The 205,225-nt window shown below is 39.4% G+C and overlaps 3 protein-coding genes and 2 long non-coding RNA genes across 7 annotated transcripts; 2 read left to right on the top strand and 3 right to left on the bottom strand.

Moving 5' to 3' along the window:
- Positions 1 to 14,023: 14,023 nt before the first annotated feature.
- On the bottom strand, positions 14,024 to 27,980 carry LOC124263864 (developmentally-regulated GTP-binding protein 2-like). Its single transcript, XM_046698586.1, has 14 exons — positions 27,799 to 27,980; positions 25,733 to 25,821; positions 25,020 to 25,091; positions 24,691 to 24,780; positions 23,508 to 23,568; positions 23,047 to 23,140; positions 22,411 to 22,483; positions 21,170 to 21,260; positions 20,120 to 20,217; positions 18,972 to 19,042; positions 18,585 to 18,673; positions 18,036 to 18,094; positions 16,886 to 16,939; positions 14,024 to 15,850 (listed from the first exon to the last, which is right to left on the bottom strand). The coding sequence occupies exons 1-14, from the start codon at positions 27,860 to 27,862 to the stop codon at positions 15,764 to 15,766; spliced, it is 1,092 nt and encodes a 363-aa protein (XP_046554542.1). The 5' UTR covers positions 27,863 to 27,980; the 3' UTR covers positions 14,024 to 15,763.
- A 160-nt stretch (positions 27,981 to 28,140) lies between these two features.
- On the top strand, positions 28,141 to 181,118 carry LOC124263863 (cytochrome c oxidase assembly protein COX11, mitochondrial-like). Of its 2 annotated transcripts, none has more exons than XM_046698584.1 (7): positions 28,141 to 28,246; positions 31,533 to 31,976; positions 32,934 to 33,089; positions 37,623 to 37,748; positions 39,296 to 39,337; positions 180,229 to 180,375; positions 180,743 to 181,118. In XM_046698584.1, the coding sequence occupies exons 2-6, from the start codon at positions 31,548 to 31,550 to the stop codon at positions 180,373 to 180,375; spliced, it is 900 nt and encodes a 299-aa protein (XP_046554540.1). In that variant the 5' UTR covers positions 28,141 to 28,246; positions 31,533 to 31,547; the 3' UTR covers positions 180,743 to 181,118. The 2 variants fall into 2 exon arrangements, with proteins under 2 accessions (XP_046554540.1, XP_046554541.1); XM_046698585.1 differs by having other exon boundaries at positions 28,197 to 28,213.
- Positions 140,412 to 161,522, bottom strand: LOC124263867. Its single transcript, XR_006894979.1, has 3 exons — positions 161,281 to 161,522; positions 159,989 to 160,085; positions 140,412 to 140,718 (listed from the first exon to the last, which is right to left on the bottom strand). It is a non-coding gene; the product is annotated as an uncharacterized LOC124263867 (long non-coding RNA).
- On the top strand, positions 162,092 to 164,450 carry LOC124263866. 2 transcript variants are annotated; one of them, XR_006894978.1, is made up of 5 exons: positions 162,092 to 162,198; positions 162,774 to 162,842; positions 163,303 to 163,377; positions 163,605 to 163,716; positions 164,088 to 164,450. It is a non-coding gene; the product is annotated as an uncharacterized LOC124263866 (long non-coding RNA). The 2 variants fall into 2 exon arrangements; XR_006894977.1 differs by having other exon boundaries at positions 163,605 to 164,450.
- A 12,837-nt stretch (positions 181,119 to 193,955) lies between the features above and the next one.
- On the bottom strand, positions 193,956 to 203,053 carry LOC124263862 (protein singed-like). The gene is made up of 4 exons (XM_046698583.1): positions 202,070 to 203,053; positions 196,986 to 197,148; positions 196,077 to 196,381; positions 193,956 to 195,528 (listed from the first exon to the last, which is right to left on the bottom strand). Exons 1-4 carry the CDS (start codon positions 202,926 to 202,928, stop codon positions 195,323 to 195,325), a joined length of 1,533 nt encoding a protein of 510 aa, XP_046554539.1. The 5' UTR covers positions 202,929 to 203,053; the 3' UTR covers positions 193,956 to 195,322.
- Between the last annotated feature and the right edge of the window lie 2,172 nt (positions 203,054 to 205,225).

Raw genomic sequence — 205,225 nt, 5'->3', positions numbered from 1 at the left:
TAGGAGCAACCCACCTTTATTGTCACCATATAACAATGAGCTTGCTACTGGCCAGTATGACATCGTCCTCTGTTGGTTACCCAGCCATGTTGGAATCTCTAGTAACACAATGGCTGATGTTGCTGCTAAGGCAGCACTCAACATATCTGTGACACGACTTTGTATCCCATACTCTGATTATAAAGCTAACATCAGATCTTATATCCGTGATCTGATGCAGAAGAAGTGGGACACCCAAGTAGGTATAAATAAATTACATGAAATAAAACCTTATATTGGTTACACCTACTTGGGTTGTCAGTCCAGATTTTAAGGTCATCATACGACGATGTTGTATTGGCCACACAAAATATACACATGAATATTTGCTTAAAGGCGAAGATCCTCCGTTTTGTATCCCTTGTGATGAAAGAATCACGGTCAAGCATGTCCTGCTTGACTGTATTGATTTTTCCATCACAAGGGATAAATATTTCAATTTCAAAACATTGAAGGATATTTTTTATAATGTTGATTATCATTTAATAATTGAATTTGTAAAGGAAATAGAATTACTAGATAAATTTTGAATAATATGTTTTGTAAATAGATAAATGGTATTTAAAACATGGTAGTATGAATTAGCAACTGCGATTGTTAGTGGCTGTACCCTCAAAGGGGGTTAAAGTATCGTAAAATTATTGTCCTCCTGAGAGAGTACGTAAGTCCCAAAGCTTTCAAAGTTAAATTGAAGCTTACCGGATTTTTAATCGTAGTATTTTGGTTCTTTGAAAATTCAGCTAAACCTTTCCTACAATCGCCAGCGGCTGAAGGTATGGTGTACATCCAACTAGGGTCCATGAAGGTAGCAAAGGCACTGTAAGTCCCCATGGTCCCTGGTATGGTGATCTACCTTCAGTTTTTGGCGATCTATAGCCTGTTTTTATATTGTATCGTCCACTATAGTATTTTAGATTTAATTACTAGCTTTAAATATATGTATCTGTGATAGTCTAGTTGGTTTTACTGTCCTTTGTCGGCAGATATTTAAAAATATATATTATTTGTAATTTTATAATTAGATTAGTAGATATGGTGAAGTTTCTGACTGTCAGTGTAGATAATGAGTATCAAATATCACAAAAGCAACAGATGCGAGATATCATTGTAAGGTGTCTCCTCGATTGACATATAATGACAAGTCAATGTTAATGTATTCTTTACGTTCCCCTGTCTTGTGACCCATCACCTCTCCATCTCCCATATCAACAAAGTACGACCAGCCTGAAATCCTGCAGTGAGTTATTGTCCTTTATCTGGAGTGTTACACATCCCATATTAACCAAGATTCAGTGACAGAGTGGATGCAGCTACTTATACACCGGGGACAGTCCCCGCTACAGAGTATATACGCACACGCAGACAGAAGCTGATCTCGGGTAAAGTCAAGTCACTTGCGACGTGCGTGCGTCAGCAAGGCACACATACATTCCTCTCATGAATCGCCCACCGAGGTCCAATGTGATCGCATTAACCGATGTGATGGTTTTATGTCCATTAAAGCAATGTAAACATTTTCGAAAATTTAGAAACATTTTTTAGTACAATATTCGTACCCTAGTTTTACAACATTCCAAGAAGACGTTACATCAGAAGAATGAAGCCATAAATAATGAACGGTCCCTATTGGTATAACTGATGTTATAACTTTAGATACGTTTGGTATATAAGGTGAACAAGGTGCTGTTCAGGGTTTAACTGTGTTGGTGAGTTTAGCCCCCGTGACGATGGTGAACATATACAAACGTACAGCACCATTTCCTTCAAATGATACCGCGTCATGGTACCCATGATACCCCAAACAGTTTTATATTAAATGTGAACATACCTCGGTTGTATATATATTATGAAAGACTGTTATCATCGTGTTGCCTGAATGTTGCATGTCGACCGGCAATAGTGTATATGTACATTGCGTGTCATATATATTTCTGTAACACAATATTTAGTCCTTGAATGTCATATATTCCCCTTAGTATCACGAAATATGTTGCATGTATGTTATGTCTGTAGGTCAGAATCCCGGTATATGTTGCTTGTATGTCATATATTCCTATTTGCATAGTGGCATATACTCCTTGTTTGTTTTAAATATGAGTCATTCTCATGGTATAGTAGTGTACTTAGTGTTGAATATGTAAGTCAGTATCACGGTATATGCAGCTTGTATGTTATATATGTCTTTTTTCACTGTGCTATATTTATATCTTGTATGTTGTATATGCAAGTTATTGTCACGGTAAGCGTAGCTTGTATGTTGTATATGCAAGTTATTGTCACGGTAAGCGTAGCTTGTATGTTGTATATGCAAGTTATTGTCACGGTAAGCGTAGCTTGTATGTTGTATATGCGGTCAACGTAGCCTTGTATGTTGTATATGCAAGTTATTGTCACGGTAAGCGTAGCTTGTATGTTGTATATGCAAGTTATTGTCACGGTAAGCGTAGCTTGTATGTTGTATATGCAAGTTATTGTCACAGTAAGCGTAGCTTGTATGTTGTATATGCAAGTTATTGTCACGGTAAGCGTAGCTTGTATGTTGTATATGCAAATTAATGTCACGGTCAACGTAGCTTGTATGTTGTATATGCAAGTTATTGTCACGGTATACGTAGCTTGTATGTTGTATATGCAAGTTATTGTCACGGTAAGCGTAGCTTGTATGTTGTATATGCAAGTTAATGTCACGGTAAGCGTAGCTTGTATGTTGTATATGCAAGTTAATGTCACGGTATACGTAGCTTGTATGTTGTATATGCAAGTTATTGTCTGATAGCGTAGCTTGTATGTTGTATATGCAAGTTATTGTCACGGTAAGCGTAGCTTGTATGTTGTATATGCAAGTTAATGTCACGGTAAGCGTAGCTTGTATGTTGTATATGCAAGTTAATGTCACGGTAAACGTAGCTTGTATGTTGTATATGCAAGTTAATGTCACGGTAAGCGTAGCTTGTATGTTGTATATGCAAGTTATACGTATGTTGTGTCACGGTCAAGCGTAGCTTGTATGTTGTATATGCAAGTTAATGTCACGGTCAACGTAGCTTGTATGTTGTATATGCAAGTTATTGTCACGGTAAGCGTAGCTTGTATGTTGTATATGCAAGTTAATGTCACGGTAAGCGTAGCTTGTATGTTGTATATGCAAGTTAATGTCACGGTAAGCGTAGCTTGTATGTTGTATATGCAAGTTAATGTCACGGTATACGTAGCTTGTATGTTGTATATGCAAGTTATTGTCACGGTAAGCGTAGCTTGTATGTTGTATATGCAAGTTATTGTCACGGTAAGCGTAGCTTGTATGTTGTATATGCAAGTTATTGTCACGGTAAGCGTAGCTTGTATGTTGTATATGCAAGTTATTGTCACGGTAAGCGTAGCTTGTATGTTGTATATGCAAATTAATGTCACGGTCAACGTAGCTTGTATGTTGTATATGCAAGTTATTGTCACGGTAAGCGTAGCTTGTATGTTGTATATGCAAGTTAATGTCACGGTAAGCGTAGCTTGTATGTTGTATATGCAAGTTATTGTCACAAGTTAAGCGTAGCTTGTATGTTGTATATGCAAGTTAATGTCACGGTTTACGTAGCTTGTATGTTGTATGTTATTGTCACGGTAAGCGTAGCTTGTATGTTGTATATGCAAGTTATTGTCACGGTAAGCGTAGCTTGTATGTTGTATATGCAAGTTAATGTCACGGTAAGCGTAGCTTGTATGTTGTATATGCAAGTTAATGTCACGGTATACGTAGCTTGTATGTTGTATATGCAAGTTATTGTCACGGTAAGCGTAGCTTGTATGTTGTATATGCAAGTTATTGTCACGGTAAGCGTAGCTTGTATGTTGTATATGCAAGTTAATGTCACAGTTTAGTAAGCTTGTATATTGTACATGTTTGTGTATGGTATATGGTAAGAGAACGCGAAGCTGACATAAACATGCATCGATTTGTTGCTTTGTCATATTTTAAATAATCATTCTCCCGTGACTATGATCATTATATAATGAGAGGAACCTAATGCGTAAGGAAAAGAACAACTAGAGCATCACAATATCACTTCAAATCTAACTATTCTATATCGAGAGACTTTAAACAAAAGGTGATATGGAATCAAATGACGAGTGCCCAAGCAAATGAGACGCCGCTTCTTTGAAGTGTCAAAAATTAATTTAATAATGACATTTTCTTTTGTGAAGGAATGGTACAACCTCGGTAATATCCGCCTTTGTGTGATGGAGTAACACGAAATTTTAGATTATAAGGAAATATCAAGGGTGGTTGTAGAGCCTTGCTAAGCTCAGTCGTTCTGTTATTGATAAAATCATTAAATCCCATGAGCAGGAAACTTCTCGTCTCGTTGGCGTTGTCACTCGTTTCCATGCCAACGAGAAATTGCCACGCGAAGAACGCCGTCAAAGTCTTCCAGTTTCTATGCAGTGCCTTGAGAGATTGCAATTTTCATTTTTACTGAAATTACAAAACGATGGATGGACAGGCTGGGAGATTATGACCGTTTTTCCTATTCATGTGTTTCGGTGAAAAGCAGTGCCTTGCGAATGCTGGGACCACATCAAATGTATTAAACGCCGGGATTTAAAAATGGACGACTCGCTGACGACAGCAACTGTTGATCTTGAATATACTTTATGTAAACATCCTCCACTGTGGCATAAATGCCGACTTTGAAGCGTCTACCCTAATATTTTTCGCCTCTCGTATAATGCCGCGACAAATATACTGCCACAAAAGTCTATACTATAGCCATGTTATAAATCAGCAGAGATAATGTGACAGCTATCGCTAGCGTGACTGTGTCGAAGCGATGCATCAAGAAGTAGTTTTCGCCAAATTTGCCAATTTCTGTCAAAAATCAATAATCTCAGGCTTATTTAGCCGTGAACTACAGTTCCTAGATCCTTGCATGTCGCATTGGCTCTGAAAATTGTCAATAATATGAACTGCGAGTGGGAAAAGATAACCCTGTGAGAAGCATAGTCTCTCTGATTAATTTTTGCCTGCTTTGATGGCAGGGTTAGCGCGAGAAGCGTAAGCAGTGGAGGACCGTACTGCTGAGGTATCAGTTCTAATTAGCCGGACTGATTCGACAATGACCACACGGTGGAAACTATCTGTTCTAAAATAACAGTTGGAAACAATTATTTCCTTGAAGGTGTATTCGGATTGTATTTTATTGAATACTTTATATTTCAAAACCGACAATCTTGATTTGGACACTGTTTGGTTCTAAATACACAATGGAACCTAACGGAATGTATTGTTTGAACGTCTCATGACAGGGAGACGTAAATTGGTCATTATTGTTTTGGTATATATTTCAAGAAAAAGGATACGTTGATGAATCGGGGCCAGTTTAATGAATGTGTATATACACTGAGGATGGTTACATAAAATGATAACATTAAACAACCAAATAGTATAATTTACGATTTGGTTTTTATTGTTTTTGATAATGTGATGAGGTTGAGTGAGTGAGTTTAGTTTTACGCCGCATTCAGCAATATTCCAGCTATATGGCGGCGGTCTGTAAATAATCGAGTCTGAACAAGACAATCTAGTGATCAACAGCATGAGCATCAATCTGCTTAATCGGTAACCGATGCCATGTGTCAACCAAGTCAGCGAGCCTGACCACCCGATCCCGTAAGTCGCCTCTTACGACAAGCATAGTCGCCTTTTGTGGCAAGCATGGGTTGCTGAAGACAGTGGGTGTGGAAATATATTAAGGGTTGAATGCTTGGGGTATATAGAGCATGATTAGTGGACTATGGGATGTTGGATGGTCTGGATAGTGGGATGTTCGATGGGAGGGAATGGTTAAATGGTCTGGATAGTGAGGTGTTCGGTGGGAGGGGAGGGTTAAATGGTCTGGATAGTGAGATGTTCGATGGGAGGGGAGGGTTAAATGGTCTGGATGGTGGGATGTTCGATGGGAGGGGAGGGTTAAATGGTCTGGATAGTGGGGTGTTCGATGGGAGGGGAGGGTTAAATGGTCTGGATAGTGGGGTGTTCGATGGAAGGGGAGGGTTAAATGGTCTGGATAGTGGGGTGTGTTCGATGGGAGGGAGGATGAAATGGTCTGGATAGTGGGGTGTTCTGATGGGAGGGAGGGTTGAAATGGTCTGGATAGTGGGGTGTTCTGATGGGAGGGGAGGATTAAATGGTCTGGATAGTGGGGTGTTCGATGGGAGGGGAGGATTAAATGGTCTGGATAGTGGGGTGTTCGATGGGAGGGGAGGATTAAATGGTCTGCATAGTGAGATGTTCGATGGGAGGGAGGGTTAAATGGTCTGGATAGTGAGGTGTTCGATGGGAGGGGAGGGTTAAATGGTCTGGATAGTGAGGTGTTCGATGGGAGGGGAGGGTTAAATGGTCTGGATAGTGGGGTGTTCGATGGGAGGGGAGGCTTAAATGGTCTGGATAGTGGGGTGTTCGATGGGAGGCTTAAATGGTCTGGATAGTGGGGTGTTCGATGGGAAGGTTAAATGGTCTGGATGGTGGGGTGTTCGATGGGAGGGGAGGGTTAAATGGTCTGGATAGTGGGGTGTTCGATGGGAAGGTTAAATGGTCTGGATGGTGGGGTGTTCGATGGGAGTGGTGTGTGGGATGACTGAATGTTGGTTGTGTGATGTCCTATGGGGATAGAATGTGGAATGTTCGATAGTCGTGATTTGAGGGGTGTTTTACGTTCGGGATTGAGGGGCCGAGAGTTGATTTAAACAGTATTTTATTTCCATTAATGTTTACATTTTTCATAATACACGACATAACAAAATGGAAATAGGATTAGCAAACAGGCCATATGGCCTATGTCAATGCTTCTCCGCATATAATTTTGGTGTGAGTTGTGTGTGTGTGTGTGTGTGTGTGTGTGCAGGATGGGAGGCGTTTTATGTCTGTGGATTGTGGGGTGTAACATTGTTGTGGTATATGTGGCATTGTCTGGGTGTGGATTGTGGGGTGTTACATTGTTGTGGTATATGTGGCATTGTCTGGGTGTGGATTGCGTGGGTGTTTGATTGTTAGTGTTGCATTATGTGGATTGTGGGGGTGTAGGGTCAGCTTAGAGCGTTGGGTGAGGGGTGCTTGATGTGGAGCGTTGGGAGGGAGAGTTGGGTATTGGGTAGAGCGATAAGTGAAGTTTGGTGAGGAAGGTTGGGTGAAGGGTGCTTGATGTGGAGTGTTGGGAGGGAGAGCTGGGCATTGGGTAGAGAGATAAGTGAAGTTTGGTGAGGAAGGTATGACGGCATCCCAGCTGTTTTGTGTCTCAGTACATGATCTAGTCAAATGGCACCGCAATTCACTTTGTGGATTTGCAAGGATACACATGTCCAAGTCGAATCCCAGGTTTTCGCCATTGGCTGACAGAACCAAATCCGTGTTCGTGGCTTTTACTATATGTTACATATTTGTGACATGCGTCACCCTCGGCGATCCGATCCTTCCGGGTTATGGTGACATGCTGCCTAATCGTCCCTCTAAGTCACCATGCAGGCCGCAGAGATGAGTTCATTCTGTAATAACACTGAATCTTGTCATCATACTTTGTGTACAAACATCAGTCTATCCGGGAGTCCTGCATGGTGGTGGTGTAGCCTGATGGTTACAGTGCACGCTCGTCACGGTGAAGCCCCGGGGTCGATTACCCTTATGGGTACAATGTGTGAAGCCCATTTCTGGTGTGCCCCGCCGTGACATTGCTGGAATATTGCTAAAAGCGGCGTAAAACCATACTCACTCACTCACTCACCCACTGGGAATCCTGGCTATTTTAAACGTGGAAACAGTGGACGTTAGTACTCGCATGTGTGGTCAAAAGTCCGCAGGCAAGTCGAAACGACCATTGAAATAAAGAAATACGTTCCCTTGTTGAACCAACGCCCGTAGTGGGGTAGCCTAGTGGTTAAAGTGTTCGTCGAAGACCCTGGTTCGATTGCACTCATGGTACTCTGTGTGAAACCCATTTCTTCTGTGGCCCGCCGTGAAACTGCCGGATTTGTGCTAAGAGAGGTGTAAAACAATACTCACTCACTCATGACGAAAGAAGCGAGACACCTAGTCTGTCTCACAGTCCCTGAACCTCATTATTTCCCCTACTGCGTAAACCTCCCTGCAATGCTGAAGCCCTAAATGAAGCAAGTCTAGATTATCTCAGTTCTGAATCTCCCATCTCACTCGGGCTCCTTTTCAATTAAAATGGGATTATTTATTAAAATTATATATATCCAGAGACTAAGCGTCAGTCTACGAGAAACCCAACCTATCATCCCACCGGTTGGTCTGCTCCAACTCGATGGAGCTGAAGGCCGGCCAGTCTGTTTGTGATGTTGTGATGTGTAACGCTATTCACCGACTGCGGCAGATATTACTGTTAATCCTGGAAGGCACATGGGGAGCTTGCAGATGCATTGAATCTTTTGTTATTTCTAAACCAGAATAAGTAGGTCTGGAGGCCTTGAATATACGGAACAAACAGCTCGCATCTCTTCAATCAATACCGACATGTTTCATCTGAACGGAACCGCCCGCGTCAGTCACCTGTATTGTGACACTCGAAGTGTTATATCGCCACCATCGGCTGGCCAAGAAGTCAACAACCAGCAGGGTGACCTGTGTAATTCTACACCGGCTTATCCTTTATAATGACATGGTAATTGTTTTCATCGATTTCGATCACGCCAATATGGTTTGGCAGAGAAATATGACATGCGATTAAGTCCGCTTTCCATTTTCTGTTCAGCATAGGGAACACGACGCCATTCAGTTACTAAACACGCCATCCAGTTGCTGAAACGTCTTCTCTCCGCACAGACATTTAGCTACCGAAGATTCAGTGGCGTTATAAAGGACGCTATACATTAGGAAAACGATATCATCGACAGAAATTGTTTCGCTTGAACATCTGAGACCATGACGCACAAAGTGATTCATTCAAATCCTGCCGTGAGACTTAGCGATGATTCTCTTTCGAGAAGACATGTAATTTTCCAGGTGATTCCATTCCCTGGCGGTCACAATGATACTTCTCAAGTCTTCAGGACATGCTTAATGTTATGCCATTGAATTCAGACAATAGCTGTTTGGGACAAGAAACAAACAATATGGGTACCACAGAGAGAGCATTCATTGCGCGTTTGTAGACAGACATATCATGACATTAAAATTTTAAAGATAGATATGTTTTAAACGTCAAATGGTAAAGATGATCAGTATCGCATAATTAGAATAAAATCATAAATCATGTGTCGGTGGTTGTATTTTTAATTCAGGCTAGGAGCTCTTTGTGCCATCGATGCGTCACACTAACTGCATTGCGATCTGGCCTTGTAGTGTCACGTGTCACTAGAAGCAGACAAGCTGTGGCCATGTATGGCTTTAACACAACCAAGTTGACATTTGAACCAGGGCATGGAATTCGCAAATCAGCGCACTACCTACTTAACTAAACATAGTTCCATAGTACGAGTATTAACTTTGTAAGGTTGCTTGGTAGGAAATCAAACTGTCCTGCGAGAAGACAGCATAAGCAGATGGCCACCTGACGGGTATGAATAAAACAACACTAGTTAAAGACAGCATTCCTCCATTTCCTGAGATGCATGGTCCTTGAGTGTATCTATGGCCCTTACCTTATCAGCGTATACCCATGGTCCAAACGAAAATCCATGGTCCCTATGCTATCAATGATCCACGATTATACCAATGGTCGATATTAAAATCCATTGACCTTAGGTAATCAATGGTACATGCATATACCAATGGTCAATATTAAAATCCATTGACCTTAGGTAATCAATGGTACATGCATATACCAATGGTCGATATTGAAATCCATTGACCTTAGGTAATCAATGGTACATGTATATACCAATGGTCGATATTAAAATCCATTGACCTTAGGTAATCAATGGTACATGCATATACCAATGGTCGACATTGAAATCCATTGACCTTAGGTAATCAATGGTACATGCATATACCAATGGTCGATATTAAAATCCATTGACCTTAGTTAATCAATGGTACATGCATATACCAATGGTCGATATTAAAATCCATTGACCTTAGGTAATCAATGGTACATGCATATACCAATGGTCATTGACCTTATATTGAAATCCATGGTCTCTTAGCTTATCAATGGTACATATACCAAGCGATATAACCATGGTCAAAGGAAGATGCATGGTCCATGGGCATATCCATAGTTGAAAGTACATGCATGTTCTACAAGTATCATCTTTTGTCAAGGAGTTGATGCATCCATATATATGGTCACTAAACAGATCCTGGTCAGTCAGTTTACCCATGGTCCAAAAGAACCCATTTGCTGCATAAGTATATGCAGGTTAAATATGGTCCATAAGTGGATGCCTGTTCCTTAAGTAAATGCATGGTCCCAAAGTTTCTATTTGGTCCACATGTTGATGCATGTTCCATTAGTAAATGCATGGTTTCCAAAGTCTATATATATGGTCCATAAGTAGATGTCGGATCCCAAAGTTTCTATTTGGTCCACATGTTGATGCATATTCCATTAGTAAATGCATGGTTTCCAAAGTCTATATATATGGTCCATAAGTAGATGTCGGATCCCAAAGTTTGTATTTGGTCCACATGTTGATGCATGTTCCATTAGTAAATGCATGGTTTCCAAAGTCTATATATATATGGTCCATAAGTAGATGTCGGATCCCAAAGGTTCTATTTGGTCCACATGTTGATGCATGTTCCATCAGTAAATGCATGGTTTCCAAAGTCTATATATATGGTCCATAAGTAGATGCCGGATCCCAAAGCCTCTATTTGGTCCACATGTTGATGCATGTTCCATTAGTAAATGCATGGTTTCCAAAGTCTATATATATGGTCCATAAGTAGATGCGGATCCCAAAGTTTCTATTTGTCCACATGTTGATGCATGTTCCATTAGTAAATGCATGGTTTCCAAAGTCTATATATATGGTCCATAAGTAGATGCCGGATCCCAAAGTTTCTTTTGGTCCACATGTTGATGCATGTTCCATTAGTAAATGCATGGTTTCCAAAGTCTATATATATGGTCCATAAGTAGATGTCGGATCCCAAAGTTTCTATTTGGTCCACATGTTGATGCATGTTCCATTAGTAAATGCATGGTTTCCAAAGTCTATATATATGGTCCATAAGTAGATGTCGGATCCCAAAGTTTCTATTTGGTCCACATGTTGATGCATGTTCCATTAGTAAATGCATGGTTTCCAAAGTCTATATATATGGTCCATAAGTAGATGTCGGATCCCAAAGTTTCTATTTGGTCCACATGTTGATGCATGTTCCATTAGTAAATGCATGGTTTCCAAAGTCTATATATATGGTCCATAAGTAGATGTCGGATCCCAAAGTTTCTATTTGGTCCACATGTTGATGCATGTTCCATTAGTAAATGCATGGTTTCCAAAGTCTATATATATGGTCCATAAGTAGATGTCGGATCCCAAAGTTTCTATTTGGTCCACATGTTGATGCATGTTCCATCAGTAAATGCATGGGTTTGCAAACTGACTGGACAAGACCAAGAACTGAGGATGGACATTCAGTAACATGTTTTGCATCATACAGGTATAATTAAGGTAAGATAAGATCTGCATTTGCATCCATGAGTTGCTGAAGGGTCAGGGTTAAGCATGCAAAGTAAATTTTGGGTGAACAAAATCATACCAGGTACATGTGATCCTGATATGTTTTGGTTCAATCATTAGGCTTCAGTCATTAGTTTATCAAATAACATCTGGCTGATAAGACAAGGACTGTCAAGGACTGGAGAGTCTGCTGATGGTCATGTTTTTCAAAAACTACACGGACTTCTCTGCCCAACCTTTAGCTGTCTCAGAATAACCTGCACACAACTGTGTTAAATCTCTGGTTGTTATGACAACACATTGACTTTGTTGAAACACCTCATTAGTTGGATCCTATTCATACATGGTGCTGAGGACCATGAGAAGCCAGTGGTGCTGAGGACCATGACAAGCCAGTGGTGCTGAGGACCATGACAAGCCAGTGGTGCTGAGGACCATGACAAGCCAGTGGTGCTGAGGACCATGACAAGCCAGTGGTGCTGAGGACCATGACAAGCCAGTGGTGCTGAGGACCATGACAAGCCAGTGGTGCTGAGGACCATGACAAGCAAGTGGTGCTGGGGACCATGACAAGCAAGTGGTGCTGGGGACCATGACAAGCAAGTGGTGCTGGGGACCATGACAAGCAAGTGGTGCTGGGGACCATGACAAGCAAGTGGTGCTGAGGACCATGACAAGCAAGTGGTGCTGGGGACCATGACAAGCAAGTGGTGCTGGGGACCATGACACCAAAGCCAGTGGTGCTGAGGACCATGACAAGCCAGTGGTGCTGAGGACCATGACAAGCAAGTGGTGCTGAGGACCATGACAAGCAAGTGGTGCTGAGGACCATGACAAGCAAGTGGTGCTGGGGACCATGACAAGCAAGTGGTGCTGAGGACCATGACAAGCAAGTGGTGCTGAGGACCACGACATAAGCCAGTGGTGCTGAGGACCATGACAAGCAAGTGGTGCTGAGGACCATGACAAGCCAGTGGTGCTGAGGACCATGACAAGCCAGTGGTGCTGAGGACCATGACAAGCAAGTGGTGCTGGGGACCATGACAAGCAAGTGGTGCTGAGGACCATGACAAGCCAGTGGTGCTGAGGACCATGACAAGCCAGTGGTGCTGAGGACCATGACAAGCAAGTGGTGCTGAGGACCATGACAAGCCAGTGGTGCTGAGGACCATGACAAGCCAGTGGTGCTGAGGACCATGACAAGCAAGTGGTGCTGAGGACCATGACAAGCAAGTGGTGCTGAGGACCATGACAAGCCAGTGGTGCTGAGGACCATGACAAGCCAGTGGTGACAAGCCAGTGGTGCTGAGGACCATGACAAGCAAGTGGTGCTGAGGACCATGACAAGCAAGTGGTGCTGAGGACCATGACAAGCAAGTGGTGCTGAGGACCATGACAAGCAAGTGGTGCTGAGGACCATGACAAGCAAGTGGTGCTGAGGACCATGACAAGCAAGTGGTGCTGAGGACCATGACAAGCAAGTGGTGCTGGGGACCATGACAAGCAAGTGGTGCTGAGGACCATGACAAGCCAGTGGTGCTGGGGACCATGACAAGCAAGTGGTGCTGGGGACCATGACAAGCAAGTGGTGCTGAGGACCATGACAAGCAAGTGGTGCTGAGGACCATGACAAGCCAGTGGTGCTGAGGACCATGACAAGCCAGTGGTGCTGAGGACCATGACAAGCAAGTGGTGCTGAGGACCATGACAAGCAAGCGCGGTGCTGGGGACCATGACAAGCAAGTGGTGCTGAGGACCATGACAAGCCAGTGGTGCTGAGGACCATGACAAGCCAGTGGTGCTGAGGACCATGACAAGCAAGTGGTGCTGAGGACCATGACAAGCCAGTGGTGCTGAGGACCATGACAAGAAAGTGGTGGTGCTGAGGACCATGACAAGTAAAGTGGTGCTGAGGACCATGACAAGCAAGTGGTGCTGAGGACCATGACAAGCAAGTGGTGCTGAGGACCATGACAAGCAAGTGGTGCTGAGGACCATGACAAGCAAGTGGTGCTGGGGACCATGACAAGCAAGTGGTACAGAGGACCTATACTGGCCCTGGAAAACCAAGGGTAGGATATCTTAAAACAGTGAGTGAGTGAGTTTAGTTTTACGCCGGTTTTAGCAACATTCCAGAAATATCACAGCAGGGGACACCTGAAATGGGCTTAACATATTGTGCCCATGTGGGGAATCGAACCTGGGTCTTCGGCGTGACAGAAGAACGTTTTAACCACAACATCTACCCTCTTGAAACAGCAATGTAAAGACAGACACTGGGGGTCATATCTGGAGCAGACAAACCAACTTTCAAAACCGAACAGAAAACATTAACAAAAAATGAAGAAAATAACTTTTAGTGTCTTTTGATGACAAACAGAAAATCATTCAGGCATCACCTTAACACATTGAATGGAGCACTTCAATAGAGACAGAAATCTCAAAGATGTGTTAGTTATAATTCAATATTGAAAGCTTAACATTAGACAATCTGACAACTGATCTTGCTGCCACCATCGTTATTGAATTGTTGACTTTATAGACAGTTAACATTTGACAGTGCTTGCTATAATTATATTATAATTGTTTCATCATAGCAAAATCTAGTTATCTGTCAAATTATGTGTCAGAGTTGAGTCCATTTTGTATTCTGAAGCACTGGAAATATAAGTTTGCTGATTTATTTGTTGAGATAGCGATCATAACTTTAATTATACTTCTGTGACCATCTTGAAATAACTAAAGACTTCTCATCCTGCTTATCAAATTACTGGATATGTTTGGTGTTGGGGGATGGGGTGGGAAAAGAGACAAAATAAAATGAATTAAATATCTTCATACTGTCTACCATGTATTCCAATGTCTTCACATGAAGCCATGTTTGTGAGTTTTGGATTAAAGGGAGATAACTCTTGTCACACATGTTGACATGCCTTACCAACATATTTGGAAAATTTCTCACTAATATACTGTACCTGAAAATGTGGACTTGCCTCATTTAACACGACATATATTTCATTTTAAAATTAAACACCACCAAGATATTAATTATGTATCTTAGAATTAGAATTATTTTCTCTGAGAAACTGTTCAGGATCGTGGTAGTTCTGAATATTTCTTCGAAAATGAGAAAAGTTATTCATGTCAAATGATAAATGACTTACATTAAATGACAAAAATGAAAAATAATGACTTTTCTCAGCAATTTATAATACTCTTTGCATTTTATAATGTAAAGTATAATGCAAACAGTTCTGTTTTCATTTTGTAGAGATACAAGCCACTGTTCTCTAGGTATTTGTCATTCTTAATCCACTTCCGTACTTATGAGCTGGTAGATATGTTTAGTCAAGTGAATAAGAAAATGTAGAAAAGGATTAAAAAATAGGTCAATAGGTCAAGTAATATTGTCTCTTTCAGGGCATGTTAATATCAAACAGGATATGAATATCAAAGCAAACTATGACAACATGTAATGACTTGTAACCAGTAACTAATAGAATATTTTGCATGTTTTTTATAATAAGGCAGAAGATATCTTTTCTCATTTTTTAATTACATACAGGTGATAAGTGTTGAGTACTAATTTCAAATATGAGATACATTTACTTAAAATGTTCACTATTTCATATGGACACAAGTTAGAGGATTGGCTTAAATGGCAATTTAATACTGCTTTGAACAGTATTTCTGTTATGATAAGGCATTACAGCTTGACAGGGGACACATCTAAGGGAAGCAACTCTGCACAGTAAATTGCAACCGTTAGCTTACTCGGACATCCATGCCATCAATACAGTGTGTACATTTTTCAGGTGTATTTTCTCACATTTCTTCTATCAATAAATGTAACAATCAAGTGGAAAATACTATTTTCTAAACAACAATGCATTATACTTTGTCATTAAACCTTATAACAGCTTTGATAGTTCTATCTATTTAACTCAAATTTACATAGGGAAAAGACAATAATGTTCCAGATCATTGCCGTAGTTATAACACTGAGTAACCAATATACATGGATTATTTACACTGTACATAATATACATTACAAATGGATTTGTTAAAACAGAAACAGTTTCTACTTTTTGACAATTTGTATGACATCTTCATGATTCATGATGTGACTCAACCCAACCCTCTGAGGACTGTATTTCACGCTGGTGCCCTGAAACATCAAGAAAGACATCGCAGTGTTAATTTACACCTGTCATACACTTACCACAAGAAGTTAGGATCATACCTAATTGTGAGAATATCTGGAAGAAACTGTGCTCTGTCATTACCCACACTGCTCCTCCACCCCACCCCCTACCCCCCAAAAAAAATATACATGAAACATTTTTGGTTCAATATATGCATGTCTATATTTATTCTTCTGAACTTCCATAGTGTTAAGAGACAGAGAGTTGTTCCGGCATAAAGTGATATTTCATGTGAGTGAAATTAGGAGTTATAACATTATATGAACATAGGCGGATCCTGTGTGTGCGCACCACTTTGTCCTGAAAGTTTATTAAATGACTGTTGAAACTTGGGTGAAAATGTGAAGTGTGCACCCCCTCTTTTCTCAATAGTGCGCATCCCCCCTTTTGTCCTGAAAGTTTATTAAATGACCATTGAAACTTGGGTGAAAATGAAGTGTGCACCTCCTCTTTTCTCAATAGTGTGCACCCCCCTTCTCAAAAAGCTGTATCCGCCCCTGATGAATGTAATACTTCATCACTATAATAGAGAATAAATGCTGACAGTATAATCATGACCTCATCACACGATATTGCATCACTTTTGAGAGATCATCAGTGCCAATAGTTGTCTCCCTTCCTACTACACTTTGTTCCAAGTTCTTATTCTTGCTTAATTAAAATATCTTTATCAAATAGAATTCTATTCTATCATTAGGCTTGTATAAAATATATATATAATGTAGACATGTCGTAGGAAAGGGAGACAACTCATGGTACTGTTATTCCTTCAAATCTGTTGCATTTGACCAATGACATATATATATGTATGTATGAAACTAATATTCAAGGAACACAAATGTTCATATGTGTTGTTCCCCGTTCCTTTAATAATGAACATGCTAATAACAAACTGTTTCTGGTGTCTCAGACACATGCTTATTACGAATTACACTTGTAAGGTACAAAAATGATTTCATAATATTTGTTGTTGGAAAAAAAATATGCATTTTGCTTACCCAAACAAGAGCATATTTGAACACCTCTGTTATACTTCTGTGAACTGCATGACACTGAAAATAAGAAACAACAACTTACATATCTAAAAGCTCCAAGTCAACAAAACATTATCACCTCCCCAGACCTTTATCAATACACCACATTTGACTAAGGGCATCTTACTTCCGCTCTTCAAGAAAGATGAAATCATAAAAAGAATCCAACTAAAGTGCAGGTTCTGCCTGCTTACTCCAATTATGAAGAAGTGATTGAGAGAACTGGGATTTCCATGTCTCTCTGAACAGTATTCCGGTTATGTCACTGTGTTAATAATGCAAGAATGAGCCTCAAAGGGAGCAAGTGTTTTACTAGTTTGGTGAAACCCAAACATATTGACATAGTGCTGAAACAGCTTGACACAGAATCATGGAGATATTGGTTTTGAACCCAAGGGACACAACTCTGCACAACAAATCATGGAGTGTTAAGGCATGTGCGATTATACGTCTTCTCGGAAGAGAAACCTGTTCCGAAAGAGGGGTCTTCTGAGTTTTATATCGAACAGCCGAAGACCACGCTTCTGCTCTCACTCTTCTGCTCGCTCTTCTGCTCATGAATGAGAAGAGCGGGAAATACTTCTCGAAGAGAAGCATGCAAATCGAAACATCCGAAGAGTCCACTTCCACTTTGAGAAGTGTAAATCGCGACACACCATTGGACACCTAACATGCTTGTGCCCCTTACATCAATTATGTATTTTGACATCATATTATATATTTAACAACACTGTAATAATAATATAAGAACCTATAATCTGAAAAGATTGAGTAAATACAAGTCTTCTACACTTGACACAATAATCAGCACTGAACAAGTAATGACATCAGGATAACACTAACTGCACTGGAAGAGTTCTGTTTGTTTGGTTGTTTAATGATGCACTCAGCAATATTCCATCTATATTCCATCCACAAATAATCGAGTCTGGACCAAACAATACAGTGATGAACAGCATGAGCAACACAATTGTCATGTGTCAACCAGGTCAGTGAGTAACGACCATCGGATCCCGTTACTCGCCTCTTACGACAACATGGGTTGCTGAAGATCAGTTCTAACCCGGACCTTCACAGATGGCAACAACAAGGAAGATTACACAGTTTTTCTCACCACATGTTCTACTGAGCAGCCTCGACGTAAAACCAGTCCACCATCAAAGTCAGGTTTCTCTAAAATCACATAAAGGGTGTTATTCAAAGGGAATGATAGTACTTCAACATACACTGACAACCTATTGCTTGACATATCCTGACACTTCACTAAATGAGAGCCAATCTTCCGGCCACAATATCAGAAAATGATTATCAGTATATTAAAGTAGCACTGTGACTAACCCTTCCCTTCCCTTTGTACAGATGCCAAGGAGAGTCAGGTGACATCATACATAGACCTACCTCCCCTTCTTTCAATAGATCATGATAAGAAACTGGTATAACCACACCAAGAATCCTCCTCCCTTTTCATAGATCTTCTTTGTATAAACTCTGACGAGAAATAGATTAAAAAACACACCCAGACTAATCTTCCCTTTGGGGATAGGTAAAAACACCCAAAGACATTGACCCTGATGAGAGCCAGGTAAAAGGACATCCAGACTTACCTTCCCTCTTCTTTCTGTAGACCCTAATGAGAGCCAGGTAAAAGGACATCCAGACTTACCTCCCCTCTTCTTTGTATAGACCCTGATGAGAGCCAGGAAATACCATGTCATCTCCAGGAGGTAGTCCAAGTTCAGCTTCATATTACAGCTGTGAAGAGCAAAAGAAACATTTCACAACTACCTTCCACAAATTGGACATTGGATCCATATACATGTAGTTGCCTCTAATATTGAGAGGATAGCTTTCTATGAGAGATATCATGAGTTGCTTACTTGAGCATATTAATGCAATTAACCATACACACTTGAGTCAGTACAAGTACAATGTATCTTCAAATACCACAATAGCTATGTCAGAATAAATCTGCACCAAAAAGTTAGTAGTCGCTGAAAACAAGAAAGGTGATGTTGTATGTGCTACTCAATGTTTAAACTAACCTCATCACAAAGCGAAGTTGGGCTGCCTGGCAAGCCTGTCTACCTCCTCTATAGAGATCTGATCAATCTTGTTGTATACCTGGCAGGTGCTTGAGAAACAAACAATGCTTAAAAAACAACCTGGTATATCTTAGATCTGCTGTAGATTCACATCAAATCTAGTTATCTATAACCTTGAAAGATACAGGTCACATTTAAAACATTGTCTCTATAATGACAGACCATTGTCATGATCATTATCCAATGAGCTTGTGATCCTGATTAAAAACATGTTTTAAACTGATACCTCTATGGGATACCTCTGTGTGAAGATCTGAGGAGGTCGTGTCGAGTGAACTCTCTAACTAGGAAATCAGTATCAATCTCTGACATTCATGAGAGAAACATTAAGTGAGTGAGTCTAGTTATGCGCTGCTTTTACCAATATTCCATCAATATCGGCTTCACACACTGTACCCATGTGGGAAATAGAACCCCTGTCTTCAGCGTGATGAACGCTTTAACCACTAGGCTACCCCACCACCCAGAGTGAGTGAGTGAGTATGGTTTTACACGCTTGTAGCAATATTCCAGCAACATCACGGTGGGGACACCAGAAATGGGCTTCACATTGTACCCATGTGGAGAATCGAACCCGGCCTTCGGGCGACGAGAGCTTAACGCTTTAACCACTAGGATACCCCATCACCCCACCACCCAGAAGCATTAAGACAAGCAAGCCTCACATTTTGTCTTGAAAATTGTCAAAACAAGGGATCTAAATCCTAAAGCAAAAAACTATTACAATGTTTTGGAATCTTGTGGTTACTGGGTACCATGGCATCAACAAAACAACAGATGCACAAGCAAGGTTACACTTATGACCAGTGTCATCGCGTTGCTTTGCCAAGACAGAAATTTCAGAAAAGGTGTTTTAAAAGGTGATATCTGGCTCAGAGTACTGTGCATCCTTCACATAGTTTGGGCAGGTTCACCTGATCCAATCCTTCATCATGGTCTCCTATCTTCTTGCAGGGAGGTCTTGTGTTTCAGGAAAAGATCTGACTTGAATGAGATTTGATTACAATCAGACTAGCTGGAAATTTAATGCTCTGACATCATTGTGATCTTGATCATATGATGTATGTCTATTTGTTTGTAAAGTGTCACAACTTACATATAAACATGGCAGGTAGACTCGGTTGCCCAAGATAACGTCCACAAACTCATCTGATGTGCAGTCATCACGGAACAGGACTTCACAGTTAAATATTTCTGTTACACTGTTAAGGGATTAATGGATGAGGGAATGAGCAAGAGTGAGTGAGTGAGTTTAGTTTTACGCCGCACTCAGCAATATTCCAGCTATATGGCGGCGGTCTGTAAATAATCTGGACCAGACAATCCAGTGATCAACAGCATGAGCATCGATCGGCGCAATTGGGAACCGATGACATGTGTCGACCAAGTCAGCGAGCCTGACCACCCGATCCGTGAAGTCACCTATTACGACAAGCATAGTCGCCTTTTGTAAGCAAGCATGGGTTGCTGAAGACCTATTCTACCCGGATCTTCACGGGTCGAATGAGCAAGATGAAATGGGTTAATCTTGATTGTTTCAGTGTGTGGCTACTAATCTGGACAGGCAGGGTAACAACAAGTACCACCCTGAAATTGATGAAGCCAAGCATTGACCCACTAAACTTCTACTCTCTGGCCATACACACTTTCGACTTGTGTGACACAGATGACCGTGTGAGTGAGTAGGAGGAAAGAGTGAGTGAGTGAGTGAGTTTAGTTTTACGCAGCACTCAGCAATATTCCAGCTTTATGGCGGTCTGTATATAATCGAGTCTGGACCAGACAATCCAGTGATCAACAGCATGAGTATCAGACTCCACATTTGGGATACGATGACACCGATCGCATAATGACATGTGTCAACCAAGTCAACTAACCTGACCACCCAATCCCGATAGTGGCCTATTATTACAAGCATGGGTTGCTGAAGACCAATTCTAATCCAGATCTTCATGAGTCTATTAATGATTCAGACTGAGTTTATTTTACAACATGGCATGTCAGTTAAATGTGGGAGAAAAGCCTGAAGTGGTGCACCACCATACCACAAGCACAGCTATGGTACTGCCTAACCAAGAGTTTCGATAAAGCTGCTCTTGACAGTGGTGCCTCAGGTTGTCTGTCATCAGTAGGGTGGCAAGGATACTGTATTCATGGAGAATCATTGAGACCAACTTCTCATTACACTTTGTCATCGACACCATCGAGTTGAAAGACATACCACCGCCCTTCTTTGGCTGAAATGAAATAATTCTAATCGTGCATTTCTAATGGTGAAATATTTCAAAAGGGATTGTATGTACATAGTTTCGACCAGCGCAGTAATGCCGATTGACACTTATTAGAGGGTACACAATGTATCTGATCCAGTAGGAGCTGTACCACTTGAATTTTGTGGACGCCTACATTGCTGAGTTAGGAGGGTCACTGACTGGTGATCGGGTGCCTCAATCTGACAGTGTCATTTCAATCCCAGATGAGGCTCCACATCAACGAGTAGTAGAAATTGTACCTTATGAAGAAAGTGTTATCCCAAATGATACATATGTAACATTTGTCCACTTTATAAAAGGCATTGTCTATTCATTTAAGCAACTGAAATCTTCCAAAAGGTGCATTATGAAAGGTTTAAGTAATTGCTACATTTCTTGAAAGAAATCACAGTCTGCAATTATTTTGCTGAACTGATTATCACCGTAGTCGATCTTATTTGTTGCCACACTCAGTAGTGTTCCAGCTATAGACCAGACAAGCCAGTGACTGATAAAAGGGCAGTAAGCCAGGCCGTTGATGACATGCTATGTTTGTTTGTTTGTTTTATGGTTAACACCACAATCAGCAATATTCCAGTCTGGACAAGCCAATCCAGGGAATAACAGCAAAGCATTGATCTACTTAACTGGGACATGATGACATGTGTCAACCAAGTCAGGCGTTTGACCACTCAATCCTGTTAGTCGCCAGTTAAGACAAGCATGGGTTGCTGAAGACCGATTGTAATCCGGATCTTCATGATTGATGACAAGCAATAAACTAAATTAACAAGCCTGATCTTCTCATTCATTTAGTTGGTTTTTAGCATAGACTCCTTAAGACCAAATTTAACCATAAAACTCCATTGGAAAGTAATTTTTAAAAGCGGTTAGAAAGGCAATGGGTTTTCCCATCAAATGACCTCGGGATTTGATTTTTCAAAAACTGCATAACTTGAGTGAGTGAGTGAGTGTGATTTTACGCTGCTTTTAGCACTATTCCAGTAGCATCATGGAAAGGGACATCAGAAATGGGCTTTATACATTGTACTAATGTTGGGAATCACATCTGGGTGTTCGGTGTGACAAACAAAAGTCAAGGCTACCCACACTGCCCTGTGTAACGAGAACTTACCTTAAAATATATATTGGGTTTGCCTTTGTTTAATCGAATGCCAACACTCTCCAATTCTTTCTCCAAAAGTTCTCTGGAATGAAATTAAAACCAAATGATCCTGAAACTTGTGCTTAGGTTTTTTGCCTGAAAAACTGTTTCAAAGAATACATCCTCATTTAAGAAGTATGCATTCTTTCCAAAACAAGGATTACAATCATTTTAGCGGCATGACCTTCCAAGACAACAGCAAGTCTAAACGTACGACAAAGAAGCACCTGGTAGAAGGACCTGATATGTGTGTAAATAATGGAACAAGGAACTCGGTTTTCCAACCTTAAGTTTCAAATAATACCAGGATTGTTATCAATAGAGAATTCTTTCCAACAACATCTGCTGCAAAAAAAACAGCTCAAAGCAGCCTGCTTGATAGTAAGGTATCATGGGAAGTGAACAGCTCACCAAAGGCAGCAAAGACTGACTAATTATCTGTAATAATATGAAAGAATCAGGTGGACCTAAACTTGTTTTGAGTAGTACTTATGGGGCACAATAGTTTAGGCTCGGACAAAAGTGCTGAGTGAGGTTAGATTCTCTGTAACGTAGAAGAATGCTAGTGATTTCAGTGTGTCTATCTGATTTGTGTGTGTTCTGTACCTCTGGTACTCCCTCTTTGTTGCATCCAGCATCATGACCACCAGATCAGCTGTCAAGCGGGCCGCGGCAATAACCTGCCGACCTCGACCCTTGCCTGACAACAAATAGTCATTTGGAATATCAGTTATCCTAGGCAACGAATATCAGCGTGATACAACCTATATTCATATATCAATAGCAGATAATATCAATCTTCATCATCTGCCGAAACAGATTACATTGGGCATGAAAGGCAAATGAGCAGTTAAAATATAACGAATGTATGACTTATAATAAACGATGAGACCAGGTGTCGCAGGATGAAATTCCAAAACAATCTATTACAAAAATTTGATTAAATATATTCGAAAATCTTCAAGACAATAAATAGCCTGAAAACATACCTAAATAGCAGACTGACAGTGTCACGTTTGTTCATGCTTACAAGATGGCAGGGAGAATCAACAAAACAGGTCACAAACCTTGTGCAGCACCCTCTATGATTCCAGGCAGATCGAGCAGCTGAATGTTGGCACCATTGTACTGAAACATGGAGAAAATGTAGAGCAAGTGATCCCATGGATGTTCAAATATTGTTTGGGATTGGATAAAATGGGATAAAGAAGGTGTGAGTGAGTAAGTGAGTGAGTGAAAAAAGGCATGTGAGTGGTGAGTGAGTGAGTATGGTTTTATGCCACTGTTAGCAACATTCGATCAATATCATGGCAAAAGACGCCAGAAATGGGCTTCACACATTGTACCCATGTGGGGAATCAAACCCAGGTCTTGAGCTTGACGAGTGAACGCTTTAACCACTAGGCTACCACACCACCCCTGTGGTGAGTGAGGGAAGCTAGAGAGAGGAGGTTGGGAGGAAGGGAGGGAAGGACAGGAGGGGAGAAAGTGTTTTAACAAATGTGTCCTTATGCCATTGTGATTCATGTGCCATCAGTATGACAGTTTGAACCACACAGACAAGTGGTTGATATAGTACCTGTGGCTGCCGACACTATAGGGTACAATGCAACAGTGGCAATGTCTCCTGACAACCTATATAGACATGGATCTTGTCATCAAAGGTTCTGTGTACAAACTAGGCTGAACACTGCTTAAGCAGGAGAACTTTCTGTAGCATTTAACTACAACCTTATTGTGAAGACACAAATTGCCAGCACAATGTGTAGGTTCGAATCCTTGAAGGGACTCCACCCCGTACAATTACTAGAATCTCTACTTTACTCAGAAAGTGTAATCCCAAATATAAGAAATGTTACACTAATCCCAAATGTTACACTTGACACTTCTTCAATCAGTTTCTAATACATAGCCATTTTATTCTCCACTGCCCAACAGTGGTTCCAAGACTTGTTTTACATTCTAGGGTAGGGAAAAATGAAATGTGAACAGTTCAATCATGAGAATTATGACTGACTGACTGACTGAGTTTGATTTACGCTTTTAGCAATATTCCAGCAACATCGCGCATGGGGACACCAGAAATGGGCTTCACACATTGTACCCATGTGTGGATTGAACCGGGTCTTGGCGTGAGCTAAGCCAACGCTTTAGCGACTCAGGCTACCCCACGCCCTGAGAATTATGAAGAAAAGCGACAGTTCAAATACAGAAATGAGAATGATAAGTGTCAGTCTTTGCCATAGTTACCTCTATGACACCAGGGATACAGGTGAGAGTGGTGAACTCGTAGTTGGCCGATTCACTGTGGGTGGAGGTCAAGGTATTCAGCAGGGTGGACTGAAAACCACACATCATACTCATCATAAACATCACCATCAAAATTGATTTATAAAAGTTATCAAAAAGTGAAAAGAGAGAAGTTCACATTGTATTGTAATGGCTTCTAACATCATCATATCTAAGGATAAAGCTGTAATCATAAAAAGTCTTGAAACTTAAAAATAACTATGCATCTGTCTTTCAAATAATAAACTTTATGGATAGTAATGCAAAGATAATTTTGATCATGAACAAACCTTGCCAACAGATGGAAAACCTATAAGAGCCACACGGGCATCACCAGATTTCATTACATCAAAACCTTCTCCCTGAAATGGAAAGCATCTATTGCATGAAAGGCTAAAAAGTATTGAATATGAGTGGATCACTCAAACATATCTGTGACGACACTGCCACTCAAGTAGCTTGCATTAAAAAAGGTATCAGTAAAGGTTTGTTTAATGCCTGACACAGCATAGTGGCTCCCTGTCATGTCAAGGTGGTCTGTAAACCAACCAAAAAGTAATGAACCAGACAAAGCACCATCCGCAAGTGTCAACATTGTAGTGCACAGTGTAGGTGAAGTCCGTTCAAACAGACCATGGGCTCCTATGAAATCAGCTGGATTATACGCGATGTACCATATATATTCAAACACTGATGTAAATGATCTCATGCAATATTTTGTGGATTATATAAAAAATAACTCAAAAGAGTCCTATTCTTTAAAAATCTTAAATGTTGCCTGATAGGAGTGTTACATAAGATGACACCTAATAATATTATCAGGTTAACAAATATTCTTACTTTTTTAAAAATAGAAATTACATCTAATTCAGAATTTCTAGTTTAAAGGCAGAAAAACAATTTGAGCTTTCTTTTCACAAGCAATAGTGAATTTTTATGTGTATTCACCATCAGTAATGTACTGTCATGTGTCCATGGTTACAAAACGTTGCCTATGGTCTACCTTAGCTCCAGTCTTCCCTTGTGGCTCCAACAGCTGCTGTCTGTACTTGGCAAGTTTGGCTTTCAGCAGACCGAGATGGTACTCAGTGGCTGGAAGTAAACATGGCATCAGAAGTTAATGGGGTCAAATCATTCTACACTTGCACTGTCACAAAACTGCACAATTTGGATACCTAACATTGTGTTCTGATAGCTGTCGCTGAACTTTTAGAAAGAATTACAAGTTCTGGCTGGTTGACTGAAAGGTTTGTTGCAAAGACTGTTTAATGAGAAACACAACTTGAAAGTACTGAAATATGGATGGGATTTTCATCAGAGATTCATTTTTGCTTATCATGGAATATAGAAATGGCAGTTTGGTCTTGTGCTCGGAGCTATTCTCACATTCTCATTGTGGTTAAAAACACTTATCTGAGAAAGTTGGGTTTTAATCGAAAAAGAGCACACCAAAACAACAAAATATGGTTTATATTGTGAAAAAAACACTTCATTTAATTTTTGCATTCTTTTTCCATACATGAAAGCCCAGTAACTGTCAGATATGGTGTGACCAAAATCCAAATGGCAAAAATAAGATTCTGGATCCTTGGTGCCATCTGAAACAGCAATAGCACCCTTGGTGGTATGAAGCCCAGTTTGTGGGGTTCAAATGACAATTTTCATCTGATGTTTATATTGGATAATTGAAGAAGCAAGACATTTCATCTAAACACAAGGGTTTCAAGGATAGGCCAGCCAAATTTTGTAGCTATATGCAAATATGAATGTCCATTAAAGCGTCCTAGATACAAATTTAGATTGGTAGAAATATGATCCATGGTTACAAAAGGTAACCTAACGCATTGGGTTGCCCAGAAAAAACACATCCTCCAATTGTGTCCTCGCTGGTCTTAAAGCCCCGATGCCAACACTAATCATGCTAATTGCAATCTGATGCTTATCTGGACTAATTAATGCTGAGAAATTTGTCATTTAACCACAAAGACATAAGGTATTGCATGATAGGCCAAAGACTTCCCTACATAACAGGAGAATCTGAAAAGTAATGCCTGAAGGCTTATAGTTAACCATATTGATCCATGTTTGCTGTGATCCATGATATAAATATCATGGATCACAGCAAGCATGGATCAATGTATCGGAAATAAAAAACAACCTAATAAACTGTAATATGGGGAGTACTGCACTTTACCGAGGCACTTTTTCCGATTAATTAGCCCTGCTGGGGCTCGCACACGCTTCACTGGATTACTGACTTCGTTAATTAGTGACGTAATTGGCGGACGCTCTACCTCGGGACCACGAGCTCCATCACAGTTAATGAGTGTTTGTTTAACGGGTCATTTGCATTAAGAGTAAAGTGAGCCTTGCGAAATGAAAACATGTTTACATTTCTCGAAGCTTCCGCCACCTGTGCCACGCCCTTCCCATTCATTTTTTCGCCCCATTATTTCTTGGACTGTACTGGCGAGTACCGGATGGATCGAAATGTGTTTCAATTGGATATAATAGGATTATACTGCCCTAAGGTAAAGTCAAACCCTAAATAAGAATTGGAAAGGGTCCCCAACCCTACCCCTCTTCCAACCCTAACCCTAAGGATCGGAAAGGGTGCCATACCCTAACCCTAATGATCGTAAAGGGTGCTAACCCTAAACCCTAAGGATCGAAAAGGTTCCCTAACCCTAATGATCGTAAAGGGTGCCTAACCCTAAACCTAACCCTAAGGATCGTGAAGGGTGCCATACCCTAACCCTAAGGATCGTGAAGGGTGCCATACCCTAACCCTAGACGTAAAGGGTTGTTTGACTCTAAAGATGCAAGTGAAGGGAGATGGAGCAATTACGCGATATAGCGAGACAGCCCTTGAGACAGTGCGGTAGCGCTATAGCGCGATAATTGCCCCACAGCGAGGGCTCCTCCCAGTAAAGTGCATTCTAGCCGTAATATGTGCCAGCTTAAGTATAGAGTGTATTTTTGATCTATGTCTGCTATTTAAAGGTAACAAATGCACAGACACGTTCATTATGATCGAAAACTGAACAATAATCATGCAGTTCCATATACCTTTGTTTTTCTGAGTCCGGGCAATTTCCTTCTCAATTTCTGATATCTTCTCTAGGATACCCATATTGCTCTTCGAGTTGCTTGCACAGACACAAATAAATATGATCTATGTTTGCTCTTGGAATCTAGAAAATGGTTTTGTTTCCCACGTGCGACGTCAGCTGTCAATCTGGAAAACACACGCTGGGCGATTGTCGAAAAATTATATTTAAGCAATGAAATTTGGAAAATGCTAATCGATTAAATTAGATGTAGCCTAAATAGTATCATTGAATATATAAGAATATCAATAACAAAGTTCAACTGGTCAAGTAAGGGGTTTCATTGAGATTTATTCTATTTTACGACTACGTAACGCACGTCGGTAGACAATATGGCTGCGCCCATGCGATAACATTGGCGAGTTTTGAGAGAGGTGTCTTTGACTTATCATTTGGCTTTTATTATCGTAAGTTATGTGTATTGACAACACCCATACTACATTGTAATGAATACAGTCTGATTTGAAGTTTAGCCTATTCCTACTGTCACGCCATGACAATATGTAACAAACCATTTAACATTTTTATTACTTATATCAGATGAATCAAGTTATTTGTATGAACTCTTTTGCCGTGATGAGGCTGACACTTCATGTCCATGTCCATACTTCATAAAGAGGATTCATACTCATGTCAACGCAAACTATAGCATGTCCAGATCTTTTTGTTTTGTAAGATAGACGTAGATAGTTTTTATGTGTTGTTTAATTTCCCGGAAAGTAATCCAAAATGAATTCTTATGGCATCACACTTGACTGATAAAACAGGATCGTATTGGCAAAAACAGCATCATATGTCATTGACATTGTAGGAAGGTGGAGCACCTTTAGAATACAGCACCACAACTTCTCGCGTGAGGGCGATCTCTGCCGTGAGGTCACATGTCATTAAGACAACCAACCAGTTTGTGAGAACGCGTTGGACCCGAACCCGCGACCTTCGGATTGTTAGTTCGACAGCTAACCGACTGAGCTACGTCCACACTGTTGCACAATGTGCAAAATTTATCGAAGTCATTCCTGTGGACGCCGCGAAATGAACGGAAAGAGTCGAATAGGTCACGGACAATTCACTTAATGCCACGGGTAGACTTGGTGTCTCGTGGATTTTATTCTTCGGACAATTGCCGAATGGATCCGATGCCATTTGGCACACTCGTCCCATTCCGTAATCTACAAATTAACGTGTGGCGTGGAATGAGCCGATATGCCTCAAGCTGAAAAGGGTTGTTGGACGCCAGGTGTCAGGACGTAGATTTCACGGTGCATGCATGAATTGCGGCGCTTTTATATAAATCGGTGATTTTGTGACAGAAAAGTGATGTAGGGAACACTGTAAGGATAATGTGGATCGCACTAAGGAACGAGGGAGACATGAGCATGTGTAGTGACGGCACGCGGGGTGAGTTAGCCTCAATCATTACTGAACAAAATTTATGTTATGCGTGTGAAATAGGCTTGAGTGCAAATTCCAGGCCAATTACTATTAGCCCAAATTTTCTACATTAACCCATTTCATAATGTACTTTAAAATGCAAAAGGAAAAACAACAAATGGTACTCAACGTATTACATCGGACATGTACCTACTACTATATTGGATTAGGTCCCTAACCCTAACCATAACCCCTAAACCCTCAGCCCTAACCCTAACCCCTTAAAATTATCCTAATAAATAAAATGCATTTACCGAACCACGGACATGTACCTACTATATTGCATTAGGGTCCCCAACCCCAACCCCAACCCTAACCCTAACCCTAACCCCTAACCCCTAAACCCTAAGCCCTAAGCTCTAACTCTAATCCTAGCTCCCAGCCCTAACCCTAACCCCAATCCCTTGAATTAATCCTAATAAATAGAATGCATTGACCGAATCGGCACAAACACGACTGACGTGTCTAGTGTAATGCATTATTACCGCTTCGAAAAAATAAAATACTAATAAAACACTTTCCTATGTAATGGTGCAAATTACTGAATGCCAAAATATATATGTAAAATTAAAAAAATACAAAATACAAAATACACAAAACATAACACCTCAGCAAGCCCGTAATACAAATAAATATGGCCGTATTAGTGAAAAGAAAATATTTCAAACTGGTGCTTGCAAAATATTGCGATCCAATGCCGGTAGACAACTACTGGAAACTCTCAACATCGTTGGGCTTATGCAATGACATAGCTCGAGAGATGAAACACCAGTGATGGAGCTTATAACGCGACTCGCTGAGCCAGACAACCGTGTTGCCATGCAGGCGCCATAGGGCATTGTTTCGAGCGTGCTTTTCGAACAAAATCACATTACATTACGTAAAAGATTATTATGACGTATTTTTAAAGTTTGTGGTGCTGTATTCTAAAGGTAAGCCGGAAGGTGTTTTACACTACCAGAGATGTAGCTATTTATTGCTCCACTTTACTATGTGGCATACACTGATACAAATCATGTTCTGCCAGTGTGCAAAATACATGTCATTTAACCTTTGATACCCTATCAGCATGACTGGATAAAGTTTATTGCAAGAATTTTTGAATGCCTGATGTAGATTTAAATCAAATGAAACAGAGGTATACATATTGTGTATTGTACAAATTAGTGGTTCCTTTGTAGGCCTACATTGATAAATATGATGAATTGTGTCACATGTAGTGATAAACATGTGCAGTTTTCCTTAGTAATAACAGAATGTCTGTGTCAGAGTGGTGCATTAATATGGCCTAACATCAAACCTTCTGGTTCCAAATACCCTAGCTTACCACAAAAACTCTCTTGGTTCTCTGACATTAATTACCATGACCATGGCCAATTTTCTCAAGCATCAGTTCTCTGAAAATGCAGTGAAACTCATATTACTTCGTTCTTCGTCTATGTCAGTGAACATTTTGATAGTTCTGTGCAGCAGTTCATACGAACGAAATCTGTCTCTTGATATGTGATTCGTCTTTTTAAATTTCAAGAAGTACATATAAAAAATAAATAATAGTATGTTTTAATGGCGAGACACCCAGGGTGCATTCAGTTTTGCAATATTTGTTTATTTTATTGGGAATATCATAATTTTAAAACTTCTGTAATCAGAAACGCAGCATTTTTTCTGTGTTGCCTAACCTGCACCACTTTTGCTTGTGGTTCATTATATGGACAACAAATACCACCATGTTTGTACAGCCAACTACAACCTCTGTAACTGTAGCTAGTAGGTGTGTGTTAGGACTTGTTTTACTTCAGTATCTCCTTACTTGCTCATACCTGCATCACATGTCTTGATATTTGTGTATTTGGTCAAAATTTTATAATTCAGTCTAAGTCTGTGGGGAAAGTCCTCCTAGTTGTTCAATGACAAAAATATGATAAAAAGATACTTTCAGTATATATTTGTGATTTTGTATGCATTGTTTGTTTAACCACCTTTCAGTCATCTTGATTAATATGGTTTTTTTCAGTGGTATAAGATGATAAAGCTTTTCAATTCTTAATTGTTTTCATTTTCCGGATCAATGTATCTTAGAAAGTATAGTCTTTTAGGGAAAGAGGAGAAAGAAAATACAATGTTTGCTATGAATATATTTGGAGCATTGTGAGGATTTAAAATGTTCCTCAGTCCAGAATGAGAAGACAGGTGTGGATTCAAATATGTTTTTTCTTCAAAATGCACACATCAAGCTTAAATTCAAACTGTCTTTTTCAGATATTGGTTAAAAATATGGCCTCATCTTTATTTCTTGGAAGACTTCAGCAACGTCACACTGTGTGCTTTCACAACATAGTCAGCCAGTCTGTAAGAGTTTTATATCAAAGAAGACATATATCTTCTCAAAGATTGATAAATAATCTAATACGCCATCCACCCTCCACACCTAAATGTGCACTAGTCGCGTCAAAAGATATCTTACGGAAACTACCTAAAATGGATCTTTTGTGTGTCAGAACTTTGATGTGTTCAAGGTCTGATGTATTTAGAAAGTGTCTGCATGTGAAAGATCAACCATGTTTTGTCCGTCAAATGAGCAACGGGAGAGATCCCGAAGAACGACTCAACCTTCGATCTACATTGATTTACATTTGTGCTGTGGGTATCTTCATGCTGGGGATGAGTTATGCTGGAGTACCCCTTTACAGGATGTTTTGTCAGGTGAGTGGGAAACTGAATGGTCTGCTGGTTGTTTTTAACACTGCAGTTATATGGTAGTAGGCTGTAAGCATGGTACATAATCGTCTGGACCGGACAATCCAGTGATTGGTATTACAAGCAGTGATCCATCCAGTTAGGGCATGTCAAGTGAACCTGGCCATGCACTCAAATTGGTCATCTCATTGGTCAGTCTGGGGACCAGTTGTTATCAGGAATCCCAAGGGGTAATTTAATGTCATAATTGCTGTATTTGTTAAAGACATTATAAATGTATGCAAGACAATTTCTGTTACATTTGAACAGTACATCAATATAAATGATGAACTTCTTTCTGGGCTGGTCCAAGCAAATAGACACAACAAATTGTTACTATGACTAGTTGTTTTATGATATATGTTGATATGATATTTTGTCTTTCTATCAATTTTCAGTTTGATTTATTGAAAAACATTTTTTTACTTGTTTCAATCAGAATGATTGTCATGCCAAGTTGACAAAAGTGTTTAGCAGTGGCACATATTATCCAAAAATTTATATGTCATTGTAAAATGGTTAAGTAATGTTAAGATTTTGGAAAGTCATTTTTGCTGATTAAAGCAGTCCCAAATTTAACATAAGTTAATGATTAAATGAGTGAGTGTTACGCCACACTCAGCAATATTCCAGCTATATGGTGGTGGTCTGTAAACTATCAAGTCTGGACGACACAATCCAGTGATCAACAACATGAGCATCAATCTACGCAATTAGGATATGATGACATGTGCAAACCAAGTCAGCAAGTGTGACCACCCAATCCCATTACAACAAGCATGCGTTACTGAAGACCAATTCTATCCAGGATCTTAATTTGTGTTTCTGATTAAAGTAGTCTGGAGTAATTAAAAAAGAAAAATAACACTGTGTGTTGTGGTATTGAAAACATAAAGGGTATCACTGAGTTTTTGTTCGTTTCAGGCAACAGGTCTTGGAGGTCAGGCAGTGCAAGGTCATGACACAACCAAGGTTGAATTCATGAAGCCTGTTCAGGAGCGGGTTATCAGAGTCCGTTTCAATGCAGATGTTGCATCCAGCATGAGATGGAACTTCAAGCCCCAACAGACAGATGTCAAGGTCAGTCTCTGGGAAAATCTGGGGCAGTGGGGTAGCCTAGTGGTTAAAGCGTTGGCTCGTCATGCCGAAGACTCGGGTTCGAATCCCAACATGGGTACAATGTGTGAAGCCCATTTCTGGTGTCCCCAGCCATGATGTTGCTGGAATATTGCTAAAAGCGGCGTAAAACCAAACTCAGTCAGTCAATCAGTCTGGGAAAATCTAGGTTGTGCCAGAATTTAAGGTGACATCAGTTGTTGAGTGACTGGAGATGTAGTACCAACAGGTACAAATTGTTTGGTCGGAATTCTAGAAGTTTGTGAGCCTATACAGCTTCTTGTTCATTGAAGAGAACGATGTTCTGGTGTAGATTCTTACACCAATTCAAGTTAAAAGTGACTACAACAAAATATTGAGAAGTATATAGTTTGTCATGACATACATTAGATTAACATTTACAACAGCATGTAAGTGAATAGCAAGTGGTACATTACTGGATGAGGCCAGTTGGGGACGAAGAACAACAAATAGCCCAAGTCATGTTGGATACTACATACCATTGGCCTATGAGTGAGTGGGTGAGTGAGTGAGTGAGTGAATATGGTTTTAACCACTATTAGCAATATTCCAGCAGTATCACAGCAGGCGACACCAGAAATGGGCTGCACACATTGTACCCATGTGGGAAATCGAACCCGGGTTTTCGGTGTAACGAGCTAACGTTTTAACCATTAAGCTACCCCACTGCCCCACCATTGGCCTATGAAGAACTAATCAAGCTATAGACCATATCAATTAGCACCCTTCAGCCTGTGTTTTACTGTTTTCACTATTCCATCCCTCCTGCTTATTGTCTTTGTTGGCTTCATTGTGATCTAGGTGAAATGCTAATGTATATTATTATTGGTGTCAGTTTGTGATGTGACACAACCACAAACAACCAACAAGTTTCTATGTCATGATCAGGGTGTGTCAAATTGGAGCCCATGATAAACAGATCCTGGGAGGGCAAGGGACACAACCCTGTATAGTGGGTCAAGTAGCATCAAATATCGTATTGGAGCTGATGATAAACAGATCCTGGGAAGGCAAGGGTCACAACCCTGTATAGTGGGTCAAGTAGCATCAAATATCGTATTGGAGCTGATGATAAACAGATCCTGGGAAGGCAATGGACACAACCCTGTATAGTGGGTCAAGTAGCATCAAATATCATATTGGAGCTGATGATAAACAGATCCTGGGAAGGCAAGGGTCACAACCCTGTATAGTGGGTCAAGTAGCATCAAATATCGTATTGGAGCCTATGATAAACAGATCCTGGGAAGGCAATGGACACAACCCTGTATAGTGGGTCAAGTAGCATCAAATATCATATTGAAGCTGATGATAAACAGATCCTGGGAAGGCAGTGGACACAACCCTGTATAGTGGGTCAAGTAGCATCAAATATCTTATTGAAGCTGATGATAAACAGATCCTGGGAAGGCAGTGGACACAACCCTGTATAGTGGGTCAAGTAGCATCAAATATCGTATTGAAGCTGATGATAAACAGATCCTGGGAGGGCAAGGGACACAACCCTGTATAGTGGGTCAAGTAGCATCAAATATCATATTGGAGCTGATGATAAACAGATCCTGGGAAGGCAAGGGACACAACCCTGTATAGTGGGTCAAGTAGCATCAAATATCATATTGGAGCTGATGATAAACAGATCCTGGGAGGGCAAGGGACACAACCCTGTATAGTGGGTCAAGTAGCATCAAATATCGTATTGGAGCTGATGATAAACAGATCCTGGGAAGGCAAGGGACACAACCCTGTATAGTGGGTCAAGTAGCATCAAATATCATATTGGAGCCTATGATAAACAGATCCTGGGAAGGCAAGGGACACAACCCTGTATAGTGGGTCAAGTAGCATCAAATATCGTATTGGAGCCTATGATAAACAGATCCTGGGAAGGCAAGGGACACAACCCTGTATAGTGGGTCAAGTAGCATCAAATATCGTATTGGAGCCTATGATAAACAGATCCTGGGAAGGCAAGGGACACAACCCTGTATAGTGGGTCAAGTAGCATCAAATATCGTATTGGAGAGCTGATGATAAACAGATCCTGGGAGGGCAAGGGACACAACCCTGTATAGTGGGTCAAGTAGCATCAAATATCGTATTGGAACTGATGATAAACAGATCCTGGGAAGGCAAGGGACACAACCCTGTATGTGGGTCAAGTAGCATCAAATATCTTATTGGAACTGATGATAAACAGATCCTGGGAAGGCAAGGGACACAACCCTGTATAGTGGGTCAAGTAGCATCAAATATCATATTAGAGCCTATAATAAACAGATCCTGGGAAGGCAAGGGACACAACCCTGTATAGTGGGTCAAGTAGCATCAAATATCGTATTAGAGCCTATAATAAACAGATCCTGGGAAGGCAAGGGACACAACCCTGTATAGTGGGTCAAGTAGCATCAAATATCGTATTAGAGCCGATGATAAACAGATCCTGGGAAGGCAAGGGACACAACCCTGTATAGTGGGTCAAGTAGCATCAAATATCGTATTGGAGCTGATGATAAACAGATCCTGGGAAGGCAAGGGACACAACCCTGTATAGTAGGTCAAGTAGCATCAAATATCGTATTGGAGCCGATGATAAACAGATCCTGGGAAGGCAAGGGACACAACCCTGTATAGTAGGTCAAGTAGCATCAAATATCGTATTGGAGCTGATGATAAACAGATCCTGGGAAGGCAAGGGACACAACCCTGTATAGTGGGTCAAGTAGCATCAAATATCGTATTGGAGCCTGATGATAAACAGATCCTGGGAAGGCAAGGGACACAACCCTGTATAGTGGGTCAAGTAGCATCAAATATCGTATTAGAGCCTATAATAAACAGATCCTGGGAAGGCAAGGGACACAACCCTGTATAGTGGGTCAAGTAGCATCAAATATCATATTGAAGCTGATGATAAACAGATCCTGGGAAGGCAAGGGACACAACCCTGTATAGTGGGTCAAGTAGCATCAAATATCGTATAAGAGCCTATAATAAACAGATCCTGGGAAGGCAATGGACACAACCCTGTATAGTGGGTCAAGTAGCATCAAATATCGTATTGGAGCTGATGATAAACAGATCCTGGGAGGGCAAGGGACACAGCCCTGTATAGTGGGTCAAGTAGCATCAAATATCGTATTGAAGCTGATGATAAACAGATCCTGGGAAGACAAGGGACACAACCCTGTATAGTGGGTCAAGTAGCATCAAATATCGTATTGGAACTGATGATAAACAGATCCTGGGAAGGCAAGGGACACAACCCTGTATAGTGGGTCAAGTAGCATCAAATATCGTATTGGAGCTGATGATAAATAGATCCTGGAAAGGCAAGGGACACAACCCTGTATAGTAGGTCAAGTAGCATCAAATATCGTAATGGAGCTGATGATAAACAGATCCTGGGAAGGCAAGGGACACAACCCTGTATAGTGGGTCAAGTAGCATCAAATATCATATTGGAGCCGATGATAAACAGATCCTGGGAAGGCAAGGGACACAACCCTGTATAGTGGGTCAAGTAGCATCAAATATCGTATTAGAGCCTATAATGAACAGATCCTGGGAAGGCAAGGGACACAACCCTGTATAGTGGGTCAAGTAGCATCAAATATCATATTGGAGCTGATGATAAACAGATCCTGGGAAAGGCAAGGGACACAACCCTGTATAGTGGGTCAAGTAGCATCAAATATCGTATTAGAGCCTATAATAAACAGATCCTGGGAGGGCAAGGGACACAGCCCTGTATAGTGGGTCAAGTAGCATCAAATATCATATTGGAGCTGATGATAAACAGATCCTGGGAAAGGCAAGGGACACAACCCTGTATGTGGGTCAAATAGCATCAGACAGCTGGATTACATGTGTTGCCCTACACATGTGAAAACTCACTATTCTATATTTGTTATTATCAGAGGTACAAAATTTATGTCATTTCTAATTCATTTTCCTCTGGGAATGTTCAGATGCAAGAATCTGCAAGAGGTTTGTGGGAGAATGTATGCTGTTTGCTGCATAGGTGCCCAGATTTCCATTTGCTATCATAGAGCGTCCGCCCGGAGAGCGGAAGGTCGCGGGTTCGATCCCCGACCGCGTCATACCAAAAGACGTTAAAATATGATACTTGTCAGTCCATGCCTAGCGCTCGGCATTAATTGGAACAACAAGTACTGGTCAGCTCGGAGTCAGTATAATGTGTCTGAGTGGGGTATTCATGCTTCAATGCGGCATGGTATCTCAGTTGGCTAGCACTATAAAACCAGCTTCAGTCTGGGCTAGTACAAGCAGCCGCACATACACATACACACGCATGCACATTGTCATATGAGTGAAATATTCTCAAGCACGACGTTAAACTTAATTTCACCTCTTCTCATTTGCTATCACAATAGCTGAAACAAATAATTCTCAGTAGGAGCAATATTAATTACACTTTACAAACTTTTGTATTTCTGTTCTCTTTATTGACAGGTCGTTCCAGGTGAAACAGCTTTGGCCTTTTACACTGCTAAGAATCCCACAGACAAGCCAATCATTGGGATATCAACCTACAATGTGGTACCCTTTGAAGCTGGGCAATACTTTAATAAGATTCAGGTAATTATGAAAAAAGATGCTTTGTTACTGAGAAAATGTAAATATATTATAAGCAGTTCAAATTAATAATCCATGTTCCATTCCATGAAATGTCCTGTGATTCCAACAATTGTGGAATATGTGATGCTGGACAGACTTCTTAATCTTACATTGTCCATGGTTACATTATATTTTGCATGATGTACAAATGGCCTCAGTTAGGTTGCAGACTGCCTTACTTCCATTCTCTGGCAACCCATGAAGATCCGGGTTAGAATATTGATCTTCAGTAACCCATGCTTGTCATAAGAGGCGACTAATCGGATCGGGTGGTCAGGCTCTCTGACTTGGTTGACACATGTCATCGTATCCCAATTGCGTAGATCAATGCTCATGCTGTTGATCACTGGATTGTCTAGTCCACACTCAATTATCTACAGACCATTGCCATGTTGCTGTAATATTGCTGAGTGCGGCGTTAAACAAACAAACAAACAAACCAATCCATTCTCTGGCAGTCACCAGCTGGTAATCAGTGGATGTAAACTTTGTATATGTATTGAGATGTCACCATGATGTACACAGAATTGCCGGTACACAAATACATCTAAGTCTCTCAATGAGTTGAACAGTCGCCATTTTGTCTTTTGTCACCAAATGGAGTGGAAATTCTTTACATCTTGAAGCTGATTAACTCATTGTATTCGTGTGCTCGTGTGATGTGCTGGATTCTGTCTGGGAGGACCAAGAGCCAACATTGAGATGGTTGTAAACATATCAGATATGGCAGTATGATGATGAAAGAGTCATCTACAAACATTTCCTTTGATTTTGCAAGTGTATCCTAGGACAAATGTAAATTGATTCTGTGGTGTTGCAATAGGCAATGCATACAAAACCCCAGGAAAACATTATAGCCTTAGAAGCTTAGGAATTCACTAGCAATCTATGAACTGTGGAAAACTATAAAATCTGTTACTGAATAAGCTTAGTTTCAGCACAGATGACACTACAACTTATTGTATAATAGTTAAAACACAATTATATAGCCATTCTAGGTTCCTGCTTCCGTAATATGCACAAGAACATTGTGGAGTCTTTCAAGGGCATTTAGAATTGATACACATAAGTGGGCACGACGTTTCGAAGTATATTCTTACTAAGAATATACTTCGAAACGTCGCGTCCATCTCAATAAAGAAGTTGACATGCATAAAATTCTTGCCTTTAAGAACACTATGGAATGTTGCATAAATTGTTTGCTTAATAAAGCAAATATGGTGAGTCTGACCACTGTGCTGGACAACAATCAGGTGCTGTTCTTGTGGCTCAGTAGGGCGGTGGGGTAGCCAAGTGGTTAAAGAGTTCGCTCGCCACGCCGAAGACCTGGGTTCTATTCCCTTACGTGAGTCAAATGTGTAAAGCCCATTTCTGGTGTCCACCCGCCATTATATTAATGGAATATTGCTGAAGGCAGCGTAAAACTAAACTCACTTTGCTGGTGAATGAAGTATGTATGAATGGTTTGGTGTTTACTGGCATTGTATTTGATGATGATTTTCTTACAGTGTTTCTGCTTTGAAGAACAAAGACTTAACCCCCATGAACAGGTAGGAACATGTCCGCATGTATTCAACCAACATTTTTGAAATACAGTACTCTGTTTCCTCCCTTATCATGCCTATATTTCAGCTCAGATCAGGCATCGATACAGTGTTGTTACTTAACATGAATAAGGATGTCTGCCTGTGTGACTGTACAATCATTTTGCAGTTTTGGCAATATACAGTCGAACCTTGTTTGGTCAAACGTATGGGGACCTGGAAAAAGTTTGATTTTTCCAAGCTTTGAAGTGAATTTGGGAAAACCAACCGTTATGTTTTAAAATGTTATTATGCAATACTAGATTTCAAGGCATTTGTAAATTTTAACTGTATCAAATAACTTGGATTGGCAATGCAAACAACATGGCAGTGCCTCGTCAAGAAGATGTGATTGATAATCAGGATATATATAGTAATAAAAGGGGTTTTACCTCATACAGTGTATCAAATCACTTGAGAATCTTGATTAAAAACTTGAAACAGATTTGGAAAACGTCTGTTGACGTCTTGTTTATGGTACATGTTTTTCAGATCCTCTTTATACATTGTTGTTTACGAAGTACATCTACTTTACATCACAATTTTATAGGACGCTGCATAGACTCATTGGTCAACCCACTCAGAAATTCCAGCCTAGTTTGGCAAGGGTGGAACTGGACCGTCATGGTCAGTTAACTCCCTTGCTCTGGGAAAATACATAGCCCACACCCATGATAACAAGAAAGGCTACATGGCTGACAAATTTTGTACATCTGCAGTGTCTGCAGGTTAGAACTATTTGCTTCTTTTTATTTGTTTTGTATCTTAATTTTCATAACTTGTACAAGTGTGCACAAAAATTGCAGGAGCTACTGAGTATATGAAGAGCAAAATAACTAAAGATACTGGGGCATGATTTAATCCAAGGGAGACAACTCTTCCAGGCTTCTCAAACTTGTGTGTTTCTTTTATGTGAATTGTTTGGCCGTCTCCATAAATCAATCTTCCTAAAAACACAAACAAGCATAAAGCAACTTCTATTTCTTGTGATAAGTGTACTTTCATCACATTTGTACAGTCTCAAGCATTAATTCAACTTCAGCATATTTTACAGCAGTGTATTTGAATAAAATATCAATGCCAAGGCTGATCGAGCCAAGGGAGGCAACTCTTCCAGCTTTCCCTCAGTGTGCATTCTCTATTTATTTCTCACCAATGTTTGAGTCACCGTTGGTTCTGTGAGTGGTGTTATGACTCATGGCTTCAGCGCCATGCCGGCTGTCTGTGTCAGGCTGCCTCTCACACGGCCAGGTTGGCTCAATAATTAGCAGGTTTTGATTGCTTCCAGTCCAGTTTGGTCCATCGCAACTCATGAACTGCTGAGACTTGAAACAAAGAATTTTGCCCCTGATGAAAAAAAAAAAATCAGTGAAATTGACTGGTATTTGATTCAGAGCGTGTTTGATGTCTCTCTTTCTTTGTGTAAAAGGGAAATCAATTTAATTTTTTTTTCATATAATCAGATTTCCATGAAAATGTAATAAATCAGTTTATGTATTATTGGATTGTCGGAAGTCAATCATGATACCTTCAGTGAAATTTATTTTAGCAAAAATTTGTACATATAAACTAGCTGTTGTTATCAATTGTGAGAATTCATTCAAAATGTCTTAATTTATTGATAATGCAACCCAAAGGAAATTGCAGAATTTCATTTATCATGGTTTTGTTGAGTATCATGTAGGATATAATATAGATTGATCAGAGACCATATACCGTTCTGGATTGATGTATCATTTGATGAGCTGGACCCAGCGATCCAAGATGAGAATTTGTTTCATTACTTCAAAGATCACTTTTTGTGTACATGCCATTACAACATAGACATAAATCATTACTCTTTCTAAGGTTCTGCATTATTGAAAACAGTTTTCATCCCGGTAGGATATATGTCACTGGATTTTTGATGTGCCGACAGAGACACTGTCCTTTAGTTGGCAATACTGTTACTGGTGGCTGACTGTGGCACAAAAGCATGTTCCCTCTCACACACATTAGCTTTTGCTTCGAAATAGAAAGAAAACTTAAAGTATAATGAGTCATATTTCAAAATATTGCAACTCTTATATTGCAGTCTATATCATATCTCCATAGTTATGTCTCATTGCAATTATTATATTGTAGTTTGTATCAGATATGACCATTTATGTCACATTTCAACTCTACAGTCTGTATATCATTTCCACATTTATGTCATATTGCAACTCTATATTGTGGTTTGTATTAAAAATTTATGTCACATTGCAACCTTGGTATTGCAGCTTATATCATATTTCCATATTTTTGTCATAGTGCAACTCTTTTATTGCAGCTTGTATCTGACTTGATCATTTAGGTCACATTGCAACATTGGTATTGCAGTTTATATCATATTCCTTATTTTTGTCATATCGCAACTCTTTTATTGCAGTTTGTATCATATACAGCATATATATACTTTGACTATTCTGGTTTAAACAACAAATAATTACTTTCATTCACAATGAAGAGCTCTTAAGTGGTGACCAAGAAACTGTAATTGCAGTCAGGACCAGTTCCAGACAATCAATAGCTATTATCCACTCAATAAAGCCATTGTATAAAACTTGATATTACTGTATATATCAATATTGTCCTATTTAATTAATAGGCAGTATGTATGGTCTTGGGAAGTAGCCTTTGTTGAGTGGTATAATCTTAAATGATCCGATTACTGATGATTAGAGAGCTGCAGATGTCAACAATGGGTCACAGCTGCTTGTGGATTGTTCTCTACTTAGGTAAAAACCCTTTAAGGCTCTTATAGATTTGTTTGAGGAAGTCACTGTTCTACTGGGGAATATTGACTGTATGGCATAGCTGCATTCAGTGAGACATTCACAGCTTTTGGACGCTCCTTTGTGTTTGTTTATATTTGAAGTAAAGCTGTTGTTGTCAATTTGACATATTTAATGTTCAGTATTTCAATGTCGTTCTGTTGGTACAAAATGATAGCAGAGAGTGAGAAATGTTACCATTATTTGGTGGATGTGTGTGAGGGTGGTGAAGGTCTGCTGCAGAGCTGTTTTTGATGTGTGGTATTGCTGGTCCATAACTTACTGATGGTTAATAAGACATACACAAGCTGGAGTGAGTGAGTGAGTTAGTGAGTGTGAATGAGTGAGTATTATTATTATGTGTGATACCAAACATGGCCTTAATCTACTGGTCAACTGCATGCCAGTGGAATGAATACATGGTGGTGTGGTGGTCAAATGGTGAATGAGGGATCCTTTTTTTCTGAATGGAAATGATGAATTTACCGCAATTCTCAAACATCTACCTATACAAAAATGTGTACAACTAGTGTTCCTCTCAGCTCTTTCTGCGAGGTCTAAAATGAAGCAAGTCTTGATCTCTTCAGGAGCAGGCCCCAAGCTCACTGGGGCTCCTTTACAATTCAAATGGTGTTATTTGTTTCTATCAAAATGAAACATTTTCAGAGACAATGTGTAAGTCTACAACAGCACTAGTGTTTCATCTACCTGTCCTTTGGACTACCAGTATGTTGTGGTCAGTGTGCTGATTGTTGTAATGCCTCAAACGTGGGTATTATGTGGTATTATTCCTTTCAGATAACAACACAGAACAGGTCATGGGTTAGACATCTTTAACATGCTCCTGCATTATGATGAAGATGATATAGTTACATGTATATAGTTAATCTTATGATGAGGATATGGATGTTGATGATAGTGAATAAGGTGCTGCTGCTGCTGCTGATGAGGATGATGATGATGAAGGAGATGAGGATTGTGTTGATAACGATGGCATACCTGTCAGCTTTCATGTATCTGGTTTGAGACTAACATTTTCAATACAGATTACACTTTTTTGTCAACCACTTCAGGAAATGTGACACTTGTACCCAAAGAATATTCAAAATACAAGTTTGTGAAGACTTGCTGACATTTGAATTCGCGGGAAGGTTTGGCTAACCCCTGACATAATAATATAAAGATTCTTTTGACATAGGGGCATTGTCTTCTTAGACCACCTGCCAGGACCTTGTATGGGGCCTTATCTGGTTCCTGGTCTCTGGCCAAAACATCTCACTCAATGAAATATTTATGCAGTGATGATGATGATGATGATGATGATGATGATGATGGGGCCCGTTCTAGTTCTTCTGATGATTATTATGATATATGGAGCTATGTAGGATATAGCTACCTCTGCCTGACAGTTGACAGATCGTTGATGGCAAGCTGAATGACAACTGACGGACAGGTAACATGGCTATCACAGTGTGATTGCCAGGGGTTAATGAGTGCATCCTGTGAGAAAAGGCAATCAAATCATCCCCCAACCTTTGTGGTATCTCAGTGTATAGGAATAGTTCATCCCCCCAATCATTCCTTATATGTAACAACTGATGCTGCACTGCTCTCTTTTGTCTTTGTTTATGTAATGAACTTGACAGAAATAATATGCATGAATTAATTAACTGTATTTGCATACTGGATGTGTGTTGACATTGGTAATCATTTACAGACAGTCAAGTGTAGGACTGACTGACTGACTGAGTTTAGTTTTACGGCGCTTTTAGCAATATTCCAGCAATATCACGGCGGGGTACACCAGAAATGGGCTTAACACATTGTGCCCATGTGGGGAGTCGAACCCGGGCCTTCGGCGTGACGAGCCAACGCTTTTTCCACTAGGCTACCCCACCGCCCCTCAAGTGTAGGAGGACACTGTCTGGGGATAGTTGTTAAGTTTCTATAAGTTGTGATCAGTTGTTGGTACAATATAACGGCCTCAAACTTTCCAGTTAAAAGTTAATTCACACAACATCGACTTACAGACAATACGGTAGAATGTAAGGCAACCAATGTTGATCTTTCATACAGAATGTAGATCATGAAACAAAACATCCAAAACATCCGAAGCAAGTCTACACTAGTTTGGCATGGCATGATTTCTTGAGTTTCAAAAATGAAAAATTCTCTGACCTCTTTCCTATTGTATATTTATATACAAATTGGCAATAACAATTTAATTTCAGAGACTAATGCAAGTCTAAGAGAACGTCTGCTGTGCATCATTAAGTAACGTTACGCTCAGCATGTTAATTACAAAAGTTATGAATTCTAATCTTCTGTTGATGAGATGATGAAGTGGGGAATCACATCGTTACCAACATTTGTGGTTCTGCTGCTTGGTCCCTGCCCAAGTATTTGTGTGGTGGCGACAGTGTGCAGTTGTCAGTGAACCTCTCTGAGGCTGCAGGCTCACAGTGAGGCAGGTCACACTGACTGGAAGCTGCAGACATCTGGAGTAGCGTTAAGTCACTGTTTGAGGGGTAGATGAACCCTATTTGTAGAACTGTTCTTGTATCAAATTTATTAGGCTTATTTTCCCTTATCATCCTCATGTAAGTCATTAGTGGAGCAGCGAAGCAGATCAGTCTGTAGAAGTGTGAGATTGTAACTCTGAGGCTTAGTGTGACTAGGGTAATAGGTTATTTTTGTCACACACAGAGATTTAGCTAGACCTGGCTTGTGGTTGATGTAAGGCCTCAGATCTGCTGCAAATGGCAGTAAAAATTCCTAATTTGTAATTAAACATTTCCTAATTCATCTTTTATAGTCATGACTTAGTACAAGTGACCTGTATTTACTGATCATAGGAGCAATATGGAAGAGGGGTGTTAATGGGTGTTAATGAGTAATTTATAAACATAAAAATCCCAATTTTGAACAAAATGACAATTTGCAGCAAGGCCACTTTGTTTAGAATCCTAGATAAACCCCAGACACAGGAAATTTCGATTGACATATTTGGTTTCCTATTTAAGGTTCGATTGTAACTCAGACTCACATCTATGATTAAAATGACATAAGCATTATGCTCATATTAAACATGTTACGTTAGACTGGTATTGAGACCGCCATTTATGACTACGTTCATGGTAACATGAAACATGATAGAGACTAAACTGGCTCTGGAATTTACTTGTAAAACTACATCCATATGAACTATGATAAAGGCTAGACTGGCACTGAGGCTCAAATCTAAGATGATATTCCCATTAAACATGTAAAAGATTAAATTGGCTTTGAAATTCACATGTTACACTGCATTCATAAAGGCTAGATTGCACTGAGACTCAATCTTAAGATTATTTTCATAAAAATATACTTGTTTACATTCACTCACAATTACCAGTAGCATTAATCTTTAAGTTTTACAACTAAATCTTCAAGATCAGTTCTCAATAATCATGCCTAATTTTAATGAAGGCAAAATACGTTTTTGAGGATGGCTTCCTTATTCCATTATGATGCAATGTTTCAGTATAGATCATTATACCCTTGTCAAGCAAGAGTGATGTGCTACAGCAAAGAGTACTGTACATGTAATGGAGAAAGACAAAACAACATAAGTATATGCTTGAAAGGTTGACAAAAACAACAATGGATGCTTGTGATTAATACACGACCAACTGGAGGAAGCCAGCTGTGATGGGGTACAAGATATGCAGCTCTGACAAGATTAATTAGAGATGATAGCTGGGGTGCTCTGTTTTGTCTGTTAATTGTAGACAGAATGGATTAGGTATCCTTGGTATCTGCTGAACAGGGCAGGTGGGGTAGCCTAATGGTTAAAGCGTTCGCTCGTCACGCTAAAGACCTGGGTTCGATTCCCAACATGGGTATAATGTGTGAATCCCATTTCTGGTGTTCCTCGCCATGATGTTGCTGGAATATTGCTAAATGCGGCGTAAAACCTCACTCACTCACTCACTCACTCAAACCTCACTCACTCACTCACTCACTCACTCACTCACTCACTCACTCACTGCTGAGTAGTTGGGCATGTGTATGAACGGCTTCTGACAGTTTTCTCTTGGTGAAGTCATGGAGATTGTTTGATCAGACTTGCACATTGCATTGTATTTGAATAAAAGAGCTGTCATCCATAAAGGTATCTTGCTGATGTTGTTACTGTCCAACTTCTAAAATGCCTATCAAAGTCATGCCTGAAGTTGTTGAGTTCTGCCATTGATGCTGTTCCCACAGATAAATGTATATGTTTGTAAGATTTCCCCCTGATACTGTCCCAGAGTTTAGATCCAGCTTGTTACCTTATGAAGTGTAACTCATCCACAGTCTGTTGACAGTTATGGCAGATGCTGAGGAACTGTATTGCCATGGGAACAGGGGCCTGGAGTTGATATGATTTGAATGACAATGAGACTCAAAGAAATAGTTTTGTCTTAGCACCCCATGGTGAGTCCAGAGTTGATACCCAGAGCTCAGACAATGATGATTATAGAGCAGAATAGGCCTCCACTACCCATACATGTCTTACAATGAGGATTATAGAGCAGAATAGGTCCCCACTACCCATACATGTCTTACAATGAGGATTATAGAGCAGAATAGGTGTCCACTACCCATACATGTCTTACAATGAGGATTATAGAGCAGAATAGGTGTCCACTACCCATACATGTCTTACAATGAGGATTATAGAGCAGAATAGGCCTCCACTACCCATACATGTCTTACAATGAGGATTATAGAGCAGAATAGGTGTCCACTACCCATACATGTCTTACAATGAGGATTATAGAGCAGAATAGGCCTCCACTACCCATACATGTCTTACAATGAGGATTATAGAGCAGAATAGGCCTCCACTACCCATACATGTCTTACAATGAGGATTATAGAGCAGAATAGGCCTCCACTACCCATACATGTCTTACAATGAGGATTATAGAGCAGAATAGGCCTCCACTACCCATACATGTCTTACAATGAGGATTATAGAGCAGAATAGGTCCCCACTACCCATACATGTCTTACAATGAGGATTATAGAGCAGAATAGGTGCCCACTACCCATACATGTCTTACAATGAGGATTTATAGAGCAGAATAGGTGTCCACTACCCATACATGTCTTACAATGAGGATTATAGAGCAGAATAGGCCTCCACTACCCATACATGTCTTACAATGAGGATTATAGAGCAGATTCCACTACCCATACATGTCTTACAATGAGGATTATAGAGCAGAATAGGTCCCCACTACCCATACATGTCTTACAATGAGGATTATAGAGAAGAATAGGAGTCCACTACCCATACATGTCTTACAATGTGGATTATAGAGAAGAATTGGTGTCCACTACCCATACATGTCTTACAATGAGGATTATAGAGCAGAATAGGTGCCCACTACCCATACATGTCTTACAATGAGGATTATAGAGCAGAATAGGTCCCCACTACCCATACATGTCTTACAATGAGGATTATAGAGCAGAATAGGTCTCCACTACCCATACATGTCTTACAATGAGGATTATAGAGCAGAATAGGTGTCCACTACCCATACATGTCTTACAATGAGGATTATAGAGCAGAATAGGTGTCCACTACCCATACATGTCTTACAATGAGGATTATAGAGCAGAATAGGTGTCCACTACCCATACATGTCTTACAATGAGGATTATAGAGCAGAATAGGCCTCCACTACCCATACATGTCTTACAATGAGGATTATAGAGCAGAATAGGTCTCCACTACCCATACATGTCTTACAATGAGGATTATAGAGCAGAATAGGTCTCCACTACCCATACATGTCTTACAATGAGGATTATAGAGCAGAATAGGTCCCCACTACCCATACATGTCTTACAATGAGGATTATAGAGCAGAATAGGTGTCCACTACCCATACATGTCTTACAATGAGGATTATAGAGCAGAATAGGTGCCCACTACCCATACATGTCTTACAATGAGGATTATAGAGAAGAATAGGAGTCCACTACCCATACATGTCTTACAATGAGGATTATAGAGCAGAATAGGTGTCCACTACCCATACATGTCTTACAATGAGGATTATAGAGAAGAATAGGTGTCCACTACCCATACATGTCTTACAATGAGGATTATAGAGCAGAATAGGCCTCCACTACCCATACATGTCTTACAATGAGGATTATAGAGCAGAATAGGTGTCCACTACCCATACATGTCTTACAATGAGGATTATAGAGAAGAATAGGTGTCCACTACCCATACATGTCTTACAATGAGGATTATAGAGAAGAATAGGTGTCCACTACCCATACATGTCTTACAATGAGGATTATAGAGCAGAATAGGTGTCCACTACCCATACATGTCTTACAATGAGGATTATAGAGAAGAATAGGCCTCCACTACCCATACATGTCTTACAATGAGGATTATAGAGAAGAATAGGTGTCCACTACCCATACATGTCTTACAATGAGGATTATAGAGCAGAATAGGCCTCCACTACCCATACATGTCTTACAATGAGGATTATAGAGAAGAATAGGTGTCCACTACCCATACATGTCTTACAATGAGGATTATAGAGCAGAATAGGTGCCCACTACCCATACATGTCTTACAATGAGGATTATAGAGAAGAATAGGTGTCCACTACCCATACATGTCTTACAATGAGGATTATAGAGCAGAATAGGTGTCCACTACCCATACATGTCTTACAATGAGGATTATAGAGCAGAATAGGTGTCCACTACCCATACATGTCTTACAATGAGGATTATAGAGAGCAGAATAGGTCCCCACTACCCATACATGTCTTACAATGGGATTATATGAGACAGAATAGGTCCCCACTACCCATACATGTCTTACAATGAGGATTATAGAGCAGAATAGGTCCCCACTACCCATACATGTCTTACAATGAGGATTATAGAGCAGAATAGGTCCCCACTACCCATACATGTCTTACACACAATAGGTCCCCACTACCCATACATGTCTTACACACAATAGGTCCCCACTACCCATACATGTCTTACAATGTGGATTATAGAGCAGAATAGGTGCCCACTACCCATACATGTCTTACAATGAGGATTATAGAGCAGAATAGGTGCCCACTACCCATACATGTCTTACAATGAGGATTATAGAGCAGAATAGGTCCCCACTACCCATACATGTCTTACAATGAGGATTATAGAGCAGAATAGGTCCCCACTACCCATACATGTCTTACAATGAGGATTATAGAGAAGAATAGGTGTCCACTACCCATACATGTCTTACAATGAGGATTATAGAGCAGAATAGGCCTCCACTACCCATACATGTCTTACAATGAGGATTATAGAGCAGAATAGGCCTCCACTACCCATACATGTCTTACAATGAGGATTATAGAGCAGAATAGGTCCCCACTACCCATACATGTCTTACAATGAGGATTATAGAGCAGAATAGGAGTCCACTACCCATACATGTCTTACAATGAGGATTATAGAGCAGAATAGGTGTCCACTACCCATACATGTCTTACAATGAGGATTATAGAGCAGAATAGGTGCCCACTACCCATACATGTCTTACAATGAGGATTATAGAGAGCAGAATAGGTCTCCACTACCCATACATGTCTTACAATGAGGATTATAGAGAGCAGAATAGGTGCCCACTACCCATACATGTCTTACAATGAGGATTATAGAGCAGAATAGGTGTCCACTACCCATACATGTCTTACAATGAGGATTATAGAGCAGAATAGGTGTCCACTACCCATACATGTCTTACAATGAGGATTATAGAGCAGAATAGGTCTCCCACTACCCATACATGTCTTACAATGAGGATTATAGAGCAGAATAGGCCTCCACTACCCATACATGTCTTACAATGAGGATTATAGAGCAGAATAGGTGTCCCCACTACCCATACATGTCTTACAATGAGGATTATAGAGCAGAATAGGTGTCCACTACCCATACATGTCTTACAATGAGGATTATAGAGCAGAATAGGTGCCCACTACCCATACATGTCTTACAATGAGGATTATAGAGCAGAATAGGTGTCCACTACCCATACATGTCTTACAATGAGGATTATAGAGCAGAATAGGTGTCCACTACCCATACATGTCTTACAATGAGGATTATAGAGCAGAATAGGTGTCCACTACCCATACATGTCTTACAATGAGGATTATAGAGCAGAATAGGCCTCCACTACCCATACATGTCTTACAATGAGGATTATAGAGCAGAATAGGTGTCCACTACCCATACATGTCTTACAATGAGGATTATAGAGCAGAATAGGTGCCCACTACCCATACATGTCTTACAATGAGGATTATAGAGAAGAATAGGTGTCCACTACCCATACATGTCTTACAATGAGGATTATAGAGCAGAATAGGTGTCCACTACCCATACATGTCTTACAATGAGGATTATAGAGAAGAATAGGTGTCCACTACCCATACATGTCTTACAATGAGGATTATAGAGCAGAATAGGTGCCCACTACCCATACATGTCTTACACACAATAGGTCCCCACTACCCATACATGTCTTACAATGAGCAGGGATTATAGAGCAGAATAGGTCTCCACTACCCATACATGTCTTACAATGAGGATTATAGAGCAGAATAGGTCCCCACTACCCATACATGAGGATTATACAGCAGAATAGGTCCCCACTACCCATACATGTCTTACAATGAGGATTATAGAGCAGAATAGGTCCCCACTACCCATACATGTCTTACAATGAGGATTATAGAGCAGAATAGGTGCCCACTACCCATACATGTCTTACAATGAGGATTATAGAGCAGAATAGGTGCCCACTACCCATACATGTCTTACAATGAGGATTATAGAGCAGAATAGGTCCCCACTACCCATACATGTCTTACAATGAGGATTATAGAGCAGAATAGGCCTCCACTACCCATACATGTCTTACAATGAGGATTATAGAGCAGAATAGGTGTCCACTACCCATACATGTCTTACAATGAGGATTATAGAGCAGAATAGGTGTCCACTACCCATACATGTCTTACAATGAGGATTATAGAGCAGAATAGGTGCCCACTACCCATACATGTCTTACAATGAGGATTATAGAGCAGAATAGGTGTCCACTACCCATACATGTCTTACAATGAGGATTATAGAGCAGAATAGGTCCCCACTACCCATACATGTCTTACAATGAGGATTATAGAGCAGAATAGGCCTCCACTACCCATACATGTCTTACAATGAGGATTATAGAGCAGAATAGGCCTCCACTACCCATACATGTCTTACAATGAGGATTATAGAGCAGAATAGGCCTCCACTACCCATACATGTCTTACAATGAGGATTATAGAGCAGAATAGGCCTCCACTACCCATACATGTCTTACAATGAGGATTATAGAGCAGAATAGGCCTCCACTACCCATACATGTCTTACACACAATAGGTCCCCATTACCCATACATGTCTTACACACAATAGGTCCCCACTACCCATACATGTCTTACAATGAGGATTATATAGCAGAGTAGGTCCCCACTACCCATACATGTCTTACAATGAGGATTATAGAGCAGAGTAGGTCCTCAGATACTACTGTACTGTTGAACATATTGACTCTGCATGTATTGTGTTATCATATATTCCTTCAGTTGAGGATGATGAGTTGGATGTGGAGAATTCCTGAAAGGTATACATTTCTTGCTTGGTCCTTATAATTGTCAATTTACAACATCTTACTTCATCTTTCTTACTTTATTGGACATTCAGCCCTTGCCGTGCCTTTAAGCTGAGTTAACTTTGGGGTAGTATTGGTACAAGTCATTCACCTGTATTCTTTTCTTCGCATACTATTTTGAAAAGAATAATAAAACACTAGTTTGATTTATTATGACAGGAATGTCCATGCTTTGACACATTTTTTCATTTGTTAAAATGCCATGTGCACATTCCTTTTCATTTAAAAGAAACATGTGTGCCATTTTGATATTTACTTGTAAACATTTTTCACACACTTTGTTGTTAGTTGTCTTTGATAATAATGTTTGATGACATCTTTTAACTATTTCGCACCTGTTCAGGCAAATTTAAAATGTTCATTAAACTTTTTAGGAAGGTGTTAAATCAAGCTGATGAATATTTAGAAGAATTTATGGTTATTGAAAGACAAGAAAGACATTTTTGAAATAATGGTTGAATGATTAGTTCACGTCATACAGTGTTGTAATATGTCTCAATCTGACATGATATCGTTTTGTCAATCATCTGTTACATTTGACACAAAAACTCCCCAAACAATGAAGGCATGAGAAAATGCAATAATACTTTGTCCCTTTCAGCACGAGGGAGGTATATTCTTGATATTTGGGGGCTAAAATAGATTTTATGATTGAACTGAAAGTGAAAATGCCCTAGCAACCTTGATATGTTACTTAAGGCTGACATTTTTTGAGTGCAGAACTTGTGACAAAAATGCACAAATGTGTGATAAAGTAGGGATTTTGTCCAAGTCTTTGCTCAAGTGCAGACCACAGCTAACTGGGATAAGCCCACTATTTTCCATGTATGTTTCAAAACTGTCCCAGCAAGGCCAAGCTAATCTCTAATTCAATTTCCCGGAGAACGAAAACCAAATATTGATCTTGCACCATGTAGAGGGCATGACCCATTCATCGCTCTCTAGTCAAGGAAACCAGTAAGTGCAAAACAACCGACTCCATTGCAGACCATTGCAGGGATGGCCAAATGGAAGTCGTATGATCGTAACATAAAAGGATAGGATTTACCGAAAGGAAAATAAATGTTTGGTTGGCAGGGAGATGTAATATTTACAAATGCAGATGAGCTTGTGTATTCTGCATCATATTTGGCATTGATTCCCCCAAATTCCTGCCTTGTTAACATTGTTGTCAGGACAAACTCCCACGAGGGTTACGATCAAGAAGCTACACCTGGAAACTGGCAGAAAAACAACTAATTTGGCCATATTGGTGTCACTCTCTTTGCTTTGAATTAATATGTGTTGATATTTAGGTGCCACGAGTACTGTTCAAGGCCATATTCAATAACAAGAAACACATGATATTGTAATAATGAACATTTTAAACATTGATTCAAATACATTTCTCATTAAACACACATCATCTCAAGTCTGAGGCTAAAACGAAATATCCAATTTTGAAATATAAGATTTTCGAAAGATACACCTGAACATGACCCATTTTTTTTTATCCCAGAGATAAAATTCAAATTCCAACAACCTGTATTTAGAAGCAGTTTAAACACACTCAGTGAATCGCATGACTGGTTGGTTCCCTCTCTGAATCAGACCAAAAGATAATAAAAGATGGTATCTGTTGTCAGCCTGTATGGCAATAATGGTAAAGAGCAGATCTGGTTGGTTTAGAAGGTGGGGTGACCATTTTGCAGCATGTTATCTCAATTGGTTAGCAATATAAATCTATTATCCTACAGTTGGTTGGTTGGTTGTTTGGTTGTTGTTTAACACCATGTTCATCAATATCCCAGCTATATGGCGTCAGTCTGTAAATAATAGAGTCTGGACCATACAATCCATTGATCAACATTATGAGCATTGATCTACACATACGATGACATGTGTCAACTAAGCCAGTGAGCCTGACCACCCAATCCCGTTAGTCGTCTCTTATGAGAAGCATGGGTTACTGAAGATCAATTATAACCAGGCTGGTATCCTACAGACCCAAGTTATTCGTCTTTAGCACCATTGAGCACCTTTGAGGTAGAAATTAGGCACTCTTTAAATGTATTATATTATAATATTCCAGCAATATTCCAACAGCATTTGTGTAATAGTCATGTTGTGTTCCAATTTTAGAAATGCATATAGAAAATACTTAAATTTATTATTTTAAATTAACATTTATGGTTAGTTAGTACAAATACATTAATTTACATCAATCAATAATGTTTTTATTTACCTTTAAATAAGTTGCTGTTTGAACATGTTGAATATGTATTACATAATCAGCTGACCATTATCCCATCAGCATTATATAAACCTATTTGAAACAGCTATGATAGGAAGTCTGTATCTATAAACATGCCAGTCTCCCCAATAAAGCATGCAGTGTGTGACTGATGCCCTGCCCGGTGTAATGTACCGGTAATTATGTCTTCGTTATTGGCAAGCCATAAAGTCACTGAGCATGGCAGAGTGGAAACATGAAATCAATGTCTGATATGTCGATAGTATTTAGTTATGCAATTATGAACAAAAAACTCTATTGATGAAAACATTGGCTACAAATTGATTACATAGTTCATGATGACATTATTGGTTATCAATAGTGCATCAACGACTGATCAGCTGATCAGACCAGGTGGGGAAATGTGACTTCGATGGTGTTGAGACAAAGATTTTGAATGGCATAGAAGTCTTTGAACAGCCATTAGAAGTGATACACATAAGCAGGGAAAATGAATGGATGTCAGCTTCTTTATTATCAGGAACATGACGTTTTGGGGTATATTCTTACTGCTTCATCTTCACGTTTTAAGTGTTGAGACAGTCATTAATAGAGACTATCTGTATTACATTTTGTAATATATTTGAAAGTGAAGATTGAAAATGTTAGAAATGTTCTGTCGAATCTGCATCACTTAAGGCTTTTTTGCTACAATAAGCTGGGAAAGGGAGTTGGCCCTGGAATTGGTACCTCGATATGGAAGTGGTGACATGGATATCTTTATAGGGTGGTGGTGGCATGGATATCTGGATAGGGTAGTAGTGGCATGGATATATTTATAGGGTAGTGGTGGCATGGATATCTGGATAGGGTAGTAGTGGCATGGATATCTGGATAGGGTAGTAGTGGCATGGATATCTGGATAGGGTAGTGGTGGCATGGATATCTTTATAGGGTAGTGGTGGCATGGATATTTGGATAGGGTAGTGGTGACATGGATATCTGGATAGGGTATTGGTGACATGGATATCTGGATAGGGTAGTGGTGACATGGACATCTGGAAGGGTAGTAAGCATGGACATCTGACATGGATATCTGGATAGGGTAGTGGTGACATGGACATCTGGATAGGGTAGTGGTGACATGGATATCTGGATAGGGTAGTGGTGACATGGACATCTGGATAGGGTAGTGGTGACATGGACATCTGGATAGGGTAGTGGTGACATGGATATCTGGAAGGGTAGTGGTGGCATGGATATCTGGATAGGGTAGTGGTGACATGGACATCTGGATAGGGTAGTGGTGACATGGATATCTGGATAGGGTAGTGGTGACATGGACATCTGGATAGGGTATTGGTGACATGGACATCTGGATAGAGTAGTGGTGGCATGGATATCTGGATAGGGTAGTAGTGGCATGGATATCTGGATAGGGTAGTGGTGACATGGATATCTCGATAGGGTAGTGGTGACATGGACATCTGGATAGGGTAGTGGTGGCATGGACATCTGGATAGGGTAGTGGTGGCATGGATATCTGGAAGGGTAGTGGTGACATGGACATCTGGATAGGGTAGTGGTGACATGGATATCTGGATAGGGTAGTGGTGACATGGATATCTGGATAGGGTAGTAGTGGCATGGATATCTCGATATGGAAGTGGTGGCATGGATATCTGGATAGGGTAGTAGTGGCATGGATATCTGGATAGGATAGTGGTGGCATGCACATCTGGATGGGATAGTAGTGGCATGGGTATCTTTATAGGGTAGTGGTGGCATGCACATCTGAATAGGGTAGTAGTGGCATGGATATCTGGATAGGGTAGTAGTGGCATGGATATCTGGATAGGGTATTGGTGACATGGATATCTGGATAGGGTAGTAGTGGCATGGATATCTCGATATGGAAGTGGTGGCATGGATATCTGGATAGGGTAGTGGTGGCATGGTTACCCAGGTAGTAGCTGTGTCAATGGTGTAAGGTACAATGGGTGCATTGGTACTCATCACGTATATGGTTCATAAATCTGGAACTGTCGAAATCCAAAACTTTTTAGCGCAAGGCAATCTGAGCAAGAGGTGTGATTGACTCTCAACCTGAGCCAGGGTGCACTGATCTGTAATCAGACTCACAATTGATGATGATGTCTTCACATATGTACTTCTCATGACAATTCCTGATGTGATGATGGTCATTGCCATTAAAGAGTAAAGTGACAAGATAAATAATTAGAGTTGTTTCCCTTTGGCCAACTGGATGTAAATTTGAGTATATGATTCATATCGTGTATATTTGTTAATGATCTGTAATATCAATTTGGATTAACAGGACTGGTTTCTAATCTGGGTATCCCAAGTGTTCTTTGCAAACCCCAGAAACAACAGTATCTGTTTTCTTAAAGGATTGTCAATAGTTCAAAGTCAGCTGTGTAACTGAAAGAACTCTGATGTACCTTGGTTAATGCAAGTGTATAGTGAGTCTTGTAAAATGACAATATCTGACATATGAGAGTCTTTAGTTGCGTGAAATGTATATGTGCATGTCTGTTTAAGGGGCATAGACGTTGTGATTGAATCAGACTGAATTCATTTTCAAGACTTTCTTCAAGTACATTAGCAAATAACATTTGCACATTAACAAATAAAATTTGCCAAAGTTTTTGGTTAATGGCGGTCCACACTACCACCCACTGTTGTTTACAGGGTTTAACCTTGATCGGTTTACCATGAAAGTGTACCCTGAGTACAGGAAAATATGTGGTGTAAAGATTTTCATAGGTTGACGACACACTGCCAAACTGTTTCAATAAACTGTACTACAATACAGGTACATGTCCTGACCCTGAAACAAATATATGTAAGAAAGCACATGCAAGTCTCGAATATGTGGTAGGTCTAGAATACCTCATCTGTATCTTTTCATTATATTTTATTGTTATTGCTTAGGAACCATTTTTTCTGTAAAATAATTGTTCATTTCAGAGACGATGTTATTCTAAACAGGTACTGACCTTTGTTCTGTAAACTGGTAAAGTACTGACAGGACTAGTTCTCAGTATATCAGACTCATACAAGCAGCCCCACCCACATGCATGTATGTCACTAAGAACACATGGCAATCTGGGTTAGAATTGGTCTTCAGCAACCCGTGCTTGTCATAAGAGGCAACTAACGGGATCGGGTGGTCAGGCTCACTGATCTGGTTGACACATGTCATTGTATCCAAATTGCGTAGATAGATGTTCATGATGTTGATCACTGGACTGTCTGGTTCAGACTTGATTATTTACAGACCACCACCATATAGCTGGAATATAGTTGAGTGCAGCTTTAAACAGCAAACAAAAACACTATGTAAGTACAAAAATCCTGACTGTCATGTTCAACACCATTTCCCCCTCAGCTTGGTGAAAATGTGATATGGGGCAGTGGGGTAGCCTAGTGGTTAAAGCGTTGGCTCGTCACGCCGAAGACCCGGGTTCGAATCCCCACATGGGTACATTGTATGAAGCCCATTTCTGGTGTCCCCCGCCGTGATGTTGCTGGAATATTGCTAAAAGCGGGCGTAAAACCAAACTCAGTCAGTCAGAAAATGTGATATAATGCAATAATACTGACAGCAGCATTAGACTGTTCTCTCATTTCATCATAGTCTCTTAGACATTGACGTTTTTAAATAATCAAATAATATTTATATTTGTGATATATCATCCGTCTTTGAAGGTTTGATTATGGTGAGTGATTTGCTGATTTGAGAGGTGAATGTAATAAGAGAAAATGCATGTTATTATGAGTGTAATGCCATCTGGGAATACAATGCCATATCCCATGGATCCATTAACTGGATGATCTTGATATACATTACAATGTTATATATCACATGGAGTTATGCCATAATGTAACTTAGTCAAACACAAGAGCGGATCTCGCAACTAAATCTTTCTCTATATGTAAGTATATCTATATATCAACCAACTTGCTGCAACCGAGATGGCTTTTCTATATTTTACCAAACCTTTTGTGATTAACAGTAGGCTGTCAAATGTATGTCCGAAAAGTAAATAATTTTCAAGCATTACTTATGTTTTGTCCACAATACCAAAGCTTATCTTGTGCCCATTGATTTTATATGTTCCATCACATTTTTCCTAATTTGTAATTTGCTACCAAGGTAGCTAGGCATCATTGTTAGTTGGGAGGAGTCATTTTGCATCAGGTTGTTGCTCCAGATGTTGTTAGGCGTGGTGATGGCAACAGAAACATTGCTGCCATTATCACTGTTATCAGCCTGGGATGACAAACCATCTAACAAACAATGCCGTATGTTTGTGTTTTCTTATGTGATATCCTCATTATAAAATAACTGAGATGATAATATGTTGAAAAGTTTATCAAAATAAATGTTTTTGAGAGGACTGCGTGTTTTAACAGCAGGTTAAATGTCTAGATACATTGCCATATATATTTGACAATAATATGATAATACCATTGATTTTATGATTTAACAGTTATATGATGGTAACTGAATATATTGGTTGAGCATATTAAGAAAATACTTGAGAAGTGTTATGAATTTATTAGAATCTAAAAATCAATATCTTCATTATCCACAGAAACAGTAACTATCTGCAAAACAGTCTAGGCAAATAGCAGGAAAATATTACAAACAGGTCACTGAAAATCAGTGATGACACTTGGTCTTTTATATCTTGATAATTAATGATGGTACTGTAATCATGGTAATGAGTTGGAACCTATTACGTTTTGGTTGATTTGTTAAGTTTCATTAAGGATCTCATCCTCTTGTCATAAGCTATGAGACTGCCAGAGAACTGATTCTACTTTCATTAAAAGACCACCGAAAGACCACCATGGAAGACATACTATAATCACAGTGATGGAGCAGTTTTTCTGCTTGTATCAGCCATTAGTGACAATGGCATGTTTTCATTAGAAGTAGTCACCAGTTGCAGACCAAGTTTGTATTGTATTATGAAGCACCAGTTACTGACAGCATGTCCAGCCCTGTTGTAATGTACCTCAAGATATAGGTACATTCAGTTTGTTACAGAGGAATCCCGTCAAACTGTACTCCATTTTACATTAATTATGCTGAAATAATGTTTATGTTAGATAAAATCAGAGTTTATAAATAAAGTAATATTTTGATTGGCAATAATATTTTGTTTAGTTTTGTGCTGTGTTGATCAGCTGGTCAAGCTTGGTGATCTAGGGTGACACTTCTACAGACTGTATGGGGTATTGCTCATGGTATCAACCAATGGCTGAGCTGATCCAGGTTCAATACCTGCAGCTGTGATATAACTGAAATATTCCATGTTTATATTAAACAACATTCACTAAGTCAACATTGTGACAGAAGAACTCCCAACATGCTCTTTATCAAGGTAGGGCAAGATTATAAACCATGAAAACATTGATGAAGGGACCTGGAATGGTCTCGAAACGTCGTGAGAGAAATTAAAAAGAAGTTTAATCCATAAAAATATCTTCTAAATGCCACTGAAAGACATCATGAAAACATTGTTAACAATATGTCTTAAGTAATGAGGAGAGGTTGGGAATGTTTTCCATTACCAATATCATTTATGGACTATCACATTCTGTAGCATTCACTATGTTTTTCTGGTTGCTGGGCGTGGCAGGTCAGATGCTGGCCACCCATTGTTAAAATGGATGGAAACAAATGAGCATCCGTTGTAAGATGAAGAGTGTCACTGGCATCAATCAATCATGTAGCACTAATGAGTGAAGCATTAATCATATTTTTCTTGTCTGAAATATGTAATTTATCAGATTTTTGGGTGGTTTAAATTCATCGTCTTCACAAAAAAATGTGTAAAATGGAATTTGTCCTTCATCAGTAAACTACTTCTCAAGAATAGAATGGCAGTAAATTTCAATATCTCATAGTCATATTGATGACTTTCAACCAGAATGTTTAGAGTGAGTGAGTATGATTTTTTGCTGCCATTAGCAATATTCCAGCAATATCATGGCAGGGGATACCAGAAATGGGCTTCACATATTGTACCCATGTGGGGAATCGAAGCCAGCCTTCAGCATGACGAGCAACCGCTTTAACCACTAGGCCACCCCACGGGAATGTTTAGAATAGTCAGAACTCATCACTGTTGTCAGACTAGGGTGTCAGCCAGCTTTTAAGATATCCCAGTTAGGCCTCAATAACAAATCAAGACTTTCCATAATAGATTTTGAAAGAAATTGTCTACATGCTTCAATAATAGTCAGTAAACTCTCAATGTGAGGGTTGTGTAGGCTGTGCTGACCAAGGAGGTCTGACCGATGTCCAGCTCAGGTCTTTAGCCTCTGTCACCTTCATGCAAAGATGGACCAGAGCCTCTCTGATGCTTGAGTCAATTGGTGAGGTATAATGATCCCTTTGTTAATTCCAAGGCCCCACCCTCCTATCTGCTAACCATGGCCACAAATCAAACATTTCTTTTGCCATATTTACCTAGGTCTGGAATGGTTTTGTAAGCATTATTTGGTCAGTGTTAAAGGATCAGGAAATTATTTTTCTGAATACAGGAACAACTAATTCTATTTCTAATTATAGTCATATGAGTGGAAGGGTAAGATTTATGAGAAATCTGCATGTTGTCTATGGAATGGTCACAATGAATTGTACATAGTTAGCATCTGTAACAAAACGTGGAAACTTTGGTCTTAATCTCCATGTTGTTGCTCCTGAAAACCCTTTTTAAGTATTTCAGCATTTCCTCGAGTGTATTTTAGAAAATACATATGATTGTTTGGTCAGTGAGAACAGTTTCCCATGGACTAATACTTAGACTCTGAATATATATAATTTTCTTAGTAACAAAAAAGAAATGTGAACTTGCTTCATTAAGACTTTAGCATTGTAGTTATGATGGGTCAGAAGGGAAAATAATGTGGTTCAGGGGCTGGGAGACAGTCTAAGTTTGCCTTTGCTCCTGTTTTACCTTTGTTTTGTCAGTAGGAATTTATCAAACTGTTAAAAGATTTCTGCAGTGGAAGTAATATAAAATAAGTTTTTACTGAGAAAAATACAAAACTCTTGCAATTCTGAAGTCCATGTCATATTACTTCATCTGAGATATAAAAAGTCTCAGATGATGCACTTAATGACAGATTTTATTTACTTGACAAGATTTTTAATTTCTCCTTGCCCATCACATTAACTCAATCCTTTATGTTTGGACACACGTAAGACAGCTGTATCCATAGTGTTTGACTTCATCTTTGTTGAGGGATTATGGGTATCCCTGGCTCATGGAAAGTCTTTGACGTTCATTTTCACGATGTTTGCTGTTTACTGATGCATCATGGGCCAGGGACATGGTCCAAATGTCAGGGGAATCTGCCAGAAAGGAGACTAGGTTTATACGACATAGATGACACAAAAATGTTAAGTCTGTGGGGAGAGTTTGAAAGCCATATTGTATGGACCTCCAGAAATCAAATATCGAACTGACGAAACAAATTCTGTTCAGTGCCAACAATTGTGACACTACTAGCCATAACTTGGCTATTAGAATCTTTATCAATACAGTTTAGTGTAATTATATGGTTTGTTATTTGTTTTCAATAACCCAAGCAAATTTTTACTAGACCTTGGTTTCAGATTAGCAGCTTAAGTCACAGACTGGTGCATGCTGTATATGGTCAGTGCATCAGTATATGTAGATGTGGATAGCACATCTTAAATGTTGAGGAAAATGCGTTACAGTATCCTTTTCCTGACAAAATGCTACTGCGTCTGCATCAAAATACTGATATTTTAAGAGACATTTGTAAAAAGTTAGGAGTTGCTTTTAACTGTTGTAATAGTTATTTTCATGAAAATCAATAATTAACAGCATTTCATACATTTGCCTCATCTATCAGTGCTATTGATTGTGAAGCATGGCTGTGAAAATAACTTGATATTTTAACTCGTCATTGATGAATTGTGAGCAAACATGGACAGGTGATGAACTGACATGTCAATCAATCATTACTCCCTAATAATTTATAGGGTTGGTGGGGTAGCTTAGTGGTTAAAGTGTTGGCGCCACACGCTAAAGACCCGGGTTCGATTCCTCTCATGGGTACAATGCGTGAAGCTCATTTCTGTTGTCCCCCGCTGTGATATTGCTGGAATATTGCTAAAATCGGTGTAAAACTAAACTCACTCACTCACTCACTCTAATAGTATACATCAATGTCTCAAAACAAATGGTTGTCATATGTATGATTTAAACCTAGTTACCTTTTTCTCCAATATTCAAAGTGTCTTCATCCTTCTAGGGTAAATGGTTGAACTGTTTGTTGTGAGAAAGGAAGTTCCGTATAGGAATGATATCACAATAAAAGAAAAAAACACCCAAACTCCAAGTTCCCACGGTTACGACAGGTCAGAGCAGGTGGGATACAGTGTAAGGTCATAAATATTGGATACTTTTTAAAAGAGCAAAGAACATTTGAGAGGAAGTTTACATCTTCCCTAAATAACAGCAAAGAAAAAATAAGAAGAAGATATTTAGGAAGGACGCAGTCATCTTGATCTTGAATCCACAGTAAATGCACCAAAAAAGCCAATATTGGGAGCATCACTTTGATGTGATATTCTTCCTCTTGTGACTGTTTTTTCTACCCATGACAGGTTACTTAATGGCATGAAATCCAAACTCATAAGAATTCCTGTATAAGGTGAGGGTCTCTTCAGCTATTCCTTCGAAGCAGGTCAACAAGCTCTGTCCTTATAAAGATGAACACATCTTCCTCAACCTGAGATATGAAATATCCTGGAAGGCTTTACAGGTATGCATGGTGGACGGCAGTATATCAAATACACTGCTTGACACTGCAAACAGGACATTATTAGCTCATTGTCTGTGGATCCTGTTTTGTCTTTGAAGACTATAAAGTTGAATTTGTCATTTCGTCTGAGAATGGCTTGATCAAATAGGTATTTTGCCCATAGGCCATGAAGTAATCTTAGAGATGTGTTTATGTGCATGACAGGGGTGTTCTCAAAAATGCCAGGATGTTTTCTTGCAGCGTTGTTGTAATAGTTTGAATCTATGTTGGGACAACCACGTAGTATAAAGTAATTGCACAATCTAACATAAACAACATCCTCAGTGCCTTTAGCTAGCAATCAAAACAACGGGCATTTAGATGAATTAGACAACCAGGTGTTTGTTATATGGTTCTGTATATCCTGTTAAAACAAACCCGAGCTGCTTTGGTTCAAAAATGAATTAATATGGTGAGTATTGGCTGAGGTTTATAGAAAGTATTATTTTCTTCCTTGATGGGCATTTTAGAAGTTGAGGTGGTGAAGAATGAAGATATTTTTTATGGATATACAACTTCTTTATTCTGTGAAAGGCGGCGTTAAGACATAAATTCTGTCGGCCCCACAATGATTAGCATAACCCAAACAAACTCACAGGAATTTTCCAAAATTATGTTCAAAGACATTAGAACCTATGTTGAAACATCGCCTTTCACAGAATAAAGAAGTTGTATATCCATAAACAGTATCATCAGAAAGAATTGTTGGTTCAAATAGAATGTATAAGGTTACAATTTTATTTGTAATTTTGTTTATATTTATATTGCAGAAAAGTAATAGTGTCATGTTTCATTTTATTTTATGTGCATTTCAGTTTTAAAAAATACAGATGTGTAAAGGTATGAAGGACATGTTTATTTTTCCGACTACATGTCATACCATCTGCTTTCATTTTCGATATCATCTTTTCTTGTCATGATACTGTTTCATATATCTATGTATATTGGAGCGGTCTTCATATAAGTTCTTTTGAGCTTGTTGACCAATCCAGTTCATGAAAATTCTGTCTTTGCTTTTTCATGAAATAAATATGTTTAAACCACATGTTGGCAAAGAGTTCCAAATACTGCTGATCCCCCTCCTACACATACACACAAAGCAAAGGCAGTAGTATCTGACTGAATTTATATTTTTAATCTTTTTTTATAATTCATTCCATTTCATATCATTATAGTGTTTACATTAATTGTTTACATAAACTGTGTGTGAACTGATCAGCTGATTGCTCCACTCATTGTTATTTACAGCAAACACGGTCTGATTACCACCAGTTGTCTGAGAATGAATTCATGTAACATAATTTTGTCAATTTTGGTAACTAGATGTTAACCCTGCCAATTGAGTGAAAGAGTGACTATCTTTAACAGCATCTCACAAGCGGGGATGATGAAGTGTTAGTTTCTGGAATGGTCCATTGTCTTCGAACATATTTTTGGAAAATTTCTGTGAGTTTATTTGGGTTATGCTAATCATTGTGAGGGCGGAAAGAACACTAGCAGGTGATTGAGAAGATGTTTAATGTTTGCTTGTAAATTGGACAACAATGCAAAATATGCTCTTGTCATATCCCTTGACACGGACATGTTTGCACATCAGGAGAGAATTTGACATCAAGTGACTTAAAATAGGACTCATATGGCTGACAATTGTTCCCCAATTTTCTCACCATCGACATATTTGGTAGCATGTGCCTTTCACTACCTTAATCTGGCAACGTTTCCAGCCATTTAAGGAATTTAAAATGGCTGTAAGGAAAAGCTGAGAGAACATAACAGAGGTAAGTCAACTTGTGTGCTTTAAAAGCTGGAGCAAAGTTGGCGGATTAAAGGGGATTACTGTAAGGGATTGTCCTGATCTCTTTCATTGGAGTCTTGTTTGTGTTTCTCTCCCACAAGCCTCTTAACAGAGACATGGTTTAATCAAGTTTAACTTTAATGATATTACCTTTGGCTGTTGTTCTGCTGTTTTTTCAACAAATGTCAAGACATGTAAGAGAAGCTGTTTCTTCTGAGGTCAAATGTTTTCAGTAAAGGCTGGACACTTGGCATGTGATGGGGAACATGAAGGCTGGACACTTGTTATGTAGACTTTCTTCATGGGTGGTGGGGTAGCCTAGTGGTTTAGGTGTTTGCTTGTCACGCTGAAGACCTGGGTTTCGATTCCCAACATGGGTACAACATGTGCAGCCCATTTCTGGTGTCCCTCGCCGTGATATTGCTGGAATATTTGCTAAAAGCAACATAAAACCATACTCACTGTTGTGTAAAGAAGAGCTGTGCCGTAGAAATTTACAATGACTTGTTGTTGATATTTCAATATATCAGTAATCTCTAATCCTAATTACACTGTAAAAAAAGAGCTACTAAATTTATGATCTGTGAAGCTTCGGGTTAGAAATGGTCTTTAGCTATCCATGTTTGGCGACTTATGGGATCAGGTGGTCAGACTTGCTGACTTGGTTGACACATGTCATCGGATCCCAATCATGTAGATCAATGCTCATGTTGATCACTGGATTGTCTGGTCCAGGCCTGTTTACTTACAAGCTGTTGTCATATCGCTGGAATATTGCTGAGTGCGACATAAAACAACAAACAAAATTAAAAATTATGCCCATATCTAGACAGGACATGAAACGGTGCAGAATTGTTCCTTCCAGAATCCACATTCACTCGACAGTTGCAGGAAGCACAACCACATATATTAACATATGTTTTTGGGGGATTACACTTACTCAGTGAAGTACAGATTTAATACTTTTGGGGGTTGAGTCCCTTCCAGTATTCAGACCCACACTCTCAGGTGTGAGACACCTAATCACCACACACACTGCCAAGTGCTAGCAAACCCTGACAGCAGGGCTCCTTTTTTACCCATACATTACAAGACTCTGTACTGAGAAAGTGTAATGTCCAGTTTAACTTATGCTATATTTGAGAGAGTTTAGTTTGAGCAATATTCCAGCAGTATCACAGCGAGGGACACCAGAAATTATATGATGATATTTTCAGATGACAGAAACTCATTATCAAATTGAACAATGGACTCCATGTAATAAAAAAAACAAGATGTTTATTAGTTCCGCTATGTAGAAGCTTTGATGTGCAGAAAATGAAACCAAATTGTGAAGTGATACAGAAGGATGTGGGATGAAGTATATAATGTTTCATACTGTTGAGTTTATTGTGGAGCAGCCTCATTACAGCCGACTTAGACTGGCACAAGTCTCTAAGGTAATAATAATGATGTTAATAAATGATAATTTCTAAGAAACTACTAATACAAAGAATATATTGTCCCCCTAACAGTCTGTTTATCTAGACTAACAGATAGAATATCATACATCCGATTTATTTTATCTAATAATGAATGTGTTCTTTTAAGTGGCAAATCCTGCAAGATCATTTTAGATATTCGTAGTAGTATTTTATACTATTAACTGTGTTTTTCTTATTGTGTATATTGTGTATATATGTATATTTTATGTTTCTAAAGTCTCTCATAACTCCAAATGGAGTGGCACATGGCAGCGATCGAAATACCTGCCTGTCCTCCCGCCCGGGACTTGTTATTTTCAACACGGACTGCCAGATTCTCAAATTCACCTACCCGACGTTCGGGTTAAAATGTAGACATGTATATGAAGATATTTTGTGGGCAGTTAAGTTTTGGTCAGGGCTGGCAAGTTTTACATCTAACCAGCCTTGTGGTCTGGCTAAAATTTTTGGGAGTTTCATACCATGCTCATGGTATTTTATGTAATATATGCATTTATTAATATAGTTGTAAGCCTATAAAAAGACGTTAATAAAATAAGTATCTATCTATCGATGGGCCCAGCATTCAGTACAGCCTTGGAGCAAGGCTACAGTAGGCTTTATGATACAGGATGGCAGTGATGCTGAGCTTGATGTTGGAGACAAGACAGAGCTGACTTATGGATTTCAACCTCATTATTCTTTCACTGCCATACAGATGCTAGAACCTTCGGGGACCAGGATTAGCTTCTCTTTCCTATAATGTTGAGGGACTTATTTAGGGACATTTTTTCAGATATAAACAAATGCTCAGTTATTTTTGCTTGAAAATATAAAAATAATTAACTGTATTTTTGGGGCACATGTCTTTTGAGGGAAAAGGTCACTTTATTTTTTCCCCACCAAGCAACTCCCTGAGCCCCCTGTTATGTTGTAAATATGACTGATCCCTCCTTCACCCCTGTTATGTTGTAAATATGACTGATCCCTCCTCCACCCCTGTTATGTTGTAAATATGACTCATCCCTCCTCCACCCCTGTTATGTTGTAAATATGACTGATCCCTCCTCCACCCCTGTTATGTTGTAATTATGACTGATGGAATTAATTTTGACAGTTCAGATTAGTTTGGAAGGTGTACAGTGATCGATGGGATGTTTTTCAGCTGAATATCCAAGCCTGAAGCTTATATACAAGGATGTTTTTCTCCATAGCAGCTTAATGAATTTCTGTGATTGATGTGGTTTGATTTGTGTGGTTACGTTTTAGCTTAAGAGAAACCAATGTGGTTGGATTGATGTGACTAAATGTTTACGATCAGAGTGAGATCTGATACAAATGTAACAGATTATGATAGTGATAAGATGTTATTTATAAACCACCGGAGCCTCATTTCCATGGAATATGGATCTGACGAAAACCTGATAAGGGCTTGAATGGACACAGTTTACATTATCTGATAATTCTCTGATATTTGATGGTCATTTGTTTCCTGTATGATGAGGTACATGCAGCTGAGGTTACATAGTGTTCCTTCAGGGTTAATCAAACCGTGCTAACACCATCACATCTGTTGCCTAATGGGGCGGTGAGGTAGCCTAATGGTTAAAGTGTTGGCTCGTCACGCGAGTTCAAATCCCCACATGGGCACAATGTGTGAAGCCCATTTCTGGTGTCCCCCGCCGTGATGTTACCGGAATATTGCTAAAAGCGGCGTAAAACCAAACTAACAGCTTACTAGGAACACCTAATAGCTAATTCACTCCTCTCCCTCATCTTAATACATCATTTAAAAGATAATATGTCTTTTGATTTAATGTTGACAGAATGTTGATGTTATACAGTTGATGATGGTGTGTAAATCAACTCACAAGTTGTCCACCATGTTGTAAGTGAACAGTATTAATGTTTGTCATCTTCAAGATTGTTTGTGCGAGCAAATATTGTATCACTCCTCTTATATTCCAGTAATACCCTTGCCAGGGAATGGTTTCACATAATGTACCCATGTAGAGATTCAAACCTTGGGTCCCGATCCTTAGTGTGTTTGTAATGTTACGACCTGTCTCAGTGTTAATTTAAGGTCTTGCCCTAGCGTCAATCACACGTACGTACAACTAGCATTTTATTTGGCGCACAATTATTGGCGTAAACATTACCTCTGGGTTGTGCTAACCATTTCCTCCTCCACTTCATGGCATATTACAGACTATCCTTAGTAAAATAATGAAGAATAAAAAATTATTAAGGGGAAGTAATTACCTTGATGATATCTCGATGAGGAGCAGCAGTTATGTCCCCTGATTCATAAAGGGTTCATAAGTAAGTTACGACCTGTCTCAGTGTTCATTCAAGGTCATGCCTTTGCACCAATCACACACTAGCATTTTATCTGGCGCACTATTGTCAGCGCAATCATAAATGTAAAGTTTGAGTTTGTTTTTTCACAGGAACTCAAGCATAACTCCAATCAAGTCTTTTGATTTAGTGAAAACATTCGGCTAGATAAATGCGTTATCACATCGTGTCGAGGGAAACACGGGGTTTTATCAGTCCCAAGTAAGGTTGTATACCCTGAGCCGGAGGCTTACTCAGAACTGATAAAATCCCGTATTTTAACTTACATTATGAGTTTACATACATTTCAGACTGTGGCAAGTCAGAATCTTGCTACTCTTGAGGTGCCCTTCATCAAAGGCTGATGTTTGGGTTTCCGACAACAGGCACGGTAAATATTTCAATAACAGCATATTCTGATATGTTTGTGATTGATGGGCATCTGTAAGCCACATATGTGTTTACATCACTGATAACCTGTGAACATCCGGGGTAGAAGTGGTCTTCAGCAATGAATGCTTATCATAAGAGGCGACTAACAGGATAGGGTGGTCAGGCTTGCTGACTTCGTTGACACATGTCATTGTATCCCATTGTATCCAAGCTCATGCTGTTGATCACTGGATTGTCTGGTCCAGACTCGATTATTTTACAGACTGCCACCGTACATCTGCAATATTGCTGAGTGCAGTGTTGAACAACAACACTGACATATCACACTGGCAGTAATTGTACACAGATGCAGAAATAGACTTATGTACAGAATGGAGAGATTGTTTGATCTATATTAGATCCCCGATCCTCCTCACATACCAACAAAGCTGCTTCCTGTAGATTGTCTGGACATTTGATGTGCTGTCGACACTTGACTCACTTTCAAGGGAAGGCCACGTGCTGTGCAGTGTTATTGTTGCAGAGGCAGATGCTGCTTGTAGGCTGCATTGCGACAGACACAGACGCGTGTCACTGTACCCTAGCTCTACGGATCATTTCCCACAATAACATTCAATGTTTTTTCCTGTCTACACTGTATTATTCATAGGCCACCATCATACCATGGACTGTTTTGAGTAAGGTGTCAAACAACAAACAGAAACAAAAATAAACATTTGACCAAAGTGACGAGCACCCACTTGATCAGAGTCTGTTCATACATGTTCTCATTCAAAGTAATGGGACACTGGGATATAACTCTTCAAAGAGGCATGAACGCGTCACTCACTTACCCTCAATGATATTTCATGAATGTGTAATACCCAGCTTGCTCGCTTGCTCGCTCGCTCTCTCCCTCTCTCACTCACTCACTCACTCACTCACTCACTCACTCACTCACTCACTCACTCACTCACTCACTCACTCACTCACTCACTCACTCACTCACTCACTCACTCACTCACTCACTCACTCACTCACTCACTCACTCACTCACTCACTCACTCACTCACTTGTGATGAGATATTTTCACATTGTTGTGGTGCTGTGATCTGATACATATATATAAATATATATCATTCACACAAAACTTGTACCGGTATGTTTTTAAAATGAGAAAAACATCTAAGCCCTTCATCACTTTTTGGCATTTCTTCCAACCTCAAACTAACATAACATGAAAACTGAAAAAATGCTTGAAGCATCATTAAACCAAAATCACTCACCATTAACACCATGTCAACAAGTGTTAAAGTACCTCATCTAAGTGTCATGGATGCATCTCTACCACTTCAGCATCTCATGGGAAACGTTGCCAATCTTTGTGTGCTGATGCTAACATAACGAAAGTGCCTGTATTACTCTTGACTATTGTGATATGTGATACAAGGCAAGCTAGCAGGAACAGGCTTTTATGTGATGCTAATTCTGTTATTACCAAACTCTCTGTACACAAGAACTGTGCTGTATATAATTGATCTTCAGCTCGATGAAGAGCCCCAGTTTTATTGGAACATTATAATTGAGCCAAAACTTACATTTTATTGTTCCAGCGGGAATGACGTATTGTGCTGTTCGAGGATAATGTATTTCTATATTCAAATTGAATACATATTTGAACATGACCTTTGGAAAGAGTGGGAGTTAATGTCGCTTTTGGTAGTATTACAGTTAGACAATGAGTGTCAGTGTTACCTGGGAGGGAAGCACAAAGTGATGGTGATCTTAATATTTACCCATGTTGGTTAAACCAAACCTATGAGGACCAAGTTTGGTGCTCTCAAACCTTAATACATAATTAGGGCAAACTGGGATTCAAACCCGTAATCATTGGTTCCTTGTATGCTAAAGGGATGCAACTCTGCACTGCAGTTTTTTGGGGGCGGTGGGGTAGCCTAGTGGTTTAAGCGTTCGCTCGTCACGCCGAAGACCCGGGTTCGATTCCCCACATGGGTACAATGTGTGAAGCCCATTTCTGGTGTTCCCCGCCGTGATATTGCTGATATTGCTGGAATATTGCTAAAAGCGGCGTAAAACTGAACTCACGCACACGCACGCCACGCAGATTTTTGTGCCTTATTCCCAAAAGTAAAGTACTTCTAGTATTTAGAAGGAATATTACTTTGACTGGTGATTTTATTTTTTTTTTTTTTCCTCCTGCCTTTAGGTTTTCTGATTTAAAAAATCCGTAAAACAAGAAATAAAATTGGTCTGGCCTTAGCATGATTGTTTGATTTGACTAAATAAATGATAGACTTGGAAATACGAAAATCACTTAAACTGTGTCATTTAAAAGTGATTCTGACAGTGATGTACTGTTCAGTGCCCATGAAATCTGTTTGTTCTGTGTAATAGTGAGATGTAATTGTGTGTGGGATGTGATAACAAGTCGTATCGCCTTGGCCAGGATGTGGTAAGAGGTGAAGGAAGCCTGTGGTGGATAATTACGTCTCTGGGACTCAACGTGTTGATGAACATCCTTGATAATCAATAAGACCGACAGACCTGTGACATTACCCTTACAATAGATTACATCATTGCTTTTGTTTGTGTTGACTTGTTGTTGAGGTGGCGCAGCTTTGTACGGAAGGTGTTTATTAATTAGGACATTGTGGCTGTTTGCTAAAAGAAGCGTAAAATAATACTGTCAGCCCTATGTTCATGGGTTCCATTTTATTGGTAAATGTCTGAGACCTGTGCCATTCCAGTGCTTTCTTCCTGTTGTAACCAACAACCTAACTATAATACTCTTGAAACTGGTGTTAAACCTAACTTACTCACTTTTGTGGAGATATTACTTAGATTCAGAGTGAGTGAGTGAATTTGGTTTTAAACCCATAGTGGTTAAAGTCTAGGCTACCACACCTAACTTACTCACTTTTGTGGAGTTCTTACATAGATTCATAGCGAGTGAGTGAATTTGGTTTTTCTCCGTTTTTAGTCAAATTCTAGCAATATCACGGCGGGAGACACCAGAAATGGACTTCACACATTGTACCCATGTGTGGAATCGAACCCATGTCTTCGGCATGATGAGCAACACTTTAACCACTAGGCTACCCCACTGCCCCTCATAGATTCAGAATCACACTTAGAACAATGTAACAATTAATTACACTTAATGCTAGATGGTAGCTTGAAAGGTAGCACTAAATGTAACTCACTTGTGCTGAATTGTGGGTTAGGTTCATGATCATACTTGTAACAATATAATATCATGAATGTCATATGGCAGCTTGCCTGTTGATTGGTCTCCCTGCATCACTACTTGGATGAGCCAGTGCTTGTGCCAAGTATGGGTTCTACAGAAATTGGTATTGGTGGGAAGGACAAGGCCATAGATAAACCAATAAGTGCTGTATCAATATGTAATTCTCTTTAAAAGAATGAGATAATCAGGTATTGATCTCTACTACAGCTGTGTGCAGTCGCTTGTATGAAGATTAACTTGTGTAGTAAATCATCTTGAAGAACTAGGATCCAGATGCCTATCATATACCGACCTTAGATAAATGTCTAGTCTTTGATGTACCAGGGTAATTGACTCATTTCAACTTGAACATATCCTCGTCCCTTTGCCAATATCTTTGAGGAAGGACCAGACATTAGATACAAAATGCAATAGGTCAGTATATTCTGACAAGAGCTTCACTTGACATCATACATCCCTGTTCAATGACGCCGTACACTATGTACTATTCAACCACTGATGGGGACACTGCGATGTAATACAGACGTAATGCAGTGACAGTTAATTAACTAGTTGTCTATTTATGTTTAATTAACTTCAAGTAAAGCTGCACATGCTTCAGTTCCAGATTTGAATACTATTTGTATGACAACATATCTGAGCAGTGAGTCACATTCAGCCCCCATTCCTAATCCCTATCAAAAGTTGAGTGATATATGTTGGTACATTGGAGACAAGGCTATGTAATTGTACTTGGGAAATGACTCTGCTGGTGATTACAAGGCTCAGGTAACCAACTATAATAAGTGAACACTAGTACATGAATTGTTAATATCATAATCCACGACTCAGTGAGTGCTCTGTGTTTAGTTACCCAAAAGCCACAGAAAGAAAATAGAATAATACGTTTTCTATTTGTTCAACCACTTGATCTTATAAGTAGCCAAATAAAATGATAGAAGTGGAATATCAGACAAAACTAAAGTGATTGTTAGCCTTTGAAATAATGACTAATGGGATGCATTTGGTCTCTAATCACTACATGTCTCTTATATAGAGAGTAACGAGGCGGTGGGTTAGGCTAGTGGTTAAAGAGTTTGCTCCTCATGCTGAAGACCCAGGTTTGATTCCACACATGGGTACAATGTGTGAAGCCCATTTCTGGTGTTCCCCGCCGTGATATTGCTGGAATATTGCTTAATGCAGCGTAAAACTAAACTCACTCACTATGTAGAGAGTAAAGGTTTGTCAGAAGCAAATACATGCACTCGTTAGTGTAGAAATACTCATAAGTGTATTCAACATCCTGCTCTATAATCCCGATCAATGTATATTTTCACATCAATTTGACCAACAAAAATAACTGCTCTGTGATAAAACTACAACTACACAAAATCTTTCTACATTGAATTAACCAAGGTAATTGGAGAGCTGAAACTGGTGAAATGAAACCATACCAAAAAATAATGTATGGCCTAAATACACACTTTCCCTTCCATTGCAATGAACGTCACAAATGATCTCACAACTATTCTGATGTTCATTTCGCTTCATTGACAGCTCAATGTACATGATGTAATGGCTGTTATTCACATCACTTTGGCATCCTACATTTACTTATTTACATTAATGGAAATCAATTGAGTGATGGTGTTCAGTGATTCTGTTGCCTCATTGGTTGACTGCATTCATATATGAACTCCCACACAATTGGGCGCTCGCTCCGCTCCCTCCCTCCCTCCCTCCCTCCCTCCCTCACTCACTCACTCACTCATGCAATCGCTTACTCACGCAATCACATGCTTACTCAATTTCGTTTACTCACCAGAGCATTGTATTATTGCAAACTGTTGAGTTAAAAACTATTGTCATTATTCTGAAATATTTCATCTCACGCCATATAATGTATACCAAGAGAGCAGAATCCCCAATATTTAGACTTTCTTTGATGTTTCCGATAATCCTGTGCACCAAAAGAGGAAGTGAATGACTGACAGTCTGTAACACAGCCAAACATGACATGGTATTTAATAATTAGTAAATTATGTGACATGATCAAGTCAACAAGCACAATTGCAGACTGTGTCAAAACACCCGTGGGATTCCAGTCAAACAGTGTAGCCAGATGTAATCATCTTTGTCCCTTGACTCACCGTTGTCAACATGATTCAATATTATTAGTCAGCAGGAACATAGCAGCGGGTTCCCACCACCTGTAACAAAGAGATGGAGACTAATTGTTTAATCAATATATTCATTTATTAATATTTGCATTTTTTAAATCAATGTTTTCAAACAATAATATAGTTTCATTGCAGAAAATGCACTTTCAGGATGGTTGTAATTATTTTTCCTCTCATTTCAAGTATGTTGATATCTTTATATCCAACAAATACAATATATTAGTAAGGATGTTAGTACCATGTTGTAAGCAGATTTTCCTTGCTTGATAACATAATTTACAGCCTAGAAACTGAAACTGATGCATGAATAATATATTTAGAGGAAAGAATTGGAAATTATATGATAGAATCAATTACCACTATCAATGCATGACAGGAAAGTATGCAGAATGGTATCGATGAACATATTAGCTAGATGTGATTTGAAAAATATCAGGTTAGTAAAAGACCACAATTATTTGTTCGTTGTTTAACGCCACACTCAGCAAGATTCCAGCTATATGGTGGCGTCTGTAAATAATCAAGTCTGGACCAGACAATCCAGTGATCAACAGCACAAGCATCAATCTACGCAACTGGGATACGATGACGTGTGTCAACCAAGCCAGCAAGCCTGAAGAACTTTCCACCGAATGTGCATACTCTCCAACACTGCAGGGGGCGGTGGGGTAGCCAAATGGTTAAAGCGTTGGCTCGTCACGCCGAAGATCCGGGTTCGAATCCCCACATGGGTACAATGTGTGAAGCCCATTTCTGGTGTCCCCCGCCGTTATGTTGCTGGAATATTGCTAAAAAGCGGCGTAAAACCAAACTCAGTCAGTCAGTCCAACACTGCAGCCGTCTGCTTTACCCAGAGTGTCAGAAGGACTTTGTTCCTGGCAGCAAACCCAGATACTCTCCTATTGTCATTCAACAGATTTTGAGGTACCAAACATAAGGTGGGGAATCAGACAACTTGGTACTATGGACACAAGTGTGACACATCAGGTGCATGGTCTGCATAGTTGCCATCTTATTCCTGAATCTTGACAATTACATGAGTTTCAAAAGGGACAGAAAATTCAGTTGTTGTTGTTGTTATTCTTCTTCTTTATGTTATTGTTATTTATGGGGTGGTGGGGTAGTCTAGTGGTTAAAGTGTTCACTCATCACGCCAAAGCCCTGGGTTTGTTGCCCCTTATGGGTAAAATGTGTGAAGCCCTTTCTGGTTCCCCTGTGAAGCCCATTTCTGGTGTCCCCTGCCATGATATTGCTGGAATATTACTAAAAGTGGCGTAAAACCATACTCACTCGCTCTCTCTGGTTCCCCCCATCATGATATGACATGAATATTGCTAAAAGAGGCATAAAACCACACTCACTCACTCTCTCACTCACTCACTCATATATATACCATATATCCCCTCATATGGTACAGCGCTTGTCCCAGTGCCAGTAAAGCGTGTCGGGATGCCAGGCTGTTGGCGGTGGGGCCAGGGAGAAGACAGTTGCTGCCCTGGCATGTGGGCTGCTAAACCAGCGTCCCAGAACAATGCTCATCAAGTCAGGCAGCGGGGAGGGGGACAGGGGGACTATGTTCTTTGTCTGCGCTGGGATGCTTCAGTGACAGTTGTGACTCACCCCCACAAACACATCTGGAATTAACATCAGCAACATTTTACACACTTTCGTAACAGTTCAATCAATTTTTACAGCACTGGCTTAATATGGGTAAAGTGATTAAAATTGGGGGGCACTTGTGAATGACATGATGTCATTGAATTGAATTATGTTGATATTTCATTAGTTAGTCATGGTTATGTTATACAGTCCTGTGTCACACATGTGCACTGTGATGTACAATTACTTTCAGATTAATTATCGTTTTTACCATTCTATGGCAGTGACAAGGATTTATGTAAAAAGAAATATCATATAGTATGAACATAGCTCCCAGGCCAGCTTCCACTGACACCAGAGTGGGCCCCGTTCCTCAAAGAGATTGTAGCGCTACAACAGTCGTAAATCTATGTTAAAGTATGGGAGTTACGATCATCTTAGCGCTTCTATCGCTTTGAGGAACGGTGCCCAGGTCAAAATATTTGTGTGTAATTTGTTCTTTATCATGAAGATATATTTTATCATGATTATGTCTGCAGCAATGGGATCAAAGGGAAAACTGGTCCCTTGTATATCACCCTTTGTTGTAGGTTAACAGTTTTCAGGTTGTCTTTAAATAATCCAGTGATTGATATAATGATGTTTGTTGGTCCACACAGTATTTGAGCTGTATGACTGATGACAGTGTTGGTTGGTTGGTTGGTTAATGCCCCACTCAGCAATATTCCAGCTATATGGCAGATTTCAGTAAAAATAATCGTGTTTAGACCAGACAATCCAGTGACCAACAGCATGAGCATTGATCCACCCAACTGAGATACGATGACATGTGTCAACCAAGTCAGTGAGCCTGACCACTCAATCCCGTTAGCTGCCTTTTATGACACGCATGGGTTACTGAAGACCAGTGAGTAAGTGAGTGAGTAAGATTTACATCACTCTTATCAATATTCCAGCAATGTCACCAGAAATGAGCTTTTACCACCAGGCTAGCCCACCACCCTAGAGGGTTGATGACACTGCATCCCTGTCCTGTTACTCGCTACTTACAAGCATTGGGTGCTGAAGCCCATTCTAGCTGGGCATCAATTCTATCACGGAATCCCCATGGGACATGCATGCTTGAGTAAGAGGTGACTGTGATCAATCACTGGTCACAATGGATGTGTGTATGACTTTGGGACTTGAAATGGTAACCACAAATTATGACTTTAAACAAGCACCTGTTAACTGATCTTGTGTGATTATAGAGGGAGAGTGATTTGAGTTCAACAACTATTTCAAGAACATTCCAGCCATATCAATTTGTCGGTGAAGTGGATGATACTGTTTGGCAGCTTGACTACTGAGAGTTTCTTGGGATTTAGTCTTGCACCACACTGAAGCATGCATCATGTGACTTTATTGGAATGATGCCTCTGTCAAGCCAGCAGTGAATGAGTAGATGGATTACATTGTAAGCCTTCTGACACAGGCAGCTTGTGTTCCATACTCCCCAGGGAGTTGAGAATGAAAATAAGGAGCCCACTGATCCATTGACTGTGGCAATAGTTATTTTTATCCCCATGAGCTTTCCTTTGATGAATGGAATGTGATGTATTATAAATGGACTTCAGTTAATAAAGAACTGTTTAAATTGTATATTAATGGGTAGCTAAACGTCCAACAATCCAGAATCATCACAATTGTGAGATTTTAGTCTGGTTAGAGTGAGTGAGTGAGGGAATGAGAGAGAGAAAGAGAGTGAGTGAGTGAGTGAGTTGGGTTTTACGCTGCTTTTAGCAAAATTCCAGCAATACCCACCGCCCTTATAGAGAAGCTATGTGGAGTATGTATCAGGGTCTTGATCCACAAAATGTTTGTAGAACTACGACATTCGCAAGCCTAAGTTAAACTATAGAGTTACGACAGGTCGTAATGTTACGAACACTTTGTGGATCGGGACCCTGAACTGGAAAAAGCTACAAGCACTTGAATGTGGACTATCTGAAAGGTTGGTACAGTCATTGATTAATCAAAAATAAATTGGTTTGGCCTTTGCATGATCAGAGCAATGCATGCAAACATGTTAATGCCATTGAAGTGAAGTCACTTTTACCTGGTACAGCTCTCTTCCTGATCACGTTTTCCTTACAACTATTTGCAATGCTGCATTATTTATTGAGCCTTATATCGCAGAGCACAAAGACTTCCTTGTGGACAGATATATGCATAGTAAATAGTCACTCCCTGTTTATAATGCATGTGGGCACAATTTTCCTTACAACTATTTGTAATATCACATGTTTTTTTCCTTCATTTTATCAAGATCAGAAAGAGAGCCTTTTATGTCAAACAGGAAGATTAAATAGCAAGACTGTAAATAAATTTCAGCTTATATTTTCCTTTACATTCAGGTACACAAAATGTCTGAACTTAACAATCGTCATTGAAATAACATTGTATCAGAGTGTTTTGTCCAGATGTTTAGATTGACTATGAAATCTAAAGCATATCTTATAACATGGTGAGATTCAAGGCTTTATATTTATCATTGTACAGTAGATTCATTGTCCAGATGAGGACAGTTCATCATGCCTGAAGTTAGGATAGTGGGTCTGTGAGACTGTGTAGTGTTTAAAAAAGAACATCCTCCTTCCCTACTTGATTATTTCTGAAAGAAACCCGAGACCATTTTGTATAGTGGCATTATGTGTTCCCGAGTTATGTTATTTACATTTCTTTCAGCTATATTGGCAGTTGATTTCACTGACCTGAAATAAAGTTAGACATGAAGTTAATAGAACTACAGGCCAGTTCTTTGGTGTTTTCCATCAACTACTGGATGACCCACTTCATCGATGGGAATCAGGTGGATTAATAATAATTATGAAATAATGGATTTAATGAGACTGTCCAACACCTTGTGAGTGGATGCCTGATGTTAAGCGACATGGTGGTTTTGTTTGGTTCTGTTATTACTGTCGCTCGGATATGTTTGTTTCAAGGTCTGTATGACAGAATAGGCCTTGCCCCTCTACAGTTGGTTGGTTGTTGTTTAATGCTGCACTCAGCAGTATTCTAGCTATATGGTGGCGGTCTGTAAATAATTGAGTCTGGACCAGGCAATCCAGTGATCAATAGCATGAGCATCGATCTACACAATTGGGATACGATGATATGTGTCAACCAAGTCAGTGAGCCTGACAACCCGATCCCGTTAGTCTCCTCTTATGACATACATGGGTTACTGGAGACCAATTCTACCCGGATCTTCATGGGTGTGTCAGGAAGTGCCATTTCCCACTTACGTATTTCAAATCTCTTCTTCTTCAAGTATTATCACAACTACCTGTTTACTGAAAGCTAAGCTGTTATAACAGCTTGATCACTATTATACATTCTGGTCTCCTGTCGTTGCCTGTTGTTCGCTCACACTCAATATGGAAAATATTCATAGCCTACTAAACTTGTATGGCAGAAGAAATGCAATAACCACAAATGCAGCTAGACATTAAAAATAATTAGAGAAATGTTTATCAGTATATATTAAATTCAGGTACTAAATGATAATACATGATGAATCTCAAATTGGTGCATTTGCCAGGTTATTCAGTGTACAAAGGTCAAATCAAAACAAGACATTATCTCAATATTGATTACTTCTAGAAATGAACTGATGATGTTTAATATCATTTCCTAAATATCCAGAATAAAGCCCAGTGTATAAAAGCTGTATAGAAATGTTCATTCATATGTGAAGATGCAACTAATTTGATCCTGACAATATGATCCACTGAACGCTTGTCATTATCTACCTGCGAACATTACCCTTACTCTCGCCACCGAGAATCATCAACAGCTATAGGCTGTTGCCTGTATTCCACATGTTCATACTGTCTCATTATGAGTCATATTTTCACAGCCGAGTGATTCAATTGTTGAGCCCTTTAATGGTATTGATTATGAATATGAAGTCTTGAATCATTCAGTCTGTGTGATAAAGGTGTTTGTACTACCTGGGGAAATCTGGAGATGTCTTTGTGAAAGAGCAGCTTTTGTTGAGTTAGGTTTTTAATTCTGGATACTGGCTATTACGTGAAGTTATAAATGATGCAGCCTTTCAGAGTTAAGATGCTGCATATTATTAATGTCTCTACAGCTCCAGTCTGCATATAACTAGTCTGGTGGGTTTATCTTTGTGAACGCCAAAGAATACTTGCATCTCCAGGTGATAGAACATTAGGTGATAGAACACTTTAAATGGGGAGACATTTTAGAACCATATACAGCAAGTTTCCAATTTGTTCTCCAAGGTTGAAAACGAGGGAAATTATTAAATATAATTCTGATGTTGTATTAGGCTAAAACATTTTGGTAATAGCAACAAGGCTATTTTCCCTGTCTACTCAGATGTTTTCTGTAAAAAATCAATAATATGCACAAAAAATATGGATTTTGATATGAATTGTCCATCTTAATAGAGGATGCTGATAAAGATTACTTAGAGATTAGTCCAGACATTAGCCTGGTGTGCTAACTGGAGCAGGGCTTTTAATACTGTTACATGTTGGTCTGTATCGCTAATATTCACAGTAAATCTGAATGGCTCTATTAGCATATCTCTTTGTAAAACCGTCCACCTCATCCCAGTAATGTCTCTTTTTTCTTTGAGCTGTTTTGAATTACAAGGGATATGCAGTGATTTGCAAGACTTGCCTATCCTCTTTGTAAACACCTTGTGTTGTCACTGAATTCCTTTGATTAATTTTTGTGTTTTTCACTGTTTTGCCTTTCATGCACAATAATGGAATCTGTTTTCATAGATAATTGTGTTTAGTTAACTACAGACGTCATATTTTTCATTTGAAGACACAATAATTGGTGTTATTGTTTTAACCAAAGGAAATTTGTTATCTGTGATTTTAAGCTTTTTCAAATTTGCATTGATAAAAGCACTTATAAAACCAGCTTAAGTCTGCGCTAGTACAAGCAGCACACATGCACACGCATGCACGTCGTCATATTAATGAAATATTCTTAAGTATCACCTGAAAACCCATTTCACTTCACCTCATCTCATACAGACCCTCAAACAAATATACCCACTACAACCCATGCAAGTCTAGAAATTTGTTATCTGTGATTTTAACCTTTTTCAAATTTGCATTGATAAATTTTACGCTGTTTAAGAACCACAATTAATAGGACAGTGGAGCTACCACCCACAATGCAATGTTTCCCAGAGTTGTGACTTGGCCACGAAGCTTTGAGAGAAATGGTAAAGATGTGTTGATACGGTAAGGTACACCAAGATATGTGTTGTGTAAATCAGCCTTGCGATCCGGTCTGTGATGATACAAAAGTTCGCTGTGGGCGATACATTGACAGATACAGCACGTGGTACAGATGGCTTATAGATCAATGATGGAGAAGAACCCCGTAGTCCCTGTAGGCACTCAAATTTGGATAACTTTTGTATAGTTAGAATAATTTTGAAAATGTTTTAACCATATGTCCGAAAGTCTCATTTACATTGAAATGTTTGAGCCACTTGGATGAGACATGTTCACGCCTACTCAAATTGTGAAGAAACTTTGATAATTAAAGAAATGATAGAAGTAAATATGCCTGAATTTGGTGAAATTTACTTGTAACATCCTACACCGATAACACCTTGATTTCTGTGCTCACTAGAGCTTGGAGTAGTTTGTATTATAGGGTTTTTGAGGAACTATGAAATTTATGTAGTATGTTGTTTGCTCTGTGCAAAGAGCATTATGCAGTATAGGTCCTTACTATGAGAAAGTATGTACATGTAGGTAGTATGGACTTCTTTCTGAGACCTGTGAGCTTCATGACAGGAAATGTACCATGATTCTTTGCAAACACACTGAAAAAAAAGAGATTGCAAGAAAAACAGAAACCCTTTCTGAGTAGGTAAGCTGATGATGGTGTTTATTTCCTTCTGACACAATGTTTACTCACTAGATACAGATATCTTCATTAACAAACGCTATTTACCTGCTTCTGAATCAACTAGTGGAATAGTCTCGTGTTGAACCCATGGCAAGCGAGGAGATGGAAATTGGCAAAGCTGGCATGCTGATCCTGAAACAGATATACCCAATACAGGACATGCAAGTCTAGAATATGTGGCAAGTCTAATCTCATACAGACCCTAGACCGCCTCCGTGGAGCGGAAGGTTGCGGGTTAGATCCCCGACCGTGTCATACCAAAAGACCTTAAAATATGGTACTTGTTGGTCCCTGCCTGGCGCTCGGCATTAATGGGTACAAGGACTGGTCCGCTTGGAGTCAGTATAATGTGTCTGAGTGGAGTATTCATGCTTAACTGCGGTATGGTATCTCAGTGGGCTAGCACTATAAAACCAGCTTAAGTCGGGGCTAGTACAAGCAGCCACACATACACACGCATGCACGTCGTCATATGAGCGAAATATTCTTAAGTAGGACGTTAAAACCCATGTCACTTCACCTCATCTCACACAGACCCTCAAACAAATATACCCACTACAACCCATGCAAGTCTAGAGTATGTGGCAAGTCTAGATTACTACAGTTTCTGAAAGTCTCTGGGCTCCATTTCATTATATATTATGATGATAATTTCTGTAAAATATTTCATTTCAGAGACTAGATGTTAGTTGCTAGCTTAGTCCAGTTCTTTAGAGGAGATGGCACTGGGAATACAGAACATGACTTCCTGGTTGGGGGTTCACGGAGTAAGCTGAGCAATTGTACACCCTGGTTGGAGGAGATACGACATGTATGCATCCTTCTGATTGGAGATGAAAGTTTATTGCTCCTGATTAGATTATTTTCAAGTGTGAATGAGAGCACGACATGACTCCAGCAGAGCTTCAGGTTATAGTGACATCATGATTGTAAAGATGAGCTGTTTACTGAAATATTTCTAATACTAATTGCAGGTGATATTCTCCGTACTGCAGCTATTTTGGTACTGGGTTGCAGACCTGCTTGTCTGGATTATATTAACTTGATTCATGGTGCTGTGAGCAGATAGACTTGATGAAGGCTGGATGGGGAGAGGTTGTCAACTGAGGGGGTGGACTAAAGCTCTTAGTCTCGGAATATATATCATTGTGATAGAAACAAATAATTTCATTTTAATTGAAAAGTAGCCCCAACCTGAACCTGGGGTGATCTAGACTTGCTTCATATAGAGCTTTAGCATTGCAGCGAAGGCTAGGCAGAAGGTAGTCTGTCTCACAGTCCCTGACAAACATTAATTTCCCTACTGCCAAGCCCTCTCTGCAGTTCTAAAGGACTAAATAAAGACAGATTTACTCAGGTTCTGAATCTCTGAATTCCCTAGTAAAGTTTGTTACTATCAAAATTATATATATTCAGAGACTAACCATCCATAGATGTGGTTCAGGGACTGTGAGACAACTATATATGTGATATATTAAAGTGTCCCTTGTATACCACCCTTCCATGGTGTGAATATAGGATGTATTCCACATCTCTAGCCTCATCCAATTAAAGTGTCCAACTATCCATCCATGGCCTTGCACTGATACCAGAAACATAAAACAGACTGTATGTTAAATACCTTTATTCAAGCCACTTCCAAAAAAGTTATATTGTTAGAACTCCATCGTACATTTATATCCTGGGTATAGAAACCTGATAATTCTTACTTGACAGTATACACTGGGGAGATCACCACACCCATATATGTTCACAGAGGTGGAATACCACCATCCTCATAGACTGAATGAAGTATACATAACCTGAAGGTCACAGAAGCTATTAGGAGTTCCATGGGTAATGGTAAATTCCTCCATGGAGGATGTGACTTATAAGTTATCATATCTATATTTCCTACAGATGATTCAGTGAATATTGATTGTAAACCCTGGGCCAAGTCCCCTCGAGATCTTGACTGATAGATCTTGGCTTATCTCAGACCTGATCAAGCTAATGTTACTGTCCAGAAACCAGCCATCAGAGTAAGTAGGGATGTCCTCTGGCTGGCCCTGAAACTGTTGGGGCTGAAAACCCACAACAATAGCATTCCTGAGGAGAGATGTGGAGGGGATTCGGAGCTATATCTCATATACTGACATGTAAGAAGAAATAAATACTACCTGACAGTTCCTTTATGTTGACTGAGAGCTCAATGATGAGTTTAGGTTGTTACATTTAGACTAATTTTTGGTGATTGGTAACTTAATTCAGCTGAAGGGGTGGTTGTCGGCACGGGTACTACAGATGTACCCCAGGTATGTTTCTGTATACAGAAACATACCCTATCTAAAACCAGAAAACAGGAACGTAGTCTAATACAAGTCCATTCGCTTTGTGCCTTTTTCTTGATTGGAACTGGGGCGGTGGGGTAACCTAGTGGTTAAAGCATTGGCCCGCCACGTCGAAGACCCGGGTTCGAATCCCCACATGGGTACAATGTGTGAAGCCCATTTCTGGTGTCCCCCGCCGTGATGTTGCTGGCATATTGCTAAAAGTGGCGTAAAACTCAGTCAGTCAGTTGATTGGAACTGCCACACTGTTTTATTAGATGCATTTGATTGCGTTATGTAAGAAAAGAGCAGACACAGTAACCAATATTTCATGATGGACAATACAACTTGCAATCAGTTGAATTGGAACAGCTACATACAGTTTAGGGTTGCGGAATGTTGACTTGTCGGCAGTTTAGGGTACCGGGTACATTTCTGTATTTTTACTTTGTTGTGTACGTTTCTGTATGCAGAAGGTACCTGGGATACATATCTGCAGTACCTGTACCGACAGTATAACTTCAGGACAGCACGTCCAACTGAACATAGAGATTTTTTCTGGGTTACATCTTCTTTTTATTCTCGAGTACAACGTTTCAGGGCTTGTTCTGGCCCCATCATCAGGTAAAACTGAACAGTAACTGTTAACTCTGGCCGTGACGTCACAATCCTATGACGACGCAATACGACGTGGTGGTCAATAGATACAGATGACATGGCTAATAGAATACATGTTATTATATAAGATGTCGTTTACTGCAAAATTAATGGATCAATTTAGAACTGTGCAGATACTTATACAAAATTGTTGATTGATTTAGAAATGTACAGAGATGTATTTATAAATGTATAGAATGTAAAGTAATAGCAGTGTATACATAGAAATTATGCTTTATACATGGGAACAGTGACGAGGGTAGGGTATTGTCTTATTGTTTTATGTACCATGCATTTGGGAGGTAGACACCCTGATCCCTGTTTATTGCTGGTTTTGTGCGTTTGATGAAGATAGCTTCAATCAAGTTGTGTTTCCGCCAGTCACTGATGTTTTTTGCGAGGGCTTCAGTTTCCCAGTCAATTTCATGTTTCAGCCAATCAGAAAACGACATTTATGTGTGAGGCAAGATAAAAATATATATAGTCCCATATCCTGTCACAAAGTGATACAAGTTGTTATACAGAGCATCTATTTCCTTTTTGTTGTGATATGTTATACATTAGATCCATATGCCACTAGAGGTTTGTTTTGAGCCTGATTCTTATGACCCAGTGCTATAAATGACTGTATATAGACATCACTTCTGAAATGATGCTTTGATGCGAGATAGGTCCAGGATATTGATCAAAATACGATAATAACTTCTCACAAGTATATTACTTTGTAGAAGATGAGGTGACCAATCGTTTACCTGAGTTACATGGGAAGTGATCTGTTCATCGGTTGTATGACAAGTCTTGCAGAAAGTCTAGTGAAACTAGAAAATCCCATCTGCCATTGTAGATTGGGGGATATGTGTTACATCATAAATAAACCTGGATTCTGGTCTCATGTGAATCTCCTCCTCCAAGATGCTTCCACAGACTCGCAGATTCAGATTTCAAAAGATGCTATTTCTAGACAGACCCTGTTATTTCTTGACAGCTTCAGTTGATAAACTGTCAGCCATGACATCATTACGTGAGAGTATGGCAATGTCGGGAACTATCTCAGTAATGATGGAGGGATTGATGATATATTCCTGACGTTCTATCAGGATGTTATATTTATGAGGTCTCAAGAAATATATTGTTGGGTATTCATTATTGAAAATTATTACATGTGTTATAATTGTGAGCATAAGGAAATTTTTTATCTTAAATTTGTAAATAACCATCCCAGGCATCTGAAAACATTAATTGTTGATGGACTAATTCACATGAAGCTTAAATGTTTGGTTGGACTACATATATTTCAGTCAGTGACACATGTAGTGATTTTCTTCATCTGTAACTCGTGAAGATCCGGGTTAGAATTGGTCTACAGCAACCCATGTTTGTCATAAGAGGCGCCTAACGGATCGGGTGGTCAGGCTCGCTGACTTGGTTGACACATGTCATCGTATCTCAATTGCGTAAAACGATGCTCATAGTGTTGACCACTGGATTGTCTGGTCCAGACTTGATTATTTACAGACCACCGCCATATAGCTGGGATACTGCTGATTGGGGTGTTAAACAACAAACCAAACAAAAGAACCATTAACTGTTGATGGAATTGATTCACATGCATAAATGTTTGGTAGGACTTCATATATTTCAGGGGTGGTGGGGTAGTCTAGTGGTTAAAGCGTTGGCTCGTCACGGCGAAGACCCGGGTTCGAATCCCCACATGGGTACAATGTGTGAAGCCCATTTCTGGTGTCCCCCGCCGTGATATTGCTGGAATATTGCTAAAAGCGGCGTAAAACCAAACTCAGTCAGTCAGTCAGTCATATATTTCAGCAAGTGACATATGTACTGATTACCTTTGTCTACAGGTACTTGGGGATAATGTACCTGATGTAAGACAGGTGGGGGCGTTTACCAGTGAGAATGGGGGAATCACAACATTATAATTCATCAGCACTTATAATTCATTTTTTATATATCAAAAGTCCTTGAACAAGTTGTAATTGCTCATATTGTAATGATAAGCTGTTGATTACACTTTACTCTCCTTTTGAGCCATTTTTGTTTTTCATTAGTTATAGTTATGCTTATGATGGAAGTGGACAATATCTGTAAGATAATGTAACCCATTTAATATTCCCCAGAAATGTTCTATATATAATTCATGAAAGCTGTTGGAATTATACATCTCTTGACTTGGGTTATGAGCTGCTAAATTCATTCTAGCAGCACTTTATCGTCACCATTTTAGTCGTGAACCAATTTTGTATTGATCTGGGAAAGGCTTTAAGAAATTGAGGCATGCAGATTTGTTAAACTTTACATTGTATCGAGGCAAATGTTGATTGACATTTCAATCAATTTCAAACGGATGTTATTTCTGAGAACCAACTGAACTGTGGTGATCATTTGCTGTCATTTGCTAAAGATGTGATTTTTGTCCCTGACATAGGGATGACACAAAATTGATCATCATAATCCGTGGTCCAACGTGTTTATCCCACAGCGAAGCTTTGACAGTTGTTGATGATCACCACTTCGGACATCGATAGTATTTGCCATGTCTCTATAGTACACTTTGTCCAGGGAGCTGTCAGGTGGCTGCCATTCCTTGTCTCATGTACAACAAACCAACTGGCTCGGTCTGTGTCAACCCACATGGTTTGACTTTCAAACACTGGCAAATTCGATGAAATTAAGGACTTTTTATCTAAACCTTTCTAAAGTCTAATGTGTTACATTGTATGTGACATTTTCATTAGGAGCAACAATTGTCTATATGGTCTGTGTCCATAAAAGGGGAAAAGGAATTTTTTTCATTTTTATTTGTATGTTTGAAGGGGGTAGGGGTGGGGGTGGGTGATGTATAGAGACCATAATACCCTCAGTTGATGCAGATTCAGTTCTACAAAAAATGTTCAGAATGTGTCCCTGTCTAAACATATTTTTCATCTTTACGTTGTCTTTTCTGTCTGTAGAAATAGGGTTTGGGTAGTGTTTAAGATAATATATGAACTTGTGAAAAAAAATTTGAAAGTAACTTGTCAGGGATTGAAATTGTTGAACATTTGACTTTATGAAACGTTTGTCATTTGTCTCAACTGAAACACAATGACCTTGACAAAGCAATTAAAGGCTCTCAAATTGTTTCAAGGTCACTTTGCCCAGAAATACGATACACATGCCACTTCCTTTGATTGATCTAAGGTCAAGTGGTGTGTAGTCCCAACAATGAGACTGTCACTGAGCACTGACATGAAGGGGCAACAGAATGATACGGTCATAATATACACCCCTGTTTTCAGGACTATTTCACATCCCTGACTTAGTATCTTCATCATATGTCTAGTTTAATGTTCATCATGGTCATAAGACATCTCTGTTGTTAAGAATTGATTTCAGTATTTTTTGTGTTTATGCAGGTATAAACATTAAAATCGATGTGCATACTGTGTTAATCTGCTAAGTGGAGATATGCAAAGTGGACAGACCATTTCAATGTTTATAAGTCCATAAATGCCCAAATATTTTGAAATTGTTCAAATATGTCAGCAATTCAAACTTCACTGACTCTTTATTTGATCAGTAATACTCACAAAACATATGTAGACAACAGTATGAAATCAGTCACATAATTCACCACAATAATGAGGCACCTCCCATCATATTATCAACCAATCATGAAATAATATTCTGCTGTTGGGCATGATCTAAATTTGTTTCAGTATCAGAACCAGACGAAATATGTTTTTGAAGAATTTAATGAATTTCAAACACAAATTACAAATAACATGTCAACCCTGTTTAAAATTCTTTTGTTTAAAATGTCAACTGTATGCTGATCTGAAAATCTCTCTCTATATATTGTCGTATCTTTGACTTCACAAAATGTTTCATTATGTGTGTTTTAAATCCTTTGTAGCTCTTTTCCAAGGAAGTCTTCTCTGTTACCCACTGAGGTGAAAGTGTCGATGTAGACCCAGTCAATCCTTGTGCTGATGCAATGCTGGTGGTGTTAGCCGGTGGTCGTCACCACCTCTCCCACACCAAACTGAGCCACTAGCAACATTTACCCAGCATGCAATAGTTCCTGTGTGAGTGTGACTTACAGTGTCTTTACCTGACTTTGACTGTAGACTTTGACTGTTGGTTGCCAGCTACCTTGGATAGTGGACATTATTGGTGTGTGGTCTTAGACTGGGAGACCTACACTGTACTGTGTTCATCTTCCCCTTGAGTGTTTACACCACTATACATCACAGTGGGGTCTGTTGTGGATGGTGTGATCACAAACGTTGTTTTGATTGTGTACTTTGGGAACCATCTTGGCACTCATTCAGTGATTCATTCACTCACTCACTCACTCATGCACGCATGCATGCACACACGCATGCATGCACGCACTCAACTAGTCTGTCTCACAGTCCCTGAACCACATTATTTTCCCTACAGCCAAGCCCTCTCTTATTTGCTAAAGCCCTAAATAAAGCAAGTCTAGATTTCCTCAGGTTCTGAATCTCTGGTCTCCCTGGGGCTCCTTTTCAATTTAAATGGGCTTGTTTGTTACTATCAAAATTATATATATTCAGAGACTAAGCATTAGTCTAGCACTCAACCACTCAACCAATCACTCACTCAACCACACATTCACTCACTCACTCACTCACTCATACACCCAACCCACTCACTCACTCGCCCATTCATGCATTCACTCACTCACTCACCCATTCACTCACTCACTACCACTCAACCTCCCACCGAAATTACATTGTGTTACCAGACTGAAAACCTGACTCATCAAAATTACAGTAACCTTGGAGAAGAAACGTGGCAAGGTTTTCCACAGTGTTTGCCAAAATCTTAGATTTGAATTAAGTACAGGGTCTCAATTTTTACCTTACACTGATGTAGGTCAACAAACGATCTGGGAGCATGCACAGGTGAATTGTGTATTTCATATTGGGTCCTTGGTGTGATACCTGCCAACACCAGTTTAAACAGATATCAGTCAATAGTGCACAAATACCCTGTTACCTGTCTATACTGTTGATACCCACCTGTACTGTCAACACCTACCTGTACTGTCAGACACCTACCTGTACTCACCTAAGATGCACTATAGATACCTGTCTATACAGTTAATACCCATCTATACTGACAATCCCTGCCTGTACTGACAATACTTACCTATACTGCACTATAGATACCTGTCTATATTATCAGTACCATTGTTCTGACAATACTTACCTATACTGCACTATAGATACCTGTCTATATTATCAGTACCATTGTTCTGACAATACTCACCTAAACTGCACTATAGATGCATTTCTATACTGTCAATACCCGCCTATACTGCCAATACCTGCCTGTTCTGAAAATACTTACCTATACTGCAGTATAGATACCCATCTGTACTGCTAATACCAATCTATAGTGCTATCACATAGCTATACTGTTGATACCCATCCACACTGTTCATTCCTACCAATCCTGCTAATACCCATCCATACTGTTAAAACTCATCAGTACCTCTTGATACCCACTGGTACCTATTGATACTGTGTCATGCATTTATACCACCAGTTTGTTCTGGTCCACTACCTGATTAATAACTCTAGCCTCTATGAGTACCAAAATGTCTTAGCGCCATGTGACAGAGCCTCCACATTCTGAGGCCCGTGAAGATCCGGGATAGAATAGGTCTTCAGTAACCCATGCTTGCCACAAAAGGCGACTATGCTTGTCGTAAGAGGCAACTAACGGGATCGGGTGGTCAGGCTCGCTGTCTTGGTTGACACATGTCATCGGTTCCCAATTGCGCAGGTCAATGCTCATGCTGTTGCTCACTGGATTGTCTGGTCCAGACTCGATTATTTACAGACCGCCGCCATATGGCTGGACTATTGCTGAGTGTGGCATCAAACTAAACTCACTCACTCACTCCACATTCTGACAATATAACATCAGTGAGTGAGTAAGTTTAGTTTTACACCGTTTTAGCAATATTCCATCAATATCATGGCAGGGAACACTAGAAATGGGCTTCACACACTGTACCCATGTGGAGAATCGAACCCGGGTCTTCAGCGTGACGAGCAAATGCTTTAATGCCTTACCCACTAGTCTACCCACCGCCCCCATTATTACATCAAGGCATCCCTGTAAGGTGAGATGTTAACACCTGTGTCTGCCTCTGTAGAAAGTGACCTTAGTGCAGATATAACTCCCAGCTCACACACCTGAGAGGCTTGTCTTGAAGCCAAATGCCAGTTCCAGTCAATATATTCCTTAAACTCTTTGTCATGATAATACGGATCACATCCCAAATAATTCTTAAAACCTTTTACAAGTCAAATAGTGGCAGGTTACACATTACCCAGATTTATGAGAGTGTTAGGGACACACTGCCGTGAATTGTCAATGCATCTCAACTTGGTTCTCATAACGGATGAATTAACAGTTTCACGACCCAAATCCATAATCAATTATTTAGGTACAGGAAGTCACCGGATCAAGTCTTTGTCACAACTGTTATAAAAAAAATGCCATTTCCATTTCTAATGCCGCAACCCATTGTTGGTTCAATTCAGGTTGCCATTGTATGATGTCTTTATGTTAGCCAACTAAACACTGTTGCAACTTGAGAAAGGGGTCATTTTATTGTTCCCATCAGTATAATAGTGACACATTTCGTGTGGTATTCATCTTGTGTGGTGCAGAGAACTCTGGGATATTTGGAGCAACAAGTGAACCAAGATAGTATCGATCTCTGACTCTGCTACACTTGCTGTGCCAGAATTAGTGCCAATTTGAATATTTATTGTATCTGTGGAGCATGTAAATGCTGCGTTGAACTTCGTAATCAATACACATGTACATTTCCAGAAGCAACAAGTCATGGAGCCAAGACAGATTCCTGCGGGATACTGAAACACACAAAGATATTGAACCATTGTCTGGCTTCTTGAAGGTTCATAATCCTTATACCTTGGGGAGTGGTTATGCCAGGATGATGGTTAGGCCACGTTTGTTTTTCTGACCGATTTCAATTTTATTATATATCATCTTAATAACCAAAGCTTTACATACGAAGATTTAGACAATTTTGGGTCAGTAACGACATTTGGAAGAAATAGATGCCGATACTGTTTAAAGTGCAGAAGTAATATTTATGAAGTGAAGAAAATAATTTTTTCAGAAGAAGCTGATTTGAAAAGCGGTTTCATGATGCATTCAAGATTATTTTACGTACAACATTCATAAAATGATGTGCATGCATGTGTGTGTATAACTAACCAGCGTTTGTATTAGCATTTAATGCCAAACACGAGCTAAGATAACAACTAACAAATTTTAATGTATTTTGGCTTGACAAAAAAGACTGGCCATCAAACCACTGACCTTCTGCTCTGAAGGCAGGCAACTTATACACTGTAAGAAGGAGGTGGTCCTTTTAAAATACAAAAACATTATATAATGATATACATGTTCTTTAAAATGAACAATTTGATCTGTTAGTATCCTAAAAGTTAATAATAGGTAATAACACTAATGTGAGCACAAATACAAACACACTTTTTAACACAGTTGCTTCTGGTTGCACTTACTTGAATCCATGAAGGAAAAATCTCGCAGTACAAAAATGGCATGTTGGTTTTTGCTTGTTATTCATGTGTTGAGACTACCCAAGGGTTTGGGTTGCCACAATAGCTCAGAGGTTTAATCATGCTGGGATTGATGGCCTATTGTGACGGCTGATTCTTAGCTGTAATGTTGCTGCTTGTGATCAGGAGTGTTCCCACGGGGACTAAGGGATAGAATACGGCCCCAGCACCCTTTTTGTACTGCAAGAGTTGACTAAATGGTCCAGTTGTGTCTATCCAATACCTGTTTATTCAGGAGTAGGTAGTAATTAAATGTTAGGCAGTTGATGATGTTCATACTGATGCAGACAAAGTGTCATGGCATGTATCAATGTTCGTGAAAGCCAATGAGCATTGCCTGAAGCCCCATCAAGAACCCAGTTCCATAAGGATGAGGAGCCTGTGCTTCTCATAACAAATCAAATAACAGGATCTGTTTGTCAGACCCAGTAACTTGGTTGACTTCTTTGTACCCCAATGGCATGAATTGGTGCTCACTATGCTAATCACTGGATTGTCTAGTTCAGATTTTATATTTTTGCAGGCTGCTGTCATTTTCATATGATTGAGTTTTAACAAATGATCATATTTTAAATCCATGAATCTGTGTTTGCTTTTGTAAATGGATGAGTTCAGTGTATTATATTAGTAAAAAACACATTTAATGTTTTGACAATGTAAATTTCCATAAAAAGAATGTGATAAAAGTAAAAATAAACTTTTACACTATTTTACCAGTATTTTCGGTTTTCACATCTCAGAGATTTGAGCCAGGCTTAATGTAAAACCTGGTGAATAACTGTAACATACACTATTTCTGCATCCCAAATTGAGGATTAACGATGTTAATTCACTTCTTTGAATTCTGAAGAAGAGAACATATTCCAGAATAACGTCTACAGTTCCTATTCAGAGTTTAGCACACAGATAGAGCGACTGTATCAATAATTTCCAACTTTGATGTTCATGAGTCATGATAGAGTAATGGTAACTGGGAATAATCTACATAATAACTATTTCTGTTGTACGATCAGCCCAGAACTTTATGATTATACTTCCAACATCTGCCTTCCCTAAGCACCCAGCTCCACAATGATAAAGTAATAATTACTTAACAAATCAAAGATTAAAAAATTATTGACTTGATGTACCATCGCAACTATTTTCATGAGGGACTCTACTGTGTCAGAATTTCATTGATCATTTTTGCAGTTCCTGCACTAACTACACATACAGTGGTGGGGAAATTGCTTTTATTACTGGCTGATGCAGTGTTTGTGCAGGGCATACTCAATGGAAAGTATTGATCTGATCATATCCCAGGATTTCTGGAACCATCCTAGTAGGAAATTGTCTGAGAGTGTTGCAGGAGTAAATCAAGTAGACAAAGAACCCATTCAAGTTATGTGCCCCAAATTCTTGTATTTCATAAAATAAGCAATTCAGTCATTCATGTTTGATGCTTGTAAAGTGTTAATGGTTTCTGCAAGACATTGCTTTTCTTGCATGTAAAAAAAAAGTTTAAAAAAACAATTATGTTTTCCTTTAATATGTAAATAATGTATTGTGTTTTTTATATTTGAGGAAGAATAATTGGATACGTTTTGGTGAGACTGCTGAGAGCTTTCCAAGAAGCAATTCCATGGTATAAAAGTCCTGCATGCTTTAGAAGTTCGGATTGATTTGGCTGCTTATCCCATGACCAGCAAATGATGGGCAATGACTGGTCAAGAACCCGTAGCCCTCAGACAATGGGCAATGACTGGTCAAGAACCCGTAGCCCTCAGACAATGGGCAATGACTTGTCAAGAACCCGTAGCCCTCAGACAATGGGCAATGACTGGTCAAGAACCCGTAGCCCTCAGACAATGGGCAATGACTGGTCGTGAAGCCCTCAGACAATGGGCAATGACTGGTCAAGAACCCGTGAGCCCTCAGACAATGGGCAATGACTGGTCAAGAACCCGTAACCCTCAGACAATGGGCAATGACTGGTCAAGAACCCATAGCCCTCAGACAATGGGCAATGACTGGTCAAGAACCCGTAGCCCTCAGACAATGGGCAATGACTGGTCAAGAACCCGTAGCCCTCAGACAATGGGCAATGACTGGTCAAGAACCCGTAGCCCTCAGACAATGGGCAATGACTGGTCAAGAACCCGTAACCCTCAGACAATGGGCAATGACTGGTCAAGAACCCGTAGCCCTCAGACAATGGGCAATGACTGGTCAAGAACCCGTAGCCCTCAGACAATGGGCAATGACTGGTCAAGAACCCGTAGCCCTCAGACAATGGGCAATGACTGGTCAAGAACCCGTAACCCTCAGACAATGGGCAATGACTGGTCAAGAACCCGTAACCCTCAGACAATGGGCAATGACTGGTCAAGAACCCGTAACCCTCAGACAATGGGCAATGACTGGTCAAGAACCCGTAACCCTCAGACAATGGGTGATGACTGGTCAAGAACCCGTAGCCCTCAGACAATGGGTGATGACTAGTCAAAGAACCCGTAGCCCTCAGACAATGGTTGATGACTAGTCAAATAGCCTTGTCTAAAAACAGTGGGTGGGAACTGGTCAAATAAAACCATTACCATTGAAAAATGGCTCGTGATTTGATACTGAAAAAGAAGACCAAGGAGACATATTTGCTCAAATAAGTCAATTATTATCTCAGGTTGTCTTTTTTTGGTTTGTTTAATGCCTCCCTCAGCAGTATTTCATCCACACAACAGAGAGATGTTGACTCAGTCCAGTGATTGACGTCATGAGCATCAATCTGAGCAACTGGGACACAATGACATACATCATTAAGCCAGCAACTACCGATTCTATAGTTAGCCTCTGATGACAAGCATGCCTTCCAGGGGCTCCTAGAGGTTTGTGCTCACATCATCTATGACTGGTGTTTCTGGTCAAGGACATATTATACTGTTGGCAGTCATTAGCTAAGACATTGTCAAGTTTGCTCTTTCTCAAGATCTGTACTGCAGGCTGCAGTAATTATCCCCCGCACAGCGTTTTGTGGGGGGTATTAAAATGGACTCCGTCTGTGCGTCCATCCGTCCGTCCGTCAGTCCGTCCGTCCGTGCACATTTGTCTTTTCCGGAGCATAACTCTAGAACCCTTCAATGTTTCTTCACCAAACTTGGCACATAGATAGATCTGGTGGTGAACTGGTGCCTTTTGGTAGTTTGGGATTTCTGAATAAAATATTTTTGGCGTTTCCATGGCAACAAGTTTGACTTAGACTGAAATTGGTGGTTGTGCTCTTTTCCGGAGCTGAACTCTGAAACCTTTCACTATTTCATCACCAAACTTGGCACATACATAGATCTGGTGGTGTACTGGTGCCTTTTGGTAGTTTTGGAATTCTGAATAAAATATTTTTGGCGTTTCCGTGGCAACAAGTTCGACTTTGACTGAAATTGGTGGTTGTGCTCGTTTCCGGAGCAGAACTCTAAAACCATTCATTATTTCTACACCAAACTTGGCACATAGATAGATCTGGTGGTGTACTGGTGCCTTTTGGTAGTTTTGGAATTCTGAATAAAATATTTTTGGTGTTTTCATGGCAACAAGTTCGACTTTGACTGAAATTGGTGGTAGTGCTCTTTTCCGGAGCAGAACTCTAAAACCGTTCAATATTTCTTCATCAAACTTGGCACATAGATAGATCTGGTGGTGTACTGGTGCCTTTTGGTAGTTTTGGAATTCTGAATAAAATATTTTTGGTGTTTTCATGGCAACAAATACGACTTTGACTGAAATTAATGGTAGTGCTCTTTTCCGGAGCAGAACTCTAAAACCGTTCAATATTTCTTCATCAAACTTGGCACATAGATAGATCTGGTGGTGTACTGGTGCCTTTTGGTAGTTTTGGAATTCTGAATAAAATATTTTTGGTGTTTTCATGGCAACAAGTTCGACTTTGACTGAAATTGGTGGTAGTGCTCTTTTCCGGAGCAGAACTCTAAAACCGTTCAATATTTCTTCATCAAACTTGGCACATAGATAGATCTGGTGGTGTACTGGTGCCTTTTGGTAGTTTTGGAACTCTGAATAAAATATTTTTGGTGTTACCATGGCAACAAGTTCGACTTTGACTGAAATTGGTGATAGTGCTCCTTTCCGGAGCAGAAACTTTCAAAACCTTTCAATACTCTCCTTCCACTTTTCTATATACACACCTAAATATTTGACATAATCATAACTCGTAGACATAATCATGAAGAGTATTTTGCCATTGCGGGGGATATTGATGACTTTGTCCTCTTGTTATTAGTAAATATTAGTAAATTTGACGTCAATAATGGGACTAATCCTGCTCCAATCTTTAAATTGAACTTAAATCAGTCTATATGATAAAATAACAATTTTGAATGCTTGAAAATTGGACAAGGGTCTGTATCAAAACGTCACACTCGAAAATAAAAGAAGTTCTTATCCATAAAGTTTGTCAATTTTGTGCTTCCCAACTTCTTAAATGACACTCAAAGAAATGATAAAACTAGGCCAGTCTGGCTTACTATCACCATAAGGAATTTGTGTTTTGTAAAAAGAAATGTATTCGGTAATAAAAGCTTTCATAGGTCAAATGTGAGTCTATATTTGGTCAGTTTAGGCAGAAAACAAATTAAATGTCTGTGACAAGTAGGTTCTAGTCGCCATGTTTATCTCAGACACAGACATATCAGCACAACTGGAAGAGAGTATCACACACTAATACTGTTGAAGGTTTTATCTTGCACTGGGAGATGCACTGTAACTTCAGCCTGTTTCTTCTGACAGCCATGGTGGTATCCATGAACCAAACCCAGATTTGCCATGAGTGGAAAGTCAATGTTGCATCAGATCTGTATGAAATGCGTTAAATGTGCTTATCATTAACACTACTAGACAACTTCAAAATAGGTTATGATGTAGTAGGTCATTCAAATATCTCCACAAATTAGCCAAGAAAAGTAAACAAGAAAGTAAACATATTTTATTTCATATCAATACCATCAGTTTCTTTATGTGAAGTCAAAGGGTGTTTATGAATGAACTTGAGATGTATGTTCAACTTAAACCTTGACCCATCATAAGCATCTGACGCCATCACGATACAAGAAGTGACTTTATAAATAGACCTTTGGATGAGGCTGTGGGTGTTTTTTGTATGTTTTGGGATGCTTACTGATAATTGAGCCATGACTTACACATGCACAAGTTGAGGGAGGCATGAGAACAGATCACTGATAACTGGGCAGATACAAGCGATGCTGTGTCCTGCTGCTGAAGCAGGAAGGAGAACAAACCTTCAGATTAGAGCTTTCTGTCCTTGTGTGATTGTAGATGGGCATTACAAAACTGCAGTCGCTCATCTATGGTATGGTTGGGCTGAGGCTGAAGTTCCTATTCAGAGTTAAGCACACAGTTCGAGCTGTAGCAATAATTTCCAACTTTGATATTTGTGTGTCATAATAGAATATTGATAAGTGGAATAGTCTACATTACAAAACTATTGTCACGGGTCTATTTGTTCCCCGCTGCAACGTGGAATGGAGGACTATGTATTCAGCAGTGTCCGTCCGTCCGTACGTACGTCCCGATTCTTGTTAACGTGATATCTCATAAAACATTGCACCCAATGTCTTCAATTATGTCATGCAGTGATTTCAGGCATTTTGTATGTGAGCAAAAAATAAAAAGTAGTAAATATGTTATGAATATTCCATTCTTTAGCAGCGGGGCACATTGCCTCATTCTAGTCGACAATGTTATGTTATCAAGTGAGACTTGCTTTTATGTCATAGGTTCATGGAGTGCCCAAGGGAAGCAACTCAGTATTGCAATTCGCATCAGCTTATACAATTGGACCACTCCCCTGTTTGGAACAGTATTTCAGTTTCCTCACAGCAAGTCAGCTTTATGTGAGACGTTACCCCAAATATGAGAGTCAAATATGGTTCCACTATAGTGAAACCAACGTGGGCATAGTGTTTACTGATCAAGGGTTGTAATGGTGTTGTATTGTAGCTCAGTGGTAGAAGTGTTTGATACTGAGGGCCAGGGTTTCATTCTCCATATGAGTGCAATATGTCTATGTATTGCTGAAATATTGCTGAAAGAGGCATAAAACCATACATACTTACTGGTAGCTGATCAAGCACTTTCAACTCTGGATAGTGAATCGCAGCACCTTGGACCATTAGGCCTCACTTGCATCCTCATTAGAATCATTTTCTGATTGTGTTTATTTGCCGAAGTCAGTTGAAGAAGAAAGTATTGCCTTACATTAATACCCTCAGAACATAACACTTGATGCTATGTGTCCCAGTCCACCCAGCTGGGAATGGGTACCTCGTTAGGATGAGAAAGCCACAATAACTCTGTGTGCCTAGTGGCAGCAAGAGTTGTATACTCCCCAGGGAGTTGAGATTGATAATACGATGTGCCCTTGAGATTGACATCCAATGATCGAGGAAAAGATACCAGCGCCTTGAGCATGCACTAGCTGCGTGGATATGTGCGCTATATAAATATCCTATAATAATAACAATAAAAATGCCTCGTTAAATCTGAACACATTTCTTATATCAGAAGAGAAGCCTCATCAGTGTTGCAGCTTGCTACCTGACCCAGTCTGACACAGTCATGCCGAGCCATGAGACAGAAGGATCAGTTGCTATCAGAGTCTTCATGTAAAGCCTTGTGGAGATGTCAGATACATGAAGCAGAAGATACCCTAGTATCCCAATGTAAGACAACTGAGCCCATTCATCGATCTGCAGGGCAGTAGACCTGAGTGTGAATTTTGAAATCTCTTCTGATTTATTAGGAACTTTCTTGACTTTCAGAACCTTCTACGAAAATCAATACCAATTGTACTTTCAGCTTAACTGAAGCATTTAAAGTTCCATCGGTCAATTTGACATTTTCCCTCACCTCTAAACATTCTAACCCAGCAGGACTAACTAAACTGAAATGTTAAGAGGGGGACTCATGCAATAGCTACATAACACTGGTGAAATATAATTGCTATGTGATCAATAGGAAATGTAATTCTGACCCAATTATTCAGCCATTTGTTCTCTAATTCTTGTATTGTAGGTATTATGTGATATACAATAAGTATGCAATGTGTGACAGCAGGTTGCGTGTCACTGGAATCTCTGGAGGTGCTAGTCTGTCTCACAATCCTTGACACACATCATTTGTCCATCAACCCAACCCTTCCTGCAATGCAAAATCTCTAAATGGAGTAATTAAGTAAAGAATTTCATCAGGTTCTGAATCTCTAAGTGAGTGAGTTTAGGTTTGCTTCACTTTTAGCAATATTCCAGCAATATCACGTCGGGGGACACCAGAAATGGGCTTCACACATTGTGCCCATGTGGGGAATCGAACCCGGGTCTTTGACGTGATGAGCGAATGTTTTAACCACTAGGCTACCCCACAGCCCCTCTGAATCTTGGGCCACCATATAACTGGAATATTGCTGAGTGCGGCGTAAAACTAAACTCACTCACTCACTCACTCTGAATCTTGGAACAAACTGGGCTCTGTTTCAATTTAAATGGAGTTATTCGTTTGTATGAGAATTATGTATATTCAAAGACTAAGCGTTAGTCTACAGAGGTGCTTACGAAGCTGAATCTCCATACATCAGAGAATACAACAGTGGTGGGATCAAAACATGGCATCCGATTCCAATATGGCATCTAAGCCTTAATGTATCCCTCTGTGAATGTAAGATACGGGGGGCTGTCAATTAGATTTGAAATGACTTGAAGTCAGAGACTAGAAATAATAGAAGGACTAGCGAGTATTTGTGGTCTACCTCTGTTGTTTGTTTCAGCAGGGAGGGTAGACTAACAACTAACAACTAGTCTCTGAAATGAACATATTTTACTGAAAAAAGTTCATAGTAAAAAAATATAAAATATAATGAAAAGGAGCCCTGAGACCTTCTTCATTTTCAGAAGCTGAGGAAATCTAGACTTGCCACATTTTCTAGACTTGTGTGGGCTTTCTTGGATATATTTGCTTCAGGGTCTGTATGAGAGACTACAGGGAGGGGTGCTGGCACAAAGATGGAGGTCCCAGTGTGACCACTGTACAACCCCATGTGAAGCTTTACTGTAAATATATGGGATTTACTATGTTTGAAACACAACTAAGTTATTGATTGACATTAACAGTGAAATATATGAGCATGTTACTTTGGAAACAATTGAAACGGTGTTAATAATTCAAATTGCCATACCATTAATATCCCTCTTGCATTAAATAATTTAAAGTAAACCCCTGGTCCTTCTCTTCCCCAATAGAGATGTGTGTGTCATCACAGTGTCCAGTGGAACTTTCAGGAGGAATGGAAAGCATGAATGTCAGCAGTGCCCTGTCGTAAGCCTGATGGTAACATCAAGGTTTGAAGGGATCAGTTGATGAGAATCCTGCAGCAAAAGCACCAAATCTCAAGAACTCCTTTAACTTCAAACTCTGAGGATCATGCACACTTTTCCATCCATCTGAGGGCAGAATACGTGACATTGCCAGGAAAGCTGGTTTTGGAACAAATGGTTTTAAAGTTCTAATTACTCAGTGATCTTTTTATCCCTTGGCTGTGGGGATCAGCTGGATGTGGACTGAAACTGCAGACTTGCCACGATTGGGATGCTGAGCACCTGTATCTGTGAAAAAGAGAGTTTGGTTTTGCATCCACTTTGATCAATATTCCTTTCATATATCACTGCTTGTCAGCCTCTTGTTTGAACTAACCCGTGAAGATCCGGGTTAGAATTGATCTTCAGTAACCCATGCTTATCGTAAGAGGCGACTAACAGGATCAGGTGGTCAGGCTCACTGACTTGGTTGACACATGTCATTGTATTCCAGTTGTGTAGATAGATGCTCAGGCTGTTGATGACTGGATTGTCTGGTCCAGTTATTTATAGACAGCCACCATATAGCTGGAATGTTGCTGAGTGAGACATAAAACTAAACTCACTGATGTTTGAAGAAAACCCAAAGCGATGCAGGTCTTAGACATCTACCACTGAGATGAAACTGGTCACATAGTATGATGCTGGCAAACCTAGCAACTTAATCGAGACAAACAGATCTGAATCTGTGATGATTGGTATCTGTCAATGCCAAAGAGATCTGACTCAGTACATTCGTACTGTACTGCGAGAGCTTCACCCCAGACTTGCACAAGTCACTAACGTAAACATTAATAGTTTAATGATAATTTCTGAAAAATATATACTGTAAGCCATTAAAAAGCCAGAATAACAGCCTTTTATCCCTACATCCTCTGTAGCGCAGGAAAAAATCTTCAATAGAACTTTTGTAAGTTTCAGGACAACAAATACCAATTGCGTTTTTAATGGCTTACAGTATATATAGCAGACTGGCATCTGTCCGGTTATCTAGACTTGCCTCTCTAAAGGATAGAATTACTATACATCCATGGACTTAGCATTCAGTACAGCCTTGGAGCAAGGCTAGCTTCACCCAAGTGGGGAACATCTACAACATGAACATCTCTTGGCTCCGACTTCAAAACAGGCTGCTGTGATATCACTGAAATACTGTTGAAACAGGCATAGAACATCACCAACTGACTGACACCTTAATGGAAAACACAGTGATAAGATTGTGAGGAATTAGTTCTCTGGGTAATAAAAGCTTAAAATGGTGAAGGTATTGAATTTTTCGATGTCTCCTGTCTTCTGATTTAACAAAATCAAGAAGTCTTGTATCTGCATGATTTAATAGATTGTGTCTCTAGATCTGAATGATATCATGCACATACCATATCTTATCTGCTGATCTAGGGATGATATTGGCTGTTGATGAAGATGGTGACTCATCCCTATAATGGACACCAGTTGCCGTCATCACTCACTCCAACCATTACATCCAACCGGTGCCATTAAAGACATTAGTGAAGATGTGTCAGGCAACAGTGAATTATCACAAACATTTGAGAGATGTATCTGTGCAGAGAAAGATTGGAATTGGCAAGAGTTGGGCACATTGATGAAATTCTAGATGCTAATGTGAAGTATACGTATGCATCAGTTGGTCACAGAATGAGGAACCTCGTTTATTTTACAAAGAAAGGAAACTCATTTGTTTGACATCTTAGGATCCACTAAGTTTTATGTAATGAGATTAAAGTGCCCACAAGCATTTAGCAGTGGCCCCATATTATGTATTCTAATTCAACTTAGTATGTAACACGAGTTCTGATTGGTCAATGCTATAAATTTCCGACCGTATAATCAGCATATACGGTCGCAATTTGAAAACCGATTCACCGAAACCTTTGAATGTATCCCTACACTATTGGGGTAACACTGTTTCACAGGACATTGTCATTTGCAGAAGCCATTGGTCAATTAACTCCCCTATCCAGCTAAAATGGGTGGAATTTGTGTTAAAAAAGACAAAACAGTATCATAAATTTAATTTTAAGTTCAAACAACTTACTCGCAACGGGCTGTTGACCCAACACTGTTAGATCATGAAACAAGGTTTATGATGTCATTATGGAGCGTGACGTCACCTGCTATGACGTCATTTGACAACAGAACTGATAATAGCCCGTAGTTGAGGAATCAGCGGGCCGCTCATTTCTGCAACTAGAGGGCGGTTTCATCATAATACCGTCCATTTGATCTATAATACTATGATCTACAGTATTCATCATTGTCAAATTTAGTCTGTGTGCACATAATAAACGTGTGTAGTTTGAAAAGGGAACTACTTTCTCTGGCGATGGAGTTGAAGGAGTGATATGATTAACCTTTGACCTAGAGGAACTTTGACCTGGTTTAAATAATGAATTTCTTTCACAAGAAAACGGCGTAAAACGAGTTGAATTAGAATGGGGATAACTGTACTGTGTTTGACGACAAATTACCGGGATGTATACCAGAATTTAACGTTATATAGCCTTTAATTTACCGATATAACTCGGTTTGCGGCTATATAACCACCGGTATATGTCCCCAATTCGTCAAACACAGTACAGTTATCCCCTAAATAATAGTTGTATATGATATATTAAGTTTAAGTCTAAACCTCATGAAGCAGTTAGTGATATGAAGATATGGAGTTGAATTACGGTAGAAAATGTTTGTATTCCACAAGAATATTGTTTTTACATGGATGTAGAATTAAGTCATAATGGAAAATTGAGTAGCTGCTCTTTTTTCACATGACGAGGATGCAGATTAAGGAAGCCTGTTCACCTTGGGTCAGAAAATAGATTTGTATGAAACTGGAATGTTACGTTTAACCTGCAACTGGCAACTGACACAATGCTTTTCCAAAGAGGAACTCACATGATGGGAGTACTAATGTGTTGAGGTCAATTCTTCTCAATCACAAGGAAACAGTAACAGAAAGTACAGGATGAGTTCACCTGACACACCCCAGATACAAACTGATTCCAGGGATAGGACACAGATTGGCTGACAGTGCTATCTGGTCACTTCTTCCTGCAGTCAGGAAGGTGCTGCTCACTGTGTCAGTATAAGGACTGATGAAGGAGGATTTTGAAGTTAAACATTATCCTTCTAATACTGTTTTTCTGTTGATGTTTGGGAAGGTTTATGTATTGTTCTTATTCTCAGATTGGATCCTAAGAAACTGGCCTTGATTTGTCAACACAACACCTGTATGATGGTTGTCACTACAGAAATATATCTATAACTTGTATAACTTCAGTAAATCTGGGACGGTGGAGTAGCCTAGTGGTTAAAGCGTTCGCTCATAACGCTAAAGACCCAGGTTCGATTCCCCACATGGGTACAATGTGTGAAGCCCATTTCTGGTGTCCCCCATCGTGATATTGCTGGAATATTGCTATAAGTGGCGTAAAACCAAACTTACTCACTCACTCAGTTAATCTTTCTAGATTATGCTGATGTTGCACTACAGCTGATATTCTGTTCAGAACAGATATTGCATACAATAGCATGCATGAACCAAGTCAATGAGCCTGACCACCAGATCTTGCCCCTTACAACAACCTTTAGGTGCTGCAGACCAATTTTTCCCCAGTGAAGTATTCCTGTTGTTACAGGGGACTTAAATGACATTGGTTGTCCTCATGCCTTCAGTCTCTGGTATTTCTGGTCCAGATTTGATGATTTCGAGGCTGTCATGTTTTTGGAAATATTGCTGATGAAACTCAAACAAAAACATACTTACATCAATAGGGATGTGTCTTAGTGTCTATTATCATTTTTTTCGTTCATAAATTGCATTGCATGGACAGCAATTTTGGATGTTCATTGAGTTCTCAAAACAGTTCATCACCAGTTATTTGAGTTGCTGGTATGTGCAAACCTTTTGCCTTCAGAATACTCTATGGACAGTGGGGTAGCCTAGTGGTTAAAGTGTTCGCTCGTCACTCCGAAGACCCGGGTTCGATTCCCCACATGGGTACAATGTGTGAAGCCCATTTCTGGTGTCCCCCGGTGTGATATAGCTGGAATATGGTTAAAAGCGGCGTAAAACTGAACGAACTCACTCACTCACTCAGAATAGTGTATCATGCCTTAAAACAATACTTAATCATCAAACTATTGTCTTATCTCATACAGGGGCGGATACAGGATTTTCGTTTGGGGGGGTGCACCCCAATCCTCGGAACCCTGGGCATAAAACATGTCGTACATTTGGAACACTCTTGGGGGAGAGTTTGCACACCCCTCCACCCCCCCTCTGGATCCGCGCATGTCATATGTACAATCTGTAAAACCGTTTAGGAAGTGCTTGTTTCGAGTAAGCAGGTAGTATGTAATCGTCTGTTTTTCCTGTTGGTCATGAAGGAAATGGATACGTGCATCTTCATCACCACAGACCATGTACACATTAAATAGCAGCTTCATTTATAAAATTATGTGCAGGCAATAAGCAGAGAAAGTCCTTGCTGGTCATGTCCTGTGTGCTTGGTGTCTTGGTAGCCATCTTTAATTAACAGTACATTATCAGACACAGGTTTTATGTCACTCCTCTGAAGGGCTGACATGATTCAGGGCTGTACATGATGCAGTACCTGACCCGTTCATCAATGAAAGACTCAAGATGAAAATAGACGTCTGGTCTGGATAGCCGTCAGATTTGGTCAATAGATACTATTTGTAGTGTGTATGTCATGCTTTCTGTAATAACTGTTACTTCGCGTGTGAAAAATTGAAAAATACATGGCATTTAAATATACGTCTGTGAGATTATATATTAGCATGTTGAGTCCAAGTTGAAAAATACATGAACATCTCTGAGGTTGTATATTTTCATCAGTAATCTCTTCTTTGTTCAAGAGAAGTTTTGTAGCCTTGTGGCTAAAGGTGTGTCTCATATGGCACAGATCCAAATTGGCTCCAGTTCCATCATGGATACTGGGTACATTAGTCCTCATTGGTTCCTTCTTGTCCTCTGTAGAGCTGTGGCTTGAATAGTGCTGAAGTCATGAAAAAATAAAACATCAGTGCCAGAGAGAAGCCAGTATCCATTATGCACTGAAACAGATTTCACTGGGCGTAAAAGACAGCTGTGAAAATAAATTTAATGGAATCACTGAAAAATCAGTAATGAACAGGTGTTAATGAAAAGGATAAATACGTTCTGCTCCAGAGAGTCAATACTCACTCAGCGAGTTTGTTAAAATATGATAAAGGTTGTCCATGTATTGAGTGCTATTTAAAGATAATAATGTTTGAAAACTGAATGTCATGTCACAGACTAAAGACTTTGTGAGAATACTTGTATATATATACCCTTTATATTTCATGAAACAGCTAAATTACCCCCTTACAGCTGTCAGCTATGAACAGGGATCAGCACACCATGCAACATACACACATGATAGAAGAAACTAGACTCCATGATATTCAGAAGATTTGTGACACACGTTTCACACTTACCCTCCAGAAGAGGTTGGACATGGTGACCTAATGGTCTGATGGTCTAAGGCTCCACTAGTCACCATCCTGGGATGGCAGTGGGAAGCCCAGTAGTCAGATGTTCACTAATAATGCTGAAGGTCTGGGTTGAGTCCGTAGGTGGATATGATGTCTGCCCTTCTGTGATTTTGTTCCAACACTCAGTTCTTGTGTTAGATGTTGGACAGTCAGGGGCAGTCAGTTTGTTGTCATGGCGTCAAGATGGCTGTTCTGGGTGATATGAGCTTTTTTTATATTTTGTAGTTATGTCACATATTGACACTGATTTAGCAGGTTTCTGTCAAAAACATTTGCAAATGATGAAATCAGCTATATAAACAAGTTCATACATGTGTTAAGTCTGAAGCACACATGATTTGATTATTGAAACCCTTAACTAACATCTTGGATTGTGTCAGACAGACCGACTTCCAACGTGGAGGAAACAAGGCCATGGCATGCATCACTGTCACATGACCCACCTCTTCTTTGTTGGAGACAATATGTAGAAAATTGAATTCTCTTAAATGAATTGTTAAAGGCAGAAGTGTCTAGGTTAACGTGACCCCAACATGTGTGATGTATGTTCAGAGGAACTTGGTGCCAGTGATCATGTGGAGGGCTCATGTGGAGGAGATGTAACGTGATTTAGCTCCCCTGATCCAGTGACTGGGTCATGCTTTCTGCTTCAGTCTTCTGTTCAGTGGTCTATAACGTTTACAATATTCATGAATCAGTTCAGGTGAGCTAAGGTTGACATGTTTATATTTTCCAAAGACATCATGATGGAAACCAGTGCCTCATGAAATATGTCCTTGAAAGTGATGTCACTTTTTCATGAACACGTGTTGAAAACAGAGCAGCATTGATTTGTTTGAAGGCTCTAGCCTGGTTCTGTTTCATGCAACATCAAGGCTATCCCACTGGCCATGGGCCAATAAAATACTATTGAGCACTTTCCACACCTCAGGAGAAGCAAGTTTCCTGTAATTTTTGTTCTATTCTTGACAAGATCCAGCAAGAATATTGAGTTGTCTGCTGGGAGAGTGCCTCTCTCAGTGATTGTAAGTTGTTCAGTTCAGGACATGTCATGAATATGGTTCTTGGTTTGTCAGTGCCTTATCTCTTCTATGTATTTAATGGAGTCGATGTCCTAAATCCTTTGCTATTTGGTGCCACAAAATGTCAGTGTTTGAAATTAAGAGATGTCTTGGGGCAGTGATGTAGCCTAGTGGTTAAAGTGTTTGCTCATCATGCCCAAAACCTGGGTTCAGTTCCCCACATGGGTACAATGTGTGAAGCCCATTTCTGGTGTCCCCCGTTGTGGTAGTGCTGGAATATTGCTAAAGAGCAGTGTAAAACTAAACTCACTCACTCATTAAAAGATGTTTTGTTGTCTTTGAAGCTGCTCCTATCTCTTAATATTAAGTGTAAGGTTCATGACAAAGACACCTCAACTTTCATGCATATTTTGAAAATAATGATGATTCACTTTAGTGTAGTTGATAAACAGCTTGAACAGGGAAAACCACACTCACTCACTCACTCACTCACTCACTCACTCACTCACTCACTCACTCACTCACTCACTCACTCACTCACTCACTCACTCACTCACAATCACCCAGCCATGTCTCACTCTAGATGACTGATCTGAAGACAGCAATATCAGCAGATGCTGTAGACTAACAACTAGTCTCTGAAATGAACATATTTTACTGAAAAAGTTCATGTTTATCAACCAGGTCTGTTACAGCAGACTTGCAACATTTTCTAGACTTGTGTGGGCTTTCTGGATATATTTGCTTCAGGGTCTTTGTCAGATGCTGCAGCAGACGTGTTTATCAACCAGGTCTGTTACAGCAGGAACAGTCTTTTGTCATGTCCATACCAAGGTTATCATTCTGTAATGATATCTCAAGGAGTCGATTTAACTTAATCATCTGTTGACAGCAGTTGGCAGGAAGCAGACAGGAACATGTCAACGAATGCACAATCATGTATTAAATCAACACCCAGACAGGTTTCAGAGGCCGTGGAGCAGTCTAACACACAATAGAAGATCACAGATGATCTGATTGTCAGGACAATGTCTTTTGTATCATTCATGTTCTCATCATCAATAATTCATCAATGGAGCAGTGAACTGCCCGTAGTGGAGATGGGATTTAGAGCAGATTCCAGCATCCATTAGTGATCATTCGGAACTACGTTTGAGATCTCTGGTGTCAGCAGGTCAAGCTGATGGTTTGTGATGGCAGAGCATGTCCTGTGAACAGGTATTACGTGCTATGGAAATAGATGGTAATGTTCTCTTGTCATGATTTAAGACTATTTATTTAGCTTGGGTTGAAAAAAAAAAGATGTCCGAGACCTTAGTTCACAGGATCTGTTTCCTACTGGGTTTTGTATGTAGTGATGCAGACGTATGTTTTATATAGGAATAATACCCAGGGGTGGAAATAACCCATTGCCCGTTGTCCGAGTCCAGTGTTTTTTTCTGTCGGGCAAGCAAATTTGTATATCACACTGTACCGGTGTCCAATTGACTTCCCAATGTTAATTATGTTGTTTATTTAAAAAATCAACAAGAAAATGGCCGGTACAGTGGAAAAATTATCAGGGCAAGTGATTTTACATGTGCAACTGTACCAGAGTACACTAGCAATCTTAAAGTTATTTCCACGTCTGATACCCAGCTAGAACATTTTATTTCTTTTAGTTGTTTGCAATAAAGACAACTCTCTATGTAAAGAGGGGCGGTGGGGTAGCCTAGTGGTTAATGCGTTTGCTATTCACACCGAAGATCCGGGTTCTATTCCCCACATGGGCACAATGTATGAAGCCCATTTCTGGTCACCCCTTATGTGATATTGCTGGAATATTGCTAATAGAAGCTAAATTCACTCACTCACTACATAAATAGTTTTTTGCTTATAAATTCTATGATATCTCAGGTATGTGATATTATGAAATTAAACTGTTGCTTAGTGTCTTACTCTGCAGTCCACAATATTCCAGCTACCAACCTCAGTCTGAACCCCGTATTTGCTTATTTTTATGGTATATATATTTTTTATGATAGATTAAAACAGAACAATAACACAGTGATTCAGATCAGCAATGTTGTAGTTTAATGCCCAGCCAAGCAAGTCTGGTACATCCTGGCACACTCAAGACCATACTACTACCATGATCCCTTCACATTGTGTGTGATGAGAATTGGTTTTCATATGCATGCAATAACATTCTAGACACCTCGGGTTGCCTGCACCTCAAAGCTGATACTGTCATGAAGATCCAGATGTTTTATAGGCCCTGACAAATTGCTCTGAGTTGTGAACCTGTGAATCATGCCTGACTGTTAGTTCATAAAGAGGCAAAACATGACGCCGAGGTTTGGTGCACATGGCGCCAAGGTTTGATGGGACTCCTGCAGGGAACTGTCCAAGACAAGTTTGCCCACCATCCATCTGATCACACTTATCAATCTTAGACTCACCCACCACTCCAATTAACCAATTTACCAATTTATCAGTTCAGTATTGACTCAGTTATATGAATGATGCATGTGCTTGTTTAAACGTCAGACTGGGATCCATTTTGGTGCATTTTATTGCCTGAACTGAGGCCATTTTGCTGGACATTTGATTGATCATAAGGTTATATATGTGCCTGAGATGTCAGGAGGGATGGCGTCGTTGGAAGACTTCCTTATATGGTCATGATGACTAATCAACTTGTTGCTCGATATGTAATATTAACCAATATGAATAGCATGCCATGGAGAGCCCTCAGACATGTGGGTATAGATGTGCTGTGTAGTAGTTCTTATTTTATGTCCAATACATGAGTAAGTGAGTGTGGCTTTACACAGACTCTAGCAATATTTCATCAGTATCATCGCAGGGGACACAAAAATACCCATGTAGGTATTGGCTTAGATTACGGATGTAAATCAGTGAATATTGTTTTATGCTGTAGTCATATATTTCATCTTTATCACAGTGGCCTCAGGGGTGGAAATAACCCATTGCCCGACTTCCGAGTCCAGTGTTTTTTTCTGTCGGGCAAGCAAATTTGTATATCACACTGTACCGGTGTCCAGTTGCCTTTCCAATGTTATTTATGTTGTATATTTTAAAAAATCAACAAGAAAACGGCCGGTATAGTGGAAAAGTTATGAGGGCAAGTGATTTTACATGTGCCACTGTTCCGGAGTACACTAGCAATTTTAAAGTTATTTCCAACCCTGGGCCTGTGTTTGAATCTGGACCAGATAAACCATGCTCTGAAAGCATGAGCAAAGGTGCAGCAAATGGAGGGATAAGAATTTTCAGGGATTTATGGAGTTCTGCTGATTCATTATGCCAAGAGTTAGTTTGGAATCATTAGAATAAATCTTATATTACGTAATACTGTAAACTGTACAGTGTGTCAGTGTGTGGGTTATTATTGTTTTTGGTTTTTTAAAAAACATCAAAATTCTTCCAAATAGTGTGATAAATATAGTCATTCTGTGGCGTGAATATTCAGTGCCCAGTGACACTGGGGGTTCCTGTATTGGACAATAAGTCCCAGAGGTGTCAGGGCTCGATTTAAGAGATGTTAACCCACTTGCACCAGGTGCAACCTAAGATAAAAACCTAGTTGCACCAGTCAAATTCCAGTTGCACTGTTTTTATTGCAATATGTTATATCAGAAATATGCCATTTAATTATTTAGATGTATTCAGACGTTTACCCACTCAAAAATTGACTTGTACCTGGTGCAAGTTAGACTCATAACTAGGTTGCACTTTGTAATATTGGGTTGCACCAGTGCAAGTAACAAAGCACTAAATCGAGCCCTGGGTTTGATATAGAAAATTACAGTATGTCAGAAGATGTGTGTGTGTTTAAAAACAACAACATTCTTCCAGTAAGTGTGATAAACATAGTCATTCTGTGATGTGAACATTCAGTGCCCAGTGACACTACTGGATCTTGTAATGGACAATGAGGTATGATATAGAAAATTACAGCATGTCAGAAGATGTGTGTGTGTTTAAAAGCAACAGCATTCTTCCAGTAAGTGTGATAAACATAGTCATTCTGTGATGTGGACATTCAGTGCCCAGTGACACTACTGGATCTTGTAATGGACATTGAGGTATGATATAGAAAATTACAGTATGTCAGAAGATGGGTTCTCCTAGCAGCATAAACACAGCACTGAAACCTGATATATGGTGAAACCAGTAATATGCGGGGGACAAATTATCGATAATATCTACCCTTCAGCTCATATTTCATGGCCATATTACTCAGGAAGTGATAATCTAAAACCTGATACTGTGATAGGCTTCATGTTGATGTATAAGTCTGCCTGGTTTCATGTATAGTAGTAGACTTTTCAAATTGAAGTTGAAGACAAAATGGAGGAATCAATAGCTCTTATACTTCCAGGATGAGAAAAATATTTGAAAAAAGATTTCTGGTGCTCCTGTTGGCATCAAGGAAGAGAAACAGCTCTGTTCAGCAAATGTTGCACAGCTGTGAGAGTTGGCCAAAAACTTGGGAGGGTTGTGGAAATGGAGAACTCTTGTTGGTTTGTGTCAACTGGATTAATGCAAGTCAATAATGCCCTATCTGGCTATGTATTTTATTGCCAAAACGAAGTACATGTCACATCTGTTTAATTTCAAAACATACAGGATTTTTGTGGCTCGTTGATCATAGGCAATATTTTTATAATATTACAGTCACTTAGGGAATATGGTTATTGTATTAAAGTAGATAAACAGCATTGGTCTAAGCTGTGGGTGAAAGTTTCAGAATCGAATGTTACTTGATGACAATGCTTTAAGAATAAGTGAAAAGTCAGTGGGGAAGAATGTTGCCTTGTCCTTAAACATATCCATGTCACTTTGTGTTCTCATGATTCATTCTCAATAATCCAATTATATGATTGATATTATGTTGCAATATTTGACAAGATGTAGAATCATATGAATTGGATTTTTAAAAGTTTTTCTTAACTTAACGTCAGTGCAAATATTAAAGTGAGTGAGTGAGTTTAGTTTCTCGCCGCACTCAGCAATATTCCAGCTATATGGTGGCGGTCTGTAAATAATTGAGTCTGCACCAGACAGTCCAGTGATCAACAACATAAGCATCGATCTGCGTAATTGGGAACCGATGACATGTGTCAACCAAGCCAGCGAGCCTGACCACCCGATCCCGTTAGTCGCCTCTTACGACAACCATGGGTTACTGAAGGTTCATTCTAGCCCGGACCTTCAGGGGTCACAAATATTAAAGACTATCCATAACAAAACCATAATATACATGTATTTATAACTTCGGGAAAAGCTACGTATTCCAGTTTGGGAATTCTACTGAGGTGGCTGTAGATTTGAGGACCAACATTGCACCCAGGCCAGGTTTTCATTATTATGATTAGGTCCAAATCATGTGAATGTGTCCATTGGTCTACAATACTATGACAAAATAACACAATAAAACCCAGGTTTAGATGCATTTTAGTTACATAGACTGAATTCCTGGTAATTACAGCAGCAATTCCTGTTTGTTTCTTTCTCACAATGTGCAAAATGTGTGTTTGGTACAAATTGAAGGTGTTAAATATTTCCAATTCCACTGAAACTGTTTCAACATTAGTGCATTGCTAATGTTTTTAATGCTTTTTCACACAATCCAATTACAGGTTAGATGTTTTTGACAACAATCAATTCTGCTGCTGCAGTTTTCCGTCTTTACTTGTGAGACCATCCAGCTTGCATGGGGTTAATGTTTCCCCTTCACACTGAAGCAGAAGCGTGCTGCACCTTCCCAGTGTTTCACATATACCTGGTAAATCTGAAGGGTAATGGAAATGTTCTTAGCAACACATTTTGTCATTATCTTGTAAATGAGTCTTAAAACTGGCCTGAACGAAAGGGAGGAGAACAGCTCATTGTGACATTGCAGGAGTTGGAGTAAGGTGGGTTTTTTTTAAATATTGACTTGGTTAAAATGAATACAAAACTGAATGAAACAAGACTGGATGAGTGAATAGGGATTCAGTGTAATTAAATTAAAATTAGAAATATGCATTTAAAATAAAATCATAAATGTTGCTTAATGTGTCTTGGTAAGTTTTGAGAATGAGTTTTTAATGATTGAATGAATGAATGAATGAAAATGAATGAAAATGAATGAATGAATGAATGAATGAATGAATGGATGGATGAATGGATGGATGGATGGATGGATGGATGGATGGATGGATGAATGAATGATGGGCCACATCAAACAGTAGATAATATTAGCAATTCCCTATGACCTCAGGGTACAATCACAGTGTATCAACCAGACACTGAACCTGACAACGTAATTCAAGATAATTGCTTCTTTTGAAAAGCAATACATACTGGGGGCCTAATCTCACACTAACATTTTGATGTGAGAGCAAACACATTCTTCAAAAAGACAGATTTGAAATAATGTTCCAAACAAGCTGATAACAAGGTGCTGGTTGAAATGAGGATTCTTTCAATTTGACCTTTTCCCAAAAGTCTTTTATAATCTTATGATGTTTCAAGTAAAACAATTGCTCATTTAATCGTAATCATGATAAGCTTGGAAACAGCTTGTTTTTGTTTGTTTTTTAACAAATTTTGTGATACAATGCTTTTTACAAACAATCATAAAATTGTTTGAAAGGAGTGTCTTTAAAGCCTCAGTTTAGGGTAGGTCAGATTACTACATCGGTTAACCTTCATGAGACTCACACTTCAAACTGTCCTCTTTCATGTGTCTCTGCTACTCTTTTTCTGTCACTTGTTTGTTAAACTCCTACAAGACACACAAAGGAACAGCCTCATCCATGACTCACTGTCTTAATTGGGGATCAGGGGTTATCGTGGGGTAATTCAAGTGGAGGCATTTGGTAACTGATTGTGTTATTGGAGGCTTGATTGTTATATTCTCTGTATTGGTATGGGGGAATGATTGTAGTGGTATTACAGTCTGTGGTGGTATGGGGGAATGATTGTAGTGGTATTACAGTCTGTGGTGGTATGGGGGAATGATTGTAGTGGTATTACAGTCTGTGGTGGTATGGGGGAATGATTGTAGTGGTATTACAGTCTGTGGTGGTATGGGGGAATGATTGTAGTGGTATTACAGTCTGGTGGTATGGGGGAATGATTGTAGTGGTATTACAGTCTGTGGTGGTATGGGGGAATGATTGTAGTGGTATTACAGTCTGTGGAGGTATGGGGGAATGGTTGTAGTGGTATTACAGTCTGTGGTGGTATGGGGGAATGGTTGTAGTGGTATTACAGTCTGTGGAGGTATGGGGGAATGATTGTAGTGGTATTACAGTCTGTGGTGGTATGGGGGAATGATTGTAGTGGTATTACAGTCTGTGGAGGTATGGGGAATGGTTGTAGTGGTATTACAGTCTGTGGTGGTATGGGGAATGGTTGTAGTGGTATTACAGTCTGTGGTGGGTATGGGGAATGATTGTAGTGGTATTACAGTCTGTGGTGGTATGGGGGAATGATTGTAGTGGTATTACAGTCTGTGGAGGTATGGGGGAATGGTTGTAGTGGTATTACAGTCTGTGGTGGTATGGGGGAATGGTTGTAGTGGTATTACAGTCTGTGGAGGTATGGGGGAATGATTGTAGTGGTATTACAGTCTGTGATGGTATGGGGGAATGATTGTAGTGGTATTACAGTCTGTGGTGGTATGGGGGAATGATTGTAGTGGTATTACAGTCTGTGGAGGTATGGGGGAATGATTGTAGTGGTATTACAGTCTGTGGTGGTATGGGGAATGGTTGTAGTGGTATTACAGTCTGTGGAGGTATGGGGGAATGATTGTAGTGGTATTACAGTGTGTGTGGAGGCATGGGGAATGATTGTAGTGGTATTACAGTCTGTGGTGGTATGGTGGACATGGGGAATTGTAGTGGTATTACAGTCTGTGGAGGTATGGGGGAATGATTGTAGTGGTATTACAGTCTGTGGTGGTATGGGGAATGGTTGTAGTGGTATTACAGTCTGTGGTGGTATTGGGGAATGATTGTAGTGGTATTACAGTCTGTGGTGGTATGGGGGAATGATTGTAGTGGTATTACAGTCTGTGGTGGTATGGGGGAATGATTGTAGTGGTATTACAGTCTGTGGTGGTATGGGGAATGATTGTAGTGGTATTGCTCACTGTAGTGGTATGGGAGGAAGATGGTATTACACTTATGTAGTGGTATGGAATAAAGGTGGTATTAAACACTGTAGTGGTGTGGAATAAAGGTGGTATTAAACTCTGTAGTGGTGTGGAATAAAGGTGGTATTATACTCTGTAGTGGTATGGGAGGAAGATGGTATTACATTTAGTAGTGGTATGGAATAAAGGTGGTATTAAACACTGTAGTGGTATGGAATAAAGGTGGTATTAAACACTGTAGTGGTATGGAATAAAGGTGGTATTAAACACTGTAGTGGTGTGGAATAAAGGTGGTATTAAACACTGTAGTGGTGTGGAATAAAGGTGGTATTATACTCTGTAGTGGTATGGGAGGAAGATGGTATTACAGTCTGTGGTGGTATGGGGGAATGGTTGTAGTGGTATTGCTCACTGTAGTGGTATGGGAGGAAGATGGTATTACACTATGTAGTGGTATGGAATAAAGGTGGTATTAAACACTGTAGTGGTGTGGAATAAAGGTGGTATTAAACTCTGTAGTGGTGTGGAATAAAGGTGGTATTATACTCTGTAGTTGTATGGAATGGAAAGATGATGGTATTACGATCTGTAGTTTTAATGAAGGAAGATGGTTTTATACTCTGTAGTGGAATGGAAGAATGATGGTATTACGATCTGTAGTTTTAATGAAGGAAGATGGTTTTATACTCTGTAGTGGAATGGAAGGATGATGGTATTACGATCTGTAGTTTTAATGAAGGAAGATGGTTTTATACCTGTAGTGGAATGGAAGGATGATGGTATTAACGATCTGTAGTTTTAATGAAGGAAGATGGTTTTATACCTGTAGTGGAATGGAAGGATGATGGTACACGATCTGTAGTTTTAATGAAGGAAGATGGTTTTATACTCTGTAGTGGAATGGAAGGATGATGGTATTACGATCTGTAGTTTTAATGAAGGAAGATGGTTTTATACCTGTAGTGGAATGGAAAGATGATGGTATTACGATCTGTAGTTTTAATGAAGGAAGATGGTTTTATACTCTATAGTGGAATGGAAGGATGATGGTATTACGATCTGTAGTTTTAATGAAGGAAGATGGTTTTATACCTGTAGTGGAATGGAAGAATGATGGTATTACGATCTGTAGTTTTAATGAAGGAAGATGGTTTTATACCTGTAGTGGAATGGAAAGATGATGGTATTAATGATCTGTAGTTTTAATGAAGGAAGATGGTTTTATACCTGTAGTGGAATGGAAGGATGATGGTATTACGATCTGTAGTTTTAATGTAGAAGGAAGATGGTTTTATACTCTGTAGTGGAATGGAAGGATGATGGTATTACGATCTGTAGTTTTAATGAAGGAAGATGGTTTTATACTCTGTAGTGGAATGGAAAGATGATGGTATTAATGATCTGTAGTTTTAATGAAGGAAGATGGTTTTATACTCTGTAGTGGAATGGAAGGATGATGGTAGACACGATCTGTAGTTTTAATGAAGGAAGATGGTTTTATACTCTGTAGTGGAATGGAAGAATGATGGTATTACGATCTGTAGTTTTAATGAAGGAAGATGGTTTTATACTCTGTAGTGGAATGGAAGAATGATGGTATTACGATCTGTAGTTTTAATGAAGGAAGATGGTTTTATACTCTGTAGTGGAATGGAAGGATGATGGTATTACGATCTGTAGTTTTAATGAAGGAAGATGGTTTTATACTCTGTAGTGGAATGGAAGGATGATGGTATTACGATCTGTAGTTTTAATGAAGGAAGATGGTTTTATACTCTGTAGTGGAATGGAAGGATAATGGTATTACGATCTGTAGTTTTAATGAAGGAAGATGGTTTTATACCTGTAGTGGAATGGAAGGATGATGGTATTACGATCTGTAGTTTTAATGAAGGAAGATGGTTTTATACTCTATAGTGGAATGGAAGGATGATGGTATTACGATCTGTAGTTTTAATGAAAGTAGATGGTTTTATACTCTGTAGTGGAATGGAAGGATGATGGTATTACGATCTGTAGTTGTAATGAAGGAAGATGGTTTTATACTCTGTAGTGGAATGGAAGGATGATGGTATTACGATCTGTAGTTTTAATGAAGGAAGATGGTTTTATACTCTGTAGTGGAATGGAAAGATGATGGTATTACGATCTGTAGTTTTAATGAAGGAAGATGGTTTTATACTCTGTAGTGGAATGGAAGGATGATGGTATTACGATCTGTAGTTTTAATGAAGGAAGATGGTTTTATACTCTGTAGTGGAATGGAAGAATGATGGTATTACGATCTGTAGTTTTAATGAAGGAAGATGGTTTTATACTCTGTAGTGGAATGGAAGGATGATGGTATTACGATCTGTAGTTTTAATGAAAGTAGATGGTTTTATACTCTGTAGTGGAATGGAAGGATGATGGTATTACGATCTGTAGTTGTAATGAAGGAAGATGGTTTTATACTCTGTAGTGGAATGGAAGGATGATGGTATTACGATCTGTAGTTTTAATGAAGGAAGATGGTTTTATACTCTGTAGTGGAATGGAAGGATGATGGTATTACGATCTGTAGTTTTAATGAAGGAAGATGGTTTTATACTCTGTAGTGGAATGGAAGGATGATGGTATTACGATCTGTAGTTTTAATGAAAGTAGATGGTTTTATACTCTGTAGTGGAATGGAAGGATGATGGTATTACGATCTGTAGTTGTAATGAAGGAAGATGGTTTTATACTCTGTAGTGGAATGGAAGGATGATGGTATTATACTCTTTTGTTGTACTGAGGGAGTATGATGGCACATTCTGTAGTGATGTTGCTAGAGGATGGTATGTTCTACGTCTTGTTGTGTTATTGATAGAGATTTCATTCTTTGTGTTCTCATTTAAGACATACATTGTTACCCGTCCTTGACAGCTGGCATCATTTTAATGAATTGAGCTCTGTGTGTGCCTAGGTTTGTTTGTTGGTGTTCTTGATTTCTTGATGGGGCCCAAATAAAAAAAAATATTCTTCCTTTATCACCCTTGTTTCAATAAACAAATATTTAACAGACCTGTTTCACTTTTGAAAAAGATGTGACCTTGAAATGTTTTCTCCATGCACCAAAAGCAATTTAATAGGTTTCACCCCCACCCCCCACCCCACCCATTCCCGGACATTAAGTTTCTATGCACCCAGGCACTTATTACGGCAAATATAATAATGGCAATAAAATATCCATTCAAACCTTAGAATGGTCCTGAATCCCCATCTTCAAAAGAATTAATAGACCATACATTTTCTAATTTCATAATATGGTAATGATTGATGATTATATTAGCCTTATTTAATATAACATGGACTGTGGTTTGTCGTGCTTCATTTGCCATTTCAACAAAACAAAAAAACTGTAATTTGTTTAGCTGGCAATAATTCATCTGACAAGTGTATTCGAACCTACATGTTGCAGACAATTATGTGTCACTCAACTGGAATGTTTTACTTTAACACAGACATATTGCCAATAACTGGATGATTGTTGCTGAATATATTGAAGCATGTTTTGAACTGTAGATTTATTCAACTGTGGAAGACCAAGCAATTACTCATTTGATGAACACCTAGTTCAGTATGAACCCACCAGGTCTTTGTTGAAACCACCAATGTTTAAAGCTTTCTCCAAAATATTAGTGCATCATAAGGAATAGAACAGAGATTACCCTTGCAGGATGAAAAAGCTCCAAGAGGTCATGAGTGACTCAATGGTGCACCACTGGTTTAGGACAGGTACCTACAGTAGCTATGATAAGCCAACCCTTGGTCACACTGAAAAAAGACAGTGAAAAGCCTGGTTTCATCACTCATTCACTCACTCACTTAGCGAGTAACTGGACTGGGATTCAGTGTCATCAACCCCCTGGGGTGTTTACTAGTGGTTAAAGCCCATTTCTGGTGTGTCCTAGCCATGATATTGCTGGAATATTAATACAAGTGATGAAAAACCTCACTTCTTCACTCACTCACTCACTCAAGCACTCAAGCACTCAAGCACTCAAGCACTCAAGCACTCACTCACTCCACCCATTCACTTACTGCTCCACTCCTATGATATGTATTACATCATGTAGTAGATAACCCACCCTACAGCCTGTATATGTAGGTGTGGTATCCCACCCTTTTATCTGGCCATGTTCTTCTGTCTGGCCAGTTTGCTATCATGACTCATTGTGAAGTTCCAACCCTACACAGATCAGCTTTGTCTTCATGGGAAGCAGCAGAGATATGTCTCAAAGGTCTTTATCTTTACTTGACAAGGACAATGGCACATATGCCCCTGTTATATTTAAGGAACTTTCTTGTTTTCTCAATCTAAAAATGAAATAAGAAGTTGTTATGTGTTTTGCAGACATGGAAGGGCAGTTCTCTGTGTGTGTTGGTAATGGTGAACAGCTGCCAGTTTTGGGGTGACATAATAGGAACATGCACTTGCTACAAGTCTGTTCAGCAATAAAACCATCACATGACATGTGGCTGTCTACCCCCTCCTGGTGTCCACACATGATGTACAGGGTGTCCATACATGGCTTTTGGCTTTTTGGTGTTTAGACATAACACCTTTGTGTCTAGACGTGACATGAGGATGTCTACCCCATGCTGGTGTTTCCCAAGGATCTGTTGGGTGTCTCCCATGTTCTGTTGGGTGTCTCCTCAGGATCTGTTGGGTGTCTCCTCCCGATCTGTTGGGTGTCTCCTTGGGATCTGTTGGGTGTCTCCTCATGATCTGTTGTGTGTCTCCCCATGATATGTTGGGTGTCTCCCCAGGATCTGTTGGGTGTCTCCTCAGGATCTGTTGTGTGTCTCCTCAGGATCTGTTGGGTGTCTCCCCAGGATCTGTTGGTAGTCTCCCCAGGATCTGTTGTGTATCTCCCCAGGATCTGTTGTGTGTCTCCCCAGGATCTGTTGTGTATCTCCTCAGGATCTGTTGTGTGTCTCCCCAGGATCTGTTGTGTGTCTCCCCAGGATCTGTTGTGTGTCTCCCCAGGATCTGTTGTGTATCTCCTCAGGATCTGTTGTGTGTCTCCCCAGGATCTGTTGTGTGTCTCCCCAGGATCTGTTGTGTGTCTCCCCAGGATCTGTTGGGTGTCTCCTCAGGATCTGTCAGGTGTCTCCTCAGGATCTGTTGGGTGTCTCTTCAGGATCTGTTGGGTGTCCATATTTGGGTGTCCATACATCCAAAGTCTGCTGTTTATTGTCTACATATTGCCTTGTGACAGAAATATCATAAATAGAATAAAATACTAGCATTTTAAATTTGTTGTGTAAACATTATGGCACAAGAATTCAGATAATGTTATATTTTTGTTAGTGTATCACATTTGTTGCATATTAAGTAAGGTTCTGCAGTTTATAGGTTTTGTACTGTGAAAACAGCCAATGAGGAAGTCTGTGGGTCCCAACCCAGTGAGATGTGGCTTTAGTTTCAGACTTTCTTGTCTCCTATCTCCATTCTCAGTGCAGTGCATGTTGTTCCACATCTCTTGTTACGGCGGCCATGTTTGTGCTGCACCTATTATCTTGTGTACACACATGCACATGCAGACTTGTCATTTCATTGGCTTCAGACCACAGTCTTAGGGGTACAATATAGGTCATATACAACATTGTGGTCTTAGTTATGAATATTATATTTATTGATATAAATATGTGTTACATTGTTAATAAAGCCTTAATTCACCCATATCCTTTGGGATTCTGCAGGCCTACCATTTATACAGGAACAACATCAGAACTGCTTCAGAAATAATGAAAAAATATGCTTTGTTTTTTGCCATGCCTCGAATACTCCTGACAGAATTGTTTCATTGACATCTATATATGTTTAAACTAACATGGGGCACACCCATCCATATGAATTGATGCCTGTCAATTCTTTTCCACATGGAATTCCCAAGCTCCCTGTATCAACATCTTGTTCTCCTTGTATAGGGTGGTTCCTTGTCTTTCTCTAACAGCTTTAGGATGTGGAATGACAGATTCTTTGTATTGTACATTCTGATGAAAGCATTTACACTCTTCATCTACGAATTTACAACTGATATCTCGTTGAAAGTATTGTTTTATTTTGATGAAGTGAGTGAGTGAGTGAGTTTAGTTTTACGCTGCACTAAGCAATATTTCAGCTATATGGCGGCGGTCTGTAAATAATCGAGTCTGGACCAGAAAATCCAGTGATCAACAGCATGAGCATCGATCTGCGCAATTGGGAACCGATGACATGTGTCAACCAAGTATGCGAGCCTGACCACCCGATCCTGTTAGTCGCCTCTTCCGACAAGCATGGGTTACTGAAGATCAATATTCTAACCCGGACCTTCACGGGTCTTTGATAAAGTATGTTACTGTACAGAGTATAAACTCTGATTATACTTGGTAATATAAAAATTGAGATGAGTTAGGTCATGTGTTGTTAATCATTAACTTTTAATTTCTGCCCACCTCATTACCAATTCTATGCAGCCATACATGTTATTGACACCCCACAAACCCACTCACCCACCCAAAAATATTTACTTGAAAATATAACCAAAAATATGTTGTGACCTGGAGTTTTAATCTCAAACTGTCATGGTTTCCATAGTCCATACTCATTAGGTGTCTGTGGGGTAGCCTTGTGGTAAAAGTGTTCACTCATCACACTTAAGACCTGGGTTCGATTCCCTACATGGGTACAATGTTTGAAACCAATGTCTTTCCTTCCGTGATGTTTTTGGTAAAGGAAAACTATGCTTACTCACTCACTCACTCAAGCACTTACTCCCTACATTGATCAGAACCCTTGTTCACATGTTTGTTGCCACCATATAGCTGGAATATTGCTGTGTGTGGCGTACACCTAAACTCACTCACTCACTCCACTCACTCACTCACTCACTCACTCACTCACTCACTCACTCACTCACTCACTCACTCACTCACTCACCTCACATGTTTGTTACTTACCCGATGCATTAGACTACTAGACCCCTCTTACTCTTATAAATGAGGCGGAACTTCCTTATATATATCTACCAGGACATGTTTGAGGATATTTTATTGGCCAGTTATCAGTTGACAATTTCATTGTAAAGCAAAACATGCAATTTATCCTCACTTTAAATTAACAATTACCTTAAATTTGTCACGTGCATCCTTGGTTATAGGAAATTCTTTTGAATAATTTCCTGGTGCTAACATTATTTTGAGGAAAACTTGACTGAGCATACATGTAGGTAATAGACTGAAATGTTGTGAAACTGCATTGCGTTAGAAGGTGTGAGTTGTGTACAACAAAGATGAAAGTATTTATTAGTCACTTCAGCACAGATTGATCTCTGAATCACAAGAACCATTTCAGGTATATGATCTGCATTCTGTAAAACCAAGACTACAGTTATGAGCCAAAAAGAGTATCATACATACTGTTTAAACACTTCAGGTAATGATGCCACTTCATGATATTGCTTTGGTTGCAGGGTCTTTGAAATAATCTGAGTGCAATGGGTAGGAAGTGGTTAACATGTCCACAATGCATGAAGCCTAGTGCTGGTGTTACCCATACAGGATATTGTTGGAATATTGTGTACAGCAATGGGTAGCAAGTGGTTAACATGTCCACAATGCGTGAAGCCTAGTGCTGGTGTTACCCATACAGGATATTGTTGGAATATTGTGTACAGCAATGGGTAGCCAAGTGGTTAACATGTCCACAGTGCATGAAGCCTAGTGCTGGTGTTACCCATACAGGATATTGTTGGAATATTGTGTATGGCAATGGGTAGCCTAGTGGTTAACATGTTCACAATGCATGAAGCCTAGTGCTGGTGTTACCCATACAGGATATTGTTGGAATATTGTGTACGGCAATGGGTAGCCTAGTGGTTAACATGTTCACAATGCGTGAAGCCTAGTGCTGGTGTTACCCATACAGGATATTGTTGGAATATTGTGTAGTGGTTACATGTCCAATGGGTAGCCTAGTGGTTAACATGTTCACAAATGCATGAAGCCTAGTGTTACCCATACAGGGTGTTACCCATACAGGATATTGTTGGAATATTGTGTAGTGGTTAACATGTTCACAATGGGTAGCCTAGTGTTACCCATTAACATGTTCACAATCGTTGAAGCCTAGTGCCTAGTGATGGTGTTACCCATACAGGATATTGTTGGAATATTGTGTGGAGGCTTCAATGGGTAGCCTAGTGGTTAACATGTTCACAATGCGTGAAGCCTAGTGTTGGTGTTACCCATACAGGATATTGTTGGAATATTGTGTACGGCAATGGGTAGCCTAGTGGTTAACATGTTCACAATGCATGAAGCCTAGTGCTGGTGTTACCCATACAGGATATTGTTGGAATATTGTGTAGTTAACATGGCAATGGGTAGCCTAGTGGTTGGAATATGTACGGCACAATAGTTAACATGAATGCGTGAAGCCTAGTGCTGGTGTTACCCATACAGGATATTGTTGAATATTGTGTACATGGCAATGGGTAGCCCTAGTGGTTAACATGTAGCCAGTGGTTAACATACCCACAATGCATGAAGCCTAGTGCTGGTGTTACCCATACAGGATATTGTTGGAATATTGTGTAACGGCAATGGGTAGCCTAGTGGTTAACATGTTCACAATCGTGAAGCCTAGTGCTGGTGTTACCCATACAGGATATTGTTAGAATATTGTGTCTGCGGCAATATTGGGTAGCCTAGTGGTTAACATGTCCACAATGCATGAAGCCTAGTGCTGGTGTTACCCATACAGGATATTGTTGGAATATTGTGCACGGCAATGGGTAGCCTTAGTGGTTAACATGTTCACAATGCGCATGAAGCCTAGTGTTGATGTGTTACCCATACAGGATATTGTTGGAATATTGTGCAACGGCAATGGGTAGCCCAGTGGTTAACATGTCCACAGTCGAAGCCCAGCGCCTGGTGCACCCAGGTGTTACCCATACACAGGTTATTGTTGGAATATTGTGCACGGACAATGGGTCACCCATTACGACATGGTTAACATGTTCACGGCAATTTGGTAGTGGAATGCACTAGCGATGCCCAGTGCTGGTGTTACCCATACAGGATATTGTTGGAATATTGTGCAACGGGCCATGGGTGGCCCAGTGGTTAAATGTTCTGTCAATGGCGATGAAGCCTAGTGATGGTGTTACCCATGGATATTTTGGAATATTGTTCATGGTAGCCTAGTGGTTAACATGTTCACAAATGCGAAGCCTAGTGATGGTGTTACCCATACAGGATATTGTTGGAATATTATAGCCCACGGTTAACATGTCCACAATGCGGGTAGCCTACGTAATTGGTTAACTTTATGTCCACAATGCACGTATAGCCCATCACAACACGTCCAAGCCATGCAGTGATGGTGTTACCCATACAGGTTATTGTTGGAAGGAATATTGTGTAACGGCAATGGGTAGCCTAATGGTTAACATGTTCACAGTGCATGGAAGCCTAGTGCTGGTGTTACCCATACAGGTTATTGTTGGAATATTACAATGGGTGTCACAATGTGAAGCAATGGGTAGCGTTATTGTTGGAATATTGGTAATGCGGCAATGGTTAACATGTTCACAACGTGTCGTGGGTAAAGCCTAGTGCCCACATGGTGTTACCCATACAGGTTATTGTTGGAATATTGTGTAACAGCAATGGTATCTAGTGGTTAACATGTTCTACAGTCGTGAAGCCTAGTGCTGGTGTTACCCATACAGGATATTGTTGGAATATTATTGGTACAGCAATGGGTAGCCTAGTGGTTAACATGTTCACAATGCATGAAGCCTAGCAGTGATATTGAGTGTTACCCATACAGGATATTGTTGGAATATTGTGTACGGCAATGGGTAGCCTAGTGGTTAACATGTTCACAATGCATGAAGGCCAGTGCTGGTGTTACCCATACAGGATAGGTTATTGTTGGAATATTGTAAACGCAATGGTAGCCAAGTGGTTAACATGTTCACAATGCATAAGAGCTAGTGCTGAATTATTACCCATACAGGATATTGTTAAGAATATTAATACTAATGGGTAGCCCAATAGTTAACATGTCCACAGTCGCGTGAAGCCTAGTGCTGGTGTTACCACATACAGGATATTGTTAGAATATTGTGTAATGCACCGCGGCAATGGGTAGCCTAGTGATTAACATGTTCACAATGCATGAAGCCTAGTGCTGGTGTTACCCATACAGGTTATTGTTAGAATATTGCGTAATGCGGCAATGGCCAGCCAAGTGGTTAACATGTCCACAGCGCATGAAGCCTAGTGCTGACAGCATGTTACCCATACAGGTTATTGTTGCTAATATTGTAATATGACCATGGGTGAAACCTAGTGGTTAACATGTTCACAATGCATGAAGCCTAGTGTTGATGTTACCCATACAGGATATTGTTGAATGTTGTGCACGGCAATGGGTAGCCTAATGGTTAACATGTCCACAGCGAAGCCAGTGCTGGTGTTACCCATACAGGATATTGTTGGAACATTTGTGCAACGCATGGGTAGCCTAGTGGTTAACATGTTCACAATGCGTGAAGCCTAGTGCTGGTGTTACCCATACAGGATATTGTTGGAATATTGTGTACGGCCATGGGTAGCCTAGTGGTTAACATGTTCACAATGCGTGAAGCCTAGTGCTGGTGTTACCCATACAGGATATTGTTGGAATATTGTGTACGGCAATGGGTAGCCTAGTGGTTAACATGTCCACAGTGCATGAAGCCTAGTGCTGGTGTTACCCATACAGGATATTGTTGGAATATTGTGTACGGCAATGGGTAGCCTAGTGGTTAACATGTCCACAATGCGTGAAGCCTAGTGATGGTGTTACCCATACAGGTTATTGTTGGAATATTGTGTACGGCAATGGGTAGCCTAGTGGTTAACATGTTCACAATGCGTGAAGCCTAGTGATGGTGTTACCCATACAGGATATTGTTGGAATATTGTGTACGGCAATGGGTAGCCTAGTGGTTAACATGTTCACAATGCGTGAAGCCTAGTGCTGGTGTTACCAATACAGGATATTGTTGGAATATTGTGTACAGCAATGGGTAGCCTAGTGGTTAACATGTCCACAATGCGTGAAGCCTAGTGCTGGTGTTACCCATACAGGATATTGTTGGAATATTGTGTACGGCAATGGGTAGCCTAGTGGTTAACATGTTCACAATGCGTGAAGCCTAGTGCTGGTGTTACCCATACAGGATATTGTTGGAATATTGTGTGCAGGGCAATGGGTAGCCTAGTGGTTAACATGTTCACAATGCATTGAAGCCTAGTGCTGGTGTTACCCATACAGGATATTGTTGGAATATTGTGTAAAGGCAATGGGTAGCCAAGTGGTTAACATGTTCACAATGCGTGAAGCCTAGTGCTGGTGTTACCCATACAGGATATTGTTGGAATATTGTGTAAGGCAATGGGTAGCCCTAGTGGTTAACATGTTCACAATGCATGAAGCCTAGTGCTGGTGTTACCCATACAGGATATTGTTGGAATATTGTGTAGAGGCAATGGGTAGCCTAGTGGTTAACATGTCCACAATGCATGAAGCCTAGTGCTGGTGTTACCCATACAGGATATTGTTGGAATATTGTGTACGCGACAATGGGTAGCCTAAGTGGTTAACATGTTCACAATGCGTGAAGCCTAGTGCTGGTGTTACCCATACAGGATATTGTTGGAATATTGTGTAAGGGCAATGGGTAGCCTAGTGGTTAACATGTTCACAATCGTGAAGCCTAGTGCTGGTGTTACCCATACAGGTTATTGTTGGAATATTGTGTAGGGCAATGGGTAGCCCTAGTGGTTAACATGTTCACAATGCGTCGAAGCCTAGTGCTGGTGTTACCCATACAGGTTATTGTTGGAATATTGTGTACAGCAATGGGTAGCCTAATGGTTAACATGTTCACAATGCGTGAAGCCTAGTGCTGGTGTTACCCATACAGGATATTGTTGGAATATTGTGTACGGCAATGGGTAGCCTAGTGGTTAACATGTTCACAATGCGTGAAGCCTAGTGCTGGTGTTACCCATACAGGATATTGTTGGAATATTGTGTACAGCAATGGGTAGCCTAGTGGTTAACATGTTCACAATGCATGAAGCCTAGTGCTGGTGTTACCCATACAGGTTATTGTTGGAATATTGTGTACGGCAATGGGTAGCCTAGTGGTTAACATGTTCACAATGCGTGAAGCCTAGTGCTGGTGTTACCCATACAGGATATTGTTGGAATATTGTGTGGCAATGGGTAGCCCTAGTGGTTAACATGTTCACAATGCATGAAGCCTAGTGCTGGTGTTACCCATACAGGATATTGTTGGAATATTGTGTAGCGACAATGGGTAGCCTAGTGGTTAACATGTTCACAGTGCATGAAGCCTAGTGCTGGTGTTACCCATACAGGATATTGTTGGAATATTGTGTACGGCAATGGGTAGCCTAGTGGTTAACATGTCCACAATGCGTGAAGCCTAGTGATGGTGTTACCCATACAGGATATTGTTGGAATATTGTGTACGGCAATGGGTAGCCTAGTGGTTAACATGTTCACAATGCGTGAAGCCTAGTGCTGGTGTTACCCATACAGGATATTGTTGGAATATTGTGTAGAGACAGTATGGGTAGCCTAGTGGTTAACATGTTCACAATGCGTGAAGCCTAGTGCTGGTGTTACCCATACAGGATATTGTTGGAATATTGTGTACGGCAATGGGTAGCCAAGTGGTTAACATGTTCACATGCGTGAAGCCTAGTGCTGGTGTTACCCATACAGGATATTGTTGGAATATTGTGTATGGCAATACTCATTCACTAATCTGTGGTAAAATGTACAATCCCATTGACATATGACACATGAGATCTGCTATGGATCTGAGAACTGCCCTGCATCTGAGACCTTCCATGGATCTAAGACCAACCATGTATTCAGGTTTTAGATCAGAGATGTGACATGGATGTAAATCTTACTCCAATCAGAAATATGCAAAATTATAGAAGTGAGACTGAGATCTTACTGCTACCATGGATGTGAGTCCTTACTCCTCCAAAGAATGTTCTGGGTTTCAGTTGGTCTTCAGTGACCCATGCATGTCGTAAGAGGTGGCTAACGGGTACGGGTGGTCAGTGACTTGGTTGACACATGTCATCAGTTCCCAATTGCGTAGATTGATGCTCATACTGTTGTTCATTGGATTGTCTGGTCCAGACTCGATTTTTTATGGACCGCCACCATATAGCTGGAATATTGCTCAGTGCGGCATTAAACAACAAACCAACCAAAAATCCTTAGAATGTGAGTCCGAGATAATGCCTCCTTGATCTGAGTTCTTCATGGGGCTCATTCACAGTCCAGTTATGAAAACCATGAGTATGGTTTTACCAATATTCCAGCAATATAACGGCGGGGGACTCCAGAAATGGGCTTCACACATTGTACCCATATGGGGAATCGAACCTGGGTCTTCAGCGTGACGAGCAAATGCAGTAACCACTAGGCTACACACATGCACGCACACGCACACACACACACACAGCTATGAATACCAGTACCTAATTCTTGTGGAAACACCAGGTTAAATTGAGGATCGGATGGTGACTGTCAGTGAGTTGCTGATCATGAATCATGGTATCCTGGGATACATGTGGCTCATGTTATCAACCACAGGCTTACTGACAGGATTAATTCCAGGGTCACATAATACTGCAGTACAGTCAACATTCACCACTGACAAGTGAACATTGGTTGACATCAACTCCCTCTTCCTCTTCCCACGCTGCTGACAGATGTATGCAGAGTATGTGTGATGGATTCCTTGTCACCAGATGTGTTACAGTAGTGTCACTCATGCCAGAGCTGGTGGTGTTGGTTAAGATTTGATTGATTGGTATCGATTGCTTGATTGAGATCGGCTGGCCATAAGATGTAGCATGCTCTGAGACGTGGAGCAGGAAGTGATTTATCCAGGAGCAAAATGCCAGCACAGCCTTGAATGTCAAGGATCACTTTGTGTAACTTGTTTGTGCTGCATGGGGGTTGAAAATGTTCCCTGTTTCATTAAAATAGCTTGGGAACTTGGCATGACGAGAAATTTAGACTGATTGGAATATATTCAGGCAAAGTGTATTCCTTGATAAGAAAAACAACACTTACTTTTTGATGGATGTTGAAAATGTATAGGTTTTTGGAATAGTTGTCAAGGCTACATCCAAATTTACCTAGATGTGATTTACACAGTGAATTTACAGTTCATTGCCATAGTCATTGGTCTGAGTGAAGCATGGTGTCAAGTTGTGATTATTTCAGTAGAGTGGTTTACGAAGTTTCTTAGATAAAGCTTATTTTTTTTCTTCATTTAAATGATAAATTCCATAAATCATGATCATGTAATTTAAAAAGAACCATCCAAGATTGCACAATTTAAAGTTAGCCCTGAAAAGTTTGACACAGAGAGGTAATACCATGTTGTGTTGGAATATAAGCACTATTATGACACACTGGAAATGTTATAGGATGTCATAGATGTACTGTAAATTCTACAATTTACAAAACATTACTTTGGAGTTTTTGATTGTTATAGAAGAAGGAATGTCTTATTCTTGTTGGATATGAATTTAGGCTACCAGTAATTTCTGTAAGGACCCATATCGGACTCTCCATGCAAGTGAGTGAGTTTAGTTTTACGCCGCACTCAGCAATATTCCAGCTATATGGCAGCTGTCTGTAAATAATCGAGTCTGGACCAGAAAATCCAGTGATCAACCGCATGAGCATCGATCTGCCAAATGGGGAACCGATGACATGTGTCAACCAAGTCAGTGAGTCTGACCACCCGATCCCGTTAGTCGCCTCTTACGACAAGCATGGGTTACTGAAGATGAATATTTTAACCCCGGACCTTCACGGGTATCTTCATGCAAGGTCTGTTAGGGAACTATAAAATGTAAGATTTTTTAATTTTAGTAAACATATTGATACTGTTGAAAGTGTACAGAGATTAATGTTGAAACTTCTTATCATCAGTGTATTATGATTGAGCCATGGACAGAACCTCTTCCGATTGTAATAAACCCCTTGCCTTGGTCAGCACTCATTGCATCCCATCTCGCTCGTCTCCCTTTGCTTTGCTCAGGACGCTCCATCCCACTCCCTTGAATTCCTTCCCACTCTGGGGCGGTGGGGTAGCCTAATGGTTAAAGCGTTGACTCGTCACGCAGCAGACCCGCGTTCGAATCCCCACATGGGCACAATGTGTGAAGCCCATTTCTGGTGTCCCCCACGGTGATGTTGCTGGAATATTGCTAACAGCGGTGTAAACCAAACTCAGTCAGTCAGTCAGTCCTTCCCACTCTCTTTAACTGGTCCTGTGAACATGATCCAAACACTTCCATGTAACACAACCCATCAACAGTCCCAGAAGGAGGTCATGCAGCATCAAGTGGCCAACTTCTGTCAAATGTAAACAGCAGTTTCTTCAGCAGCAACTTCATGGATTAAATTTCAACGAATATCTTGGAAAATTCTCCATATTTGCTCTAACCAAGGCCACATTGCTAACTGTTTCTCAGATTCAAAAGAACACTATATCAGAAACACCATAAGATGAACACAGACGGATATTCTAGAACCACATTTGTACACATTCCCCCCAGAGGGTCAGGGTTCCCACAGGGCTTGTAATAAAGGATGTTAAATGTGGCTTATATCGAAAATTACCTATTTCATTGTAAAAACAAAGCTCAGCGATCACATTTTTCAAAACTACGTTTAAGTAATCATAAACTCAAAATTGAAACTGGAAGATATACAAAACCTGCAACCCCATTAGAACAACGTCTCTGTGAAATGTGCAGTGTCTTAGACGATGAGCAACACCATATAATATCATGTACCAAGTATAACGAAGAAAGGGAATCACTTATACACACAATGCTATATTATGACCAAGAATTTACTACACTCTCAAAAAAAGAACAATTCTTAATAATTTTCACGAACAGAAGTCCTGAATTAATTTCCAAAATATGTCACCATCTTTACAACTTTAAATGAATGTTATATCTTACCATAGTCTCCTCATATATTATTTCCATGTCATTATACCACATGATTTCTAAAAATTGTTATAATGTACATCATTTATGTGTGAAATGTATCTATATTTCTTGTACCTACTGTGTAAATATTTGTAGCTTATAGAATATTGCCACTGTTTCTTCATGGAATGCTATGCAATAAATATCTTATCTTATCTATCTTATCTTATCCAGAATCCCCTTGTGATCATATTGCTGAGCTGAGTCATAAGTCGCGATAAAAGAATTCAAGAGTCACCGATTTTTTAACACCAGCTTTCTTATTTGCTAAACACAACATTTTCAAGTTAATTCTAACTCCTTCTTTAGGTGAATGAAATTGAAGTGAGAGAAATCAAGTTACTATAATTATACAATACAGTACCAGGGCCTAAGTTACACATAGTATCAGATGTCAGATAACATCAGTCTCGACAAGGGGTCCTTTCAAGGTGGTCATGCATGAGTGAATGTTTTTCAATGTAAGTCTGCAACATTCCACCTGTATCCTTGTCTCACGTAAGTAAGGGACAGCAGAGACCGTATAATATAGTCTCTGGGGACAGACAGTGGTTGCTCGGATCATTCCACATGGTCATGGCAGCCATACATGACACACTCCTCAAGGTCATACAGTGTAACATGATCCTCATTAAAGTGTAGACATATCTCAGTTGCCCATTGTAAGCAAATTCTAGATGATGTAATGAGCTTTCAGTTTCACAAAATGGCGTATGAACTTCTAGAATCAAATATGCTTTTCCTGTCTGTTTGTCCACCTTAGTTATATTTTACCAGCTCCGGTTACATGGGACACATTCTTCCCTGAATCTACAAGGGGTGAAATGTGATGGCTCCTGTAAGAGTGTGAGTGAGATGGGTTTTACATCACCTTTAGCAATATATTCAATATCACTGCAGAAGACACCAAAAATGGGCTTCACACATTGTACCCATGAGGGGAATCAAACACGGGCCTTCGGCATGACGAGCGAAGGCTTTAACCAGTAGGCTACCCCACCACCTTGGCTCATGTAAGAACAAGGATGTGTTCAGTTCAATGTGGCCATCATGTTGGTATTTGACAATGATATGAAAAACATTACATATCCATTAATCTGATGTAACCAGCTGGTGAATTATACTTGCACATGTGTTCTATTACTATATGACCATCTTAATTATAGTACCTCCCATCCTTTAACATGGACTTACATCCCAACAGAGACCATATAATATTATATGGTCTCTGATCCCAATGAAAATCCAATGTAAGAATCGATCAACCCAATACTTGCCGTCAGAAAGGACCAAAATCATCAGATGGATAGGCTCACTGATTTTGCTGATGTATGTCGTTGACAATCTCATGACAATCATTAGATTGCCTGGTCTAAACTACAAATTTAATGCCCCCCCCCCCCATCGTATATTACTGGAATATCCTAAGATCCCAGTTAGAATCGATCAACCCATGCTTGCTTTCAGGAAAGACCAAAATGATCAGACCGACAGGCTCACCGACTTGGCTGATGTATGCCATTGTATCCCTCATGACAATCATTAGATTGTTTGGTTCAAACTAAAACTTAAAAAACAACATCATATTACTGGAATATCATAAGATCCATGTTAGAGTCGACCAAGTGACCAAGTGATATCTTAATTATTGTGCCTTCCATCCTTTAACATCCTTTAACATCCCAATGACTGGGCTGATGAATGCCATTGTATCCCAGTTGCTTCAATCAAAGCTCATGACAATCAGTACATTCTCTTGTCCATACTGAATTTTAAAAAACAAACCCATCATATTACCGGAATATTGTAAGAGACAACTAACACAATTGGGTGGACAGGCTTGCTGACCATTATTGATGGCATATGGCAAAGTTAACAACATACATACACTTAAAAGGTTTCATCATCAAACTGCACAACATGAATGTAACACCATGTATATCTGGAATATCTGTCGAGAGAAATAGAAGCTTTAAATTTATCACATTATCAACATTGCTTATCATCCATTCCAGAAGATATAATCTGCAGTGAGTATCAGTTTGGTTAAATGTTCCAGACTTTCCTGCAGTGTACACACAAAGAACCCATTCCAGAAGATGTAATCAGTATTAGTTTGGTTAAATGTTCCAGACTTTCCTGCAGTGTACACACAAAGAACCCATTCATGCTAAACATGAAAAACGATGGGAAGGGATTCAAAACATTTTCTTTAAAAAGTTCACTTTTGCTGTTTCTCACCTGTTCCAGAAATACCTTAGAAGGTGTAACCTTTTGGAAATTGCTGGAAATCTGAACCAGCATACTAGTATTTTTTTAAATGACCGAATTCTAGGTTAGCCCCTTATTCAGCACAGAGAAGAATTAATTAACAATGGTTCCAGTACTGTCACTAAAGTATCCCTGTGTGTTTGTCCTCTCAAGACAAGAAAATAATCACTTCCAACAAGTTTAGAATAGTTTTACTTTGATTAAAAAAATACATACCACAGTCATGTTTTGCTGCTTGTGGAAAAAATGTTGAGAAAAAATCTATTGAATGTTTGTGGTGAAGTGTGCCAAGGAAATCATCATTTGAGGACAAATTTGGAGCTTGGAAGCACAGGTGATGGCTTTGTCTGAAGGTGTTGCCGGGGAGTTTGATCATCATGCCTACAGTCACGACAACTTCCCTACGTTCCCCGTACCCGGAGAGTATCAACACTAGCAGACATGCTCACAAACCGGGACGGCGTAGCGGCTTGTGTACGTTTACCTCATTTAAACAGGACCAAATAAGAAAACAAAGGCATGTAAATGAATTAATGGTAATTTGAGTTTGTATCTAGTTTCCTTCATATCAACAGAAGCACTTTCTAAATGTCTTTAAGCTAAATCAGTGTATATAATAAGTTTGAAAACCGTCAGCCTGGATGTGATAATTTGTCTATTTAAATGACAAAATGTAACAACCTTTCTGACTTTTAGTTTAGGTATGATCAGGTTATTACGACATCATCTGGGCAATATATTAACACTAGAATGCTGTTATTGCATACATTGTTACTATAACATTGATCTCAAACCAACAGCAGTCATTACCTGTTGAGAGAGTAGTGATTGGTGTTCCTGTGCAAGGTTGTATTTCAACAGTAACTTTAAGCCAGCAGGTTGCTGACATTTTAAAAGTCTACTTGAGTCTCAAGTGTCAAAGTCAAGATGCACTTAGTGCACTTTTCCATCAAAGGTTACAGACATTTTTTAAGGTTTTACAACAGACATTTAAAAAAAGGAACAGTATTAATGTTTAAATAAGCAAACCCGCCTATGTTTAAATTTCTACCCATCAGAAAATTCAGCTTATTAACAACATTTGTATGGAGAGTATTACCTATGTGTATATTTAAATTATTACCAAGGTTTATAGCTTAATTATTACCCACAGAATAATAACCATAATTAGTGAAAGATCTGAGTGTAATAACTTCCAAAAAGCTTATTGGTTACCTTCTAATTGTTACTCATGTGTATATAATAATCATTGCCTGCTTATATATCTGAAAAAGCAGCCTATATTTGAGTGTTGCTGTACCCATTTTATGTAGACTTTCGCTCTGAATATATAAATTGGACAGAAACAAATAATTCTGTTTAATTGAACAGGAGCCCCAGTGGGATGGGAGATTCAAAGGAAATCTAGACTTTCTTCATTTAGGGATTTAACACTCGGAAACTGATGGTCAGAAGGGAACATAATGCGGTTGAGGGACTGTGAAACAGACCATTTTATGATTAGACCCAAGGGTGTGACACTATGACCAGACCTATTCCGTCTCAGGTCCTCTGACCAACAGTATCAGTTACAAGCAGTTGTAGGAGGCTGCTACCTCTTGTCTCCAGCTGAGCATCTCAGCACATCTCAGACAAGGCATTAGGCTAATGCTTAGTATCTGAATATATATAATTTTGATAGTAACAAACAAGCCCATTTAAATTGAAAAGGAGCCCCAGGGAGACCAGAGATTCAGAACCTGAGGAAATCTAGACTTGCTTTATTTAGGGCTTTAGCACTGCAGAGAGGGCTTGGCTGTAGGGAAAATAATGTGGTTCAGGGACTGTGAGACAGACTGACGAGGCATCTGTGATCCCACCAGTGCTCAGTAGGACTGCGGAGTCTGTCTCACATTAAATAACCCCAGGGCTTTACAAACACAATTATACATTTAATACACTAAGGTAGAGTTTATACACAATACTGTTACACTTGCCTACACACATGTCATTTAACACCATCCTTGACATTGGATGCGGAGGAGCAGTGTTTACTGTTCAGAGTAATGTAGGCGCAGATACACCATGGAAACTGAAGGCGAATTTGGTTGTTGTCAGTTCATGTTTGTAATGGTGTCATTTGTTTTAACATCAAAAGAGTTAGTTATATTGTTACATATTTACTACTGATATACCTTATCACCCATGATACTTCCAAATAGACGTCACTATATGGCTGAAATATTGCCGAGGTGACGTTAAATTCTAACTCACTCACTCACTCACTCCCAAATAGATGACTGTGGGGTGGGGGCGGTGGGTGATGGCTTTGGGGTAGTGTAATGTGTGACCCTGGATCTGTACGAATGGTGTAAGTGATCCAAGTAGTCAATGATATACAGTGTTCAATGCATAACAAGTGTCAAATTGAGCTGAGGGGAAATTGGGTTTAACGTCGTGCTTGAGAATATTTCGCTCATATGACGATGTGCATGCGTGTGTATCTGTGGCTGCTTGTACTAGCCCAGACTGAAACTGGTTTAATAGTGCTAGCTCACTGAGATACCATGCCGCTGTGAAGCATGAATACTCCACTAAGACAGATTATACTGACTCCGAGGCGACCAGTCCTTGTTGTACCCATAAATGCCGAGCGCCAGGCAGGGACCAACAAGTACCACATTTTAACGTCTTTTGGTATGATGCGGCCGGGGATCGAACCCGCGACCTTCAGCACTCCAGGTGGACACAGCTACATAATACAGTTATGATTTTATTATCATCAGTGCACATATGTATACCTCAGTTATTCAGTACTCATATCTGCAGGGTTTATTTGTTACCCAACCAGTGGATCTGTATGTTTTCCAGTTGCCATTCTCAACTCCCTGGGGAGTATACAACCTAGACTGATTAGAAGGTTTTACCACATCTGGTTACCACTTCACATATCGTGTACGCATTCCCTGCTGGGTAACAGAGACCTATTTGAACTAAGTGACTTGTGCAGGGTCACCACAAATTTTGACACTCATGTTTTGGTGTATATATGTATCTGTTTGTGTTTCCACATTCCAGTCATCTATTAACCTGTAAACATTGTTGGTCCTCAGTCACTAATGGGATACGACATGGTTAACTTCCTGACATCTTACCACAGTGGTGTTGATCACTGCTCTCAAAATCAATCACGAGATTGTCTGATCCAGATGTCATTATTTAGATGTAGCTTGAATATTTCAGATTGAGGCATCAAATACAAACAGAACAAACTCTAAAAACTGTAATGAATAAAATATTTATGTTACAGCGGTTTAAGTAATATCCTATATCCTATATGTGATAATTATTCCTAAGTGAGCACTATGTTATACCATGGGTGTTTAGGCTTTCACTTTTTTTCAGGGGTGAATGGGGGTTTGAGTCCCATGTGGCCGGGATTAATGAATCCTAGTTCCGGTTTCTCTCACCGTTATGTGGATGAGATGTGAAAACAGAATAAACCATGGTGCCCATGTCTTTTTCCAGACTAAATTGTTGGTTAGAAAACACTTGGAAGTGATGGATTTTCCGAACAGGATATTATGTTCCTTGTCCAGAACAGCAGCAATATATTATGTTTCTCAAGAACTCAGGTCTGTACAGAATGATTTAAACAACATTCCATCCTTGACTCACTCACTCTGTCCGTCAGCACGTGGACACAAACCAGTGCCTCCCTACCAGCAGGTGACTGAGCCCTGCTTCACCTATATTTATGTCTAGTTTCAACAGTCTGCCACAACTGGTATACAGAAGGGGGCATGTTGTCACAATATTGACAGTGTTTAAACCCCTCTTGGTGCCTGCTGCGCTGCATCTCCATCATGGCTCCATCTTCCGCCACAGCCAAGATGGATGTACTTGCGATGTCCCTGATGAGGACTCTTAAACTTAGAGGTGGTTGGAGCCCAAATATTATCATGTAGAAATAATACAAAAAAGTCTGGCCTCATTATTTTTCCAAACCCCAAGTCCATAAATAATGTTTTTCTTGATAAAAATAGGTTTTCTTGTGTATATTCTCACTTTTTTAACAACAAATACAGTTGGGTAGAGGAGGGTCTGCAGACAATTAGTTTTGGCATTTTTTCCCTAAAGTCATGTTACTCAAAAAATGGTATGTCAAGAATTCTGTACAAAAGTATGAAGGTTTTTCATGTTATTACACTACATGGTGAAATCCAGTGTTATCAGAGCCTTCCTTATATTGTAATATATTTTAATGATATATTTCATTCTACAGTGTTCATGTTAGTTTTGGCACAATTGTGTGTGAAATTATAGGCAGATTCTTGTAGCCATCGTTAACTCTGTATCAGGACAACATTTTATGGACTCAACAGGGATTTACAGGACGCGAATTCCTGCGTCTTATACGCATAAAAATTGACAATGGACCCAACGAAATTAGTGCATCCACAGGGGCGCAGAAAAATGTCCAAATACTTTTTGTAAAAATTCCAATCAAGAAACAATAAGTTAATACAATTACAGTATTAATAATAACATTTACTGTCTGGGGCTCCCCCCCCCCCATTATTTTTGTTCAGGACCCCTGAAAATTGAGTGTACAAGTTCCATTGACCTTCATTTACAATACTCAAGGTAAATCCCTGACTCAAGAAGGATTGTGATGAAAGCAGGAGGATTTGACAAGTGCAAAATTTAAACTATAGGCCACATTGTCAAGTTTTTGGTTCATCAATTCCACAGACGTAATTTGTATACATTACCTAGAATCATACTCAAGTAACCAATGTATTGTTGATACTGGTTATGTCATTTATATAGTGCTCAGAGAACATGAAGGTTTAATCTCAAGCCTAGCCACTGCAAAATATGTTAAAAGACGGTACTTGTTCTTTCCCTTCCTGGTGTTGAGCATTAGGGATAAAAGAATGACGAGACAGCTTAGAGTCAGTCTCTGACTGGGGTATTCATGTTAAAAAAAAAATTTGTTGGCTGAGGGCAAGTGGTCATTTTAAAAGAGATCATAATCTTGAACACACAAGGTCTGAAAGCTATTTGTATGTTGATACATAGAATCTGCAAAATGATATTCCATGACAATATAAAATCCTTTGAGACCGATGCAGGCCCAGACTTCAGCCTTAATTTGTGTGGTGTAATCGACGGAAAGAAATATCTAACAGTCTGCCGCTATGATCACACTTGACCTTTCCCATCTCACTGTGACCAATCAGTGTACTGCTCCTGACACTGTCTCACTCACGATGGCTTCCAAACTGCCATGTGGTGCAATTTGGATTCATTACAGTATGTCAGTTGCTCGTGTGACAGGGGATGCATCTTTGTGCAGATCCCTAAATCCCCCTTCTCCTTTCTCTCCCAATATTGACAGTCCACATCACAGCAGTGTGCGTCAACACACACAAAGACGGCCGCCAAATTACGCCCAAACAGCAATGGCCGAGGCGCACTGTGCATGCACGCTGCACCAAATACGATCAGGTGTATTTGCTGCCCGCTTCACGGTAAATACACCTCAGTGATACTGCCAAACTTGACAGCTGCAAGGCATGGGGATTTAACCCCAACCTTCCTTGAATTTTTGGTGAAAAGATACAAATGTTTTTGTGTGAGTGGTACGTATTTATAGAAGGAAGCCCTTATGTAGGAGATGGATTCCCTAGAGTTGCTCGTGGATGAGTTATGTGTGTCCTGGCGTAGATGGCGCTGTAGATGAAGAACATCATGTAGGAATGGCCATGTTCTCTCACGTGGTGTCCAGCTGTTTGACGAGGATGTGGACTCGTTTGTCATCAGTTTAAGTCTAAAAAAGTTTTGCCATGTTTTTTTGTTGAGACTTTGTCTCCTTTTCTGCCAAGGGTAATCACTTTCCATGTATTGTTTTAATAAATATGTTGCATTGAGAGGTTATATCAAATTTAACATTGTCGTCTGGTTCATTGTCCTTACATTATGTGGGATATGCTAGTGGTTATGGTGTTTCCAATTTTGTTGAAAGTCTGGGTTCAATTCCCATTTTTCAAGGGAGTACTGAGTATCCTCCTCCTGTGACTATATTCTGCTTTCTTGTATCTTATCACTGTTTGTACTTATCCTTCCAGCATCAGAACAATAAACAAAATTTGACACCATTTCAAGATAACCTGTTCACCAGACTCTGACAGAATTTTTTGGTTTGGCTGTTATGATAAACAAAGAGCAAAGACTGAATGCTAGCCTGTCATACAGACCCTGAAATAAGTATATTCAAAACAGCCCATGCAAGTTAACAATCTTTGTCATGTCTAGATTACTGAAGCTAAAGACATTCTCTTGGCTCATTATCATTATAATTCATTAAGAAATGTAACAACTGTCAAAAATGTTCATTTTAGAGACTAGATGTTGGTCTAGCTGATTCCTCCCTCCAGTTTCCCAGGAGTGTACGACCTTGCACAGATGCACCTGTCTCCTCGGCCTCCTTTTTTATTCCATCCTCCTGATGTTTGGCTGTACTCTCAGTACCTACACAACCTGGCTAGAAAACACAAGATTTTTAAACAAAATTCACTCCTAACTATGCATTGAAGAAGTCACTGTATCATGACATGATGGCAAACTGATGAGCAGATGCCATTAATCCTGTAGGATTTCAGTACAGTTCACATAAATAGAAGTCACAAAACCCTTTCCATATCTGTCAGAAATCTTTGCTAAAGCAGAGTTGATTGTACAATTCCGACTGTATCATGAGTTTTTGTTTGTTTCAGCAGTGTTACAGCTGTATGATGCTGTTTGTAAACAATCGAATCTGGACCAGACAATCCAGTGTGTACTTATTGAATCTGTGCATGACAGTGTTGACTGTTTCTTCTTTACAGAATCTTACAATACACATTTAAAGTATTCTTATTAGAGTGGACCTCGTTAATCCAAACTCAGCTGTGTTCACGTAGTGTTGTGGTTGATATACCGGTACTTCGAGCATGTGAATTATTGCAACAGATACTTTATCAGTAACATGGGAACTCATATCAAACCTCCACTGTTCACCAACAATTTAATTGGGTTTTAGTTATATTTTGTGTCTTAAATGATCAAATATGTAAATATAATCCATATAATTCATATGATTATGTGTTTAATAATCAGATGGCAAGCAATCTGAATCCTTGTCCAGACTTAACATGCATTTGATATAGAGGTTTTGTAATATCCTTTGCTCACAGGGGAGACAGTGTAAATCTTTGCAGTGATCTCTGTTTTTCATTTCCTAACCTGCAACACATGTGTATGTCCCTGTTACACACTCACCACATTCTACAAGCTCCGGAGGAGGAAGGGTTTACTTTATTGTAAGACTTGCCCTGTTAAAGAAATGTACTTAACACTTTTTTGTTCTTCATTTAACACTCATTTTACACTGTTTTTCATGATTAGGTCACAATCTTTCCCCTGTCAAATCTGAACAAAATTTAGTTTAACTGGGGGAGATTTAGATTCCGTGAAGGTAGAATTTGATATGAAGACAATTTACATTTATGGTATCTAAATTATCACTACATGTTCAAATGACTGACTGAGTTTGGTTTTACGCTGCTTTTAGCAATATTCCAGCAATATCACGGCGGGGGACACCAGAAATGGGCTTCACACATTGTACCAATGTGGGGATTCGAACCCGGGTCTTCGGCGTGACGAGCCAACGCTTTAACCACTAGACTACCCCACCGCCAGTGTTCAAATGAGGAAGACACTGGATTCATATGAGGAACATTGGTCAGAACTACATTTTCCTTAATCTCTTATAATCTTTGCCTGGATCAAATCTGAATATGAATTACCGGTAGGTAAATGTACTCCCATTTTGATTATTTGGAAGGATACACGTCTGACATCAACTTGCACTGAATGTCTTCACCTGAAGGTGAAGGCCACATGTCTGCACCTGTTTATGAAAATGTTATGCACAAATGTCTGTATGAACCTTACTGAAAGATTGTGACTTGTTCATGTACAGAAACAGTTCATGATTGTTGATGTGTACAAATAATTACTATTTCAGATTTTGAATAGACTGAAATGTGTTTAGCAGCCTTGTGTAAACTACACCATGTCAGACACAGATCGCCATCCTGCATCAGACTGCCTTCTGTCATGGCTGTCTCTGGAACATATGTTCTCCGCATCATTCTTTTTTTGTTCAGCCTTCTCAGATTCTATTTTATCTAAGTTCGCTTGGACTTGCTGCTTGGTTCTGTGAAGTAGTAGGGCAAGTTATACAGCCTAGATGATTGGGGAGATGTTGTAAGGAACTGGCGTTATTGCACTGCCATGTTTTATGATAGAGTTATTCGAGAATGATAAACATAAATAACAAAATAGAAAAGATAGATCTATTTATGGCATGCAGATGGAAATGTTGAACAATTCCTGAGGTTAGACAGGAATAACCAGTTACATTTGTTTTACAGTGCACACATGAATATAATTGTAAGATGTCATGGCAAACAGTTTGGTTTGAAACAAAGGAGGTTGAACTGTCACATACTTTATAGACTCATTACAGTGATATGGAGTATATCACTTCTTAAAGTTGGAGTTTCTAAAAGCAGGCATTTGTGGAATTAAATTCTCAACAAATATAATATCACAATAAGTTTATTGACTTTGTAAGTAAAAAGTAATCAGTTGTCTCATGTATTGCTCTGCTTTTATGTCTGTTCTAAACAGCTGTGAAACAATATTGTGTCAATGTTAAAAACAGCTATGATATGTGAACATATTACTGTTTAGCATGTTTACATTCCTTTAAACAGTACCCGTGAAGGTCTGGGTTAGAATATTGATCTTCAGTAACCCATGCTTGTCGTAAGAGGAGACTAATGGGATCGGATGGTCAGGCTCGCTGACTTGGTTGACACATGTCATTGGTTCCCAATTGTGCAGATCGATGCTCATGCTGTTGACCACTGGATTGTCTGGTCCAGACTCGATTATTTACAGTTGGAGTTTCTAAAAGCAGGACATTTGTGGAATCAAATTCTAAACAAATATAATAGCACAATAAGTTTATTGTCTTTGTAAGTAAAAAGTAATCAGTTGTCTCATGTATTGCTCTGTTTTTATGTCTGTTCTAAACAGCTGTTTAGCAATATGGTGTCAATTTTAAAAACAGCTATGATATGTGAACATATTACTGTTTACATTCCTTTAAACAGTACCCGTGAGTAACCCATGCTTGTCGTAAGAGGCGACTAACGGGATCGGGTGGTCAGGCTTGCTGACTTGGTTGACACATGTCATTGGTTCCCAGTTGTGCAGATCGATGCTCATGCTGTTGACCGCTGGATTGTCTGGTCCAGACTCGATTATTTACAGACCGCCGCCATATAGCTGGAATATTGCTGAGTGCAGCGTAAAACTAAACTTACTCACACACTCCTTTGATCAGTATGTATCTGTAAGCTGCTGTTTCATCTTTTTTATCATGTCAGCTTGATGATGGAGGAAAGCCTCCGATGATGTGAAACCTATGACCATGGATTTGGCACAGACAAACCATGAAACATTAAGGTGTTGTTTAACAAAACAGGCTTCTCACTATGATTGCCATGGGTCAAGGTATGGGAGCTAGGATGAAGAACTTTGTACAACAGCATCCACGACACATCACATGAACACTAATTCCTAGTATGCCTGCACATTGAATTGCCTCAACTATATGCCTTGTACACACACACACAGACACACACACACACAGACACACACACAGACAGAGACAGACAGAGACAGACAGACAGAGACAGACACACACAGACACACACACACAGACACACACACACAGACACACAGAGACACACACACAGACACACACACACACAGAGACAGACACACACACACAGACACACACACACAGACACACACACACAGACACACACACACACACACACACACACACACACACACTGGGGCGGTGGGGTAGCCTAGTGGTTAAAGCGTTGGCTCGTCACGCCGAAGACCCGGGTTTGAATCCCCACATGGGTACAATGTGTGAAGCCCATTTCTGGTGTCCCCTGCCGTCATGTTGCTGGAATATTGCTAAAAGCGGCGTAAAACCAAACTCAGTCAGTCAGTCAGACATACATACTAACATTTGTATAGCGCCGATATCCAGCTCAGCTCAGCTGCTCAAAGACACTTAGTATTTTCCTTGTTCACTGGATGTCAATCTCAACGGCACACCGTATTGTTAATCTCAACTCCCTGGGGATCATACAACTCTTGCAGCCACTAGGCACACCGAGTTACTGTGGCATTCCCATCCTTACGAGAGGCCCCAACTGCGGGTAATAAAATCGATAAACTAAGCCCCGGTTTACTTTCCACCCCCCCTACTATATAACATGTGAAGGTTCGTCACACAAGTATGGCAACATGATCGAAAACCAGACAATTACGCACACATCAATCTGATGTATGTAGGAGGCATATACACATGCTTTCCGTGGGGATGCATTTGTTGGTTTTATTAAATCGCTGTATGTGTGAAAATAAAGAAAAAAAGAATCCTTCTTGGTTGAGGTGATGTATTCTTTGGTGTTCAAACACACTGAAGGTCCATTGCTCCAATTCCTTTCCAAAAGTCAAGCAATTTCTTTCTTAATACTAACAGATTAACTGAAACAAAATAAAAGGTGATTTTGAGTTAAATTACTCAAGAAAAAATACCAAAGAAAATGATAGAAATTAGACCTACTAAAAAAAACAACTCAAAGAAATAGAATTTACTGAAAAAATTACAAATGATAAATTCTAAAAAATTACTTTATAACACTTAAAGAAAGATAAAGACATTTACTAAGTATATGAAATTGATTTCCTACCATTATTTTTTGGGTAATGTAGTCCTTGGCTTCTCATCTAAGTGTGCTGCATACTCAGGCAAGCACATGGTCCCAAACCAGTCTAAACTAGAGTAACCCACCCCTGGTTATAGAGTTACTAGCCCCTTGATATAAAGTCTAACAGAAACTGAGTAGAAACAGAGAGATGTGAGTTCAAACCCAGAAGTGGAAAACAAAATTTTGGCAAATTAATATTTTACCAAAGCAAAAAATTTGAGAAAAACAAAACTAAAATTAAAACAGAAAATAAAATTTACCAATGATAAAATAAAACAACTTTGGCCATTACAATCGCCAAAGACCGAGTTTCTGTGCCCGGAAGTATACAAAACTAGGTCGTCAGCTCTTGGCTTTACTATATGGCCCTGTATCCCTCTTTGAGCATGTCACTGTAATATTCCGCTGTATTATATCAGTAGCAATCCAATGGTTGATGACATGAGCAAACAATCCACATTGTCACAGACAATATTTATTATTTACAGGATCATTAATTTGTTCATGTAATGTGAATCGAAAGAAATATTTACAATTTAGCAATATTTGTCATAAACACTATACAAATTGTTCAAAACACATATTTCTTTCCTATTAATATAGTTAATCTTTAATGCCATGCATTTCAGTGATACATCTATGCATTACATTTAGTTAACATTTTAAGGAATTTTGTGAAAGGAAGGAATCTAATCACTCAAGACATAATCCTCCCTCTCCTGCAAGGTCAGCTGACCAAATGGCAACATGTATAAGTGTATTGACAGCTGAATAACAGTTTATTTCTCTATGGCATGTAATCAACAACAGTTGCAAGAGTGCCTCTGGGGTTCTTTGTTTAGCTGAATCAACATGGTTACAACACAACACTTTGGAGCAGTTTAAGTTCAGTGGAGCTGTAAACAGTATTATAACTAATAAGATGATAATGTTCGCTTGAAACTGGATCTTTGGTGTGATGAGCAAACACTTTAACCATTAGGCTAACCCACCACCCACGTTCCATTTGTGGCAAATCTAACATTTTGCCCCGTGTGAAGAAAGCATTGTATAAACCCTAAAGGGATTAGAAACTCCTCATGATTTCAGAAACATGTTTACTTACAAGACAAAACATGCAAGTTGAATAAATTTTGTTAGGAGTTATTCCTTTTTAGGAGAAGCATTTATATAGGCTGATGCAGCCTGTTTGCTGATCCTTTTTCCTTTTTGTAAGTTAATAATATCTAATGTATATTACATGTCTTTCGGGAAATAAAATACTGTTTAAATCAATAATTTTTGTTGAAATTTCCAATCCTAAAACCTAAAATGTGATAGTAGTAATCAAAGGAAAATTGTTTGATTTCACAAACAGGATTTGAAATAGGGTTTTCCTTCTGGTTGCTTTTAAGCACACCAGGCTGACATATTGAATACATTTACTGATACGCTTTTATGTGCAAACAAACTAGATTGAATAAACAGGAATACCAAAGGCAGTCTGACCAGGAAGTTGTGACTACGACAGAAAATGATTGTTACATGAATAGTAGTTCTACCTCACTGACCTGATATTACATGTAAAGTGAAGGAGTGCAGTGTTAACGCACCTGATCTCACAGTTGATGTTCAAGGATGGATCCATAGTTTGCAAACAGTAGGACTGCATTTCGTGATCGGAAGTTGATATTCCAAAGATTGGAAATAGTCTGTAATGCAATTGGCAAGCTGGTCATGGTCATGGTTTTGTTGCTAACATGTCACCGTATTAGTCTTAACGGTGTTGTTATACATCCACATTTGGTATACATGTTCAAGTGTGTTTATTAAGCTTAAGAAAATAGCCTTATCAAGGCAGCATCAACAATAACCATTACTCAAATTGTATCTAGGCAGCATTACTCCAGCCACATGCAATTGGCATTACTCCAGCTATATTCAGGCACTACTGTAGCCGTTTTAAACCCTCTAATAACAGGGATAAGGGCTATTACATCCCATCAGCTTACGACCACCTGATCCACAAATTATCCACTCGACCCACCCTGGCTTCTCATCACCTGCCTAACTGACATTCCTCACCTGTGGCTTCCCACTTATCAATCCACCACCAAGACTGAACACTTTGAACCCATGCTTGTTCCACAAAGCTTTCCCACTGCCCCAGTAGAAGACCAGGGGACAAATAGTGTGAAAAAACAACAACATGCATTTAGAGAGGTAATGTTTTTGGTGTGTCTTTCATTGAATTTTCCCTGCTGTTTAGCTTTGAAAGTTATTCAAATTGTTTGAATTGAAAATATTCAGGTGAGCTACAAGCCCCTTTATTCTTTCTGTTGATACCTGCTTGAATATATACTGCCTGATTGTGTCACTGTTTGTATTATATACACCTTAGGCTATAAACAGTTGTCAAAAGAATATTAACAATACAAATTGCCCTATTGTAAACCATTCAAGCTTTCAAATTCACGTTTTCTAAAGGGAGACTATTGAGGTTTTTCTGGGAAGTCATGAAATGTAAAGCATGATGAACGCTGTAGTGTCACACAGTATCGTACACCTGTAATAGGTGTGTTAATCATGGAGACCGGTTGACCTGAGGAAACTCCAACAAGGATGGGCTTCATGTTGTGTCATCATGTTACGTTCTGAATCTGTTACCTTGCTTTACTTGCTTCCCTTTCTATAAGACTCACCACAGATTGGGCACTTGGGATGGGTACAATGTGTGAAGCCCATTTCTGGTGTCCCCCGCCGTGATGTTGCTGGAATATTGCTAAAAGCGGCGTAAAACCAAACTCAGTCAGTCAGTCAGTGGGCACTTGGGTAGACAGCGGTTAGAGTGTTCACTCATCATGCTGAAGGCCTAGGTTTGATTCCCTACATGGAAACAATATCTGAAGCCCATGTTTGGTGTATGTACCCAACTGTGATTTTGCTGCAGTATTGAAAAAGGTTTCACAAAAAGTGGCACAAAAAGTGTACTAATTCACTTATGTGAGTGAGTGAGTAGTACTTAATTGATGCTCCAACCCATGAACATCAGTGTTAGAATTGGTCTTCAGCAACCCATGTTTGTTGTAAGAGGCAACTAACAGGATATGGTGGTCAGTCTTGCTGACTTGGTTGACACGTCATCATATGCCAACTGCATGGATCGATGCTCATGATGTCGATCACTGGATTGTTTGGTTGAAATGTGATTATTTACAGAGAGACGCCACATAGCTGGAATATTGCCGAGTGTGGCATTAAACAACAATCAAACAATCACAATAAAAAATGTTGATGCTCCGTGAATAGCGTAACAGCATTCCAGCCATATCTAGACCACCAGTGAAACCAAGTTTGAAATCAACCTGAGACTATCCCAGGTAGTGTGTATGAGAAGCCAATACTTCAACAGGTGACAAAGCCTAAATATGGCATGTGCTACCCAATATAACAGTTGTTTATGAGTAAGGTAGTTCAAACTCATGGGCACAAAAAATTCACCATATCATCATGATAACAGGTCAAGTAACATACATGTACATACTTGAGTCAGCAGTTTTCATGTGGAGTTGAGATATGGCTGTAACAATGATGATGAAGTGTAAACTTTAAACTCACTCACCCTGTTTATTCTAAGAAAACAGTTTGGACCAGTCACTTACAACAAAGAAACTTTGTGTTCCAGTATTTCCAGATTTTACTTATTTCAAAATGTATATCTGTTATATAAGAAATAAAATTAAACTAAACCCCAGAGTGGTGCTCAACATAAGTTAAGCTTGTTACGAAAACGTTCTATACTTGGGTTGGATTAATCTTTTTATGTCTTCTCTTTATATTTATTTACACAAACTACTCCTCAGCCTGCAGGTGCCCACTTGAACCTAGACACCATCATTAGTGCCCTTGTGAAACTGAGACACTGACCCTGTGTAGTTGGGGTCATCTCCCCTGATTGGTGGATCTGCATCACTTAATTTAAAGTAGCAGTAGCAAACGAACTGTTGCGGCGGAAGATGCTGGGACTGCCTCAAGCATGAGGGTACAAGAGACAAGCCCTACACTGTGTCTCCCCAGTTACTGAATTGTCGTAAAATATGACCATCTGTTTTAAAGTATATACTCCTCACACAACAAACTAGTCTGTCATACCAGAGACCATAGACTCTGGTCATACAGACCCCAGGGATTTACAGGACGCAAATTCCTGCGTCCTATACGCAGCTAAAAACTTGACAATGGATGCAATGAAATTTATTAGCACATCCACAGGGATGCAGAAAAAGTCTGAATACTTTTATAAACATTCCAATCAAGTAACAATAAGTTATCACTGAGTTTGCTACTAGCTGAGTTATGGTATCATTTGCAATTTCATTACTGTAACAATTAATGTGATGATCATGATACACAATACAATAACAGTATTAGTAATAATATTTACATGTCTCAGACCCCCCATTTTATTGTCCAGGACCCCTGAAAATTATAAGCATGACTCCCAGGGACCCTCTAATACAGGACTCAAGGTAAATCCCCGAGACCCTGAAACAAATATACCCAATACAGCCCATGCAAGTCTAGAATATGTGAGTGAGTGAGTTTTACACCACTTTTAGCAATATTTCAGCAATGTCACAGCGGGGCACACCAGAAATGGGCTTCACCCATTGCACCCTTTTTTTGTAATATTTTATGAAGATAATTTAGGATCTATATTTTTCTGTAAAATATATGCCTTTAAATAGTTCATGCAGCATATCTAGAGTAAGCAGAATCAGTGTTAGGAAATCAGTCAAAACTGTGGAGGTGAGTCCGCCTTTAATTGGCATGTGGATGAGAGGAAGTGCAACACATATTTCCTTATGACAAGGCAACTCTGTTACGTGTGTGTTTAGGATGCAGTACTTCATGCAATCAGCACTGGCTTTGTGAAACCTCTTCTGTAACAGGAATTGTGTAGTTGTGGGGATGTTTGTAATGTCACTCGCAGCCCATTGACTGGAGAGGTTTCAAATCACAACCCTTTCTGGTTAATGGCCCTCTGCAGTGGATCATCCTATACTAGAACAGAGAGTAAATACTTCAAAGCGCTCTTCAACAATGATTTGGTTATTCGGGACATAATTCCTCAATAGCCATTGATGATGTTTCATGCTATACATTATAATAATTTATACATCAGTTTATGTGCATATTTTTAAACAGGTATTGCCCTATGATTTCCCCTGTCGGAACTGGTGCCCAGCCACCGATGCTGATTTAGCATTGCTCCAAGGCTGTACTGAATGCTAAACCCATGGATGTATAGTAATTCTATAGCAAGTCTAGATAAGTGGATGCTTGTTTGTTATTTATATTTTTTTAGAAATTATCATTTAAACTATGAATTATTACCTTATAAACTCTATTGCTGGTTGTAAGGGACAATTTATGGACAAATGATCAGTGATAGGTTAATGGGATTTTGTCATTGCCCTTAATATCACAGGATTGTCTGCCCCAGACTTGATTATTTACAGGCAGCTGTCATGTGGTAATATTGCTGAATGTGGCATTAAACAATGAACATGCACTTAAACCATTATTTTATATCTGTCCTATTTTCTTACAAATGTGTTTTATTATTTGTGATTTCACTTTGTGAACATGATATTACATTATTTGTGAATTCACTTTGTGAACATGATATGCAAGTGAACCTAGTATTCAATACCTTGGTGGCTCTACAGAAGCAGTCAATCAGTGTGGTTAATGGCTGACAGTGTAAGCTGGCCTGGCCACCTACATCAACTGCTAAATCTGGTAACACCTCTTCCCCAGACCTAACACCACACACTGTCTCCTGGATCAGGTGGAGACTTTTATGCTGGGATCCTTAGAGGCTGACGGATGGGAAAAAATGCAATTAGATCCTGATGTGACATTTTCTTCATCTGCTTCTCAAAGTTAGTGACTTTTATCACAGGGAAAGTGTGTGTTAGGGTCCGAGATACATGTGAGTGGGTGGCAAGAGGGCCAGCTGTTTCCCTGTATCAATGGAGATCTGTAGAAGGATATCTTAGCATATCAGTGTAGTATTCTGATGATCTTCTGGGGCACATCTGTAGCTATACCTGGAACTGAAGATGGTCTCTTGGGCACACCTTGAAGTGACAATGATCTCTTAAGGCATATCATAAGCATGTGTTTCATCGTTGTGTTTCAATTCCTTGAAGAAATGGTGATATCTAGGGCACATGTGTTTTATTTCCTTAATTGCTTGTCACATGTTTCTCAATTTCATGAACTGAAGCTGAAATTATCTCTAGTGCACACATCTCAATCCCAGAACAGACAGTTGTATTGTATTGTATATTGGGGTGTTGCAGACAATATTATGTACAGGAGAGTCACAGACTGTTTTGAATACAGACATGTCACAGGCAGTATTGTATATAGGGGTGTTGCAGACAATATTATGTACAGGAGTGTCACAGACTGTTTTGAATACAGACATGTCACAGACAGTATTGTATATAGGGGTGTTGCAGACAATATTATGTACAGGAGTGTCACAGACTGTTTTGAATACAGACATGTCACAGACAGTATTGTATATAGGGGTGTTGCAGACAATATTATGTACAGGAGAGTCACAGACTGTTTTGAATACAGACAAGTCACAGACAGTATTGTATATAGGGGTGTTGCAGACAATATTATGTACAGGAGTGTCACAGACTGTTTTGAATACAGACAAGTCACAAACAGTATGGTATATGGGGGTGTTGCAGACAATATTATGAATAGGATGTTACAGTACTGTGTTTATGAGGCATCTCAGACCATGTACACTTTTATGTTACCAGCAGTGTTATATATGGCCATGTCACAGATATTATTATGTAAAGCTGACAATATTGTGTATAGGTCTGTTTGAGAGTATTGCTGCGACTATTAGATCCAGTATAGCACTGTAGCAACTGACAGGATTTCTCATAGGGATGTTGGGGACTGTCACAGAAATGCTGGAAGAATGCATGCATATTTCATCATCACAAACATTACTGAAACCATCTAAGTGACAGACAACACCCTTATGGGATGCTTCAGCCTGTACAAAACACTCTGATGACCTGTTTAAAGCTGGCAGATCTAAAACAGCCAAATTTCCTCCTTCTCTTTTTTTTAAACAACTTACAGAATCAATTTAAGTGACCAGTTTGAGAGTATTACACACATATGCCAGCTTGTCTGACAGTTCTTCTTTAAATAATGCTTATTTAATTGTTTACTGAACTAGGGCTATGAGCAGCTGGGACATGGGTACATGCCTCTCAGTAGATAAAGTCATTTTCATTTAGGAATGATAACTGTATAGAAGAAATTCCTCCATTCTGTGAACCCACCAGCAGATGAAGTGGGTTACATTACAAATCATATATTACACACTGTTACTCCCAAAACTTGTTGCATCCCCAAAAGTGAGTATGAAGAACTATTAGAACTATTCCAGAGGCCCAGATAAGCTGCGTATCCGGGTAAAATACGCATAAAATTTTCAATTACGCATTGAAAAATAATTGTTGCGTACCAATTACGCATTTAAAATGTTAGATACGCAAAAAGTTTAAAACAAATGCGTACGGAATATATTTATAAATATCGCTTGCGTAATGAAAAAGACATTGGTTGCTATCAAGTTGTACTGTTAGTATAGGACAAATGTTGTACTGTCAGTATAGGATGAGTGATTTTTTATGAAATCATTTCCATTATATTTAAGTTGGTTTTGATTAGGTATGACATAAGGCAGAACATACCTGCTTAGTAAACATACTCAATGGCATAATACTTAGGTGAGTAAAATCACTGAAATACGGACATATTTGAAAGCAGTGGGTAATGGAAAATAAAATACCCACTCAACATTCATAATACCCACTCCAAAAAAATACAGTGGGTACAGTACCCACATGAGCTAAATCTTATCTCGAGCTCTGTATTCACAGCTGATCCTTTGTATGTGCATATTCTCCAAACCAACAGCAGGAAGTAAAGGCTCAAGGAGGTAGCAATCTGTGGCATGTTATACTGCAAGGCAAGGCTGATACTGCAGACAATAGATTAAATTACAAGCCCAGCTTAACGAACACTGCACACATGGCAAAGAAACCTGGAAATTATGTGAATACCAAATACCTATCTGAAATATCATTTGTTGGATTTTTTTCCCATCAACTAGAATGACAATTAGTCTCTGACTATATGTAATATTGATAGTAACAAATAATTCCTTTTAAACTGAAGTTGAGCCCTTGTGAGATTGGAGATTCAGAACCCTAAGGAAATCTAGACTTGCTTCATTTAGATGATGAGAGATGGGAGATTCAGTGAGAGGAAATGAAGACTTGCTTCATTTAGATGATGAGAGATGGGAGATTCAGTACCAGAGGAAATCTAGACTTGCTTCATTTAGATGATGAGAGATGGGAGATTCAGTACCAGAGGAAATCTAGAAGCTTCATTTAGATGATGAGAGATGGGAGATTCAGTACCAGAGGAAATCTAGACTTGCTTCATTTAGATGATGAGAGATGGGAGATTAAGTACCAGAGGAAATCTAGAAGCTTCATTTAGATGATGAGAGATGGGAGATTCAGTACCAGAGGAAATCTAGACTTGCTTCATTTAGATGATGAGAGATGGAGATTCAGTACCAGAGGAAATCTAGAAGCTTCATTTAGATGATGAGAGATGGAGATTCAGTACCAGAGGAAATCTAGACTTGCTTCATTTAGATGATGAGAGATGGGAGATTCAGTACCAGAGGAAATCTAGAAGCTTCATTTAGATGATGAGAGTTCGGAGATTCAGTACCAGAGGAAATCTAGACTTGCTTCATTTAGATGATGAGAGATGGGAGATTCAGTACCAGAGGAAATCTAGAAGCTTCATTTAGATGATGAGAGATGGGAGATTCAGTACCAGAGGAAATCTAGACTTGCTTCATTTAGATGATGAGAGATGGGAGATTCAGTACCAGAGGAAATCTAGAAGCTTCATTTAGATGATGAGAGATGGGAGATTCAGTACCAGAGGAAATCTAGAAGCTTCATTTAGGGCTTTAACGTTGAAGAAAGGGCTAGGCTGAAAGGAAAATAATGCGGTTCAGGGGCTATGAGACAGACTACCCATCAACCAACTGGGATTGTTCTCATAATATCTGTAAACCAAGAAATGAACAAAGTATGGCCCAAGTGACCACTTGAGATGTTCTGATAGGGGAACACTTTGTTTATATCCCCCTCTTCTCAGTCCCACAAGAACCCAGGATGTAATTTAATTGTGTGACATGGTCCCCATGTTATACTCACAAAGACATGGAGGTCATGACGTGGAATAATGCATGTTGTATACATCTTCATGGGTAATGTCATGGAGTATTACCAGTGTTAATATTGTTTATATACACTCCCAAAGTGCATGCTGGAGGCAAGGGTGACACCTCCCAGTGTAGGGGATAGCAGAGGGGCTACTATGGAGTGTCCTGTCCAGAGCAGTGTATATCACCCTTGAGAGGCCTGCTGAGCCAGGGGTGACACCTCCCAGTGTAGGGGATAGCAGAGGGGCTACTATGGAGTGTCCTGTCCAGAGCAGTGTATATCACCCTTGAGAGGCCTGCTGAGCCAGGGGTGACACCTCCCAGTGTAGGGGATAGCAGAGCGGCTACTATGGAGTGTCCTGTACACAGCAATGTATATCACCCCAGAGAGCCCTGCTGAGCCAGAGCGTTCCACCGTGGTGTAATATGACATGTATATGCTAATATTGGTTATGTAAGAGGCTGTGTAGTGTGGTGGTTCCCCACTGGGTCCAGGCTCTGATTGTGGCACTATGCAACTGGGAGTAATTAATTTGTAGCTTCATGTCCATACAGATCCCTGTTGCCCAGTTGCAGGTCCATTGATTCCCTTGTTTCCCTGGTTGGTGAATAACACTTGTTATATAATGGAAGATATCGTATTGGGGTTTAGGGATAGAGTGTAAATTGGTAGCTGAACACAAAGAAGATATCATTGTTTCATTTAAAGATATATATATCATTATATTGAAGTATAGACTATATTGAAATATTGACATTGGCAGGCTAGTTATATATGTAAGATTTGAAGAAATAAAAGTTCTTGATTAACTTCTTAGATATATATATGGCTGTATGGATGGAAGGTTACCCGGTACTTGGTTGGATGGATGGATGGATGGATAGATGTCAGATGGATAATTATTTAGACCAGTGGATCTAAATAATTATGCATCCATCTAACCAAATAACCTTCCTGGATGGAAAGGTTTGTGTGTATAGGGCATGTGTGGTTGCATGCATGAATGAAATTAAGAAATATTCATGTTAAAAATCTTCAGAGCTGACATTAACATGGATGATGATGCACCTTGTGTGACTGACAAACTTGACTCCTTGGTCAGTCACCACAGGTCCTGTACCCCCCCTCCTTCAATTCATTATGACCTGGGACGGTGGGGTAGCCCAGTGGTTAAAGCATTTGCCTGTCACACCAAAGACACAGGTTTGATACCCTACATGGGTACAATGTGTGAAGCAAATTTCTGGTGTCCCCTGCCATGATATTTCTGGAATATTGCTAAAAGCGGCATAAACCCCAACTCACTCACTCGCTCAGTATGGCCTGGTGGCCTAACATTCCTGACTCCTGGGCTGAGCACCACATACCAACACATTCCTTACATAAGACAGAGTTTCTCCGAGCATAATGTATCCACAAACTAATCTATGCCTACCGCTGTCAATATGTTTCTGCTGTCTAGCTGCACAGAGCTGTATTGTTCTTATTGAAGTCACTCTCTGTGTTGACAAATCTCTACTTGTAAACAAAAATTTGGTAAAAATATCAGGTTTATGCCCAGAGAAGTTCTGGAAATCAATAAAGTACACAACCTGATGGAAATAGCTTGTTTATTGTCAAGAAGTTTAATTTTGAATTAACTCTTGAGGATGAGTTTTGACATTTGTGTGTAAAGTTGTTTGAACGTGAGTGGTGTGTTTGGTGTAATGAAAAACTGATGTGGAATGTTTTTGTGAAGTATTTCAATCATGTTTGAAGTCGGAGCCAGGTATGACCTGCCTGGTGATGAGCAGCTGACGATGACCACCATGTTTTGTAGGAACAGAGGTGGAATTTTGGTATTTTTAGATAACTTTCTGCTGTTGCCATTGAAAACGTGACAGGGGGCACTGGAGGAATTAAATGTGGTAACAAGGCATGTCTACTTTGCTGCAAATGTTGCTAGAATCAGTTGGAATATTCAGTCCTCTACCTTGCCAGATCCTGATTAAGATATTAGCATGTACCAAACTACTTGTACTTTAAGAATATCTCTACATGAGCTGTTTTCTTTATTTCCCAATATCTTAAAAGGAGCAGTGGGATTATTTGATGTTGAACATCGAGATGAAGTTTAATTTAATTACCTGAAGTGAATATGTTGATTAAATGTGAATATTGTTTTAGCTATTTAGTACATCTATTTACGAGTGGGATAAGAATATATTCATTGAAAAACATGTCCTATCAAAAAGCGCAAATATGTGTCCGTATTTCATGTAGTTAATTTTAGAGCTTTGATCAGCTTGATGGATAATATAATAATAATAGGCCATTTATATAGAGCCTTTCCACGTCACAGGGATATGCTCAAAGCGCTTCCTGAGCTCAAGTTAAAACTATATACAGTTGGCAGGTACAGATGATTGGAAGTCACTTGTAGCGGAGAAATAGATCAGTCTTGAGTCATGGTTTGAAAGTACTTAAGGAAGGAGATGATTTTAACTCGATTGGGAGAGAGTTCCACAGAGAAGCTGCTGCATATGAAAAGGTTCTTATTAATGTTGTTAAAAATCAGAATAATCTATAATGATACATTTTCTAACTCTAATAAGTGACATGTGATAGGTTTACATAGGATTGGTTAGAATCGATGGGTAAGACGTTTAACATCATATAACATCTGATTTATGCAATTTTCTGTACTAAAAACTTTAGGTATTACCAGTATTTTCATGTGTTCCCTTATAAGGAAGAGCTTTTGTCTGAGGTAACTCAACCTTACCCCCGCCATAAAGATGGAATATTGCTGAGTGTGGAGTAAAACTAAACTCACTCACTCACTCAACCTTACCCACTTGAAGTGATTTGATCACCTGATGAAACTACTTTCCACACAACATATATTTCTGGTTAGCGATTGTGACAGACTACCAGTGTTCCTTCCAGAGTGACATTTAGTCAGCATACATGGAAATGAAACTGTTTTTATGTGAAGGTTTCTGTGAATTTTATGCTTATCCCTTCCATGTTTGAAGAAACATTAACGAATAGTGTCAAGTTCAAAAATGTATTAATTTGTTTTTGAACCCACATCACAATGGATCTTCAACTAGTTTCATTGTTACACAGAAAGGTAAGGATAACACTGACAGAAATTATTGACATTGCTCAGCTTCTGAGCCTTGGGCTTACATCCTTTTATCACACTTGTAATCTAGATTTGCTGCAGAAATGATATGGAGTTGAATTCTGTCAGTGAAACACGTCTATCTTTCCCCAGACTCCATGATGTCTCTATCTGACTTGTAATCTAGACTAGCTACAGGACAAGGCATGGTACAGTCAGAGGAGACTCCAAGATCCTTTAGTCCTTATGTAATCCAGCCTTGTGTAAATCCAAGGTGTTAATGCTAATACTAAAAGAGGAAATATGTTTAAATCTTTCTTTAGATTATTAGTACACATGTAATCAAGACTAGCTACAGTCTAGGGGTGTCCTAGGCTGCCTCAAGGCTGTTACAATGGAGGACAAGAAGGCCCAGCCCACAATACAAGCTAACTCAACTCCATGTCTATATATGTATAGGTACTCAAAACCATCAATAATGTAGCAGACTTTAGATAACCCTAATCAATTTCCGTACCAGAAATGGCTGTCGATGAATAAAATATGCATGCAAACTGGGACTGGTACCAGCTATTCTGTGTCACGGATTACATCCGATATAGAAAGTCATACATGCTTGTTTACAGTGTTACAAATAGATCGTACACAGGTAAACAAGGCTTGTTTGTTTCCACTGTCACCTGATAGTACTTTTAAAACACAAATAGAATTATCTGACTGAAGTATCTTCCAGAGTTTCTTACTTACGTGGGTGCGTTTGTAGAAAACAACCTAAGGGCTAAGACTATGTTAAGGCTATGTTAAGGTATGGGCTGACTGAGTTTAGTTTTACTCCACTTTTAGCAATATTCCAGCAATATCACGGCGGGGGACACCAGAAATGGGCTTCACACATTGTGCCCATGTGGTGAATCGAACCGGGGTCTTCGGCGTGACGAGCCAACGCTTTAACCACTAGGCTACCCCAGGTATGGGAGTCACCGTCACCTTAGTGCTTAGATTGCTCTGTACAATGGCACCATGGGCTAGATACAAATGGTGGGCAGACAATAAGTCCACTGGGATAAAAAGCCCTGGGACAAACCCCCCCTAGACTAAATGCCCCCAGGACAAAAAGCCTGTAATGGGTGATCACTGTCTGCCTCACAGCCCAGGGTGCCGTTGTGTAAAGCGATCTTAGAGCTAAGGTGACCACAACTCCCATACTTTAACATAGACTTAAGGTAGCCTTAGCACTAAGGTTGTTTTGTACAATGGCACCCTGAACAATATCCATTTCTGTACTACCAAGCCCTTTCTGTAATGCTCAAGCCCTACATGAAGTGAGTCAATATTTTTCTCTGAATCTCCATTTCACCTTAGTCTGTTTATCAGTATAGATAGAATTATGGGTTTCTAGACTGAGCATAAGTGTGGATCACTATGCACGGACAAGTGTGAGGTCCCTTGCACCCTTTTGCTTGTTTTGAGTGAGTATGGTTTTATGCCTCTTTTAGCAATATTCCAGCAATATCATACCAGGGGACACCAGTAATGGGCTTCACACATTTTCCCCACTGAACCCGGGTCTTCAGCGTGACAAGTGAACGCCTTACCTACTAGGCTTTCCCACCGCACCTGATGGGTATTATAAAACAACAGACAAAGTGATGAACTAACCTCCAGTTGCCTGTTGAAGATCTGAGCCTGATCTGAGTATATGTGTGAATTCAGATTAATTAAGAAGGAACTTCAATGTTTTTTTGCATTTCTAGATATGGAGTGTTCAAACTCTGTGAATCCACAAGGCAGATTTATGCGAAGTGTGCACAGTGTGTTTGCATTTAAAACTCCACACGCAAAAACATATCAAGCTCAGTTCTTATAAAGAAATATGTCAACAATAAAACCTCACTGATTGCTTAATCAAACATTAATGCACAAAAACTGTAGACATCATTAATCGGTGACAGTGTCCAATAAAATAACACAAACCCTGCCTTTTCTATTAACGGTCTAGAAACAGTATTCTGTTCATGGGCAAGGCCAAAATCAAATTACTGAAGATCCAAATGTAAAGATATTTGTTTGGTTGGCCAATCAAATAGAACAGAATCTCTTGTAGTTCATGTGTTGTGGGATTTCTTCTCTGACAAATCAAGGATCCAAACTGGGATTCAAACCAATGAACAGCAGATCATTGAAAAGCAAAGGGAAGTAACTCAGCACATAGATATATTCCTGGGTCTGTCAACACATGTTTTAATCTGCATTGCTTCAATTGATAGTTCCTAACATGATCATCTAACACACTGTGATATACTTAAACTGTCATTGTTCTTTTTAGAGCTTCATTTAACCAATTCAACATGTTCAAGCTGTCATGACTAGTGAGTCTGGATCATTGATTTATCAACAGAGTGCTGGTATCTTTCCGTAGCTGTGTAAATGATAGATGAGCTGACCTTCAGGAAGAAACAAACGCATCATGAAAAATGGCTGGTTCCTCTCTAGCTGGTCTCCTCTGGAAGGAGCAGCTGGCTGTCCTCAGTTGTATGGGGACTGAGATAGGGTGACATAGAGGAGACTATTATAGATGTCCCTGGACTATTAGAATTATTTTCAATTTATTTCCATTATAATTTTCACTTGAGAGCTCAACTATGACTGTCATGAGTCTGACTATAGTGGCTTGTAGTGCTACAACTAAAGCTATGCTATGACTGTCATGAGTCTGACTATAGTGGCTTGTAGTGCTACAAATAAAGCTAGGCTATGACTGTCATGAGTCTGACTATTGTGCCTTGTAGTGCTACAACTAAAGCTAGGCTATGACTGTCGTGAGTCTGACTATAGTGGCTTGTAGTGCTACAAATAAAGCTGGGCTATGACTGTCATGAGTCTGACTATTGTGCCTTGTAGTGCTACAACTAAAGCTAGGCTATGACTGTCGTGAGTCTGACTATAGTGGCTTGTAGTGCTACACCTAAAGCTAGGTTATGACTGTCGTGAGTCCGACTATAGTGGCTTGTAGTGCTACAACTAAAGCTGGGCTATGACTGTCGTGAGTCTGACTATAGTGGCTTGTAGTGCTACAACTAAAGCTAGGCTATGACTGTCGTGAGTCTGACTATAGTGGCTTGTAGTGCTACAACTAAAGCTAGGCTATGACTGTCGTGAGTCCGACTAGAGTGCCTTGTAGTGCTACAACTAAAGCTAGGCTATGAGTGAGTGAGTTCAGTTTTACGCCACACTCAGCAGTATTCCAGCTATATGGCGGCGATCTGTAATTAATTGAGTCTGGACCAGACAGTCCAGTGATCAACAGCATTGACCTACGCAATTGGGATACGATGACATTTATCAACCAAGTCTGCGAGCCTGACCACCCGATCCCATTAGTTGCCTCTTATGACAAGCATGGGTTACTGAAGACCAATTCTAACCCGGATCTTCATGGGTCAGCTGGGCTATGAATAATAAGACTGACTATACTACCTTGTAGTGCTACAATGGCCATGTGAAGGATGACAACTCTTTCAGTTATTTAAAATCACTCCAAAATATCCCAATTATCAGCTTGCAGCCACTAATGATGATCTATCATAGGATACGTATTACCAGCTCCGATGTGACAAAGTACCATGTTAGAACCAAATGATATGTGATAATTACTATAATATCACAACCATTGCTGACGTATTCCATGGTAGTACAGTAATCAACATGGGGAGGTAATTAATTATATGATGCTCACCTGACAGCTAATAATGTAGCATGGTTAGATCTTCCTGACAACTAATTCAGATGTGAATGGAACCTGTAGTCTCATCATGCTGAACATGGACTGGCCAGAGAAGTGGAGTTAATCAACAGCCAGCAGGAATTTGGCCTCCAGGGAATCGATCTACCACTTTTATATTCCCTTAGTGTCATTGTCATCTCTGTGAAGGGTTCAGATTGTAGTTACTGCTTCTGTGTCATTGTGATGTCTGTGAAGCTCAAGCATATGAAAGGACAAGGTATGATAAGGGCCCTTATTGGCCCACAAAATTTCATGATATTCAAAGTTTTACAACATGATAATTTTAGCATCAAAAAGGCTAAATTAATTGTTGAAGTTACCTCCAATTGCTTTTTTTATGATTTTAGTGCTGTTATTTTTCCTCTTTAAAGACCTCAAAGTTAACCTATTTTACAATATCTTCTAAAAACCTACATTTTCTGATTTTCAGAGTGATAAAAAAGTATGAGCAAAAGCATGACCCATCCCAATTTTTTCACCACACATGAAGAGAGTAAATTAGAATGCACACCTAAAAAATTGTGGTGGGTCACGCTTTTGCTCATATCAAAATTTTAAAAATGTACATTTTTTTCTGTTATATGAAATTGCCCCATACAACATATCAAAATAAACATTGACGTAAAGTATTATCTTTAAAAACTATCCATCACATTTACACAACTATATCACGATTCATTATTTTTTTGAATGTTTTTGGGCTCTAAAATGAACTTATCAAACCTCTTTATTAAAATGTTCAATATCATAAGGGACTCGCAAGGCTGATGACTTTGATGAAAACACGGGTAGATTTTTGGAGCCCCATTGCTGGAAAAATAAGAAGACATCAGAAGGGTTTTCAAAATATGATCTGGCAGCCATTTAAAGGTGAGAATCTTTGTAATTATGTTAGAATTTTATCATAGTTGTTATAGCATCTGTTTATCAAACACCTCTGAGTCACCTGTCACTGTCAAAATAACACTGTCATTCAACAGGATGTTGCCATGTATAAACATACACATTTCCAAGAAACAATGTACCTTGATGTTTTCTATGATCTATTATATTACATTTAACCAAAATGACTATACTTAACTGTATGAAAAGTTTCTTCTTAGAATAAGAACATTGTATCATGGTGCAGCAGATGATGAACACAAGCAGACGTCAAGTGACACATTGTTGTAAGGTGTAATATATAACCTTAAATTCACCACAAGGACCTGAAGAATATGTAGCCTAGTGGTTACTGTGCTGGCCTGTCGTTTTTCTCTATTATTAGACATGCAGGTTCGATTCCTGTATTTTTTTTATACAAAGTTTGGTCATCCAATTTACAATGTTTAGCTTAACTTGTTCACATCAAATCCAAATATTATAATTTTTTTTCATTAAGTTTGGTAATCTATGTTACACTGTTCAAACAAACTTTAATTAACATCATGTAAATCTTTTTTAAGCCTGAAGACACTGGCCTTTCAACACTGTCTTGTTGCCTTTGTTCCCACACCATAAAGAACATGGAGAAGGTAAGCATTGTTTCAAAATGTTATTGTGGTACCTTCTTTAAGTAAATATTTACAAATTGTCCATAGCTGTTAATCAGTGGTGTACTGATCAATCAAATAATTGGTTTATGGATATTTTGTGGGCTGCCAGTCAATTACCGATATCCAAAACACATAACCAATTAAAGCGTTCACTATTTCTTCTTAAAAATATGATTACAGAATCATTGACTATTGGTTTCAATTGTCATATTGAAACTGAGGATTGATTACCTGTGTTTTCATGTGCTCTGACAGTTGTTTTTATCTTATATCTATAATTGATCAAAAGGTGGCCTCCATAATTGATTATGCTGTTGGAGGTCAATTCCCTTCCATATATAACTATACTATTGACACATTTAGCATTAGAAAAATTAGGAAGCACCAATTTCTTGAACATTATGATAATCCTTCTATAATTTCAAATATTTGGTTTCAGATAAGAGAAATAGTCATGGATTGATTTCAGGAGTGTCATTTCATGAAGATGACAAATTAAAACTTGAGGTTGAAGGTAAGCATAATATGAGTTAAAAGATGTTTCTAAATATTTTTCAATTCAATTTTCTAATTTAATGTGACAGAAAATCAGAAAACCTGATGCCTCAGGGGTGATTAAATCTGCATAAACCTTCAAAGCTAGACTAATGACATTTGAAAAAAGTAATGTTACCCTTGAATAGATTATCACAGCTTTTTTAAACATAATTTTCTATTGATATGAAGTCATCTGTATTTCAGTTGAGAGAAGATCTGAGTCTGAGCCAAGACTGCCCAAGAGTGATATTGAGGTTTTGTGAAGATCATAAACAAGTACTTTAACAGCATGCTGAAGGGAAACTTCATACACCTTGTAAATGTTACAAATCTATTTAAATAACATTCAGATCTGGGTAATTCATGTATATTTCTACAAAGATTAATCATCCACAGACTTAAAATACCAATATGGTTAAAACTCATTTACTTTGACAAAGGAATTCAACCTGGGCAGATTATAATTGAAGAAAATGATTGACTAAACTGAGTAAACACAATTTCCTGATAGCTTTTAAGTTTTTAAACACACTGTACAACATCCATAATGGCATATCATTAACATTATATGCTGCTGATATAATAAATACCAAAATGTCCAATGATTTTGTGATTCTGCTCTTCCGACACAAAACTTGTGTTACTAACTTAAGTCCAAATAACATTTAGTTTTGTTTTGTTTTTCAGATTGAAGATGAATTTTTCACAATGTGTGTGGTGTAAAAAGTCTAATATCAAGCCACATTTGAGAAGAAAATTAACAGATGACACTTTCAGACAGCATTTAGAGAAAGAACTAAAACAGACAATTACTAAAGATTGTATTATATGTGAAAAATGTAGAACACATGTCAGGAGGAAGATAAAATCAACAGAACCGGAAAACTCTGATCAGTCATTCATATATCTGAGTCCTAAAAATATTGAACTAAATATATCATCAACTTCATCAACTCATCGAGTTTATGCGGTTTGTAAGAAAGTGAGTTCATCACGAAATCCATTTATTGTCATTCCGAATGATGCAAGAAATCAAGTTTTATCTTTCAAGGTGTCATTATTCCTGCTGGAAATCGATGTTGTGTAAAACATTTATCATGTAGACTTTTTACCAGGGAAGCACTCATTCAGATTGAAGGAAAGAAAGATTTAACATGTTTCAACAGAACAGAAATTATTAACCTCCTTGCTACTGCCAGAAGTACCCTCATCAGATATGGGACTTTGAATTTTGATGACCCTGCATTTCTTAGTGATGATGAATATTTTAAACTTACAGGCATCACAAGAGATCAATTTGATGATGTTGTGTCACATACAGTCTTTGCGTGGCTCAAGTGTTAGATCAGTCAGAACATGTGTTGCACTGATTCTTGTAAAACTCAGGACTGGACTGTCGAACAACCTTCTTGGTACCTTGTTTAAACTTACAAAGTCACAGGTACAGCTGAGCAATTCATTGTGCAAGGGAATGTCTCATGTTACATTTTGTACCCAATAATTTAGGATTTGGGCATATTCAACATGATGAGTTTGTGCAAAATCATACCACTCCAGTTGCCAAAAAACTTTTCACTAAAGACAAAGTCAATGTTGCTATTCTTGTCTTGGATGGGACATATATCTACATTCAGAAAGGGGCTGACCACCAATTTCAGAAGCTATCCTACAGCATGCATAAGCATAGACCTTTAGTTAAACCCATGATGGTAGTTGGCACCGATGGATATATTCTTAGTGTGCTTGGTCCATATGCAGCTGATGGGATGAATAATGATGCATCCATAACTAAACATATGCTTTCAACAAATTCTGATGATATTAACAATTGGTTGGAAGCAGATGATGTTTTCATTGTGGATAGAGGCTTTAGAGACTCAACAACCTTTCTTGAAAAACATGGTTTTCATGTAGAAATGCCAGCTTACCTGGAAAAGGGGAAAAGACAACATGAAGTAGAAGATGCTAGCGATATCAAGACTAATTACTAAAGTCGCGGTGGGTTGTTGAATCGTTACAGCGGAAGAATTAAGCAGTGGCGATTTTTGGATAAAGTTGTTTCAAATCATTATGTACCCCATATCGGGGATTTTGTGCGTATTATTGTTATAAGCTATGCAACAAGTACCGGCCAGCACTGGCATCTCATGATCCAGAAGATGAGAGAATTGCATCGTTGATGCTAGAGAGGAGTCGACAGGGCAACCCAGTCAAAGAACTGGTTGAAAAGAAAACCTTCTTAGAAGGAGGAATGTATACATTCCAATAACTGAAGCTGATGATGTAAGCTTTCCAGTGCTTTCACTGGATGAACTTAGGGATATAACAATGGGTGTTTATCAACTAAAGTTGGCACCAGCATATGTTGCAAATCATGTCGATAGTGACAATGCCTATCAGCTTTTCCTGTGTAAGGAAGTGGATGATTTAATCCAGTGAAAATCCAGTCTCGGCATGTCGGCTCACTCTTGCACACTTTGTGGGTTCAGTTCACTGAGGTTAAGGTGACAGGATGGTACTGCACTTGCAAAGTGGGTGCTAGAGTTGTTGGATGCTGTGCGCACATAGCAAGTGTCATTTGGTACCTTGGGTATGGCAGACACCAAGACAAGATGCCAGTTTCCAGCAACACTAGTGATCACGGCTCTTGAATGCTGCAGTTCTTGATAGTGATTCAGAAACTGAGATTGATGACTTTGTAGGTGAAGAGTAAAAGTGTATGTTTAATATCTTAGCAGTGAATGAGTTGTAATTAATTGCTTTGTTAAGATGTTTGAATCTGGACTTTTAACACTTACTTAGTGTAAAAAAAATCAAGCTGTGGCAAGAATGAAATTTCACCTCCAATGGGCCCCTTTGAGGTCAAGACTATTGATTTTTATTGCAACATGACTGGTAATTGTAATAACATGTTGTGAATGAGATGTTTACTGTATGCTAAAACTGGTTGTGAATACTGACATTTAACACTTACTTGGTGTTAAAATCAAGCTGTGCCAAGAATGTAATTTCACCTGAAATAGGCCACTTTGAGGTCAAGACTTGTGATTTTTAGTGCAACATGACTGGTTATTGTAACGACATGTTGTGAATGAGATGTTTACTGTATGCTAAAACTAGTTGTGAATACTGACATTTAACACTTACTTGGTGTTAAAATCAAGCTGCGCCAAGAATGTAATTTCACCTGAAATAGGCCCCTTTGAGGTCAAGACTTGTTATTTTTAGTGCAACATGACTGGTTATTGTAACGACATGTTGTGAATGAGATGTCTACTGTATGCTAAAACTAGTTGTGAATACTGACATTTAACACTTACTTGGTGTTAAAATCAAGCTGTGCCAAGAATGTAATTTCACCCGGAATAGGCCCCTTTGAGGTCAAAACTTGTGATTTTTTTAGTGCAACATGACTGGTTATGGTTGTAAATACTGACTTTTAACACTTACATGGTGTTAAAACATGTTGTGAATGTCAAGAGATGTGCAACATGACTGGTTATTGTACGACATTTTTTGAATGAGATGTTTACTGTATGCTAAAACTGGTTGTGAATACTGACATTTAACACTTACTTGGTGTTAAAATCAAGCTGTGCCAAGAATGTAATTTCACCTGAAATAGGCCCCTTTGAGGTCAAGACTTGTGATTTTAGTGCAACATGACTGGTTATTGTAATAACATGTTCTGAATGAGATGTTTACTGTATATTTGCTAAAACTAGTTGTAAATACTGACTTTTAACACTTTGTTAAAATCAAGCTATGCCCAAAATGTAATTAGACCCAAAAGCGGGCCCCTGTGATTTTAGTCTTGACGTAATTGGTTATCATTAGTACATGTTGCAAAATTGACCTATAGTTTATATTTGCAAAGAAAGTTGTGAATAATGAGTGTTTTGGTAAACAACTGGCATGTAATTGAATTACTGTCCACAATGTATTGCAACCCTAATTGGGCCCTTTTTAAGTTAAAACCTTGTGATTGATGTTGACATGTTTTTCATCATGAATACCTGTTGTAAAACTGATGTTATTTGTATGTAAATAAAATGGTAGTTGTAACTAAGTCATTATGGCACACTGATATTTCAGACTTCTTGTTATTCTTCATGGGAACTGATAAAACCCATTTTGGGCCCCTGTGCATCGAAATTACGCCTCAGATCATCTAAAAAATAGCATTTTTATGCAAAGCAATCTTGTCTCTAAACAAATAACATGTGTTCAGCCAATTCTGTTTGTGGGCCAAAAACCACCCTTATCATACCTTGTCCTTTGTGTTTCTTTTCCAACATTGATGCTGTTTGAAGCATGTGCCTGGAGTTCCATGATAGATTAAAGAGGTATAAATCCATTCTTAATCACTCTGAAAAATGGCAATTATTTTTCATTGATATATTGTAACAGTGTAATCAATGGTTTTAGAGGGTCTACATGTGTCTTGGAGGTCTTTTGTTTGAGCTGTTGCTATTCCAGTGACTGGCTTCGTCACGATATGGCTGAGATATTGCTGATGTGACGTTCAATATTAACTCACTCACTCATTCCAATGACTGGCAATGTCTTTGTAATGGGATGTAATCTTTCAAGTATTAACAAGCAAATTCACTTGAAAAAAGGCTTGTGTTTAATCCCTATGATATCTGAGATGAACCAATTTTTTTTAAAAATGCTTTGAGGCTTTTTTAATTTAAGGAATGATAAGAATCTTTGTAAATGGGCTTCCTCCTGCTTTCCATATTTTTTTAAACTGTTTTCCCAGATGTGAAAACCATGTACTGACACTTCGTCTCACATTACACACTCAGCCGCAGAAGGAACTGTGTTGAAACAGGAACATGTGTGGAAAGACATTCCAATTTCAGAGACTCTATGTGACCTTGACCTCAAATGACATCATTAATGTGCTTCTGAAAAAGAACTGGCCACATCTAAAATCTTGGGAAAGACATAGCTTATTGTCACATCTTAACTGGGTTGTGATTGACGGATAATTGCATGGTTTAACTGTGGTATGATTTACATGTTTTAACTAGATTGTGATTATCGTGTCATTACATGGTTTAAGTGTCATGTCATTACAAGAATATAGCTAGTGTCAGCTGTGACTGCTAAGGACTATCTTCATGAAAAGGACAGGGCATAATTACAAGGGATTAAATCTAAATTACATCATTTCAGGAAATATAGCCATATCTTTATTATAACTAGCATCATTAGGAGTTTTATGCTGACAAATGAGAATAGTGTAGACACTATGGCTCTCCAAGTGCCAAATGTGTTATCTAATGGATATTCAAACTGATAGTAACAAGCAATATCATCTTCTAAATGCGAAATTTTGGTTTCTTTTGTAATGAATGTCATAACTTTCCAAATTTAAATTATCAAAAATGTGGTGTAATATCTAAAACACAAAATGTTGATGTTTTCCGATATAAGTGAAATATATATTCATATCTGGTTAAATGTTTCAAGAGGCACAAGGACGACTATCGTCTGATGTGCTGCAATTTGCTCTGCAGAGATGCATCGTGTGTGATGATGTTTCTAAGGTCCTTGATGCACTTAAAACCTGCATCACTTCGGGCTGTGCTCACACAGTGAAGTATAAATTTTATGCTGTAATTAAAAAAGCAGCAGAATGCACCAACACCCTTTTTCGTTTCTTTGTCTGGACCGCCTCCGTGGTGTAGTGGTTAGAGCGTCAGCCCGGAGAGCGGAAGGTCGCAGGTTCGATCCCCGACCGCGTCATACCAAAAAACGTTAAAATATGGTACTTGTTGGTCCCTGCCTGGCGCTCGGCATTAATGGGTACAACAAGGACTGGTCGGCTCGGAGTCAGTATAATGTGTCTGAGAGGGGTATTCATGCTTCACTGCGGCATGGTATCTCAGTGGGCTAGCACTATAAAAACAGCTTAAGTCTGGGCTAGTACAAGCAGCTGCACCTACACATACACACGCATGCATGTCGTCATATGAGCGAAATATTCTCAAGCACGACGTTAAGACCAATTTCACCTCACCTCACCCGTTTCTTTGTCTTCCTTGTTTCAGTATTCAGACTCTTGATAAATCGACATTATTAAATAATCATCTCCTAGTTCATGAAGATTCAGTCATTTTCCCTTAGTAGCTTGGCGACAGAATGGGGGCGGAGTGGTAGCCTAGTGGTTAAAGTGTTCACTCGGCATGCTGAAGACCCGGGTTCGATTCCCCACATGGGTAGAATGTGTGAAGCCCATTTCATGTGTCCCTCACCGTGATATTGCAGGAATATTGCTAAAGGTGGCGTAAAAGTAATCTCACTCATAATTAAAACAGTTTTTAGTACACTAGAAAAGAATAACCACAGATGACACTGTCGTGATTTGAGTCAGTTGATATTAGGCATGGTACAAATTGATATTTTGTTTATAGGATGGGTTTGCATGTCCTCTTAGTATAACGAAAGAAGAAATGGCAAATGAGATTAAAAACAAATCAAGTTTTCAATTCTATTACAACTGTAGCATGGTAAAATATTATTTGTCTTCCAGAGTTAATTCCTCCAAGTATTTCCAATTTGTACACAGCCAAGTAGTGTTTTTGTTAAGGAAATAGCCATTTTGCTGATGGGGCACAAGGCAGAACGCTGTCAGTTTGACTTACCGATGTGTTGATTGATAATGTAGGAACTGCTTCATGCTGGTTTTAGTGCCTCCTTTCAATGTAGATCAGTAGCATTTGATGAATGTGGTCATCTGTATCATTAATTCATTATATTGCCAATGTACATCAAGTTGGTATGTGGACATTCCTCAACTCCTACCACTGAAAGGAAAACATCTACTCGTAAAATAGATTGTCCCTTTCAAGTTATTTGAAGTTCATGTCCTACAAAATGCTCTTAATATATGGGGGCGGTGGGGTAGCCTAGTGGTTAAAGCATTTGCTTGTTACGCCCAAGACCCGGGTTCGATTTCCCACATGAGTACAATGTGTGAAGCTCACTTCTGGTGTCCCCCGCCGTGATATTGCTGGAATATTGCTAAAAGCAGCGTAAAACTAAACTCACTCAACACTTGAAAAATGAATTTCAAAAGAAAATTGTATTACTCAAAAGATACTCTCACGGCATGACAGATTAGGTAAAGTAATATGCAGTTTCATGAGAATATCCTGCTTTAAAGTGTCAATGTTATCAGAGGTCAGCACATGATGCAAGGTTTTCCTGTTTGGCATGGTCTCATGTTGTATCTCTTCAAGGTTCATGAGAACAATTAGCAGATCAATCACAACAACAATATTTATGTCCAATATGATGTGTAGCGACATGTGAGCTAATTTATGAACATGAAACCTCTTCACACCTAGAAACATCATGCCCTAGCTGTGGCCAGAAATAACCTTGACCCTTGATTCTCATGACTGAAGAAGATGTGTCAGAAGGTGGATGAAAATCATGTGCGTGAACATGCTACACATTCATTTTATTCATACATGGAAATGTTGTAAATCTTGAAGAAATTGTCGACAATAGAAAGAAAATTTACACCTAAATGAATACTGGGTTAGCTCACTGTGTAATGTGGTAGCTTGTCACCATGGAGTTTTCATGGGTTCAGTCCTCAAAATGAGTTAAACTTTTCATATAGAAGGTTTGTTTCTGGTATAAACACTGAATCCAAACTCCAAAAATACAGATTTCTTCAGTATCTGAAAACCTTACATTCTCTTGGATCCTTTCTATTTTATATTTATATATGTATAAATCTTAAACTGTTTTAAATTAAGAGACTAATGGCTTGCCCACAAAATGTATAAAACGTTAAATTGCTGTTTCATTATTGTTTGGGGGATGAGGTGGGGGTTGATTTAGACAAGTCGTGAAAGACTTTAGCATAAAACTCTCACTCACTCATTTTATTTTGTGATTATGAAATATTTTCACTTTGTTGTGGTGTTGTGAGTTGATGATTGTAATTTTGAATCCAAGATTGACCAATCATCTGTCACCTCCGTACAGGTACTCGAGAATTTCAAGAAAGTTGTAGACTTTATGCTTTCCTACTACATGAGGGGCGGTGGGGTAGCCTAATGGTTAAAGTGTTGGCTCGTCACGCCGAAGACCCGGGTTCGAATCCCCACATGGGCACAATGTGTGAAGCCCATTTCTGGTGTCCCTCGCCGTGATGTTGCTGGAATATTGCTAAAAGCGTCGTAAAACCAAACTCGGTCAGTCAGTCAGTCCTACTACATGAATCTGCCTTATCATTAATGTAATGGAAAAGATTGAGTCGAGCCCACAGTAATTCAGGTCTTTGATGATCATCACTTTGTTGAAAACTCTGAACGCGGGTATGGTGCTGGGTTGGGATCGGTTAATCAGATCGGTTGGAACCAGAGGAGGCCTGGGTAACCATGGGACTACCAAAACTCCTGGTCAGACATGATACATTGTTTAATGATGATAGCAAAAATCTGTATGGTTACCCGGCTAGTTGCTAAAGTTTGCATTGCCTTTTCACTGTGCACTGGCATTCTTTGTGATTTTTACATGTTTGAGTTTGGATAAAGCTTCAAGCAGCTTCAGTGCATGGGTGATCTGTCTAGATCTGTTATATACATGTATGTCAATAGTTTTTGCCAGGGCATTGGTAAAACAATTCCCATTCATTTTGTCCGAACTCCAGAGACCTAAACAGGTAGTGTTGGGTAATAGGGGATCACGGTCAAAGCACAAAGCTATCTTAACGCTGAGGTGATCGTAACTCATGCTTAAACTTAGGCTTACGATCATCGTAGTGACAAGGTCGCTTTGTGAAATTGGCACCAGGTAAGTAGGTTGTAACTTTTGACTCATCCCAGCCCTATTAGAAACTAGTGCCACGCATGCAGTATTCAAAACCATGATCATGTGTTTCTGGCATGCTAACGTGTACTCAACAAATTGTGGTTCCTTAGACAGCTCGGTCCCCAGAAACAGTTCAAGCGACATACAGTGACAAGTATTCTATTTTCACACATAGCAGTGCATGTCTGCTACTTGTTGAAAACACTTTTGCCCATTCACCGTTCGGTTTAGTGATCATGCGACGTTGCATGTCATTGATTGAATGTATTATATGACCAGAGGTTAGAAACCATTAACCTGCCTGTAGGACCCTTCCACACTGTGTGACATTGTCAGAGTATTAACATTACAGCACTTAAGTGATTGGCATTAGCTGGCAATGTAAACAGCTTTCATCATGTACTGCAGGACTGGTGTTATTTACAGACAACATTGTAATCAATACCATTCTTAGAGGTAAAACATTCTGTTATCAAACATATTGATTGCATTAAGGAAAGGTAATTTGCTGGGCTATGTTGCTAATGGTGTGCTATCTGTTTGTGCAGAAAGTAATTTCAGCAATGATTTCCTGTTGTAGTGAATTACTGGTAATTTGGTCTTTTTTCAGACTTCGATTAGTTGTATAAGGAAATGTTATGTTGATAATTCTACAGCCATATTAAGTAGTTAAGACATGTTTTTCAGAATTTTATTTGTATGACAGCTGAATATCATTGTAACATGCTATTCAGTATGTGTAGCAGGAAATAGAATCAAAGATCCAGAATTTCAGATGAACATAATTTGACATGCTGTAATTTGTGACTGCAGTAATCAAACAGGTAGTCTAGTGTAGTCTAGTGGTTAAAGCGTTGGCTCGTCACGGCGAAGACCCGGGTTCGAATCCCCACATGGGTACAATAAGTGAAGCCCATTTCTGGTGTCCCCCGCCGTGATATTGCTGGAATATTGCTAAAAGCGGCGTAAAACCAAACTCAGTCAGTCAACAGAAGATCTTATACATCTTGTGGATGTTTGACACCCTGTCAGTGGCACCCTTGAGTGACAGAAGAGTTTCTTTGGCTGTAGTTTTGCTTCTATACCGAGCATAACTAAAACTGCACTTAGCGTGCTGCATAACAAGTTCTCAGTAAAGCCAACATCTTTAGTTTTAATTGAGGATCGCTCAGTGTTTGCCTGATTTGTTAATTTTGACATGGAGTCTAAGTTATGTATTGAAATATAAGATCAGAATTTAATAACATAGAAGGGCTGGAAGTCCAACAGGTAAAGTTCCTAGTCTTTTACACCTTTCAGAGGTCAATCATATAACTTGAAAACAGTATACAAATCTATACTGAAATGTCACTATTGTGAAAATAAAAAGTTGATCATCCATAAACTTTTGTCATCTCTATACCACCAACTTGTAGAATGCCACTCAAAAATGCCATTTATTGAACTTAAAGTACTTTTTCCTGTGACAGTCGTTAAGTTTGATCATTGGGAGAAGGTACTCTTTCCAACATGACACCAGTGTTCTTCTGATCTAGTGGTATGTGATAATAAATTACCTAGGCAACATGCCAAGGTGACACCAGTGTTCATCAAGTCATGAGTGGTATTTGGTAATGAATTGCCAAGGTACATAATCCTCATGCATCATTATCAGGTATATCACCATCATAACAATGGACATTAACGTGATTGATATGTCTTATGAAATATGTGATAATTGGAAATATACACTGATGTGTCATAGGGAGTATGTGATAATGTGAAATAAACACCTCATGCCTTCATAACAACCACAGTTGTTACAGCACAGATGATTAATTGACAGTGCATACATGTGACATCGGACCCTTGATTTACAATCTATACAATCTATAGCATTTGTCATGATAGTAGATTTCGTAAAACCTCAGTGATTGTCATTGTGATCTGACTCGCCACATTTTTAAAAATTGGTGCGAGAGGTGTCAAATGATACGTACATGTAGATTAAAAACACCATATGTTTTATGTTCTGTGTTAAAATGCTATTGATACATAGGTGGTATTATAGTGTCTCATAGAAACAATAAATGTTTCCACTTTGCATGTTTTTGCATGGTTTGGTTTGTTGTTTTACACCGCACTCAGCAATATTCCAGCTATATGGCGGTGGTCTGTAAATAATTGAGTCTGGACCAGACAATCAAGTGATCAACAGCATGAACATCAACTACGCAACTGGGATATTGATGACATGTGTCAACCAAGTCAGTGAGCCTGACCACCAGATCCTGTTAGTCGCCTCTTACAACAAGCATGGGTTACTGAAGGCCAATTCTAACCTGCATCTTCAAGGCTTTTCTGCATGTAGAACTGACAAGTGGTAACACAGAAAAACAGCTCCCACTTCATATACCTTTAATGTGGCAGTTGTGTAATCACATTTGCTGATATAAGAACATATTCATAAAGACAATATATTCAATTCTTGGAACATATAGTTATTCTCTGAGGGAATTTAAAAGCAACATATATTTCCTGTACTCTATGCTTGTCAAAAGGGCTGAAAATACAGTACTCAGTCTCTGTTACTGATTGCATTACATTAAACAACAGCTGGGATTACTGCTCAGGCTATCGACCAATGTTTTGCCTGGCCAAAGCCATCTTTGAGATGAGCATATGATTACTGACAGGATCAACTAGATAAAGTCACCTTCGCTGCACCATTTGATAACCAGTATTTACAGGCTAACATAGTTACCATTGTGTGTATGGTGTAGGTGTGTGTGACAGTCTGGCTATGTGACCTGGTTGGTTGCTTGTCATTATACCATGGTGGGTTGTTGCTCCCGCTATCAAACATTGGTTTGGCTTGTCCAGACTCTGTCTTCTTATATTGTGTGACAGTGCTTCAATGTTGCTACTGTGGCATAAATATTCATGATTTATCATCCACAATCTCACAGGACAGGTTTATATTGTCACTGAGGGAAAATATGTCATTTTTCATGTTTTTTTGTCATTGGCAGATCAATGTAATGGGCAATTGAGATTTATACAGCTACTTAAAGTATCACAACCCATTTGCTATATTTATGTTAGGGGCCACTTGATCTTAGCTGTCAAAATATGCAGTGACAAGTCAGCACAGCTTTCACTCTGTAATAAGTTTATTTTACACATACATGTATGAACAGTTGATAACATTGTGTATACACTTTATAACAATGCATATACCTGTGTATACACTAATAACATTGCATATACCTGTGTACATAATTTATAACATTGCATACACATATTAATACACTTTATGACATTGCAGGTACATGTGTATAGACTCTTTAACAAAGCGTATAGGTGTGTATAAACAATATAACATTGCATGTACATGTGTATACACTTTTACACAGTTTATATCATTGTACATACTTGCATGTACATTTTTGTCATAGCAGTTACTTGTATGGACAGCTTTTAATCATTGCATACGCTTGTTAATGTACCCATTTCGGGTGTCCCCCGCCGTGATGTTGCTGGAATATTGCTAAAAGCGGCGTAAAACCAAACTCAGTCAGTCAGTCAGTGTTAATGTACAGTTTATTTATTAGGAGAAAGCATGTACTTGTATGTACATATTTCAATGTCAACAAACCCAGATGAATCATTCATTGTTACTGACAATCGATGAGAAAACACCCCCATCATTTTCACATGGTTACAATGTACAATTGTACCTAGCTGTCAGCATGTCATCAACACTTCTTCATGTAGATAGATTTACACATACCTGCATGCCTCATATACTTGTCATGGTCCACAGAAACATAAACAAGCACCTGCTCATTGCATGACCTGATGTAACATTACCTTAATGATTGACACATGGGATGTAAATCAACTATTTACTTAGGTAATGGATGCAGCAACACAAAGCCCTGTTTCTGGTGGTGTGTAATTAATCTCATACACATGTTTATACTTACACAATGTTAATCAAGATTACCTTTCTTTGTGTATTTGCTACTTAGCAGGAGCTTCTCAGGTCTTGTTAGGTGATAAGTTAATCATCTCAGGTGTTAATCCAGGATAAACACAGATTATATAATGTATGTCTAAGTCAATATCAACAAGTGTATGAGCAGGTGATTATTAAGAGGCTTTGTGTCAGATCCTGCTTGTGTGATGTAAGAGTGGTAGTGCAGAAGTTGTATCAGCTGATGTGGTAATGTTATGAATAGACTAGCATGTTGGGGTTCCACCGAACTGGAAGCATTAGAACCCATGTACATTATTGGAGTTAAGGAAAAGTGGCAGACCAGAAGCAGTACTAAAATGGTCCGATTATATTTTTTTATCTTTACTTAGTCAGTTATCAGTTGTCTTTTGTATTCTTTCAGCTTTGGGATGAACATTGTTTCTAACATTAACCCTCATCAAATATTCATTAGTACCTGTTAGGTTTTATTAGGCCATAACAATTTCTTGTTTTATGGATCCACCGGTCATATTGTTTCAAGAATATGAAGAAGAAAAATAAATAAATAATAATGCATTTAATAAATTGTCAAAAGTAAAATACTTGTAGTAGGGATATTACGTTGACTGATGATTTTTTTTCTCTCTCCTGCCTTTAGGTTTACTGAGGACAAAAATCCGTAAACAAGAAATACAATTTATCTGGCCTTACAGAAGAATTATGTTCATATGTTCTAGGTTATAACATCACATCTATATCAGTTGGGCTATAACAATTTCTTATTCATAATTCAAAATGTGAAACCAAAACAGCTATCAGTATTTATAGTGATAGACTACTTTCCTATGTAAACTGCAATGCTCTTCACAAATTCAGGAGCTGTACCAAACTCTCGGAAATAAAATCCTCCTTCTCTTGTCGTCTTATCACTTAATGGCCAACGTTAGACTTTCAAGTTCAGTCCTTCCACATTATCTGAACGTAAATGTCTTATCATAAGCCTTAAACATTTATGATTTAAAATGTCATATTTGCAAAATTGTTATATGACCTTTGGTGTTGGGAGGTGGTATGTCTCAGTGGATAAAGTTGTTGCAGTAAACTGAGTGTCAGGAATGGCATATTCAGATATAATGATGTGAATTTACGAAAATGGTTGTGAAGTAGGTTAAACAGTGTTAAAACTTAATGGATGTCTTGTGACCCCATGGGTCTTGAGGTTAGCTGAATACGATACTACTGAGGTGAAGAACCATATGGTCCCTTACTTATTTGTAGCAGTACATATACTAATTTCACGATTTCGCTATGTCCTGTGCTGCCTGTTTTGTCAGATTATTTACACAGATTTTCTTCTGACATTGATGATTTATGTTTACAGAAAATTAAACCTTGCATCCCAAATCTGCAGATAATAAATCGGGACACAGATGATGTTGCGAGCCATGAAATATTTACTTTATTGTCAGTCACACTGGGACCTGATCATTTTCTTCGGATACTCACTGTACTTTTTCCTTCTTGGGTCCAGTCTGTTAGGTTATCTACATTATTGAGCAGTGCTATGTAAAACAGTTCTACTTCTATGCTATTCAGGTGCCTTCTAATTTGGTATTTAAAGTTCATGTGCTGAATCCCCACATGGGTAAAGTGTGGAGCCCAATTGATGTTGCTGGAATAGCTAAAACGAAAGCCAAACTCAGTCAGACTAAGGATTTGTTCATGTGCTCATTACAAGCTAACAACAGTGATACAGGTCTCATTTACAATAAGCAATATGTTGCACTTATCCACATTATACACTGCAGCAGAGTTCATGTATATGATTCCTGCATTGGATCAGTAAATAAGATCCCTAAAGACATACTCTAGTAACATTAACTGTAATTGATCCATGAGTTGTAACTCACAGTCTCATAATACTACTTGGTTGTTTATATTTATAATGAGTACTACTACACAAGAAACTCTAACTGAATGGATAATGGTGATTTGTTAAGTGTATTTTACCCTTTTTTCTACTGAATCTATAGCAGTCAAGATTAATCACTGAAACTAGCTGAAATGCCACCAAATAATGGTGTAATTATCTACTTTGGAACTATTCCTGTATAGCCCACAACTCTTTACTGTACAATCACATTTTGAAATGATTTAACAATGTTGTTATTCCCACTTTCCACCAACTAACACATGGTGATCTGACATTTACAATGGTTTCATGCGCAGTATGCTCATTTCTAATCCTGTACAAATCATATCGTAATTGTCATGTGTGATTTGTTGTTGATGGATTCTAATTAATGTGTATGCCCTTGACATTTACTGGCTGCTTCACATTACAATGGCTGCCATAATGACGTCCACATTAGAGGCTCAACATGCCTGACAGGGGTGGAAATAACCCATTGCCCGACGCCCGAGTCCAGTGTTTTTTCTGTCGGGCAAGCAAATTTGTATATCACACTGTACCGGTGTCCAGTTGACTTTCCAATGTTAATTATGTTCTTTATGTAAAAATCAACAAGAAAACAGCTGGTATAGTGGAAAAATTATCAGGGCAAGTGATTTTACATGTGCCACTGTACCGGAGTACACTAGCAATTTTGAGTTATTTCCACCCCTGCCTGATCTGTTTGAATTTTGGTGCATTGTTATTTGTGGAAGCAATAGGAGTGATGTATGTCTTTATGATGTTGGGCAGTGGGGTAGTCTAGTGGTTAAAGCGTTGGCCGTCACGCCTAAGACCCGGGTTCGAATCCCCACATGGGTACAATAAGTGAAGCCCATTTCTGGTGTCCCCCACCATGATATTGCTGGAATATTGCTAAAAGCGGCGTAAAACCAAACTCAGTCAGTCAGTATGATGTTGAAATGATGAACAATTACATACATACAAAGCATACATGTGTCTGTAGCAATGATTTCAGGGAAAACCGGTGCCTTGAGCATGTACTAGTTGCGTGGATATGTGTGCTATATAAATATCCCATAATAATAATGATAATAATGATTTTACACCTACATATCAAGTAAGATAATTTGACACTTATGAAGCATACATGCATCTGTAATATGGATTTCACACCACCATAAAAAGTTGGATAATTGGACATTTATGAAGCATACATATGTCTGAAATAATGATTTCACACCCCATTTATATTACAAGCACCATATATCAGACTATGAGAAAATGCTCATTCGGACAGCTCATATGACATAAAATCATGTTAGCCAACTTATGACCTGTTTGTCTGGCATCAATCATCAGTTGTATTTTGTAAACATCTTCTCTTCAGAAACTTCACACAACGGTATTTGTTCCCAACAGTGATGACATCCCATGTTAGTACTGACTGACTGACTGAGTTTGGTTTTACGCCACTTTTAGCAATATTCCAGCAATATCATGGCGGGGGGACACCAGAAATGGGCTCACTCATTGTACCCATGTGGGGATTCGAACCCGGGTCTTCGGCGTGACGAGCCAACGCTTTAACCACTAGACTACCCCACCCATGTTAGTAACAAAGTTCAATATGTTTTCAATATGACCACCATGGCAGCTATGATACATCCTATTTATGTCCATTACTCAACTTTTTAAATTAAATTGAAATTATATTTGGTTCAAGTGTAGTAAGTAGTGGCATGCTAAATGTTTTTTTTATTTTAAGTTTTTGCACTTCGAGCAGGCTTCTAAATTCGTACTATTTCTTTGCACCATAAATATAATTCAGTAAGGCATAATTAGAAATCATATCAAGCAAATATGTACCAACATTTACATAGATCATACCACTGACAAGTTCGTGGGCAGCAACAGAACAATTTAGTGGACATCCACTTTAATTTCAATGCCAAAGTCAGTCAAAATGAATTTTCTCTTTAACCCAACCCATATTGTTTATAAAGATATTAACAAAGGCCTCTCTCTGGAGATGGAATGATTGATGCCTTTAGTATCTAGACCAATAAGAAGAGTGCATGATCAGCACATTTAGTTTGATTCTTCTATTCCAGGTGGATATGCCAGTGTTCTTCTACATCGACCCTGAGTACGCAGAAGATGCCAAACTGCAGACCATAGACACCATCACATTATCCTACACCTTCTTCGAGGCCAAGGAGGGGCTGCAGCTTCCTCTACCAGGATATGCTACATCATAGGTAGGTGTGGTGTTTCCTTGAGGTAGTCATCAAGCACTACTGAAAAGCTTCCAGACACGACAAATCTATTCAACATCACACAAGCATTGCATAAAAGTGCATTCAGCAATAATACAAGTCTATTTGACAAGTCTGTTCAACAAAAACTCTAAGCGTATTTAAGAATAATACAAGTACATTCAACATAACATAAAAGAAATCAACAGGAATTTATCATTATATCAGGACAAGATATACCTTTTTCAAGTATTGAACTGATCATTCAGCTGTTATCACTGATGTCGTCATGCAAATTATTATTATTTTGTTTATTCAAAAGATTAGTCTTTTTCAAAGTTTCATCTTGGACTTTTCTTTTTCATTTCAGATGAAGTTACACATGACATGAACCATTGTGTCATGGATTCTCAAGCCATTAAATAAGTTTCCAGACTATTTCCAGCCACCCACCATTAACTTTGATTTGTCAAATGCACATTCTTCCTTGATAAATCAGTATAATTAATTATAAAATAAACATAAACATTCATATATCAATGTCAGACAAAGAAATCTTAGAAATATGACACACAACACAGATCCGGGAAGTAGAGATGACCTGAGGATATGTTAGATGATACTAGTTGTTTGAAAAGTATCTTTATGTACATATTAAATATATGACAAATAGACTGTATGTTTGTTGATTGTGATGTGAGAGTAAGATCAATATTGGGAGAAATAAAAGTACCTGTTTAGCTACAGATTTTGTTTCAGTTTTTACTAAAGCCGTGACAAGCTACTCAAGTATACAGGCACATTCTCAGTGACATGCCTGGAGAATCAAGGATGCCTTGTACAGTGTAGAATCTACAGAATACACTGTTTGACTTATAAGCTCACATGGCTCACAAAAAGTGCTGTTTTGAATTCGAAATAACAAACCTAAAGCTAAGCAACCCAATATCTTATCTAAATAATGTGGATTGAAAATATTGCATGCATATTTAGCAAGAAGACTGCACATTGAATACGGTATTGTCAAGAGACAATCAGAGCAAAGAAACAAGCACATGCTTGCGAGGACATGCAAAATATTTTTGTCGACAAGTAAAACCACTTTCAATAAGTGAGTGTCTTGTTTTGAAACATGTTATGCCTTACAAAATAAAGTTTTCAATCCATTACAAAATTTAAGACTAGGCATGACCGATCAACACGGTTCACAGATGCAGATATTCACAGCATACAAATACAGAGATGGAACATTGCTGAAAGGGCAGTTTCACAACATCCACACTCACTTGGGACTCTGATGTTGTGCCCCAGGTTTGTGAGCCCCTAACCTGATCCTGTGCTTTGATGATGAATGTAAGAGCTGGAGTTCTTTATAGTTGGTTGTTTACTGTATGACTCAACAATATTCCTACTATATGGTGGCTATTAGACTAACACTTAGTCCCTGAATATATATAATTTTGATAGTAACAAATAAACCCATTTAAATTGAAAAGGAGCCCCAGTGAGTTGGGAAATCCAGGACCTGAAGTCAATCTAGACTTGCATATACCATTCCTTGAAATGCTTCCATCCATACTTATGTCTGACATGGTTGTACAACCTAATTTATAGTTGGGTCAGGAAATACGGTCAAATTCCTCTTAACAGCTTACAAACTTACCGGTACTCTTCAGCTGCCCCAAACTTGTCAATAATTCAACTCTAATCAGGCAAGTGAAAGCCTTCTTGAGGTCCTGCCAAGACTCAACACCTCGGACCACTCCTTTTCTTTTCAATCCTTTGCCCCCATTTCCTGACCCTCATGGATGCTTGTTACCTCCTGGAATATCAGGACACCTGACTGTATCCCCACATCATCTTACCTCCATGCACCTGGAATTACACAGTTTCAGTTCCAGTATTCCCACATCATCAAAACATTCTGATACATCAAACATTCTCAGCCTTCTGGCTACAATTCCCCACATACCGGTACTCATACTTCCTGAAAGTCTTCCTTTTCCTGTCGGGATCGGGTGGTCAGGCTCGCTGACTTGGTTGACACATGTCATCGGTTCTGAATTGCGCAGATCGATGCTCTTGCTGTTGATCACTGGATTGTCTGGTCCAGACTCGATTATTTACAGACCGCCGCCATATAGCTGAAGTGGGGCGTAAAACTAAACTCACTCACTCCTTTTCCTGTGTTGAAAAGTTCCCCCTCACACACCAGTCATATTCATATCACCCTCCATTTCCTATTTCTCACCTCTTGTATTCTTATCCCCCTCTACTTATAACTCCCTATTCATATTCCTTCCCTTGTGCATATTCACACCTCTACCCACCTTCCCCACCCTACAAATACATGCTATTATTCATACCTTTACCCTATCCTACAAAACACTGATGTTATTTCTCTCATTAGGTCATGGGAACTTGCCTGTGACATAATCCCCCACCCTATGCCTCACCCACCCACGACTATACTGCCCATTCATAATCACTTTCAAAGACTCTCGCATAACTGTACTTTCTCCACTCAACCCAGATCCTCTCGACACACCCTCCCTAGTCTGTCTCACAGTCCCTCAACTGCATTATTTTTCCATCCATCCAGTCCTTTCTGCAATTTTAAAGCCCTAAATTAAGCAAGCCTAGATTTCCCCAGGTTCAGGAATCTCCCATCTCACTGGGGCTCCTTTTCAATTTAAAAGGAATTGTTTGTTTCAAAATCAAAACTATATAATTCTGATACTGAGCATTAGTCTACACCCCCTCCCTTCCTCCTCCAAACCCCTGTTATCGCTGCTTGTCACCCCCTACATACCTCCTCCCCATCATGACTGATACAGGAACTGAAATAGTCCACTTAACTCCTGGTGTTTACAGAGTGCTGGAGATAGCCAGCATTTAGCACCAGTCTAACTAGGCCAAGAAGTTCACCCTGCAGGAAACACTTCATCACGTGTAGTATGTTGTTCAATGTTATCATGTAGGCTTTGTTTTCAGTGCTGTTGGCATAACTAGTGACCATTATCAGCTGTGTGGGCACTTCCTGGCATTTCCACACAGCATTTAGAGAATCTGACTCCTGCCTGTAGATAAGGAGGGATGGGATGATTTGTGTTCCAAGAGGATCTGGTTACAGTAAGTGGCAGGGAAGTGTGTAGCAGCATACCTGGGACAGCAGGTCACTTAACACCATGACACCAGTCAGTCAGTCAGGTGGAGGAAGGGGAGAATGGTCTCCATTACAAGTCCAGGATGAGCGAGATAACAAAGCAGATGAATGTATTTATTACCTACGATGGCGAAAATATCGGGGCTTAAATTTTTCATACAATGCCCTAGGGCAAAATATCACTTTGTCGTGGTGACGTGACGTCATGAACAATGTTATGACATCACGTTTCTTCTATGACGTTGGATTCTACATGGGGCGACGGTGGGTAGCCAGCCTATATTTGAAAGTATGGTGTATTTTCCTCAATTTGACGACTTTGGTAATAAAAGAACATTATATTTGTGCCCATATCATACTATGTTTACGACACTCATGCCTAAACATCGGTATATCCCTCGTTCTGGCTTGGGAAATACCAACATTTAGGCACTCATGTCGTAAACATAGTATGACATGAGCACTCATATAATATCCTCTATATCTTTTTATTGACAAAATGTATATCGTTTTATTGACAAAAACATTCAGTGATTTCTAACATTCTACATTCTGATCTCTGGTTACTTTGAGTAAGACCTATTATATTATTTTCTTTAAAATATTGTGCGACTTTAATCAGGATTACATACATGTTTTAAACTGGGTCAAGATGCAGTCATAAAGTCTCAACTTCTGGTGCTCACAAACATTTAGAAAGTATCAATGATCATGAGTGAATGACACCGACATTGACACTGGAAACTCAGAACATCTAATTTAATTCATGCTTTATTAGTAGACATGTAAAGGACCTCGCATAGCAATCAGGTAAACTTCTATGTCTAGATGGTCATTTCGGGACTTTCCTTAACCTGTTTCCGAATTCAGTGACCTTGACCTCTGCTACCAAATGGTGTAATTATAGCAAATAAGGTCAGTGTCGATAAGTGTTAAAATGTTGTCTACAAAAGACATGACACAATAATTATAGTGAGGTGTCGAGTTCATATTGTGAAAAAACAACTACCAAAAACCACTGCTTTGCACTGACTATAAATATTGATACAAGAACCTGAGCTAACCAAAAATGTTGTATACAGAAAATAACACTGCATTGCTGGGGACAATCTGACAAGAAGGTGCAAAAGTCAGTACATGGCAACCACTCACCAAGGGGCACCTGCCATCAGGGAACTAGTTACTGTGTGGGTCAATGACTGGGAAATGACCGAGCTGCTCCGTTCCGTGACAAATACTGTGACCATGATCTTAAATCTAATCATTCTCTACCAGAGATGTCAATAATTAATTAAGAATGTGGACTGATTAATTTTGCAGTGTCAGCATTTTCATGAAGTTGTGAACCAGATTCATTTAATCATAATGACTGATACATGTGTTGTTGAACTACAAAATATACCTAGGTTTTCAGAACAAAAGTTCTTTTTTTACGTCAAGAGGATAAAAGCAATTTTACCTTTCAGTGTGAGAACTGACAAGATACACTCCGACTAAAGTCCACTTGGGCTGAATGGGTTATCAGCACAGGCACTACAGATATGTACCCAAGCTTAAGTCAGGAGACAGAACCGTCCCCAGTACTCTGAGCTATAGATGAATCCATATTCCTCTGACTGACTGACTGACTGACTGAGTTTAGTTTTACGCCGCTTTTAGCAATATTCCAGCAATATCACGGCGGGGGACACCAGAAATGGGCTTAACACATTGTGCCCATGTGGGGATATTCCTCTGACAACCAAGACCTTCGCAAGTTCATGCTACAATTTCTTACAATGAGTGCATGCTGGATAATGCTTTGAATTGTATGAATTGTGGAAGATTCCTGTACAAGAAATCTGTCACTGTGTATGATTGTTTTTTATGCTGGAATGCATCATATCCAACAGTATGACACTTCTGATCTGAAATTTATGAAAATCTTTCATGTTCAGAATGAAGGTTTTAAAAATGAGAAATATATTTTCAAAATGTATGTTTTGTAGACTCTCTGCATCCATAGTTTTTGCTGTGAGTCTTCATAACATACTTCTTTATACTGTGACTTAATATCAGCCTGAAGTGGTAAGTCAATTTTGTGATATTTCATGGAATGTACTTGAATACTTCATTGCTTTGCACCAAAAGACAGCTTTGACAAGGCAGGGAGGCCACACCCCATCTGTGTATAGGTTTGAACCCCAGCCATGAAGTGCACAGCACAAAGTGGAATTGATTCATCCCAGGTTACCTATCAGTATTCTGATTTTGACTGCATACAGAAATGTACCTTGGGAACATACCATACATGTGAACTTGTTCCAAAAAACAATCACAGAACATCAACCCTAACAGTAACATTCAGATTTTCCATAGTAATAATGCTAAATTTGTCAGTCTGGCCATGGGAATCAACTAAAATACTGATATTGTCAGCATATGGGATTATACAGACATTTTAGTGAAATAAATCTGTGATGTAGAAACATTTCTATCAAACTAAATATGTTATTTGACTTTCTGTCCTCTACAGTCATATTGTTGCCTTTTCAATGAAGTCTTCCCAGTTGAATTGTACAAGGGCCAGCTTTTGTCTTGTTCTGTGACCTGACACCTCACTGGTGTCCACCATTAACATGATCTCCCGGTGTGTACGGTCTGGACAGCTAATTGGTCAATGGTTAACGAGTTACTGGAGACCCACGATCGGGTTGCACGGCTCCCTTGGGTGTACACTCTGTTTGTTTTACGGAATTGCACGACTTGTGACGAATGTACTGGAACATAACGGCATCAGCCGGCGCGTTGACTGGGATACTGTTTAAAGCTTCACTCAGGCCAGCTGCGCATTCTCAGAGAACACGAGAAATGGGATCTGGCGTCAAACGAATTCGTTACCATGTAACCAAACTCTTTTTTCGAGAAATGCAACGAAATGGTATACTCAAAGTTGCGACAATCCTTGCTCTACACAATGGGGATCAGAGCATTCAGACACAAACATTTGGGATAAATGCAAAATATTTTATATCATAATAGTCCCGAGACAACATGGTATGTTTTTTGTTCTGGTTTGTGATGGCCTTTGATCTTTACACTAAAGACAGTACTTGTCATAATTTGCTGCTACTGGCAATCATCTTTTGACAGATGTCAATAGAAATATTATGGTGATATCTAATCATAATAACAATAATTTTTGAAAGAAAATGTTCGAAGTTTCTTAGGTGACAGAATTTGGTAGACCGACTTGTCCTACTTTGAAAATGCACAAGATGTTATGCCAGATCAATCGGTCGTACGAACGGTTTCAAGCCCAAATGCTGATTGGAACATGAGTTATCTGAAACGTTTCAAGGGGGGCTGAAAATTGCACCATGAACTTTGAGACATTCTGTTAATTTCTGCATGTTTTTTTCCTAAGTTGCTATGTCTCTCACGTATTTCTCAGTAAACCTTCATTGACCTGTTAAAGACGGAGAAACGTGCGTGTTTCACCGATGAACCAACATCATTGAAAGCTATTCACGAATTTTCAAAATTGTTACTTTGACGTGGCTGTAAGGATCGATTCCGTCTTTTGTGTTTACCAAGTGGCTTTAGGTATATACTCACCGTATGACACTGGTTCCTCTCATTCACGACATTCGCGTAACATTCAATAAAATGAACAAATGTGTACCTTTTTCTGACAATTGTTACTTTTATTTCTTTGTGAGTATTTTCCCAACGTCTGTGACGAAAAATTGAAAAGCATCGCGGACTATAAAAACGAAATAAGATTTTGAATAATTTGGACGGAACTGTTAGCCATTGTAATTTACTTGTAACAAGCATTTCATTGAACCCGCTTCTGAACTGATTGGGATGTTTGTAAATCAGCAGTTGTTTACTTAACGTAATCCACTTTAGTAAGTGCTCCTTTTGAAGTTGTTGTTTTTTGGTTTTACAAGGCCTCCGTCTTGAGTTTGGTGAACTGTGTCTATAGAGTCTCCCAACCTTATGGCACGGTCTCCTTTGCTTGTATTCCAGCTGAATTTTGTCCGTGTATAACATTTAATTGGAGACACACCTTATTACACAATATTGACTTACTTGAGGTTCCGTTTTCAAAAGATAATTATCATACCACGAACAGCTGTGGTTGCGTAACACTCGTAATGAAACTTTGGACATAGGTGAGGTGAGGTGAGGTGAAATTGGGTTTAACTTCGTGCTTGAAAATATTTCGCTCATATGACGACGTGCATGCGTGTGTATGTGCATGTGCGGCTGCTTGTACTAGCCCAGACTGAAGCTGGTTTTATAGGGCTAGCCCACTGAAATACCATGCCGCAGTGAAGCATGAATACCCCACTCAGACACATTATACTGACTCCAAGCCGACCAGTCCTTGTTGTCCCATTAATGCCGGGCGCCAGGCAGGGACCAACAAGTACCATATTTTAACGTCTTTTGGTATGACGCGGTCGGGGATCGAACCCGCGACCTTCCGCTCTCCGGGCGGACGCTCTAACCACTACACCACGGAGGCGGTCCCTTTGGACATAGGTTTTCTCTTGTTGAATAAGGAAAATATCTAACTGTCGTCGAGGTTACACCATCCATTCGTCATCCGGCAACACATTATACAGTTACAGATTACGAAATAACCCAAACTACTTCAGGGGCGGATCCAGGATTTTGGAGAAGCCCCGGGGTTGTGCACATAAATCATGAAGTCCAAAGGTTAGGGGAAATGCTCCCCAGGGAAAATTTTCTCAGGGAAGAAGGCACCCCACAAACCCCCGGATCCGCCACTGTACTTGTACCGTACCTAGACTAACGCTTAGACTCTGAATATACGTATATATGTTTTGTAGAAACATATATATAACATGAAGAATTGAAAAGGAGCCCTTATGTGCTTCCAGCTTCGGAGAACATCTAGACTTGCTTCATGGCTTATGAATTGCAGAAGGGTTGAGCGGTTGGGGAAATACTGTGGTTTAGGACTAGACTTAGACTTGTACAAGTCTCTAAGGTAATAATTAATAGTTTAAATGGTAATTTCTAAAAAAATATATATAAATAACAGACTGGGGTCCTAAGACTGTACTGCTTATCTAGACTTGCCTAGCTCTTCGGGGGATAGAATTACTAGACATAGGTGGGCTCAGTATTCAGTACAGCCTTGGAGCAAGGCTAGGCAAGGTTAGACTAGAACCGTACTCTACGTACACGGACACGTTGTGTGTCTGGTAATCTCTCCGATAGTTGGAAGGGGGTGACATGTTCACCTTGCCCTCTAAACAGCAGGCAGTTCCTTGGCATTATAATCGGTAGACGTTTTCCCTATTTGAAACAGATAGATGATTTTTTTCATAGAGGGGGGCGGTGGGGTATAGCCTAGTGGTTAAAGCGTTCGCTCGTCACGCCGAAGATCCGGGTTCGATTCCTCACATGGGTACAATGTGTGAAGCTCATTTCTGGTGTCCCCCGCTGTGATATTGCTGGAATATTACTAAAAGCGGCGTAAAACCATACTCACTCACTCACTATTTCATAGAGGATGTTCATTATAGTTTTACCGGTTGTTACACAAAGTGAAAAGAATTCCATAGTCCCATATTATTATGTTGTCATCATCATTTACACATCCTCCTTTGTTTCATGGAAGTGGTTATCTTTACACCTGCATCAGTTTCCTTGTAAATAGTACAGGTTGTGGTGTTATTGTATCATATTGTTCAATACCCGTAAATATCCGGGTTAGAATAGGCGACTAACGGGATCGTGTTTTCAGGCTTGTTGACTTGGCTGACACGTGTCATCGTTTCCCAGTTGCGGAGATCGATGCTCATGATGTTGATCACTGTGGGTTATCTGGTTCAGACTCGATTATTTACAGACCGCCGTCTATATAGCTGGAATATTGAGGAGTGCCACGTTAAACAACAAGGAAACAAACATACTGTTCAAAACGTCGTAAAACAAAAGTTATACTTGCAAGGGCCTTATCCCTCGATCCAAGTTTCAGTTAATAGTCATTCTGTTTACAAAGACGTGTGATGGTTCACAATAGAACGTTGCCTAACAAGCAGGGCATGTCAAGCAAACTGCGTGTCGGGTGTAGCCTTGCTATCGTCCTACGCACTACAAATCTCCGTATAGCAGTCTCGGAAAATTTTCATTTCAGTTTGGGACAAGTACATGTCTGGTTAGAGATGCCACGACGTTTAACAAGCAACATTTTCAGTTATGTCAGACTGTGTCAGTCGAGACGACTGTCGGCTTCTGTCGTCAAACAGAGGTGTGGAGGCCCGTCCAAATCCGTCCCTCCACTCAGAATCTCCTTCAAACTGAGTTTGCATAAGTAGTTTTTCTTAAACAGTCTCAAAATACTTAATCCATAAACATATCGTCTGGTGCTTATCCACAGCAAACGCAGACAAGTCAAGATTAAACCTGCCATGGCGGTCATATGATCTTAGAATTGCGCATGCGCAGACGTAATCATGTCGTAGGCTTGTTTGTCATACCCAATTCGAACATTTGATTAAGGAAACCGGAAGTGGATATTCCATCAATACCTCAGAAGCTAATGTGGATAACATGTAGATTTCCTCCAGTAGATTTCTCACCGGAATGAAATAAAGACAAACTGAAAGAAAGCGAATGTCCCCGCTTGCGTTATATTCTACGCGAGTCCTATCTCAATAGGTCACGATGCATGTACATGTATTTCCTTTATATGTCACCTTCATGCCGATGTACCAATGATTAAATAACAATAACATGTGCACATGATTTTGAAACGACAGTCGATGATCTGTCTCAAGGAAACGTTACTGTGTCTAAATCCTGTATGTGGAATACCAACCAGCAAACTTCTGATATTTAACAAGGACCTCTTCCATCTTCCGCATGACGTCCTATTTTCAATGACAGGGAACAATATTTGATCGGCTGACAAATGGGGTAGCGTTCGCTCGTTATACCGAAGTCCCGGGCTCGATTCCCCACATGGGTGCAATGAGTGAAGACTTTTCTGAGGGCCTGTTTATGAAATATTGCAAAAATTAGGACTTCCTTAATACGGCTGTTGGGATTCCACTTCATAGGAATTCTAGGTATACAATGTACTTGAGTACTGTTAACGGTCACAACCTCCATTGCTGATATGATGTCTGCGTACCCCGACGACGTTCGTGTCTTTGGTTGATATTCGATTGTGTTCAGATAGCAGCGATGAAAACTTGTGCTTCATTTGCTTTTCAAAGACTTTTCATACTTTACCTACTACATGTATATCATGTATACCTTTTGAAAATGGCTAAAGATCACATTGAAGTTAATGTTTTGCATTGGCGGAGCCTAGGTGGGGTTCAGGGGGTTCGAACCCCCTGAACTCCCCCCTTTGAAAATTCCTGGATCCGCCTATGTATATGAAAATCGCGATATGTATGTTATCCGTCATTATAAACGAAACAAGAAACCAATTATTGTGAATATTATTATGATGACGAAACAACATGGGTAATTGTTTGCACAATCAGTAATCACACGCTAACGTATATTGACTATGCACAAATCTTGAATTAATTGTCGCGTCTAGTCTGGATGAATGGGTGAAATATGTCAGAGCAATTAGGGTTATTGGTACAGCACAAATCAACGTAAGCATCCATGTCATTCCAATAATCACGTATATTATTTGGCTACTCGTTCTATTATGGACAAATTATTGGACGGTCATTAAAGAGAGTTGTTCCCTTAATTAGCTAGCAATTTGTGGCCGACATTCCAAGCTATGATGATTAAAGTTATGATTTTAACCACACCGCGGATGTCGTTCAAGTGTCAAGGCTATCGTTTCTATCACGCACACTCAGTGGCAACTTCCGGATCAAGGTTCTCAGCCTGACACAGTGCCTTACAGTGAGCTTCCATAGACATTACATTTGTTACACATTGGTATTCTAGGCCTAGATTTTCGAAGCTCTCTTAGCGCTAAGATAGTCGGAAGTGCCATACATGAACATTAACCTACGACTATCTTAGCGCTAAGAGAGCTTCGAAAATCTAGGCCCTGGATGCTAGATGCTTATGAGGCTAATCGCTGAATTATTTGGTCGATTCTTGTTTATCGCAGGCTGTCTTCTTATAGTGTGGCATTAAACAACAAATAAACAAACAGCAAAGAGTCTGATGGCTGGATGGGCACAGTTACATAGTGTTATCTGGCTAAAGGTTGTACTCCAGCGGCCAAGATCGTTGCTCGTGCCGTCAACCACAGGCTTGGCGCCTCAAATTCGATTATTTAGAGACCACCGCGACGTACTTAAAACATTGCCGTGAAACAACATCCTCCTATCACTCACAACGTCTTCAGCAAATTATTGATCAACATGCAAAATATGGCAAGCACAGAAACCCTAATCTGTCTCAGTCACTGAACCACATTATCTTTCCATCCGCTATATAGCCCTTTCTGCAATGCTAAAGCCCTGAATGAAACACGTCTAGATTTCCCTCAGGTTCTGAATCTCCCATCTCACTGGGGCTCCTTTTCAATTTAATAGGACTTGTTTGTTTCAATATATATTCAGAGTCTTATCATTAGTCTAAGAAAACCTGTCCGCATTATACAGAATGTTCGCTGTCTAGTGAGGCTCACATTCCTATAGGGGGCGGTGGGGTAGACTAGTGGTTAAAGCGTTTGCTCGCCCTGCCGAAGACCCGGGTTCGAATGCCCACATGGGTACAATGTGTGAAGCCCGTTTCTGGTGTCCCCCGCCGTGATGTTGCTGGAATATTGCTAAAAGCGGCGTAAAACCAAACTCAGTCAAATTCCTATATGCTAAATGTGACGTGTAATGTCTGAAGCTGAAGCTGTGAGAGTCAATAAACCTAATGCCATCACATAATGTCATTCACTCCGTGATGTCGCTCTGATCGGTGCATGGTCTGGCACAGAACTGCGAGTAATTCGTTTTAATTTCATGACAAGCAGGATGGCAATTCCTTCTATTGGTGCTATTTCACAAAGAAATGAAAGTTCGTTTAACCTTCCTTGGCATTTCATGCCAAGTTCGCAGTGATACTGTTGAATGACCTTGTGCAATTTAGAAAGATTTACCCTTAACTACGGAAAAAACTACCTCCAGTTTGACATGGGGACCTTGAACAGGTCATGCTGACAGTTTCAAAGCTGTACCAATCAGCGACATCAACATTGTTTCCAGAACTGGATTATTTAATAGAATTCTCCATAGATAAGACTTTTATCCCACAGTGCAAATTGAGAATAAGCGCCAGTAAACACAGTGCGACTGTCTGCGAGGACCCCAACCCTCCGAGTTCCACCAGATCGATACCAGACGACCCTTATATGTCCTAACTCACATGGTGACGTCTGCTTACCGCTGAATTGGGTTTGCTCAACATGACGGGCGCTGGTTTTATACGATTTGGGTGTTTTACTGCAACGGCTTAGGGAATGTTGGCTGTCTGAGTAACGGCTAACAACGAGTCGAAATTCAAGGCGTTAAAATCCAGATTAGAAACATATCTAAACGCTTACTCAGGCCCTCTTAAGACGTTAATGACAGACTTAGTTTTGTGCTGATTATTATTTTGGAGTTTTTGATAGTCACGATGAATGCTGTAGTCATACCTGGTGAAGTCTCCAAAATACACCCACAGGTCATAAAACTTCCACCACGATCACCTGAATCTGAATAACCAAGTCAGTAATTCACGAATTGTCAGGAGCCGTCTATTTCGACACAACGCTAAACACAAGAACTACGCATCGTGCCTTTAGTCATAAGTGAATTTATTTTCACCTTGCCATCATCACGACTTCCCAGACAGTGCGTGTTCTACCCGTAATAACGCCAGTCATGCGTAGCCATGACACATTTCCTACATTCGCAAAGAGAAGTTCCCACAATGACCGGTAAGGACGCGAGACGTACAAATTACAGTGTCCTATTCTCTCCTTTCCTCAATATTTAGAATACCCTTAGTACCATGTGCGTAAAGGTGGCGCTGATACCCTGTATGAACTGACAAGATATGGTATAACGACCTCAAGGGGATTTGCTGATATCATTACAGATCAAATACTACCTGGTTAATGACATTCTTCTGGCTGTGTCTAACATTTTGAGATAATTTAACAAGCCTTATGTCCTGACATAGACATATATTTATGGATGAAAAGGTGACGATGAGTCACACTGCAGGAAGGAAAATAAGGTGCCTTCAGAGTAGAGATCTATTGTTAAATACCTTGAGAAACACCAAGGATGTCACGAAACAAGAGTCATGCTTCCAACTTTGACATGTCAGTGGTGGTATTATACCCCCAATACAATAACTGTCAGTGATGTATATCACTGTCAGTGAGCCGAACTGTATTGTTGCTAAATGAAAAAACAATTCTATCTGAATTTTCAAGCGCTTTATTGACTGAACAGTTGCATACATACAGGTCCATATCAAAGCACTGATCGTGGTTATAACAGCATTGCACAAAGAGGCGCTATCTGAGCATCGGTCTGTCATCCACTGTATATAGAAGAGTACATATCATGTACTCGCAATACACTCTCCGTGGAGGAGTGAAGCAGCATACATCATTCGCATATCACATTCATGCAGGGAGAACAGGAACTGAAAGAGATGAATCTACTTAAACTTGGAGACTGACTCGTGGTCCATCCAAAGCACATTTGAACCTCTGGACAAATTATTTGCCCATAGACTTGAGAACACTCCTCATAATCCCAAAGTAGTTCCAGTAACAGACTTCTCAGATCTATCATAGTTCAGCCCATTAACATCACTGTCAAAGATATCCTTATCTTCTTTTCCTCTATTCAATTCAGTAACAACATTGTTACAACAAACACAAGTCTTTGACCAGTCCCAAATATGTGAGCAACGAGCATGGAACAATTACAAATACCTTTGTAACATATATTAATCTTCCAGAATTAGAAACATGTAACAGTAGCAAGCTAAATCTCTAACAACATATTTGGACAGTAGAATACATAGTTTACAGTTTGAGTTAACAGTTTGATTTCTTCAGGGTAAAGCTGAAGACTGAAGACTACTGTTGATATGTCAAGGGCATAGGTTGCTATTCAACTGCTCCGGCTAATCTCAATGTGTAATGGAAGGATGAAGAACATGTAACATATATGCAACTTTTAACAGGAGATCAGAAATGGTTTGGGTTATGTGCATAGGAAGATAACTTGTTCGTTGAAAATTTTGGTACAATTTAGTGACATAATGCTGAAAATATTACTGGTCCACTAAATGTAAATACATATGCTAATAAAATAATTCTTCATCTGTTTCCGTGTGGAAAGGGTTGGAGCATGAATCCACATGGTATCAACATGGAAATGGAGCACCATGCATGTTGATGAAAACATTTTATGAGAGAAGCTGGCAACTGTTGGCAATAGTGTATCTTCTCAAGTACAAAAATGATGGAAATACATATCGCCCAAAAAGGGAAAACATGGAAACTTCATCTGTACATAAATCCGCTGATTAATGATTGGCATTTGAAATCTGCCCAGTTACCTTTATAACATTACTGTTGTAACACTGGCAACAAATATATAGTAGAAAAGTGGCTGAATGTTGAATATTGGTCCCAGCCAGCGATCTTTACATCATCATTATACATGAAAGCACAGTTTGGTTGTGGTCCACACAGGCTTGTGGGTCAGTCAGTTAGCCAGCTGGCTGCCTGTCCTTCCCCCACTGTTTGAGCTAGTACTCCCACTGTTTGAGCTAGTACTCCCACAGAGTGGAGGAATCAATTTCCTCTCCTTTGGCAACAAAACTGTTTTGTTCTCCCTTCAGGTACTTTCCGTTAGGGGCCTTGATGGAGATGAGAGACTGTCCTCGGAACTCTATTAAGAAGGGGCAGGTTCCAGTGTCAGAGTCAGCGAGCAAAGAATTGTCATCAGCTACAATCCAGTATTTGTTGTTCAAAGCTGAAAGGGAATATAGGTGCATTATGGTCGTGTGCTATTTTCCTGTTGACATGTTGCTTCCTATCTATAAAATTACAAGTAAGAAGACATAATGAGAATATTGACTTGATTTTTGGAGTAATAGTATCCCATTGATTTCGATGTGTAATTTGTGAATAAATTTGGAAAATAGTTGAGTCAGCTGTACTTGGTTTAAGTACACCTACAGAATGGTAAGTGAAATCAACTGTAAGAACACTTGGGTGACCTCACCATAATGGTTAAATTTCTTCACTAAGCTTTATCAGGCAAATACATATAATTTTGCATTTGACTGAACATTCTGAACTTTTTATGCAAATGATGTTATTCCTAATATTAATGAATAAACCATTTCCAAATGCAAGTATCAATCCACATATAACTACCATACAAGAAGGATTTGAAACACCAGTATAAGCACAGATTGGTGTCTTAATCAGATATTCATATACTTATCCTTCACCGTCAACTATTTTGATTTCATTGGGACTGCTACTTAGACATAGACAAATGTCAGCCTGACCTACCTTTCAGATAATATTGCCCATCATCCAGGGGTTCCAAGAAGGTGACTGCGTAAGTTGTCTTGCTGCAGACTAATTCTGGTTTTGCAGCTGTCGGGGACTTTAAATCCACAAATCCAAAATCACACTTGAGGATAAGGAAAGGCCTGTTGATCATGCGGAGTGTGAAGCGTGTGGCGGATTCTGGGTTTTCCACATTGGCTAAGATGCTTCCAGTCTGTTTGTTGTACAAGCAGTTACCATTATCTGCAGTGATAATTATGGTTCCATCCCCAATGAACTCCACACCAAACAAGGACTTATTGCACCTGAAATTGCCAAGAAGACAGAATTAGAGAACGCTTTACATTTACACATTGTAAACAAGGGCTACGGCTTTAATGTGAATCTGCCTGAAAGTGTCTGTGAATGTAAATTATTTCACTTTTTACCTGCAGTCTTGAATAGTGAGTGAGTTAAGTTTTACACTGCTTTTAGCAATATTCCAGCAATATCAGAGCGGAGGACACCAGAAATGGGCTTCACACATGTGGGGAATCGAACAGGGTCTTCAGCCTGACGAGTGAATGCTTTAACCACTAGGCTACCCCATTGCCCCTCAGTCTTGAATAAATTGAACTTTCACAATAATACTGAGCAACTATAGTGTTTGTGCATCATAGTACATAGCTAGTATGTGCACCTTTACAAAAGTCACTATATATATATATATAATGTAATCACTTTTGAACTTGTACATTTGTTAAGTTCTATTTATACCTTCTTGACTAAAAGCTTCCCTACAGCTTGAAATGTTAAAATGACAGATCCTTTATGGTTTTGTATGGAGTCTATGGACACAGATCAAAATCAAATGATCTTTTTAACATGTATCCAAGAACAATGACATTTCCAGTCATACATAAAACTCACACAGTCATACAAGTAGCTTGGATTCCCCCAAAAGACTCCAGGGCCCAGTACTTGTTGTTGTCTGCAGTTGTTCTGAAGGACCACTTTTGACTGGGTTTGTCAAATTCCATCTGGAATGTCGACTTTTCACAAAACTCTGCCTGATTGGCTGACAGATCAACACCTAAAACACAATCAAATACAGCAGGTTACAAAAGCACCATAATATGATGAGGTTATTAATTTAATATAAACTTTAAACTTATACCTTAGTCACAGCTTAATGTCATAAGAGCTGGACTGTACTTCAAGGTGTGCAAAATACAGCAGACCACAGTGATCTTCCATCATGGCAACATTAGTCATTTATTGCCAACATCCAAAGGCCCACAGACCTATCCCTACAAATACACTTTCCTGAGACACAAGGACATCCATAAATCAACTTGAAAGATGCTATGGTAACTCCAATACCTTAAGATAGACATACAACAATGGTAACTTTTTGTACAATGACACCATGATATAATTCAGCAGCCCTGTTTCTCTGACAAGCAACATGCCAGAAGTGTTGAACATAGCACTTCTACACAACGGATCTATATGTATCTTTATGTTACAATCACACTGGACGCCTGACTTGTCGCCTAAATGACAAACCTTGCCCTGTCCAAAAAAAACAAGGCAGCGTCAGACATCAGGATACAATTACGTGATTGGGGTCGCCTTGATTTGGGATCGTAAACAGTGCCGCGATAGACACCCGATTCCTTTACTGTGGCTGCTGTTTTGCAAAGATGGGGGCATTCTTTCGTTGGATAAACACATTCTGTTCAGGTTCTAATTACACAATGCGTGAAACCGTAAATATTGATTCTGTTCCTCAATACCCCAGGACCCATGTGTTATATCAAGTCAGTTTAATACATGTGGAGAAAAGGATATATTTGCGGAGGGGGAGCTGTTTTGACGTTGGATCAACTGAGTAATTGTTGCATTATAATTACAGGGAATTGGTAATCGTCGTTGGACAGCAAAGAACTGATCACATTCACAATTCAGCAAAGCAATGTCATTATGAGTGTATGAACTGCTTTCTATGTAATCATGGATCATATAAATAAAATGTTAATAATTCATTCAAAAGAAGCCCCAAAATTAAAGAAATATCTATTGCTGTGCATGTAGCAATTGCTTCTGTTTGCCAGATGTGCTTGAGGGTGTGCATTACATTCAGGTCAGTTTGAGAAATGAAATAAATATCAGACACATGTGACAGTGGCCAGCATCGTGGCTGTACAACGTTATCCATCTCATAGTTGAGCTCTCAGCTGACAGACTTTTAACACACGCTAACTAGGGGGGGATACAGCTTTAGAGAAAGGGGAGGGGTGGGGTGCTGTACAACTTTATCCATCTCAAAGTTTGAGCTATCTCAGAACAAGATATATAATGAATCACATATATATGATGACAGACAAATTTAATAACACAATCAGCTAACTACAGGGGATACAGTATTTGGATCATTTCTAAAAAGAAGAAATTTTTCAGGGAGTAAGGGTGGGAGTTGCACAGTTCATTTCGTGCCACTGAAATTGTCACATGGAAGAGATGTCACACAGATTCACAAGAGATTCAATTGTCGTTCAATAAACTTTCAGGACAAAAAAAGGGGGAGAGGCACCCCTGCAAACCAACACAAACACACCCTCCCCCGATAAAGGATAAGTAGCATAACAAAAACACTTCACTTTACGCAAAGAAGACTTGTGTTTTAGACACCATCATTACATAATGATTGTTGAGCACGGTCAGATGGCAACCTACTGCAGGGCTTCCAGAAGTCGACTAAAGACTACAAAAAATAGAGAGCCAGCATTTAGTGGCGGTGACCTGAACTATCTCGACGACCATCTCAGATTTATTGATTGATCAACATCAGGCAAACGACATCCTCGTCGTCACTAAATGGCAGCCTCAGATATTTGACAAAGAGGTCCATGTCAGGCACCATACTGCAGAGAGGAATTCAGTTAGCTTCATTAGCCCAGAGAACTTATGGTCTGTAATTCCAGACATCCTTCACCTTGCCGTGCACGCAACTCGCCACAGAAACACTAGAATTTTAATGACTCTGAACCATCTGACCTTATTTAACAATGAAGAATGTTGCTAATTTGAGGCTATATCGTTAATTTAGATCCCGACATAGAAATGATTCTTATAATCACGAGTTGTGTTCCTTCACCCAAATCAGGTTTCTGAGAGACAAGAAAACGATGATATCTATGCCTATGATCAGCGTAAATGTGAGTAAGAGGTTAAAGGTTCCACTCATCGGCATACTTATAGTCCAGACAAAAGAACAGGTTTACAACCAAGAAAACACACCATGGTCTTAGTAACAAATGGTGTCCATTCTAAGAGCTACAGATTACACTAAGTATATGGCCAACTACGCAGGGAAGCCATCACAACGAATCAGTTGTCAGTTGTCAAATAAAGAACATCGATTTATTTAGCAACAAAAATGTAAATTTCACCACATGATACACAAAGCTCCCACTGACGTTTTCCTTTAACGTTCGTCTACAAGGGTGCAATAAAAAAAGTTACTAAATGGTTCCCTACTTTGGGCCAAACGTTGGATTACGTGAATTTTGTTGCTTCGGTGATCTAACTCTACAAGCCCTGCGCCTGAAGGTCAGTATGAAGGCTCTCCTTAGAAACTTCATACATGCTTAGCTAAATTTCCAAACATTCCGTGTATCATCAGGATATGTCAATATTGTTTCGTAGCTGCTGAGGGGCTGGTCGCGTTCCTGAAACGGGGGGATGCATTGGCTCAACCAACAAGGGCGCTACTCGACTATGTTGTATAAAGGATTCCTGACCAACAATTGACAACACCTAATCCTCGTTAAATTGGCAAATCTACATCTGCGAGTGTTGAGTAAGACGTGCGAAGTCCCTTTTCCATTCAAACAAACATGCGACAAAACAAACGACTGCGATTGCGCAACAGGTAACATATATTGTGGACATATAACCAACAATAAACTTGCATGTCTACATTAACTTCAAAGCTGACGTGTTAGTAAACAAAATAAAGACACATTAACATTGAATATGACATCATAACGTGTCGACGCACGCTTTTCTACTGAACGTATCATATGCTCCTAGAACCACATTTTTGCAAGTTCCAGTTAGAGTATCAGAATCGGGAATTGCTCTTGGTTGACATCGGCGTAACATCATACCCAAAAGGAGTTGTCTTTTCATCGTGCAGTCAACTACTAGTATTCACCATGCGCACTACTAACTGACGTGTGAGGTACAGTTAATAATTGCTCCCTGTCACATTACATCTTACTAAATTCTGCTTTGACACAGGCAGGAGTATGGGGAAGGAACAGGAGCCTAAAACTGATACGAGTCTATCTCCTAAAAATAGGCACTGCTATAAGACATAGACTAGCGCTGGTCACGTAAATCTGAGGAAAATCTAGACCTGCTTCATTCACGGGGTATACAGTATAGTATTACAAGTTACATGGACAGAATATCCAAGATCCAGTATTACTCGTTTCGTAGCGCGAATGCTAAATGACAGGCTGCTGTGAACTTGAAAGGAACGAGTGAGTGAGTGAGTTTAGTCTTACGCCGCACTCAGCAATATATTCCAGCTATATGGCGGCATTCTGTAAAAAATTGAGTCTGGACCAGACAATCCAGGGATCAACAGCATGAACATCGATCTACGTAATTGGGATACGATGACACGTGTAAACCCAGTCAGCGAGCCTGACCACCCAATCCCGTTAGTCGCCTCTTACGACAAGCATGGTTTACTGAAGTTAAAGGTACGATGATGTTTTTCGAGGAGGATACCTAATGACATCAGGGGTTGATACAGCTGTGAAAGGGTTGGGTGGTGTTGCACAGTTCATTTTAACTCGTTCTAACGGAAGTTTCAATGGTCTTTTAATGAGCTATCTGGACAAAAAGACAAAAAAAAATAGGGGGGGGGGCTCCCCTCTGGATCGGCCTGTGGTTATGCTCATGTGAGACTGGGCACGCTAAATGCAAACGCGATTTTTCTTTTTTTTTTTTATTGTGGGATTGCGACTCGTCGCCATGGCAATCTTTAAGCAGCTACATACATTAATCAATAAAATTCTTGCTAGTCTTTTTCCTATGAAAACCCAAATCATTCCTTTTTCACAGACAGAAAATACCCTCAGCGAAGTTGAAATACTGATGTGTGCCAAATATCACGGACCAATATCACAACTAATTGATCACTGATCCATCGAATATGATTGACATAGTTTCACAAGTTTAGATCGCATGTGCAATATTGCACTTTAAATTGCAGACATGTAGCCATTAATTCAACATCTGATAGTATTAGAACGCTGCAGTGCATATATAAAAAAAAATATTTTATAACCTTCGATGACGGGGCATTAAAATGTAACTTCCAGAGCTGGCATGGCGTCTTCTTACACTTGACAAAGTACACAAGGGGAAGAACAACAGAAACGATGTGAGAAACTTTTCACTATGCAGACAAAGGCAATCCATCTGAATATTGTGAAAAACCACGATCTCCTAACACGGGCCCCCTAACACGAATTCACAAAAGCACGTGCGCGCATGCTTTTACAGTGATGCTTATGCCGTGATTGGGAGTAATAGGTGACAGGCAACTCTTTCGTTGCTTTCTCGCTTAGCTCTGACACCATATATGCACCTGCTCACACAAAATATGCCTAATGAAATTGAGTTGGAAAAAGAACACAAGTTTTGCTATGAGTAGATAAACATGGAATCCCTTATTTATGAACTCGCAATTGGCTAGATCTACCTAATCTACACAAATTATCATTACTGATTGGATCTGTCACAGATCTACCTAATCTACACAAATTATCATATTCTATAGGTTATATACACTATATATTCTGTAGAGCAACAGCAACAAATCCCTATGTTGTCATTCATATTGTATACATAATGACATATCATTACTGACTATATACGTTATACTATAGATCTATATACTCTAAAATAAGTAAAAACAGGTGATACTTTACCTTGTTTGACTGATACAAATTTCTTATTGTTTGTGCTCATGAGGGCAACTTGTGGGTGACTATCTTCAAGAGTGAATAATTCATCTTTTCCAACTGCCTTATTTTTGCCCCCTTTCATGGTTGCAGTGGATCCAACAGCCGTTAGATAATATCCCTTACAGTCTTTGAAGGCAAGGCCGCAGGCAGCACCCGACCTGATTTCTAGCGTAAATTTGGCATCATTCTCAAGCTCACTGACCAGACTGCCATCTCTATGCAAGAATCTATTGTCGCAGGTTTTCAGAGAATATTTTCCTTCGTGAAAATGCAGAATGATAAGTCCAGCTTCACCCCATGGAACGTTTTCTTTGCACTGGATTTCGTCGTCGCAGAGCACAGCATAACGTTTACGATTGACGTTACGGAGGTTGACTTGGGGGTGAATTGCCAATTGGACAACCCACAACTCAGTGTCTGTGACGGTCTTAGAGAAACACTGCACATCTTCACCGGTTCTCCCTAAATAATTCCCTTCCTTACGATTTTTGAATGCCCATCGACCGCTTCCATCCTTGGCATACTCAACGACAAAGCGTTCAGTCTCTTCACGCTCGTCAGCTTCTTTCTCACATGTAACTTTTCCATATTTATCCGTTGATATATAACGTCCCAAATGACTCCTAATGTAAACTACCTCATCCTTTGTGTCTTGTTCTAGTATCCAAGTTTGCCGTTTCTTCAGACCCGCTCCCGATGCATTGACTTTAAATCCAAATGTCTCCGCTGTCAAATACTTCGCACCATTAATCAATCCAACTTTCCACTGCAAAACGTCTGCTTCACCGTGACTGTGACCATTAGCATTTCCGTTTGTAGACATCCTGAATCTATAGCAAAATTATGATTTCATATAAACACGGCAAATACCGATGACACAACTCAGTCAAACACTACCTGCCTGCCTAAACTCCCAGTCTTTTATGTTAGCAGCCGACAAGCTGCACGTTGGGCCTCGTTTTGACTGCGTCACATTATGAGACGAAATTTGATTGGTTAAGGCAATCCACTCCCTCTTCACAAGAGAGTTCTTTGTTGACGGCTCATGTGAGGGGAATGTGAATCGGGAGTCGCGTTGTTGTCAAAAAGTTCACGCAGCAGTTGTGTTCAGAGCTGAATGTGTATAATATTTCGGCAGATAGTTTCACAGGCAGTGAAGTAAATTCATGCGCGCATCTGTGTTTCAGTGAGCCCGTTCTGTCGATTCAGTAGACAAACACATGAGCCTGGAAAATATCAAAGTTTTAATATTTGAAATGGTTAAATTTGGAATTGTCGACTTATGATCATTGACGATATGGGACGCGTGACCACAGGCAAGGAACACTTGTACATTCGGCCTAACCTTATTCGAAAAAGCAGTGACAGGAACCCAATGTTAGTCGACCCCAGGTAGCACGCTTTTTTACAAGGCCACACTCGTTGGCCACAAACATTTTAGCAGTTTAGATCTCACCCACGATAACCTTTTAAACAGCCAAACAGCCTGTCATGTAATTCTAACATGTTCATACACCGTCTTGAAACAGAACATCGATGCACACACTTTTCGTTTTCGGGTGTAGCCGTGCGTGACGAGTGAGCAAAGGGAGGCAACTTCTGCACGTAATGTCTTGCAAACAGAGCTCACGTCAGCAGCTCTCTTACTGGTCACTCTTCGGAAATAAAACAATCATGCTAAAAGTAACAAGCCTGATTACTGTAATTATTTGGTTCTGATTACTACTACTCCAGAAAATATCAAGCTGTTTTGATTAAATATTGCACATTTTATACGTGTGGGACTCCCATGTCTTAAGATATTCTGAATATGTCATATTACGCATATTCTTTTGCATAACGAGAAAATACCCATAAGACTAGAGTTCCTTTGTTTTAAATGTAACATCAGTTTAAGCATATAAAGGTTATATAATTACAAATCATGGTTAATATATGAAAAATAAATTTACATAAATACTTAACCTCAGCTTAACTGCCTGTGTGTAACTACAACGAGAAACGCATGCATACGTAAAAGCAGAACCACTGGAAACAAGTATCGCAAGACCCCCATATCAATATGGTACCACTAACCATACCAAAAGAACTTATCCAAACCTCTACATAACTTACAATCTGGATAAATTGACCTAAAGGAATTATCACCATCAATAAACCGTCGCCATACTGCACCAAGTCCAAAATATCCCGTTAGGCGCAACATACGAGCTCGGCCATCAGTCGTGAACAAAAGCAATCGAGGTTTTTTTCCGACTAGTGTACCCTTCCCCGTGACGTCAAATTCCAGTGACGTTACGAGGTAGTGACACCAAGTCACTGGGGATAACAATCGCTTAATGCCCGTCCGATATTAGGCGACTTGGACCGTTCTGTTGGGCAAACAACGGTGTGGAAACCACTGTAGACTAACAACTAGTCTCTGAAATGAACATATTTTACTGAAAAAAGTTCATAGTAAAAAAAAAATATATAATGAAAAGGAGCCCTGAGACTTTCTTCATTTTCAGAAGCTGAAGCTGAGGAAATCTAGACTTGCCACATTTTCTAGACTTGTGTGGGCTTTCTTGGATATATTTGCTTCAGGGTCTGTACGACAGACTAAAACCACTGTTGTAACATGCAACTTGACACGAATGGGTGCAGTCCGAGAAGGGTTGTATCCTCCCTATAGGAGTTGTCACTCGTGGTCGACCTGAACGCTGACACGCCAGTCAGTCGATAGATGTCAACCAGCATCTCTTGCAATAGCCCTGAATGACATTCCAGCGTCATGCATACCATTAACTTGCCATCTTAGAGCAGTTGTCAATTTATGAGGCCCTAAGTGGAGGCCCCTTAAATGCTTATCAACAAGGAAATCAATTGATTTTCCAAGTTATCGAACAGTTTACTGAAACTTCATATTTGCTGAATACAGGTACACATTGCGCGTGCGCCTGAGGGGTCAAAATAATCACACAAACATAATTAAGATATGAATACAAATGGCTATAAGTGGGCTAGAAATCACTGGTGTTGCGATACTTTTTTTCCATGTGGATATAATACCACTTTTTACTGCAACGGCGGTAAAATATGACCCAACTCATTTCTTTCCCGCGATACCAAACCCATCAA

This window comes from Haliotis rubra, unplaced genomic scaffold (genome assembly GCF_003918875.1).
Source record: "Haliotis rubra isolate DU_JTF1 unplaced genomic scaffold, ASM391887v1 Scf9, whole genome shotgun sequence".
NCBI classification, from domain to species: Eukaryota; Metazoa; Mollusca; class Gastropoda; order Lepetellida; family Haliotidae; genus Haliotis; species Haliotis rubra.
The sequence above is the reverse complement of the archived record's forward strand: the minus strand, read 5'-3'. Positions and strand labels throughout refer to the sequence as shown.

What these genes read in the sequence shown, in the direction of transcription:
- LOC124263864 (XM_046698586.1), bottom strand. Translation starts at nt 27,862, where the DNA reads ATGGGTATCCTAGAGAAGATATCAGAAATTGAGAAGGAAATTGCCCGG. An exon ending in AAGGGAAGACTGGAGCTAAG is followed by an intron (nt 25,092 to 25,732) that starts GTAGACCATAGG and finishes TTTCCATTTCAG; the next exon opens with GGAGAAGGTTTTGATGTAAT. An exon ending in TCAAATATGCTCTTGTTTGG is followed by an intron (nt 15,851 to 16,885) that starts GTAAGCAAAATG and finishes TTGATGTTTCAG; the next exon opens with GGCACCAGCGTGAAATACAG.
- LOC124263863 (XM_046698584.1), top strand. Translation starts at nt 31,548, where the DNA reads ATGGCCTCATCTTTATTTCTTGGAAGACTTCAGCAACGTCACACTGTG. An exon ending in CCCAACAGACAGATGTCAAG is followed by an intron (nt 33,090 to 37,622) that starts GTCAGTCTCTGG and finishes CTTTATTGACAG; the next exon opens with GTCGTTCCAGGTGAAACAGC. An exon ending in AATACTTTAATAAGATTCAG is followed by an intron (nt 37,749 to 39,295) that starts GTAATTATGAAA and finishes ATTTTCTTACAG; the next exon opens with TGTTTCTGCTTTGAAGAACA.
- LOC124263862 (XM_046698583.1), bottom strand. Translation starts at nt 202,928, where the DNA reads ATGTCTACAAACGGAAATGCTAATGGTCACAGTCACGGTGAAGCAGAC. An exon ending in ATTTGTATCAGTCAAACAAG is followed by an intron (nt 197,149 to 202,069) that starts GTAAAGTATCAC and finishes ATTGTGTTTTAG; the next exon opens with GTGTTGATCTGTCAGCCAAT. An exon ending in TGGGCAATATTATCTGAAAG is followed by an intron (nt 195,529 to 196,076) that starts GTAGGTCAGGCT and finishes ATTCCCTTTCAG; the next exon opens with CTTTGAACAACAAATACTGG.